Genomic DNA, 243,793 nt, shown 5'->3' on the forward strand with positions numbered 1-243,793 from the left:
TCTCCAACCAGAATATTATTAGTAATGTCCAAAGATAAGTGGGCAGCACCTCTCTAGAGCCATTTATTCTGTATTTCCCACCCCATCCCCCCAAAAATGAGCAGGTTATTTAAAGGAAAAGCTCATCAGCACTAGAGTATTTGAATTTTGACTTCTACTGACTAGTGGTGCACTAGCTCAGAAAACACTCTCCCAGCACAGTCTGACTATCCTCCTGCAGGACTCATTACAAAGAGCAGCTTGGTCTGCTCAACTGCCAGACTAGCTTTTCCTCACTCAGAAGTAACTAAATATTCACAGAAAATTTTCTATACTTTTCTATGATATGAAACCTTAACACCAAAGATCTCACATAAAGATTGGGTTATATGATGCTCTCCTTAGGGGCAAGAAAACAGCCATTTTAAAGCTATCATAGACCACTGGACTTGAACATTAATGCCATCTTCCAGGTTAACCATGGAGACACATGAGGACAGGGGTTCTGCTATTTCTGGCAATATCAGCAGATCTCTAGGGAAATCTTCAGGGACTTCTTCGGGTTCTTCAAATGCATCAGCAAAACCAAAAATGGAATCTGTCATACCGTATCACTAAGCAGTAAATTTAACATCAGAGGGAAAAAACTGTTAAGAACCCTGATAATACTAGGGGGGAAATAACCAAAAAAAACACACACGATATGTACTTAATATTCTGAGTTTCTGCCAGCATGCTTGTACAATAGGCTCTGTGGACATTCAGATTTTAGCACTGCAAATAGGCTTTTAACTTCAACCAAGACCTTGAACACCAGCTCTTCTCCCAGACTGCTCTTGCCACTTTTCCATGAAAGTCACTTCTGGTACAGTGGCAGCAACATTTATAACCTTAGGCTTCTTCATTCTAGAGTCCTCCTCCTCCACATAGTGCTGTCCTAATAGTAACAGTGGATACAGAGTAATCCAGCAACATGTCAACGCTTTATTTTATGACTTATTTATGTTATTGACAAGACGTTGCTGTAAAGGTACCCTTCAGTCCCTGGAAACTGCAATCACTGCTGCAGCAAGTCAATTAAAGCAAGCAGCCTTTAAACCTATGCTCCCAGAGCAAACTTGCAAGCCCCCAGCTCCCCGTCATATTGCTTCAGGGTACAAAGGACCGTGCCTCTGTAGACACTGGCTTGAGAGCAGATATCCCAGGGGGTAAGAGCAAGAAATCTTGTCTTCTGACAACCAGAGATAACCAAGGAAGCTCTCCAGGGCAGTCATGAAGAGTGCATGTGATACTGCTGAACTCAAGTAATTATTATCTCTTTCCATTTTAGCCTTTTATAGGGCTTTGACTGACCTGAATTTTATCATCTGTATCCTAATTACTGGAAAGGGCAGTTGATTTTTTTCTTCTTTTTTTTAAGTGTATCTGGTATAAGATGTATCTGAAAATTAAGTCGGCACGTTTTATTATCTGACCATCTTGCTATGAAAATTGCCATCTAATGACCTAGACCCTTTACGTTAGCTCATGGATGACATCACAAGACTGCCAAAAGAGTGTTTGTACTTGCATATTTACAATGCCCAAGTCTGAGAGCTTAATTAATGACGACAGAGTTCAAAAGGCTAAGTGTAAGCAATGGATAATTTAATACCATTCTTACAAAAGAATTCATTTTCCAGCCCAAACTTACCACTGGTTTTTTTTTGCTGTTGTGCAAGTCAAATACTATGCACTGATCAGAAGCATCTCTGTATACATTATTACAGCAAGTACATTACGTTCAGCAGTTAGTACATTGTCAGATTTTTAACTAGGAAAACAACAGATGAGAGCACAGGACATAAGCCCAAATGTACCTTATGAAATATCTCTTTCCCACATTCAATAGAAAAAAAATCCTATAACTTAACTGCCAAAGCTTTTAGACATATATCTATCTGCTCCCTCATTCTAAGCCATAAATTCTCCATAAATTCTATCATTTGACCTCCTTGTGGAAGATCTGTGGCATGTGAACAATAAATCAATAGTGTGTTATGAAACACTGGTTCACTGCAGAGATTCTCTGAAATGACACATAGAAGAAAAATTGGATTTGCCAGGAAGACTCTCTATTTTCCCTTTGGGGATAAATAGTATCTGACATTCAGCATCACTTTCAGTTTAACCAGAGCAAAGAAGCCACCTAAACTCTCACTGACAGCCACATGAAAGCTGCATCTGAAAGGGAAAATAAGACAAAAAAGGACAAAATTTAAGGAAATGCACTTGGACTCTCGAAATATGGAGTTTGGTTCTTATTGCTGTTGCATAAGACATCTTGCTGGACACTGAACAAGCCATATACCCTTTCCATGTCTCTGCTCCCCTTCACACCAAGGTGTGTCTTAGCCTTTCCTTTTAAGACTGGAAACTAGTAGATGAAAGGGGAAAGTCTCTTTTGAAAGGAAAGTCTCTTCTTAAGGAGCACTCAGCATTCTGTCCTCAGTACAGCAGCCATATTTTTCAAAGGGGAAATACCTATTATTCAGAAAGGGGATTTTGACCTCTTTAGACTTGGAAGCATTTTTGCATTGGTAGCAAAACTAACAGGGTGGCTCATGAGAAAGTTAGAAACAGTCTTATCAGTTGCTATCTACAGCAAAAGCTAAACAATCTTTTATTATTACATTTCTTTTTTGTACCGTGTTTGACGTCCAAACAAAAAAAAGCTGATGAAAAGTTTCAGTCATCTTTCTACTTAAAGCTGAAATCTGTCACTAACTACTATTGGTAGTGGTGAGATATCCAGAGATATCCAATACAAGACAAATCAGCAGCAGCAGAGCAGCCAAGAGCTCAGACAATTCTCATTAAAAGATACACTTGTTAAAAGACTTCTCACATAAGCTAAATACTAGATAGGTATTAAATTGTAATAGTCCAAGGCAGCAGCTGGCCAGTTAGGAGTACGCTGGAGATGACCTAAGGGTGTAGCAATGTTGAAGTTGCCTCCACTTCGCTTCAATAAACAGGCTGCCAGCAACTCAGCACCCTTCATGAGCAGTCAAAAAAAAAAAAACCCAAGACAAAAACCCCGAACAACAAACACAACCCCAAGAAGCAGGTTAACAATGCCACCGGAGAGCTCATTACAGTGTCTTCGCTTTGTCTTGTTTCATGGGGGGAAACAATAAAATGAAAATTCCCTTTTATGAATTGGTAGCTGTTGTGTTGTGGAGCAAGATCTTGCTTCAAAAAGTCAAAATCCCTTCCCCAGTCTGTTTCCTTCCTGTTATTAATAGCACCTCCAGTTGCTTTCTACCACTTTATTCAATTACTTATCCTGTAAATCTGCATTAGAAGTTCTCCAGACTTGATCTCATCATGTACATCTACACACTTTGCATATTACAAACTGGGTCTTGCCACTACTGTCAAATAACTAAACAAGGAAAAACATTTTTCGTTTTTTTTTTTTAGGAGAGCAGAGCCAACAATATAGCCTATATGCAATTTGCTGCTCCTTTCAAACCTTTACAATATAAAGCTGCTATTTCTTTATCTTATCACATCATGTATGCTCCCTAAAAAATGACGTACCCATTACTCATCTTCCTTTCACTTCCATCCTTGTCTTTTTTTTTTTATCCAGACCCGCATCTCTCTGGAGTCTTCTTTCTTCCTCCATATGCCCAATTTATAATACTTCCCTCAAATTGTCAGTCCTGTTTCAGAGACAGCTGCCACGTCATCTCCCCAACTGCTCTCAGCTGGAACTGTCAGTCAGGACTGAAAAGTCACTTTTTAACCCAATAAAATAAAAAACACGTACAATCATATTAGCTGTGGTGGCTTAGTTTTGTTTCCTGGAGAAACAAACCTTCATCAAACATCCTCAGAGAGTTTACAAACAGTGCATTGTGCCATACTGACAGGATGTCTTATGGAATAGGAAAGTGCATCTTGCAAGAATGCATAACCTGGATGGAAAAGAATGAACTTCAGTAAGAAAACTTAAACCAGCAGAGAATTTTAACACTTTTTTTTATGGTGGGCCATCAATTTTGTTTTAAAGAACTCACTGCTTCCATTAGGCTTCTCCCCATAAGAGATACATCAAAAACCCTCCAGTAAATTGCTCATCATTTTCCACGCTTCTGCTCAGTGCTAAAGCAATGAAATAACAGTCCATTTCAGCAAATAAACTTTTACTTGCCATAACAACAACATGCTACAATTTGCCGGGGGCTGTACTACCAGATGGCAAACCTATAACTCCACATGCCAACTCTCCATTATTTATTCAGAGATTCCTTAGAAAAATCAATTTGTTTCTTTTCACATTTAGAGGCTTTTCCTAAAATTCATAAGAAGTGCACAAAAATCCTATATTCTCGGAAGCAAATTGCCAACATTGACCTGAACTAAATACGTGTTGCTGGCATAGCAGGGAAAGGAGCACAAGCCAAGAAAAGCCTGAGCAACCGAGAATAACCTGGCACCCATTTCTGGCAGCCATGGGAGCTTATGCATCACTGCTGGATTTTCATTTCCATGCACCTACCATCAGTACCAGAGGCTCTGGTTTTCCTTCTCTACTGTCCTCAACTTGGCTCTGAGCATCACAGACTTCAGAGCCTGAGCACTTTGTACCAGCTCCTGCTAACAAGTTGTCAGAGAACATGCAACCTTAATGAGCTCATTGCAGGACTGATACTATTAAAAGCACAATATACCAGGATTTTCCCTTATTAACACATAGAGACATGTCATACTTCTGCATACTGTAGAAACTCACTCATTTTTGAATTACATTAACCCGATCTTTCCCTTATGTAAATAAAAACAAAGCTAATGACACACAAAGGTGCTTTTGCCATCTACCAATAGGCTCTGGTAAGTTGGGGATTCTGCTGCTTTGGAATTTAGTTGGGCTTTGTTTTTTTCCCAAAACAGTAAAACTAGAAGACTTGCTAAAATTAGTAGGGAAATAATTTCAGCCTTTAAAAGGATGTGTGAACTGATTTGGATTTAGCAGTGCTATAATAACCATCAATAATTTAGTCAGGCATTCAAATATGTTCACTCGTAGGCATTTCCAGCTGGATAGAAGCATGGTATTAGATTTCTGAAATATTTGCCTTCATGTGTGTGCATACATACATGGATATATAAGTGTGTATAACATCCAGCAAGCAAGAATGGTCTGTGGTTAAATATTGTCATACATTTATAGAAGTCCAGACTTACACACTTTAACTTGGTGAAACACCAGTTATTTGGATGGACTTATGAAAAAATGGGGATATGCAACAACCACAAGCAGCTTTAAACATCTTCACTGAATCTGCTTGGATATTCCTTTCAGACAAGAGAGATCCCTCTGTATTCTCAGCATTTTCCAAATTCAAGAGTCATCCCAGATACACCATAGCTTGAAAGCACCTTACAAGTTCAAAACGGGCAAAGTTTGGAAGCCATGGTCACAGCCACTGTTTGATGCAGACCATAAAACACTGCCCTGCAGGCACTGCCGCTCAGTGAGCAGCCACAGGCAACCACACTGCACTCACTGCAGAACCGACTCACCAAGGCAGGTGCTTATCTCCACTTGCAAGTGATAGGGTTGCTATATGCCTGTTTCTCATTCAGTGCAGTTTCAGTTTGCACCCCCAGGACCTTGTATACTGCTTTTAGTAGAGCTCATTCCACATTTACCTTTACCTCACGTAGGCTTTTTTCACCCCGGGCTGAAAAGACAATAATTCACTATGTCTAGCACAAATGATCCTAGTATTCATGCAGTGCAATAAAGACTTTAACATTGTCCTCAGATTCTCTGTATACATAGAAATTTTCCTCCAAGAACAGGCTTCCCATTGACTTCTGGGGTTTATAAGAGTTGTAGGTAAAAAAAGTCCTCTTTCTGCACACAGGAAAACCTTGTCATAGCTGCTTGTTTTTCAACTAAGTCTCTTTTAAGGAAAATGATACAGAAAAGAGAGGCTTGGCACCATGCAGGAAACCCAAAAGCTCCAAATACAGCTTTTTAAACACTATAAAATTCACACCATTTCCAAAACATTTGCCAGTATAGAAGCAATCAGACCTACCAACTCTCATGAAGACACTGTTCCCCTGTGCCCCAGCCACTGGATCCAAAAAGCTGTCCTGCTATGTCTGCCTTTTGAAGGCAAGAGTCAACAGGAAAAAGACTGGAGGATACTAAAGTAAGCATTCACTACGTGAATCTCAATTTTGCATGAACCATTAATTATTACAGAAATAATCAGTCATGCTTGGAATCAAAGGATGAAGAAAAATTAGTGCAAAGTTTTCTGGATATAGCAAAGTGGGGTTGTTTTGTTTTTTGTTTTTTTTTTTTATAAGCCATCAGAAAGTTAATTCTTTCTCTTTGATCTTGTTCCAGTTCACAAGAATTATCATCTTCATTACTGAAGAGTAGAAGCCACAACAAATACCTAAAGCAGGATGGAAATATTTTCAAAGCTATATCCGGACCAAATATTTTCAAGCAACCTCACCGATTCCTCCTCTAGTTTCAAAAGTATAAATAACTCGTGTTGCATTTTATCCCACAGCATTTCACAGGGAAACTTCAACTTGCACTACAACCTCATGAATGACACTGCTTGTAAATGCAAGGTGTTGGCATCATGAACAATTTGCCTGAAGCTGCCATGCTGCAAGTTAGAGATTCCCATGATAAGGAGAGAAGGCTGACACCTCATAGCAGTATCAGGCTTCTGGGAAAAAACTGCCAAAATCCATGCACAAAAGCAAGCTGCCTCTCCCTCACTGTTTCAAACACACAGCTTACGACGGCAAGATTCAACAGCTGTAAAGCACTGGAATTGATAGCAGCTCTTTTGTCAAGATCACCCCATGAAGACAGCATTGATGCCAGCCAAATGGAGCTGGCACAGCGACAGCATCAGCATTTTCCAGAGAACATCCACTTCAGGAACTGTCTCCTCCTCGCAAAAAGTACTCCAGAAACTGTCCAAAGGAGTCTAAAATAGACAGGCAATTCCCAAAGAGATACTGCAACCATTCAAAGACAGAGAATATAGTATATATACCAAGCATACATAGTAAATCAAGTCTCAACACCTATTTGGGAGAATTTTGCACTAATTTAGGCAAGGCACGTAAGCAACGTACACATTTGCATATAATTTTTGCTTAACATGGAGGGGTGCATGCTTGGCAAATGCAGTATGAGCTCTGTCTGGCAACAGCCATCAGTGCAGAGAGATCTCGGGGCCAGCAGGAGCTGCTCAGAACTGCAAAACCTACACTAAAGAGGAGGCAGGAAAAGAGAGAAAAGAACTAAGCAGGCCTACAGATTAGGTAGGAAGGCTACGAAGCTGCATTTAGCACTCTGGGAATTTTATAGAATTTTGGCCCTTTGAGCCAAGCTGACGCTGCTGATGTCCAGCACCCTCCTCCCAGCACCAGTGGAATTGAAGTAGAGATTTTGGCCAATCTCAAAGGCTCTTTCACCCACCACTAATGTCTAATATGCATTTTCAGGCCGGGCATGCGTCTATATAACATATACATTATGCAAATGTACCTTGCCTACCTGCATTTCAATGAAATGTATTGAATACAACAAATTCAATCACTCTGCCAAATGACATAAATAACATCAACACTGCTGCATGCGCCTGGCAAGTGCCTCATGCTTTGGAATAAAACCCAGGCTGCCACGCAACACAAATCAAACATGTTATTTGTGGGTCACCTGAAAACAGGTTTTGGACTGGACAGCAGTTTTAAATTAACTACATATCCCATGATAATTTGTGTTGATTTCAGCAAATAAGAACTTTTGCAAACTCAAGGGGGAGAAAATAAATACTTTTGTGCTATTTACTCATGCCGGTTCTCTTATCTGCAGCATACAAATACAAAAACTACTACAACAATAAACAGCTAAAGGCCATTTCTTGGCAGAACAAAGTTTACATTCTCCTTTGCTGCCAAGGAAGAAATTGAGGTGCAAGCCTAAAGATCATTAGCATCACTGATTTGCACTGCTTGCAAGGTATGAGGAAAGTTTTTTCACTTATCTTTCACAGAAAGTAACTCAGATCATGGGCTTTCACTGTGAAATGCGACCCCACTGATAGCACAGGCAGTTTTGAGATACGCATCCTCCTCTTGGGGTTGAAATTGTATCACAGAATCACAGATGTGCATTTTTTGATCTCTTCTAGTCACATCTAGTCCATCATCCTGAACTAATCTGAATGGTAAATCACTAACAGTCCAGGGGGTATATCAGTCTTTCATGCTAACACCACCTCCATGGGAAGGCAACATAATGTTATTTGTTATATTTTTGTGTTAACAGATACTATGTTAACAGATATTTTGCTGCCTCTCAACTAATAAAATGTTCTTATCTTTACAGCTTTAAAACAGAACCTTTGCAGTCAATTATTTGAGATACAGAAAACAGTGATTTTGCATAAATGAATGACCAAGAGTATTTTTTTAAATGCTCTGCATAACTTTTAGCCCTTAGAGCACACATATCTAATTAAACATCTGCTTCCAGCCACACTGCAATGTTACACCAGCTTGGCGCTTTCACATCCTTTTACATCATTCTAAGATAACACTTGGGTGCAATTACTGGAGTTTGTAATACCATGCTACCAACTGCATACAGATCATCATTCTCTCCCTGAGCCAATAAAAGGATTACCCAGGAGGCTGAGATTGTTTTGAAATTAGTGCATCCCAAGAGCTATCACTGCAAATACAAGAAAAAAAAAAAAAAAAAGCATGGCAGGATCCCGACTTTTCAATGGATTTTGTTAAATTACCTCCTTACAGTGATCTCCCTACTATTGAATGGAAAAAAAAAACAAACTTGAATGAAAAAAAAAGACAGATTAGTTTTTTAAACAGGGAAAACTCAAAGCAATCACCAAGGACAAAAGAGAAGCGAGGTGTATATGCAATCCTTGACCACTGTATCCCCTTAGGTGTGTCTGTGCTGCCACCCTTGGGTTCAATTAGCCAAGTGACCTGCAGGGCAGCACATCTGCTCAATCTTTGCAGGCTCCTCCTGCCAGCTCACAGGTCTGACTGGCTTCTCCCAGCACATGGCTGTGATCTGCTCATCACATCTTGCTGCCTCTCAAACACACAGGAGCAGGACTCAGTTATGAACATAAAGGAACAAAATGGGAGGAAGAACAAATGCTGTCAGTCACCAGGAACATCAGTGCTCCAGAACAACTGAAAGCTCTTTACTAACATGCACTAAATAAAGCATAAAAGCTCATCCACTCTGCTTGGTTTCCTCGGGTGCTATCTGAGCAAGCAGCTGCATGGTTTCAAGTTACTGGCTGGGCTTAAACCACGATTTGTGGATGGTCATGACTCCTCCAACAAGCAGAAAATGCTCACAGAAATAACTGCAAGCAAGACACTGTTTCACAGCTCAGATGAAAGAGCAGATGCCACTTAAACAGAAGTGTATGCAGCAATTTGACACTGATAGGCATGCTTATCATGACCATGCATGGGTCAAAAAGATGAACAGCCACCACAGTGTTAAGTTAGACAACTACTGCCCACAAGTACTGGGAGGAGAGCAGGACCCAACAGGCAGACAAGGGAAACACTGGTACAGAACAAAACTCCCATCTGTACAGATGCTGATTTATTAAAACCAGTAACACGTGAGGGCCAGAACTGGGGTGCCACATGTCTGGCTCTGCCAAGCCTCAAATCCTCAGATAGCTGGCAGGTACACAGTATGTCTCTTGGAGACACAGTCTCCTGACTTTTCCAATGTTTCTGTTGGCACCATGAACCTCCAGTTTTCAACCCTGCTACGAAGCATTGGAAAGCCTTTTTACATGAGCAGAGATGAGCTTTATCCTTCCTAGTACACTCAAATTTGCCCTTCCTCACAGCTAATAGAGGCAGTGGCACCACAGCAAGAAGAGAGTTTAATTTCTCCTATACAGCCAGATCATGGGATGACTTTTTTTTTTGTCAGTGTGCAGGAAGCTTCACTCTGCTTCAGACAAATGAGCCCTGTACCCAAAACCAAAAGAATACAATGACAGGCTTAGAGACTCCTTGCCCTCACTCCTCTCCCAGAGCCATCCCCAGAAGCTAACCTACCTTTCTTGCATCTTCTACTGTTGCATTAGTTTTACCCTTAGCCTGCGCAGTTATTTCTGTACGCCTCAGTATCCCTTCTGTGGAGACTGCACTCATACAGTATTTACTAACCTTTCAGTAGTAAGTGTGTATTTCATTCAAAAACCAAGTTGAATCTTTTGTATTTTAATGGAACAACTCAAATTATAGATTTCTTAACTTACGTGCCATCTTCTATATAGTCCGGAAATATCTAGACTTTATATATTAGCTGTATTCCAGGATACTCTGGAGTGAAGTCATTTAGTGGCTCAGTAGCTAAAGCAGTAACTGTTTGGATTTATAAATTACATCACATAAAGTGATAAATCACATCACATAAAGAGATAAACTCTCTAGGAAAAGGGCAGATGAAGAAAATCGACCTGACAGCACAAGTGCAAGGACTGGGCTGTGGCAAAGCAGCTTGAGTGGCAAGCTGGACTTGCCTTCTTTTCAAATCTTTGAAGATATACAGATTTGTCAGTGTGTTCAATGTCTTAAAATATTACCAAGGGTAAAACAAAGCCAAAAATGAGGCTCCAAGTTTGGCAGACTGTAAAACTTCCATGAGTTGTACACTTTTCTTTCATAAATTATTGTCTTGTCAAGTGGAAATATTTTGATAAATCAGCTTCACAGATAGCTTTTTCCTTGAACATAAATAATAAAAATGAGGCACCTAGATATGTCAAAATGGAAGCAGACACTTCACCCTAACCCCAGCTCTACTTCTTTCAAAGTCACGGGTGAAGTCCCACTGTCCTCTGTCAATGCGAAGCATCTCTGTATGACCTGGCTTTAACATTTAATTTTTTTGAGAAGCAATTTAGGCCAAAATAGAAATTGTTTCATGAGTTCATTGTAACATTTTACCTGCTTCATTTGCTGACAATACCTTTCTCTTTCAATGACACTAGGGCCAAACAAGGAGACAAAAACCCCACAGACCTGTCTCCTCCAGCAGCACCAGTGCTCCTCATCACTGCTCAACTGTAGACCAGTTTCTCTCCTCATTTATATCAGAGAAACCCCACTAAAGATGACAAATTTGCCAAGCTGCAAGGAAGGAAAAGCTCCTGATTGCATAATCCTTGTTACTATGATGAGCCATTTTTAAAGTTTCTTTCAAGAGGGTAAATGAAACAGAACAAAATACAGCAGAGAAATTACTGTAGCACAAAATAAACCCTCCCTGGTGCCTTTTATTTGAAAGGAACATTTCTGAACAAAACTGCTTTACTCCCTGATTACAAAACATATTTCCAAGTATGACTCATCCAGAGAGGAAAACTTGTCCTTAAAATCTAATGCATTATGATCTGCTGTGCGATATTCCCTCAAGGATTAAGTCTGGAATTAATGCCAAAAGGTACCTCTGAGGACAGTTTCTGTAGTGTCATGGCAGAGTCTGAGGAAGAGATTCTTTGGCTGGCCCCAAAGTGCTGCTTTTTCTGTTTCTTCAGTGCAGTTTGGAATTCCTCCTTCCAAAATGAGGCAGTACAAAACATAGCTTAAACCTCCTATTCCTGGTGCAGAAGTTTTCTTGGAAACATAAACACTGTATGCTCAATACTATTACAACACTTTCACAGCCGTACCATTAGTGCTCCTCCTTGCATGTACACGGAGAACTGTATTGGCACATACTTTCATCAGTGCTTTCTCAGTTTAAAGACTTGCTACCATTTCAGTTCACTAATGTGTACCATAACCCGTATTTTTAAATCAAACTCTTCTTCCCCAAAGTTTGAGAGGCCGAAACTTAAAACTTCATGCAAACATGTTGGGATCTAGAGATTACTACCCGCTTATTGCCCTTTTTCAAAAAAATGGACATTGAAGATGTCTGCAGAGAGCCTAAAACCCAGCTTTAGCCTTAAATCAGCAAAATGCTGCATTCAATACAATCATTTATACAACTATAAAAATAATGTATATTACAAATGATGGAAATGTGATTGCTACGCTTTGAGTTTTGAAAATGCTCTGTAGTTCTGTAGGGCAGCACAGGGAGAACAGTAATAGGAAAGATATAGCTTTATAACCCTTTTAAGTTTTGTTTGGTTACAATCAGGAAAACATAATACAACACATTAAGGTTTGGCCCAGGAAGAATATCAATTCAGACACAATAGCTGTTTGCACTGCTGAAAAGTTGCAATTCTTTTAAATGAAGTGTAACAGCAGTAATTGTGTTTCTCTGAGTGAGCTAAGAGGCAAATGGTGCATGAATCAATAACGATGTGGCTTGTACAGCATTTATCTCTTTGCATGATCCACAGGAAATCCAATTGCATAATTACATTATTCACAGCCTGTCACGAGCACAGAATAACTGGACTTCATCAATATGTGCATCTACCCCTATATGCAAAGGGCACATGCCCACAACTGGGAATGCGGCAGACCATCAGCCAAAGCTTCCACTAATAATGCGATCGTACTCTCTGAAATTACCAGTACAGCACAAGGGGACATTATTTTGGCTCTCAGTGAGCCAGTTTCTATAAATATTGTCTACACTTTAAAATTTTTTGAAAGCTTCAGTCTTTAGCTGCTTTAAAGCAGCAGTTGGTGCTACTAATATGTCTGCTGACTTCAGAAATCAGTTTGCAAGGAATGAATTAGGACACGCAGAGACAGGTACTTTAACACAATTATAAATGCCCTGGATATCTGAGGAAGCTGTAGGTATAGAAGAAAGTTTGCAAATCTAAGTGCTAAAGCAGCATTAAACACTGCTCACAAGAGCCTTTACTTAATGAAATTTAATGTTGATGCCCTGTAAGCATATGATTTCAATGATTTCTTTTTCCAACACCACTGAAACATATACTTGCAGTGTTTACCAATTTCTGCTGCATCATTTCTGAATTCCCATTTAGGCCAGTCTGGAAATGGGACAGCACTGCCACACCTGGTACAAGCCAGGATGACAATGCACATTTAAAAGAGCTTTTTATCATTCCCTATTTGCCTCCAAACAGATGGTAGTCCAGGAAAGGCTGCTGCTCCTGACCAAGCACACAGCCCCTTCGCCTGCTCACTAGCTAGACAGCCTACCCCCTCCAATCTTTTGCTGTAAAATATTCATCTCCACCCAGTGTAATTTATCTTACTGTGCAAAATTCTAGGGTGAAACCACATGTATAAATCCTGCTGACCCACTTAATTTAATAAACTGCAAGTTTCTACTCATCTCTTTTTCATTTGGAGAACAGTAAACCCTAGCAGACTTGTGGCTGACACACAAGGACTTTGCAACTGCAATATAAAAGATGAGCTTTTTAAGCTCAGAAGAAAGTCTGCATTTCAGCTGACTGCATTTTTAAAAGAAAAAAAAAAACAACCTAACACCGAGAGAAAGAGATAACACACTTAAATATAAATTATTTAGGAGTGAAAAACTACTACATGCTTTTTTGCTATAAACTCCAGTTTTACAGTTTATTTTTTATACAACTTCCACACTTCTTTACAATCCATCCCAAATGGAGCAGTAACTGCCAGATGTATCTAAAACTCAGAGTTTCTTAGCCAGGAGGGATGCTGAGGATTCTGCCAGGCTAACTTCCCTCTCCCCAAAAGAAATTTTCCAGTCCTGCAGTCAGATTTTCAGAGGGCATCTGCAGTTCAAGCCTTTTTGCTGCATTGTGCTTCCTGCTGTTCCTTTGCTATGTCAGTATCGAATAAAAAGTAAGCCTGAAAAATTCATCGCAAATTATTTCTTTTGTTCGTCATAGAAGATGACTATCCCCAAAGAAGCTGCTGTACCACAGACAAGTAAATGTCTCCTCAAGGCGCCTATAGAGGAGTTACAGGTCTCCATGTTTATGAAACAAGGAGAAATTTATTGCCTCATACATCCTCTTCTGCCATGGGATTATCATTTCAATAGTTGACCTGCTTAAAAACGATGCTGCAGTTTGCTGTGGCTAAAGGTGGTTATTTTATCAACAGGATGGATTAGAGTTACATGATATCAAACCAGGATAAGAACCAAATTTATACTGTGACTTTAACTTAGTTATTACTAGCCCTGAAGGAAAAGTAGTAAAATGGAAAAATTCAAATAAATAGTAAAAACAAGAAAACAAAAAAAAAACCAAAACAAAAAACCACCAACCAGCAAGCATTAATGGTTCAAAGAAGACTTTAAAAAACTTAAAGGCTGAAGACAGAAAATACTTTTTAAAGATACCAAATTAATTAATATGTACTTTAAGTGCATTCCTAGCTTTACCAAAATCATCACTTGCAAGAGAAGGGTTGAACTGCTTTGCTATTCAACATATTGTAAATCAGAACCGACTCAAGATTTTGGCATCACAAGACTGCATATGAGATGGTATAAGGAACCTGGAATTTTGTTTCCCACACAAGGACCCATTTCAAGATGAAATTTTCTTTAAAATAATGTAAGTTCAGTTAGCATTTATCTGTTGATTAATGACAGTGCTAATCTAGGCTTTCTAAGGATATAATGCGAGATAACCTTTGCTAAAAGATGCACAGGGAACTAGGAGGTGCATATAAAACAAACGGTTCTTTTTTTGATAGGTAAGAGTAGGGGCATAAGGAGGAAGGGAGGAAAACATAACAGGCACTATGTTACAACAGACAACATTTTTCACTGAAGTCCACTGAGGTTACAAAATAAAGTAGAAGACAAAAATATAAAATGCAGTTATTTTACACTACTCATACCAAAATGTTTTTTTGGGTGTTTTTTTTAAAAAACACAGTGGCATTTTTTCCACAGATTGTCCTACTAAGTCATTTGTGCGGCTTTGTTCTTAACACAATAGATTCTGCCTTCATTACTTGTGTAATACAATGTTCAAAGTGATCCATATCAAGAAGTCCAAAAACTGATATAGGAGGGAAAAGTCTGACAAAATTGTTTTTATAAGGAGTAGTTTACAGGATTACTCTACTTTCACATTTAGAAGTACACACATACTGTATCCCAGCACACGGGAACACAGACCTCAGCATGAAAAAGTCTGCAAAAAGGAATTTTATGAGCTGCAGAAGAAGAATGATACATAATGTAAAACTTGCTTGTTTGTCCTTCCCAGCGTAATTTGAAATACCGTCTTCCCCAAAGCATTGAACTGAAATGAAACCATGCAATTCCTCCCACCTGACCCCAAAGAATGCCTCCTGTTTGGATCAGCTTTACAAAGTTGCAACTCCCAAAGAGTTGCAACTCCCACATTCACTGATGTTAAGACCCAGGACTCCTGCATTCTCCAAACAATAGGCAAAAACCATTGTCCCAGAGTCAGGTCTTCTAAAATAAAAGCAACAAAAAGCCCCGAAGAGATGGATACCAAGAAATATTTGTCAGTTCAAAGGAACGAGACCAGAAAGACCAAACTGCAGCCTCCTGAAGAAGACGAATAAAAGTACACTACTGTTGGTAAATTCTGGCTATGTTTGCACAAAGCTATATTTTACCATTACAAGCACAATGATGATCATTCTCGTTGTTCTTGCAAAGCCACTTTGGGTTGCATTAGTTTGCAGATTGACATTACAAAAGCTGTAATTCAACCACAGACTTCTAAAACGCTCCAGGAACAAAAGTTAGCTAGATTTATTCATGCCATCACAGCTCCACTGTTAAATTTCAGCCATACTTACTCATAATGCCAACAATACTTAAAGTTTAAAATTTAAACAAAATTAATCCATACACATAGAGCACCTACTACGTATCAGATGCACTGATGTGTATAATATTCAATGGCAACGCATCTTCTTGGCACAAAGCCAACTGCAGTAATGGAAATTGGACTCTCTCCAAACTGGGGTGTGTGACTATAAACAGGTTGCTATGCTGCTCACTCTTTAGGATGAGGTATTCAATGGATGCAGAGTGCTATCAGTGTGAAAGCACTTGGGGACCACTCCTCAAAGTAGTAAACCAGCAGTAACACCAACCTCCTACATAGATGGAGGACTTCCTACCGCCGAAGTATGGTTTGTGACAGGAGTCATTTGGATGAGAAAGCTGTGGAGTTGAGGGGGATTATGTTCTTTATTTTTATCCTATAGGGTACAGAAGATTGCCTCACAGTTTTTACTCTTACTTATATCCAGTATAACTTACTATATTTAACAATTTGAAGTCCAAGACATCTGACTGTGGTACAGAGCAAGGTGTATATGCAAAAATGAGATTCATGGGATTAAAGGAAGCACTCTCGTGCAAAAGTTAAAATGGATTCTGTATTGCAAGAAGAACCCCTTTGCTCTCTTAATTTTCTATACTTCTCAACTCCTTTAAGAGCCAAAAATGAATAATGGAATAACAGTCCCCTCAAAACTGAAAGATCCTCCGTGCACCAAAGGACAAAACGCCTGGCCAGCAGGAACTCAGCAGATCTGGTCTGTTAATTTCAGGATTAGATCTTTGCCTTAAGACAAACTTTTGGACTGAGCCAGCAGTCATCTGTAAGTTACTTTTGTACTCCAAGCAGAGGACATTGACATATGTAAGACTCGACAGCAAGCGCACAAAAGACAGCATGGCTCAAGGCAAGAAGCTAATGCTGATATAACTCACTCAAGTTGCAGACTGCACTGTGCCAATCTGGTTGTGCTGAGAATCGTCACAGCCCGTGGCTACGGAGTGTAGGCTCTGCCACGCAAACTCTAGGAGCAGCATGTCGTTTTTTACATTATCAAAAACCCAGCTCAGCTAACAGGTCATTTATATGTGAGTCTAAACACGAGGCCCAGATGCTCAGGGCTAGAGACCTGTGAGAAAGATAGCATTTTAAATTATTTAAATCAATGCAGAGGAAAGCTTAAAATGCCTGACTGGAAGAGTTACAGACAGCATGTCCAACTTGATTTTGGACATGCTAAGACTAATATGAAACAGAATAAACAACAGCAGAAGTGAAAGCTGCAAACGTAAGCAGTTCCAGAGACACACAAGCAAGGACTTCTACTAGGACTGGTTAGCAAAAACAAGATGCGTCCAATATAGATGCAAGATAAAAATGTTGCCACAGGACTACCCCTTCACACTGACTTGAAGTTCCCACTGACAGATCACCCAAGACCTCCTTTGAAGTTAGGGTCCAAATCTCAGCCAGAGACAGATAAAATCTCTTCCTTACAGACTACTCTTTGCTTACCTGTGCTGTATCGCTCTTCAGCTGCTCATTGTGCCATGCTTAAATTTTTAAATGAAGTTCTAAGCCCCTAGTGTGGGAGTCTTGTACCTCAGGGACACAGTTCCCGAAAGTTTTGGAATTCCCAGTTTGTTTTCTTTAGCAGAAGCAGCATGCAGCCTATGGATTAGTGTGTATAAAGGGCCCTTCCTTATTATCAAAGCATGCAACATCTAGAGAGATAGAGCTGAAAAGGTAAAGTCCTTTTAGCTTAAAGTCTTTGATAATCCCGAGTTAAATTTTCTTGGGTATTAGTCACACAGCAATCAGTGCATAAAAAGGGGAGAAGAGAAAGGACTTTTCCTTAATGAAAAACATCGGAATTTCTTCAAAAACATCCTTGCATAAAATTGTTTTACTTCACTAGGGAACTCCACAGCACAGCTCCTTCCATTGCTGGTAACCTCAGCTCATCTACACAAGGAAAAATGATACTGCAAGACACATGAGATATTAGCAGCTACTCTTTTAAAACAGCTTATTTAAACACACATGGACAGCTGACAAACCACCAAGATCTTGCCTATGCCTGCACTGACAGAACAAAGTATCGCTTGTTTTGTTTTTTGCAAAATTTCTCTAGCTGCAGATAAAAACTGAGAAAAATCCATTCTATTTGTAGTTATATTCAATGAACCTTAGAGAGAAAAATTCACCTTGTTTGTACATAAAATGCTCAGTTACCGAAGTACAAATTTGGTTAACCAGACAAGTAAAGAAGAAAATATCTTGGTAAAAGAAAACAGAGGAAGGGATAAATATGGTATCTTGCCTTTTTCAAACCAGTTGTATTTTCATCTTTTATGAGTTTAACCACTAGTTTTCCATATGAAATCAGCGCTCATCACCTGAACTGGATTTACCCACACTGTGGGGTTAAAAGAAAAGACTGATTACATCCCATTCATCCACTTGGGATGAAAACCTAGCTAACCAAAGAGCTCCTGATTAATCACATCAGTGGAAGTGATGGAAAACAAAGTGACAGACCCTGAAGTCAATTACTTAACAGAATGTGGCAAAGCACAAAAACATTGTTCAGTGGAAAAAATCCCAGCATTACACCGCATAATAGCATTTTGTGCTGAAGATATTATTGCATTCTGTTTTCATTATGGAAACATCTAATAGGTATTTAAGAGATTTAAAAAACTCAAAAGAGCTCCTTGAAAAATAAGATGGTATTGTGGTCGTCAGTGTTATAATCAAATGCTGAAATTCAAGCAACAAAATGTGTATTCTGTCAGAGGTACCAGATCAAACTATTAATCTGCCTGTCTGTATTGTAACAAAACAGGAAATAAGTTATCTTTCATCTGCTTAAGCTGTACCAAAATGAAAAAGGAGGTGTATTTATTTCTGTTTTATAAGTATTTGGACAGTTAATGTTAAAAAGAAGTCCTTTTAACACCAGAGGACAATTTGCCCAGAACACAAAAGCCTAAAGGAGACTATCTCTTCCAAATAGATAAATGTCTAATCAGTGCTTTGCGCGTTTTAATTCTCTTCATCACTACATCTTCCTTTTTCTTTGGTTCCCCATGAAGCAAATTTGTATGCTGAACACAGTTATTCAAGCTGCACAGACATAGGTATTACTGGTGCCTGGAAAAATGTAAAAATCTACATTTATATCAAAAGTACCTCTCAACATTTTTAAGCAGGTATCTGTACACTAGTTGGCAGTAATGCCAAGCTACCAAGGCCCTCTCAAACTTGCCTTTGGCGTACCCATATTTAGGTTCAGTGTTTGCTTGTCCCCCTAACAGGCATGAGTTGAGCTGTCTCCCCCAATAAGCCAAAGGCCCTCACTCACCAATAGCAGCTATTGCAGTAGGTACTCAGTACAAATCCCCACTGCTGAACCATGTTGCCATTTCTGCAGTGAGGAAAACTACAAACCTCATGAACTACTGCAGTTTTTAGCCCAGCTAAAGAGGTGATTTCAGTTCACCATAATACAACAAGCAGAAGAACACCACAGGTCCAGAGCTGGTACCAGTGAGGCGCTTTCCATGATGGAGGCAGATGGACCATGGTCTTGGGTAGGGAAAAGGCACCTTCAGGTCATCCAAGAGCTCTCATCCCAAACACTGGCAGCATTCATTGTACAGCTGACATAGGACTGTGTTAAGAGTATTTGGGTATTACACTAAATTTAGCTTACGGTAGCTTTTCTACATGGCCATGAATACCTTCTGGCATTGTGAGCAATACCTCAGTAATTTCATTGGTTATACATACTGATGTCAACATGTGTGTTCATCTGTATTTATTTTTAATTGTACACCTCTTAAGCTGTGTCCAATCTCAGTTACTACTTACAGTAACTCCGTTAAAGAAAAAAATAACTCAAGTGGACTGCAGAAGGAGCTTTGCATCCTCCTTTTTTTTTTTTCCTCACTTTAGTTTCTTAAGGCCAAATTGTATCCAAGATTAGAGGACTGAATTAATTTCCGTTATCGCCTTATAAGAGAAGTGGTGACATAATGCTATTTTACTTTTAGCAAATTATCTTCCAAAAATCCACTTAACTGTCATGCTGCTTTAGCTTCTGTTACTTAAAAGTACTGTTTGCTCCAGGTTGTTGTGGATGCTGTTTACAGGGATTTAAGATGAAGCAGCCAAGTTGCGTGGAAAAGAAATCGACAACTGTTACAAAATACTGAGAAGCTTCTTTAGACTTGAAAAAACTTTACTCAAGAGTCAGAAAGCTCAAAATGGTTGGACATATGGGGAAGGTATGGGAGACAGGAGGGAAAGCATTTTTAGACTTTTTCTTACCCTCTTCCTGAGGTGTTCACCTCTGATCACTGTAAGAGAAAGGATCTTAGACTGGACTTGGTCTGGTCCTGATTAGTTGTCCCACATTGTGTTATCTATCACGGAGGTATCACATGTTTGGGAGAGTGAGGTGGAATCCATTTCCATCTAGGCAATTGCTAATTAAGCCCCAGCTGCAGCTGTTTCTTTGGATTATACACAGGACAGAAAAAGAGCCACAAAGTATGAAATTAAAGTTCAATCACATTTTCAGATAATTATATACATGTATCTTGCTTAACTGAGGAAGTGACTTGGCTGTACTCTTGCTATAGAGACCAGTGTTGCAAAGGTAGGTCCCTGGTTCAAATAGGTGAGCAGAAACTCTTTCTCTTGAAATTCCTCTGCCAAAAATATCTCACATAAGCTGTATTGATGTACATACTATATACTGATGCGTACTGGAACTGCATAGGTTAGATGTGCAAGTCTCACTACTGCAACGTGGTCAGACAGCTTCACAAAAAAGACCTATTGAAGCTACGCAGCACTGAGACAATTAAACACAAACACACTGCCACTCCAGACCACCCTTGACTAACTTGTGTATTTGACATTCATTTCTTATCTTTCCCTCCTGACTGCCTCTGAAAGAATACATTATATATACTAATGAAGATAGGCATGAGATTTCTCCTTTGATTCTGAGCACCCATGAATAGTAAATGTCTCTCAAATCCCTGCCCATCAGCCTTGCCACAACCCCGCTAATGAAACCTCACTCTTTGGAAGAGCCAAAGGAGGAAGATTCTGCAGCACACTTGCAAGGAAGGAGCTGCAAGATACTAAAACCTTTGCTGAGATGGTGTGCGCTCATATCTGAAGAATCTGATGGCAAGATATTTAAAGATAATATTGATTTTCTAAAATATACAATATTTACAGATGTTAGTAATATAGAAAGGTCAACACCCACACTACTTGTAATGTGTGCCATGAGACATACTCACAGAGAAAACAGCTGGAAATCTGATAGCCAAAATCAGTGACCATCACCATATCCAGACACATTAGGATGAGCACTAATGCCTGCCAAAACTACATCCATAATTTTGTGAACTATAGAGCATGCACAGATACAAGAGGAAGGCAACAGGAAAGATGTACCTGTATCTTGATGTATAAACCTCAGTTCTAGGGAAACAATTGCAGAAATCAGGATAAACTCATCTTAGGCTCAGGCAGATACTGAACTGCCTCAGATAAATCCCATTACTCTTCAAAAATCACCTCCTCTCTGAATCTTGCAATTGCAAATTCAGAGAGTAGCTTGGTCAATTTGGTTTTATTAATGTGGTAAGAGCACTTGCCCAGGAGCTGCTTACATTCTCTTCACTCTTATTTCTTTCCTTCAAGTGCATCAATATGAAGCATAAATACAACCTTTAGGCAGTATTTGGGAAAAAGCACATTAAAAGGGTAAAATACCAGCACCATGGACCTTCCACAGTGCCAGTGTTTGTCACACTGCCTAAATAAAAAATGGGAAACAGAAAATTGCTGGTAATTTTGCACCTAGTTTCAGACCTCTGAATAGGCAATAAATAAACAGGAAGAAAAGTCAGCCTCTGAAATTAAGAAAATAAACCACAGGCTATACATTAGGGCAGAAGAGGAGGGAGGAGCATGAGACACAGGATTTTATGCACATCTATAATAATAAATGTGCATTTGTTATTATAATACATATAATACATAAAATATTATAATATATAATATATGCACAATTATAATAATAAAATGCACATTTACAAGCAGGAAGAATGGAGGGTAAATATTCTTTCCCAAATTCCTATTCCTACCTAGCACTTCAAAATGCTTTACGCATGTAAATTGAGACTAAAAGACTACTATTGTTTCCAGTGTTTATTATTTGTTTCTAACTCACTGCATGGATCTGTTAAGAAAACTCATATCTCCCACCAAAATCTCAAAGTTACTCCATCTTCCCCATTTTTTTTTTGCAGGATAACTCAAGTAACATCAGGGATAGTTTTTAAGTGGAGGAGGTTGATACTCTGTTAGCACCAAGAATATGCAGACTTGTTTGGGTATAAAAATGTTGACTTAAATACAAAAAAGGAAGTTTGTATTTGTGTTGTGCTTGATAGGCACCAAACTGATAGTAGGTATGTATTGGATACACATAGATATGCTAGGGTTTTTTAAGTGACAACAGTTTGCTCCTCCGTGCTCTAGCTCAGCTACGCAGAATGGCTGGGAAATGGTGGAAAGCCACTGACTCTTCCAGGGCTTGTTTTCTGTGATCCGTCCAATCACATTAAAATTATGACTAAGCTAAAAATCTCATTTTTATACAGGCCTCCAAGCAGCCATCAGATAGTTACAAGATGCATTCAAGCATTAATGACCTCGCATCATAAAAATTTCAGTTGCAATCCCAACAAGCAAGTTACTGCAGTCAGAAATTGCTCATTCCCTGGTGCTGTGAACTTGACAAGTCATTCCATTGAGAAAGGCTGTTCTTTCCACCACACCAAGCAAAGATTCCTAGAAGAGAATGTAGGGTTTTTTAGAAGGTAATATCTGGAATTTCAAATGCCTCTAAACACAGAAGCTGGCTAATTATTTAGTTTCAGAAAATTCTTTAAAAATGTATATTTTATATATATTCCCAAAGACAACACATGCTAAGTAAAACACAAGTCAGTTTTCACAAATACACACTTTGGGCTATCAAATTTACTTTTAACTAGTATTTAGTTTTCTCCTACCTGTAGTAACTGGAAATAAGTTCACTTCCATTTCCTATGATCAACTATTTAAATTATGCATGAAAGACCAGAAGACCATAATTACTGTTAATACTATGTGTCTAATCAAGTTCATGTCCTACCTGCTGCTGTATGTAGGGTTATTACAGATTCTGTGACTTTTCAGCTCATGTCCCAGTGGCTCTAGAACAAGTAAGATTTGATGAATGCAATAAAATCTTTCACCTTCTACATATGGCTAAAACTATTTTCAGTAGTGCTGTAGCAGGAAGGCAGCTGAGCCCCAGGACTGACACACAAGTACATAAAGCAAAAATTCCCAACATACCTAACAGCTGTTGGAAGAGAAGACACGAAAGGATAAACACATTTTCAAACAACTGGAAAATACTATGAAGACCTAGAAGTTTCACCAAGGAATATTGTTCAATAGCAATATGCTCCATGGGGCTGCTCATTAAATATAACTGCCTTGCCTCTGAAAAGAGGAGAATAACAGCCTGCATTGTTCATTTGCTGTATGCACAGAATAATTACCTTTTTTTTTTTTAAGTGCCAGAAGGGCACACCACTTCCCTCAGATCTGCATCTTGATGTTTGCTAAGGTTTTTGTAACAATTCAGCTCAAGTAACCAAAGATTGACAGTTGAGTAAACTGCAAACAGAATACTTCAGAAGAACCTGAAAAATTACACCATTCCCAAAATTCAAGCTGATGACTCCAGAAAGGTTTCAGAATTAAGACCAGTAAGAGTATTTGTAAGTTGGCAGGCAAATAAAGCCAGATTCTCAGGATAAAATCAGGCAGTTATATTGCGTGTCAGTCTTCAAGGGCTCTTTTTGAGACAACTATATGCATGTTCCTATAATGACAGGGACAACATATTCTGAATTGAAACTGGAAAGGTCCTAGACCTCTTTTATTTGCCATATCATTGTTTTTTCAGACACTAACTTCCTGGTAAGTAGTAACATTGTCAGGTATTAGCTACCAGATTTTTCAAAGTAAGCTCATTTTTCCTAAAACCCATGTCTCTATAAGGTGTTATCAAGCAGAGGCAATAATTACAAACTCAAAACATGAACTGATATGCATCTTATGTTCTTTTTCTTTTTTCACCACATTTCAAGGTGAATAAAGATCATCAGGATTTAACTACACAAGGCGTTTCATTAATGGCTTCTCAAAGAATAACACAGATTGCAGAAAGGCAGCAATAAACTTCCAACACTGTGACAACTTTAACTGCTGGTTTATACAGTTTATGCTAGGTCCTTATCATACAAAGCCAGAAACAATCAGGCCAAATTAAAATTACACAACTTAAAAGGCTTAATATTCTTTGTTGGAGAGCTTCTAAGCAGCCATAGGCTTTGGAGCACCTCATTTGGCATTATTGGCTATTAATTGCAAGAAGGCAGGATGGTTCTGAGACATTTGTCTGTAGGAATCCTTTCAAAAGCCACTTGTTCCAGAGTAGACTCAAAAGGGATTTTTTAATAAGCAACATGACTGATTAATAGCCACAAAAACAAAGAACGATATTCAAACCTAACCGCATCTGTTTACTTTGTGTTCCCTCAATTTCTAGCATTCGGTCATGGTAAAAAGAAGAAAAGAAAAAGAATTAAACAAGGTTTAAATCTTAGGCCATTGCCTGCTTCTGCACTGGTTGAAATCCACAGCAGCCATACTTATATCACCCACACATATATAAACAAGATTAATAACGGATGCTTTCAGATAGGTTCAATACTGTCCTGGGTGGGTAGAGGGTTTCATTTGCATAATATTTTCTTTTTTAGCCCTGGAACAATGAATGCAACCACAAACAAAGTGGTGATTTAGATGAAAATTAATTCAAACCTTTTGCCATGTAATCAAAGATAATAAAGGTCTAATTACAATTTAACAGGCTTTGTGACAATCAAGATACGTCACATTTTAGCTATAGTGCTTGCAGAGAAGAGTCATTAAAAGGCACTACAAGTTGCACTTTCCATTTAGGAATCTGAAAATAAATCAGGGATGCCATAACAAAGAAAGATTTTAGGGTTTTTTCATTAAAAGGCATTTGAACTTATATTTGGTCTCAACATATGCATGCAATTTTATTATTTATTCATACTTGGTGGATCCTGAAAGACCTAATCAGATTCATATTGCTAGGGTTTATTTATTCTTAAGACTTGTGCCTTATTTAACAAGTTTGACATGTATGTGCTCCCCAGCTGAACTGAAGATTTATTGCTGATATACCAAGTCCCTGCCCTCAAGAGATTTAGAGACTTGCACCTTTGCTCAAGGTAGTCTACTTCTAAGCAGTTACACGCTATAGATTACACATTACACTTAAATACAATGTTTTCCCCACTGAAGATAATGAAAGCCGGTCATGCTCTTTTTGTTGATTGCATTCAAATTTTTAAGTGGATTCTAATAGCTTTTATGATAGTAAAGAATAATAAAATAAAAAAAAGCCAAAAGAAAGAAGCCAGTCAGAGCATCCAGATACCAATCCCCAAAGTACACTTTGTGGTGGCTATGTAACTCCAGTGCTGTCAAATAATCACCATAGTGACATTTTAGTATCTGCGGAGCACGCTCCTTCACATAAGCTTCCAGAGGGCTGGTCTTAGGAAACCACAGGATTTTCACCTCTATAAATGTAAGTCTGCGGTGGATGCTCTCAACCACATATAACTACTTCACCATACAGACCTGCAGTCCTATGCAGCAGTCTCAATACAAAAATCCAGAGACTTTGGGAGAAGATATTTATTCACTACACAGAACATATTAAACAAGCCATGGAGACTCTACAAGAATTTAGGTGGCATGTTTTGCTTCAGCAAAGCTTCTTGTTTATTCTATATCCATCTGAACTAAATCATTCAGCCTTGAGCCTCTTTACATAGCCCAGAACATATTTATTCCTACATAGTGGATAGAGTTATTAATCTGTTCACTGTGTGAACTCCTACTTATGCCAGGAGGAAATAACAGCATCCAAGCATTACAAGTCATTTTAGCTAGTAGTTTAATTATTTCGCACATTGCAGTAATAATTTCAGAAATTAGTTACTAAAATCTGTGGCTGCCACACCCCCAGAAGAATATGGTAGTTTACTTGGCATGAGCATGAGCCTAAAACAAAAGATGTTACTTCCCTAGAAGCACAAAAATGAAGGAAAGAAACCAAATTATAATATTGAAGCACATTAAGCTTATACCTTAAAAGTTATCTCCTTAACGTTCTTGCTTCTGTTAAAACAGCCCTCCCCCTTTTCCATCTCCTTTCCAACAAGCTAAAGGGAAAGGCATGAAAATAAAAAGCTACATGTCCTCTTCCTCCTGTTTGAAGTCAGCCAGATCATTACTGTGAAGACAAGGAAATTCTGGATGCATGGAGATCAGGACAGCTGCATAATCTCCATGCAGACAGGATTTCCCTGTCTTCACAGTAGTGATCTACCACCCCATGTCCTGTAAACACAGGGGATTGGTAGTTTCATAATAGCAAAAGCAAAAATACAATTAAAATAAAACAGGCATGGGACTTCAGTGTTACAGTTAACATTTCAGAATATACACGAATCGGAGATTAAAGTCTTCCGCAGATTAAACAAACACCACTCATTTCTCAATAATTTAATATTGAGGCTTCCTCTCTCTTAACATACTAAGTAAAGCTGTTTCAGTGAAGTGGAAAGATCATTAAAAAACAAACACAATGTATTTTCATCTTCCAAAAATTAATAAACAGTTCACTGATGTTAAACTTTACTGGTGTTAAAACAAGTTCAATGACTAATATGTAGGAATATGAACCTGAGATTAATCCTTTCAGTTACATTCATTAACTCAGTCTCCTGGTTCTGTCTTCTTGTCAGTTTAGCAAGAATGTGAACTTCTGGAAGTAAAGTGCTAATAAATCTAATTTTGACAATGCATATAATTGCTTCATCTTTCATTTCTGTTCACTTTTAACCTTACAATTGCCAGATTTATAACACAGCTGAAATTCTGCCTGCTGCAGCAGTACTCATACAAGCAGGGCTTTGAGGTCTGGTCTGCCACCTCCTAGCACCTTTACTCTACAAACCCTTTTGGGCTTACTTACCAGTCCCATCTGCCCAGCCAGCCAGCATCTGCCCTTGTGCACTCCTGAACGGCATGTGATTTTCAACAACTGGCTAATTCAATTCTCCTAGAGAAGCGAAGTTGGACTGTTCTGGGGTTTTTTCCTACAGAAGAAGCCAGTAGCCAAGAACACCATCAGGGCTGCAACCTAGTCTTAAAACTGCTTCTCCACATCATTAGAACAATCCAATTGCTGAAAACATCAGTTATGTAGAAGAATTTGAAGCCTGAAAGTCATGGCCAGTAACAAAAAAAATGCTGTCAACAATTCTCACAGTTTCATCAGTCTTAATGCTGATCTTACGGAATCATCACCACTTTCTGCTGACCGTGTGATCCAAGATTCTATTCACATTTTCCCTCTTCCAGAAGGTGGAAACAATGACTCTGCTCTGATTTGACATAAGGTGAAAAATAGCTGAAAGGGAGGGGTGGGGGAAGGAAGTTTGCACAAACAATGCTTGGTGTTTAATTTAAAGGTGCAAGTTTAGCAGGAAAGAACAATGTTGGAACTGCAGCTTCAAGTACAATGCTGCTACAGCCCAGCATTACTTCAGCTTCTAGAAGATATTTAATTAGAACAGATTCAGGAGTGAAATCTGTCTTGATGGCAAAATACTGAGAGAAGACTGCAATTGAAGGTGGATGGGTGAGAGCTAAGCAAGCAGAGACAGGACAGCCATGGTATGCCATATCCACATGGAGAAGCTTGCACAGCTAAAGTAGCTTGGAAAGACTGAGACATGTTGCTCGGAAATACGTAAAATGGGAGAGAACTCCAAGAGAAAAGTACAATAGGCTAGAAAAATAAGGACCAAACCAGCTGCTTTGGCAGGTGCAATCCACTCCTGGAATCCCCCAAAGCTTTAAGGGACACAGAGGTAATCTTCAACCTGAGGACCAGAGGCAGACAGACTGCTGGGAGAGGTGAGGGTACACCAGTATAAACAATGCACCAGTTACATACATGAAAATATAGAATCATAGAATAGTTAGGGTTGGAAAGGACCTTAAGATCATCTAGTTCCACTCCCCATGACATGGACAGGGACATCTCACACTAAATAAACCATGTCACCCAAGGCTCTGTTCAACCCAGTCTTGAACACTGCCAGGGATGGAGCATTCCAGTGCCTCACCACCCTAACAGTAAAGAATTTCCTCTTTATATCCAATCTAAACTTCGCCTGTTTAAGTTTTAACCTGTTACCCCTTGTCCTGTCACTATAGTCCCTAATGAAGAGTCCATCCCCAGCATCCCTATAGGCCCCCTTCAGATACTGGGAGGCTGCTATGAGGTCTCCATGCAGCCTTCTCCAGCCTGAACAGCCCCAACTTCCTCAGCCTGTCTTCATACAGGAGGTGCTCCAGTCCCCTGATCATCCTCATGGCCCTTCTCTGGACTTGTTCCAACAGTTCCATGTCCTTTTTATGTTGAGGACACCAGAACTGCACACAATACTCCAGGTGAGGTCTCACAAGAACAGAGTAGAGGGGCAGGATCACTTCCTTCGACCTGCTGGTCATGCTCCTTTTGATGCAGCCCAGGATACGGTTGGCTTTCTGGCCTGCAAGCGCACACTGAAGCCGGCTCGTGTTCATTTTCTCATTGACCAAGACCCCCAAGTCCTTCTCCACAGGGCTGCTCTGAATCTCTTCTCTGCCCAACCTGTAGCTGTGCCTGGGATTGCTCTGACCGAGGTGTAGGACCTTGCACTTCATAAGGCTAACATCAGCTCACCTCAACAAGCGTGTCAAGGTCCCTCTGGATGGCATTTTTTCCTTTCAGCATATCAACCGCACATCTGTTTTTCCCTTCTTAAAAATAGGGTTATATTACCCTTTTTCCAGTCATCAAATATGAGAACCATGCCTTGAAAAATCAGTAAGGACTGAATTCTTCTCTTCTGGATTTTCCATGGGCAAGCACCCAGACAAAGAAACTTGAGCAGGTAGTAAATAAAGGCACATTCTGTAAAATTATTTTACTTAAAAAAAAAAAAAAAAAAAGAAGCAGCATAGACTTATGAAGAAGTAATCCTGCCAGATAACATTTTACTTAATAGAGTTATAAAACTAAAAGCTGAGGGAAAAGAAGTTACTATCTAATTTAACTATGTTGGGTAGTCTTGAGAACTCATATTTGATAATTAGTTGAAGTTGATGGGCGTGAAACACAAGCATTACAGTCTAAAAGCTACACTGAAAACTACAAATAATGTGTTATAATAGATTAAGAGTGCATGAAAAGGGAAATATTAAAGCTAGGGAGTTTTACAGTTCTATTTAATCACCCAAAAGAGAAGTAATGGAACTTGATGCACAACTACTAGGCACAACTAACTGCAAGGAAGTTAGTTAAAGTAGGGAGAAAGAGACCTAGCAATAGAAACATTGCTCAAATAAAGCCATCATTGGAAAGATGCAGAAATACTGTTTCTCTGAAATCAACATGAATTTTGCCAGAATCAGGATTATGTAAGTACAGAGTAGACAATAATCCATTGTGATTTTGCGCTATTGCTTACTTTAGAGGTGAAATTAAGCTAATAAAATACAGGCTGCATCTGCACAGGCAAATGAACACTGCACACTGTTGAGGAATACTGAAAAGAGATACTAGACTGTCACAGTGCCCTGGTAAAGCCAAACCAAGACTATCTTTAATTCTGAGCACTATTTCCAGGATGACAACAGCAGAATACAGAGAGCTGCAACATAACCAATACAGCAGAGCTTATGGTAGGAAACATTTCATAGAGCTCACTTCAGTTTGACACTGCTCTGCAAGGCAACAACTGTGCAGCTGAGGCTGTAGCATCTACTAACGCTTGAAAGATTTTGTTGCTTCTTGGAGTACTAATATCATCTTAGAGGCCATCAAATGAAGACAACACAGGAAACGTTTGGGACTCCAGGGAAAGCTTTGTGATTGTATCATCTATCAGGCACCAGGAAAGTCTCATGAGAAAAAGCTGTTGAAATCCCAACGCTTACATTTTCTGTCCCGATCATTTCAAATGCTGCAAGAAAGGCCAATATAGTCTCATTTTTCTTCGAGGCTTGTTGGCCTAAGTATACTCCAGTGCTCTTCTACATCTTTAATTCGCACAATTCTTCAAGAAGAGGCAGAGTGAGATGCAGGGAGAAGACAGCTGGGAGACACCACAGGAAGGAAAGAGCATGGGGGAGCAAGGAAGGGGAAGAACCAACTAAATTTAGGGAAAGAAAAAAAAAAGAAAAAAAAAGAAAGAAAATTGAGAGACCTGTACAAAGCCAGATCTCCATCTATCCTACACCAACAGCATTGCAATTCACAGCACAACTGAATTAAGCGTTGCTTAATATCTACAGACCTTTTCTGCACAACTATATTTTTGAAGCATTTTCAAGGGTTCCCTTGAGAATGTATTATGCAGTCAAAGTTTGTCCAAATCTGTGGGGTGAAAGTTAGGGGACAGAAATGGGTGTTAACTCAGTGTTACAAAGCAGATCTGCTTTTCTGGGAAATAAACAGAGTTTCCAATTTAAAGTGCCATGTTCAGATTTGCAGATAAGACCTTACAGAAACAAACAGATAAAGGCTGGACTGCAGTATTTTTCATGACTGCAGTGATGCCAACTGATTTCTTTTTTCACTGTCTTGAACACCTCAGAATAAAAGAACTTGCATAGAAGTATGCAGGCAAAATTCACAGCAATTTATAAAACCTAATTTTACTAATTTTAACACACAGATATTCTACCTTAAAGCAGAAAGATAACTGAATTTTTTTACCATTTATTATTTCATTGCTAGAGTCCCCTTAAAGCCTGTACAACTGGAAACCCACTCAGCTCATAAGAAAAGTGTGCAGGACAATGTCTACCTCCAGATTTTTGTGCTGGAGATGCACTCATGAGTCAAATGAATGAATGCACCTTACTATCTATATATGCCTCCCCCAAGGCAAAATTTCAAACTCCTATCAAACTTAATATACACTTCTTGGCTGAGAGACCTATCCTGTTGAGCTTCCCAGTCTAACAAATATCTTTAAATTATGAAGCTGAAACATTATGATATTTCTATCTGACATGCTGCACACTGGATTTCCTAGAGTTAAATCCTGCTCACATTAGAATCATATCTTGTCGAAAAACAGGACAATTACTTTGTAACTAACCAGTTCCAAAAAAAATCCTCTACAGTGAGGAACAAGTTGCCCCAAATCTTAATTATTCACCCAGTAGGAAAAAAGCCAAGTCTTATCTGCTGAGCAGTCTAATATCTGTTCCCTTAGAGACAGTTGTAGACTATCATCAAGTCACCCTTTAAATTATTCTTTATTAAACCAAGATTGAGCTGCTTGAGTCTTTTAAGATAGTTCCTGCCAGTTCTCCAGGCAACGTTCGTGACTCTGCTCAGAGCCTTCTCCAGTTTCCAGCTTCCTCCCAAATCAGCAGAGTGCAGAGCAGGCTCACAAGCACTGTGCTGGGTGACACGCAGGTCAGCAACGCCTTCCCATGGCCCTCTCACATGCTGCACGCACATCAGTGGGTTGCATCTGTTCATCTTTTCCTCATTTTACATTTAATTCTATTAGAAGGCATATTATACCCAATTTACCAACCAAACAACCCAAATTACACTGAACCAATGATCTCACCTTCTCAGATGTATCACTCCAATGTCCCCAGATAAGAAGTTCAATAAGTTAGTGGGTTTTTGTGCCATCTGAAAATTTTTGTTGCTAGTGATCCTACCAGGATTTTATTTCCTCCTCAAATCACAAATTTAACAACAAAGTAAGCATGGAGACAAAGCACAAATTGTGTGAGGAAAACCACTCCAAATCTAACCCTTGGAGGATGATTGTATTTAATCACAACCTCTACAGTCCCACCTGTTAGATGGCTTTTGGCTTAGATGGCATTTTGTATTGGATGTTTAGTTTCTTAATCAAAATATCATGACAGCCGAACTTGAATCCCCAGAAAAGTATACTGTCTCAACATTATTAGTTTTATCATCTGTGATATTAACAGTTTCACAAGACATATTTTCTAAACCTTTGTTCTGTATGAGTTCAATTACTTTCTGATTTGATTACTTTCTTCAATTACTTTCCTGATCTATCAGTATTTCACAGCCATAACCAAGATCAGGATAAGTCATACCATCAGCAACTTAAATCACCTTCTCTCTCTGTTCAGCTATATTCACAGCAAGAACATTCCGGCTTCTACATTTCTCCAACATTTCAGTAAACAAACAAAATTAAAGGCAATTCAAGCCAAAAGTGTCTTCACCCACTCTCACATAATGGAGGTCACCAGTTTATAAACTATGCTACTTAGAGTTCTTCTGGTATCTGGCTATATAATGAACAACAGAGGTAAGCTACTGCATGAAGTTCAGGTAATCAGCTAATCAGCTCAAATATCACAACCCCTCCTGATGTATGCGAGGTGATTTACCCAAAAAAAAACACTAGCCAAATACAGAAAATCAGCAGTGGCTCAAGTCATCCAGCCTCACCTGAGGTCAGCTCCCAGTAATTCATCAATGAGCCCATAATACTGGTACATCGAGACTGGAAAGGAGTTAATCACCACCTTCACTTGACATAACCACATCACCTAGCAGTTTCCCAAATACAGTTCAGAAGTGTTAAGCACACATTTCTGCATATAACCGCCAAAACTATTCATCGCTACCTAATAATACAACAAGTAGATTTGTTGGTTATAGTTTTCTCTAAATTTACACTTTAAAAAAATATTTATTATATTCAGTGCTGACAACTATAGTTTCCTCTTGTATACTTTTTCTTTCTTGACTAGTTTCTGCTCTTAGTATCTAATAAAGACCTCTCACTACCCATTTCCCCTTGCTGTCTTGGATATTTAGGAATTTTATTATCACAATGTGCTTTATATTAGATTCAGATGTAGCAATAAATTTGCTTTACAAGTAGATCCTTTTCCTCTTGACTATGGGCTTCAGGGTACACATTGAGATACTCCTGGCAGTTCTAAAATGCCATTTATTTTTTCCATTTAGAGATCATCTTCCTACCTGCTTGGCTAATAATCTTTGGAGGTTTTAGAATGGGCATTTTAAAGCACTAAAAATGTAATTGGTTGGATTTTATTCTATGCACATCATACATACAGTCAAGTTATGATCACTGTATCTAACCTAGCCTCAATTTTCAATTCCATTTTTCATTTTCAACCTACCAAAACAAGGTCTAATGTAGGTTTTGCCCTTGTAAGGCACAAGAGGACATTTTGCAGCTCAAAACATAATGTAAGGCTTTTATTTTAAGAAGGCTGCTGCCTTGCACAGAGAAAACCATCACCAGCGACTTCGGGAGAGATGGACACTGAAGCCCCTGCCCTCCCACCCAGGGATCAGTCCCCCAAAGCAGTTCAGCTTCTTCCTCAATGAAGAGTCTCCTAACTTCTTCTGGGGTCTTGCCATAAGGGGAAAGGAAATAAGAGTCTCAAACACGCTGGTGAAATGGTGCTGGGTGCTCTGTAGTTACTCAAACCAACAGCTTACTTCTGAATAGAGCCTCAGAAGCAGCAGTGCTTTTCCCGACAGCAGCACTCGCATTCCTCTCTCTCATTCAAACTTTGCAAAACAGGCCAGGCCCAGTTCTGGTATAACCACGCAAAGTGTGCCATCAGGTTTCAGCAGTGCAGTGAAGTCACAACTATGCTCAGAAATAAACTGTTCTAGGCCCTCCTACCTATTTTTCCAGGTTCCTAGCACTGACATGGAGATAATTGCAAATTTTCTTCTCTATATACCCTTTTGTCTCGACTAATTTTGTTCATAACATTTTAACTTTACACTAAAATACTAATTTGTTCTCTGATTCACCCTATCTTTCTATGCAAGTTTAACACTCTCTTGTCCATTTTCTTTCTTAGCTTCTAAAATTTGCTTTCTGACAGAAGGCAGAGCCCAAACTCGCCATCCTCTTCCCTGGTGATTCCCTGTATGCTTACGATCACAACACAAAATTCCCTCTGAAGAGTAACATGCTCCTTGTTATAATGAGTTTCCAGATGTTTTTTACCTAAACTGCTGATACATCTCAGACAATTAAATATCTTCTACAACATCCAGAGCAGCTCCTCAGTAACTGTCTTCAAGAGCAAAAGGGAAACCGTGACCTTCATGAATTTGTGTAGCTTTTGAGCTGCATAAAGGACTTTTCACATATTTATACGCACAAGAGCCCAGACACAACTTTGCCAGTATTAGATTCAACATTCAACATTTTTTTTCTTATTCAGTGTAAACCAAGGAAAAAAATCACCCAGAGCCATCTTCCTTTAGATGAACACCTTCCAGACTCTATGAAAGTAACCCCTGCACTGAGCACACCGATTCATCATCTATTTGAGACCAGATGATTTTCTTTTGAAGTTATGACTGATCTTCCATAAAAGTAAGATTTGTGTGAAATGTCAATCCAAGTTTCAAAACAGATCTGATCTTTTCCAAATATAGCAAAATTTTAGATATAGAAAACTGAAAACTGTTTTGTAATTTGCTACAAAGTAATCCAAAATAGTTGAGGAGTCCTCTGCGAAGCTGCATTCTCATTAGCATTTAACTTTCAGATCTTCACCATTAAGCCACAATACAGCTGGGGAAAGGTCACTGAAGTGTTTCTGCAAAGCACACTTTCTAAGTGTTTTTATGTAGATGAGTCTTATTCTTAAACTACATTGCTTAGAAAAGCAAAAACTTAACTCTGACGATGAATGTTGAATTAGAAGATAAAAACGGTAAGGGCGGCCAGCATTTTGCCACAGGATCTCTCCCAGGAGGGGACATGGGGCAGCCATGCCTTAGCACCGTTATTCTTGTACTAATCGCTCTGAGACAAAAGCCATGGACCTCATAAACATATCTGAGGGGGCCAATTTCACATGTGTCTTACTAGATGGTGGGGAAATCTGACAAGAAAAATGCAGAATCTGATCTAAGCAAGTGATGGACAAATGTCTCAATGTGCCCTGGGGTAACAGGGCAGCTTTCATGAAGCCCAAAGGAAGAATAGGGACTCCCAGCACCTGTCTCCTCTCCTATCAGACAAGGGCTATCAATCCCCCATGCTGCTAGAAACTTTCCAGCTCTGTTCTAAGAGATTTATTTTCCAACAGAGCCTCAACGCAAACTGAAAAGCTGGAAAATTATTATTTCTTCATCAAAGTTTGATTTAACTCACTTCCAGGAGAAGACCTGTCCAAGCCATTCACATCTTAACACAGAAATAAAGGACTGGGGCTTTATCACAGTGATGGGGAGGGGAATAATAAAAATACAGCAAACATCCTGGCTAAGTATAAGCTGTAAACTTTGACAATTAACCTTTGATGTCTAAATAGACCTACATTCACATTCTGCGTTTATATTTAAACTAAAAATTTACTAGTGTATTCAGGTGACCTTGTTTGTCTTCAACATATAGATCTGGGAAAATAAAAAGCTAATGAAGCCTACAGAGGGATAATCCACAAGCAGTAACAATATGGAAATAAACAGCAATCTTGTCTCAGAACTGGACATATATAGGCTGGAAATAAGTTAAAGGGCTCTGGTAAACATGGCAGCCTATATTTGAGTACAGAAAAAAAAACAAACCAGGGATGGAAAGAAAGAAAACAGGATTTACAACATATAAAGAATTATACTGTTATTTCTTTACCACAATATACCAAGGGACCAAAGGAGGAAGATGAACTACAGCTGAAGACACACAGGCATATTTCTGATGTTATTGAGAGCGCAATAAAAGATGAATAGTCTCAGCAAAGATGACAGAGATAGCAACAACAACAACAACAAAAAAGACAGTAACATGCAAAGGGGAAAAAAAAAAGCTGTCTTCAGGCATTGATAGCAGCTGCCACTGCATAAAACATATAGGAACATGCAGACAAAAAAATTAACCCAACTGCTGATGTTTAGTCCCCCTCCTTCCATGCTCCAATACACTTTGAGCCACCAGAGACGGGCAGACTCCCCCATCTCCTGGAATTAAAGGCAGATTTGATGAAAAGCCTGAGCATTGTTAGTAGCTGCCACCGAGACTGATTACTTCTTGGGTTGCTGAACTTAAAACAGGAGCAGCTGGAGATGCTGGGCTTGCTGAGCTGCCTCTCACAAGCTGCTGTATTTTATGCAGAGCAGGAGGACAAAGCCAGTCTTGCTCACTGAGGTATCCCACTATGCTAATTAGAAAGCACAATAAAAATTAAATTGCTTGTACGTAACACCACTATGTGAGTCTGGGAAGGAGATCCCTCATTTAAGAAAAGGAGGGAAGAGGGAAAATTAAGTTATTTTTTTCTCTATTTGTGTTTAAACATTCTACCAGTATGAATTAATAATGCATATGTAAATCAGGCTTCATGATTTCTTATTGCATTAAGCTGCCAGTGTGTTGCTGGTAATAGATTCAGAGCATTCATTTGTTTTGCGCTGAACTTCATTACTGGCATTGTAAGGGAATATCCATTTTTATCAGGAAGAAAGCTAGCATATTGTTCAGCAGAAGAGCAAAATTTATTTTAGTCTCTTTGCATGAAACATATTGGAACAGTCTGAATTTGTTTCCTTGGAGTATATAAAAATCCCATATGGATTTCAGATTCTGTTTACAGCAGTACAGATTTAGGGCCCAATCCCTGCAAAGCTTTACTCCACATGGACCAGCCATCTTCTGAATCTCAACTGCAAGATGAAGACAGGGTAACACCCAAACGGTTTTGACAACACAAAACACTTCTGAGGAAAAAAAGAAAAAAAAATAGCTTTTGAAAAAATTTAACAGTAATATTTCAGGTGACTGTTAACCCCTACCGCTTTTATTGTCTAGAACATTTTGAAACCTCTTTAAGCCTAAGAGTCATCTAAAAGTTTTGACACGGGTATTACAATACTTCCCTGAAGTTTCACGGTCTGCCTTCTGCTGTGGATACTGCATGACTCATCAAGCTGAAGAACAATTTAGATCGCTGCATTAAACTGGGCATCCCTTTGTAATTTCTATAATTAGGATTTACTGAGCAATGAATCCTCACTTTTGCTGAGCAGTTTTCAGAAGTTTACATTACCCTTGAGAAGATAGAAACGTCAAACCTTTTCCAGTCTAAACTTGAGGGAAGTTTTAGTTTCTTTAAAAAAAACAAAATTAAAAATAAATAAATATGAGGCAGAAAACATAGTCTGGACAGAAAACTTTTAAGACACTCCTGATCCCAGGGAAAACCGAGCAGGCAAAGGCCAAATAACAGAAACATCCTCAAACTCTATGAAAGGCTATTCAGGACAATTCCCTACTCACAGTGGCTGAATGAAGTGCAGCTCACATTACCATTTATATGATTTCCAGACAGATAACTGTTCAAACAAGGCCCCAAAGTGCTACAAACCTACAGATGCGTTCAACTTTATTGCCATGGGTAAAATATGAAATTAAACTTTATTTCTAAAAATTGTTCCAAGTACTCACTTCACAATCCAGGGTCTTAACTGAAGTCTGCCCAAAAGGAGGATGTGAGGACTTCCTGCCTCCAGGTGATAACTGATTTCCTTAGACTTTCTTAATATATAAGTGGATGCACTACTCAAATTTGAGGCCTACTTTAGACACTCATTAATTTTCTATCATGACACACAGCACTAACTTTCCAGCATTTCATTAAGTGTGCCATTTCATACACTGGGCTTTCCTCAGAATAAAGGAAAAAGGGCTATTACACTATATGAATTATTTTTAATTCCTTTTTGTATTCGTAAACTGGCTATTGGTTACTCATTCACATTGTATACCAGCTTCTTTCACAGGCGGTGCAAGGCAACACTCCAGCTCCTCTCCCCATACAGTATTTGTTCAGCTGTTCCTAGAGGATATGAGCTGAACCATCTCTCAGGAATAGGAAATGTCCATCTTGATCTCTCTTGCTCGTAGAAAAAATTAAACAGATTAAGTGTATAACTCGAGTTGTGATTTTATTTTAATCAGTTTCACAGCAATTAAAACTGACTATTGCACTAAATCCATTCTTTCCCTCTTCACTTAACATATTGCTGTCTGAAGCGACCTACTTGGTACCCCAATTAATACCTGAGAAAGTCCATGACAATAAACCTCTTCAAAGCATTTATGCTATATTGCACAAAACCAGATATTTTTTTTTTTCTTTTTAAACCACTGCTCTTCTCTACACCTTTCTTGGAAATAAATTAAAGATTTGGCTAAGGAGAAGCAGAGAAACCAGTAGGGCAGCAGCAGAAGAGAAGGTGAGAGGGAAGCTCTTGCTGACAAAGAAATAAATACTCCTTCTGACTGGTTGAAGGAGAGAGGAGGGGAGAAGGGTTCAGCTGATTGCTGACTTGATTGCTGTGTTTAAGTTTAGCAGGGGGGTCTTTTCAGGGTCTAAGCATTAGTAAGAGGCAGAGGCTTTTTAGCTGACTTCATGACAGAAGCTTTGCTTTTAATCACTGCCAGATGACAGCCAACTGCCAAGTGTCATCACAAACCCAACCTCAGCTAAAAGCTTTAAAAGCCCAAGGAACTGACCAACAGACATAGTGAGATGGGAAGACTATACTGGAGCCTTTAAATGATTGTTTTAGGGATTTACTCTTGGCCCTGGGACAAAACAGGAAATTAACTTTGAAGACACAGTGGAGGTCACTTAAAGAAGGGTAGAGGTAAAAAACAGCAATTCATGTTTTCAAACAGGTTTGTATTGCTTTCAAATGAATACGTCAGATTAATACCTGAAGAGCAGAGCGAAAGAGAAGCAGACAGAGTGCACCCTGGGGTGCCTGGAAAGTCAGAAGTGTGATGCAATTTCAAAACTTATCAAATACTAAAGACAGTGAAAATCAGATAAAAAAGATGGGAACGGACAAAGTGCAGGAGGGTAAGACTGTAAGGAAAAGTTACTGCTTATAAGGTGCTCATGGGTTAGTAGCAGTGGCATCTATAGGCAGACACTGTCTCATCCTGTAGAGCCCCAGGATGGCACACAGGGAAGGCAAGGGCTGGTGTCCTCATTATAGCTTCTCCACAACCTCCAAGTTGTAACTTCTACTGCCAAGGTGTCTTTCAACAATGAAATGACATATGTTAAAGTTGGCACTAAAATGCACAAGAAACATTTTTCTGAACAGAAGGACCTTGTCCCTATTACACATAATTTCTAAGTATTAAGCCAGTCTTTTCATCACATAATTTTTTTTTTCAAGACTGCATGTGGGTAAGAAAACCAAAGTCCTACACTGTTTACAGATATCTCCAAGCATCTGCCAAGCCTCCATCAGCAATTTGGATACATGCAAGTTTGTCCATTGTTTTTCTTATTTCAAGGCATCAATTACAGGGCTCACATTTTTCAGTCTAGCAGTGAGTTCTATTCCACAGCTCCACTTCCAGCAAAGTATGCATGTTTTGTTTGCTACAACAAATTGGTTTGCATAGCAAGATCAATGACTGACAACAGACAAGTAACACTGTTCCAACATCACTTCAAATGCCAACTGGAACCTTTGTTTTACTATTTAACATCATATACAATACTTGGAGAAAATTAATACTTCCAAGCAATTGTTAGCTAGTATGAGGCTAAGTAGAAATGCAAAACAAATACAAGCATCATTCAAAATGGCAACTACCAATTGTTTTTTTTTTTTCAGAAGACTGCTTGCTATTTGATAGCTTGTTTTTTCTTACTTTTTTCAAAAATGGTATTTGCAGGTTTTCATGTTCCGCGAGTCAAATTACTGCCCACAATTTCATTGCAACTTGGACACCATCATTAAAACACACAATAAAAATGTAAAATACTTTCACTTAAGGATTTAATTTCAGGTAAAAATTTCCAGCCACTGCAGATATGAGGAGTCTGGGTCACTGCCATTCAATGCTTGGGCACATGCCTGGGCCACTTTACCTTGGACATACAAATCTGGGACCTGATTTCAGCTACCTGCTGGGAAAGCTTCCCATACCAGAGGATGAGGCCAGAAAATTTGTTCTCCATAATGTAGTGCAGACTTCAACAGAGGATGTGAAACCCCACTTTAATGCAGGAAATTTCAAAAATAAGTAGCCAAAGATATATGCATATCTCTTAATATTTGCAGTGGTACCCAGACTTCTTGCTAACACTCTCCAGATAGCTGCTGTCTCATACAATATTTTCCTTCATTCATCCTTGCTAAAATACTTAGAGACACCAAAAATGGAGCAGTATTCTGAAATTCCTTTCAAATCCACTGTAGGTTTCACAGAAACATTATCACAAATACAGAAAGGAAATTGCTGCCAGGACAGAACTTGCATTTCAACAAATAGCCAAAAGAACTAGCAAAGAAACTCAATACAGAACTCAATAAATCACACATTAACACCTGTTTCTGGCTGGCTACTCAGACTGTACTGATACTGTGCTACTAGACACAACCGAATACAGAATTGGCTGACAGCAACTAATATTATACATTTATCAAAACACACAAACTCTCATGTTGATGAGCATTACAGACTACATTAAGTATCCAGGTTGAACTTCTGTGAGCATCTTACAGAACCAGTTGCACAGGGGGAGTTCAGATCCCTGTTCATGTTAACTCTTTGCTTAAAATCCTATACCGCATTGACACAGCTTAAGTAACAACTTCAATTCTACAGATACCTTCCATGGTCACTTCGGGAATGCATACATGTGCCTTAGCAACAATAAGGCCTTCACCTTCCAGTTAACAAGTTAATTAAGACAGAAGGAGAAATTTTGCACAGCCCTGAAAAAATTCCTTTGTCTTTCTGGTTAAGAATCTCAAATGGACCAGGCTTGCTCTTTGTTTTCCCTTCGAAATCCCACTGAAATCTTAAAAAGGCTGAGCTGGCTTGTGGATCAAAGGAGAACACAAAACCTCAATTTCTGTTACTCCTATGATGCATGGGAGTGTAATGGCACAGTATTTCCTATAACTGATATAATACAACAATGAATTCGGGCTCAACTACAGAGTATGTTAATAGATATTACTTCTGCCAATCAAAAATTACAACATGAATCTCTAGAAACTCTCATGTTTTCTCATTAGTTCCTCACATAACAAGCTGATCAGTTGACAAAAAACAAAAACAAACAAAAAAAACAAACAAAAAAAACCCAAAAAGGACTACACATCACTTCAAAACACCCACTTGCCCTAACTGCAAGGACCTCTTCTGAATACTACTAAAAAATACTAAGTCTAGTATGACTTATCTTACTATCTTTAACCTTGAATTACAAAGGCCCTCAAAACATTCTAGAGAATGTTTTATTGCTGCAGGACAAATTATTACTGCACAATATCCCAGTCACTGTTATAAATTAATAAAGTCTTATTATTTTTGAATGTTAACCTTTCTAAATGCATTTATAAGTAGCATTGGAATAGAGAGAAAATGACGACACTGATAATAAAGGTTTTGAAAAATGAGGTCGAAAAAAGCCTAAACTTCTGGGGTTCCACTTATTTAAAGTCATTTGAATAAAGCCATATCACGAAACTACAAGAGACAATTCCATTTATGAAGGTAGAGTGAAATATTTCATTATCAAAAAAATATCAAAACCAGCATGAACAAATTATGGATTATTCATGGAAGCAGCACTGGGAAACAGCCATGTGTGCAGCCACAGTCATGGACGGTAGGAAGAGCAGAAGCCCCTCTGTGACCCAGGGATGGAGGACTAAAGGCAGTGGGGACAAAGAACTATAAAGTCATCTCCTTAAACGCTTTCCCTGCATGTATTTGAGTTCTCCCAACTAACTGCAGTTCAAGCATTTTTTCCCCCTCCAAACCCTTAATCCAAACTGCTCTAAAATTCATGGCGAGTTCCCACTCCTGCAGCAAAACACGACAAAAATACTCTTTGGAATATCATTGCCCCTCTAACACCTGGGAGGTTTTGGGGTTGTTTTAATAGACTAGTTTTTTAAAAAGCAATCTGCAATGCAGGATAAAGCAAGTACTGCAGAAGTGGCCAATGATTGCCCCAGTTCTTTGGGCTACCTGGTGGATAAGTGGATCTAATAACATCACCTAAGTTATAAGTTTCCATAATGGATTTTCCAAGTATATCCTGCCCATGAAGCTTCAAATCACATTCCAATTTGATGCTAAATAAAAACACATAAAAAGATGCTGAAGACGAATCTTCATTGCAAGTATAATTGACAAAATGCCACTATGCAGAGGTCAGTTTATACAGGAAAGTTTTTTAAATAAGCTATACATAAAATATTATTCAAAATATTTTAACTGAATTGTACTTTTTCCCTTTGGAGGTGTTTAAAACTCGCATAGGAGTAGACATTGAATAATTTGGCATTGCTTAGCCCCAAGAAAAGAAGATGAAAGAGGAACAAAAGGACAGAATACAAAAAAGGCTGTTGCACAAAGACAAGGAATAATCTGTTCCATGTCCTTGTGGACAGAGATAACCCACTTCAACTGGGGCAAAGAAAATCTAAGTCAGATAAGAAGTGAAACTTTTAAAAAGCAAGGACAGGGTAGTACAGCGTGAGGCTTCCTGAGCAGGCATTGAAATATGGGCCACAGGAGATGCTGAGGAAGCAGCAGGGCAAACATTAATCATTGAGGGACATAGGTGCAGCTGATCCTGGAAATGACACAAAACCTTGGGTTTGGGGTTTTGGTAGTTTTTTGCCCTTTTTTTTTTTTCTGCTGTGGATTTCCACAGCTGTCTTCATAACCAGCCATACCAGCAGCATGAAGCAGCAGTCCCTCAGCATCCATCACCCCAATATAAATTCCAAGCACACAACACAAATGAAACAATGCTTGGGAGGAAATCATCTATTTAAACCTCTCTAGAAAAGCAGCAGCTATTAAAGAGACACATGACAAGAGTTTCTACACCTTATCCAGTCTACAAAAGTACTGCAGGAGGGGTTTGACAGCGCAATTCAGGGGTGTGATTAACAGCACCAGCAAATCACACAGTTTTGCTTGATACTGAGAAGAGAAACATGAGTTTTAGTGCATGCACAGGCTGAAAATCCAAGTACTCTCTGACTCGACAGCAAAAGCCCCCACTAACAGCATTCCCCAGGCTGGACAAATGAGCATCAGCTCAAAAACGTCTCCTTCAAAAGCTGTAACAAACCCAAAAATTCATGGAGAATTAGAAAGTGACGAGTAAAACCAACAAAGGCATGCAGACTCACTGGTCAAAGCAGGAGAAACATCAACCTACACAGGTGATTGTTAAATGAAGAAAATAAAAAGCAGGGGGAGCAGAAGGAGAGGCCAGGGGAGTTCTCACAAAGTCCTACAGAGGAGGAAACCGCAAAGAGCAGCCAATGCCAGAAGGTTTCCACACTTACTATTGCCCTAGTACTCTGAGAAAACCAGACAACATGTCTATGCACATCAAGTTCTCTCTATAGGATGGACTCCCTTCACCAACTGCCACTTACACCCAGCAATTATGGCATTTTGCCCCCAAATATATATTTTTAATAGCAGAGGGAGCAAAAGGTCTCCAGCAATTGCTCCCAGAGACACCTAACTCAAGGGACAGTCCCACTTCTGGAGGGTGCAGAACATATCCTTTGCCTTTTGCTATCCACTTTTCCATTTGAGATTTTAATAATGTCACAAAGGAAGCTCTAGATGTGATTTCTTTTACCATATCTATTATGACTCCTTTGTTAGTGGAACAATTCATATTTATATCCTGGACCTAAAATGCAGGGATGGAGAAGAGCTGGCAAGAGCCAATCCAATATTTTGTTTTCTTTCAAAATGGTTCTGTTCAGGTTTAAGAGCATAGTATCATACCACTTGTAGTTTACAGAGTTTAATTTTTTCAGCTGATCCAGAAGTCTACCTTTCATATTCAGTGCTTTAGAATTTGCTTTCTTAGAGGAAAGACATTGAAAGTCAGATTCATTTCCAGATTGGAATTTAAAAAAACTGAAACTTTAAATCTCTGATGTCTAAATTTAATGGTCTGAGAAACAAAACTTCTATTCCTCCTCTCTTCTGCTTCTACAGACTTCAATAAGTCCAGAACGCTAAATCACATCTTCTATGGATGAATTTTTTTCTCCTCAATGCAAGCAAAATGCTTCAACTGCATCATGACTTGTAATCTTAAGCCATAAATATTCTTGATTTACAAAATTTGACCCAGGTACCACACAGAAAATTCAAGTCTAATAAATATACCCAGGAAATTGCTTCAATTTTTATTCTTGAATGCAGGGCTTGTACTCCTTCTAAACATCTCAAAAAAAAATGTGAATGTTAAAATCACTGTAATAAAAGTGAAAAATGGGCTGTCTAAAATATACTGTCCCTGTAAGCGCCTGCTACAACTTACATTTGTTATCCTTGTTAATGAAAAATAACAGTGAAAAAAATAACCTCTTGTCTTTCTAGTGCAGACTACAGAGTGATTCTGACTATAACCTTGTTGAGTTTTTCTGTCAGAAAACTCACTCTTGTATATTTGATTTATAGGAGAAAACTGAACTCCAAAGAAATAACGGACATTTTTCAAAATAGGAAGCAAGACAGAAGAGAAAGTTACCTTCCATCAAAAAAATTTATTAAACACATTATCTGACATTGAACTTGAAGACAGTCACTATGCTTCTGAAGATAAAAATCAGACATTTATGTTGCACCTGTAATTTCAGGATTCATATTTAGCAGTACTGAAACAAACTATGTAATTTAACTTGAATAACATTGTTAGATAACAAAAGAATCTGAGCCACATAAGAAAGAGGTTGTGTCCCTGTCATTGCCTCCAAACTTGGAGGCCCAGTAACTCCATCTAAGACTGGTGGCTAATACAGGATGGTTGAGGAACAGCCTGAGGGTGACAACTGGTGAAAATCAGCAGGGCTAAAACTAAACATAACCAAATTAACCAAAGCAGCTGCAGGCCCTAATTTGGCAAATTTGCAGGCAGTAATTTCAACATACCTATGAAAAGCCTCATTATCTTCAAATCTCCATGAGAGGCTGCAACTTAATGACCATCTATCTTCACATTCTGCTTACCAAAAGCAAATCTTACTCCTGTACTTAAGGTCAAGAAACACATCTAACCTCAGGTGAGAGCCCAGAGTACAGTGGCCCAGATAGGAAACATCCAGGCGAGATTTTCCCACGTCACAGATGCAAAGTGTATCATCATTATTTTAGTTTTAAAAAATACTAATAATATATATATAATATGCAGCTAATGCAGTGTTGTATCAAAGAACACAAACGGGCTGCTTTATTTAACATATCTAACCCCAACACTATGCAAAACCCCTTTCCTGACTGTGCTTCTAACAAAGATTTTTCTGTCTAAGACCCTTTCAGAAGAAAAGAAACTAGACAAGACACAAAAGCTCATCTGCTAACCTTTGTCTATGTATGGAGAAACTGAATTTAACTGATGTACATGCAAACCTACTCCCTTGACTGTGCGCACACCTACTTAATCAGTGCACCAAATTTCTGGATTTGCACACATGCTCCTTTCTGCCAGATCCATTAATCGTACAGGCAGACAAAACCAGGACTCAGATACACACACGTTACATCTTTTTGTTACGGTAACATTTTTCTTCCACAATTCACTGTCCTCTGTTTTTCCGTTCACTGTGTCTCCATAATTTTATTTTCCAAGCTGCTTTTAACAGTATTGCCTTCACACTTACAGCAGGAAGAATTTCCATCTAAACTGTAACTATAAGCCCAACCAACATGTTCTAAAATTATGCTGGACTCACACTGCACATACCAAACAACAGCAATGTCCTCTGGTACCATGCCATCATTCTCTCTTTCACTGAACTACAACAGGTCTCATAGAAAATTTAATGCACACAAATTGCTAGTGTTGCTATTTCTGCACTAATGTCACTTATTATATTTATCACCACCAGCTAATGATTCTCTGGCATCATTTACATGTTTATTTCTCTTTCAACAGACTTTCACTGAAGCCACAAAGGTTTCTCTTTTGTCTAGTAATAGTCATAATTGTCGCTTCTTTTCCATTACTCACAAAATTAATGGAATTTATTGCTAGTAGCTCACTATTATGCTAGCGTAAAATCAGGGAAAAAAAAATCTCTTTTTTCTTATTCACAGAATAATGGGTACTTCTACTCTATTATGTTTTCCTTTTATTTGAGGCCTCTGTTGCCAGTAGGGTACCTTCACAAATCAATCTCTTCTCCCCATTTGAAATAATTCTCCCTCCGAGCAACCTTCTTTGCATCATCCCTTGAAGAAGGTCATTACTTCAGTAGGCTACAGAGAGATTAACTGGGATCACAACTTACTTTTTTCCTAGCCACCTAGAAGGGCCTTTCCCCTCCCAGGCAGCCCTCCTGATGAGGGGTGCAGAACAGAGTTGCTTCTGTGGAGTGTTTGGCACTTATAAAAATGCTGCTTATGGAGATCAATCTTGAAGGTCACAGCACAAACACACCAAACTCCATAGCACCGTGAGACAAGAAAACCCCAACCAGAGCAGGAGCTTCCAGCACCCTGCACTTAAAAGGGGAGTGCAAGGACAGCAAGTTAGCTTAGTGCCATTAAAGTAAACCCAAACATGCACATACTTATTTTCTTTTCATTTTCAAAGGGCATATGGGAAACAGAGAGAGAGAAAACCAAGACACAGAAAGCCTGCTCACTGTCAGCTTGCAGGGCACCATCTGCTCTTCAGGAGGTATGATATATGCACAGTAAATTGAGATTTACATTTCTGCCACAGTTAAAAGGAAAACAATGTCAACAGACACCTCTTTAGAGCACCTCTGGCACCAGCCTTCTAAACACTGGATTTCTTGGACCCAAAGAAGTTTTAAATCTGCCATAAATTTATATCAGAAAGGTTCCAAAACCAGACTCCCTAAAGCTTTTTATTTACTGTGCCACAGCAAGAAGGTAACAGCAGTAGCATCATTTGCTGTAATACAATCCATCCTCTGCTGATTAATAGCTTTAGGCAGCAGAGACACCAAGAGCCACAGCAAGTCATTAAGGTAAACTCACTATTAGGAGTCAACTGCAACAACGTGGTGCGTGTGCTGGCCATGCTTTGGGAGTGACAGATGACACTGGAAATACACCCATCAGGGAGCAGCTGCCTGCTCCCTTTTCCCCAGTTGCATTTAGAAGGAACAATCAAAAACCCTTGATACCTGCAATGAACAGTGAAACCTGAGAGATGAGGGCCACTGACAAACACTCCAAAGCCATGTGTTATGTGCAATTAACATCAGAAATGGCTGGCTGGTCTTACTTCCTGACAGTCATTTCATGGCTATATAATTATAGGCCACTAGCAGACAGCAATGCAGAAAATGTTGCACAGACATATGTAGGTTTTTCTTCACCCTTATTAAATGATGTAGAACCGTACTAATTGTACAAGGAGAGCTTTTTGAGGTGTTAAATCCCTAGTAACAGCAGGATGCATTCTTGGCCCATTTCCTCCCCTTCTGATATCAAAAGAGGTTTCTCTGCCTTACCATTTCGGCCAACAGGAACACAGACACCCCATTTCCAGATTTATCACCACATGGGGTGAAGAATGCCTTCTTTTTACTAAATTTGCTTTAAAATAACCTAAAGCTTTATCATCTTGTTGAGTTAGAGCTATACATGAAGAGAAACTCTTTTCTCAAAAACATCCAAACCAGACCACGTCCTTGTAACTGTTTGCAGAAGATAGATCTGCTAAATGAAAGAAATAAGCCTGACTAAGGCTCAGACGCTTTTCCTTCCCACATTATTTTCCCAGACCAGCTTTCTGCAAGCTTTTCCTGAGAGTACATTCATATCTCAAGTCTCCTTTCATACCTTGGTTTGCAGGCTGAAGCTTTTAACACTTTATTTTGGAGCCAAAACCTCCAGACCTAGAGAGTTTGGACAGTTCTCCTGACATGCATTTTATTCCCTCATATCCAGAAGCGCACCCAGCTTTCTTTGGAGACATAAAGCTTGATCATCATTAAATCAGGGGCCACTCCAGTGCTGGTCTGCCTGACAGACAGCAAGGGCAGTGCTCTGCCCCCATTTAAAGCCAAAGTCTTTTTGCTGAAGTTTTATGCTCTGTGTCTGCTTGTGCATTTGCAAGCACACTGCACATCAGTAGCTGAACAGTATTGATGTGTTTGGCACATTACTGGTGTCAACGTAAGGTCAGACACTGTGGTATTTAACTACTTCACAATGGCAATGCTTTTAGGGGTGGGTGAACTCCCCTTCCCTCTCTCTTCTAAATAAAATCCTAATCACAAACCACTGAAGTGCTTAAAATGATCTCATAGGCTATTGCGCATAGATTCTCAACCACCTCCTATCATTTAACAAGAACAAGAACCAGGCTCCAACTTCAGCCCTTTTTTGTTCCTTCTGTTTTCACATTAGTATTCAAAAAGCAGGTCAAGTTTAGCAATGAAGATTATATTAGATTGCTCTTCATAGCACTGCAGAAAGACACTATCCCTAAAATATAAGAGCACACATTATTTTTATTCCATTTTAATATGTTATGCAAGACAAAGAAGCAGCACCTGAAACATTACCACAAGTTAGACGCCTTTATCTTACACAGATTGATACTGTTCTGTGATATAATTTTGCAGTTTCATATACTCACACAATATGCCTGGACCTAGAGGCAGAACCACTCCTGAGTAGGGGAGTCCTCCTCCTTATAACCACAATACCACTAGCTTGTGAGACACTGAATCAGAGTCATTTCATCCACTGCTTTCCATGCGAGTTTGAGGCACAGAGGTTAAATAGCTTATTGAACCGTAATTCTAGAGACAATTTAGTTTACTTGCCCATTAACAAGAATTTAAGCAGTTAGTTCGTACTTTTTTTCCAATTAAATTTCTAGTGACAGATAGGATCAAGTCTGTTTCCTTATGAAGAACTGCTGTAAAGCATGCCATATCGTCTATCACTCATCTGTAAATTTGCTGTTAAAGATGTATAGTTTGCACATTATAGATTAACAATAATAGCAGTAAGAAGCTTTACAGTAAGTGGTCCCTGTGCTTGTTCAGCAGTTTCTTTATAAGTTGTGTACCTATACTATTTAATATGAAGACTACAGCAAACACCTAAAAAAAGCTGGGCATATCTATTACGCCATTCATCTGATTTAAACAGCTTTTTGCTTCTTGGGTTCTCCACAATCAATCTGCAATTCTATAATGCAGAGATTTGAAAAGCAGCATGCATAACCTGAAGTGAACTATTTGCTGTGCAAAGCTTTACTGGTCCTAAAAAACTCCAACAAGAATCTAATTATTTCTATGAGCAAAACTGCAAGTATACAGTGACCATTTCACTGGAGGTTATAGTCATAATTCAGGTCACCTGAAGTGATAATGTACTTTTAGCAAGAGAGTTTTAATCTAATATTTACTGATAATTCAAGTAAAAAGTTTAGTTCAAAGATAAATCTAAATTCCAAAGCTTTGCATAACTCACTTAGTCTTAAGGGGTATATTTAACCTCCTGTAGCGTTTGGACTGCATTTGGTAAAATAACTGTTTTATAATAAGTCTGTTCCAGCCATTAAAACATCATTATAGCAGCAGTTTACATCATTAATTCTTCTCTTAAATGTAGAATTAATTTTACTACATACCCATTGAAACAAGTATCCCTGACACTGCCATTTGAGCTGTTAATAATTCATTATCATGCTCTTTTCAGAAATGATTTTCCAGTCATTTCTTCTGTTGGTTTTTTTGTTGTTTTTTTTTCTATCTATGTGAAAGATAACAAAAACTTTGTACTGTCCAGAGGTGGTAGAAACAATCACCACTGGTGCACTAATTAATTCACTCAGAATATTCAAGAGCTCTCCTTCCCTGAGGGTGGGAGAAGCTGGATTGCACACAGTATCAAGATGACAAATGTTTAAAGAATTTCATCAATAATTGTGCAACAAGACACCATCCTAAATCCATCTTTAAACACAGTAAGATATTTGATCTGATGCTATTCACTGAGACAGATGAGCAAAATATTTTGATCAAATCCTATTGAAGCAGTCATTTCAACTGAAATTATTCATAGAACAATTTTATTCTTTTACATTTAATTGAGTTATTTGAGAAAAGATCACATGGTGTTTAAAACTTGAAAATTAAAAAGTTCTTCCATTTCTAAAAATATTCAGAAACAAAAAAAATTTCAAATCACTTCTCACCTCCAAATTCAAAATGCTAGTGCTTTTAAAGTGAAAGTATTTTTTATTCTTTTTCATTTCATTTTTACCTCAGCCTACAATTTCTTCCCTTCTGTTTTGCCAAATTCAACATATTACTTTATTCACAGTATCCTACTGACACATCGCCCTTGCAACCCTGCCTGGAGAGATTTCCGCCCATGCCCTACAGCCTTTTCTATCCTTCCCTGTATCGGCAGTGGAGATGCCAACCTCCATCAACCATCTTCAGAGGCCTGATCTTATCCCAGCTCATTTCAACAATGAAATTTCCACTTCAGCCTTCTGTAAGACATTTGATACTCCATCTGCCCTCTCACCTTCCCAATTTCTTTCATTATCCGTGTCAGCAGTCTCCTGACCTTGGCATTTCTTAATTTTCTTCAACTACCAATGCCTTTTTTTTTTATTATTTGCCACAAGAGAGGCATCACAAGCAGCTGGTGCATGAAACAGTGCTGAGGGAAAGCCTGAAGTTTCAAACAGGAAACTAGATTATTCATTATGCATTAAATTAGAACTTTTACATCTCCTCTGAAGCCATCGCATCAAAGTCTCCAATGAGAATGGTTTCTTATTAGCCTCTAAGTAAAATTTTTATCCTGTATTATCACAGCAAGTGGCTGAAACCAAAGGAATTTAATAAGCACCTCCAAACTGTGGGTCAGGTCCCTCACTGAGCCCTTAATTGGAATGTAGCGGATCCTGCAGATGAACAGGCTCTATACACCAAGGACACAAGCGTTTTGCCACTTTTGCCTTATCAGGGGTGAAACACATCAAACTATTTTCACTAAGTTTCAAATTTATTTGTTCCTGAATATCTGGAAGGCTTTTTCCAAAAACCAATACCTCATTTCCACCCCGATTCATTTAAAACATCTCCCCACCTTGTTTAGGCAAGTCTAGAGCATCTTACACAGGTGAAAACAAACACACAGCAATGCAGTAAACACTTATTTTGGAACTTCTGCTGTGAATTCTCAACTATAGCCATCCACAAATTGCAGCATAATTAGCTTTCTGAAATACAAACTTGACACCAGGCTGTGTTCGAAACCAGCTGGCTGAGGAGGGATCAGCAACACAGCAGGCAATGAACCACTTTGTTCTGTCAGTCTCTTCCCCTTCAGCAGGGAGAAGGGCTTCTCCAGCTGCTGTGACACAGGAAAAGGCTCCAGGGACAGCCTTTTCATGAGACAGCGTGGGGAGCAAACAGCTTCTGACATTGCAGGGGTTTTTTTTACATGCTTGAGTCATCCCTTGGAGGATAAAACCATTTTTTAATAAATTTAGATAGTCAAAAATAGCAGTTCTGGTATTTCACATTTAAAACAAAAAAAAAAAAAACCACACACCACTACTTACTAAAGCATGAAAATTGGGAGGGGGAGGGGAATGTAATACAGCTCAGCCATAACCCAACTCTGGCAGTCAACCACCTAATCCAAAATCTTGTCAAAGAAATAAATAAGCTAATATTGCAATGGTCTTTCTTAAATAGAAAAAGTCACAGAGAAAACATAAGCAATCCTAATTCTCCTTCAGATTCTCCTTCAGGGGAATTTTACAGGACCACAAGGAGACAGAGGAGCTCAGATGATGCATTGGGTATTGGACTCCTCATATTTGGGGTTTATGGAACTGTAGTTAAAGGGGAAACCATGTTACCTATGCAGGGACAGGAGGAGCAAAGACACCCCAGCTCCAGCCCAGGGAAGCCTGCATCAGCAGTAGTCATGCCCACATATCCCCTTTTGGCCTCGTATCTTATGCATTACCTGAATGCCCTGCAAGCAAGCATCAGGTGGGTTTCCCCCCACTGTGTAGAAAATAACTCGTACACATCATACACAGCACATTTTGATGAATAAACTTAAAGCTTAAAATCCTTTATCTGAAATACACCCCTAAGGATACCATATGGCATCCTCTTTGAGAGTGTTCCCTCAAGTACTTCTCTGGAAAGAGTGCCTATAGCTCAGGATTGAAAAGAAAATATTGGTAAAGTGTCTTTTCTGCATAGAATTAATAGCCAGGAAAAGAGAAAAAAAATTACCTCCTGCAGGTTTGTAAGACTGGATTTGAATAATAGCAAATCTTCCCCTTTTATCACGCATGCACATTATGAAAAGACAGATATGCTGCTGTCCTCATTTCACCCTGCGCAGCCAACTCAGAATTGCATGATGTTGGATTGTTGCAAGCAGCTTCGGGTATGCTGCAGTGGAGGAGCCCGAAGCACTCCTCTCACTCCACAGCCCCCTCTTCTCCCCCAGTACCATTGTCAAAACCCTGCTTCCAGCTCACATGGACATTTGGGGATGCCCTTTTTTGCACTCTGGGCCCTCACAACAGTAACCTGTTATCTGTACTGTTATCTTTTAAACCTCATCCATCTGTAATTTGCCCTTTCAAAATAATTAGTATCAAATGTACTAATATAGTACATTCTCCCTAGGTTGCCTTGCCAAGGGGGTGCTGTATTCAGTACTTATTTCTGTTGGCCCCGTTCCTGCAATATCTGGGCTTCATACACCTAGCAATTTTTCACCTCATTTGGAGCACATGCAGATGTTCATTATTCTGGGATCTGGCCTGCTGAATTACTTCCAATGTACATAGCCTGCGTTTATTTTCCAAAGTCTGACCGCATGCAATGTTGGTTATTTGCTCTTTGCTCATGTGGCTGACTCACCTTTCATGCAGTGTCATATACTAAGTTTTTAATCCTCAGTTTTAAGGCCACAACTGGTAAGCACCACAGAAGTCTGAATGAAGCCCATATAAGCACAGGGCTATGACTGGCTCAACTTTATGCAGCTTCTGAGCCAAGCTCTTGCTTCAGTACTTAGCAACTCTTTTATATTTATATCAGGCAGCAGTTCCAAAGCTTTACTTTTTGGACCTGGATTAGCTAGTCATTAACACGGCAAAGTCCAAGTCAGTCAGCACAAAGTTGTTCTTTTTATTTCATGTGTCAAACTGAGAAGAAATGACTTCTTAAATTGAGGAGGTTCTTTTAAAACAGCGGCATTGAATAACCATTAAATCACAGCTAATAGAGGCTTTACAGAAAACATTTTTGTACGTGAATACAACACTGAAAGGTAATGGACCTCCACTGAGCTAGCAAATTCTGCTCAAGTAAGAAAGATGTTTTATCAAGACAGACAAAAGCTGCCAGAACATTATTTTGAAAAGGAAAACAACAGAAATAACCTCAATAACATAGCACAAAGACTACACCATTGCAGGGATCCTTGATGTGAGCGAGAATAAAAAGGCAGGTCCAGCTTCACAGTGCTGTTCCATTTGCGACACAACACAGGGGCATTCAGTCCCTGATGTGGTTTTCTTAAAGAGCCACATCACCAAATGGCAACCCTACCCTACTGACTGCCACCTCCTCAAGAAGACTGTAAAAGGCACCCATTGGGTGCTCTGCACAGCCACCAGACAGATAACTTTATCGCTTTTGTATCAGTGAAGAAAATAAAGTTTCCCCCACACACTTTTAGCCAAGCAGAACTTTGCTGGCTCAAATGCTCCAGGAAGGGATAACTCTTCGTAGTCAATAGACAGGCAGAAGAGGAAACTCCCACAGTTATGCTGTTAATGTCTGATGTTAATTATAGAGACAGTTTCAATAACATACTGTTCAACAGCATGAAACAAGAGCCATGCAAAATGGCTTTAAGTATTGAGGAGTCAAGACAATACTACTTCTATGTATTTATCCTGATGCAATTTAGTAAGACGCTATTTTCAGTTGCTGTTTCTGATTTTTACTACTCTGAATTTTATTATGCTAGGTAAAAATCACAACCTATCCACTTTCTATTTAAGTATTTTAGAGAAATAACACAAAAAGAAGGGGATGCATGAATTCCCTTAATGACTCAGTATTACAGACTGACCAATAACACTTCATTTTTGGAAGAAGGGAGAGGGAGTCATGACTGCTACTGCTGAACCCAGGACAGAGAGAAAAGAAAAAGAAGGAAAGGGAAAGGGAAAGGCCATTAGTGGTCAACTTGGTTTTTTTTTCATTGTGCTCCCTCAGAAAAATGAGTTTTCACTTGAGGGTCATAATTCAGTATGTCTTCAAAATAGCTTAGAGTTTTCCATCCTATGCCTGCCTTACCTTATTAACACACTTATGCTACCTTTCAGTGAGGAGGTGGCTTAACTTACCAATTTCCTCTGAGTACTCTTACTATCACTCAATGTTTTTTTCACTTCCTACAGATCATACTCTTCAAGTATATTTTTTTATTTGCAATGGTTTAGTACATTTGCAGCTTTGTTACCTTTTCTTGTTTATAATGCATCCTTCTCCTCAACACCTGTCTCAACAAAAGAGAGATCTAAAGCTGGAGGAAAAGAAATATTTTGCAAAGGGACCAAAGTGACTGAGGCTGCCTTGAAGGAAATTAAATCATTCTCTCTGCAACAATCAAAAATATTACGCTATTGATAGTTGCCCAGTGCAAGACAATTGGATTTTCCCTGCTGAGCAGCTGCTATTGCTTTACTGCAGCCTTTTGTAGTACCTCTATGTGAGGAGCTGCACAAGAATACATTACTGGCAGCATAAGGAGGGAGCACATGCTTAAGGAGAACTACAGACCAGTGTTTTTCATCTGGTTTCAGCAGTACTGCACAGGGCATTAGCTACATCAAGCCCATGTAATACCATTAGATGAGTCTAGAAACTGGAACTTGGCAGAGAGCTGCTGAAATTCCCCACAAAAACCAAAGTATTCACTAGAAAAGCGAGGGCAGTATCAATCAGCCCTAAAAGCAGTAAGGACTGGCCCCCAGGCATCAAAACCATCAGCTATTTTCTCCGTTGTAAGGTTGTTCTGTCAGTTTACTTTTCCAAATTTCCTGTAAAGATTCAGTCACACTGTGCTAACTGCTATACAGAAACTGTACGGAAAACACTGTCCCTCTTCCAAAAAAGTCATAATATTCATCGACTAAATATCATAAACATATTAGAAGAGTTAGCAGCAAAAAGATTAACATGTAGTGAGACTCAACACTACCTGCTCATGGGATTGGATGGTTCCATACATACTTTGGGAAGTGTTAACACTAAAATATATAAAGTGTTGCCACAATTTTTATGAAACAAACAGCTTCAGGAAGTGAGAGGTCTTAGAACAACCCTGCCATTTCTGATGTCTGAGTTTTCAAGGATAAAATTATCATGGCTGCTATATTCTACTACAGGCAGAAGCCCAAGGAAGGGGGGGAAAGACAAACCCAAAAAAAAACAAAAACCAAAAACTCATGAAAAAAAGAATAGTAGGTAAAGTGAAATAGTTTCCTATTCAAAATTCTTTTTCCTTTAGCAGTAAATGATATTTTGCAGATATCTTCCTTTTTCTTTTATGGAGCAGGCAACAGACCCACTCAATAATCTTTAAGACAATAAGAGACAGCAGCTGTCTCTTTTTCTGAAGCAGGCAAAACTGCATTTGAGATGGACTGAATCTGCTGTTCTGACAGCCCACACCTGCTTCCTAGAAGAAAGACACTACATACATTAAAAAAAAAAAAAAAAAAAAAAAATCAAAAAAGCAAAAGCAAAAGGAAATGCTGTTTCTGCTTGAGGCAAGCTGCTTTCTTACATGCCGCCTCCTTTCCAGAGGATAGCAGGTACACTGCCTGGGCTTAAACCTTCTCTGAGATCTGAACAACTTGTACCAAACACGAGCATTTGGGGCACTGTTTTGAGCTGCTTTGTGGTCAGGAGCTTATAGGAGCATTAAAAGAATGTGCCTGAAGGTTTTTGCAAGAAATCAAAGAGATGGACCAAAGGGAAAAAAGTAAGTTGAAGGCTGAGGAGATAGGCAGGAGTCAGAGGATGAAGGGCAGCAGGTCTTAAGCAAAGTTCCCTGCTGATGATTAACCTTACAGAAACACAACCTTTCCAGCTGCATGGGGGGAGAAGGTGGGGCAGGTTACAAAGGGTTTAAAGAAAGAGGAGCAGGATTAAGGAACAGTTTATGTATCTACAGAGGACAAGAGGGAAGAACACAAGTGTCCCGTGGCTTGCCAGCCTGATGGCAGGTAAGATGTGCCAGAGAATAAGAGGGGGGATCAGCCTTACCTGTGTTAAACTTCATCTGACAGAGAAACATTCAAGGAGAAGTGTCAGAGGCAGAAATGGATGAACTGGTGGAAGACAACAGAAAAGAGAGAAGCACAAATAAACCTTCCCCAGAGGTCAGCTGAAGCTGCACTGTATCTGTTCCACAATCCTTACCCTCAAGAATCTATTCCCAACACCTACCCTTATGGCTCTGCCCATAGCTCAAACCCATCACCTTTTTTTTCCCCTCTTTTAAAGCTAATTCCTATGCTTTATCCCCATGCTCCTCTCTTCCCACATACTTAGGGTGGGCTGGCCAGATCAGCACTCCAACTCCAGCTTTGCACTAACACATATATATAAATTGTGTTTCAAAACTCCATGAAGAGTTTACAGCTGCTATACACAACAAGGTTAACACAGTCCTACAAACATCAGAACTCCTCTGTCACCGTACAAATGTGTCCTTACTCCAATGTTAATTTCTCAGCAAGATGCTTTTTATTTTAAGTGATAGCACAGCCTGTCTAGTGATATGAAATCATATACAGTTAATCTACAGATTTGCACTGAAACCATTATCCTATAATAGTGATTTTGCATTGTAATAACTTCATTAGCACAGCCTCCAAAGAATCACTCAAATACTTTCATATCATTTCAAATTGTAACGATACTGGAATACGCTGTCCATATATTTGCATTGAAATTGTATTGGTATAATAATCACCATTCATCAAGCCATTTACACCAAGTCCCTACAGACTTATACAGAAAATTTTGTCATTGAACTCCAGCACCATACAGCCTTATAGCAATATTTTTCTTTCTGGACTCCTTTTTAAAACCTATATTTATACCCTCACTATAATCCAGATGGAAATCTGGATAAGATTGCTCAAGACAGAAGTTATGGTTCCAGTCGCAAGGAAATACATACTGTAAAGTAATCCTAAAAAAGTCAGCATGTTTCTCACCTGCTCATTATAATTTCAGATTGTAGATGGTATTCAACACCACTGAGTTCCTTCTCCACCCTATTGCACCTCTCAATAAGTCTTCAACATTACTTAGGTCATTTTTTATCAAGCTGCTAGAGAAAAAGACTAGATCTATGAAAACAGTATGATATGGTTAGTTTAATAAGCTGTACAGTCCATTTGTTGAAAAAATGCTACATAAGCAAAGAAATTCTAAGCCACAGCAGCTGCAAAGGCCTGACCACTGCACTGCAAATATGCAACCTGCAGCTTTTCATAATAATAATGTACTAAGAGCAAGTGCATTAGTCTCCAAAATGTCTCTAGCAGATGGGAAGAGTCTTAAGGGCAGCAATTTAAGCAAAAAATGACTAAACAACTCTGTCGCCAGAAATTAACTTCTGAAAAAATTAAGCTCATTTGTTTGAGGAATTTCCAGTTATACAGCTACGGCTGGGGCTTGGTGGGTCCCAGACTATGTCACAGGACTTAGATGGCTGTAAGGCAGTGGGCTTGGACATCACCATATTTCAGAGCAGCCAGCAAAAATAACCACCCTGAGATACGAGTGCAGAACAGCAGCAAAGTTTGCTTCATCTCCTAATGACTTCAGTCAACTGCACTTATGAGACTGTTTCAATGCACCATTAACCCCAAACCAGAGAATATTATTTGGTTAGCATCACACATGCACAAGCTTACAGTTGCTACTTCAAAATATGTAGTCTATGCTAAAACTGGCCGCTAATTCAGTTTTCACTTTAGGGAACGTTATATTCCTTGTGCCCAATGCAATCACTGACATAGAGAACAAGAGTAAAGGAAGGCCCAATTTCCACTGCACAGAGATAGATGGTAACCATTTTCCTTCCCACAGTTTGATTTGCAGTAGCATTTGCTAATCAACCCCTGCATTTTAGCGCACAAACTACAAGCTACAAGTACCTAAAAATATCAGTGTTATCAAACCAACCTTCCCCACATGATTCCCAAGCTATGTGCCATTTTTCCAATGGCATTAATTAGCTACCTGCCACCAGCTGCTTTTCCAGAGATGTGGCATCCTTATTCTTCTGACAGATCAGAACGGACATACCTTCACAGCACAAGAAGCAGCTCGGGCATCTTCAGAGATCACAGAAGGTGGCACAGCCAAACACTGGGGGAGCCAAGGAGCACCTAAAAATCCTACACTGCCTCTCACAGCTCACTCTGTGTTAATATGTGGTGGTTAACAACCTCCAATAATTAATTTAGCACTGTTACTAGCTGAGCCAGGTATCAGCCACCTGCTTGGGAAGAGGGCTGTAATTGCAGATCATCCATGGCAGGAATCACAGCAATACCCAAAAGGTAATAGGACATTAGGGAGAGAAACTCTAGCAAATAACTTGAGCTTTTTTCCATCCCAATCAGACAAGGAAAGGAAAAGCGATAGGAAGAGAAATTTGCTGGTTCAGAGAAAGGCAATGTAAGGGTTTCCTGTCAGCAGGTGCTGCCATCTGCAAACAGACTCCATCTGCAAACAGGCTCTGTGGATCACCGTAATTAAACTGGGGTCTATACCGCTATATCCAGCTACTGCCTTCTACACTAAGAAACATGTGACATTCGCATATTCAAACCTAGGTTAACACCTTTATCATTTAGATATTATTTAGAAATTATTTTCCTTAAATTGCAGTTTTAGCTTTCTGGTTCCAATTTTATTTACGAAACCTGCAGCCAAATGAATCCTTATCTAACATACGGAAGAGGGAACTGCAAGCCAGCACTCCTGGACTTTATTCCTAGCCCTGTCACTGCCTCACTACATGACTTCCAGCAGTCAATAAATCTAACTGCTCTAATTTAATAATCTATAAAGTGGCTGCATTACTCACTTAGCTTCACTGTCACCCAGTGAAATCAGTTAATATCAAAAAAAGTACTTTAAGATTCACAGATAACAGGATATTTGAGTGGTCTCATTTAAGTATATAAACTGGAGTGCTACCAATGATATTTTCCAGAGTAACAAACTCTATCCAACCTGACCCTGACTAAATCTGATATAGAATCATAGAATCACCAGGGTTGGAAAGGACCTTAAGATCATCTAGTTCCAACCCCCCTGCCATAGGCAGGGACACCTAACGCTAAATCATATCACCCAAGGCCTCGTCCAACCTGGCCTTGAACACCACCAGGGATGGAGCATTCACAGCCTCCATGGGCAACCCATTCCAGTGCCTCACCACCCTAACAGGAAAGAATTTCCTTCTTACATCCAACCTGAACTTTCCCTGTTTAAGTTTTAACCCGTTACCCCTTGTCCTGTCACTACAGTCTCTAATGAAGAGTCCCTCCCCAGCATCCCTATAGGCCCCCTTCAGATACTGGAAGGCTGCTATGAGGTCTCCACGCAGCCTTCTCTTCTCCAGGCTGAACAGACCCAACTTCCTCAGCCTGTCTTCATACAGGAGGTGCTCCAGTCCCCTGATCATCCTCGTGGCCCTTCCCTGGACTTGTTCCAACATTTCCATGTCCTTTTTATGTTGAGGACACCAGATCTGCACACAATACTCCAGGTGAGGTCTCACAAGAGCAGAGTAGAGGAGCAGGATCACCTCCTTTGACCTGCTGGTCACGCTCCTTTTGATGCAGCCCAGGATACAGTTGGATTTCTGGCCTGCAAGCACACACTGAAGCCAGCTCATGTTCATTTTCTCATCAACCAACACCCCCAGCTCCTTCTCCGCAGGGCTGCTCTGAATCTCTTCTCTGCCCAACCTGTAGCTGTGCCTGGGATTACTCCAATCCAGGTGTAGGACCTTGCACTTGGCATGGTTAAACCTCATGAGGTTGGCATCAGCCCACCTCACAAGCGTGTCAGGGTCCCTCTGGATGGCATTCCTTCTCTCCAGGGTATCAACCGAACCACACAGCTTGGTATCATCGGCAAACTTGCTGAGGGCGCACTCAATCCCACTGTCCATGTCAACAACAAAGATGTTGAACAAGACCGGCCCCAACACCGATCCCTGAGGGACGCCACTCGTTAGATTAAATAGCCTTAACCGATGCCAAAGGCATTAGTAAGAGTGACACAAGCACTCAGCGACACCCATATAAATACAAAGCACCACCTAGTGTCACACAGGACCCCCTCTATCTCCAATTCCTGCGCCGATCCATAGCAGTATTACTGTTCTCCTTTATTTGTATCGTGATAACAGCCAGAGAAGGAACCAAATAGAAACCTCACCATTTTAGACACATTCAAGGAAGACATTAGTTACATGTTGGTGAAGTATCTCAGTGAAGAAAAATCTCTTCAAGGATAAAGTTGCTAGATTTTGCACTGAATTATGGTTTTGATTGACTCAAACCAGACAATAATTACAGATTTCAAAGGAGGTTTTTTCTTCTTCTTCCTACATATACATGCACCACAAACACCAAAAAAGAAAGCATAAAATGGTGGGGAAAAATAATATTAAGCCCATTCTAATGAAAGCTTCTACTACAACAGCACGCCAGGGTAGCATGTTAGAAGTGAGGCACTAATACACCTTCAGCAGCTGCTGGAGGCCATGATAAAGAGCCAACACATCACATCCTGAAGTGACACCTCTGCCCAAAAGAGACAGTGGCAACTACAGCTTCTTCCTACAGCAGGAAAAATGACTGCCCAGCCTGTCTGCACCAGACACAATGTGATGACGTATGCACACCCATCCTTCCTAGAGGAAGGAAGGATGCCCATCTCAACCTGATTCACACAAGCTAAGAGCAACAAGGGAAGGTTCCCTCCGTCTTCCTCCAACTTAACCAAGAGAGTAACAGAGCAACATAAAAAAAAAAAAAAAGAAAATCAAAGAAGGAAAATCTCAAGAGAGCGACTCAACAGCTGTTAGAGATGTCTCAAAGATGAGGTACCTGAAAAGCTTCAGCTGTCAGAAAAGGTTGTAAGGTGGTAACAAGAAACAAGTAACCAGACTACAACATATACGTACTTTTATAAGATACCGGTTACTAGAGGAAACTGCAATCTAACAGAGAAAGGTTAAGAACCAGGACATGGGTGTTGAAGTCAAATTTAAAGTAAGGCAAAATGCTTTTGAACAACTTTTTTTAGAAATTAACCAGCAAAGGGTGAAAAACAAAAAACCAAATACCCCACTGTCCGTGGGATTTGTATATTCTCCACTTGTGTTTTCAAATGAAATCTAATTCTTTATAATATGCTTTCATCAAACTCCCACCCCTGAGGCTCAGTGCACACAGTATGGGGGTAAATACAGGAACTTGTCTCCTGGTAACATGCCTCATAAGTCTGCAGCCCAGAAACACTCCTGAAGCACACCCTGGCAGCTCAGTCATCTCATCCCTCTGGGGTCCCATCTATGGCTTTTCAGCCCTGGTGGCGCTTGTGTTGAACTAACAGCTCAACATTGGAGGAAACAAGCTTAAACAGCAAGCTTCATGTCTTGATATAAAACAAGTCATATCCTGCTCATTTGCAGCACAGTGCTAAGCTCAGCATGTTGAATTTTAAAAGGATTTTCAATTGACATTTTGCATTGTTTGATAGAGCCCTTTCTTTTACACCGATCACAAAAATGTTAGTGTTCAGCAGGAATCTTTACTTCCAGAAAGACCATACTTTCTCTTAATAGTTTTCACAAGCTCTCATAAAAGGTAGCAAAATGAGAACAGGCATTACCAAAGGTCTGTCAACACAACACCTCTGCGCAGCCTTCTTGCACTAAGATGCATGGAGCCCATTGGATGCAAGGCAAAACTTTTAGCAAAGAGCCTCTCGATTTATCCTATTTGCAGTGTCAAAATGGCTGTCCCTATCACTACGATCCCTTCACAGACTACTTAATTTTTCTGCACATCATCACCTCAGTTAGGGGACATGGTTGCATGCTCCTGGGTACATAGAGCTCCCCAAAGTTCTGAGCAGAACCTACAAAAGACAATCACAGCAAGCCAGAGCTCCAGCAACATGCCCGACTTGACTATGGGCAATTAAATGAAGCACCACACAAAGAAAATGAAGCGCTGTTTTTCTGAGATTTGGGTACATGAGCACTTCTCATTCAGCAGAGCTTTGCATGCATGCAGGAGCGTGTGTGCACACATCCACATGCCACATGCATCAGCATGACACAGATGGACTTTTAGGGCTCATCCACCAAAAGAGTGTCAGGGAAGTGAGAAGTCTGCAAACAGGGGTTTTCATTAAGAAGCAGAAAGGCCTTCAGGTGCTGCAACCAAGGCAACTTAGTCCCATTACAACAGCTTTTTTCCACCCATAGCTGTTTGGTCAATTCAGCCACAATATGCAAATACCAGGATAAACAGTGGGGATGGAAGTATCAAATTGTCTACACATGGAAGTGGCATTTTCAATAGCCTGCATGCTTATGAAGGGTTGTGCAAGTGGAAACATGGAGAATCAGGTAAGAGAGGGGCTGAGAATCCTCGTGTGCATATGTATAGAGCTGTGAAAGCCCAGATGAGGATGAATCCACAGCACTTTGCATATGAGACCCCTTCTTCTACAGTTACCACAAGAAGGAGGTAGGAGTAGGACTCTGACATTTCCGCCTGCAAAGCCATAACCACACAAATACACGCTTAAATGACCTTAATGAAAGTACAGTCACTGAAAATAAAAATCCAGCAATTTGTGATGCATAATGGTGTTTCAGCCCCAAATTTTATATTTTGTCACTTCAGCAGAAGAAATAGCTTCTAACACCAGGTCTGCTGTAAGTGCAGGATCCTAAATTTAAGAGGTAATCTCTAGCAGGACTTGCTGACAACTGGTCATCCTACAAATGACATCTCTCAGTCCTACTCCTTCAGCATCACATAAGTATTTATTCCTCAATGTTAGATTATACATCAATAACAGAGAAAATAGTCAACGATTCCTGTTCCAGTCTCCATAAAACATTTGGTTCTTTGATCCCTTTTCTTTGTTTTTTTAACCCATCAAATGAATTATTGAATTTATGAGAGTTAGACTAAGCAAAAGCTAATGACCAGTGAAATGAAGTGCAACTGGGTCTAGGCATGGCACTGCAGAGAAATCTAACAAAAGGCAGTATTATTCAAAGGTTATAAAAGTCTGCTGTGACAACATTACCAAATGACATGCACTTGAATGCATCAAGTGCAGGGGTACAGGCTATTTTAGGGGAAAAAAAAAATAGATTTCTACAATACAGATTCTATGAAACAGAGCAAAGTGACACACAAAAAAAAATATGGGTTTGTCAGGAACTTTAGGGCCTTTTTTAAAGCCTCATCTATAGAGCCATCTCTGCTTTAAAGACCTGATCTGAGAGACACTTCTGCCATTTTATTTTGTTACAATAAATGTTGCCAAGTATAGACAGCTGGTTTAATATTACAGTTTCACATGATTTACATACATACAGCACTGTAGGAATATGAAATCCGGACCCAGCTAGCTCAATACTGATTGGAGTTTATATATTTACCACATGTGTTGTAGGAAGGATGGTTTTGCTTGTTTTAAGGCAGATAAGCAGGAGCTAGTGTTTCAATAGTTTGATAACTAGGCTGTGCATATTTCAGGCAAGGTGTGATGAGGACATAAGTGTACATGGCACACATACATCAGTATCTTCTAAGCAGCACGAAGCAAAGGCAAACCTTTGGCTCAGTAACGGCCTTTCCAGGGTGTTTTCCTAATATACAAACACGCAGAACACTCCATTAGCTGCCTGCACCAAACTGCTGAGCTGGAGAAGGGCACACATGCTACCCTGACAAAGACAATAATATGCATCAGGGAGGATGCCCCTCAAATGCATTCAGAAGCACCAAAGCCACAAACACGAGACTTCACGAGTGCCAAAGTCCTACCGCAGCAAGCAGAAGTACCCAACCCCCTTCTTCCAGTAGCTATGCACGTATTTCGATCCTTATGTCACCTTAAAACAGCAAATTGTGACATGCAGGGGCTTCATTCCAAAGGCCACAACTTTTGGACAATCTGGTTTAGCTCACAGAAAAGTACTTGGTACTTACCAAGCAGCTCCCCTACTTGCATGAGCTGTAACTAATCCTTCCAATGTAATTTCAGTTTTCGCCAATTTTACAGCAGGTCCAAGTCTTCAGCGGGCATGCAGCTGCAGAGGACACGCACTCCCTGTTCTCAGAAGGCCAAGCAAGCCAACATAGCTACTCAAAAACTGAATAGCAAAAATGAACTTCAGAAAGCAAGAAGAAAAAGCCCACACTTACTAGCCTTGCAACCTTAGGAAATCAGATGCTTTTTGTTGCAGCCTGGAACAGACTAGAAGTGTTGAAGGATTTTCAGTACTCCAGAAACACAAATCTTGGGCGTTAGCACAACCATAATATAAGAAGAAAATTCTGCCCCCCCCCCCCCCCCCCCCCCCGACAAAGTACCTATAATAACAGTGGTAAAGTTTCTAAGGCATGCACAGAAGGTACACTGTATCAGTTTTCCACCTACAGTTTGTATGTGGAGCACTTTGAACTTCTCACATTAAAATAGAGTACTTGAGCATAGTAATACCCCTGACACATTCTACCAGCACAATAACAAGGTAAAATCTTGCTGTTACAGGGCAACGTTCTTTTAAAGTTTAGTCTTTGGCACAAACACCAAGTGTCAGCCACAATCCCACCAGAATGTCTGAAAATGTGATTGTGCCAAAAGTAGAAGTCTGCACTTACAGCAAGTTCATACTGGGTCCCCCTTGCACTGGTAACAGGCAATTCACAGACTGCTTCAAAACACACTTTATCACCACAATTTGTTGCACTGGGACAACACGCAGCATTTAGATCTACAGTTTCCTGAGATTTTTGAGTGTAGTCACACAACAAAGCAGAAATAACCAATGTGCTATCCTAAAAGTGTGTGTTGGCAAAAAGCAAGCAAAATTATATAGAAACATGAGTAATGATACCCCAGAACTCAGGTTATTTGAGGAACAGTAATACTGAGCCCCCTGCTAGGAAGAACTTTTCTGTCCACCTGGCTGAGAGATTAGAGAACTTCCCTGAAAGATGATGTGAAAACTGTTTTCTTTGAGATCTCTTCCATAGGCAGATGCATCGCAAGATCCTTGCCAACTCTGAGCTCGAAGCTATTCCTTCGGTGCCACTGTGGTGGCTTGCCCAGCTGCAAAGCACAGCTGTGAATAAAAGCCTCTCCCCTTTGCAGGGAGGCTGCTGTAGCTCCTTTTTAGAGAAATGAAAGTAATTTCTCAGGAGGTGATGTGGCAGGAGCATGTTGGTTACCAACTCATTCAACCTTAGTCCTCAGCTGACAAAACACAGAGCTGGCACATGGCTCTTAAAAGTGCTCACTGTGCTATAGCATCATCCAGTGAAAGGTTAATGAAGATCCTTTCATTTCCCTTAGAATTTCCACAGGGAGGCAAGGCTTAATTGACAGATGAGCAATTAAGATAGATACCTCTTGAAGTGATATCAGCATGAATGAGTAGCTCCAAGTAACTAACTTGGACTTGTACCTTTCAAAGTGGTTTGGGGTTTTTTGCTTGTTTTGCTTTAGCAACACAAGATAAAAACAAAATTCTCTTTCCATCTTAATAGCACTGCCTGCTCATTATTACAGGGCAGAGGAGAAAAAGGGAAACAAACATACGGTTTTGTCTCCAAAGTCCTACCATTGACATTTAATTGATTTCTTAAAAAATAAAACCCTGGTTTTGGTCAGTCTGGGGGGATGGCCATTTACAGTAGTGCATTTCAAGCACTGCACTTACCCTGGCATGACCCAGCTTCCTAGCAACAAAATAAGTTAAAATACTCATAGCAGAAAAGGTCTGTAACAGCCCTGTTTTTTTTAAGCACTTTGACTTCTTTGTGGTTCTTTGTGAGGCAAAGAACAATTCAAGGCAGATTCTGCTGACAGAAGTTATTCTGAGGTTACCTACATCTACACAGACCCACAAATCTTTCCATTACTGTAAAAAAGATGCCTTCTGGTATGAAGTGTATCCCATGCTGCAAGCAGTGATAGTTTCTTCACCTACTCGCAGGCTCAACATATTGGAAGGAGATTCCCCAGCTTCCACCCAAACTCAATGAGATTTTAGGACATGTATAAATAATGAAACACTAATGTAAAAAAAAAAAAAAAGTGAAAAGTGCTCAAATATAACCATAGTATGAGGAATAAAATCCACTCAAGCTCTAAATAAGAGGAGATGCATCTGTTCCTTATGGAATGCATTTATAAATCCTATCATCAGAAACTGAACTTTCAGAAAAATGTTGGCCTATTTCATTGACATTCTGATAGCTTTTCTTTTTTTTTTTTATCCAGGTAGTTCTAGCAACTCCCTCCCACGTTGTGAGAGGATCTGCACTCAAGATTATCCTACTCAAGATATTACAGCAGCATTTTTCCTTACAAAGTTATCTGGCTTCTCATATCTAACCAAATACTGGACTGATTCCTAACTTTAAATACTTCGCTATACTTATTCTTCTTTCAGCAAGAAGTTCTGTCAGAGCAGCAAATACAGTTTCTCTGACTTCAATTTTTCTTTAGCTAACACATGGGATGTACTAAGATACAGTCAACACTAGCACATATACCCAGAAGAAATACACTCCAGAAGCAGCTATATTGTGTATCGAAGTTTAAGGAACAATATAAGATTGTCTGCGAGGTACCAACTTGTAATCCCTTTTCTCACAACAAGCAATATTCCTTTAACACCTAAAGCCACAACAGCCATAAAAACTGCCACTTCACATCCATTACTGCCCATGTTAAGAACCAAATGACACCAAAAATCAGACCCACACTGCTGCACTCCAAGGATACTAAACCTTCAAACCCAACAAGTCCCCAGAGACAGGCAAAGGCTGAGCACACCAGGTTGTAGACACTGTTTTTTTCTCAGCATAAGGGGAAACTTGGAACTGTTATTCACAGGATCACAGCAGCTCAGGGGGCTAAAGCACACAGAGATGCCCAAATGCCCCAAAAAGTAATCAGATTAAGCGCACTCATGCATCGTATAGAAGTGGCTGAGAAGGAGTTAATCTGGACTGTGGTATCCAGAGAAGGAAAACTGATCTGTAACATCCTCCCTTCTCATATAAGGGCATAAGTTGAGCCTGCCACCTAGTCATCCTTTCTACCTAGTAAGGGTAGTAGATAATGCAGCTCTGAGGTGCTGCTCTGAAACACATATTCACCATCCCTTTTGCATTCTAACAGTGTTTTCCACGATCAGTTTTGCTGGGGCAGTTTGTGGAAGAAATGTTCCAATATTTTCTATATCCAGCAGCTATAAATCACCGAAAAATCACAAGGATTTATCTGTGGAGTTTAGGGATTTTCTGTACCTAAGCAGCTCCTAGGGCAATACAAATCTTGGTAAAACACAAAAGCATCTGAAGTATACATGCACCTTCAGAAGAAACAGCCTCAGTCAGCTACCTCCATATACAAAAAAAGCTTTAACTCACAACAATAAAAAAACCCAACTCTGACAGCTATCATCTTCACTAGCAGGCACAGACCCGTGTCAAAGGGAAGACTATTTTGCTCATAGTTTTGGAAGCAGATAGAGATTCATTCGGGCAATCACACAAACTGAATAACTATCCCCAGCGCTGGGACTCAGACGTGATATAACATCTTCCAAGACAGCTAACACACCACAGTCCAGGAAGTGCTTGGAGTACTTTGCTGCTGCTGCTGAGAGACTCAGATTTACAATAAACTGGTTAGAGTGAACACCAATTTTGCTTCTCTCTAAAGGGCCACTCCATAATTTTGGAGTGAATCATCTCTCTGTGCTTTATATACAAACAGGATCCAACATTACTAGCAAGAGCAACAGTGAACACGTGTAATGTCTCACTTGGAAAGAGTTAGAACACCAATTTAACTGGCTTTGATAACCCAGGGAACTACATCTCTAGTTTATCAACATGGCAGGTTGTTAAAAACTTTACCAAAATAAGACAGGAGCTTCTGATAAACATATTTTAGACTGTCACAGTCTGATTAATACCTTTCAGTTTGTACTTCACTGGATAACTCTGTGAAGTTACCTGCTGAATGCTTGGTACAAATATGCCTTGAGGTCACCACTTCTGAGCAGTCACCAAGTTGTATCTCTGAAACCTCTTTATCCTTTCACAACATCCTGTGTCTAATATATGCCAGTTCAGGATTTCATATTCTTTGGACCAAAAAAATCTTCTAGGGAGCCCTTCAAGGCTTAGGTTATTTTTTTTCCCCTCCAAAGACAGAATGCTTACTTGTTATCATTAAAATGGTGAAAGATATTACTTCCTGTTAGCAGTGTTGCAATAAACGGATACATGGTAGAGCTATAGTGGATATTATAAGGCCACACTTTCCTGTGCCAGCCAAAGAAAACATCTCCAGGGACACTTGGCTTTGGCTGCAGATCCTTAACCTTGCAGAGGCTGTCAGTGACAACTTTTGCTTAAAAGCAGTTACAAATGAAAACAGCCAGCACTCAAAAAAAGAGTATACTTAACCCAGCTAATCCCAAACACTTCCTCCTGCAGAGAGGGACCCAGAGGATTATCAGAATAGGCTCAAGAGCAGCTTTTTTTTTTGTGGTAAGTAAAGGAAAGCACCTTTCCTATCCTCTTGCTGCTGCAAAACAGCTTCACTGAATTTGAAGCGGATGATGGCAATGGCTCACCTCAATAGGACTGGCAAAGGCAGCAGCAGCTGCAGAGACACAAAAGAGTACAGTGAACAAAAAACAACGATCAGGGGCACAGCACACCTACCAGGGTGTAGGGCAAACAACTTGCTTTTGGACACAATTCCAAGGACAAAAGTGACTGCTGTTGTTAAACCCTCTGCATTTATTTTTCTCTAAGAGGGACCCACTTTCCTGGGGTCTGTAGAACAGTAACAGTGACTTACATCCTTGCAATAATGGCTTAAAAATCCCAGCGCCTACCACTAAAATGAAAACCAGTTTGATTGAGGCAGTGAAGACATAACATTGATGAGAAGTTCAAGACACAAATCTTGAAACAGTTTCTTTGCTTCAGGTTATAGTTTTCTTACAGATTGCTGCCTACATTTACCTGTGGATTAAAAAAGACAGAGGGACAACAGAAAAAAAAGCAAGCCCACAAAAGGACACTGGGCATGGCCTTTCCTTAACATGCTCTGCCACACAGACAGACTCAAAATCTGTAGGTAAAGCCTGCAAGGGCAAGCACAGAGCTGCAGTTTTCTACCAATCAACCCCAGGTGCCCTGACAGCTCCAGCACAATCCTTTCACATCTGTCAGACCCACTCATGGAAAGTTGAAAATGAAAAAAATCTGCACAAGAAGCAATTGCAAAAGTGGTAGGGAAAAAAGCTTGTCTTCTGCTCACAGAGCTTCAAACACTTCTTCTTAACCCATGCTCTCTGGCAGGGTTACATTTCCACCCGCTGTCATCCCCACACTCCCTCTGTCAGGGTCTTCACAGTGGGATTTCCTTACTGCCATCCTCAGCAACTTGACTGCTGGCACTCATTTCTCAACTGTTCTTCACTTTCCAGCCTGACCACTTCCCAGCTTGAAAACCAGAGGCAGCTCCACTCCCTCTTCACTACTTCTCTGCTCCATTTTACCAGTTTTACCTTTTTTTCCAGTCTTCTCAGGTTGTCCCCACTGACCTTTCTTACCCCTCTCTTACTCAACAGCATACATTTCAAGGCACAAAATCTGCCTAATGAACATGAGCAGAATTAAGAGCCAAAATTAGTAGCTTTATTCTGGAAATAACAGTTACAAAAAAAACTCCCAGAGTACTCATACCCTCAGGCTACATTTCCTAGTGATATTTCCTACAGTATCTGTCACAAAGGCTGTTCTATGCTTTATGGAGATCCTGTTCTGTGGTACAGAGAGACCCTAGCAGTAAAATGGCTTTTAAATCTCAGGCTCCCAAAGCAGGAACAGGCTGATAACAAACAGCAGATGACAGCTAGCTGCTGGGTGAGCATCTTCTGTCATAGGACAAGAAGTTGCATTAGTTTTTCCAGACCCATTTTTTTATCCTCCAAGCTGGAGGCAAGACAATACCACGTGCATCTTGGTATAATACAAGGCTGGGGAATCACTGACATGTCCAAGTCACACAGCCCTTGCTAAAGCCACATCCTCTGCATGTTCTGGTCCCAGGTAAGGAAGCTCCATTTGAACCAATTCATGGCCAGGACAAGAACATATGTCTGCCTGCAGGAGATGCCAGCACTAGGCCAGTCCTGTTCTCCCCTGTTCTTGTTCAAAAAAAAAAAAAAAAAGCATTCAAGTTAATATCTGTTTCAAAGAACTCTGATTTCAGTTTTCTTTTTTCAACAGCACATAAGCTTGCTTGGTTCCTTACCCGCAGGTATCTTCTGCTTTTAAACTGCCACAAGCCACCTTCTAAAACTTTTCTTTTCAAAAACCACTTCTGATAAGGTAGCTAGCTTTATCTGTAATACAAAAGTCTCCAGGTTTAGTTATGTCAGTACATCACTATGGAGAGGTAGACTCGAATCTAACAGAGATTCACATCTTCACTCATACCTAGCAATTAGAAGATAGAAAACCATTAAAAACAGCATCTTTTGGGATGCCTTTCTATACCTGCATTTATATGCAGGATTCTGCAGCACAGCTGAGTTTAGTAACTGTTAAACTCCTCTATTATCTGAACCCCATAGCTCTTCTGGCTAATACCTGATTAGCCCTGGCTGTAAGAACACTCAGACTGGTTAGCATTCTTTTGCTAGATACCACACAATCAAGTGTCTTCCAAACCCCTACTACTGCTGCTGCCCTTGATTCCCCCACTGCATAGCAGGATAGCAGGCTGCTTTTCAAAAACAAATAAGAAAAATTCTTTATATGCAGGACACTGCTGCCAGCTTATCAAAAATGGCACCAAAGAGCGTCACCTCTATCTTATGCTCTACAGCTGTCCTGTGCATTCTAAAGACTATTTATTTCTATGACAAAAGTGCACGCAGTCCCTGGCCAAGGTCTTGCATGAATGCACACTCTCCAGCAGGCTGGCCATAATACAAAGAAACACAGTCTAAATATACAAGGCAGAGGATGAAAAGAGCAAGAAATACAGAGGTGCAAGGTCAACAGCAAAACCAGGGACAAAGCCCTCTCTCAAGTCATGCATAAGTGCCCTTATCAGCACAGCACTCCTTTGCCTTGTGAATCAAAAGTCCCCCTGGACTGCACGTGTCCTACTGAGGGAATTTACTTGTTTCTATAGTCCATTCTTCCACAATTTGTGTATCACTAACTTCTTCCTACCCTTCACTTCAAAACAAGCACAATTCTCACAGTACAAAAAAAATCTCCTCCGCCCCAATCCACCCCATTTCTTCCTGTGAGGACAGTGACCTCTTGTCTCTGCCACTACTCCTAGATCATCTTCCTTCAGGAAGACTTACAGCTACTTTGTTTCTATTCCAGCAATTTTACTTTAACACTGCAGCTTATTAAATTCCACATTGAATATTGGAATATTTTATGACCAAATTAATAAAATGAATATTCACAATAAAATTTGTAAATACTATTTGAAGGTTAATGGAAGGTTTCAGATACTTTATTAATTTCTATGGATTTGAGAACCAGTATTTGCAAACAGTCCTACCCAAGACCAGTAATGGGAAAAGGAGCCTGAAACTCTTAGCCTCTTACCCCCAAAGCTCCTCTTACTTTGGGAAGAAGCACACACTATGGTTTGTGCTGGTACCATGCTTAGTCTTTCAGCAGCTCTAAATCTGACCAGACAACTATTTACCTCTTGATGTGAAACTACCTCCTGACTTTTGGGGTTCACTAGAGCCTTCTGGGGCAGGTTATGTATGCAAATGGGTTATTTCTAGGACACCATTGGAAATGCATCTCTGAAAATGCATACAAGAGGTCACTGAAAAATTCAACACCTGATGTGGTGGTGAATTCCACCACTGTAAAATTCACCACCACAGTCTGATGAAAGATAAAAGCAGAAGAGATGATGGAGCCTTTTTTATGGCCCTTCTTGAAAACTGTCCCAAGCAGAGGTAGGGGAAGGTCCTATTACTTGAGGACCTGCTCTTACTTCTGGTGTGACTATAGGAAAGCCCATCAGAAACTGTACAAGGAGAGGACAAGCCGATGTATAACACATCAGGAGGAACAGGGTACAGGAAAGGTAGCTGTGCCCAGAAATGCCAGGGTGCCCTAGGAATGACCTTGAAAAATCACTGCCTGCAGTGCCAGAGTTCCTTAAACACACCCAGGTAATATTTAACTTCACCAGCCCAGTCTTCTTCTAAATCATACATAAATCTGAAGCCGGACTCATTTGTGATTCTAGAACAAACACAAGGTTTCTTAGCAAGCTTTCTTCTATTTCATTCTTGACCACCGTTCATCACCGCAACACATCTCATTGTGCTAATATGACAAAAAAAAAACCCACAAATTAGCAGTGGTAAATAATCCACCATGCTCACAGGTGAGATGGGATCTCAAACACGTGCCAATATCAGCAAGACCTCAGTCCTACTGACTGCACCTGTCCAGAATATGAGTTCACAGTGTCCAGACCTGCACATCGCAGGGTTAAGCTTTATCATCATAGATCTGAAAAGGTTCTTGTATTAGCTAGTTATTTTTCTGACAAACACAAGTTGAGAAAAAAATAACTAGAATTAATCACAATTCATTAAGAGATTTGAAATGAGAGCATTTAATCCTTTAAAATTCATAATCCTATTTTGGAGGACAGGATGAAGCTCAGCTTTCAGGGAACAATTTAAGAAATTGTACAGCATCTTTACCTTCATTTTTGTTTTAAAAATTCAGCTGTCCAGCTGTTTCAACTCAGGTCTGCTACTAACATATGGGGATACAATGAGATTAAAGTGAGAAGAATAAATGAATAATTTTACTGAAATCACTTTTAAGTACATTAAATCCTTACTTACATGGCTACATTTATAGAATCTACTTTGTTGGCATCAAGCAACCAGATACTCATGCCAGCAACCCATACAGCTAACAGTATCTTACTGGAAGATATAATTATCCATGACTAATTACAAAGGTACAGTTCAAGTATATGATAACTCCTTCATACCTGTAGTGCTTATCTGTCTTCTCAAGCTTTTAACACCAGTATCACCCACATTATCATTCCACAACACTTTCTCCTGTTCTTAACTAGAAGTGCTACTACACATTCTTGGGAGTGAATAGAGCCAGTCACCTTTGTCTATCTTCATTTCCATAGAAGAGAAGCAAAGCTGGGAAGCCTTTGCTTAACAGTAACACCTAACCCAATTCCTAGTACTGGAAATAATCACAAAGGAAAAGCAAATTGTACTTGTTTTCAAGAAAGTCTGTGTACACAGAGTATATACAGAGTTTGTACAGTTTTTTAAAGAATTATTTCCCCGACCTTTAGCTGCAAAACTCAGTTCAGCTGATGCCACCCAGCAAACACAGAATACACACAGGTTTTCAGGAGGGAACCTTACAAAGCAATGCCAGCTTATACTGAAAACAGCGAGATACTCAAGAGGACACTCCTTTGCACAGATTCACAATTGCACAGGCTTCCTAACCTTTTCCTTTAAGTTTTGGTTAGTCTTTGACTGTAGTTCTCAGGGGCTGGACAGCAATGTTCCCTGTCAGGTGGACAGTAAGATTGCACAAGTGTTCCCATCAATTACATACAGCAGTCTTTCAAAGTGACAACTCATGTAGTGATTAAGAGTGCCCACCTTTGCTGCTGGGCAGTAACAGAATACATCACTCCAGCTATTGCCTTCCCTGCTGTAAACCTGAAGTTTTTGCGGACTGATGGCCACAGCTGTTTTCAGACTGAGCAACTCTGTAACAGCTGTCCCTCCTACCTACACCTATATAAATTGCAATAGATTGTGCACACAATGCATAGAAACATACATATGCATTCTGTCACATGCATCTGTGTCACATAGACCTATCTAATGGGCAAGAGGCCTCATATTTCATCTATCGTAATTTTACTCCTAGTTTGTTCCAGCTACCCTACACAATTTATACTTAGTAGTTTGTTTCTCAGCTCTTCTCCACTACAAAAAAAATACTCCTCATATTGTCTGCATGATCAGTATGTCTACCTATAGACTCCTATAAGCACAAAAAGTGTCCAGGTTCTTGAAAACAGCATCCAACAACATCACAGGTTGCCTCGCTTGCCCCATGGGAGACAGACTGACTTTGTATCAGGGTTCAGCACGGAGAATGAAGCTAAAAGCTTATCTTCTGGATCACAGGGTTTGTTGGTCTTAAAAGCAACAGCAGCTACAAACAGCCCACTCAGCTGTTTTTTCCAAGACACAAACCTGGGCCTGTAACTTAGACCAGACAGAGTCACAGAGTCCCCCTTTTGCTGCCGACTGGTGTAAAGCACAGCAGAGCTGCTGTACAACTTCACTGCAAGCAAGCAGCAGCAAGATTTTGATGGTTTACAACATAATTTTGTGTAAGGCCTTGTAAGCCCCCCAACAGTGACAGCTCTGATGGGAATCAGATGGGACAGTCTGAGGAGCCACCACCACACCACTCAGAGATCCCAGCCAAAAAAGGAGGGGGGTAGTATACTCCCAAGTGCACACATATCAGTCTTTCACTCCTCTGCTCAATAGAGAGGGCAGGAATATATTTAAAAGCCTGTCCTCTCTACCCTGTTAACCTCCTTTGGATTCTTTCCTACCACATAACAGCCTTTGCCAAGCTTCCCTAGGAAAGAAGTTTTCTTGTAGTTTCTCTGCCTGTCACCTTTACTTTCTAGACATACATCTGCATTCTTAATCTTCGCTTTAGTTCTCTGAGAGTTGCCTGCAAAGCAGAAGGAAGCCCCATGCTTGCAAAATTCAGTGTAAAACCATCTCCTGCAAAACAATACCAGATGAACACATTTTTATAACATTACTGGATGTAGCCACACTCAGGAACCAATAGCCTAAAAGTAAATAATTAAGTAATTTCTGTTAGGTTTTACTTATTTTGACTTGGAGCAATTGGAACATATGAATTTTGTCCACAGAAACTGTCTCATACCCTAGTGACCAAGTACCGATAAAATATTTTATGCACTAAAGTTGCTGAAAAAGTTAATCTGTTGCTAAGGGGCTTCTGAAGACATCTCACATCGTGTTCACATGAATTATTTCTGTTCTTAAAGAAATATTTCCTGAGGATGCCTTAAGCTGCTTCATGAAGGAGAAATATCCAGCTCTGGATGAATTACTCTTTAACCCGAGACTGCCATGGAGAACACTATGCTCTCCCACATAGCACAAACATCCTAGTGGTTTTGCACAAGTCTGACCCTGTATGGAATGTAACAGTGTCAACTCAAACTAAGCACAAAGAAATTAGCCTGCAAAGTCAGAAGACTAAAGCAAGCCTAGTACACAGAAACACTATTTTAAAAAGAAATCTCAGAAAAAGAATGAATTAAAAGGTCATATTTTGATCACGCATATTTCACTAGAAGGAAACTTACTCTCCAGGCTGGCTGACTTGGTGTGACAGTTGTAGCTGATCATAAAAACACAGCTCCCAAAAGGAAGGCACAGAGATGCCACAAAAGCAAATATTGCAGCTCTTGTTTTCTATCTTTAAACTGATAGCGTAAGGAGTGTAGACAAGATGTGCATACCTACATTGCACAGCTGGGGAATATATGGTGATAACACTTCTTTAAAAAGCAACATTCCCTTACACAGAACTTATTTGCTTCTTGATTTACTAATACTGTTAAAAATAAGAAGTTCCTCATGCAGGACAGCCTTCCCTGGAGTTGTGTCCAAGGCTGCTGTTAAACAATACCAGACCCAACATTGACCCTTGGGACAGCACTAGCTACAGGTTTCCAACTAGACTGCACCACTGACCACAACCCTCTGAGACCTGCCATTCAGCCTGTTCTCATTCCATCTCACCATCGTTCACTCATCCAGCCCACACTTCCTGAGCTTCTGTACAAGGATGCCATACAAGACAGTGCTGAAAGCCTTGCTGAAATCCACATAAACAATATTCAATGCCTCTTCTATCCAGCCAGTCATCCCATTGTAGGAGGCAATCAGGTTGGTTAAGTAAGCATGATTTCCCTTTGGTGAATCGATGCTGACTACTCCTGATCGTCTTCTTGTCTTCCACATGCTTCGAGATGACCTCCAGGATGAGCTGTTCTATTGTCTTTGCAGGGACTGAGGTGAAGCTGTCTGCCTTGTAGTTCCCAGGGTCCTCATTGTTGCCCTTTTTGAAGGCTCAGGTAACATTTGCTTTCTTCCAGTCCTCAGACACCTCTCCTGATTGCCATGACCTTTCATAGGTGATCGAGAGTGGTCTAGCAGTGATGCCCACCAGCTCCCTCAGCACTTGGGGGTGCATCAGTCAGGGCCCATGGACTTGTGGAAGTCAGGTTTGTCTAAATGATCTCTAACTCATCCTCCTCAACCAAAGAAAAGACTTCCTTTCTCCAGATCTTATCCCTTGTGTCTTGGGTCAGGGACTACTGGGGACTGGCCTTGGCATTGAAGACTGAAGCAAAGAAAGCATTCAGAATCTCTGCTTTCTCTGTGTCCTCTATCACAAGGGTCCCTGCTCCATTCAGTAGTGGGCCCACATTTTCCATAGTTTTCCTCTTATTATTGATGCATCCGAAGAAGTCCTTGTCCTTGAAATCCTTGGCCAGATATCATTCCAAATGGGCCTTGGCTTTCCTCATTACATTTCAGCATACTCTGACAACATGTTATATTCATACAAGCAGCCTGTCCTTGATTCCACTTGCTGTACATCTTCTGCTTGTGTCCGACTTTTCAGCCATGCAGGTCTCCCTCCCCCTTTGATTGATTTCTTACCCATGGGGATGCAGCGTTCTTGAGCCTGAAAAAAAGTGATCCCTGAATATGAACCAGCTCTCCTGGACCTCTCTTCTTTCTAGTGCCTGTTCACATGGGATTCTTCCAAAAATGCCCCTGAAGAGGCCAAAGTTAGCTTTCCTGAAGTCCAGGGTTGACATCTTATTGGCCTGCTTCCTCCTTGGATGATGCTGAACTCCAGTATCTCATGGTCACTCTAACCTAGGCTACCACTTATCCTCACATCCCCAACCAGTCCCTCCTTGCTTGTTAGTATAAGGTCCAACAGCACATCTTTCTTCGTTGGCTCCTCCATCACCTGTGTCAGAAAGTTACCATTAATCTTTCCCAGGAACCTCCTGGATTGTTTGTTCCTTGCTGTGCTGTTCCTCCAGCAGATGTCAGCATGGATGAATTCCCCCATGACATCTGCTGGAGGAACAACATAGCAAGGATATTTGCCAAGTTACAAACCCAGATGCAACTTTTATAAATTGAACACTAAGAGCAAAAAAGCCTATGCATGACCTACTGAAATGTCAGAAAACATGTCCTTTTTGTAAATTGGTGACCTAAGATGGTTATTCACCAAGGACAGCAAAGAGAAAATGTATTTTGAAGGACAGCATATTTGTATATGTTTATTCTGGAAAACACGGAATAAGGGGAGGGCATCATATGCCAAAAGCCAGGAGCAAATAAAGCATGTAAGGTCTGATACAGAAACTGGTGAAGCACTACTGACATCTAGCGCTACACCACTGTTCATTATCATTAAACTGATATGCTGCAGAAACACTTCTTTCTAACTGAAAAAAAAAAGAACTCAAATTGAGATGACACTAAAACAAAGACTTAAGATTTTTAAGAACAAAGGGTGAGGGCTTTTCTTGCCCCATCTCAGTACAGACCTGAAGCACTATTTCTTAGTCGTTGCAGTACCCACCAATATTTGGGAATCTTTGCTTCTGCAAGACGTCGTCTCACCTGATACTGTTTCAGGATGAAAGGCCATGAGGGCAGTAGCTCGCTCACAGTCCGAACCCTAATTTTACCCGTGCTTGACCTTCCTTAGTCTCCAGCGACAGATGATAGCCAGGAAGGAGGCGATAAAGTATGCCTGTACTTGGCCTGCGGATCAACACGAGGAACTGAGCCCTCACCTTACTGTCAACGGGATCACTCCCACTGCTGTCAGTTCCTGGCCGGGGCAGGAGCTGTGAGGTCGAGACGGGCCACCGGTGGCGGGACAGGGGCCGAGGATCCGATCGCTGTGCCCCGGTTTGAAACCAAAACCCGACAGCGCAATCTGCGTTTGTTTTCGTGGCAAACACAGCGCTGCAGAGCCGCGAGCTGGTCGTTCAGCCGGGGCGGGGGAGCCGGGGGCACAGCAAGAGGTCGGTAGTGCCTGCCAGCCTCTCGCCGGCTTCGCCACTGCTCCAGCTGCAAACACCTTCCCCAAACGGGGATTTCCCTTCAGAATAAAGTAATAATTCTTACTGAAAAGGTCTCCGGTGAAACCGAGCACAGCTTCACCAGAATAAATAACACGTTTCTAACCACGAGGCGCTTCTGACTTGAACCAGGGCTCCTAAGCTCAGCCCAGGTCCTCACACAGGCTCAGGTGTGAGGAACTGCCTAAATTATTCCCTCACTCATGAGGAAATAAAAGCCTTGCTGAGCGGACAGAACACCTTGGAAGAAACAGCTCCCAAAAACAGCACAAAACAGGAGCTGCTGATCAGGCTGTCCTTGCACTACACCTGAAATACCTGCATGGCTCAGCAGCCTCCAGGGCCAGGGATAACTCCTACAGGTAAGGAAAACCACATAAACTCCAGGTCAGCCTTTGATAAGGCTTTTCTTTAATGATTCTAACCCTAGGTTTGAGGTTGGACAGCTTTGCTTCTCAGCAGTCTTTTGCCAACAAAAAATGTCCTGCCTGTAGTTTATACACATCTAAGTGCTCTCTTTTGTCAGTTTTGGTTTTAAACACATACATTTCAGGGGTTTATGTCTCAGTTTACCCATCCCCTTCTGTAACCACCATCTCAAAAAAGAGCAACAACACTCAAAAGCCATGAAAATTATTTGGTTGTTTTGGTTTCCACAGCTGGTGTCTATATCTTGTAGTTTTATCCACCTGTATTGCAGAGGAAGGGGATATCCAGCACAGAACCCAGAACTTCATAACACTGATGAAAAACACTCAAATTTGACCAGCAAAGGCACAGGTTAATAATGCATGCAACCACTTAAGTTCCTGCATTTGCAGCTTCTGGAAACAGAGATAACCAAACCAATTTCCTTTCGTATCACTCAAAAATAAATCCACTTTCAAAAGGCCAACACCAACACCACCTCTTTAAAGCTCAATTTTGGCTAAAAGGGAGGGGGGGGGGAAGGTGTGCTAACACTGCACTGCAGCTCCCTCCAGAGTTTCTGTCGCTGACACCGACTTGGAAATCCTGCTGCAAGCGCTGGCAGAGCTGAAGCAGCTCCCTCAACTTTCCCCCAGGAAACACATGCTTTTCCCAGCAATTCCCAGCCATACTAATCGCTTACTTGCTTTAGTCACGAACTGAATTCTCAAGGTGACAGCAGCTCCTTCAACTTCCCTTCTACAAGAAGCAGAGCAAGGACATGCATTTCATACACGAGGACCAACATCAGCTTTTCCCCCATGCACCATCCAATCTTCACAGATTTCCTCCTGGTGGATTTTAAAGAGGAATCCCCCTCTAAATACCTACATAAAAATAATTTAAAAAATAAATAAAAAAAAACCTTGTCTAAATGAACCAGCCTGATGTTACCATCTAGAAAAGCCAACATAAAGTTGTATTTGTCATAAGATGAAAAATAAATAGCATGAAATAGAAAAGGAGTTATTTTGCTTTATAGCTTCTCTTTTGTGTTTGACTGGTCTGCAACAAAAACAAACGCAAGGAAGACTTTGATGAAGCAGATGGAGCATGAAGGGGAGATGAACAGGATATGGGAAGATCTCACCTTTGCCAGAAAGTACACATCTGTGATAGGGCGCTTTCTTATTTGAGTACTGCAGTTTGTGCCTCATGGAGCTGCTTTCCTGATGAAGTTAAACACTCCACTACATGTTCTCTACATAAGACTTGGTCAGAGAGGATGGCTGACCAGCAGAAGGGCATACGCAGGCACCTGTAAACCAATGTAAGGCACAAAAGAAAAAAAAAAGAAGTTGCTCCGTTTTTTTAAAAAACAAACTTTCAGCAACTTCTACCCAATAGACTAAAAAAATACTAAAGAGCCAAGCTGCCATACCTGCCTAGTTGTAGGCTCTGGGGCTTTTAAAGGAGGGGCATTGCTCCTGCTTGCTGGATAGGCCATTTGCAGCTGGACCTGAAGCAGCTGTAGCCAATATTTCTGCCAAAATCAGCTGGATCACCCTAATGCAGTTCACTCAGCCCAAAAGGAGCTGCCTCCCAGTCCTAGCTGGCAGAGCAGCTGGCATTGTATGCTCAATGAAGGCAGTTATGGCCTAACAAGTTATTCAGCTGCTTCCAGAATAATCCCAGACATCAGTGCATTTGTGCACATAGAGCAGGAAAAGGCTCTCCTGTCATCAGGGCCATGTTTCATGGCACCGACACAGTAGAATGCTCTGGAGTGTCTTTGCCTCTCCTCTATTGAATAAAAAAGAGGTGCTATGGCTATTTCAAGAGCAATCAGGAGGAGTGGTGGGAGGGAAAATGAGAGAGGATCAGAGAAGGAAAGAAAATGAGAATGACTTTGAACAGTCATTTTTTTTCTCACGAACAGTTGTTTTACTTTGCACCTTTTTTAATGATCCTATGTCCTGTGGAGCAGTCAGAAGGCCTGCATTTGCATTACTATTTTTCTTCCTTTTACAACCTTTTGGATCTCCTTAAAATATAAGCCACTTTCCTTCCACAGTCAGGTGTTTTGGCAGCCTTGTGCCAATGTGAGGAGATGTGAGCTAGGGATGAGCAGCAACAGAAACCTTCCTGGCACTTGCTTGTTGGTGAGAGCAGGAAGTTTTGTATCTGGAGTCTGAACCCATCTGAAGAGATTAAAAAAAAGCCTTGAGCAGCTTCATTTTAAGTTCTGTGTACCTGTAGGTGAACTGGCTCAAAGTTCAGACTGCCCAACACAGGAGATGAGGATAAGCTCTTCTGGTCACCTTACCTCTCCTTGTACAGCACCTTATTGCTGTGATTAATCACTTGTAGGCACTGGGGAGAAAAATGCCTTTGCCCAAAGTGGTGGTAGGGGTGGGAAGCTCCCTGTGAGCCCATCAGTTGCAGGGGATGGAGAGTGGGTCTCCAGTCAAGGGGTAAAAGGCAGAAAGCCCCCCCCAACCTCACTCTGTCTTTCAACTTTTGTCATTTCTCAGGAGCTCTCTTGTAGCCATATTTGGCCTTTGGTGGTGCAAACCTACAGCATATTGCATCCTCCAAGATGGCCAGGCAAGAGCTGCATACTGGAGCCCTTAACATCCATGCTCAGATGTTGCACTGGCTTTAGGGCAGCATCTTCAACTGAGAACATGCAAAGAGCTACAGAAGTAATTATTTTGTGAAATATGCTTTTCCTAAGACGGAATGCAAACCATCTGCCAGAGGGTAAAATCCAGAGCAACTCCCTGAATGAGCCGTCACAAGAAGCAAAATTATTCCAAAAGTGCTCCAAAAGTGGCCATAACCCAGACCAGGCTGCTGTAAAGAAAGAAAACAATCAGTCCTGTTATTTCAACTTCCAGTGACTATTACACTACTAAATAAATAGGGCATGGGGGGCTGGGGGGGGGGGGGGGGGGGGGGGTCAGGAGAAGCACACACACACCCCCACACCCACACACCCCAGCATTTTCCTCTTTTTTCCATAATTCAGCAGGTTAACACAATGCTCTCAAGGCACTCCAGCAAGGTTTCTCGTTGAAGTCACTCTGCATGGCCAGGCTGCTCTGGTCACTGCTGGCAAAGATCATTGCCACTGTCCTTGGGGGCAAGAGAGACCATTGTAGGGAGTAGCTGGTGCCCTGTTGCTCAACACCCTCTCTTTTGACCCTGTCAGGGCTGCTGGTTATAAGCTCATTTCTAACCTATTTTGGAGGGCCAATTTGTTGAGGAAACTGTGATTAAGGAGCTTTTAACTACAGGGGTGAGGGGATGAAGGCTCAACCAGAGGTAAAAACTAGGACCTCCCATATCCTAGCTGCCTATCATGTCCCACTCTCTCACCATTATCCCCTCATTGCCTGACATCTCATGGGGTTGCACAGAAGAGTTTGAGGGTTCATTCCCATTCATTTTTCCTTCAGAGCCAGCAGCCTTTCTTCCTGTAGGAACTGGTATTTCCTGTATGCACACCTTTATCTTCCAGAGGGTCTCTTTTTTAGTTGTGTCATTTTGCAGGGTAGCATAACCCTCACAAATTTTCATTTAAAAATACACATCTGTTACAGCCATGCAGCTGAGGGAATCATCGGCTGATGGCCTTAAACCCACGTTTTTCAAGAAAACACATCAACATTTGTCAGTAAGACATTGCAACAAGCCTGTGTAACAGCTTCCCTTGGGAAAGTGCTCCCAATTATTATCAGTAATTAATAATTAGTCCTAAGACTATTTACCACAACTCCAGTGATAAAAGGGCTCTGTTACTTCTCTGTGTCTTGTGAAATAATCCCATTAATGTATAAAATGGCTTCTCTAATATACATTTATGAAGCCAAGAGATACGCAGTAGTAAAACTGCCTTGGTAGGGTTTAATGTACTGTCTCCAGCATTTTATGGGGGCAGAGCTGCTGGCTTTATTGTTGGCAGTATCTCAGCTGCTACTGCCAAGGAAAATAGTTGTAGATCTCCAAGCACGGGAGAGAAATTCAGGGGGGGGTTCAGCACAGCCCCTCCCCCCATCCTGACCTGCCTCTGGCACATTCCATCTCTAGAATCGTGGGAGCTCTGCTCCTCTCACAATTGACAGCCCAAATTTTGCATTATTTAACCAAATCTCCACTTTAACCCAAATGCCATGCACGGGAATGACAGGTGGTGTCACTCCCTTCCCAGGTAGCTGGAACACTGATTTTGGAATACCTCACTTGGCAATTAAAGATATTGCACAGCTGAAACACAAATACACAGCATTTTCCAAAGGCTTCTAAAGTGTGCAGGGCCCAACTCATGCTGTCTGCATCAGAAAAAAATAATAGAAAGCAATCATCACCAACAGATGATCCCAGCGTGGGACAAAAATCAAGTCTGATCAGCCTTTGATGATGAATAATGCCTTAAAATTATTATTAATTAAAATAATTGCAGGTCAAAAGCTAAAAGCCCTGTGGGGGTGCCATGAATTTTGCAGGTCTTCATCCAGAACCATCCCAGGGTTTACCTTCCCATGCTGGTGTGATACTGATACCTCAAGAGCAGGGTCACAGAATGGCCGGAAAGTACAAGGGGACCTGGGAGGCTCCAGGGCCTCCCACTGTGACAGAGATCTGCAGCCACGGAAAATGCAGCAGATGCTATGTGCCAAAATCCGCCGTCATTCTCCATGTGTGAGAAAGCTGCATGGGATGTTTGTTCTGCTTAAGATGGATGGCGCTGCACAAACCAGAATTACTGTCACATGTTTTGGAAAAAAAATGCCCATGGTGGAATTAAGCACTGTCTGTCGGTAGTGGGTTTAGCTTCTGCTGCAGGCAAAAATTAAAAACCCCTGAAGCAAAGAGTTTCATGAGGGTCACTAGAAACTCTAGAACCAGTTGAGTTGAGGGTCACGGTACCAAAATAGGACCAGAATTCAGGATACTCTCCACAAAGAGGATAGTCGTCAAGACGCACTGAAGAAATGCAACTAAAAGGACCAGCTCAGGCAGGAACGTTTCATGCAAAGCCGACTGTGGCCTATGGAGGCCATCAGTGGCACTTGAGAAGGTACCACCAAAACTAGGAGTGGGAACCCAGACCCGGCTGCCAGCACGTGGCGCAGCAGTTCACTAACCTGCATCCTCTGTTCACTCCCACCGTGATCACCCAGGGTCCCCATGGGGGAAACCCAAAGGCTCATTTCCCCTGGTCTGACACACTGCAATATTCTAATGGGAGGTAGGCAGAGATTAAATCAGCAGGATGTCCTAATGCCAAATGCCGCCATCCCTCCTGGGTACCTCCCTAAGCAGCACCTAGCATCACCCAGAGAAGCAGCTGGTGTAGAAGGGTGCTGCAGACCATTGTATCTACCGACAAACTCTCAGGATATTTATCAGTACTCTGTAATCAGGGGGCAGTGTGCAACTGGAAATGGCACTGAACTCTACTACGGGAGCCAAAGGGTCTTTTCTAAACATACTCCAAGAGGAAAGCTCCCACTGATGTCCCAGAGAAAAGCAGACCCAAACAGTCTTTGGACCCAAATAAAATGCAACAGCTTGGTATTTTCTGTACCAGACGTTAGAGCTACTTAAAAGCAGAAATCTAACTCATTTTTCCATTTTATCAAGTCACATGGAATACAGGCAGTAGCCCCCATAGGGAGAGACATCACTGAGATTTAAGGATAACATCAATGAGGTTACAGGAGCCCTTCTGCAATTCTCAGGCTCTATTTTAGTGTGAATAAATCAATGATTTCTATTACTAGCCCACTACACTGGTATGCTTCACAACAGCAAACTCCTTTTTTTTTTAACTTCTTTTATTTCAATGCACTTTTCTTGAGGGAAAAACTCCCAGTTCCCTGCAAATGCATTCCTCCTCTTCAGCCTGGTTCTCTCCCCCACTCCTTTCTTTAATTGGCTGTCTATTCTGTTTTATTTCTGTACCCTGGGAGCTACTTTCATTTCGACAAAGCTAACATAATTGAGGACTAAAAGTGGCACCTTCCTTTCCTGCTGGCAAAAAAGTTTTGCATTATAAAGACCTTCTGATTCACTTCTCAGACTTCCCACTCCAGCTGTCCCACTGAGTGCTCCTGGCTGTCGTGCTGACTGCTTCAACAAGCAGCATGGCTGCTTTTGTTTTGGCAAGTACCAGGTGAGATAGAAGCTTTGAAAATGAAAAAAGGGTCAATAAAGAAGCGTAAATCAAGGGAGTACTCAGGACTTCTGTGTCTTTGCTATTTTCCTAGAGGCACACCAGCTTTTGCAGATCAAGCAGTTCTCCATTTGCTTCTCCAGACAGAGGTTTAATAGTGTTAAAACACTAGTGCTTCTAGTCTTGTTCAGGTGGATGTGAAAACTGAGCTGTGACAGAGCATATCAGCTCTGGATATGCTGGGTATCAGCATCTTCCCTAAGTCACCACCGTGGTGAGGGAGAGACCTGGAGCTAACCCTTGCTCCAAAAGCTGGGGTACCAATGTTGAAAACGGACCTGAAAAGCCACCAAGCAGGGTAAGAAGTCGTCGATTCAAGCTGATTAAGGGCCAACATGTGGTTAGAGTCAGTGGGCTGAGTTCTGTAAATGCTCTGACCAAGGAGGGATGCAGGGGAAGCGCAGCACTGTTTTCTTCCACTCTTCCACTCTTTTCCTTTTTTTACAATCACCATTCCCTCATACAGTTAATTTGAAAAAAGCCACTGACCCAAAAGTTGCCAGCCCTGGAAAGGAGCATATTTTACATTCTTCTTCTGTGGCTGCGTGAAGGTCTAACACAAACAAGGGCTTACATTACTCTCAGCTATGAGTAAGCAAATGTTGAACTCAGGTCAAACTTGGAAACTGCCATTAGCACTATAATTATTGATGTCAGATCCAGTCTTTCAGAGGGAGCTCAATATAGGCTGCTGAAAACCTTCAGGTTGTTTCAGAAGCATCTCCTGCAAACCCGTGTGAGCTGCTGGGCTTTAATTAGACCAAAAAATCCAGTTATATGCATTTTGATTAGCTTTAAGGATAACTGTATTTTAATGATAAGGATGTGTCTTGGGCCATGATTTTAGTTTAATTTGTTTAATAACACAAAGGAAAGAGAAGCGCTTATGCAAACCATCCTGCTTTCAACTCTCTTTATAATGCAGTACATTTTTCTAACTTGCAATGATAATTACAAACTCATAAACACACATCTGTTGACCCTGACAGATTGGAACTGTTGCTTTGATGCCCAGATTGCTCTCTTTCCATTTTATTGCTTCCTTTTTCCTCATACAGACCACAAGAACAGTTTAACTGATACAAGCAGTTATATCTCTTAGTTAATCTTAAAACTATGGATTTAATACTCAAGTTTAGTATATTTAATAGAGAAGAAGGAAGACAGGCTGAAGCCATGCTGTCTATTCACAAGAACATTACTTTTCTTTACAAACAAGGTTGCACACCACAGTTGTAATAATTATTAGCTATGACTATGGCTACGACTATAGCTTAATGGGTTACTCTGGACTTTTGCTGCATACTAAGGTGACTAGTGTACTGCTGGAAGAGGGCTCTGAGAGTCACCACAGCTGCCTACGACCCAGAGCACCACATAGGTTAAAATCTTTTCTTTTCTTTTCTTTTCCCCAGATGGACTTTAGCAGAAACCAAAAGAAGAACTTGGAATGAAACCTGGAAAGAAGATAAGGAGTCCCCAGACTCAGCAAAGGAGAAAGGAGAAAGATACTCTGACTGCTGGAGCAGAGACAGGGCCTGGGTGACCTGAACATCATCCCCAGCTAAATGAGACCGCAGTGACTTTAAATAAGACCTAACAAAGGCCGGGTGATTCTGCACGTAGCACAGCTTTCCATCAATATTTTGAAAACCAGACAGAGTTTTCAAGCTATAAGAGTACTATTGCTTTTATGGAATTACACAGTAGCATAACACTGGTTTTTGTTTGGATCGAACAGAGGTCCAATACAAAGTCCAATGGTTTTTGATTGCTACTGGACATGATGGTTTTCAGGAATTACCTCTCCCACCCACAAACTTACATGACCAGGTATTGGAGAAGCCTGAGGGCATATCCTAGAAAAGGCATTACTCCAGTTCCAGATTCATTGTATTTGAGAACAAAAGGTTTATGTTGACCAAAGTGTACCAAGTCAGTATTTTCTTCATAGCTTGTTCCTGGTTTATTTCTGCTTTTCTCTTAAAAAGTAATTTTGCAAAATTGGTACTTGGGCACAGTATCTGTTTGATAGCTTCCCATCTGCTTGCCCAATTTATATCCACTGAATTTGCTAACAAAATCAAGTTTTTATTGCTAGCCACATCGCAAAGCTTATATAGCTGTGGGAAAATGGGCTGCACTCAATTTCTCCTTATGTTCCATCAACCAATGTGTGTGCTGACGCCATTTCTTTACTGCCAGCAGTGGGCGCATGCAGCGCAGCAGGCTTCAGATGTACTGCACGATACATAGGTAGATTTCTTTGCACTGCTGAGGGTCAAAGTAAGCGTAGAGATGACCACAGGAAAACGTGGACTGGCTGCAGATATCTTACAATTCATAATCTAGATAACATTTATCCACAAATCTTATGATGACTTAATCCACAAACTACAGTTTAAGTTACACTTAGTGGAAATCTGTGTTTTGGGATGGCAAGAAAGATGAAAAGTAAAAGCAAAGATAGCAGAGTGGCAACAGGAGATGAAGAGAAATGCCTGATATTAAAGATACACTTCTTTAATGGAACTCTAGCAATCTCATTCCGCTTCCACAGCCAGAATCTTTCACCACTTCTACTACGCCCAGAAGAGGCACATTTTTCCCCCCAAATGAGCCAAATCAAGGAAGTCAGGACAGCAGAAAATTAGTAATTTATGTGTCAGATTGGTTTCCAGTGAAACCCACTCACTGCAGAAAGCCTTGACTGAGCTGGAGAGGGCACAGGAACAGATTGCCTAGGGCGAGACGAGAGCAAGACCGTAACATGTAGCATCTGTCAGCCATTAGTCACGCTTTGCGCAACAGAGAGGCAAGGGAAATAAACCCGATAGCTGCGCTAGCAAAGACTCCTGAGTAGGTCTTTAGGGCAAGTGGGTTAAGTCTTCACACAGGGCTGTATCCCAATACATCCATCCGGGATGGCATTTCCAGGGGTGGGGATTTCCATGCAGCTCCCCTCTGCACCTCCCTAAATGTAATTTTCTTTGTCCCAGTCAGTTTTCAGCCATGTCAGCTCCCTGACATGTTCCAGTGTGCAGCCCTTCAACCACTCAGGTCAGCCCAAGAAAGGAGACAGCAGAGAGACAGAGTAACCCCACGTGGGCGATACACTACTGACAAGTGGGTTAAGGAGGAAATGAAGGAGCATGGCTCTCCCTTGACTTTAGAACAACAAGGAAATGGGTTTTCTTTAGGGGATTCTCCCATGCATAGCCACCATTCAGATTTTTTTTTAATTTAAAAGCCAATAAAAACTAGATCCTCACAAACCTATGCTTCCTGCCACAGCTCGTCTTACCCCCTTTCCAGTGATTTCCTCAATTCTGGAGCAGGAAGGCTGTGGAGACCCACAGGACAATACTAAGACTACCAGACACATTTAGAAAGCTTTTAGTGTACAAGACAACACACTTTCAAAACAAAACACACGCACACACCCTTCCCAAAACCAAACAGATCTACAGTGAAACTGGAGGGCTGTGCCTGCAGGCTTCCAGATTAGGGAACTGATTGCAAATGCAAAAGGCCTTGTAATCAACAACACACACAGACTCCCATGGACCTGTTAAAGTGCTTTCCAGAATGATTTTAAAGGATTGCGGAAATTACAAATACAGATGTCCTGCATAAACAATTTAATTCATTTAGTTGAAGGTAGGGTGTTAAAACAAGACCGCTAAGCTCTATATTCCAAAATAACTGCAGGGACTGTCCCTTAGTTGAAAGCTTCTATTAATTGGTACCAACTGCTCCAATATAATTACAGCCATGATGCCCATCAGTTGATTAATTTAATTTAGTTTGCACATCTGCAAAGCAGTAACTTACTGACTTAACATAGGCAGTAAATTCTTTCATACACAGCTTGGGGTATGTCCTGAGAACACCTCACAGTAGCCCACTTCACACCCCAGAACACCAAAGGAATGTGTAGCTTTTCCACACTTTCATCTCTGACTTCCTTTTACTATCCAACTACTCACTACTTGCTGAAACAGCAAGGAGAAAAATCGAGTCAGTTTTGAGACCCTTAAGCTGTGACTTTCATAGCTTTCAATCAAATATTAAAGGTAACCTTGAGGTTCAGCATTTCTGGAGTAAAGTAGCCGTTTCCTAGTTGCTTATCAAGGCCTGAACTGTCCTGAAGTTACGAAAATCTTTATTGTTGTTGTGTCTCGATTATAGGGATAACTTTGTCTTTTCCAATCCTCTTCCCATTCAGAGAAGCACTTCCTAGTAGGTAAAGTTTTCAGAAAAAGACTGACGGACTGCTATGGACATCACATGCAGCACTGACCAACAGTTCGCATGAATGCAGCGAATCAAGGACTTTTGATCAAAAACCAAATCCTTTGTTTTTAAACAAAGAATGTTTGGCATTTTTTGTATTTAAACAAAGAGTGTTTGGTATGCTGATGTTTGGTATTCTTCTTGTGTGTGCATTTGGATTATTCCCCCCACACCCCATTTTATAGAGGTGACTCTTGTATACCAAGGCAGGCATTCCTAGCAAACACTGGCAATAGATGCCCTGACAAAAATATGGCAGCAAAGCAGAACTGGTAAATCTTATGTAAATACCCATTTTAGAGAGCACAGAAAAGAGGAGAAAAAAGGATTCATCAGTACAGGTACAGCCAAGAAAACACTTTCTCAACAATCATCCTGTATTAAAAAGAAACCAATTATACTTGCAAGTCACTTGCAGAAAATTTTAATAATTTGCCAAATATACAGCTATTAGAATTACCCTAAATATCACTTATAATTAAGTTACAAAAGTTGGTAGATAGCATAGTACAATGGTCTATAAAATAAACACATGTAAAATTAAGAATACCCCCTGCAGTCCAGTAACGGCAAAGAACAGCAAATGAAATTACAGACACATCCAAATCACAGGAGATTGAGCGACGGCTTTAGACACTGGAATCAAAGAGCTGAGACCAGACTAGACACATTCACCCATCAAACATCATTAACGTCAAATTTTTGAGAACAATTAACACCACCACATCAGCTGCAATTTCACATGCTTTCTTTACCTTCCAGTATAGTTCCCAGAGTATTAAAGTGCCTCTGTGCACTCTAGTTCCATTTATAGTCGGGTGCAACACACATCACATTTGGACGTTACTTCATAGGTCACTTTTTAAAAAAATAGCTATTTTAATCAATGTACACGATTCAAACTTGGGTGGTTTTAAAGTACCTTTGTTCTATTTGCTGTTGAACATCATGTAACACGGGGCCCACCTCCACAAAACAAGAGCACAGCAACAGTTGTTTTTTGAAGCGTATTTTCTGCTGTACAACCCTTAGCTTTCTCATTTCTTCCCCTTTCAGACACTGCTCAAATAGTTATATTTGTCCTTCAGATGACAGTCTTCTCTGCAGGTTTCATTTAGATTGCTATGATGATAGAAAAGGGGCAGTATTGGCCTGTGGCTATGGAGGTGAATCTGCTCCCAGCTAACACCCTGCCATGATCTGCTGTACCTCAATGAACGTGCCCAGTGTATTCTCCCAGCCAGATACTGTAAGACTTGCAGCCTTTGGGTCTGACCTGTGGCTGTTACCCACACTGTAGACGTGACCAGATGTCCTGCTCAGGACTCTGTATGAACTTTCACCACTTCCCACTTTCACCTGCTTAAACACAACCCTCACTATTAATTGCAGAAAGACAAGGAAAACTTCACACAGTTTGGCTGTCACTCACCTTGCCCCCAAAATGCTCTTTTCAAAACACAAAGAGGTTTCATAAAGCCTACAATCCAGTCTCCCATCCAAGCACGCTCTCCACTAACATTCCATTCCAACTCTTTCATGAGAAAGAGTACAAAAGGGAAACTGCATTTCCCACAGTATTTGAGGCATTTTGATGGTGTTTTTCAATACCTTAAGAGCAGTTATGGGGCATGAGATTTTAGGAAATAAAAAATTTACTTTTACGTCATTCCACACAGAAGGTTCCTAGTGGCAAGGGACGACAAAGGCACTCAGGAGGACAGCTTACTTGGAGGGGAAAAAAAGGGAGGATGGACAACTGATCATAACTTTAAATAGTAGATGTGGATGGGAGTTTCTATCCTTCCTATACTTGACAGTACAGTAAAATGATTTTAAGCTCAGGCTGTGAACACCTCCACCTGACATGGCCAGCGCAGGTGATGCCGCCCTCCCTTCGTTGCTTTTACCTGTGAAAAGGCCCTTTTAAAATACTACATAATCCAGACTGGGCTCTGCAGGAGCTCTCTGCAGGTGAGAAAGTTTTATTGGGTCTCTAGGTGTATAATACACTAACATTACTTTAAGTATCATGTACACCAAAGTATCTCAAGAATATATACACTCTGTTAAACAAACTGAAGGGGATTAATGATTTCCTGATGTACAGAGTGCTTCTAAAGTTCTCCATTGAACTGTAGGGTTATGGAAAAGAATGGTCTGACTATGCATTACAGCTGAGAAAAATAGAAAAACAGTACAAGTTTCATGTGAATCACATACAAATAAAGTCTCCAGTTCATAAAATTATTTGATTAAAATACTTTAAATGTTTCATAAGGGTACAATAATTTCCAATGTAACCTATGCAACAAATTCCACCCATATCCAAAAATACCATATATGTAAATGCTTTTTTATAAAACTTTATATAATTCAAGCTCTCATTAGGCAAGCCTATACACAATTCTCACAATCATCTAGGTAGAAAGTCTTCAGAGAAGTATACTCTCAGAGAGTAAAGGAATAACAATACTTCCATGAATCTTGCCTTTTGACAATCGATTCTGCTAAATCAAAAACTCTTATTGCTTAAAATCAGACAGGCTTCATCAACGACATCAGCACTCAGATATACCACACCCAGGCTGGGGAAGAGACCTGCTTTCAGCTTTACGGGACAGAAATACCTGTAAGTCTTGTTACTATTTCTGTAAAGATTTGCACTACATAGTCACCTGTCCTGTACGCTCCATACAGGACAAAAGACGCATCACTGGAGGGAGACTGATGACAATGCATATGTTTAGTGCCTCCCTCTTCATCTTCTTACTAATTCTCTAATCTGTTTAATAATTTCTATGAATACATCTCCAACTATAACTGAAGACAATCTGCCCAAAGACACTAGAAACACCAAGTCTAAAATGTGCAAGAACAATGTGAATGTAACACCTTTGCAGGCTTAAATTCACAGCTGGCACTATGCCAGAACACCTCTAGAGCAAACTTTATTTACACAATTTCCAATTAAAAATACTGTTATCTCTCAAACTACATTTTAAATTAACAGAAATACATCCATAATAACTACTGGTAAAAAAAAAAAGATAAAATTATTTTATTTTTTTTTATTCAAAATATTCTGACAGTTTAACAATATTCCAGGTGCATTACAAACACTGCCAAAGTCAACACAACAATCAATACTTAAAGAGCATTCAAACACTGAAGACATATCTTAAAGCAGAGACAGGAGAATGCGCTTATATTAAGAGCATACAGATCATTTTCCAATGACTGAATTCATTGAGGCAGATGTCTGGTTTCTCCAGCACAAAATGGATTAAAATCCAGAAGAGATGAATTACAGAGGACAAAGATTCAGATGTATAAATGTTTTCCCCTGTATTTTCTATAAAACATTGTAACTTTATCACACAAGGCCACTACCAGCTTAGACTATTCTAGTGTTGACCATTTACAGGATAGAACAACAAAATCTTGACAGAGAAACCAGCATCAAAGCAAACAAAACCACAAACTCTTTCCAGAATATGGCTTAAATTAGGTCATGGAGAGTAGGGAATATATTGTAACTATGTGGTGCAATGGAAATACCAGGTAGAAAAACATACTTTCTCTTACTGGTATTTTCTCCTCACCCTTGATTTGCATAAAACTTTCAACAAAATGACACTGCCCCTCCTGCAACCATCTTTTCTCATGCTTCAAAAACATGTTCCTGACAAGACCAGTTTCATTCTTGAATGTATTGGCTGATATTAGCTCCAAAGTCTAAACCACGCAGTTCTACACATAACACACCACTGCTTCCAACCAATCCAAGTTCTCAAATAGAGCTAGAATTTCAGCTTTATTTAAAACAGTGTACTTGCTTGAAAAAGTATTTCTCTCTTTCTGATACAGAAAACAGATGTCAAATCAAGAACTTGCTAAGACGTGTACACAAATGTGTGCACAGTGCAGAACATCATTAAGAGAGAGCAGCAAGGCCACAGTGTCACCTTAAGTCCACATATGAAAGATGTAAATTTCCAATGATAAAGTCCATTCTAAGAAGTTTCACTTCTGGGACTTGCTTAAAGCATTACAGTCTTGCTGTATGGATGGCAAGACTCCTTCATCCCAACTTTTTGTATAGCTGACTATACACACCTGGTAGCCACATACACAGCATACAGAAAAGGGACACCAAAAATGCTTTGGATACATCATCCTGATTTCAAACATCCTGTATGAAAGCTTGATTTTTTCTGGTGGAAAAGAAGGAAGTGGGACAGCTTTCAAATTACACAGCTTACCTGTGTGTCATTAAAAACTAATAATAAATAAATAAAAGAGCTGGCTTCCTTAGCCCAGGGTAAGAGAGCCACAACTCCACTGCAAACACAGAGGTACATCTGCTTTCTCCAAGGCCAAACTGGATCTTTGCAGTAAACGCTCCTTCACCTGTATTGCTCCACATTTCCAGTCAGGGCTCTCCAGCAGTGGAAAGGTGAAACACTTGTTGCAAAAAGTGCAAGCAATAAAGGGCTAGAGGAAATCTCTGTATGCTTACTCAAGACACTTTGTTTCCCCATTCAATTAGTTTGCTTTTAAAACTAATGTGTTTGGAGAAGGGCCATCTGAACAAAGGAGTGAGGCATTTTTTCTTAGTCACAACATAAGAGATTGACTTAACCTCCTAAATCAAATTAGTTGCTGGAACATCTCCCGTTCACCTTCTTTCACTCTTTCTTAGGAACAAACAATTTCTCTAGCAGTTGTGCAGTTTAAGCCTGTTAGGATATTTTACTCCAGCATTTTCTTAGCACCTCTACACAAATTACGTTGTAGCTTGTCTGTGGTGAACATCCATTACAGACAACCGCCAAGAGGGGAAGTGCCCACAGCAGGGTTGAAAGAACAGCAATACTGTCCAGTGACATTGAAAAGCACTTCTTGATACACTGGCTTCCAGGTTAGACTACTGACTCAACGGGATTGCTCTCAAAGCGGGGTTAACTCCAGTTATTCAAACACAGTAAACACAAGAGAGCAGTATTGAGGACATCAATCCTGCACATTAGTTTTCAGTCCATTTTCTAAAAACCTGTTTGTTAATGGAGGTACGGCTCAGTGTCAAGGCTAAGTGGGCAAATGTTATCTATGCTAAAGTCATAAGGAGAACTATCATAACCCTTGCTTATTGTACAGCTGTACTCCTTGGATTTAAACCAACCATACGTATTTCATTCTAATTTACCTATCCTGCTTAATCTTAAGTATCTTCATCCTTTCACACTCCCTAATTAACTATCAATTATTTTCCTGAGTGAGATTATAAAAAGTTAAACCCTTCTACCAAAAGTACAAAGACAAATAAAATATAGAACAATAGAAACCCAGTTATACAGCATTACAAGTGCAGAAATTCTTCATGTTGTTACTCTTCTTTATCATTGGCCCCCAGTAAAAAACATAGCAAAGAATTTAGTTATCCAAAATATTTTGAAGTACTGTGATTAAATTCTTCAGACCATAAATGTAGCCCTCATCCTTTGTGTTGCTAGGGAACACATGAGCAAAATCTATCATTCGGACTTCTACATTTGCACTTTCCTTGATGTCAGCTGGCATGTGACAGAAAACTTTTTCCAGTTGGGGTATAACATTTCCGTTCAGATGCTCCTGCGCAATGCACGTGCTGCTTTTCCACACATTGTCTTGCTCCAAGTTTTCAACTTTTAGTGAGAGTTGACTGTGATGCCTTTTTGAGTATGCCTTTTTGTGAAGTGCATAAAATTTGGACAAGCCTTTACCTACAGAAGCCTCAATTTTTCCATTCTCTGTAGAATTTATTACGTGAATATTATTATTATACTCCAGTACATCTCCACCTGATAACAGTCCTTTGGGTACTCCTCCCTTCTCTGCCAAGGTGACATCACCCAATCGCATGGTTGGTGGCTGACAGGAACCTTCATAAACAAACAGCAATGAGCTTGCATAAAAGTTAAGTTGCTTCTGGCCTTCAAACCACTCCAGAATTTTTTCAACTTTCTGAATGCTGGCAGCAATCACATCTTTTCTCAAGCAGTACCCACTGTGGAAAAACTTTGAGATGCCTGCAAAAAAAATAGACACATTTTGGGATTATTTTCACCTCCGAAAAGAAAACAGACTTATTTCTTTTGGGATGAGAATAGGTCTTGATGAGAAAAAACAGCACTCACATAATAACTGACTGAAAAGAAACTATCTACATCAGAAGTGAACCGCGGAACTCTGATATCTTCAGTTACCACACCTGTGTAAGGCCTGCTGTGTAATACTACAGATTGGGTTTGGATTGTAAGTAAACTAACTTATCAATGTATAAATCAGTAGACAAACATGGTTCCTGCTCCCCAAGTCATTTCAGCAAATATCTGGCTGGGCAAGTTTTGGCCAGGGATCTGTTGAACTCTTCAGGGACAAACAAGCTCAAGCAGCTCTTTGTCATGAGAGACAGTGCCGAGAAGTTAGTGCCAGCTTTGGAGAGGAGTGTGTCCTTCTGTCCCTTAGTGGGGGACAGATGAATAGATGTCAATCAATAACTACTTTGAAATCGTTACCACCAAAGAGCCATAATGGCAGCATTTTTATTTATTGTTACTTTAGAGCAACGCATGGATTGACTTCAATCAAGAAGGTCCCTTAAATCAAAAGACACCTTTATAGTAGCTTTCTAATTTAACAGACAGGCCATCTTCACAGAAGACAACTAGAGATAAAAATATACATATTATAAAAACATTAAATACTTCTAAAGGATTTCTATTTCATTACAGTTTCAAGGCTGCAAAGAAATTTATTTCTACCACCATCACCCCCTCTGTAGTAGTAAAAGACTGTACTCTACAAAAGTAGTACTACTTTAGTAGACTACTACTAAAGAGTAGTAGTGATGAGGACATTCCTATAGTTTACACCACTGTTACAGCCAATTAGAATCAATTTAGGATCAACAGGTAGTTCACATGATACAGGAAATAGCCAAACACCCACCAGGCAAGAGGAAGGAAAAAAAGGATTTTTAAAATGGCAATACACAGACTACTTTTACCATACAGTTCTATAAATAAGTAAATAAATGAAAATTATCCAAGAGCACTAAATTCTGACACACAAACTCCCTTACCATCCTTTACTGTTTCCTTTGTCAAGCTCCTTCCATAGTGCTGGTTTTGCATCTCATAGCTGTCAGAAGAGACATGGTAAACCTGCAAGAAAAAAGGAGGAAACTCTGTACTTATTTGGAGCCACCAATATTTCTGCAGAGCTAAGAGACACCTTACAGATAGGCTACAAAACGCCTGGCACCGTTTAGCGCTCGCGTACTTTTACTTGCAAAGGTCAGCACTGCCCTCTAGTGCTCTGATCTGCAAAATTCTCCCCTTGACACCTTGGGGTCTAAACTACAGCTTTCCTGCATTAGAAAGACACCACTTTGGCAAAAAGCAACATACCCATTTTGGAATAACACTGTGTATGGCACCTGCTTTGCAAACCAATGCTACGACTTGAAACTATCATACTCCTACCCACGTTACTATGAATATTAAATCAGTACGACATAAGATGATAAAAAACACAATGCAATTAGTCTGCACTTCTTAGAACTTTAAAAATAACTAGTACAACAGCCAACCCGTAAGAAATACTATGATGTGACCAGGAAGGCCCAGCTCCATGAGACCCATCAGAAACTATAATTGACACAAATGAGGTTATATGAAATAAATGCCAGGAGCCGAGTGAAAGCTTGGTTCCAGCCTCGACAGCAGTACATCAGCTCTCGCCTGAAAAGGACGCAACTCATTCGGGTGCAGTTTTGTCCATATCAGGAATTGTACACGCTTAACAACTAAATTCAAAAATGTTTTACAGAGAGACACATTTTCCCTCTAACTGAAATAATTTCCATAGTAGAATCATGACAGCCAGCCAGGCCCAAGTATAATTTGTTTATGGGAGTATACACAATTCTTATTTGCAGAAATAATGGTGTTACCAAGCAGGCAGTTGTCTCTGGCAGAAACTTTCGTGCTTGGCACTTGTTCAGACCACCCAACCCTGCAGCACCCATTTGGACTGCAACGCTCTGCGCCCCCCCCCCCCCCTTCACCTGCCATAAAAAGAGAGGATTCCACAGGAAGTAAGTCAGGGCACACTAGTGAGGCGCCTGCCCTCATGCCCTCCTTTGGGGGCTTTGTCTTGCTGTAGCCTACAGAAAATCCAGGACAGTAAAACATCAGTGCATAAAAGGAGTGGTATGTAAGCAATAACCACAAATAAAAGAACTCCCTGTTTTCACTGTAGCCCCCCAAAACCTCTCTTCCCCATCCAAACCACCACAAGCACAGTATGAAAACACAAGCCCATAACTTATCCTTTGCAAAGTAGTTGGGAAGAGAAGTCTCAAATAGCTCTTATTTTGACAAAAAAAGCTAAAAGTAACTAAATTCAGGGTCCCCAAGGAAGTTAGATCATCATGTGCAGAAACTGACTTAAGTCATCAACCATGAATTGATGGGACAGTAAATAATTCTGGTTATTCTAAAGCAACAGGAGTTGGAAGCCTGAACATTTAAACTCACTTGGTAGCAGAGACACTTCCCACTGGTATCATTCCTATTTCCACTGTTATGATACTTAAAGAAACTGAGGCCCTGATGTCTACAAACTGCAGAAATGCATGGCAGAGCTGAGTTCTTCTAAACCAGCATCTGACAAGGATGAGTTTGGTTTCACAAAAGCAACCATTTTTCACCACTTTTTTTAATTTCCTCTCTCAGAGCACATAAGAGAGTTACAGCACGGAACGTATGAACCCAAAGATTATTTATGTAAATTCTCCAGGTACCGAAATTATTTTCAAAAACACACAAAAAGTTGCAAGAACTTTTTAAATTTAAAACAGCCACAAGCCAAAGAGAATTAAATAAAGCAAAAATAAAATAAAAAAATAGGAGAGGATCAGGACTCTGATGACTACACCTAGATTTTAACTAGCTGTGTCATCACTTAAATAATACTGAACATTCTCATTTAGTTGGTCTAGGGGCAGCTTCCACCATACACCAGCACTCCAGCACACTCCCAAACGAATAATCTTGTTTCCCAGAACCCTATCTCTTCCCCGTAAGAGCTAGCAGTTTGTGTGACATGGGCACTTGCTCAAAAATGCTGATTAAGATCTGCAAGCTCATTCTGTTTTCCAGAGAAACGCTGGGGCAGCACATCACCCCTTGTGCTTCTGAGCTAGGCTTCCTGTGAAGCCACCCTGCTTCTCGTCAATTGCGCAAAACCATTCCCCCAAAGGGCTTTTCCATATAGGTTAAAAATACCCGAGGCAGATGTGCATATTCTGCATTAACAGTGCATTTTTAACTATACAAAATGGTCAATGACAAACTGTCAAGTCCCACAGATATACCAGCAGGGTAACAGACATATTTAACCATCTTGTGAACAAGCAAAGACTCGTAACTCCCTTGGTTAACCAATGGGCTTGGCTGCAGACAGTAGCATTGAAGGACAATATATATAGGTACTGATGAAAGTGTTCTCCATGTTAGCCAGAGCTGTCTCATAATACCGCTTCAAGCCTTCTCTCAACTGCGAGAAAGTGACTATTTGAATCATTCCTGGAAAACCTCAAACAAATACAAATAAATTAAGACTCAGTCTGAAAACAGAGGAACAGAAACCCAAGCTCTAACAGAAATTAGCTTTCACCCGCTCTTGCTTCACCCTCACCTACCCACCACCCCACCCCCCCCCATACCACAGGGATGGCTGAGCTGCACAGTAGAAGACTAAAATCAACTTCCTAGTCCACAGACCATGCTTTTGTTCATGCTGTCACTGCTACTAATCTGCTGCTAACCCTTCCCAAAAGCATATTTGCCTTTGAATCAACCTTCTTTTTTATCCCTCTTGTTGCAGCTGTCTGTACTGGCCCGTTTCTGTCAAAGCAATGACAAGATAAAGAAGTCAGACCTGTAACCTTAACAACGGTCAAGAAATCATTAGACAAGAAAATGTTCTTTCTTGCCCACCTGCCACAGCTTGTTACATGTTTGCTTTGTGTTCACAAGATTCATTGTATAGTGCAAGACAAAACTCCTTATATGATCCGTAAAACATTGCCTTCAGGACAACCCTGCTTCATCAGTGATTTTTATACATTCTTACTACACAAGATCTGAGCTGGTTTGGTTGATAATGTGGAGGCTCCTTCTTGTGCCCTACAAGCAGCTCCCATTCCTCAGGTTTCCGCATACACAGAACTGCAATCTAGCATGCTAACAGATTCAGGTTTTTAATTAGTACTAGTAGAGACTCTGTATGGACAGCACATCAAAAATCCAGATAATTAACTGTCAAGGGAAATTATCTCTTTGGACTTTCTCAACCTGCACTTGGCCTTTCTTTCCCCCCAAGGTGTTAAATTATTGTTGCTTGCATACCTACACGTATTTTTATGATCTTTTTTCAACTACAGTTAGCTCACCTGACATTCTTCAATTGAAGGAAACGTTGAGCTAAAACGAAAAGCTGGTCCAGCATGGTCTTTATAAAAGTACCACCCTTGCAAGATCTCAGCTGTGAGGTACACCATGGCAGGTGTACCTGGCAGGGAAGACACCATGATCAAGCAGGTGATTTTCCCAGGGCGAGGCTCATTCCTTGCACTCCGAGTGTGCTGCTTTTTTTTCTTTTTTTGGTACAAGCAATCGAGGAGGTTCCTTGATTGTGTGGAAGACAACTTCCTTCTGCAAGTGACAGAGGAGCCAACAAGGAGAGGTGCCATGCTTGACCTCATGCTCACCAACAGGGAAGGGCTTGTTGGAAATGTGACTCTCCAGGGCAGCCTTGGTTGCAGCGATCATGAGATGCTTGAATTCGAGATTCTCAGGTCAGTGAGAAGAGTGTGCAGCAAGCTCACTGCCCTGGACTTCGAAAGAGCAGACTTTAGCCTCTTCAGGAACCTGCTTAGTAAGGTTCCATGGGATATAGCCCTAGAGGGCAGAGGGGCCCAAGACCTTTGGTTGATATTCAAGGATCACCTGCTACAAGCTCAGGAGTGTTGTATCCCAACCAGAAGGAAGTGCAGCAGGAGGGCCAGGAGACCTCCTTGGATGGATAAGGAGCCCCTGAGGAAAATTTGAAGGAAAAAAGAGGCTTATAAAAGGTGGAAGCAAGGATAGATGGCCTGGGAAGAGTACGGGGATGTTGTCCGAGAAGCTAGGGACCAGGTCAGGAAAGCTAAGGCCCAGTTAGAATTAAACTTGGCTAGGGATGTTAAGGATAACAGGAGGGGATTCTATAGGTACGCAGCAAATAAAAGACAGACTAGGGACAACATAGGCCCCCTCCAGAAACTATCAGGAGAGCTGGCTACCCTGGATTTGGAGAAGGCTGAGGTTCTTAATGACTTCTTTGCCTCGGTCTTCACTGGCAAAGGCTCTGACAACACCACCCAAGTCTTGGAAGGCAGATGCAGGGACTGTGAGAATGAAGACCTTGGGCCACTGTAGGAGAGGAACTGGTTCGAGACCATCTTAAAAATCTGAATGTGCACAAGTGCATGGGTCCTGATGAAATCCATCCGTGGGTCCTGAAGGAGCTGGGAAATGAAGTTGCTAAGCCACTGTCCATCATATTTGAGAAATCATGACAGTCAGGCAGACAACTGGAAAAAGGGAAATATAACCCCCATTTTCAAGAAAGGGAAAATGGATGACCTGGGGAATTACAGACCAGTCAGTGTCACCTCTGTGCCTGGCAAAATCTTGGAGCAGATTCTCCTGGAAGGCATGCTAAGGCACATGAAAATCGACAAGGTGCTTGGTGACAGCCAGCATGGCTTCACTAAGGGGAAATCCTGCCTGACCAATTTGGTGGCCTTCTATGATGGGGCTACAGAACTGATGGACAGGGGTAGAGCAGCTGACGTCATCTACCTGGACTTGTGCAAAGCGTTTGACACTGTCCCACACGACATCCTTGTCTCTAAATTGGAGAGACATCAGTTTGATAGGTGGACCACTCGGTGGATGAAGAACTGGCTGGATGGCCACACACAGAGAGTTGTGGTCAATGGCTCAATGTCTGGCTGGAGACCAGTAACGAGTGGCGTCCCTCAGGGATCGGTGTTGGGGCCGGTCTTGTTCAACATCTTTGTCGCTGACATGGACAGTGGGATTGAGTGCGCCCTCAGCAAGTTTGCCAATGACACCAAGCTGTGTGGTTCGGTTGATCCGCTGGAGGGAAGGAATGCCATCCAGAGGGACCTTGACACACTTGTGAGGTGGGCTGATGCCAACCTCATGAGGTTTAACCATGCCAAGTGCAAGGTCCTACACCTGGGTCGGAGCAATCCCAGGCACAGCTACAGGTTGGGCAGAGAAGAGATTCAGAGCAGCCCTGCGGAGAAGGACTTGGGGGTGTTGGTTGATGAGAAAATGAACATGAGCCGGCTTCAATGTGCGCTCACAGCCCAGAAAGCCAACCGTATCCTGGGCTGCATCAAAAGGAGCGTGACCAGCAGGTCGAATGAGGTGATCCTGCCCCTCTACTCTGCTCTTGTGAGACCTCACCTGGAGTATTGTGTGCAGTTCTGGTGTCCTCAACATAAAAAGGACATGGAAATGTTGGAACAAGTGCAGAGGAGGGCCACGAGGATGATCAGGGGACTGGAGCACCTCCCATATGAAGATAGGATGAGACAGTTGGGGCTGTTCAGGCTGGAGAAGAGAAGGCTGCATGGAGACCTCATAGCAGCTTTCCAGTACCTCAAGGGGGCCTATAAGGATGCTGGGGAGGAACTATTCATTAGGGACTGTAGTGATAGGACAAGGGGTAACAGGTTCAAACTTAAACAGGGGAAGTTTAGATGAGATATAAGGAAAAAATTCTTTACTGTAAGGGTGGTGAGGCATTGGGATGGGTTGCCCAAGGAAGTTGTGAATGCTCCATCCCTGATGGTTTCCAAGGCCAGGTTGGACAGAGCCTTGGGTGACATGGTTTAGTGTAAGGTGTCCCTGCCCATGGCAGGGGGGTTGGAACTAGATGATCTTAAGGTCCTTTCCAACCCTAACTATTCTATGATTCTATGATTTGGAAACCTTTAACATAAAGTTGAAGACTGGACCGTGGAAAGGAAGTATCAAATGTTATGTAATGTTATTTACAGTAATTCAGTACAGACTTTCATGGTGATGCAGAAAACAACACATGCTGCTCAAGTGCTTATCTGTGGCAACTCCCTAACTTCCAGAAAGTATAATTTAAATACATATTAATTAAGACTAGCCTGTTTGGTAGAGATACTGCTAGCACAAATAAAAATCTCTACGTAACTTGCAGAGATCTTTCACATCTGCAAAAAAAGTTAACTAATCCACATCACTGAAACTGGGCAGGGGAGATGTATCTTGAGCATGCACACAGAGCGTACTACAGAGGGGTACCTGCAGAGCCAAGGTTACCTTGATTGCACTCATGATATGACTCGTGCTGCTGATATTCCCACGCTTTCTGGTGCCTGGGTAGCAGTTTCCCATGGAGCTCTCAGTGCCCATCCCAGCACCCTCTCATGCCCCGCACTTGCAGCCTGGGCCCTCCTCTTCTGTGAAAGCACAGGGAGATCAGAGATACATGCTCTGATGCTGAGGCATCCGGACTTGAAAGGGCAAAGGGCTGATCTGTCTATCCTTTGTATTTTTTCCATAAATATAATTATCACCCCTATCTTACATTCACGCGAGCAAGTGTTTAAATATTACACAGTTTTCTGTGTACAGCAAGGCAGCTCTGAACTCATAACTGGCATGTGAAGGTCAGCACCTCACCTGCTACCCAATCTGGAGCCACAGCTAAAGTGTGAAGTAAGCAAGCAGCACCTCAGCTAACCTGAGGACATCCAACTCCAGCATCAGTCCACTATCTTTGGAGGGGGCATCTCTACCATTAGGCCAAGACCCACACCCACATCTGGGTACCTTTTGCCTGGACCTCACGATTGTCCCTATGTAAATATAGGAGCATGTCAGAAGAACCCAGGTTCTGCAGCCCTGTAATCTCTCAGGGATTGATCCTACCACAGTGGGAGACTTGAACACTGAGTTTTAACAAGCCTTGTTTTTTAATTTTTCCAAAAGAAAGTAAAAAAAAGATTTCAGGAAAAAGTAACAGAAAATTTTTTAAATACATTCTTTTATTTGATACTACTGCTTTTTTGTTATGCTGTAACTATTACTCTGCTGAGAGCACACCCATTTATCTAAATCCATCTATCAAAACACACATACTCCCTTTGTTTCTTTTTAAAAACTTAGTTGTTGCTAGACCACAAGTGAGGAAATTACACACATGCCTGCTTGTTTCTGGCATGAAAATTCACCACAGGAAGGATGCATCCCTGCTCCCCAGTTTCTAAACTATACTTGCATACTATTCTCTCTGGTTTGTTTCTTTGTTCTTCTGATATTCAACGGAGTGCTCTATATGATTAAGTACACCACCAAATGCTGTGACAATCCATATAAAGTTTTAGTAAAATCCTTACATAAATAAATTGTAGAATGAAATTATGTTGAAATTAATTCAGTGAAAAAGCAGACTAATAATCTCCTAAATAAAAGAAGCAACAACACTGCAGTTAAATCATGTATCATTTTAAAGGTAGCTTAATATACAATTTTGGACTCCCAGAACTTCCACAGAGCACCTCATTAGAATAACTGTCTTTTATGCCTCCTTTTTTATATAATAGGGAGGAAAAAGAAGCAATCTCTCATCTCATCCATCATCAGCATTTTTCTAACATAGAGGAAACCTCAGCAGCCATAAAGACACAAGTAGACCAGCTGTCATATACATGATAAATCTTTCAAGTAACGAAAAATGCTGGAAATAACATGCCAGGGTACCCATCTGCTAGAATTTGCCCAAGAGGGTGACAGATGAATCTCCCAGATTCCACAAATAAAGTACTTCTGAAATACACCCTTCAATCCTCTCACAGATACCAGACTCTGAGGAATTGCTGCTTTCAGTTCCACAGCAAGGATTCAGAACCCTCAGGTGAGAAACGGGTGAGTCCAACTCAACTGCAAGAACCGGGGAGTGAAAGTGAAATGAGAAAAGCAGAAGAGACAGCAGTGCACAGGGGTAACAATGCCAGCACAGAGAAACCAACCAGTGCCATGGGTCACTGCTCAGTTCAGCCACCGTAGACATGTATTTCCAGACTTGGGGGGGAGGCTTGCTTGTTTGGAGGTTTGGGCGTTTTTTTCAGGGTTTTTGGTTGGTTTCTTTGGCTTGCTGTGGGTTAGATTGGTTTGGTTTGCTGTACTTTGGGGGCAGGACTGTGGGTTTTGGTTTTTTTTTCCTGTTTTCTTAAACCTCATTAAATTAGACTTACAACTGTAAAACACCCAGTTCTGGACATTTTTTACTGTGGAAGAACATGAACACTAGATGCAGGATTTAATAGCTTTATTATTTCTCCTTTCCTAAATCTTGTTATTAAGACATCAGAACTTATGCAAATTTCCACAGTACTAGAAAGGGTTCATAAAGACCTCATAAAATAGACTTAGCTACAGACAGTTTTAATACATCTTGCAGTAACATGTGCTGTAGATAGGGAAACTCGCTTGTAAAAACAGCTTTGATGAGATACCTGCGTGCAATAGTTCATAGGCACAAACAATAAAAGGAAATGATGGATTATACTGGTAAAGTTACGTAACCACCAGTTTGTGCTTTAAAAACATGCTTCAGAAATATTACAGATTATGTGATATTGCAATCAAGATGTTCTGGAAGAAAAAGAAAACCTGCAGAAATTGGGAATTGTCAATTCTAACTGGATTGCAAATCCAAACTGAGATCACAACCTTCACATTCTGCTTGTATTCACCAGCATATAAAATACTCTGTTTTTATTACTGCACACTCTGTGAAGATACTTCTTATGTATTTACATGTCTACTACTGAAACCATATCGCAACTTGAATTTTTGCTATTGCAACCATGCCTTAGTTTCCAACTTCTATTTAAACTTTCACTACTTCCGTAACAGATTTGTCCTCATCTGTTAAGGAAAGGAACCTCTCCACTGAAGATGAAATTAGGATTTTAACCAATGTTATTGAAATGATTGTATTGCCTAAATGTGTTTCCATGCATTTATTCTGTCTATTCAGTGCATTAAGATGAATATAGTTTAGCACATGTCAAATGCCAGAACTATGTACACAAATCAAAGCTCTGCAGATAGAAGACTCACTTCCTTTAAGGACAAACCATACATATTTTATATAGAAACAGATGTCTGCTTATTTACCAGTGTATAGCACAAAGCTGTATCAATGGCTTTTAGTGTAAAAACCTACTATGAATAAATTTTGGGGTAAGAAAACTAGTAATATATTTTTGCATGTATCTCTTCATGACAGCTTATATGACGTGCACTTTAAAAAAAGCCACAGATAACTACATTTTCTATTATTCCTGGTCCTCTTTTCTCTTGCTCTTCTGAAATAGAAACTTGCTAAGCAAACCCACTTCCATGTTAAAAATAAAACTGAATGGAGAGATTAAAACCAGACCCCTCTAACTTTCTGAATCGTGCTACACCATGTTTTGTCCAGGAAAGATTAGCAACCTTTACCTAGTATGTTAGCTGTTAGAGGCAGTAAATGCCTGTACAGGAGAGCAATTTACATTATGGCCAGAACCTTGCAAAAATAAAACAAACAGGCAGAAAATACCCCACAATCAAGAGGCAGCAAGCTGAGCAGAAAAACTGCCTTGTGAATTTAGACTTTGCTATGTGTTGCATGAGAGGAGGAGGTACCTTTTGAATTCTTTTCGGGAAATAACTTCCAACATGCAATTTGGTACCAATGGCACAAAACAAATCTCATCTACTTAAATACTGGACGGGAAACTGCATTGCTTAGGAGAACCATTATATACAGAGTTTAAATTAGGGTACTGAAACAATCTGTGCAACAGAGTAAAGATATCAATAAATGACAATGTTAGAAACAATAGGCACAAGCAAAAATACTGTGGAAGCAAGCGTTCGTTCCTTTTGCACTGTCATGAAACAAAGGATGTTAAGTATATTGTTTTATACATGAGATAAGAAAGGTTATGTAACGACATAAGCCAAATCCAAAGCTATAATCTCCAGCCTTCCTTCTCGATCTAAACTGTTTGACTGGTTTTTGACTCAACTCCCACGTTCTTTCTCATAGGCTTACATAATTACTACTCATGACCACTATAATTTATAGCTGTAGAAGCTTATCTCAAGACAGAGTTAAGGCTGAGAGCCTAGGCAATTAAGTACAAAACATTACAGAGATATTAGAATTATTTCAAACAATGGTGCAATCTGTGTGCTACTGCTATCTAACAGCAAAGGGGAAGCTTATCAGACTTCAGCCATTCGTGCTTGTTGATGCAGAGCTTGAGAAGCCCTGGCTTTGTGTATGCAAGAGGGAAAACAAAAATCTCACATCAAAAAGAAAGTTATTCCTGTGCCAATCATAGCAAAGAAAAAGTACTTCAAATGCATTACATCAGGAATGCATTACTGACATCAACACATTTGTGTTACAGATCCACAAATGTTCTGTACAGCTTTGCTTTACATTCAAGTTTTAGACTACTGAATATTGAATCTTTCTTGTTGCCCAAGATAAGGAAATGTAGTAGTGCTAGCATGGACATATGCAGGGCCTTATCCATCTCAAACTAACCCTCACCTGACAGTTCCTCAAGCATGTATGCACCAAATAGGTTTTTCTTCTGGTGGAAAGCTTTTTTAAATGCAGAACATGAACAGCTACTTACAAGAACACGCATCACCTGTGAGAGCTAACTTGCTCTTCCTTAAATAGGAAAATTACATTAAAATTATCTTTATTCTAAAAATAGAGATAAAATCTTTTTAAAAGATACAGCTCATGATTAAGTTATTACAGAGACTGGTTCAGTATGTAAATCTCTGAGAAAAGCCTAAAAGTAAGGAAAAAAAAAACCAACAAACACTTTGATAATTTGAAATATCTGCTACGCAAGAATTGACTGTAGCTACATTCAGTTTTAAATAACTATAGTCTGCTCCAACTCCTTTCTTGTATACATATACAGAACCCAAGTTGCAAATAGATCCCCATAAGGCGCACAGCCAGGTTAAACACTTGTTGTGAACAAGAGCAGTGTTTTGGAACATACTTCACACAACAGCTGATACCAGTACTACCAACATATTCACTTAACACTTCATTTACGTCAAACTCAAGAGGTTTGCTAGAAAAACTAGCTGCTGTATCTGGTGTGGAACAAGAGGCCATAGAATAAGATGAATCTGAAAACAAAACAAGTTCTTACCCTCATGCCAAGTACCAAAAAGCCAATCTCTTCCATCAGAGGGTACTTGCTGACCTGCTGTTGTATCTTCTCAGCTGAAGCATACGGATCATAACTTTTCTGACCTATTTTTACATCCATTATGCAAGGCTTTTTAAACTTACGGGTCACATCTTCCAGTTTTAGATACGTATCTGTTAAAAAGACAAGACTTGCATAAACAGTGGGTCAAAGCAAACAATTACATAGTTTCTGCTGAGCTTCTGTGGAAGAAGAATATTTTAAGGCTTAAGATCACATGAGTTAAGAGTCAAATTTGTCTCTGAACACAGACTAAATCACAGTCATCGACACCCACAAATTCTGTTGGCATTAAATTCTAAATGCCTTATTGTTTAGAAAATTGTATACAATTAAAGTGTGCTAACCTAGCACTCAAATTCAAATTACTGCCCAGATGAAATTCATGAGTAGCTTTTATTAAGACATTAACATACCTCAAATAGCATTAATAAGCACATACAAATGCAGGTTACTACATGGCTGGTTTTGCAATGGAGATGGTGTTTTCTTTCTGTGTGAAAGGGCTAGAATTAAAATGGCATTTTTTTATCACATTAAAAATTAAATCAACATTTCAGATTCCTACCTACAGGGGCCGAAATGCATCTCATTTTTCTCCTTTTTATCCCACTCCCGTCTGCAATCATTTCTCATGGTGCACCTTTATGGGAAAACACTCCTCAAATCCTAGGGCTGCCTTTCATCCATTTCCAAAAGCCCCTTTGGGAGGGTGGGTGGATCAAAAACCCCAAGCCCTTGGAGAGCCTGGGGTTAAAGTAGTACCTCAGACCTGGTCAAACTGGTTTATGCTCTTCTCCAGTGCAGGTAAGAGACTATTACCAACATGATCTAAAGAACCAACTGTCAGAACACAACAAAAAAAAAACCAGACTTCCACTAACTGTCTGATTTGCAGACAACCCTTGCACAGATCTCCAGCCCTTTCCCAGGCGTGACATATGCCATGACAACACAAAGCATTAACACAAGTCTAATTTTTCATAGCAACTTCTGCAAATCTACCTGTTATCAGTCACAAACTTCACATTAAAGTTTTTCTTTCAAGTACAGTCTATTCCATGAGTGTATTTATTTGTCTTCAATGCAATCTGAATAGGCAAGCACATCTTATTATTCCCCATTCCTGCAGCATGATCCAAAATGGGATTGCCAAAGAAAGCAAAAACAGTCAAAGCTTAAAAAGAGAAGAAGGATCAAGTGCTTTGTTTTGATAACTGTACAGACAGGTAACAAAATCAGTTAGAGCTAAAACAAAGGGAACAAGCAATGATCTGTTTCCACTTACTTAATAAGTGGAAATACTTCCTTCATGGTAAGAAATGAAAAGGACTCTTATTACTTAAATAAGTCCTACCTAGAGCCTCAAGTCACCATCATGATCAAAAGTCCCAATTCCCCAGTACACCAATCTGAAATTAATGAACACTGCAGAGATACATCCAAGTTAAAGTCACTCATGCTTAACTCTGAGAAGCCAAAGGCAGCAAACATACTTGACATTCGCTCACTAGATATCCCCTAAGGAAAAGCAGGACAAATACAGAATACAATCCCTGGTATGGAGAATATCACCTGAAGTGTGGGTGCCACTTTTTCTATCCAAAAATTTTACACAAAGGTCTAATTCAGTCAGACACCAGCAGTTTTGGAGGGCTTTAGGGAACCATGTAACCAGGGAAGTCCATGTAACGTGATAGGTATCTATTATTAAAACAATAACTGTAAAAGTCTAAGCATCACCCTTCACACCTATTCTTTTTGCATGTTATGGAAATCACTGTAATCAATAGGTATGTGTCATCACTCTAAAGCAATCCAGAAAACAACAACTAAATGAACCTAAAGGGTTTTAGGACTCAGCTCTCAAAAGAACTGAGCCAGAGGTATGCCATGGGAGGTAGGGAAAGAAAATAAATACAGAAACATCTCAGAAAATGGTTGCAATCCTTCACCACCAAATTCAAAATGCTCTGGAAGATATAGCAAGCACCTCTGGACTCAAAAGTGCTGCAAATACAAAGTTATACAGATTGCAAGTTACTGCAAGTTATACAAATTGTCTAGATGCAATGTTTTTATCAACCCTAAAATATAACTGTATATAAAGTAGTGTAAAACATCTATTTCCACAATGCAACAAAAAGCAAACCCATAAAAACTTTAAAAAGCAGAACTTAAATCTCCCAAAACATAGCGTACTTCCTTTCAGGAAACATGCAGGCAAGAGTCACGCTCTTCCCACTGAAGGCACTTGTAGAGCACCCATGCTTATCCACTGTCCTCTACTCCACTAGTACAAATTCCTCTTTTTAAGCATATGGCACCAACATTCAGCACCTCCAATATATTTAGAAGTTTTAAATATCTGTTAATTTTTTAGTTCCCCATCCATTTAATATCTGTTAAACTACAATATCTTCCTTACTGACCTCCTAAAAAATGTAACAATTACTATTTTTAAAAGTATTAAAATAACTTAGGAGCTAACATTAGCCCTACAAAACACTAATTACTTGGCAAAGCCTGTGAATTATCCAGAAATGACTCATCTCTCTCACTTTTTTGGAATTACTAAGTCTTTATCACTGGCTAACTGCTAGCTCAGAATTAAGACTATGTTACATCTGTTCAGTGCACACCCCTACTCTCAAAAACGTTTTGTCCTTGTGGGGAGAGCAATGCCACCACAGACAAAGCGTTATGCCAAGTTAATTACAGCTTCAGAAAAATCCATCGAAGTGTCTATGCTTCATTTTTCCTGGCACTGTTCAGTTCTTATCTGCACTGTGTTCAAGATCTACAGTCTTCTGAAACAGAGCCCAAACCCACAATATCAGAACATATTACACCTTTCAACACTTATTCCTACAATATCTCAAATCATTGAGACTAAAGCAAACTAAGTAATCTTCAGATTCAGTCACTGGAAGGTATCACTACCTTTTGAAGTGAGGCTCTGACCCCATGTGTCCTCAAAGTCATCAACAAGTGCAACTGAGCCTAGATAACTGGAGCACTCTCCCTCCTGTCCTTTCGTTAAACAAAAAACCTGCAGCTTTTTCAAGCAGTTCAGATTTTCTACATTATTATGCAGTACACTGCTAACCCAAGATGCTTCTGAAAATCATGCATTTGCCATCTAAGACCAGGTTAAATTAAAATCTCCTTCAGAAAAAAGAACTTGTAATGATTTTTTTATCTTAGCTTTGGTTCATAATCCTGACTATATATTACAAGGATTTAAATAAATAATTCCTCAGAGGCTTGCCCTCCCCCTCCTTGTATTTTTCAGTGGCAGGGAAGGAGGCACAAAGATGTGGTCTGACATATTATTTACATATTTTATTACAATCCCAAAGGAGACAAGCACATACATGTTGATGCATTCAGTCCTAACTGGAATCAGAAGTGACAAAGTGAAGTGTCTGAATTCTTCTCAGAACTTACAAGACGTGTCTCAAAACATATGAGCAACAGGGAAAAGCCTCAGTTGCTCCCAGCAACAGAAAGGGAAAGGGGAAAAGAAAGGGGGGAGCAGAGAAGGCAGGGGGGAGCAGAGAAGGAAGGGGGGAGCAGAGAAGAGGGAAAGGGTCCCACATTTTTATAACAACTTTTCCAGTTCTTTATTAATCAACCCCAAATACTAGTGATGCCAGTGAATGCAGTTTAAATCAATTTGTCTCACTCCAATTTTAAATTATTTTAGAGAGATGGACTGTCACCCAACTCCTGTGCAGCAGCACTAGGTAATTACAGCATAGCAGGACAGTATTTTACAAATTTTATTGACACTGTATCGGTCCATCTTTTTTGTCACACCTCCGATAATATCACTTACATAAACACTTTTCACCCCTTTTAGCTAGCTATTTCATCCACTCATCTACATTTTCAGAATAGACTGATGCTTCTCCCTACATACTCCTCTAAGAAAATAAACTCCTTGTGTTCCTCCACCTTACCCACCACAGTTGCTGCTAACTTGTCACATAGACTCATAGAATAGTTAGGGTTTGAAAGGACCTTAAGATCCTCTAGTTCCAACCCCCCTGCCATGGGCAGGGACACCTCACACTAAACCATGTCATCCAAGGCTCTGTCCAACCTGACCTTGAACACTGCCAGGGATGAAGCATTCACAACTTCCTTGGGCAACCCATCCCAGTGCCTCACCACCCTTACAGTAAAGAATTTCTTCCTTATATCCCATCTAAACTTCCCCTGTTTAAGTTTTAACCCATTACCCCTTGTCCTGTCACTACAGTCCCTAATGAAGAGTCCCTCTCCAGCATCCCTACAGGCCCCCTTTAGATGCTGGAAGGCTGCTATGGGGTCTCCATGCAGCCTTCTCTTCTCCAGCCTGAAGAGATGCAACTTTCTCATCCTGTCTTCATACAGGAGGTGCTCCAGTCCCCTGATCATCCTCGTGGCCCTCCTCTGGACTTGTTCCAACAGTTCCATGTCCTTTCTATACTGAGGACACCAGAACTGCACACAGTACTCCAAGTGAAGTCTCACAAGGGCAGGATCACCTCCTTCGACCTGCTGGTCACGCTCCTTTTAAGACAGCCCACGATACGGTCACCTATGCCCAACCAAGAAACAATAAGGAATTACTGGGTTCACTACTCAGGTTGTACGAAGTTGTGTCCCCAGAATCTGTAGAACACCAACTGCCAAAGGAAAGGTCATGCTTCCAAATGTCAGGACTGCAAAAGCCTACAAATATATCCTCAATCTACATTTAAGAACTAGGTATCTTTTGAGCAGCTAGATTCCCTCATCGAATGTCACTGGGACACACCACAGCACATAAGCATATTGTTCAATCTTTTGAACCAGAACTTTATTCATGGCTAATCTGGGGGACAGGTAATAAACCCATCCCCACCTTTCCCAGAAATGTCCCCTCTCCATGTCCCTCCTCTGTGTGATTACTTCCCCCCTTCCTATTTTTCTGAACTTGCTTCCCTACTTTTTATGCAGTCCAAATGCAACACTGCTGATTGTTCGCACCTCTGGTGCCAAGCACCAATGCACACACAGAGATGAATCACAGGTTTTACTTCACACCTGGCATTAGCAAAACCACATTTGCAAATACCTACTAAACAACAAATGACTTCCAACATGAATGGCAATCTCCTTAGCTTTGGATGTATCTATTCTGTTAAGCTCCACCATCTCCAACATATTTGATGTCTATCAAGACTACACAAAACTGATTAATAATATAGATAATGGAGTTGGCAATGAACTGTTTTGTTTGAACCTTGGCCACAGCTGTCTATAAAGAGGGCTCCTGATGGTGCACTATTTCCAAGAAGCAAAACAAGCAAAATCAAAGTTAAGTCTTCCTTTAAATAGTCATTCCTACCAGCTATGTCTGGACTACTATTGGAGACCTGCCAAAATTCAGCCCCATGGTGCACACTACTAGTCAACTCCCAAAGTAAACTAGGCATGTGTTGAATTACTGTATCTTGGCTAAACCATGTATTTTTATAACTTAAGATTGTATTGTGAATAGAAAAAAATTATTTGCACTTTGGAGGGGACATTAAGTGAGCTCCATGACACACATAAAATTACGAGGGAAGGAAAAAGCTCCAGCAGAGCTATTTGAGTTAGTGCCAAATGCGAAAGTGTGAAGGGATATCTGAGCCAAGAAAGTGCTGGGTACTACCACAGTTCTCCTTGTATTTATTTTTGCTGAGTTTAGACAGTGCCTTTGGACACTGTCTTACTACTTTCTTGGGAAAACAAGTCTATCAAGTGACAACATGAGCAAAAGACAATTATATTAAGGAAGCCCAGCATCTAGTTTTGGTGGCCATGCATTTAAATAGACTTCATGGCATCCTTTTGTTTGCCTGTGTTCCAGAACTCCATTTCCCCAATGTGAATAATAGAAGTCCCCAAAAGAAAACTAGTTTCTGTTTTAAATACATCGATAATATCTATTTTCTCTTGAAGAGACAAGCTCCCAAAATACCTTTTTCTTCGTGACTCCTAGCATGTTTTACAAACATGAAGTTAAGATATCAGAGCTTTGTTCCATTCAAACAGAGGATGACAAGCAGAGCTCCCCAGAATGGGGAAATAACTGCTTTGTATGATATGGCATGGTGATGGTACCCAATCTCTGCAGATCCAGCAGCAGAGTCCAGTTTGAACACATCCCCCGTCTACTTTTTCTCCCTTACACACCCACACAGTGTCTGACTCTTGCTCTGATGGCCTGACCAGACATCAACATGCAACTAGCCCACTCCTCTGACATGATCCAGACTAGAGCAGCAGCTCCAGGCAGTATGCATCAGGTCCAGCTACTCAGGAAATGTTTGCCAGATAAACAGCCATGAGCCATCTCCCTGGGAGGAAGACCACAAGGACCTAATCCAGCCAGACAAATGGAAACTGGAACCAGTTGCTAGAGGGAACATTAGTGGGTTAGAAAGAAAAACCAAAAAACCCTACGGAGCTCACAACTATCAAAAATCAGTCTCCAGAAGATCTTTCCAGGAAGTTTGGATTAACAGATAAAATTAGAACAGTACCATTTGGTGCAGTAGGTGGTGACCAGACACCAAAGTATTTTGGCAGATATTCTCGCAGCTCCAGAAGAACACTGTCGCAACAGTCAGAGTCATAAACCTGAAATAAATTAGGGAGGGGTGGAGAGATCAGTTTAAGACATTCATTTTATACTTCCAATTGTCCCATAATTATAATTTCTTAGTCTTTGTTTTCATATGTTTAAGATTTCTACTTTGCATTTAAAAAAACATACAAGATGAAGATGATAATTATCACAATCCAACATAAATGAATGGTATACCTTATTTCAAATTTAAAAGTGGAAAAAAACATATCAACTCTACAACTAATTTATGGCTTCACTTGTGTAAAAATTCTAAACTGTAATTGTTAGCATCAAAGTATATTTAGCAAAAAGGGTGTTTTCCCATCCTGGATCCAAGACTGTATAGGATTACTACATAATATCATATATCTGAAGCTTTTTTAAGTTATGTCAAGTAAAGCATATAAGCTCAGCCTGGATAGTATTCCCTCATTTCGTCCAAACTAACTCATCCTGCAACTCCACCACACAGAAAATGCACAATTCAGATATATTTCCTTTCATTTCCTTTAACGCTTCCAACAATTTTTGCAGCTTCTGTAAGAAAACCAGATCTGGGTATATTCCTGAAAGAGTAAAACTTCAAAGTTAAAACAAAACCTTGGATACTGTCTTCCACAGAATCCCATGATTGTCACCAGCTTGCAGTGTTAAGAGAGTTTCAAAACCATTCCCTTGACCAGATTCACCCCACCTCACCTGAAGATCTAGTTACAGACATAGGGGATAGCCTACAGCACAGTTCAATATGCTTGGCAAACTAAAAGATTTATATCCACACAAGTACAGGTTACAATGATTATTACTGCATTTAGGAACCATCCCATCCTAATCCCCTTGCAGCAATCCCAGTTCTGATGCTATCAGACTCGTGTCCTGCCCTACAGCAGCTGCACAGCAATACCCACAGACTCTGCACACCAGTGACCAGGGCAAGCCAACAATTCTGCTTTTACTTCAGCACACAATGCACAGGAGTGCAGTCAGAGCAAGCTGCAAACCCAGAAGCAATGCAAAAATATATTAAGGTGTTAACTGAGCTCTGCAAAGTTGGCTCAGCTAGTTGCTTCAAGATCCACATTTAACTATGGCTGGGGAATATCTAGTGATGGAAATGACAAAGGGTAGGTATTGTAAAAGACATGCCTTAAGCATTGTAGTATTAACACATCTAGGGAGGAAAAACCAAAAAGCCAGACCTGAAGTGCAATTACTATTTTAGAGCATCAAGGCAAGCCTTGGCTATGATCACTGATGCCGTGTAACTCTAGACAGAGCCTCATGCAGCAACAGAATGTTAAAATTAGTCAGTGCGGGTTTGTGCTATATTTAGGTTTTACCACAGAAACCTCAAACTGGGCGAACTCAAATCACCAGTCTGCTTCAAATGCACAGTGCTGTTCAATAGCCCTTTAGGCACATTTAATAGAGAGCTCTCCTGGGTTTGTAACAGCCACTACTCTGACACCTTTATGCTAGCACTGTTACAGGGTAGTGACCAAGAAGGAAGTGATACAACCAAACCCACACTGACTTTTCATTACAGCATTTAAGTTAAGCCATTCATTTAACTAACTCATAGCATAAAACCCCTTTTAAAGACCCTAAAGAAAGGGCTGAATCCTCAAGGCTCAAACCACACAAGTACGTGCACAGCATGATACAACACACTGACATGCACCTACTGCCACACCCTCTACCACTATGGTTGCTATCTTAAGCATACAAAAGTTGCTGGGTGTGTATCTTACAAGTCACAGTGTCACATCACAGGGCAGTGACCTCTTTTCACAAGTCCTAGTTGTGGCAAGCTGGCACAACCTCCGAGGTCTACAGGTAATTGTACATCTAGGCCTACTTTTCCTTTGTGTGCTCTCAAGATGGTACAGTGATACTCTTGTGCTCCAAGACAAAAGAACTTGCCTGTCCCCTGGGATCAGTGGCTGCTGTTTATTTTTATTTACGCAACATTTCTTTGCTGAGCCTAAGGTGTTGCCAGCAGAAGACAGTGCTTTCCCCAGAAGCCTGCAGTGTAGCTTGATTCTACTAGTTTAAGGAAGAACAAAAAATTAAGGGTGGGAGAAAAGAGAGAGAAAAAGATTGGCACCACTCAGATGCTGAAGCAGAGACTCATCCACTGCTATCTTTTGGAAGAGTTCACTGTTCCTCACAGTATAGAGGACTGTTTCTGGGCCAGGAGTCCAGCACTGACTGGTGGAATTACTTCACACTGTGGGTATTTTCACACAAGTAGTACAAAGCCAATTTTCACTTACTGTGGTAGTTTATTATCATAGCACCTCATAGCAAAGACATGGAAACCGCACTGCACCCAGCACAAATACTTTTTTCCCAGGTGAATTTAAGCAGAAATGTGAGGCACTAAATTATCATGCAGTATCACAGTCTTTACATGGAAGCAAGCATATATATTTAGGACAGGTCAAAGAGGAGAGAGATGGAAGCAACAAGTGCAGCAGATGAGGAGAAAAACTGAATGTAACTGGGAAAAAAAAACAAACAGGCAAACATAGTAAGAATTCATTTGTTTAGCCTATTGGTAAAAAAGTTCTGAGAAAGTGGTATCAGGAGACAGCGACATCAGGAGACAGCTTCCAATTTTTAAGAGACAGTACTCTTGCTTTGACTCACTTTCTAATCACCAACCTAAGACAATTAAACCTAGCAACTTAGCAAGTAGCCAGGAGTACGCTCCTGTGCATTTCAAATAGTAGGATACAATAAAGATATTCAGATAATTTATAATGGGGTGTAATAGCCCAAAGTCAACACCAAACTGGGAAAAGAGCTCCAAGAGTGGTATCTTCCAAGTAGTGTAGCCTTTAACACACTGGTATCAAGACATTTTAAACAGAAACAAAACTCACAGTAATGCATTTTTCAGTATCATTAATTCAGCATAACTAAGTGTATTATTTCTGTCTCTCAAGAATTTATCTTGCTCCCAGAAACAGTAATGAATTCCCCTCATCAGTTTGATGTAACATATACAAAGCACTTATTTGACCTTAATATAAACTTCAGTTTCTCCCTGTAATGTATTTCCATGTCAAACAAAAATAAGCACTCAGTTAATAAAGATCAGAGGAAGTCATTCGGTGTGGGCAAAGCAACAAAACCAGATATTTCAGGAATTGTACTCCTTCATATGCAGGAGAAGCATTTCTGCTCATTAGAACGGGGCCTTACAAACAGCACCACACCATAGGCATTTCTTCCCATGTCATACAACCCGCAAGCTACACATTTAGATGTCATTCAGAATGCCAAATATAAATGTACACATCACAAAACCATCCCTAAAATTACACAGGATATTAACTGTGCAGCTCATGCCCTGAAATGTATCACTACCAACACTGCTGAAAAACTCATGGAAAAGACAGGTTATCATTTAACCCAAGACAACCTTTAGAAATAGACCATTCTATTTTTACTTATATCAGCAATATTCCAAGTTCATTTCAAGAAGCTGCACTTTCTTTTAGTGTAAAAACAGGTCCATTTTTCCAGCATACACTTACAAATGTAAGTTATTTCTGCTTTACCGGTAACTGTACCGGTTCTGAGGCTATCAGACTCATGTCCTGTCTTGCAAACCAGCAGCAGCCACACCAGCATCTTCATCCAACAAATCAAGAACTGAAAAACAATTCAATGTCAGCTCAGCCAGGGCAGATATCCCTTCTACGTATCACAGGCTACATTATTCCAACAGTACAAACTGGAGACACAAAATGTTATAACTGTTGGGCTTAAAAGCAAGTAAACATGATGCCGACATCTGGAAGGCTCACAACACAACCATTACAAATCACAACAACTAACTCATAGGAAGAATATGCCCCAGATATGTCCTGAGGCAGCTCAGATAGTCTAACAGACACTATGAAGTCATAATTTCCAGTTACTCAGGACTTTTTAATTCTGAAGCAAATTTACCATCCCTTAGTTTTTAATCCAAAGTACACTCTGTTTTGGTAAGTCTGATCCAAACAGATTAATCTGATTTTTAATGCAAACAGGAGCTGCTTGGGAGAACAGTAATGTTCTTTTCCTTATTTGAAGCAGCTCAACATTTAGGTTTTTTTGTTTTCTAAAGACCAGCTAATCACACAAATCACAAAGTGAGAATAAAACAAATGTTTAAATTTCATCAGGAAACTAGTTCTGGCAGTATGGACCTGTCTTTAATTGTCTTGATGAAAAAAATACATATTGGCAAAAATGTAGTCTAAACAGAATCTTCTAAAGTACACAAAAAGAGTTGATTTAAAAGAATATATATTTTATATTTGCATTATTTTAAAGCTACTTAAGTAGGAAACTTTAAATGCCAGAGTAGCATGTCAGCCTGAAACATCACCTTTTCTTATTGCTGGCTATCGTAAAGTGTCCCTTAAAAGCAACAGCGCTATAGCTTGCAGAGTCTCAGCATACACAATCAGCTGCCAACATCAGGCAGAGTTCAGCTTCCAATATGTTTTTGGGAGCGGGTCTTGAGGGGTGGGAAGCAGTTAATAAGCCATGTGCTCAAATTAGCAAATGCAAGATTTACAGATGATAGTGCAACCTTAATTCTGTCTCCCAATGTGTATGCATTATATTACAGACTTTAATTACCTGAGCGTACGCTGCATTTCCCTCCAGACTGCTACATCACCCACTTACACCAGACAAGTACAAGGGCCAAAAAAAAATGAGGTTGAAACAGCAGCTGTGATTTCAGCAACTCGTAACTGCTTGGCTTTACAACTCGGATGATAGCTTCTTTTTTCATAGTACCACCATCATGGTCTGACTTGCAAGTGCCTACAGTATTTGTTTCAACAAATATGACAGGAATTGAGCCATCTTTGCTTATATTCAAACTATCTGATATCGGAGTAATTCCAAAAATTAAATATTTGTGAATGCTGTTCTACTAAATGCTATTATACTGAATTGCATATTTTACTAATACATCGATAATACTACACATGAGATAGTAACCACTATTCTCACACCTACAGAAAAAAAAAAATCTTAAAACAAATCAGAATATATTCCCACAATCTGATCACATAAATGGATTTTCAAGTAAGTATGATGCATGCTTGTGACAATCATATCGTTCTTCCAAGTGTCGGGGGGGGGGGGGGGGGGGGAATTACAGCAGATTTAGCCATCTCACCTTCTAAAAAAAATGAAGGCTGTGAAAATAACTTCCAAAAATCTCCCAAAGAGATACTTATTTGGTCATGTTTATCAACCAGTCATTCTCTAACAATGCCAAAAAACAGTAGGTCTTATTTCATCCACTTCCACATGTTTTATGTGGTCAACTTTAGGCTGACTCTAGCAAGATTTGCAGCCCCAGGCATGGAATCATCTTTACAAGAGGCAAAGCAAACCCTGACCCATTTCTGAGGATGTGGCAGAGCTTCAAAACTTCAGCAGACAGAAGAAAAAAATGAAAAGGCAGCAGTCAAGCACAGCCATTACAGCAATGCTGAACAAACAGCACAGCGGAGCCGCATGTGAAGACCTGCAGGAGCCACAGACACCATACACAACTAGTCACTCTGAAACAGTCAGAGGTAAGCTTGATAGAGACAGACGGATGCAGCCCCTCTTTCTGTCCAATAACCACTTACTGCAGAGGCAAGGCATTTAAGTATTCTGAAAGACATAAGCAGGCACCTGACATTGCCCCATCACAAGCAAAAAGGGTTGTTTCCCTCTTCACAGGACAGCAAGCTCCCTTCTCATCTTTCATCCCACAAGATTTCTGGGCAACTAAAGATTAACAACAAAGCAAGTTTAAACTATTTCCTTCACTCACACCACCCCTACAACTAAACAAGACACCCAGCTGAGGACTGAGCAGGGCAGTGGGCATCAGGACGTTCTTGGTCAAAACTGGAAAATTACAAGATCACGTTTCATCAGGAATCTCCTGCCACAGAACAGAGCTTCCTCTTGCCTTCAATCTGTCCTAGGTTCACAACTCAGCAGCCCAATCAGATGTTACATTCAGCTTCAACTGTGCAGGAGCTGGAGTCTTCCATCAACTTCAGAGCTCTTTGAAGTCAAGGATAATTATCCTTTCAGGATGTGCAACAAAGCCAGATCCCTCAAGCACCACTATCACCTGTTAAGCAGTCTCCTAAGTAGGTCATGAGACTCTGATGAATATAGTCCAAAAATACATGGCAAACTGCACATCAAGGTCTCTACTCCAGAACGTACATTCCCTTGGTTCAGTTATGTCAATGTGCATTAAGACAGACTGGAACAGAGTTCACATTAGGCACTCTCCACTAGAGACCAAAATAAAGAGAACCCATCCTAAAAAAAAAAAAAAAAAAAAGCCTAAAAAAAGGCATACTACTGTCAGTCACCTGATAAGGAAGTTTCAATTTTAACTCACTAAATACTTCTCCCATTCTTACTTGCTCTTCCTTCTTACTTTGACAACACTTACCATCCACCCAATTGAACTGTACTGATGTTGTCCTCAAGTTACCCACTGCAAAAACTCAAGCTACCAGCAGCCAGAGATCCAGCAGATTTCAAAACAAGTCAAGTCTCTTTGCCAGTTCATACCTCCTTTGAAGAAGTATGGTATGACCAGTTCTCATCTATCTTTACAACTTTTGTGCCAAGGACAGCTGTGTTACTGCAATGCATGAAGTGGTGCAACAGGAATGCTGCTTTGCATTTTAAGGAAAGACACGGATCTGGTCAGAAACCACCACCTTGACACATCCAAATCCTCACCGATGCAAAAGCAAGTTGAACAAAGACAGCGGCCAGAGCGTTTTCATACAACTTCCTGCTTCAGGACGATGAGGTTTTTTTTACAGCAACTCCAACTATTCAAGAGCTATCAAAAGCTCCTCTGCCAGCAACAGACTCTACCTTGCGATGAGAACACTTAACATGACAGGGGCAACTAGTAGTAATCCTAATAAAACAAATGGACAGAGAAGAATAGCACCTACTAAAAGTAATTTTAGTTGATAGCTTGTGATTCTAGGAAAGTATGCAATAGCTCCTTCCACAAGGACTAAAAATAACACCCCAAAAGCTTTTCTCATATTTTCTACTGAAATAGAGAGGTTTTCAGCTGTTCAATAAGATACAGTAACATCAAAATAGAGATTTTTTTTTGTTTGCTTTGAATAATTAACTGTTTGGAGTCCCACCTACATTTTTGTTTGTGCAAAACTGGAAGTTACATTATCAGCTGTGAGCCTACGTGTTTCTTTTACTCGCCAGTCTAATGGACAAGCATACTGGTTCTTGCTTCCCAAACCTGCAACCAACCTTCCTGCTCACCACTGGCAAGGAAGGAAAGCAGCAAGGCTAAACTGTGTTAGAACACAGGGGCAAGAGAAACTGAAAAAGAACAGTAATAATACCACTATGAAACCTTAGGACGACTTTGATCAGTGTCTGCTCCAGTAAGGCAAAGTCTGGGTAACTGCATTCTGTAACACTCAGGCATGGTAAGCCAAGTAATTTGTTTTGCTTTGTCAGTAAGATTTATATACACACGCACATGTACATATATTTATATAATACACACACTCAGAAAAATAAATATCAAAAGACTGAAAAATAATTGCTACCAGATTGCTCCCCAAGTATTGAATATTACAGGAGTTTTAACAAGCATGTTATAAGCAGTAGGACATTCAACATAATCATAGAATCAACTCGGTGGGAAAAGACCTTTAAGATCATCAAGTCCAACCGTTACCCCAGGACTGCCAAGTCCACCACTAAACCATGTCACTAGGGGCCTTATCTACATGGTTTTTGAAGACTTCCAGCAATGGTGACTCCACCACTTCCCTGCTCCAATGCCTGACCACCCTTTAGGTGAAGAAATATTTCCTAAAATATTCAATCTAAACTCTTCCTGGTGCAGCCTCCCCATTTTCTCTTGTACTATCACTTGTTACTTGGGAGAAGAGACCAGCCACCTCCTCACTCCAACCTCCTTTCAGGTAGTTGTAGAGAGCAATAAGGTCCCCCATGAGCCTTCTCTCCTCCAGACTAAACAACCACAGTTCCATGAAACATTCCCCATAAGGCTTATTCTCCAAACCCTTCACCAGCTTTGTTGTTCTTCTCTAGACCCTGCTCCAGCACCTCAATGTCTCTCTTGTAGTGAGGAGCCCAGAACTGAACACAGTATTCAAGGCACAGCCTCACCAGTGCTGAGCACAGGGGGATGATCACTGCCCTGGCCCTGCTGGCCACACTATTGCTGATACAGGCCAGAATGCTGTTGGCCTTCTTGGCTGCCTGGGCACAAATTGGTTCATGTTCAGCAGCTGTCAATCAGCACCCCCAGGTCCCTTTCTACCGAGCACCTTTCCAGCCACTCTACCCCAAGCCTGTAGCATTCCATGGGGTTGTTGTGACCCAGCACTTTGCCTTGTTGAACCTCATACCATTGGCCACAGCCCATCGATCCAGCCTGTCCAGATGCCTCTGCACAGCCCTCCTACTCTCCAGCAGATCAACGCTCCTGCCCAACCAGATGCTGTCTACAAATTTACTGAGGGTGCAATCAATCCCCTCATCCAGACTGCCAGTAAAGACAGTAAACAACACTGGCCCCAATACCAGGCCCTTCAGGACATCACTACTGACCAGTTGCCAACTACACATATCACCATTCACCACCACTCTTTGGGCTCAGCCATCCAGCTAGTTTTCAATCCAGTGAAAAGTACACATATCCAGGCCATGAGCAGCCAGATTTTCCAGAAGATTGGTGCTGGAGACAGTGTCAAATGCTCCAGTGAAGTCCAAACAGACAGTGTCTACAGCCTTATCAACCAGATGGGTCACATTGTCATAGAGGGAGATCAAGTTGGTCAAGCAGCACCTGCCCTTCATGAACCCATGCTGACTGGGCCTAATCCTCCAGTTTTTCCGCATGTGCTGTGATCTCACTCAGGATGACCTGCTCCATGACCTTCCCCATCAGTGAGGTCAGGCTGACAGGACTGTAGTTTCCAGGGTCCTCCTTCCTGCCCTTTTTGTAGAGATGTGATGCTGGCCAACCTCTAGTCTTCTGTGACCTGCTCACTAGACCAGGACTGCTGACAGATGATGAACAGTGGCTTGAACTCACCTGCAAGCTCTCTTGGGTGGAACCCATCTGGCCCCATAGACTTGTGTACATCTAAGTGGAGCAGGAGGTTACTAGTCATTTCTTCCTGGATTATGGGGACTTGTATCAGCTCCCATCTTTGCCATCCAACTCAGGAGACTGAGTACCCTAAGGATAGCTTGTGTGACTATTAAGGACTGAAGCAAAGGTGGCATTAAATATCTCAGCCTTTTTATCATCCCTGGTCACTAAGTTTCCCCTAGTATCTAGTAAAGGATGGAGGTTCTCCGTGGCCCTCCCTTTATTGCCAATATATTTGTAAAAATACTTTTTATTATCTTTTATAGCAGTGGCCAGATTTAGTTCCAGCTGTGCCTTTGCCTTTTTAATTTTCTCCCTGCATTACCTAACAATGTCTTTGTACTCCTCATGGGGTGACAGTCCCTTCTTCCATAGGTGATAGACTCTCTTTTTCCCGAGCTAGAGCAGTATCTCCTTGTTCAGCCAGGCTGGTCTCTTCCCCATCAGTTCGATTTTCAGCACATGGGGACTGCCTGCTCCTGCACCTTGAAAATTTAATTCTTGAAGAGTATCCAGCCTTCCTGGACCCCTTTGTCCTTCAGTAATGTTTCATAAGGGGTTCTCTCAACCAGCATCCTAAATATGCCAAAGTCAGCCCTCCAGCAACCTAAGGTGGCAGTTTTGCTGACCTTCTTCCTGACTTCTCCAACCATCAAAAATTCTATTATTTAATTTTGTCCCAGACAGCCTCCAACCAGCACATCATCCGCCAGTCCTCTGGGAACAGCAAATCCAGCCAGGCATCTCCCCTGCTTGGTTCACTCACCAGCTGGGTCAGGAGCTTATCTTCCACACCCTCCAAGAACCTCCCGGACTGTTTCCTCTCTGTGGTATTGTATTTCCAGCAGACATCTGCTAGGTTTAAGTCCCTCATGAGAACAAGGGCTAGCCACTGTGAAACTTCTCCCAGTTGGAGAATGCTTCATGCACAGCTTCATCCTGGTTAGGTGGTCTGTAACAGACTCCTACTAGGATACCTGCTTGGCTGGCCTTCCCCCTGATCTTCACGCACAAACATTTAACCTTCTTGCTTATAACATTAAGTTCCAGGCAGTCAGTGCATGCCCTGACATACAGGGCAACCCCATCACTTCTCCTTCCTTACCTATTCCTTCTGTAGCTGTCCACTGCAGCACTCCAATCATGCAAACAATCCCACCACATTTCTGTAGTGGCAACTATGTCATGGTTTGCCTGCTGCACAATGGCTTCCAGCTCCTCCTATTTGTTGCCCATGCTGTGGGCATCGGCACATATTCATTCAAGTTTCCCTGTGTATCTGGCCTCCAACAGTGGCATGGCACCCCCTGGCTCATTTCTAGCAAGCCTGGTTTTATCCCCTTCTCCCTTCGAACCTAGTTTAAAGCCTTCTCTATGAGCCCTGCTAACTCCTGAGCTAGGATACTTTTCCTCCTTTGGGACAGGCATATCCCATCTGCTGCCAGCAGGCCTGGAGCACGTAAATTAACCCACGGTCAAAAATCCAAAAATTCTGACACTAACACCAGTGCCAGAGTCAGGAATTAATTTTCATGATTTTCCTGATGTTTCCACTGTTATTGCTTGTGACTGGCAAGAGAGACGAGAAAGCTACTTGGGCTCCTGAACAAGTCACCCCGCGGCCCTGAAGTCCTTCTTGAGAACCTTCAGCCTTCTTGTTGATGAGACTTCCTCACTGCCCTCCTGAAAGACTAGTAAAGGATAGTAACAATTAATATTTAATAGAGTTTTTAATTTGCTTATGGTTAATCTGGTACCTGGATGACCAAGAACATTATATTCCGCCATACGTACTGGTGATTCACATCTCTTTGCATACATAACAAACGTCCTTATGCAACATTCTCATATTACAAGCCTCTTTTTTTTAATCTGCAAACTGGAATTCTTGTTTTCAGAGACTGAATATATTTTCCTTTTCTTTCAAGGAGGCAACCTACACCTTCCTCAATCCCATACTGGCAGCCCACCAGCCATATCTTACTTTTAAATAAATTTATTACGCACAAAGTACTGTATTTTCTGTGTAACACCAAGATACCTTTAATGAGTTTATCCATATTCTGAAATATTCCTAACTGAAGTTTAAATGAGATTTGATCCAGCACTTGCATGACCCTCTAGCACAGCAGGAGCACTGTACTGTAACTTAATCCAATTTAACATACTGTGGATATGCACATTACAACTATGCATTATTCCTTTATTTTCAGCTAATCTACTCTTGGGCAAGAATCTTCCTCAGAATCAGGTTGGTAGGAGAACTGGATTTTTTTTTCATGTTTTCTCACATAGCATGGACTGTGGACTACTAAGTAGTAATAGTCCACCCAGTAGTTCCCCAATACCATCAAATTGCAATAACGACCTTTTACTGTCTCCTTTTATGAGATTTTCTTAGATTTATTAAAGCAGGTTATAGTTTATTCTGTGCTACACAATACACAAGGAGCACAGCAAAGAGATGCTCACCAGACCCTTCTAAGTTAACCTTCTACCAGGCAGCGAGTCCCTTCCAAACTGATTGTGCTATAGTGTACAAGAATCACAAATCTGTCATACTTTTTAAATCTTACTGTCCTGGTACAGCAGGCTTTCAGCCATTTAATAGTGGTCTGAAGTACCAAAAAAAAAGGGTTTATAGGACAGTAGTAGGAGCTCATCAGATTCTTAGACCTACGCTTCATCTCTCTTAGACAACTCCTAATGAGAAACAGATTTGGATACAAGCTGCCAGTATTTCAAAATCGGTCAAAAAGCCATTTTCTTCTCATTAGCTGAAGAGTACTGCATGATCTTTCTTTTATAAAAATTTTTCTGTCCAGGCTTGTGGTTTAAAGAATAGAGTATGAGGCAATATCACACACTGGTTTGGGTACTTAAATTTGTTTCTTTTCCCCAGCAAGACAGAATCTCTCCCAGACAGATTCTCAACAGGAGGAATGATGCCACAGGCAGAAATGGGCTGTATCAGAATATGCTCACTGCGTTTGCAAACAGGTAATTTGTATACTTCAGTACAGGTGCCTCTTCTGGACATGTAGCAGGATCTGGATGTACCAGAATGAAACGCGGCCAAAGATAACCATTCAGGACATTGAACTACAGCTCCGAATGTCATATTAACAAAAAGTTTGGGCACAGCATTGCATCTCCAAAATAAGATGTTAAGAGAACTGCGCATCGTATTTTTCCAAGCTTTGTCCTTACAAGACTGAAAATCAGAACCTTAGCTGGGGACTTGATCACAGGATAAGGATATTTTAGTACACAATAGCAGCATGACAGCCATCAGCCATTCTTTTTTCAGTCAAGGATAATCATCTAAATCAAGACTATAAAACAAGTTAACTGAGTTTACAAAATAGGGTAATTCATCCTGAAGCAAGACACTTCCAATCCCTCTCCTTTTCCGTCACTAGCAGAGAACAGTTGACAGAACACAGGCTGCCTTATCATGATTTGTGCTATATAGGCTAAAAGAGGGCTGAGCTTTATGAGTCAGTTCTTGCAGCTCCATGCAAAAGCTTCCAGGCCAAAACACATCTTTCAGGCTGCTGGCTTGATTTTATGCCATGGAGGGGGAGGGAAGTCACCAGAAGTCTTCTGCACTGCCTGAAGCTGCTTGAATACTAATTAAAATTAGACAATGCAAAAAAGAAGAAAGCATCAAGCAGCAGTGAAAAGCCACAGTATAGGAGTAGTGGCAGGTTACTGACAATCAGGTAAGTAACATAGTAAGGAGAAAATTATTGATAATGGTCCAAGCAGGCACACTCCCTGCACATTTCTTCTCTGTAACCACAGAAGCACAAGGAATTATGTCTTCAGGAACATTAACGTAATTGGGTCTTCACTAACATGCTATCCTCTAGTCAAAAACTCAAAAACTGTCACAAGACAGATGGCAGAAGTTGAACAAACAATATTAATTCTGCCTTACATCAGATTGTAAAATGAGTTAGTAAATTCTTTAGGGGAAACAAAACAGAAAGCCAGGTCACTGCCCTATTGAAACCTGCATTATAATGCAGCCAACAGAAGTTCAGAACAACAATTGTACAGGCTACCATGAAACCATTGCTTCCTAACCTTCAAGTGCTTGACTCTCACCTAACTAACTTAAATCTCTTTTACATGCTGAAGCTATTTGTGTCTCTTACATCCTGGCTTTGTTTTCAGAACATGCAACAAGAGTGAAAAACAATTTCTATTATCTACAGTGGTAACAGCTTCCTTGCATTCATATTATATGTCCGCAGGGCTTGAACCCTGAACTTTCAAACTACTGCTATGGCAGTTAACAGAGCCATCATTAACTGGCAATGGGTGGAAGATCTGTTATCCAGAAGGGCCATGTGATTAGGCCGATTATCTTTTCCCAATGCTACGTGGGGTAAATCAGCTCCCTTGGTTCCCAAGCATTGTGACAGAGACAGAAGGCTGCCAGAGCTGAACTGGAACTGGGAGAACCCCATCTACCTTGTCATTCCAACCTTCCTTTATCACCCTTGCACTCTGGGACAAAGGTATCTGGGCAAGACTTGTAATAAACATTCTCAGAAACCTTATAGTACTGCAGGTATGTTATTTGGAGCCATAACTTGACTCCAAGCCATGACCTGCAGCCATTAGCAAACGGGGGGGGGGGGGGGGGAGGGAAAGGGTAAGTGATGGAAGTTGTCCATGCTGCCAGAGCTTTCTCAGGACAGTTTTCAGCAAGCGGGATGAGGGGGAAGGTATACTTATACCCCAAGCATCCCACAGTCACCATAGGAAAGCAGAAGGCCAATTCAAATAAAAGTATACAGGAACACTGATTGATCTGTGAAGCATAAAACCCCAGTTTATTACCTACTGCATTAGTAGGTTTTGAAACTTCAGTATGCCATGCTCAGAACAGGTACACACAGTAACAAAGGTTTACAGCCCCACCGAGGGAATGCCAGAGTGAAAGAGCTGCCATTTCAAAAGAGTTCACCATCCTTCTCTTGTTCTGTTGAACATAGCAAACACTCAATCTCTTAGTGCTAAACACACAGCTTGTAGGAGGAAATGGTAGTCATGAAGGTAACATTAACAACTGTAAATTCTCTCTTCCTCTGTTTTAAATAATTGCAGCCCAAGCTCTATGGTCTTGTGCCTCCAAAAGCAGTTTGTCCTATTTAAAGCTTGACATTCCAGCTTCCTCCCCCTCTTCAGGGCACCAACAAGACTGTAGTTTCTGCAATGCTACATTCTTGATGTGATAAATTAAGAAAAAAACCCTGTTCTGAAGAGGACAGCTCTGAAACAGGAAGACAGAGTTATGCTAGCACACAGTGCTCTTGGGTACAGCCTGGCTTGTTTGAGACAAGAGCTCTGGAGCTCTGTATGCAGCTAAGCAGGGGGTTTCACCTCATACAGTGACTGCACTAACCTTCTCAAAGGATGCTTTTCTCACAGTTCCCAACTCATCTGCCAGAAGAGATCACCATAGGAGGGTTGATAGGTTTCTTCCCTTCCCTCTCCCAACACTGCTGAACTAAATCAGAGTGCTCCGCATGCATAAATGCACCCTGGCATAAAGCAGGCTGAAGCCAAATACTAGAACACATCCAGTAGTAGCCTGGTTCTGTGGATTTCTTAGCGTGCATGTGTAGGCAGCATACCATAAACACATACTGCCTTTTACAATTTATATGCTTTAATGGAAATGGGTCACTACTACATAATACATTATACTACATTTTTAAACACTCTTTTCCTATTTCCACATCTCTGTACACTGCTTCCTCCTGAAACTCCTTAAAAAGTCCTTTAAAGTGCCTCCACCTACAGGCTCTCGCTGAGTATTTCCATTAGATGGAAACAACAGATCATCAGTGTAAACAGCCCTTAAAAAAAACACAACCCTTCTACTTCAATTTTTTTCCCCACTCTCTTGCTGCTCGTACCTACTGAAAATGGAGCATTCTGTAGCTACTCAAGGTGTAAATACTCAAAATTTTTTTACCCAGGTAAGGGTACCAGAAGACCTGGTGAAACACTCCATAATTATGCAGCCTATGTTTGTAAAAAGTTCATGCCCTCAGGTACAAGAATGAAGTTTGCAGGAACAAAATTAAAATGTTAATTATTTTGAATTGATAATTACTGGTATTTACAGAACTCAACAGAAAGTGGACATTACCACTAGGAAATCACACTCCAGTGATAAGTTAAGCAATACATAGTAAGTTATTAACAGCAACTACAAATGGCTCATTGTTCTGCAACATTTTATCATAGAAGGTATTCACAATGATCTTGTCACACTATTCTCCCCCAACACAGAATCATGGCAAGCCATTTCCCCATCAGTAGAGAATGACACATATTGCTATACTAGAGGCAAAAGTTTGGTTTACTTGGTGAAATAAACTCTTAAGAAAGAGCGCATGTATTTAGAGGGTTGGGTGGTTTGTTTGTTGGGGCTTTTTTAACTGCTAATCTGAAAACACACTATAAGGAAAACAGAAAGGTAGCCTAATGGCAGTCTGAGCAGGAATTACTTGAGAGATTTCCCAGTTTTCCACTTTGACAGAGAGCTGTGAAATTCTTCAAAATTTCCAGCTGTCTGCCACTTCTGAGCAAGTTTCAGATAACTATTAGCATTTTGTATTACAGTGTCTCACTCAAGTTTCCATTCCAAAATGGAAGCCTATTTCTTTTGGGCTCTACCACTCAGCATTCAGCTTGGTGCTCAACTCAAAACAACCCATCAGTAACCACAGGAAAAAACTTTTGGTGATTCACTGACACAGACTATGGCCTTCTGTCATGTTCACATATCCAGCTAAAAGAAAATCCAGCAGTTTCAGAAGAGAAGATTCTCTTGTCCAGATAGAATCATAGAATGGTTAGGGTTCAAAAGGACCTCAAGATCATCCAATTCCAATCCCCCTGCCATGGGCAAGGATGCCTCACACTAGACCGTATTGCCCAAGGCTCTGTCCAACCTGGCCTTGAACATGAAGCATTCACACTTCTTTGGACAACCCTTTCCAGTGACTCACCACCCTCACAGTAAAGAATTTATTTCTTATATCTAACCTGAACTTCCCCTGTTTAAGTTTGAACCCATTACCCCTTGTCCTACCGCTACAGTCCCTGATGAAAAGTCCCTCTCCCACATTCTTGTAGGCCCCCTTCAGATACTGGAAGGCTGCTAGAAGGTAACATCTACCTGGTATCAGGTTAAATGTATCAGTTATAGTCAAACTTGTCTGTCAATGCCTTGTTAACTCTATTATGACACGTTTCCTGCAGCCTTCAGCTCACAAGCACTCAGACTGTATGCTGAAACAGGGCTTCCCAGTCACTGGTAGTTACCAGAAAACACTTCTGCCTCAGATCTGCAATAGCTGCTCTCCAGCTGTAAGTGAGGCAAGCTCATCTTCTTGCTACCATAATACAAAGGTTCTCAGTTACTTCAGCCAAGGAGTTTCGCTTCACCCACAAGTAAAAAACACCACTTGTTTCTGTCCCAGGTACTGGGGTACTAATTTTAATTCAAGGCCAGGGTAAGGTAGCATGCAAAGGAAACAATAACATACCTATCGCTAGAAACAAAACAGTTATAAGCAAGTCATAAGTTATGACAAAATAGACACAGAAATAAAGAAACAAGTGACAATTCACATATACTAACTGGCAACCTTCTGGTGTGATCTTATCAATGGACTTGCTGTCTAGTCCTGACAAAGTGACAGCCTGGGATTCATCAGTCTTGTTTCACTTCTTTCATTTCTGCACTGTTTCTCACCATCTCCCGCCTTGTAAACAACCCCTTGTGGTAAAACTCTCCTTCGCCCAGTCTCTGGAAGCTCATTAACTTCTCCAAGGTGATAAAGTTTCTTCTGATTGTGGACCAAAAGATGCCTTGAGCTCAGTCACCAAAACAGGGCAGTCCTGCTGTTGTTTCCACTGCTCATCAGATTAATCACTAAAACTGACAAAAGACAATCAACACAAGGAAGTTTTGCAGCCTTTTAAATAAGTCAAATCAGTTCATCTGTGCCCAAAAAGCACCAGCATAGCAGAAGGCCTTTCTCTATTGGCAGCAATGAGCTACTCTAATCAGCTCAAGCTCTAGGTGTAACTGTACCTTACACTGAACCTCACAATCTGCAGTAATCCTCATCTTGTAACAACCGTAGGTAGTGCTCAGGTGCCTATATCCTGCATCACAAGGTTTCTGCCCAAGAGCAAACATGGTAATAGTTAATCATTGAGAAGTGACAAATCCCCAAGACCTTTCTCCTGTACTTTCACCTATACAATGCACATGCATCTGTTCACCTTCCCTTTTCCCCCAAAAAGGCATTCTAGTCCACACACAACTAGTTGTGTGTGCACCCTTCTCTTTCTTCATTATTTTTCAAGAATTACCCAACCCTTTTCCCAAATGTCTGATAACCAAAAAATTCTGTGATGGAAGTAACCCAGCAAGGCCCTGGAAGACATAATGAAATTAACTTTGCAACTTACTAGCATTGAAACCTGACTTCTTCCCCTATGACATGGCATAGTAACAAGGGCACTAATACAAAACTTTTTCTCAAAGATTTTGCTCAAGGTCTTGCTCAAAGTTTGTCACACTAGTTTAAGAAACAGGCAAAAAGATAAAGCCTGTGCTGTAAATGGCTAACATCTAAGCAATGCTCAAGCTTACCCCTCTTACCCACTGGATTTAGACAGTGATAGCACATTACTGTCCACACCTCAGGATTTCACAGAAGAGTAAGCAGCAGCCTGGCACTCAAAGGAGTATGTTCGAGCTTTCTCCTCCTACTGAAAAATGACCGCGCAGGCTGAATTGCAGCTTTCTAACCTCATCTAAATGACAGTCACTAAGAAAACTCAGAAAAATATTTACATTTACATTTAACTGGCTCCTGCTGAGCTCCTACTAAGTCAAGAACTGCTGTTTTGTCTAGCAGTCCCATCATGAGAATTATCAAGTAATGCTAGCATGCAAACACAATATTCTCTCAGTGCACATTGCTTAGTCTGTTTTAATGTGAGACATTTCCACAAAATAACCAAGGTGTTTTGGAAACTTAACACCCTTAGAGGGTGGGGGGAGAAAAATCAAACAGCACAACATAAAAAATATACATATATACACGTATATATATAAAAAAAAGTCTCAAGACTTCTCTCTCATCCTGCATCATGAAGTTTTCCATAGTTCTTTTTACCTAGTAAGTCACGGAACGGGATGACATATCAGGCTGATGCAGAAAAACCACATGATGGACTATCACGGGCAGGTAGGTTGGCAAGGAAAAGGGGCTCTAAGAACAGTGTTTTTGCATAAGAGAAGCGATAGCTTTCCTGGTCTGTGTTATTGAAGTTATTGATAAAGCAAACTGAAGATGAATAATAGGAAAAATACATCAAACTAAAGTTAAAACAACTGGAGAGTTTAACTTCCTATTGACTTTATAAAGGAGCTGAATTTTAATACAGTGAAGAGACCAACACTTTTAGCAAGAAACCAGACTAGACAGAACTGCGAGACATGCTAAATTTAGATACAACGAATTCTGAGACAATCTGCAACATGAGAAAGATGGGATCAAACATACCATCCTTTAATCAGAAATGGAGATCACACAAGGCTTTTCAATAAAATCTTAGATCCTGTGAAAAACCCAGAGTCCCATGAGCAAATGAGCAAGCTTAAAAACTGTGAGTGAAGTAGACCTGTCATGGGGACAGACATCCACAGAGGAGAAAGTTCTAGACAGCACACAGATACCAAGACAGGGCTGTTGCTGACCTACTGTTCAAATATTTAGGTTTTACTTTCCCACCACAACAGGTTGGGAACTGTATCTTCTACAGGAAGCACACCCATCATTTCACCCACAGCCAGACAGCTCCCTCCATGCTGCAGGACCCTCACCTTGTTGTAGAACTCCTGCTCCCTGGGACCACGAGGTGGTGGCTGCAACTGCTTCAGGACAGTCCCATCTGGATGCTGAAGTATACCTAGAAGAGAAGTACCTCCTTCACGGCTTGGTTTTACAGGTTGCTTCCCCTCACCCCAAACAACAAATACACGATCAGGGACAGCCTATTTGCAAAGTTGTACTGCTTTCAGTATACACACAGTAGAGCTGAAATTGACAGCTCCTACAAACAAACCTTAGCGGAGGGCTGCTTGCATTTTTCTCCATCTTTTTAGACATTAGATGATTTCCTGGGTCTAATTCTGCTCAAGGCCAACACAGTATTGGGATTTGACATTAAAAATTCCACCCAAAAAATGCATTAACTATGGAAGATTACATAGACACTCCCTTTTTAAATAACTGATAAGTTATTTAACAGTAAGTTAAAAGAGTTAGTACCAAGTTTAATGCATTCACCTCAGCCAGGCAATCACCTTCATCATGCACCAAAAAAAAGACCTGAACATACCCTCACAAAACAGCCCTAATGACTCTCCAGACAGCAACACTGCTGAGTAGCTGCATAAGAAACACAACTGAATATCTGAGGGTACTCAAGAAATGGATATGGGCAAGAATGGAGAACAGTAACTGCATCCCTCTGAAAGTTTCTGCATCCCTCTAGGTTTCAAGATCATCAGCTGCAAGAGAAAAAGAAAAACCAACTTCTGGAAAATAAATTTTCCCCTAGAATTTATTCATAGTTTTTCAGATAGTAATTCATTTTGTTTACAAGGGAAGGAAAAAACATAAGCACTATCAACAGTAGGCTCCAGCTTCAGCTTACCACTTGAGGAAACACAGTACAATGAGCCAGGAGCTTTGTGTCCCAAAAAGAGTTTGCAGTTGTAACAGCAATTGTGTTTTGCCTTTTAGAAAGCATTATCTCTGAATGGGCTCTGTTGTGCAGCCTTGGAAACTAAACAAAATCTTCAGAGTCTAAGATATTTACTTTAAAACAACCACCAAACTTAGAAAAATTGTTTCACTAGTTGGCTGCGCCAATGAAGAAAGAGTGGTTTTAAAAACATGCGTAAAAGCTCTCAAGTTACATTGTTTGCTGAAAGCTGGATTTTGTATACTTTCCAGAACTAGAAAAACATTGCCACACAATGCCCAGACTACCACATCTTCAAGACACAACACCTTATCATGCCCTCCCTGTACCCTTTTACCTGTGCTGGAAAGCACTAGCAAAGTGCACAAAGTATCTGAATGGCACGTGTTTGGAATGTGAACTGCTAACAATCACAACATTACAAAAAAGTTTTATAATACATACTCCTCAAAATCTGCATGTTGGCTTTGATGAAAAAACAAGTAGACAATCTACAAGGTAGAAAGGCCAGGCAAATTTTCCTGGAAGTAGGACCCATACACTACTGGGTTGATACATATTACTTGAAGAATTTATTATAACCTGGCATTATCTGAAGTTCCCTCATCCTCTGAATTTCTTGACAAACTAGAGCACCTACTCTGTAACTGTGACTGAGGCAGGCCTGGAAACCAAAAACTAGTGCTTCAACATTCACCATGAAGATGAGAACTCCGTAACTCTCCCTCTGATCTACAACCAACCACCTGAGATACCATCACCTGCAGGTCATATTAACATATGGGCATTGGTTATGGTTTTGTTCTAGGGTTCCTTAGGTTTTTGAGCACAGACAGGAAGTAGTATTGTTTTAACATACAAGTACGCAATTCAACATTTCTGAAGAAGCAACAGAACTATACCAAAATTAAAATTCTGAAACCTCTTACAAACATTTCTCTATGGCTCCGCAAGCAAAGCTTACTGGCATTCTGAAACCCAAATCCACTGCAAAAATAAACAACACAGATGTATGCACTCTTCTAAACAAGCATCACATCCAGTCCATACACTTCACTGAACTATAGACAAAACCTGTTATGCACAGACAAGCCAAACATTTACTTCAGAAAGATCCTCCATCCTCTTGAGGGTAGCTAATAAGGACTGACCAGTATGTATGTGCCATCTTAACCTTTTTAGCAGGAAACAGCTGCCAGAGCTAGAAGTTTAGTGACTTTCATTACTAAGCAAGTCACACTGAAAAAGAATGGCTCCTTTAGCTACAGAATCCCACTAACAACTTGGGAACCTGCAGCATTTTACAGGTAGAGTCACCAGACCACAGCCAAGTGCAGGAGGCTCTATAAGGTGACATATCCCACCAACAACTGTCTCTCTCCTCATGCCTATGGAAGCGAGCCACAACCTTACTTACTCCATGTGATTTACTCTGTTCCAGGGGAAGCAATACTACACAGCATTCAACAGAAGGTCAATCATTATGCCCAGAAGCCAAGAGACTATGTTTGCATGCAGAGAGAATGCTACAAGGCTTTCTTTGCAAAGCAGTAAGAGTCACAAGGAGCAAAGGGAAAACTGAAAGGTTATTCAGGAGGGAGGGAACCACATGGCAATGAAATTTTAAGGTCTACTTTATTTAAAAAAAAAAAAAAAAATTAAAAAACTAAAAATATTTTGGATACCCACAAGTCCTCTGTATCTTTCTATGCAAGGGCAGAAGGGAAGTTGGGTGCAGAGGACAGCAGTGATATAGAGGAAGAAGCTGAGCAGAACAAGGAAGGCTCTGAGCTTGAATCAGTAAACATCTCAGATACTAACGCCAGCCGGGTACAACCTTCAAGGTACATTTTGTATGTTGTATGCATAGCAATAGAGGTATCCTGACAAAAAGGTGTGCTGGGTTTATAGCTTTAGGCTTTTAAAATACTAAAGGTTCAATGGCAGAACAGAAAATAACAGGAAGGGCGACTACTGCAGGAAAAGGCAGAAAAAGACAGTGGAGAAGGTAGAAGACACAGGGTCTCCTCACGCACGCCTGAAGTTTTCACAGATTCTGGCATACAGATTGTGATATTTCTTACCAGTGCTATTAGCACCTACATATATTCAAACATCTGGCCACTAGCTTCACAACAAAGATACCAAGGGGAATAGCACGGCAGAATTATACGTGACCCTTTATAATGATCTTTTGCATCTCAACTGCCTGCACTCCTACATACATCTGTAAAGAAATAAAATAAGAATATTCAGTTACAAAAATTAGAGTGCTGTGAGTGCCAGAGCAGCTCTGGTCTTCACCTACATGTAAAACTGTTTCTAAGATGAGATCATTAACTGTGGTGATACCCCTGCAGGAAAATCTTGGTCTTGATCATCAGATATAGTGGAGCTAGCTTTACCTAATCCATTTGAGCTGCACCCACAATGATAGCACATCACCCATGCTGTCTTGATCCAACTGATAAAATTCATGTGGCAAAGGTGAGGCTTTCCCTGAACAAGCCTTTTTTAACTGATCCCACCCTATGTTATGATACAGGAACAACGAAGCTCTACAGCTCCAAGGATCCAACGCACCTCCCTCTACATTTTATTGCACCAACTGCAGCAGGGGCAAGGGACAAGAACTACTTTGCTGTGGATATTATCAGCAGCAAGACATGCCACAGACGCAGGCTGTAGATAAGACAAACTCACAGTGCCATTAGTACTGCAATTCCACTCAGTGATAGCTGAAGGGGTTCTGATGAACTACCCCTAGCCTATTCAGCAAAGACAGTTCCTACCTATTAGGGTTCAAAGGCAACATGACAGCTGCTCTCAGAGCACACTGATAGTTAAATATATACCTTGCATTTGGCTCAGAGGCAGAAGTTGTACCAAATGCGTTGTTCTGGAAGGGGAGAAATGCCATTTAGCAATGCTAATTTGGCTGCTTGCTCTGGCAGTGACCGCTGCCTATGTTAAAAGGCACCTTTCATGAGAAGGGCTAACACCTCACTCCTCAACCTGGAATTAAAATGGAAATTTAAAGGCAGTGGAGGCACACATCAGAAATGCTGCATCCTCATATTTGTATTATTAGACCGCTTAATAGCCATTGGGTTGGGCTTACTCTTACCATCTAATTAACAACCAACTAGTAAGTTACCCCAGGCTGGTAAATCACTCATTAATACTTCACCCAAGTTTCTGGTGGCCATAGGTTTGGGGGCTACCTTCAGATAAAGCACAGGTCCAACATACGTTCTGAGGGTATGAGGGCACTGTTATCAAAATTCCCACTTTTTAAAAGGTGCCTGATAAAATGAAGCTAACTGAGAAGCTTAAAGGCGCCGTTAACTATTCCGTCCTGGCGGGCCACTGCCATTTATGCAAACCATCAGAAGACAGACATTTGGCACTGCTGAAACCACTCTGCCCACGACCTGCGTACATCGGGTGAGCTCTGGCAGTTCCTCCACCCTTCGAAAGGAGGAAGCAGACCCTGGCCGGATAGACCGGGCCCTCAGTATCGAGGTGACCACCAAACACCAGCACCGACACGCAGTCCCCGGGGCAAACAGGTGCCCGCAGCTCAGCGCGGGACCTCAGCCATCAAAGCGACAAGCCCTGACACCGCTCCTGAGGTGCCGGGCATGTGTCCCCCCGCCGCCAGTGAGCGGCTCCCTCCTGTCACCAACACCACCTCCGACCAACAGCACAACTACCGGCCGCCGCCAGCGGGACGTGAGGAGAATTGAAGCGAGACCCGCCCCGCTACAACCAGCTCTACAAGAATTAAGATAAACGGGAGAGCGGGTATGCGGGGGAGCTCCCTCACGGGTGGCCCGGGTCGCAGCTCCCTCCGCCGCCCCTCTCCCCGCGCCCCGCCGCCGCTCACCGCCTTTATCCTTGCCGTACATGTGTCCGGCCACCTGGTGCGACAGCGGTACGCAGCCGTTCAGCCCCCGCCGCCGGCCCCCTGCCGCCGCCGCCGCGGGGCCCGGGGAAGCGCCGAGCACCGGCTGGGCCGCGGCCTCCTCAGCCTCGCCGTGCCCGCCGCCCGCGCAGCGCCCGCGCCCGCCTTCGGGGCGCCCCGCCGCGGGCGGCGCCGGTCGCAGGGGCTCCGTGGCCATTTCCCGGGTGGGGAGGAGGGGGGCGGGGGGGGCGGCGGGAGGTGAGGGGCTGCCGCGCTGCGGCGGCCCTGGGCGGGCCTCAGCGGGCGCTGCGTGCCGGAGCGCGGGCAACTAGGGCCCGCAGCTCCATCACCCGCTCCGCTCCGCTCCGCTCCACACCACGCCGCACCGCCCACCCCGCCGTCGAGGTAGCGAATGGCCGCGGCTCCGCCCCACCCCGGACGTGGCTCCGCCTCCGCCGCTCCGTCTGGCCCTCGGTGGGGTGGGTGGGAGGCTTCGCCGCCCGATCGTGCCGGTGTCACCGAGCGATGAGCGGCGCTGAGGATAGGCCGCGCATGGGCCCCGGCGCCTCGGTGCGGCCGGGACGGGCATGGCCTGGGGTCAGCGGCTTCCTGCGGAGCCACCAGGGCCTAACGACCCAGGCGCACGCGATCCGTGTCGGGGTCGGTGACACCCATCCCCGTGGACATCTTTACATCGTCCCGGCCGTCGGCAGCCCCCGGGCCAGCGTTCACTGCCTCGGCTCTCGGGAATGCAGTTTCCCTGGTTCTCAGTAACCAGAAATACACCCTAAATCCCCTTCAGGTTTATATCAATTCACTGTCATCCCGAGGTTTGTTTATTCTCTCTTCAGAAAATAAGAGCTAACTGAAGCATGTAAATAGTATCACACCTTTAAAGTGGTTTAAGACCTTTAAAATGGTTTCAAATGGAGCCTTGTCAAGCTCTGGAGGTGCTGGTCTTGCATTTGAGGTGGGTGCACATCACCTGACACCAGATCAAAATTGGATAAGGAATTAATCTCTAATCTGCATTTTAACTCCCAATGGGTAGATGGAGGTATGTACAAGCCCTGCATTCACTCACAAGATCCCAAAGCCTGCTACCTGGCCGGGAGACATTTCTTTTCACTAGGGCATATACCAGCTCTATTTGTCAGCCTGCAATTACTGCCTTCTTTTTCCATTGTTTCTTCATAAAATTAGCTGAACTCTATTTGATCTGCACTTTTGCCACAGTATCCACCAGTATCAAGGTGTGTTTAGCATTAGTAGGACTCAGGAACAGGAAAACAAGGCCAGAGATAGGCAAATGAATTTTAGCAGATATATGATGTTCCCCCAGGTTTTATAAAAATGGGCTGCTGTATATCCAGAATCAGCATTGACATTAGAGGAACAATGTGGTGAGCTCAGCTATTACTTGCCACCTCTTCCCTATCCCATACCTGGGAGATGTCGCAGGTGGTTGGGACAACTGGATGGCAATTTGAGATATTTACTGGGGAAATTAAAGTATCAAAGAAGAGGAAGGTCACAGGGAAAATGAGAGTATTGAAGGGTGAGAGGAAGGAGCATAGCATATAAATCTATGAAAATTGAGTTTCATTAGTGCATTGTTCATGGAACAATTTGTTTCAATCTCTTACTTGGGTGAGATGGGGAAGATGGTGTTAACAACTCAGCAAGATCCCTTCTGAATTAACAAGGCTGGTCAGAAAACTTATGTTTCTCCCTCCCAAATTCCCCCTTCTCGTCAGTCAATACTGTCCAGCCCTAAAGATCAGGAGTCAGATGGTTGAAAGCATAAGCTCCTGTCTTCAGTTTCCCAATGCTAAATTTTCCAGGGGGGTGCTGACGCAGGAGAGAAATGACACAGATTGGTCAACACTTGCACAAAAAAAAATTACTGAGGAGTTCGTTGGGGAAAAAAGCACAAGTGGTACGTGTCAGGCAGAGAGATCCCGGCCTCAGCAGCAGCAACTGCTGCAAGGCTCAGATGCCAACCTGAGCCTCACAGAAAGATACTTGCCCCTGCAAGATCTGAGACACTCTGGTCGATCTGGGTCTAAACACACAGAGAAGAACAGGTGGCATTTCAGACTTGCATCGGTGCCCACCTTACATTGAGATATACCAGAACTCGAAATCTTAATGGAAAAAAGGAATTAAAAGGAAAAAAAAAAAGAAGAAGAAGAAAGGAAATCAAAGACTATTCAAGCACCCAGTCCTGAACAAATAGCTTCTAGATATCCTTAAAGCTAACAGAAGTGGGCCTGGAGGGGATTAAAAGAAATATGATGCATGAGTAATTGGAATAAGTAAACACTGACTATTTCCTTTTCCCTGATACTTAGTCGGATTTATGCATATGGAAATCAAGTGATGCAAGACTCTATCCTCTACTCACTCATTCCACCCTCATGCTTCAGCACACGGAATTCACTTGTCTGGGAACGTCTTCTAAAATAAAAGAAGTGAAACTGGGAGAATACCAGAATAACAAATAATTAATTTCCCCACAGAGTGTGATACTGTAAGAGTTTGCACTGAAAGCTGAACCTACCAGCAGGATTCCCAAGGAAATGTCTCGTCTCCAGGCTGCGCAATTGCACTTGAAGAGAAAGCGAAAGAGGCTGCAAACAGCTCCTAAAGGAGGGGCAAGAGGCTGGGAATCCCCCTTCCTCCCTAACAAAATCCATTTGGCAAAACTGTACTTAATTCCGGATTACTCTTTCTGTCTGTTGCTGGAAATCAATCATCACGTAGTCTGATAAAATGTAAGGACTAACAACGCCTAGAAAATATTACGCATGCATTTATTTTGCACAAACTGTTTGTGCTGCAAGAGGATGTCTCACCGGCACAGTGCAAAGCTCCCCTGAACTAAGTGAGGATTACAGAAGAATCACTTTCTGCTGAAATAACTCCCTTTTTCAAACACAACAACTAGTTAATAACTAACCGCAAGACGTACAGTAGTTAGCACAGGAAATAAGCTCATACTTCAGTGGAAGTGCAGGGGGATATTAGGTAAACAGATTAGTGGGGCTGGGTCTTGACCAAAATACTGGTACTCTACAGGTATGCTGACAAGTGCTGCTGTTTTTTTCACTGTCCTTTTGCATGGTTCACAGCCACTTCTCCCCATCTTGCCAAAATAACCACTGCTATGCTGGAGCAGTGTTTTCTGCATGAGGTCTGTGCAAGAGATGCAGATCCTGCTGCCCACAGAGCTACTTCCTGCAGCAGATGGCTGTGTTTGTGAAGCTTCTGCTGGCCGAAAAGATTGCAACAGACCTGGACCATACCTGTGGTCCTCATAAGAAATGTTGATCAGCAAAACCAGTAATTTGCTGGACAGTTGAGAGCATCTGCAGTGGTGCTCCTGTGTACAGGAGAGCCTGTCCTGATCATCTGATCATTCAGCATACTGCAGACTTCATTACAGCAGTAAAAGTTGTAACCATTTTGCAGTTCTTTTTTCTTGCTGTTTCACAGCAGCAGCATTGCTGTATCATTCCCTGTTAAAGTAGCTCTGAGCTTTTAATCCTTTGTTAAATTCACAGAAGTTCTGTGTTGTCTTTTTATTTTGTTCTTGTTAAGTAAAGGAAAATCTGAACCTTGTCAGTTGTAGTTATAAAACTTAATGGTGCTCTCCCACTTTCTTTCCTTACTACTGACTTGTTGCTTAGGCATCAGGTCCCACAGTGATTAATATTTTACTTGGCTCTGACTGATGCACTCTGACACTACTCTCCTCCCTAGCAACCAGGTACATCAGGGCTTTTCCAGGATGAAAACAAAGGGACAGTGTCAAAAGCCAACCTACACTCTCTGGAGATAATTGCATATGTTTAGAAAATGACTGTGAGGTTAATTCATGGCAGTTGTGTCTTTTTTGTATCACCTTTTCTATGAACAGAGCCACAGCTGTAAATTTTGGGAGGTCTGTTTTGTATTAGAAAGCCACTAGGAATATAAAGGTGAGAAGACCATTTCAATAGTTCCTTCCTTCCTCAGAGTCCTTGGATATTTTGGTGGTGGTGATCATTGAAGAAATTAAGCACAGAATTTGAAGGAAACATGTATTTTTTCAACAGAGAGGAGGCTAACAGGTGGGAAATTGAAGAGTTTTCGTGGTGGAGAGGAGGCAGCAGTGGGTATTTGCTGAGAATGATTTTACTCAACATCTTCATTCAAGACCTGGAGAAGGGAGTATGCACAAAGTCTCCAGGTCTGCAGATGCTCCTGACCTCCTTAGGTCAGTCAGATGCAACACTGATGTCAAAGAAGTCCTGCAAGATCTCACAAAACTGAACATAAGGCACAATGCTGGCATAGAAGCTTCAGTGTGGATGGATGTAGGGTAATGAATGTAGAGGAAAATATTCCAAACCAAAGCTCTTTGACTGTAGAGCTAGCTGTCATGGCCCACGAAAGAGATCCTGAAGTCACTGTTGATGCTTGTCTGAAATCATCAGCCAGGTATGTGTCTGCAGCTAAAAAAAGCCAACAAAATGTTAGGCAACATCAGGAAGAGCTTTGCGAGAAAGACAAAAGGCATCATTTTGCTGCTCTGTGTAGCCTTAGTGTGCCACATACCAAGGCCAGCTTCCTTCTCTGCCTGCTTCTCATGGAGAATAGGAACAGACCATTAATTAGTCAGTGCATAAGATGGAATAAAAACATGATTTGTGGAGACTCTGAAGAGATGAAACATGTGTTGCTGCCCCCAGCCTTAGAAAACAGCAATGAAAGACCTTTTTGAATGAAATACCTACTTTGACATCCTTGAGCAAGAGGTTGTGCTTCTTTCTGAAACAGAGGCATTAGATCAAAGTCTTTAGTAGCATCTTCTGATGTCATGGCTTATAGGTAGATAAAGATTACTCCCTTTGTCTTTCTAAACAAAAATTTTCCAAGTACAGTGTTCTGTCTCTATAAGGGGGTTGCTCAGGGGTTTACAAATGCATGATGGCATTTTAGCAGTCACATCCTAATGCTTTAGGATAACCCCGGTACTTAAGATGATTAACATGCCAAGAGGTTTATTTAAAATGCCTCTTTGTCTTTCCCTAGAGGCACTTACATTGCTTCCACCTGCAGTAAAATTAAATACCTATTTATTGACTAAACCCACTGCCAAGTAGCATTAAAAAAAAGTCTCTTCCATTAAATGGTATTCTACTGCCAAAACTTATCTGCAAAGCAACAGAATTCAGCCCTTAAAAAGTAATTTAACCCGTGCACAGCAAAGAATGAGTTGAAAGAGCAAGAATCCACTGTTTGGAAAGAAGAACAAATTTAATAATCGCTGAAGTGAAAGTCTGTTCTGGCTGTTGCTTTGAGCAAGAGTCCCGGCAGTGAACAGACAGTGTGTCTCGACCATGTCTCATCCATGTATGGTGATATTTGCCAGCTGCAGAAAAGTATTTGAGAAAAGTTACTCAGTCAGTGACCTTCTCATCCATTTTGCTGCCTTTCTGTTGCCAGCTGACTTGACTGAACAACAAACGTTGAAGCTACTGAGCAGATCCTTGCAGTATGCTGAATTTTGAATGCTTCACACATTAAAGCTTTAATTACTGGCACGCTCAGGAAGCTCCTCTTTTTTTTTTAACAGGCTTCTCCTGGAAAGCAGAAGGCACTTTTTTTTTTTTTTGTATAAATGCCATGCATTCAAAAATGCCACAGGAAAACTACAGTCTGCATGACAAAAAGGATGCAGAGCAGCACGGATTAAAGGCAGCGCAATGTCACATCAGAGAGGAGGGATGGTTCAGTCTTCAGCTAGGAAAAAAAACAAGAAGACAAATAATCTCCCTATGCTTAGGTGAGACACATGCAATTTCTGTGTATGAGAGGAGTTGCTTGAAAACCCCCAATAAATCCTTTCTTACCAGTCCAAGCTGCACATGAGAAACGTAGACTGCTTTGCTACAGTCACATAAACTTATTGTGATTCTACTTCAGGGAGCACACTAGTAAATACTCCTTCTATTTATTATGATTGCACATCTAATTAAACAGTTTACAAAGGCAGGCATGGAGGAACATTAGACTGCTAACACAGGACCCATGGCATGAATATACATTGCTTTCTGTCCAGACTGTGGGGTCTCACAAACAGTTCAGGCAAAATAACCACAGATGTCTGCTTGAGGCACATAACCCCTTCAGCTCTAAGGAGTAAGTTTTTTTGCTAATAGAACTGCTTAGTCCCAGAAGCGAATGAGCAGCCACTTTGTACATCTTATGCTTCACTCTGTTGAGATATAATAAAATGCCATTTTCTGTAATTTGATTTACCCCTTTTTGTTACCACCTAGCAATATTACATGGTGTTAAATCTTCGCTTCCAGCTTATGTTCTCCTCCCATCTGCCATTTTATTTCTTTTTTCCCCATCTGGTTTCTCTCCACACATTTATGTATGTTATTTGTTTTTAATTCAGCTCCTCTCTGCATTAGTCTCAGCATTAGGCAGCCTGGAATGATCCTGCCCAAGAAACTCACTATACACGGGTACAGTAGAAAACAAGAAGCAGAGAGCTTCAAGCAGCAGCCCCTGATACCCATCCTACATTAATGATGGCTGTAGAAAAAGACTGTTCTCCTGCCAGTGCAGAGAAGACACTTAATCACTGCAGGAAACCCAGGCAAAACAAGCCTGAGTGCAAAAAGCAACTGCAGGAACGGGTAGCTGACACTGCTGGGCTTAACATGTACCAGTGACAATGGAAAAGGCATTTGGTCTTCTCAGCAGGTCCATGTGAAACATTCTGACCAGGCTGGAACACAGATGCTGAGCACTAATAAGTTCAGCCTGGTGGCAGCGGCACAGGGGCATTGCCTCTGTGCTCCACACGCTATGGGGGGATTGTACTTTTCTGTCTAATCCAGCCAGGGCTCAGGGTTGGTTTTGTCAGCCTCAAAGCTTCAGGAATTAAAACTAAAGCCAAATTTAGTATGAGACTTCCATGTCCAGGATGGTTGAAGAGAAACCAGCTGATAAGGTTTCTTTGCAACACCAATGTTAAGTTTCACGCCTACATTCTTATCCTTCCTGCTATTATAAAATGTTCTTCCGCTATTGGAGTGAGCAACTGTGATACAGCAGTGACTCACACTTCCATGTCTTTGTCTAGCTGTATCACACTGAAATGAAAACCCCAGTCCAATTTCTGTGCAACTTTGCAGAATCCATTCTACAGCCCCAGAACAAGATCCAAACTGCAACAACATGGTGAAAATTTAAGTAGGGCCTGTGATCAGCTCTGCAGCTGGGGAACTGGTGACACAACTCCTAGATTTAAAGTTCACAAGCCTCTGTACATGAAAAGCTGCTTAGTCCCAAATATGTTTATGCAGCACTTCTACATGCCCAGGCTCAGACAGCAATGCTGCTGGAAAAAAGAACCACACAAATATATGCATGTATTAAAAAGAACCTTAAAATCAGCATTGCCCACATCAATAAGTATCCATTGTATAGAGTTTGTTTCCTCCTAGTGGACCAGTATGTGATTGCAATGGTGGTCTCCACCCTTTTCTGGGGAGGGACTCTTCATTAGGGACTGTAGTGATAGGAAAAGGCGATACAAGGAGGAAATTCTTTCCTGTAAGGGTAGTGAGGCACTGGAATGGGCTTCCCAGGGAAGTTGTGAATGCTCCATCCCTGGCAGTGTTCAAGGCCAGGTTGGACAGAGCCTTGGGTGGCATGGTTTAATGTGAGGTGTCCCTGCCCATGGCAGGGGGGGTTGGAACTCGATGATCTTAAGGTCCTTTCCAACCCTAACTATTCTATGATTCTATGTTTTGGAATTGTCCCTTAGATTGAGTTCTTGAATTCCATATGCAGAGAATACCTGTAACTTACAGCTGTCTGCTCTTCAAGAATGTTGATTCCAGAAGCACTTGATATTTCACATTCAGACTATTTTGATGAGTCACACACTTACTGCAGAATCAGTACTTTAATTTGCTCACCTTCCTAACAAACACTTACATTTTGAAAAATAACCATGTAGAAGAGAAATACAGTTTTACTCTGGGACAGGAATCTTCCACTGCATTAACATGAAGGATGTGTACCACATTTTCATGGGGAAGTTTCAATGTGAGGTGAAAGCTGCACATCTGCAGAAGAACTCTGTAATGTTTAAAACTGGGTAAAACAACCAATTCACTTCATATTGTAGAGACTATTTGAGGAAAGCACTAAGGAACAGAGATTTCAGAAAACACTGGAGCAGACAAGCACATGGACCTATATTATGTCAGTCAATAGGTACATGACAACCTATTGTTGTACTAAGAAAAAAAAAAATGTTCTCTGTAATGCTCATTTTCATGTTCAAACAACTCACATACATGAGTAACAGGAACATTTAGGTACTGTACAGAAAACTGTACATACATCAAAATAAGATTTCACCACTCTGTGTCAACATTCAGAAATGTGACACTTCTTCAAAACTCAACACTTCTCCAAAACTCACCAAATTTTAAATCAACGAAGACTCTGCTTCTGCATCTGTGCTTCCCAGGAACAAAAACTTACGGAATCCCCTTCCCTGATGCTCAAACTCCAGGAAATAGTTTTATGACTCAGGAGACCCATCTGAAACTTCAGAACTTCATCTCTCAGAACATCAATGCAGCTTTCAGTGAACTGTTGTTCCTTCAAGAGCAGCCAGGCTTTGCTGCTAATAGGAAAAAGTCTCAGAAGGAAAACCCAACTAAGACACAGGTTTATGATTACAGTAGTACTGGCGTACAGCACTACTCACAGTGTAACTCTCCCTTGAAAGACACAGCACACCCGTGGTAACACAGACATTACAACCTCAAGACTAAGATGAGCCCAAATGTGTATTTGACAAAAATACAGAAATATCCAGTGTCATAATCTAATAATACAGAAATAAATTTGTTTTGGATAAAAGCAGCATATTTGACAATTTAAGATTAAAACAACCTTCCATATGCATCAGTACTCAGCCAAATAAAAAATATCAAGTACCTTTACAGTCAAAACAGGAAGAAACAACAGAAACTGAATGTATTTAACTGTAACTTCTTACAAGTAGAGGTCTCTCATAGACAGTAGTTGCCTCTACTACAGCACTCCTCCTGCAAACTTTCTTTACCTCTGTGCCACATTCTCCATTTTTATGCTTTCTGCCAAAGTTCAGACCAGTCAGCTAAGACCTTAGCCTCTGAAACTCCTACATCAAAAATACAGTTTTCTTCAATCTTAACCAGCGGTACCAAACACACCCTTATAAACAAACAACCAACCTCTACTGACCCTATCATCTGGAAGACTCCTTAAGAGGCTAGGATAAAATGTCAGCTTCTTGAGAAGGCCTTTCTTCTAGCTCTGAGGTAGTCTCTCTGTCTCAGGACATTGACAGCTCAATTTTACACAGGCTGCAATTACGCTAATGGACCAGGTTTAATACAAAACTGCCCTCTGCCACCCCACTCTTTGGGTTTTGCTTTGTAGTCATTCACACGTTAATAAATCAAAGCTATTTAATTTAAGGAAACCAACATGACAGCCATTAATGCAACCGTGTCAAGCAAGACAGACAAGTGCCCTACAAAAGGAGGATAAGAGCAATCCTTGTCTCATCCCTCCTTTCCTCCTTGCTTCTCAGCTGTTGCCAAAGCCTCTCCCTGGCCATGTCAGGTCTTTTGGTAAAATTAGCTGAACCACATTAGCAGTTAGCCCAGGGAGGCAGGAGTTATTTAAGACACATAGAGCCTAAGGCCACTTAGTAAGAAAGGTGTGCCTCCTCCTTCTGCAGCAGGAAGAGTCCTCCGGAACCAGCCAGAGCAATGATGAAGCAGACAATAATGATGGGTGGGGTTTCAGTTTTTATATTTAGCTTCTGGAATAAATTGGCATAGCTTCCCCCACAGAAGCGTCCTGTGGTCTGGGGAAGTCAGCTTCACTGCTAGAGTCTGCAAATGAAACTAAGGCTTTCTAGCAGCAAAGACAACCCTGTCACCCTCTGCCCATCACTCTTTGAGTACTTCGCATCATTCCACTTGTTCTCTTCAGAAAGCTCTCACAGAGACCATCCTCCTAATGCTACTCTAAATACAGGTCTGCAGTTCCACTAGTATGTTCCTGATACCTTATGGTAGTAAGGTCAAGTTTTAACACTGCTATAAAATCAAAGGTAAACTTGCCTTTTAGCCCCATCTTGCTTTAAGACTGTTACGCTGTCTGTACATAGTTAGCAACTTTGTTCTTTTACAGAAGCCACACAGAACAGTAGTGTAACAGGCCAAACATGACACCTGCAGAAAAGACAGCATAATCAGAGGTTAAGCTGCATTTTGCACCACGATTTCTTTCCTGCCGCTACCTTTTACATAGAAATGTATCTAGACCTGTGACTTTAAAACCCCTCCAGGATTTTAGGATCTACCTTTCAAACACACATTCTACTGAATAGCCTCAGAGCTGTACACTGTATTTGAAAATAAAATTTAACACCTATTTTCTGATGAAGTACATTCTGCGCGTCATTTTAGTTTTGTACTCTGTGAGAGGGTGCACACGCTTTACAGGACAAAAATTTAAACCATGACTATTTAGTAAATTATGTATTGTAGTGATTAAAACAAGACAAGCACCAGAGAAAATACACATGCTGAAGCCTGATGTACATATTACACTGGAAAGTCTTCAGTGACACGACAAAGAACTTGTGGTTTTTCCCCCAATTACAAGTGAACAGAGGAATTGTCAGACATTCATTTTGTAGCTTCTACTGTCCACTCTATGCCTCCTTCCTTTTGATGATCAGAGGCCCAACGTTGTCACCAGTTTCCTCATTGTGCTTTGTGTGAGAACCATCACACAGCGGGAACTGAAAAAAAAGAAAGAATAAACACATCTAAAGTACATCCACAGTCAGAATTAAGAACCTAGGTTTACAGTTCATTATAACATCTCATTAAATCCCACTGTGACCATAGGCCACAACTCTTCTGCTTAGATCTCAGGTCTCCCTGAGTTCTGGCTGAACACTAGCTTTGAACATGTGAGCACAGAGTGGATGAGAGGCTTGTTATGAAAAAGCAACAACTCGAACTATTTGATGCTCTTGACTCAGGCCACCATGAGGAAGATGCAGCCCAAGCTGCAACAGTAACCCACCTGGAGTATCTTGCTCTCAACCTTACCTCATATTCTGTTTTCCTGGAGAGCACCCAGAGCTGAGTGCAGTTACAGAAGATAAGTGGGGTGAGGAAGAGAAACAGGAGATCTTAGCCGATTTTCTCCCCCCCCCCCCCCGTTTTCTGTAACACATAACGAAAAAAAGGACAGCTTCCCTAGCTCACCTCTTATTTAACAGACACACCTACATATTAGTCCTACCGCTAGACAGCTGGAGTGGCAAGCCAGCTTTGCTTCATCCTGACACAGGTAGATTATCTGACACAAAGGACTCTGCACAAGCTGGCCTCCACATTAGGATTTTGACCAGCTAATGTAAACTGCACTTCCAAGTGACATGGCTATTCAACAAAGGCTCTTATGGGCAGCACTGAGGAGGTAATTTGAAGAAATGCCTGTTCCATAAAAAAAGAAAAACAGAACTGCCTGGTCAGAGCAAGACCCATGGAGGCTCTTTTAGGCAGCTGTAAATACAATGCCCATATAACAATCCTTCTGCTCCTGGGCAGCTCTTCACATGCAAGAGCCAAAGGACATTCTGTGAAGCAGCAAGAGTGAGGTTAGATCCATCACTTCTTTAGGGCTATGCCTCCCGTGCACAAGAAACTCTGGAGATGATCACAGCAATCACACACCAGTACTCTGCATTACTATTTGATTCCCATTACTTCTAAGCAAGCAAAAGTTGGACATTACTCAGCTTTAACTTTGCAACAGCAATATTCCCTCACAGTACAGTCACAAAGTCTTCAACACTCCACTGACCCCAATGTTCATAACTCAGTCATAGCCTTGAAAAAAAATTAACATCCTATTGCCCATGCTTAGTTAGAATAAAAGATTACAAAATACTGCACAAAACCAGTATAACAAAGACAATATAATTGCAAAAAAAAAAAAAAAAACAAACAAAAATTCAAAAAGCTCTAAAAATAAAGTAACATGCCCCGCAGGGTAGTGCTGCAAGATGGGGAGGAGTGGGGAGAGATTAGGTGGTTGGTTTTTTTTTTTTGTTTTTCAGTGTTATAAAATGTCAAAATCCACGCTCTAAATGGCACGTGATGTTGCGAATAAAGAAACCCCAAATTAGAAGAATACTCATGTATGCTGATTCATGCAGGAACTTCATCATCATATCAGTCATTTGTGACTGAATGAGTAGGTACTGACAGATACTTGACAAAAATCTGAGAAAACAAGAATGCATGTTCAGGGGGCACTGACCAGCTTCCAACTCAGATGTTCCCAAGCCAGTTATTTTTCCATGCAACACCACTGTCCACTCGTCTTCACAGAAGCATCGACCCAGCTTCCATTTATATCTCATATGCCCCAAGGAGGCAAACCCAAGATCCAGCTACAGCAAAAAGAATCATAGACTCAAACAATACCATGTTGGAAGAGACCTCAAGAATCACCTGGTCCAGCCTTTCCTGGCAAAGCATGACCTACATTAGACATCCCAGCACCATGTCCAACTGAATCTTCAGAGTGTCCACCACTAGGGAGTCCACCGCTTCCCTGGGGAGATTGTTCTAATGGCTGATTGCTCTCATTGTGATCAATTTCCCTCGTGTTTAATCAGAATCTCCCCAGGAATAATTTGTACCCATTACCTCTAGCCTTTTCCACGTGACTCCTTACAGAATCATTGAACACCAGTTACCATCACTTCAAGATTTCAGGCAGGATTCACAGGCTACAGATTGCATTGAGACATCTCAAAACTGCCAAGTGACTGCTCTGAATTCTTCCTCTGGGTTAGCTGTCTTAGAACAGCTGGCTTCCAGAGGCTGGGACGCTAGACATGAGCTTCTCAGAAAACAAAAACAAAAACCACTTTTCCACAGCACCCATTTGGTCACCCTGAAGACCAGATGGATCCTGGGCCTGCCACGACACATTCATCCTTGATTAAGATAAAGCAGGCTATCAGTAGTGGCAAAAGATGAAGGAACTGTGAAGTGATCTGGACAGACCACCTTATTTCCCTTGACAGTGCAAAGGTTTAGATTCTCTACCACTATTTCTTCTGTAGCAGAATCCCTTGTCCCACAGCCTAGGGACCAATGCTTCTCTGAAGACACAGAGGTTGCAGGTCACTGCAAATGAAAGTAAATTACCACTCCCTCCCTGGCTACACAGTTTAAAATGCAGAAGAGTAAGAAAACAAATGTTTTAACTTTAGACTAATTACAGTTTGGGTTTAAGACAAAACTCTTGCCTGTACACTGTAAATATGAACACTGGGTTTTTCCATAAAACATGACAAGTAATATTATGAAGAGCCCACAGAACACAGCACTGCATAGGAAAGAACCACTTACAGAACTACCTACCTATTATTAACATGTAATTACATCCAAAGACAGACTTACCTAAAGATGTCACCTGTGGGTTTTTTAAACATGCGCACCCCACAGACTCTGGCCGGCACAAAGAAAAAGCCTGTTAAGTATACTATTTAAGAAAAAACCCAACTGAACAGAATCCTGCTTTTTTAAGAATTACCCCAAAAATCCCTGATACAGTCAGACTGTTTTGTTATTCCTCGTACAGGAAGAACACCATATGAAGTCAGCTGTAGTGTACACACACCATCAGTGCATACTGAAGTATCCCACGGTTCATAATGCTACTAGATCTGTTAACAGCCTCATGCCTCAGGTGAAGCTAAATCTGATGAGAAATGCTCACACAGTGATAAAAGAGGGCATTTCTTCCAAGCTATATATGGAAGAGATCCCCATATGCCACTTGTTTAAACACAGCAGGTACTTAACTGCCTTTTTTTTTTTCCCCTGCATTGGAAGCACACATACTCTACCATTCTGCCATCATAAACATAATCTTACAAATTTTAACAGGATCTTAGTTTGAGAACTGCAAGAAAGATAATGCTAGCTAGCTACTTCCAAGGATGACAAGCATGTGAGAATGATGAAGAATGTCTCTGTATTCTATTACTTGGCACAAACTGAACAGAAGCACGCACGCCATCTTTAAGATTATGCCACCCACCGTGGAAGGTTAACCCATCAGGGCAAGAAGGCAGCACAAAACTGGAAACTGCAGTCTTTGAAGCACAGCATGCTGATTAAAATACTCATTATTAAGCACCAGTAAAAGAAAACAAACGCCTTCAAATTTTTCCACTGACCTCCTTAATGCCTTTGCAAGACCTTTCAGATCAGAGTTCTAAGAACAGACTCATTATAAGGTAGCCCCATCCACTTCCTTTTGGTGTGTGATTACAGAGCCCTAACTCAGTAGGACAGTACATTCCTAAACTGACAATGCCCTTCAATATAAAATATACTTCTTAATATTTTTATTTCACACAAAGAAGACGGTGTCAAACAATAGCTAGAATATTTGCAGGAGCTGCCATGCAACCACTGAAGCCAGACACAATCTTCCATTTTTGTTTAGCAAATGGAGTGGGAAGTGGGAAGTAAAAACACCAAGGTTCCAGTTAGGATTTTTTTATATTTTTCCAGAAGGCCTGAAGGAGGTGCCTACACTATTTCAATCTGAGGTAAACTCAAATTCAGATATTACAACAAAGTACAGATACTTGGAGCAGCCTTTCTCCTCCCCCTTTCTCTTTTCTGAAGCTGTAGCCCTTGTGGTAGCTTCCAACGCTACATTCTGGACATCAATTGAGACTTAACAGAAAGATTTAGGAGCAATATTAGTATAAGTATGCATGTACCTGCATGCTGTACAGCCATCAACACTTCATGTAAATGTACACACTTCCCTGTTGCATAATCATACAATATGTACCTTAATCCATGGAGGACGTTGTAGCCATGGTGGGGATGTATATTTTGGTTTTCAGTTCAAACTCTGGACAGAGCAGAGAAGATGAGCCCATCTCCACAGGGTTATTTCAGAATCAAGTTGTGATACTGTTTAACTCTCAGTAGTGTTCCAGTGTTAAACCAAATACAGCTACAAATACGTAACTTCCTGAGTTATTTTCACCCACAAGGTAATTAAGTCAGATCTGACAACAGCAGAAGATACAGCACCTGGAACACTGCAGAGTGTGGCCCAATTAGACCACTGCCTAAGACTTGAGAAGTCTAGTGTCCAGTTCACTGATGGAGAGTGCTAGATTTCAAGGCTGCTGGCCTCAGTTATGTCTCTGAAGTTCTGTATTATTTCAGTTTCCACATGTTAGCACCCTGACTTCTGAAAAAGCTTTTAAATGTCTGCCAGTGGTAAAGGGACAGGACTGCTCATACTGCCCGCTTTCTCCCATTACAGATCCCAGAACTACCACTACAGATAAATTATACAGAGCTCAGTTATATCAAATGTCATGCATCTCTATCTCAGTGTTACTGAAAGGCTAGATATCATGCTTAGCACTATTTTTAGGCAAACTGAGTCAACCCAACTTCATATGCAAGTAAGTTGGACGGGTGTCTAGACCAGAATTCTAATTGCTCTGAAAGAGCAGCTTAAAATATGCCATCATGATCTCACCGGCTTTACTTTAGGATTACCCATATAACTATTTTGAGTTGCTAAGGCAGAAATGCATTAAGTCCATCAGTCTACATTCTTCAAAAGCTTTTAATCACAATGACTTCTTTTTAGATTATTTCCATCACCACTAGAAATAATTCACAGCTGTACTCATTTGTGTGGCACACTGCAGCACACAGAAGCATTACAAGAAATTCAGGACAGAACAGTGGTAACACCATCTGTGCAAGTCAAGCTCTTCTCAAAGTAATTCCACAGTCACTCCACCTACAAGATTTAATGATGGGCTCAGACACTGCAAGTTACAATTTGACACCAGCTCTAGTATACCAAGCTAATCAATCTGTATTATTAATACCATGAACTAGGGGCAAGGTACTTTCTGGCTAACAGAGTAAACGTCTAACATCCTCCAGTAAAAGGTGTTTAAGGTCCTGTCAGACTGTGGCTTCTGAGCTGCTACTGCCAACATGCTAGTAGTTTTAGATAAGACTCAGTATTAGTACCAGCAGCACACAAAATAGTATCTGTCATTCACAACTGTGATTGCTCCGTACAGTGGCTCTCCTTTAAGAGATTTGCTTCTTCAGGGCTAGAGAAACATTTTATTTACTGGCACCGATCTACAGGCTTTAGACTGAGTGACAGGATAAATCTACATAGTTTTACGGATTAAAACAATGCTACATCTCACTGCAGTATAGTTTAGGTGAAAAAAAACATAGTTTCCTCTGAATAAAGCAGTTTGAAAATAAGTTTTGTTGAAAGATGGATGCCCATGAACGAAAATGGACCATTTATTATATTCTTACCTTCTTAGATCTCCAACAACGACAGTACACAGCTTTATCTCCCAGATCTTCCATATCAAATGCATGGACTACCTTGGGATTATCTTTCTGGATATGGGGATTCACCATTGCTTTGGAGCATTTGTCTTTAGAGAGAAATCTATAAGCTAGATACCCAACCACAGCTGCTCCAGCAGCTAAGGAGATCGCAGCAATCCATTCAGCTACAGTAAGAGAGAAGAAAAAAAAAAGACTGTCAGGTTTTGACCACAGCATACATAAAACTACTCAGTAGCAAATGCTTTCATGCTTGGGGCAACGCATTTCAACAGACCTTTCTGTTCTGTAGTAGTAATGCAGTACTTTAGAGGAGTATTTTCTTTTGACACTTGCCTAGTTATCTACTCCTTTCTACTAATCAGAGTTCTTCACTCCAATCCTTTCCTGCACAAGGATAAAACACAGGGTTTTGAGGGTTTAACCTTTTATTTTAGAATCTCAGATATCAACAGATATCTGGTAGAATAGTCCATCCAAGTCCAGCACATTAAACCAGCTGTAAGTACATCCTGTAGCAGCAAAAGAAACCCACTATTGTTCATTTCAGTTGCAGAAAAGTCATTAAAGAAGAACACTCAACACCAACTACCTAAATAGGAACCCCCCCCTCCCATCCAAGGTATGGGTACTGAATAGCTTTTAATATAATGCATCGTAGCTAAAAAAAATTTAACAGTGTTTGGCAATGGGGAAATTATTTATTATACCACCAACAGCAACAAAAGACAGCTTAGATTAAATCCCCACTGTGGTGTACTGGAAAGAACAAAGATCAAACCCCGTCATATTTAAGAATAATAGCATGAGTTTATTTTAACTGGATTAGGTCCTGACTCTCTGAAAGACAACTTCCATTTAAAAAAATCCTCTTCACCATCGCTTTTCTCCTCATCCTCACTTTTCCTCCCTCTAGTTACCCCTAAAATCTTTGCAGTCTTGCTCACGTAGAATAATTTCCTTTTTGGCAAGGAGTTTTCCTATTTTTTTGTGGATCTATTTATTTCTCTTCTGCCTCATGAAAACATTTTGGACTTTGGCCCAAAAGGTTCTGGCTGCAGCAACAGCCTCAGCTATTTCTCTCAGAGCAACAAGTGGGTGCTCTTTATTTGCTCTTTATCCACCAACTCTACTCACAAACATACTCCTAAAACGTACATACAGTTTTTGTCTGACTCTACAGATAAAGAAATCAAACAAGAATTTAAGTTTCAGCACAACTGCACAACTTAAGAAAACTAGAAGAGTCTCCAGTTGGGAATTTCTATCTTGCCCTTCCATGTTTGCATTGTATTTGAAAGATGCCAAGCCAGATGGCATCTTTGGAGCAAGAGATATTGTAGAATTAACCGGGTTGGAAAAGACCTTTAAGATCATCAAGTCCAACCATTACCCCAGGACTGCCAAAACCACCACTAAGCCATGTCATTAAAGGCCTCATCTCAATGTTTTTTGAACACTTCCAGGGACACTGATTCCACCACTTCCCTGGGCCACCTGTTCCAATGCTTGATCACCTTTTGGTGAAGAAATTACTACACTAAAAGCTAAGAAACAAAAAACCTTTATCAGTTCTTGCTACTCTCCACAGTCAATTGACTTGCTGTATTGCCACTGTAAGCTTGCACTTAAAGAAGTGCAGAAGGTTTTCCACCCCTGCCCAACAGCCTTTGCTGAAATCCATATCAAACCCTCTCCTCTGCTAAAATAGTGCATCAGCTCATACACACCATACTGATCCACAAGGGTCTGGATATAGCAATATGCGGAATTAAACAAATACTTGTATGATGTCTGTAGCCCTGTAAGATCAGAAAAGGCAGGTGCTCCTTTAGAGTTTTACACAAGGAGTAAGAAATGCAGAAATGCTTGAGTTCATTTTCTTACGACATGAAACAGAAGAGACCCACATACACTGAGACCCTCCCTGTAACAACAGCGTGATATTAAGACACAGAAAAAAAACATCTTTAATATCAAAGAATTTAGGGCATGTTTCCCTGCTCCCAAACTCCTTGAAACAATAAAAACCCCAGAAAGCATAGCGTAAATCCAGTGTTTTAAATCCATCCAGTGAGTTCTCACCTCTTTTATCTCCCCTGTATAAACTAGTCAGAATAATGCATTCATTTCAATAGGTTAAAAAAGCAAGGAGGTGAAATTAAAGAAGGGATTCCATGAAAATCTGTTTTACTTTAGCAAAACAGTCCAAATTAATCCAAAGAAGAGCCACAGCTTAAATGAGAGGCAGCAGGTTCTCCCAAGGAAAGTCACTGCAGAGAGTCTGCAGCACCCTTTCACCTTCTCACTTGAGTATGTTTCCTCAATCAGAGCGGGACTGCAGCAAGAAGGAGGTACCCAGACAGTTCAGGGACAAGCTGGGTCTGACAAGTTTAAGATGAGTTCTGATGAAATGTCAAGTGTAACTACAACAGTGGCAAGCAAAACAAGGGGTTACCCACACTGGAGACTTCAGAAAAGCAGCAGTTGCAAGGATTGCCCGAGTTGCTAGCCAGTGCACTGCCAATGGATCGAATCATCATCTACATTTTTAAATAACTGATGAGGGGACGGTGATGGACTGTATCCATTCTACCTTGAGGAACTAAGGGGAAAGAGTGACTCTGAAGACCGCCAAGGACGACTCCTATAACTGAACCTCCCTTTAAGGCGCTGTACCTTAAGGAAGTTGATCGCCTACTGCACTTATGCAAAAGTCCAGGTCAGTTTAACAGACCAGCAGAGGAAAAGATTCTGATGATAAAATACTTCTATGATTCACAGTGCAAGCAGGAAAGTCTACGTTAAAATTCAGTAGCTTTTGCAGCACATTCAGAAGAGCTGCTTTGCGCATCTGCAGCTAACCCAGATCCCTCTGACCTGAGGGATGCCTCCAGCCACCTACCACATAACTGCACACAGCTCATCCAGACCAACAGAGATTATTAAAGTAACTGTCATATTTCAGTGACCCCCTACATCTCCTCCTGAAGGCCAAATTAATTTGCTACACACAGAGACAAACATACACATAAAGAGCTTATGATATTTTTTTCTTATAATAGATCACACTGTCTTTTTTACTTTATGTGCTGGTTTTGGCTGGGATTGAGTTAATTTTTTCCCTATTAGCTAGCATAGGGCTACATTTTGGATTTGTGTTGGAAACAGTGCTGACAATTCAGGGATGTTTTAGCTACTGTTGAGAAGTACTTACACAGAGTCAAGGCCTTTTCTGCTTCTCACCCCATCCCACCTGTGAGTAGGCTGGGGGTGCACAAGAAGCTGGGAGTGCACACAGCCAGGACAGCTGATCCCAACTGACCTAAGGGATATTCCATGCCATACGGCACCATGCTCAGCATATAATGCTGTGGGAAGAAGGAAGGGGAGAGACATCTGGAGTGATGGCATTTGTCTTCCCAAGTAACTATCACACATGATGGATCCCTGCTTTCCTGAAGATGGCTGAACACGTGCCTGTCCATGGAAGCAGTGAATAAATGCCTTGTTTTGCTTTGCTTGCATGCACAGCTTGTGTGTTACGTTTTAAACCGTCTTCATCTCAACATGAATTTTACTCTTCTGATTCTCTTGCCACCCCACCGGGGATAAGAGGGTGGGTGGTGAGCAAGTGGTTGTGTGGGGCTTTGTTGCCAGCTGGGGTTAAACCACAAGTCCTTTTTGGTGCCCAGTGTGGGGCTGGAAGAGCTCAAGACAATGACAGATTTGATTGTAATGTGCTAGGCTGAATTTATAGCTGTTATGCTTGCCCCTATGCTTGCCATGGGGCTCACTTGCCTTACTGTGTATTAGAGTCTAGTGCTCATTAGTGGCTGCTTTTTGCGTTCACTGCTTGCCATAGTACTATACTGCCTATCATCTTACTCTGCTGTGCCTGCCAACATTTTAGTAACAGCAATGACAACGCATCTGGGCTGGCTGATGGCCAAGAGCATCACTGCTGTTTCTGCAGTCCTGGTACTAGACAGGCTGGGACTTCAGTGTGAAATCAAGTCAAAGGGACCATGACCTGTAGCTGAGTCCATGTGGGAGCAGGATACGCCAGGACAAAGCACCTGTGGCTATGAATAAATCCATGGCAGAGCAGGCACATCAAGTCATCTGTGGCCATGATTATGTCTGTGCTGCAACAGGTATACCTCTGAAGGGACAGCAGCCCAAGGATAAGTCCGTGCTGGAGAAGGTACATCTCAAAGCATCTGTGGCTGTGGATAAGCCCATGCTGTTGCAGGTACACCCTGAAGCATCAGTGGCTGTGCACAAGGTCATGCCAGAGCACCTCAAAGCATGTGGTCATGGTATGCCCATAGCAGAGCAGGTACACCCATGGAGGAACTGCAGCCATGGATAAGACCATGTTGGAGCAGGGTCACATCTGAAGGGACTGTTGCTGTGGGGAAGGCCATGATGGAGCAGGTGTATCTCTGAATGCACTTTGACCCACAGAGAAGGCAACACTGGAAGAGGTGCACTGCAAAGCAACTGTGGCTATGGATAACTCTATGTCACAGCAGGTATACCCACAGAAACACTGTGGCTCATAAGTAAACCTCCACTTGGAGCAGGTACACCCCTAAGGGACTGCAGTCTGCGGATAAACCAAAGCCACAGCAGCAAGGGGAGGAACTCACTGCAACATTAAACTCAATGGCCTAGCCCAAAGGGATAAGCAGCGGAGATTGTAATGGCAATACCTTTAAATTGTTGTTATCTAGGATTTGAGTTGCATGTTAGGGTTATTTCTACAGCAGGAACCACCTGAAACACTGGAGGTCAAGTCTTACAAGAAGTGCACATGCAGCAGCAACCCAACCTGTGCTGACATTGGTATCCAGTAACAGTAAAGTGATGGTGTTTGTCTTGCCAAGTAACTGTTACGTGTGATGAAGCTCTGCTCTCCCAGAGATGTCTGAACACCTGCCTGCTGATGGGCAGCAGTGCATGAATGCCTTGTTTTGCTTTGCGTGCATGTACAACTTTTGCATTACTTAAGGTGTCTTCATCTCCACCCACAATTTTTCTTTTACTCTTCCCTTATCCTAATGCAGGTAAAGGAAGGGAAGAAAAATAGAAAGGAGGAAACAGGAGTTTAAAGAACGCAGCCCCAGGAGAGCAGGAAGCACACAGAAATAAACAGAAAAGATGAAAACAGCAACAAGCTAATGGCGGGAATTTATTTTCTTCTATATTCTTTGGACACATCCTAATGAACAAGAGACTTGGATCACAAAGTTTCTCCTCTCTTCTCTAAGCAGCCAGAATATTACCCTGGATGTTTCTAGGTCTGGGCTATAGAGGTAGTTTTAGGATCTACCAGAGACCTCCGACAGATTTTATTTGCAGGAAGAACATGTATTTACTATCTGCACTGACAAGCACAAGAAAATAAGACGGTCTTGGCTCCATCAGGAGTATACGACCCTTATTATGACACGTTATTTACTTTCCAGGGACTGGAAACAACATGGGGAATAGCTATACCGCTAGAAATTCAGTCCAAGATGATCCTAAGAGACTACTTTCATGTTACCTCTGCTGCTTAAAAAATGTTCATGTTAAGTTCAAAATCAGCAGCAGAGTAGTAACTCCAGACATGAAAACTTTTATTTTTTGGTTTTCCCCTCAGAAGGACTTATAACTTTCAAGCGTTGTTCTCCCTTTGTTGCCAATAAAGAGGCTATTATTACCCAAGAGTTGTTTATAACAGTCCAGTAGTGTAACCATGCAAAACAAGAGGCCATCTTTCTGCAGGCCATGCTTGGAGAAACACGTGACATTTGCTTACTGAGAAGTCATCCAGGATAACTGGCTGCACAGAAAGCCTAATAAGTAAAAGCCAACCGACCAAGTAAATAAAGCCACTTCTAACACCTCACAGCATTCACAAGAAATGCAATTATGATTGATAGGCTTAACTGAACTGAAACTGTAAGGTAAAGATGACACACAAAGAAGAATGGCTGTTGGAACAGGCCAATAAGCAGCAAAAGGCAAGTCACCATGACCATCAGATCTGCGGTCAATGTGGAGTCACACACTCGAAACAGAAAGCACTAGGTATGCCATTTACTGCCTTCCGACGGGTAACCTTCCAGCACATATGCACACCAATGTGCAGAGAAGCAATTAACTCTTCAATTGCTACCAAGAATTAAATCCACAAAACTCTGGTAAGTTTCTGGTGTCTAGCTGTCAGCATGGAATAAGGTATTAGTACAATTTCCAAAAGTCATTAGCATGAGACACGCGTAAGCTGAGAAAAGAGCTGTGACCTGCCAGTCACTCATCAAGCTTAATCTTGACAGAAATCACATCAAGAGTATGCCACTACCTCCTTGTACACAAAGCTCCCTCCAGACTACTCTAAATCAGCTGTTTCCCCTCTTTCCTGGGATAAGGAGAATATTTTCAGTTTGATTAGGAGCATGTCCTTCTCCCTTCCCCACAAAGCTTTCTTTTCAATTCCTACTGTATACCAACTGTTCTAATTTTTTCAAGCTTATAAATTACAGTAAGCTGCCCTTAGGAATGCAACCTCGCTGCAATCTATTATTAAGTCATCCTCAGGGTTTTGGTGCGATTGTTTTAACAAGCACAGCCTACATCACTATAACCCACTTTAAACTATACCAATACCTTTACCAATACCCTCTGTAAAAGCAGTGTATCCACCCCCGACTCCCAGAATCGATATGGATGGAGTTCACTGACTTAAGGGCATAAGCCACAAGGAGCTTTGCAACTAGAAACCATAGCCATGCAGGTGAAGCTCGGGTTGTTGTTTGGTTTGTTGTTTTTTTGTTGGGTTGTTTTTTGTTTTGGTTTTTTTTTTGAGGAAATCAAGTAACTCAGCTCTCCACTGTCTTCCACCCATTTCAATCCTTTCATCCTGTCCGGTTGACCAACAGCATTTAAAACACACAACGCTGCTTCAGGCACGGTTTAGGTCAATCATTACCAGCGAAAACATCAGTGTTATCCCTATTACACAGTACCGAGCTTTGAGCGTAAGTTAGAATTCCAGAAATTCGCAAATTTTCGTGTAATTTATGCCCGGCAGCTTCACATAAAGTACGGGGCACAGAGAAAGGTAAAGCTCACCAGGGAAGCGGCAGGGGGAAAGGCAGAAACGAAACAGCGGTGCCTGTAACAGGCCGTCTCCAATAAAACCCGGCAGGCAGCCAGAACCGGGTGCGAGGGCCGGAACACACGCAAGAGCCTGCCGCGGAGCTCGACAAATTCCGGGCCCTCCTCAGTCGCGACCCTCGCTCTCCTCAGTCATCTGCAACAGGGGCCTTTTACTAATGTGCGTATCTAACCAGCCACTCCGTGCTCGCCGCCCCGGGAGGACGGGACGACAGGAAGACACCCGCGTCCCCACAGGGGGCAGCCACGCCGCCATTTTGTCCCCGATAGTCAGCGGGACGCGGGTCGAGGACGCGCACACCTTTCCCCTCTGCCCCCCCTTCCCGTCGGTAGGCAGCTACCCCATCCCGCCCGACCATCCGTCCATCCTCGTGCACCTCCCACCCTCCGCGTCGAGGGCGCCCCTACCCCGCACAGAGGAATTCTGCCCCAGCCCCATCGCTCCCACGCCGAAGTCGTAGAGGGCAGACACAACTCAAATCCGCGTCCCGCCGCGCGTGCGCCAACAAACGCCCACCCGCAAGATGGCGGCAAGGCCCCACCTCTTAAAGGCCTCCCCGCGGTGAAGAAAGTGTTCCGCGGGTGGGTCCGTGCTGTGGGGCTGGCTGCGGGGTAGCGGTGAATGGCACTGCGGAGAAGGGACGCCTGGAAGTGCAGGAAAAGTAGGCGTTGAGGCCACTGCAAGTACAATATGGCAGGCAGCCAAGCATCACTGTTCACCCTGAGGAGACACCAGCTTAACATGGCCTTGCAGTAATTTTTTGGTGGTGGTGCTGCTGCTGGGTGCCCTGAATTACCAAGACTCTGCAAACCACTTAGCACATAGAATCATAGAATCATCTCGGTTGGAAAAGGCCTTTAAGATGATCAAGTCCAACTGTTATCCCAGCACTTCCAAGCCCACCACTAAACTGTGTCACTAAGGGCCTTTTCTAAGTGATTTTTGAACATTTCAGGGATGGTGATTCCACCACTGCCCTGGGCAGGCTGTTCTAATGCCTGACTACCCTTTTGGTGAAGAAATTTCCCTTAAATTTCCTTATCCAGTATATTAAATTTTCTTATCCAGTGTAAACCTCCCGTGGCGCAGCTTGAGGCTGTTACTTCTTGTTCTGTCACTTGTTACTTGGGAAAAGAGATCAACCATCTCCTCTTTCCATTTTCCTTTCAGGTAGCCATAGAGAGTGATAAGGCCCCCCCTGAGCCTTCTCCAGATTAAACCATCCAAGTTCCCTCAGCCGCTCCTCTATAAGACTTGTTCTCCAGACCCTTCATCAGCTTTGTTGCTCTTCTCTGGACCCGCTCCAGCACCTCAGTGTTTCTCTTGTAGTGAGGGGTGCAGAACTGAACACAGCATTCAAGGTGTGGCCTCACCAGTGCTGAGTACAGGGGCAACATGCGTGAGCCCTCGCCTGCATAGCTGTGGAGAGATGAGCTAGAGCAATAGCTGCCTTAAACTTCACAAACTCTCTTATCAATATGAGAATGTCTAGTGTTTACTTAAAAAAAAAAAGTATCAAGACTCCTATACCTGATTAAGGACTTGCTAGCGTGGGACCTACTCAACAGCCTTTACAAACAGCTTGCCTCTCTTGTTTTGTACAGCATCGTGAATGTGATATCTGGCTTTTACCGGTGCAGGATTGCAGGTGCTGTTAACTCTGACGCTCCATGTGTGGAGTTTCCTCTTCACATCTCAGCGTGACTGCAAAGGACGTGACCTTCAAACACCTTCTGTTCTTTGAACACAAGCAGCCTAATAATACTTCAGTTTGCTTGGGGAGGAGAGGACAAGATCAAAACAAACCCCCCTTACAAAACGCACTAAACTTTAAGTGCCGTTACAAAGAAAAGGAAATATTTAAGCTGTACAGCAGCTGCTCCTCCGCGCCCTGGGTGTGGTGCGCCCCGCCAGGGGGCAGCAGCGCCGCCGCGCTCCCCAAGGACTGCACTTCCCGGCGCGCCCCGCAAGCGGCCCTGGCCTGCGCATGCGCAGGGGGGACACAAAGGGCCCTGCGAGTACGGGCTCCACCCCGCGGCCCCCCTTCCCCCCCACGTCCGCGGCGCACGCGGGTGCCCTTACCCAGCCGCTCCGCCCCTACTCTCGCCGGCCGCGCTCCTTGGTGCCGCCGTTGTGTCCCGCGCTCCTATGGCGCTGAAGCGAATACAGAAAGTGAGTGGGGCCGAGCCGTGGGACCGGAGTAGAGCGGGGCGGAGAGGCGAGGGGAGGGCTGTCGCCGCCCAGCTGCTGCCCGGGAGTGGCGGCGGGCCGGGGCCGCGGCCAGCGGGAGGCATCGCGGGTGCCGCTGCCCCGCGTTGTTTCCGCCTGGGGCCTGTCGTGCTTTCCGTCGCTCAGGTCGTGTCCCTGTTGCTGTCTCCTGGCTGCCGGCGCTGGTCCTTCGGGCCACTTCAGGGGGCGGAGGGGGTCAGCCCGGTGTGGGTCGCAGCTGTCCTGGACAGAGCGGTCGTGAGGTGGAGAAAGGATGGCTCTTGGGCTCCTGCGGTTTCGGGACTCTTCGCCTTCTTGAAGACCCACTACCCCGAGTCAGTGTTTTAAACAGTCCTTAATAAAACATCTGAGAGAATTCCCGAGGGTATGGCTGTGAAGTAGTGGGTGACAGGCCACGTTGTGTTAACGGGTTATCTTTAGTAGAGAGAGCTTCAAGTAAAATGTTTGTTGCCAGAATACTGCTCTCCCGTTATGCACAGCTTGGTTCGCTTTGCACGTAAGTTTTTTTTTTTCTCCACATTAAGAAGTGGAAAGAAGTACTGTCAGCCCAGTACTTGATATGACCTTTGAATGCATCCCGGTTGTGGAGATTTGGGGTAACATTTGCAAATGAATGGTCAGGTTTTAATTATGGAGTAAATTTCTAGATTCCTTTTGTTTGGTAAGACCCAACTGGTTGCTGTGCAGTACAGACAAAAAAAGGATTCTGAATGGTAAACATAGAAGCTGAGGTAATGTTAGTGCCTTGGCCGCGTCATAGAATATGTGGTATTTTGTTGCTGTTGGTGCACCGTGTTTAGTCGGTGTTTGTGCTATCCTGGTTCTGTGACTGTGCTGCAATTTCTCGTTGTGGATTCCCTTTTGCTATTTGAAAATGTTGGTATTGGAGAAACAGATTTTTTATTGTTTGGTAAGGTGAGCAGTCGAAGAAAAAATGTAAGTTATGGTAGTCTTCTGGTATTTTCGAGATGGAGTGGTAGTTTGTGATTTTCCAAATGAGGTCCTGCTAAAATAAGTTTTCTGCATTTTTCTCTCTTACCACATTCCCTGTGTAACTTTCTGCTTTAGAGACTTCCATATGTATTGACAACACATAATTTTGTTTAGTGTCACATTTAAAAACGTTGTGTTTGACAGATATGAGATTATGAGTAGACTCTTATTTATGAAAGAGTATCTTTCATTCTGCTAACTGTATTAGATTCTGTTTCTACACTTTGAAAATGAAGGAAATTATTACCAGGATGCTGATTTCATGGTAGTGTAAGATGTTCTGATTGCACAATAACTTCTGTGTGGAGCATGAAGAGATGTCAGGGAAGGACCTACCAGAGCTGAGATTAGTTTCAGAATTAGTTACTTCTTGCTTCTAGTTTGCTGCAGAAATGACGATGACTATTGCTGGGTTTTTGTTTTCTGTTTTTTGGGTTGTGTTGTTTTGTTGTTTACTTGTTTTTTGGTTTTTGTTTTGTTTGTTTTTTTGTTTGGATGGAATGTTTTGGTTTGGGGGTTTGTTTTGGGTTTTTTTGGTGGTTTTTCTTTTGTTTCAGGTTTGGTTTTGTTTGTTTGTTTGCTTTTAGGTTGTGCTTTTTTTTTTTTTCCAATACCTCTATCAGTATCCACTGCCTTTCCAGGGAAATAAAATATATTACGAGAGGGATTTGGTTAGCAGCTTGCTTGCCTCTGGAGCAGTAGAAGAGGAAATTGGCAAGGAAATAAGATAGTTTGTCTTTTCAAACTTCTCCCCTTTATTTTAACTTTCCTTTTAAAACCATCTTGATGTCACGGTAATATGTAGACCTTTTCTGAAAATTACAAAACTGAAAGTTTAATGCCAGATGAAATGTATTTGTATGATGGTGTGTTCATCCAATCTAACTTTCTGATGTTCCAGACCAGCTATAAAGGTTTGTAGCTATGGTGTATCTCAACAATAGTAAGGGGTAAGATCTGGAGTAGAGGAAATACTGTAGGGATTTCATAGTTTCATCAAGTGCCTGGAGGAACTCTTTGGAAAGTGCTGTCAGAAAACACAATAGTATTACTTGGGAGCATGTCAGTCTAGATGTACTGTCTGAAGGTAAGTGAACTTGGATGGTTTTAGGGTGGTTGAGATTTGTACTTCAGAATTGAAGGGGTTTTGGTGGCAAGCTTGAGTGTTTGTAATTATTTTGATAATTTGTGTGTTCGGAATGATAACACCTACAGAGGAAGCAAAGCCGTAATACACAGAAATGTTAGTAGCATATTCTGTCTTATAGTGGCTGGGACTCCAATTTCTAAATAATGGTGCCATTATGAGCTGTTTTGTTGCACCCTGTCTTCTGTTGATCAGCCTTGAGGGATTCCTCGGAAGACGACAGCATTGTGGGCTTCAAGACTGTACACTAGGAATGGAAAGATGTATTGTGCTTGGGAGCTTTCTTAAAAAGTGAGCAATGAGTAACCAATGAATAAGCAGATCACTGCATACAAAAGTACATTCAGCTTAGTGCTGGGCATGAAAGAGCAGTGAGGACGTGAAGAACTGTTGTGCAAGCATAGCCGTCAGTGCCACCTCCATGACAAATTCATCTCAAAGTCCCTCAGAAGGATGGGGAAGCCTTACTCATCTTATGTTGAGGGGTGTGTTATCTTACCAGTGCTTTGCTTTGGTGTTGCATGAAAGAGTGAGGCATAGTGTTCCTCAGCTGTCAAAAACTTTAGGCTGTGTTCTGTGTGTAATCTAGAATAGATGTTCCTTGGGGCAGGAGTTGCTTTTCTGTAGTCAGTGATGAACCAATGAAAGAAAACCACATGTTCTTGTGAGCATTGTAAATTCCAGATGTTGCAAATTATGATAGCAAAACAAATAGCATAGGTTTTGGTTGCCAAGGGATATTTTTTAAAAGCTTTATTGTTGCCACCTGTAGAAATTGAGACATCATGGCTTTTGTGAGGGTAGAAAATAACTCAGACTGCTAGGTTATGCCTGTTTGTGCGTGAGTCAATTCTGCCCATTCATCCTATGCAGGACCATTTTTCTGAGATTCCTGTAATGAATTCTTGGTTAATGTGTCTAGTTGCGCGTTTGTTGCCTTGTCAGTTCAGTATTACAGTTGAGATTTTTTTCATCATAAACCCTATACTTCTGTGTGCTCCTCTAGTGTTAATGTTGATACTCTGCTGGTTAATGGCTCGGGCTGTTTTGAAATACATATAAAACCAGTATGTACTTTTTTCCTAAGCATAAAATTTTTTTTTACTTAAGAGATTTTGAAACCAGTTAGAAGACTGGTTTAAAAATAGCTGTTGTTTTTTATCTCATTTGCACATAGTGCCCGATTGTTTTTCTCCTACGACTCAGTAAGAATAGAAGCATTCAAACATTTAGGTATGTCAGTGGACTATACGTCTGTTTGTTTCAGTATGTGTTTCATTTACATGTAGACTAACAGGACATACTGACTATAATATTGATGTTGAAAATAACTGCTGTTACTGTAAATTGACTCTAGTAAAGTTTTATCAATATTTATGGTTTAGGTTTTGACTTTAAACTGAGTCACATGCTGTCTTTAGATGGTAACAAGCATACTGAGGAAACTTTTCTTGGATCTGTAATGTAAGTGTTTTAATTTGTTTTTAAAATACCAGCTGTGATATCAGGAATATCCTTTTTTTTTCTTTTGCTTAAGAACAATGTATAAAATAGAATATATACTTTATTAGTGAGACTTACCTTTACATCAAGAAACGTTATGACAAATATTTTGTTTACATTTACCAGATTTATGAGGAACAGAGAATGCTTTAACTAGCCGAAGTCTAATCACTGGGCTTTTTTTGGCAGCTAGTTCCAAACAGCATTAATATAATAGCAGCAGTGTGTGCTTGGAATTGGTAGGAAATGAGTTTGTGGTTTACAGTGCAAGAAATGAAGAACATAGCTGGCAAATATAAAAACCTATATGTAAATAATGGTGTAGTAAAGGGTTCTGGTTGTGGGTTTGTGTTTCTTAGAGAATTAAAAAAGCTTTTAGTGATTCTGCCTGCAGTTCAATTGAGTCTTTTGATAGTCTGCAGTCTTTTTTTTGACTTTTTTAACGGGGGGGGGGGGGGGGGAGAAGGAGACATTTAAGAGCTGGTTGTTTTGGTTTGGTTTGTTTGTTTTTTGTTTTTTTTTACTCATCCTCATAGTCATCGAGTGCTATCCTGAGAATATTTTTTCTCCTTGTTATCCAAGTATCCTTTACAATCTTGTTCCAGTAGCTTTTTTGGAGAAAAGCCTGACTGCTAATGAAGCATATAAGTGTTAAATGTAAGGCCTTCCAGTCTTCACCATGAAATACATCCTGTATTTCAAATTATACATTGACAATGGGCACTAGTCTGCACATTCTGAAATATTTCCAGTATTTATAGCTTACTATAGCATGTATTTTGCATGTCAAACTTGATTTATTTTTTTTTTAATTTTTTGCCTCATGCTGCCCACAGAGCTATTCTACAGTGCATGTGGTGCAATGAAAGGTGATAATTTGAAGGCTTTGCTGTGATCATCTCCAGTAATCGTTGTTTAGCATTTGCAGCATTATGCTAATATTCCTTTATTAGCTACACTTAGTCACAGGTCTGGCTTACATTGTGCTCTGGTGCTGTTCTGTAGTTACAAATAGAAGTAGTTTGCTATAGCACCCATTCATTGCAACTAGTTGGAGACATAGAATTAAGACTATTTAGAATTAACATAGGCATAAAATTAACAGTATTCTAGTCTGTAATATTTCCTGTTTTTGAGAAGATTAGAAGATTTATTTCTGTCACTGTCCTCAGCTTAGCTGTTTTCCCTGTACAAGTTTATCCTGGCTGTATTGGGATAGTGTGGCGCATGTCTGAGCTCATGGTAGATGCTTTTATGCTGTGACATTTACCAGTGTTTGAAGTAACTGATACTTCTGTTTGCATCTTTTGCAGACAAAATTTTGGGTTTATGTACACTCTTGTAAAAATGCTGCGCTGGTGCGCTGGTGTACACTTGTCATTTCTAGCGCTGACTTTCTCTTTTGAAACTGAATCTGCAGTGCTTTGAGTTATAGATCCTGTTTGTTAGCCTGTGTACATCAAAAGTCTTGCACCAGCATTTTCTATACCCGTGACTAAAAATACTGATACAGACAAGCCTTTGAAGTAACCAGACCTGCATCGTGCAGCTACATGGTGATAATCCATAAAACACAGACAAAGCTGCTGGAAGCAATGAACTTACTGGGAAGTTTCCATGAGGTTTCAGCACATTGTGCTTTAAATAACCTTCAGCCCTTCTAACTTGACAAAGCAAAGTTTTGGGCTTCTTGCGCTGCTCTGTTCTTCTAGCTGCTTTGTATAGGTAATTCCTGTATTCAGCTTACAATTCTTTTATGAATATGTAAAGTCATGAAGCAGTTTTTCTACATCTACTTACTCTAGAGAATTATAGTAACTGTTCTGCAGTGTTCCATTCTGGCCACTGAAAAGTCAGGTGAACTCAGACATTGTCGCCTTGCACCAGTTCAAAATGATGTAGGAGAGCTTGAAACCCAAATCTTACAGTTCTCCAGATAATTTTGCTTTGAATATGAAGCTTCGGAGCATAAATAATAACATAAGTCTGGTTTCGTTCTTTGTTTTTCCACAGTTTGATCTGAGCTTCCGTAGGTAGAGGCTCAAACTGTTAACGCTGTCAGTTTCAATTTACAAAGTTTGATCATGTTACCAATAGTATTTTTAAACCACATTAGGTTCAGTACAATATTTCTTATGATTGGAAAACATGTCTTGAATTAGCTTTATTACTATTTTGAAGCTTGGCCACGCTTTGTTTCTTAGCTGCAGAAGCTCTTGGAATGTATTTGTTACTACTGGTATGGTCTAGGGTAATTGGTTGAAAAGAGCCTCTTCAATCTTCATCATTGTTGGGGAAATACTGATAACAGGAGTTGATAGTTCTGGGTCTCATCCAGGTATGATTAAAAATCAGGGGGTTTTCATCACAGACAAATTTCAGTGCCTTTAGCCTGCACAAGTTGAAAATGGATACCTGAGGAGACTTACCCAGTTCCTGCCAGTTCTGAAGTACATATGAAAGAAAACCAATTTATGTGGTTTTGGGGCATGTGAAGATCTCGATTTATGGACTTGTGACTCCAAAATTAAGTGCTTGCCTAGCAGTTCACACATGCTTTAAGGAATGTTTGTATATATTTTAGAGACTTTCTGAAGAGCTTAAGCTGAATATTTTTTTCCCATCATTGCCTTTAATTTAGTAGTCAGTGAACACTATAAAATGTGATTTTTAGGCTTTGATTTGGCCAACAGTCTTGTGTAGTTGGCTTTTTTTGTTTGTTTTGTTTTTAGTGTGTGTACAAGACTTAATCTTCTCTTGGGTTAGATTTTGAGTTGCAAATTAGAGAGTGGCTGTAAGGCTCTGCTGTTGGTGATGCTTGCTACAATGCTGATGACTCTTGGAAACTTGAGACTTGTTGACTGCCCTAGTGTACTGGCAATGATTTGGTTTAGCATAGATTGCTGGTTCTCTGTATCACTCCCTTAGTGAAATTTGAATCCTCTGATTAAAAATGGAACTGTGCTTTTAAAGGGTTTTGCTGTTACCTTTATTAGTCTAAGTCTAGTCTGCAATGTTGTTTCTGGACCAGCATACAATTTCACCAACAGAGTAAAGTTAAGGACAGACAAGTAATGCTAGTTGGCAACTGGAGCTACTTCAGTTTATGAAAGAACTGTCTCTTTTGTTTTAAATCACAAGGACTGTGAGGAGTGACTTCAGAGCAAGTGGTAACATTTCTACTCTATTTTGGCTGAAGATATGTTGAAGTGCCTTTCTTTGTATTCAGGGCCAAAAGTGAGCCTGTAAGCAATGTAAGAAGTAAGAGTTTAGGTGCCAGGTCCATGGTAAACTGGGTCCCTCAGGGTAGTGTGTGAGTTGAAATGTTTACTGGATGTCTTAAATGGATAAATGTATCACAGCAGCTGAGAAGTGCAGAATTTTAATCCTACAAATTGTATGTAAGGTCTGATTGCACTATCTACATGAATTCCACGCTTCAGCTAAACTTAGATTGAATTTAAACCTTGTAATTTTAAAAGTAGTTGACATGACTAATGATTTTTTTTTTTTTAATAGGAATGTTTCCACTGTTACTCCTTAAGCTAAATTCAAGGAAATATTTGCAGTCCTGCTTATGTCTGTTGTTGACTTGAATGTGTATGTTTTGAGTAATTACTTGAGTGACTTAGGAGCAGTGGTTTAGGACACATCTTTTAGCTTATTTCTATGGAAATATTTGCACAGAATCATAGAATCATAGAATAGTTAGGGTTGGAAAGGACCTTAAGATCATCTAGTTCCAACCCACCTGCCATGAGCAGGGACACCTTACGCTAAATCATATCACCCAAGGCCTCGTCCAACCTGGTCTTGAACACTGCCAGGGATGGAGCATTCACAACCTCCATGGGCAACCTATTCCAGTGCCTCACCACCCTTACAGTAAAGAATTTCCTTCTTATATCCAACCTGAACTTCCCCTGTTTAAGTTTTAACCCGTTACCCTTGTCCTGTCACTACAGTCTCTAATGAAGAGTCCCTCTCCAGCATCCCTATAGGCCCCCTTCAGATACTGGAAGGCTGCTATGAGGTCTCCACGCAGCCTTCTCTTCTCCAGCCTGAATAGCCCCAACTTTCTCAGCCTGTCCTCGTACAGGAGGTGCTCCAGTCCCCTGATCATCCTCTTGGCCCTCCTCTGGACTTGTTCCAACAGTTCCATGTCCTTTTTATGTTGAGGACACCAGAACTGCCCACAATACTCCAGGTGAGGTCTCACAAGAGCAGGGTAGAGAGGCAGGATCACCTCCTTTGACCTGCTGGTCACGCTCCTTTCGATGCAGTCCAGGATACGGTTGGCTTTCTGGGCTGTGAGAGCACACTGAAGCGAGCTCATGTTCATTTTCTCATCAACCAACACCCCCAAGTCCTTCTCCTCAGGGCTGCTTTGAATCTCTTCTCTGCCCAACCTGTAGCTGTCATTAAACTTATTGCAGTGTAGTTCCTATCAGCTCAGAATTGGGAAAAAGTTGTTTGTTGTTAGTATGGTAAAATTTCAGACATCAAAAGGAGTATATTGAATTAAAAAAGAAAAACCAACATTAATGGTTTGGTTTTTATTTCGTATAGCAATGAAAAATCAAGTGAAAAGCTGAGCTGGTTTTGTGTAATTAAATAAGAATTTTAAATTATTTGGGACTGTGTGGACTTATGTAAGGGAAATAAGTCAGTTGATCTGCAAAAGCTTCTCTGAATGCTTCAATTTCAACTTTCCTGGCAGCTTTTTAGTAGTTGGTTTGGGGGGATTTTTGGCGGGTGTGTGTTTTTTTTTGTTTGTTTTGGTTTTTTTTTTGGTGGGGGAAGAAACAGGGAAGGCCTGCAGGGAATTAAATAAGGTGTCGAGCCAATATTTTCCTTTATTTTCTAGTTTATTTAGGAACCTTTATGTTGTGTTCATATATCATCTCTAGGCAGACTGCAGGCATTTAATGATCTAGCTTAACTCGGCTAGTGTGCATAGATTAGGCCAATGCAGGAAACTTTTGTAAAACTAAAAGCAAAAGGAATAGTCAGATTAGCGCATAAATTTCTAAATTAGCAGTGAGTTTACAGACAAATTAAGAAACCCTTCATTGTCCTCATTCCTTCCACCCTCCCTTCCATGGCTACTTCAGTATAACCAGCCTATTAGGAATTTGGCTATAACTCTGAAGGTACTTTTAGACACTAATTTATACCACGATGTTTTCTTTAGCAGCAGATCTGTCTGGCAAAAACCCCTTTTGGTATCAATGGGCATTTCAAGTGTTGGTTTTTTTAAAAAGACCTATTTAATAAGATCTGTTTGTGTTCTTTCTTTTGACCTGGTGGTTTTGAGTGGTACATATTTATGTACATGTCTTTCAATTACTGGTGTGTTTCTTACAGGAACTAAGTGATCTGCAGCGAGATCCACCGGCCCACTGTTCTGCCGGACCTGTTGGAGATGACTGTAAGCTGTTAATAGGACTTTGTCACAGTTTACCTTTTTTTGGTTACTAAAGTTCAAAAAATCTCTAATTGCTGTATCTTTTTGACTTTCAGTGTTTCACTGGCAAGCAACAATTATGGGACCTGTAAGTATGTAATTCATGCCCCTTAGAAAGTAGACCTTGTTACCCTTTTTGTAATGGAAGAATTCATTTGGGTTTCTGTAAACATGGCAGTCAAATTCAGCTGTATTGTGTATAAGATTGAGGGCGGTATTGTTGTTCTTATTAGTCTGGTACTAATTTACTTCCGTAACTGTTAGAAAATCTGTCCTTTTCACGAAGTCAGGGGTGCTTAATCAGTCATCTGCAATGTTTGAATTGTTGATGTGTGCTCCAGAGTGGAAAGCTTGCTTTTCAAAGATGATCATTTCACTTCTGGAAGGTTCATCCATCTGGAAGGACGAAGAATGGGTATAATTCAATGTTAAAGTTAGTAACTGTAAACAAGAGTGGAGTTGCACATGGTGATTTGGCGGCTTTTAGGTAGAGCTTACGTGATTGCTGTGATGTGGCTATGGCAAAAAGATGGCTTTTGCGAACTGTAGATCAGCAGCTGCAGGTACTTTGGTTTCTGTGCAAGAAAAGCCTGCTTTTCTTGGGTTGAGAGAGATCTCTTAAATACTCCATTTATTGTTCTTGTCAAGGAAATGACGTAAGAAAGGGCAAAACTTAAGAACAAAGTTTAAAGGAAAACTGAGAAGAGTTTTAGCAAAAAAAAACAAAGCCCATGTAATTTGATGAAAGGAGTATTTAATAATATCATGGTAAGGAGTATATATTCATAGTGTTTCCTTTTGGACTTACTTGGTTTAGATGGTGAGCTGAATCACTGTGCGAGTTGAAATTTTGAGACAATGCTTAATCCATTAAAGATGCAGCATCACATGGTGGGCAAAAGTGAGATTGTCTGCTTGGAGACTGCATTTTCAGCGCGGCTGCTCTGAAGTAATGGAAGATCACTTACGAATTTGCTGGTCATATGCTGGAGTCTGTTGTCCAACTTGTCAATAGCTCAGCAGCAACTGAAGTGATTGTGGCACATTTTTCTGTAGGATACTAATGCTTTGAGCATTTTTCTTTAACAACTGTGTTCTTTCACATACAAAGTCATTTGACCCTTCCCCTTCTGTGCTGCTTAAAGATGAATGGCAAAAAAGCAAAGAAGGTAGGAGGTAACAAAAGTTTATGTGCTAACTGCCACCAATAATGTCTCTGTCCTGAATGACTCTTAACCTGAATAATGAAATACTAGCATATAAATCCCAACTTAAATTCAACTTTTTCTTCTAGCTTGCAATTCACTCTTCATATTCTGTAGTGGAAAATACTCTTTGCTTCAGGTTCTTCAAATTTCTGTAGCTGGGTTGGCAAGTGATGCTCATTCTTATCCTTTTCTCAGCCATATCTTCTGAGATAGAAGAAAAGAACATCTGCAGGATATTAATCCTTTATCTTGATAACAGAAGGGAATAGGGATGCACGTCCTGTATGTTCCCTGATGACCTGAGGTCTAAAGCTTACCCTCAAAATTCACTTCCTATATGCAGAAGTAGGGTAAACTCTTCTCCTGCCTAGGGGCATCATCAATTTCTTTTATATACACTACTTAATCATAAAACATGATGTAACTTAACTTTGCCTTCCCTCTTACACTGAACTTGTCTCAGCTTCAGTTTAACTTTGACAAATCCATGTAGAATGCATGCAAGGAGTCCTTTCAAACCTAATTGGCAGTACAGCAGCAATCTCTTCTGATGATAGCTCATGTTGACTTCTTAGTAATACTATATATAACCTGCCTTACATTGCAACACTGCATTTTGAGTGTGTAAGACAACATGTCTTAGTGCAACATTTGTGATCTTACCTTGTATTCATCTCTAAAGCAGTAATTTTCCCTTATTTCCAAGGTAAACCTTTTATTTAAAAAGGTCTGCATTTACTTCCATTAGAAACCCCTAAAACTTGATCTTTTGCAGCTTTGCTGAGATCGAGTTCCTATGTTGCTGTTTTAAATTTATCAAGTGATGAGAGAGGTTTTCTTCCTTTTATTTGAAACAACAGCACTGTTTTCTATAATTTAGCCACTGAGACTTTTCCCCTCACTCTTCTAGTTAATAAAAATGGAAGATTTCCTCAACAGATGACTGCAACAAAGTTATTTCTTTCTATTAACTGTGTGCAACCTGGACCTAAACCTGTGCACATGTTCTCTAACAAAATGCATGTTCACAGATTTGTACAGGTCACAAAGATGTTGTGTGTTTTAAAACTCCCTGATGTCATCATGATCAACTGAATTATGTTGGAAAATCCTACTCTTTGCATCTGCAAAGAGATACCACTTCTTAAGGTAAGTATATTTGTAGCTTAAGGATGGAGGAGGAGGAGGATCAGAACAGCTGTGATGTTGCATGGAGACAGGATCTGGAAGACCTGCTCTGGGTTTTGTATTACCCTTGGTGCTGTGGAGCTGATGGATCAGTCATTTTGAAGCTACACCAGTCCAACACTGCTCCTTCCCCTTCTCTTCCCAAGAAGGGCAACACTCTGTAGCCATGTTGTACTACTGCAGTAGTAGTCACAGCTGGTGCTACTGTAGCTGTGCAGGCCAATGGGAGGGTTCAATTCCCTCTGTGCCTTCCCAGTACACAGCCTATAGTGGGCTGTGGTCCATAGTGTAGGCTGTGTACTGGGGGAAAAAATCAGTTTTTCAGAGATAATCACAACTTTGGGAGGTTGTCTCTGTTCAGAAGATAAATTCTAAAATACCTGAAATATATTAATGTGTTTTGTTTGTTCTGTTTTTTCTTTCCCAGCCCGATAGCGCATATCAAGGGGGAGTATTTTTTCTCACAGTACACTTTCCAACAGACTATCCTTTTAAGCCACCAAAGGTAAGTCCTTACACTCAAAACTTACATAGTTTTGTGTTTTGGTTTTTGTGGATTTTGGTTTTTTTTTGTGGGTTTGGTGTTTTTTTTTCTTTTTTGTAGTTTTGGGTTTGGTTGGTTGGTTTTGGTTGGTGGTTTGGTGGTGTTTTTTTTTTTGTTTTGGTTGGGTTTTTTTGGGTTTGTTGGTTTGTCTTTTTTTTTTTTTTTTCCAAAGCTTTGTTTCTATCTCGTAGTTCTTTGAGGCTTAATTTTGGAAGTTAAAACCAGAAAGGCCAGCAACAGGATAAATGTTCATAGCAGATGAATGGATAAGACTGTACAGTAAAGTGTCTTGGCAGATCTGGAACTGAAGGGACTGCGTTAAGGATTCTAAACGTAATAAACATAATTTGATGTTACTTGTTTCTTGGTTTTGTTACTGTTTTTATTTTTCTTTTTTTACTCCAGATTGCTTTTACAACAAAAATATACCACCCAAACATAAACAGTAATGGGAGTATTTGTCTTGATATCCTGAGATCACAATGGTCACCAGCTCTGACTGTATCTAAAGGTAAACTCACAGATTTGCTAACGTGTTTATGAAATTATATAAACTGCTGTGGTACTTATTTGCATATTACTGTACTATCTAAGGGTGGCAGTGGGAACTCATTTATCCTGCACATAACAAAAGTGGCAAATTCCATTGGAATTCTTGTTATGATCCAAGATCTTGCATGGTTTATTTGGAGTATCACATTACATAAAATACCGGGTGCATGGCAAATAAATGTTCTAAAACAGATTGGGTAAGGTAGTAAATGTTCAGTTAGCTTGAAATGCAACTTCTGTTATAGCTGACTGTGCATGCAGAACTGAGGAGAAACAGGTGAGCAGGGCTTCAGAATCAAATTAATTTGGATGTAAGTGGAAAACCCTGATACTGATGTGTGGGATTAATTGATTGCTTATTGATAGCTCTTTGGGTTGCCTATGCATCCTTGTGTGGGCTAAGGTCTTAATTACACTTTATTTTAATATTAGATAAATTGTTCTGTTTTGCATTCCTCTGTAAGATGGATATTTTAAAATGTAGCTGCTTTCAAAGTCATCAGTAAAAGATGTATTAAGATATTCTAGTCCTGTAATTAAACTTTCTCAAATTGAACACTGCAGATTTTTGGAACATTGAATTTTCAGTAAAGTAGTTCTTTTGTTGTAGGCATTTTATGTCACTTCTAAAGCTCCCTAAAATCTGGGTGCTATCATTGTTCTTTCTCTCCCATCCTCAAAATGCTTAGGCTCACTCTTAGTCATATTACAGAAAGTTCTCATGTGACTGAAAAGGTTAAACAGTATGACATCTTGCCTAAGTGCTTGAGAGCTCTCTAAATCATGTCTCTTGTTTTAGAACAGTGTCATTGCATTTGGTGTACAAGCAAGGAAAATATTGTCCAATGAAAATTGCTCTGTGCAAGTGCAATTCCTATACCTCCTTGGAAAAGCAACTTCACACACAATGATGCTGCAGTGCAGTGATCTCAAGCAAAATAAAATCCAATTTAAATACTGTTTCCTGAAGTAATTGCTGAAGATCTGAATTACTCTTGCGTGCAGTTGGTAACAACTTTTCACAGAAACTGGTTGGTTTCTCACGCAGCAAAAATGGTATTATTTCTAGCTATTAAGAAGGTATTTAGCAAATGAAAGTGGGCCCTTGTATCATGTTTAGCAGTTGGCATTTACAACTGAAAAATGTTGAAGTTTTCAGATCTTCAGCACTTTTTTTGTGTCTTGTACAGCGTTTCTCAAGTTCCTCTATTTCTGGAGCAGTTTGGTCTTGTGTTCTGATTTGATGCACTTTTAATGTGCAAACACATTATGTATTTCATAAACTGGAAATTAGGGCAGTGGCTCATGGAAGTTTCTCCTTTATTGTTTCTGTTTTGCTGATTCAAAGCATTACAGCACATCGATAGCACCTCTAATTGGTGTGATCAAGTATTCTAACCCAATTTTCTATATTACTGGTGTATTTTGCACTAAATAAAATAAAATATGTCAGTATGAAGTGAGTGGACTTCCTACAGCTGAAAGTAAGTTTTAGTCCAGACTATCTGGTAACAAGAAAAAGCAAGGAAAAAAACTCCAGTTCTACAGCAGCTTCTTATGGTACCTTCAAATTCCCTTTCACAAAACATTTAGAATTGTTTAACTTTGGAATCTTGTATTAATTAATATGGAATTGTAAGTGAATTCCTGCATATAATCCTTATGAAATATTTTCCCAAAATGGAAACCACACATCAAATTCCATGAAATGTTCATATGAAGGAGAAAACTGTCAGCACAGAAGTGAAGGCTATTCACAAATAGGATTGCATTGCAGTGTAATGTAAACAGTATTTATTATCCTAAATAACTGTAGATGGAAGGGCTTATTTTAATTAACTGCATACACAGTTTCTATGTAACTGTGTAGGCTGCAGTTTGTTTAATATTCATGGTTTAAAACCTGAGAGAGAGACCATTACAAAAGGTGCAGCTCCCTGGATTGCAAGTTCTCTAGGATAGTGTCAGGTGGTGCTTACTTAGGACCTAGAAAAATTATGCTGAGCAGAACTGCTATGTGAAAGCTTACCACTTACATGCATTCTCTTTCCAATCTCCCTTTTACCAATCTCCTTCTGTGTACTGGGATATATTAAAGGATTATTGAAATGAAGCAAACTAACTTGTTTAATCTAGTGTCTCTTTTATTTAGTTCTATTGTCCATATGCTCCTTACTTTGTGATCCTAATCCAGATGATCCATTAGTACCAGATATTGCACAGATCTACAAGTCAGACAAGGAAAAGTGAGTATAACATATACGCAATTGTGTGTGTGGTACCTGCAGATGGTTATCTGCTATGCACCTTCTATTTTAGCTTTTAAAGATACTTTCTGATAGATTTCTATAGGATGAGATTTTTAAATCTTGGAAATACTGCTCAGTGGAATGGCAGGCAGAGAACCGTGGGCATACACAACTGTTGGGTAATCGCACTTGGTTGCGTAAAACCTTCACATTTATTTTTATATTCATTTCATGAAAAATAATTTCCCAAATATGAGTTATCTGTTGCTAGTGTGAGCCTCTGGTTGTAAAACCTGTGTCTTTAGTAAGATGTTAGATATGAACAATAAGTATGGTTTTGATGCTATTTTACAAACCTAGTGTAGGCCAGTACTCTGCTCTTCTTAGTGCTAAGAACTATTGTCATGTTGCAATTTGCAGCATCTTACATTGAAAAAGAACCTTAGATCTTGGAGGAAGTTTCTAATCTTGGGAAGGTAACATGGACAGCACATAAATGAAGTATTAAATGCTTCTGAACCAAACTTGATTTTGATTTGAGAAGTTTCAGCTCTAAAAGTACTATACTGCCTGGAACATCTCTTCTGGGGTCTTTGGCTTAGAGTGTGGAACCACCTGGATTTCCCAAAGTTCAATTTTTCAGGCTTGCTGACTTATTGTCACCTCTAAGGACTGTTTTGAAATGCTTATCTTACAGCTACACACAGGGCTGAACCTTCACAATATGGGATAACAGTCTTTAGAGATCACTACACCAGTGCTTTAGCATAGTTGTGTTTCTTTCCAAAGTACTACCTCTCTGGAGTGATTCCTTTGAGCACTTGAGCTTTAAATACTGGCATCTGTGGATAACTAAGCTAAGCAATACATTGATTTCTTCAGAGTTTGTTGCAGTTGTGAATGGCAGGAAGCTTGGGCCTTTCATTCCACGGTTTAGACTGCATGATTTCCAAAGGATTCCATGGATAAAATACTACATGTGAGACTTTTCCATTTTTGCTGCTTTCTCCTTGATGTAGCAGCTACCTGCTTATCCTGGGCTTACAGACTTTTCCAGAAAACTTTCCTTTCAATTTCTGAAATGCAGATGGCAGTTGAGAATGGAGAATAAAGTATGATTAAAACCAAAACAACCAAAAAAAAACCAAAACCCCAAACCCACTGTGCCTTCTCTCCCCACCATTTCCAAAACCAGTTCATTTATACTGAATTTTATGCAGCTAAAAAGTGTGAATTTTGTTAGACTGTTAATAGTTACGCATTTAGGACTAATTGACAACAAATACCTGTTAAGGTACAAATCAGATATGCATACATTTTAATATAAACTTGTGAGATTGGTTTTCAGTTTGAGTCCAAATAGCATTGATAGGTAACGTTAAACTGCGTGTACAGTGAGTATATGTTTCTTGGCTTTTAGACTATTTTATTATTGAGTCGATGCCAAGAGATGAAAAGTTTTAATGTGTTAAGTGACAACAACATGTGGCTGTTGCTGATGTATCACTAACAGCTTTTCACTGTAATGCCTTCTTTCTGCATATACAGATACAACAGACATGCAAGAGAATGGACTCAGAAATATGCAATGTAAACGTCTGAAGACTTTTTCATATACCAGAGTACTGTAAATTCTAGGATTTTTTCAAAATTAGAAGGAAATGGAGCACAGTTTACTGTTTCAACATATCATGATGCGCCTTGAATTTTTTTCAACCATCTAAGTGTGTTTCTGGAGCAAGGGAGAACCGACTTCCAAAAATAACTTTTTGACTGTGATCAGAATATTTATCCTCTTTGTATGCTTTGCAGAAGACATTTAATATGGTTTTTAAGAGTTGGGCATCTGCATCTTCAGACTACAAGTTCCATAGTGCAGTTGTAAAGCAACCAAATTATTTTTGCTGGAAAAAAAGTAGCTGGTTTTATGTGATGAATACTGTATGTGTGTCCTTAAAGTAAGCTGTCTGTTTCGTGTGTTCGAATTTCATTTTGTTAACTCACTTATGGTAATTTGTTATTTTTTTTATTGTATAGACTAAATATTTTATTTACCATGCAAGTTGTTTCATTTTAGACTTACTAGCTTGTGCACAGTATTGACAAGATACAACTGCTAGTAATGAAAATAATTGGAGTATCCCACCCCTTAGGATATTCTAAAGACTGACTGCAGATTTCTTAAAACCTAAAATTATCTTTGCACTGTAATTCTTTATATGCTGATTATGGAGAAACACTTGGTTTTGATTCTGTTGCATACTTGATTTTATTGCAATGTGAACTAATTGCACTGCTATGTAGAAAGATATGTAACCGTTTTGTTGCTATTCACAACCAATTTTTGACATGGGCAACATAACACTACCACAGACCTTTTACAAATCTAAATATAGCCTTTTCCATATAAATAAAATGCCTTTTCTACTATTTGTCTTGGCTATTTTTTTTAATCATACATATCTTTAAATTTCTTGTTCTAACACTAGAGAATCAAAATATCTGTGCATGTGTCCTGTAGACAACAGGGATGGGAAAGCCATGCATCTCAAAACTTAGAACTGTGTTGCAGTTAATTTTTATGCTAGCTTCTGCCTAATTTATTTAGCATGCTGTGCTCATTGTTTTATATAGGATTTAAACTAGTTTAATGGTGTGTTACAGATGGCAGAAATTGTGTTAAGTGTTGGCATATCAAACACTTTTTAAGGTGGTGTATTTGCAGCAGCAGAATGTTACAGTAAACTTACACTTGAAGCCAACTTTCCATTAACTAGCACTTCAGTTGCTTCAGCCTATCCACGCAGAAAACCAGTGCTGCTGAAGAGAGGCAATATGTACTTATAAAGTGCATTAAAAGTGGAAGAAGTTTGGTTTTCTACCCTACATTCTTGGGTATCTGAAAATAAAAATGACTGTTTTTTCTCTGTACCTTGCACATGAAATAAGTGACTTTCAATTGGGAAATTTGTCATCATAATATAAATTGTTAAGACAATGCCGTATTTGCCCTTTTTATTTTAATGAATGCCAAAACTGGCATTGGGAGTGGTTGGGAGAGGGGAAGCGTGCACAGTGGGAGCTTGTATTCCTGCTGGAGGATCATTGTTACCTTAATGCTTGCTGTCCTACAGACGTGTAAGTTGGTCACACATGGGCAAATGTTACTCCTGTGTTATGGTTTTATCTATGATGTAACAATGACTTCTGAAACAAAATCTTGATGGGGAATGGCTCAGTTAATCTTAGAGGCTTAAGCAAACATGGCTATTTTAAGTTAAATAAAGGTGGAGGAATCTGTTGTTAATGTGTGTTTTCACTATACTTGAAGTAATACACTGGTGCTAGGGGAGCCAAAGCCGCTATTTATACTTCTGAAACGGTGGTAGAAAGCTGACCATCACAATGTGTTCCCAGAGCTTTTATTTTTGTCTAGATCAGTAGTAATACAGTTGTATTAGAAGTTATTTAAAAGTCCGCATTATCTATATTGAACAGTGTGAAACTCGAAGTTTGAATTGCATCTCAAAATACATGCTCCCTTTCGACTTGCTGTATTTCAACTGGTAATTTTTCGGCTCCTGTCATACGTGCTGGACTGTCTTTCCATCACAGTATGAGAGCAGCAGGCTCATTAGAAAAGGAAGACCGGCTCCAGTCTGTCAGGCGTTCTCCCAGCAGCCTGTTTAAATACTAAATCAGTGTTGGTCTTATAAACACTCTGGTTAAAAAGCATGAACCCAGTCTGTGATTCTTACAGTCTTCTTCTCCATTCAGGGAAATTATGGGGGTGGGGGGAAGCACCGTATTCCGTGCAGCCCCCTTTTTTTTTTGCAGCACCTGCACGGTGCAGGCAGGCCGGTACCCCAGCCCTCCCGCAAGCTCAACCGTGTCACTGTCGCTTTGGGCCCCTGTACGCTCCAAGCGGCCGAACGTACCCAACACGGAACGTGCGTACTGCACTGTGTGCCGGGGCGGAGAGGGCACAACGGGGGCGGGCTCGGCCTCCCCCGCGGGGTCACCTTGGTGCGTCCCCTCCACTTCTGGCCCCGCCCCTCGCTTGCGTCACCGCGGCCGCAGCCCGTGCCCTCGCCGCGCGGCGGCCGCTGTCCCAGGGTGCCGTGCGGCTGCCGCGCGACCTCTGCGCGCGCAGGCGGGCGGAGGCATGGCGGCGGTGCGGTCGGTCCTGGGCCGGGCCGCGACCGTCGTTACCGGCGCGCACAGGCTCCTCAGGTGCGGGCGAGGCGGGAGCGCGGCTCCGGGAACGGGGGTGCCCCTCCTCGGCGGGTGAGGGGCTCCCCCGAGCGTGCGCCGGGCCTCTCGCGAGGGCAGTGTGCTTTACCGGGCTCTGTGGGGGTAACGAGTGGTGTCGTTGTGTGCAGGGCCTGCGGTGTCGCCTCGGTTGAGAAGTGCTTTTCCAGGGGGATCAGCACGGATGAGGCCCCAAAGCGGCCTATGACGGCCTATTTACGCTTCTTAGTAGAAAACCGTCCAGTTTTCAAGCAGAAACATCCAGGTATGAGGTCTGAAGGTGCGAGAGGATTCGCGTTCGCTTCGTTTTGCGTTTAGAAATGCAAAGTCTTAGAATGTCAAGCGTGTCAGAGGTTTTGTTGTAAAGCTGTTCTCAGTTCAAATGTATACTGTGTTTTCCCTCCAGAATGTGATTAACGAAGAAAACTGAAACGAAGTGTTTATTTGTAAAAATAAATGTCGCGAACAGAGAGCAATCGGTAATCTGCCCGGTGTTGGACACTTTTAAGTTACAGCTGGACAGTGTGCCAGGTCATCTAGTCTGGTTCGTGCTTTGTCAAGAAAGGTCGGACCAGATGAATGTAAGATCATAGGCTTGTTTTGGGTTGGAAGGGACCATAAAGACCATCTATTTGAAAACCTTCTGCCACGGGCAGGGACACCCTCCACTAGACCAAATTGCTCAAAGCCCCATCCAGCCTGGCCTTGCATGCCCCAGGTAACCAACCCTTGCAGCTGAAGTAACTCTGTAACATTTTGCTCATGATAGCTGAGAGGGCTAACAAGTACAAGGTGGGTGCAAAAACAATTTTTAAAAAATAATGCAAAAGCTCTCCTGAGCATACATGAAATTACATGATATCCGTACTCAGTCTCTGCATTAACTCATTCTGTAGACAATGCACTAGTGGAAAATTGAAGAAGATAGACAGCTTCTGTACCAGTATCCAAGGTGTCGCTCTTCTTGAGAATTTGTTTTCCTGTGATTTATTGCTATGCCCTTTCACAGTGCTATAGACTACAGCAATTTTCAGGAAACTATCTGTGGCTGAGTTCATGCTGTAGGTAACATTTGTCTCAGGATGTTCTAGATCATCTCTGAAACAATAAGAATTGACTTCTAATTCTGCTGAGGTCATTTGGGACCTAAATATCTCAGTTGCCTTGAGGTCCTTCCAACCGGGTATTCTGTGATTCTATGAAGTAATCAAAGCATATTACCCAGGTTTCAGGAGACCAAGCCCATCTTTTTTATCTGTAGCATACCAGAAGTAAATACAGTATTGCTGTACTTCCTGCCTATATGTGTATTAGCTTGATCTTCTATACCTAGCAACTCAAAATAGTGAACATTTTTGTGTAACTTTAAAAATGTTTGAAGAAGGAGCTTACATAGGCCATGCATGTTAAGAGTGATTTGTGGTTTTCAGTTATTTTAAAATCTGTCTTTATTTGAAGTACACTATTGCTGCTATAACAAGCTGTGTATGATGTTATTCTAATGCTTTGTAATTTAAAACCTAATGGATTGCCTTAAAGTACGTATGAGAAAAAGTAAATTTATTTAGAGGAAAATGGTTCTGGTTAATATGTTTAATTTATTATCAAAAATTTCATTTATAGTCAATGCAGTCACTCTTCTTGCTTAGAGGGAAGCAAAATGGCATGCAGAGTTGATTTGGAAAACACTGTTGAATGTAAAAATGCTTAAAGAACTATGGTCACACTGGGCAAGTCATGAGGTTAATTTAGGTAGGGAAAGCCATTTGATCCCATGTTTTGCTTGGTAGTTCAACAGCCTGAAAGGTTGAGAACTGAACTTGCAGATTATACTGTAGTTATGTGCCACACCAGTGTTTCCCACATGTTTCCCAGATTTCAATAATTGCAAATAAATGTACTGTATCTCACATACAAATTGAGATCTTGAGGCTTTCTTGTTCCACTGGAGGTAGTGTTCAAAAATAACCCAATGATTTATCTGTTTTCTTTTAGCATTGGCAAAGTATCATATTTGCAGAGGTTTTAAGATTGGTATATATGTATTAAAAACTTCCTATCTGTCTTGTTTTTGCAGAATTTTGGAAGGCAAGTAACTGATAAGAGCATAGTTCTGCTTTCCCACTCTTTAGGTGGCTGAACGTTACATTTGAGGTGGGAGAGAGGAAGATCTATTTTTTTCTTTTAGTGTAAAGTAGAGGAAAAGCCTCATAAGGGTTTTTCCAGAAAAGGAAAGCTTTGGGCCTCTCTCCACCACCACCTTTTTCTTTTTCTGGTTTTTCCTCCTTCACAAGTTCAGGTCTGGCTGGAAACCTCACCAAAGGGGCAGAGTCAAACACAATCACCTGAAAATCAGAGCAGATTTAAGTCACTGTAATTTTGTTTGTGAGAGAAAGAAGTTACTTTTTCTTTGACTTCTGTTTAATAATATTCTAACTAAAGTACTATAATAAAGCATATGTACTGTATCAGGTGGATATGGTCACATTATATTCCTTTTGAGGAATCCAGCCAAAAAAAAAAAGAGAACTGGAAATTTTACTTCTGGTTTCTTCCCTGTCTCCACTCCAACTTCAGACCGTCTTGCATTATATAGAAAAAGATCCAAATCAAAACTAAAAAAAAACACAACAATGAAACTTGTGCAGTTGTAATAGGTGTGTCTCTGTCTGTCTTGAAATGGTGCTTCAGTTTAGAACTGCACGTTTCTTCTGAGTGCGAACCAAGGGCAGGGACTTCCCCTTCTCCCCCAAATATTTCAGCTCCCTTTAGCTGCTACAATAAGTTCTGTGAAAGCAGAAATATATGTTTGTACAGAAAGAAGATACTAGTGATGTATTTCCTTGAGAAAAAAATGAAGAAGATAGAAAATTGAACTTTATTTTCTTGCTTTCTAATCTTAATGTACAGAAATAAACAGCAAGGAGCTGCTTAAAAAAATGGCAGGTGCTTGGAGGGAGTTACCAGCATCACAGAAGCAGGTGAGTTTGTAACTTTGTGGGGTGCACTAAGACTACTGAGTTTATAATAGTTGTTATACTTGGTTTGGTGTCCTGTTTGGGTTTTTTTCTTTGTTGCTTTGTGTGTGTGTGCACATGATGGTTCTTTTGTTGCGGCTTTTGTTTGTTTTTTTCAACAACAATTTGAAAGTACTTGTATATAAAGGTTCAGACATGAAAACAATTCTGAAGAGAATTTGGAGCTTTTTTGAAGTACTCTGATAAAGTGTGGTGGGTTGACCCTGACTGCACATCAGGTGCCCACCAAAGCCACTCTTGTCACTCCCCCTTCTCAGCTGGACAGGGGAGAGAAAATATAACCAAGTGCTCAAGGACAGGAAGAGAGATCAGTCACCAGTTACCATCAGAGGCAAAACCAGACTCAACTGGTGGAAATTTGTTTAATTTGTTACAAATACAATCAGTAGGATAATGAGAAGTAAAACTAAATCTTAAAAAACACCTCCCTCCACCACCACCCCTTTCTTCCCAGGCTTAACTTTTTTATTCTCAATTTCTCTCTCTCACAGCAGTGCAGAGGGATGGGGAATGGGTGTTGTGGTCAGTGCATCAGATACTGTCTCTGCTGCTCCTTCCTCCTCAGGAGGGGGACTCCTCACACTCCTCCCCTTCTCCAGCCTGGGCTCCCTCCCATGGGACACAGTCCTCCACAAATTTCTCCAATGTAAGTGCTTCCCATGGGCTGCAGTTATTCACAAACTGCTCCAGTGTGGGTCCCTTCCATGGGGTCACAAGTCCTGCCAGCAAACCTGCTCCACCGTGGGCTCCTCTCTCCCTGAGGCCACAGGTCCTGCAAAGGCCCTCCTCCATCTTGGGCTTCCCACAGGGTCACAGCCTCCTTTGAGCATCTGTCTGCGTGGTGTCCTCCATGGGCTGCAGGTGGCTATCTGCTCTACGATAGACCTCCATGTGCTGTGAGGGGCAGCCTGTCTTGCCATGGTCTGCACCACAGGCTGCAGAGGAACCTCTGCTCTGGCACGTGGATCACCTCTTGCCCTGCTCCTCCACTGACCCTGGTGCCTGCAGAGCTGTTTCTCTTACGTATTCTCACTCCTGTCTCTGGCTGAAGTTTTTGTTCTCCCACCCCTCTTCCTAAACATGGTACCCCAGAGGCACTACCACCATCACTGTTCGGCTCTGCCTTGTCCAGCAGCAGGTCTGTTGTGAAGCTGCTGGCATTGGCCCTGTTGGACATAGGGGAAGCTTGTAGTAGCTTCCCACAGAAGCCACCCCCATAGTTCTCCTGCTACTAAAACCTTCCTATGTAAATCAAATACAGGAAGATACTTTGACAATAGTACATGTTACCTTAGTGTTTTTAATCTGTTGCCAGAGAAGTGACACAGCTCTTGCTCTGTGTGGCTGTAGGGCCACGAACCAGCATCTCATTTCTTTTTGAATGGTAATTGTGTATGCATGTGCATTACATGTATAATAACATAAACATTGGAAAGTTTTTCTGCTTTCATATCCATAAGTTAGGTGAAACCTCAGTTAATTTTGGTGGACCACAGCTTTTTTTTCCTGCTAGTAACCTGAGACCTAACTTACAGGTAACTTTCTTTCAGTTTCATCTAGTTAACTTTCTGTCATAAGTAGTGAAGTTTCTTTAAGAGTGGCAATTTCAAGGGATAATGCAAAACAAGCTTATGAACTGCTAATCATTTCTGAATATACGTGCCATTTCCAGCAAAGTAATGATTGTTCTTCCATGATTGCAGTTAGCAATTAGATTCAGTTGGGAACTAACTGCACTTTTCTAGCTGAAATGATACCTTTGTTCAGTAGAATTGAAGTGCTCTTTTACCCCTTCTGGACTTCTTGCACCACATGCCTTGGTATAAAGTTTGCCTTCCCATTTGTATGTCTGAAACAGAGAACAGGATGGTGATTTTTCAAGTCTACATGGATACTTGGTAGCCTGGCTCAGCTGCTTTTGGTGCCCTGGTACCAAGGCCATGAGTTTGTGATGCTTCTCTACCTGGTATTGGCCAGTGTAGCAACGTGTTTGGTGACTGGAGCACTTGGGTGCTGCACTGAGTATGCACATGTTAAGAGTAAGTGTTTCAACCAAGCTTCAGCTTTTCCTCCTTGTATGGAAGATTGTTACTGCTTTGAGCTGCCTCTGAAGATTTGTGCAGTGTTATCAGAGTGACTAAGATAATTAACAGGAGGAGCCAAGGTTTCGAATTTGAGTTCTTCTGAATCAGTTCTGCTGCTCAAACATATCTAAAATTGCTACTTTACTTTAAAAATCTTATGTTCCAGGGTAGCCTGTAATATTTTTTACTAGTAGGTTAAAAGCGTTAGCTTGTTTAATGGTCAAGTGCTTCTCTGACTGAAAGCATCTTTAAGGTTTCTGATTGTTCGTGTTGAAGGTTTATGAGGAAGCTAGCAAGACAGAATGGCAAAGATACGAAAAAGAGGTGGCTGCATATAAAGCACAGCTAACTCCAGCCCAGGCTGCTGCTTTGAAAGAAGAAAGGAATAGACAACAAGCAAAAAGAAGATCACTCAGGATAAAAAGAGTAAGTAATTTGAACTTCAGGTTTATTTTCTCTCAAGGAACCTAACGTATGTTTGTCCAGTACACAGAGCAGAAATGAAATACTTAAAAATGTAAAAGTGATTCAGAATAAAAAAAAAACCAAACCCACACCACAAACACACCCTGTCGAAAAGCAAACAAACAAAAAACACAAAAAAACCCCCACAACCCTGTGGACTAAAATAATTGCTGGTGTTAATAGTTATTCTAGTAGCTCTCCTCTATTTGAAGACCAGAACTATCACATATCTTTGTGCTTAGAGGTAGTTTCTCTACGATTTTTTCTTCATATTCCTAGAGAAATGATAGGTAATAAAAGACATCTGAACCAGCAATACCTTGTTTGGTTGGAAAGGCATCCAGAAATAGCTGCTCACAAAGGCCTTGTATCTGTCACTTCAGTGGGGCATGCTACAGGTAGCAGCTATTTGATGTAGTCTTTTTTCCTTACTTTCTTTGATTTGTTTTACACTTTGCTGTATGTGTAGCTGTTGAATTAGGGCCGCATAGAAGCGAATCTCTTAGGTGTGCTTTATCATAGACTGGTTTGGGTTGGAAGGGACCTTAAAGATAATCCAGTTCCAACCAGCCATGGGCAGAGACACCTCCAGTAGACCAGGTTGCTCAAAGCTGAGCCCTATCCAGCCTGGTCTTGAATACTTCCAGGGATGGGGCAGCCACAACTTCTCTGGACAACCTGTTCCATTGTCTCACCAACCTCACAGTGAGGGACTTCTTCCTTATGTCTAATCTAAATCTATGGTTTTTCAATTCAAAGCTGTTTGTCCTATCCCTACAGGCCCTTGTAAAAAGTCCTTCTCCAGCTTTCACATAGGGCCCTTTGAGGTACTGGGAGCTGCTAGAAGTTCTGCCTGGAGCCTTCTCTTCTCCAGGCTGAACAAGCCCAACTCTCTCAGCCTGTCTCCATATGAGAGGTGCTCCAGCCCTCTAATCATCTTCATGGCCCTCTGGACTTGCTCTAGCAAGTCAGTGTCCTTCTTATGGTGGGGGTCCCACAGCTGAATGCAGTACTGCAGGTGGGGCCTCAAGAGACCAGAGTAGAGCACTCTCACCTCCCTCAGGCTGCTGGTCACATGCCTTTTGGTGCCACATAGCACATGGTTGGCTTTCTGGGCTGCAGTCGCACATTAGTGGATCACATTGAGCTTCTTATCAATCAACACCCCCACGTCCTTCTTAGGCCTGCTCTCAATCCAGTGTCTGCCCAGCTTGTATTTGTGCTTGGGATTGCCCCAGCCCATGTGCAGGACCTTGCACTTTGCTTTGTTGAACTTTGAGGTTAACATGGGCCTATATCTCAAGCCTGTCAGGGTCCTTCTGGATGGCATCCCTTCCCTCCAGCATGTTGACTGCACCACATAGCTTGGTGTCATCAGCAAACTTACTGTGGGTGCACTCAATCTTCATTGCTGACGAAGATGTTGAACAGGATCGGTCCCAATACTGACCCCTATGGAATGTCACTTGTCACCGGTTTCCACTTGGACATGGAGCTGTTGACCACAACTCTCTGAGTGCGATCATCCAGCCAATTCCTTATCCACCAAGTGGTCCATCCATCAAATCCATGCCTCTCCAAAAAAGGATTGTGAAAATCTAGGTTGTTAGCTTTTCTTAATTTAGTTTAGCATTAGTCTTGATGAGTGGTGAAAGCATTTCGAGATACAGTCCAGTTTGTGGAATAAGCCACCAAACCTGGAACTTGAGCCTGATTTTTTTTGTAAAATACGAAGATAAATGGTAAGCTTAGCTTTGGAAAAATGCACACTTGGCAGATTGAATAACTTTTCTTTTTGTTTTTAAAGGAATTGACTGTGCTTGGAAAACCTAAAAAATCTCGAAGTGCCTTTAACATTTTTGTGTCAGAAAAGTTTAAAGCAAGTGAGGGAATTTCAGCTACGGTAAGTCAAGAAAGATTGTTCTTTAAAATAGATCTGCTGTATCCAGAAAATCTGTTTTAGATTCTGTAATTTTCAACAAAACTGTTCAGTAGGTCATTATGTGGGTTTTGCTTTGTTTAGGATATACATTTTTAAGGCTGCAACGATCTGGCTATCCTGCTGGTGGCATGTCCCATATAAACTGCTGTAGCAATGTTTGTGCGACTTTTTGCACTTCAGTGTTAGAGACTTCATCTGTTCATTCTGTAAGGAGAGAATTCTACTTTCCTTTGTTTTGGTGTAGAAATAGATTAGTTTTTCAAATGGTTGTGATTGCCTGCTACCCTTTCTGTAGTAGTGGTTATTGTATCTCCTGTAGCTCATTTGATGTTATGGAACATCGAAGAGTTCCTCAGCAGATGCATGAGGTCTGCACTTGGGGTGATTGAAGTTATGCTGCTGGATTACAGCACTTGAAGTGCTGGAGACTTCGCCTGTATGCCCAATGCATTTGTTACCTTATGCAGTTAGTCACAAAATCAGAGTGGTGGGAATAGTTTGTTCCTTCATTTTCTATGTACAAGGCAGGCATCTCCAGTCAGCTGAGGCCCAGTTTGACACACCTGTGGCCAAATACTCCTTAAGTAGTACAGTTTCCTGTGAACATGGTTAATACTTAGGGGGGCTTGGCTCAAGTTAGGGGTTGTTCTAAATGAAGCTGATAACACCCAGTGAGATGTAGTCGTGTTGCTACAAATCAGCTCAGCTGCTGTACCTGCCTGCTTTCACAGCAGGCTAAATGACTTAAACTGCTTCATGCTTATATTGTCTGTAAACATGCCCCAGATGAGGCCCAGCAACTTACTGAACAGTATAGTTTATTAATTCCCTTCATTGAGTGGGTGGGGTATTAAGCTTGTGTGACTTTGTGCTTTTTTACATTGGTTTGTATTTGGCTTTCACTAGCATGGCATGTGTAACCCTCTGCAGTCAGCCTGCTGGTAGAATAATTCTAATACATTGCATCTTTTATATCCTGTAGGCAAAGATGAAGCAATTATATGATACATGGCAAAAACTGTCCAGTTCCCAAAAGCAGGTATGTCAGTGAATTTCGATGAGGCTCTGATCTAACCAGGAAATGACAGACTTGAGTCAAAATTAATAAATTCATATGAAGTCTTGAACTTGGTTCCTCAAAATATGGTACTGAAGATAATTCTCAGATTTTTATAATGCATCTTGAAAAAGGCTGTCATTACTTTTATACTATTAATGACTGCTTCTTTACAGTGTTGATGAAATGTCAGTCAGTTGGATAGGATGGAAGTTCCATATGTCTGGACATGGATGCTGGGTGGCATTTAGGGAGGAAGGTGGAATAATTTGCAACAATTTGATGTTTTTTTCCTAATAATGTATAATACTGTTTTTTTAATGCCAGCATAGTAATTCACTGCTCATGGAAAGAATCTCACGGGTAAAAGCAACAGAAGTCTGCAAGTGATGTGCATGTGGTATTTTTTAACTTTGATTGCCTTGGGATAGTTTTCTGCCAGTGTGTTGAAATATGAACCTGCGGATGGGTACATGAAAATCTCAGCGCCCCTGAGATTTTTATTTATTTATTTTTTACTAAAATCTAGGCTAAACCTCCAGATTTTAAGTATTCTGTACCCTAGTGTCCTTCCTCCTGACTGCTCTTCTTCCAGATGCTTTGAATGTGTACTTAGAACATACACTAGGTTCATGTTCTTCCTGTAGAAAAATAATTTGAAATAGTTCTGCAGAAATACCTATTCCTCTTCCTTACATACACCAGCTCTGCTCTCTCAAACTAGTTCTTAAATTAAAAGCCTTAGCTGTTAGTAGCAATATTAAATAAACTTCCTCTTCAGGAATGGCCATCTATTGACATAATCATAATACAATGATAAGGTTTTGTATTTCTGTGCAAATTTGATTTTTTTAATTAATTTTCTGGCAGCCATGGTGAATGCCTGGGATCCGCACTGCACAGGTCCTGTTTGAAGTCACCTTTGCGTCAAAGGGGAGGATGTGACGTGGCAGTTATTCAGACAAAGCCTCTTCTGTAACTGTTGCTACCTCTTTTTTTTCCAGCCATACATGCAGCTTGCTGAAGATGACAAGATTCGGTATGAGAATGAAATGAAGCTGTGGGAAGCAAAAATGATTCAACTTGGACGTGAAGACCTTGTCCGTTCCAGACAGAAAAACCCAAAAAAGAAAACTGCTGAAACTGCAAAGAAAGCTGAACCAGTCAAAGCTTCCTCACATGAACAGAAGGTGAAACAGAAGTTAAAAAAATCAGAAGAATAAAATGGTCGGGAATTTTTATATTTTAATCCCCTTTGGTTGTCATATCGTCATCGTGCCGTGTTAATGCTGCAGTCAGCATTAGCACTGAAATTCGGAAAACCCATGAAGGGCCCTTTGGAGAAGGAGAAAAGGTGATAAGGTCAGAGAGGATTCAGTGTCCCTCAGAACTGACTGAAATAATCATTGCAGGCATAGCCTGAACTGTACAACAATAACTGGTTAATCAAGCTGTGAATAGTGATACCCACTGGCACCAGCAGAGCTCTCCAGCAGTGGTAGATAATAGCTATAGCTTTTATATTTTTTTTTATAAAAGCAACAATATTCTACGATGTTACCATCTAAATCCTGTAAATAAGAGCTGAAGTCCGAGTTAATGCTGCTGTGTTTTATTCCCTCCATGGTAATGGTAGTGAAATGTTCTACATTTCAGCAGAAGGTGCAAGAAAGGTAAAATGCTAACTTTTATTTCATGCATCTGACTTTTTGTACCTATCAGCTTGTGTATACCGCTTGCGTTGCATTTAATTAAAGACCAGATGAGTTTTCTATAAACATATCTTTATTGGGCTTTTATTCCATGGTTTTGTTTGGATACACGCAAACACTTTTGCCTTCCTGTTGTCACATCTGGGACAGCCTGGAAGGAACAGAAAATGTGTGAAAGGTTGGAACATGGAATTTCGGTGTAATAAACAGAAATTTTCAAGAGCTTCTGGAGTTTGTTGTTTTTTTTTTCCTGGAGTCTTTGTCTTAGTGAAAGTCTACTTTCACTAAGTACTTTGTTGCATCTGTGCTTTCAGAAGGCAGGCAAGCTTTTCCAGTAGTCAGTGGATTTCATCCACCCGGAATGGCCCATAAGAGCCAGCAAAGCTGGTAAATGGAAAGACAAATACGATTTCCTTGCCTCCCCTTTATTCGTTCCCCTTTTCACCATGCACCGATGCTGCCTCTGTGTGGCCCAGCTTCTGCAACCGCGACCCCGCCGTCCGTCTCACGCATGCGCATCCCAGCCTTGCCCAGCTCTCGCGGGAGCTGGCGGGGCGGGGCGTGGCGCGGCGCGGGGGCGGTTGGCGGTCTTGTGTTGGCGGGATGGGGCTGCTGGAGCTGTGTGAGGCCGCCTTCGGCTCCCCTGACCTCTACCGCGTCCTGGGTGTCCGCAGGGAGGCTTCGCCCGAGGAGATCCGCCGCGGCTACCACCGCGCCTCGCTCCGCGTCCATCCCGACCGCGCCGAGCCCGATGCTAAGGAGGAGGCGACGCGGAGGTTCCAGGTGAGCGCGGGAGAGAGGGCGGGCGGCGCTTGCGGCTGGCCGTGACTGACCGACTGACAGCCCGGCCGCCCCGTGTGTCCTGCAGATCCTGAGCAAGGCGTACGCCGTCCTGAGCGATGCGGAGCAGCGCGCCCTGTACGACGAGCAGGGCACGGTGGACGAGGAGGGCGAGGCGCTGGGCGGCGAGCGGGACTGGCTGGAGTATTGGCGGCTGCTCTTTAAGAAGGTAAAAGCGGGCAGGGGACCCCCAGGGCTCGCCCCGACGGGATAGCAGACCCTTGCGGGAAGGGGAAGCCCGCTGCTGCGCGGCTGTAGCAAGGTCTGCCCTACGAGCTCTCTAAAACTGGAGCACTGGGGGTGTGTGGTGTGTGCGTGTGTGCTGTCTCTTCTGGCGAATACATCCTGAAACTCTGCAAGTGTCACCTCTTTGCTTCAGATTACTGTAAAAGATATTGAAGACTTCGAAAAGAGATATAAAGACTCAGAGGAAGAACTAGCCGATGTTAAAGCAGCATACATGGATTTCGAGGGTGACATGGACAGAATAATGGAGTCAGTGTTGTGTGTGGACTATACGGATGAACCAAGGATACGGAAAATCATTGAAAAAGCCATTGCGGCTGGAGAAGTCCCATCCTACAAAGGTTTCGTAAAAGAGTCTAAGCAGAAAATGACAGCAAGAAAAAGGCGGGTAGGTTATATCAATCAGGGACCAAAGAGAACACGTTATCTATTACAAGCTTTTAATTTCCCTTTGGTAGAAATAAATGAAACTGCCCCTGAGCCAAATGTTTGCCCAGGGATCGCTGGGTTACAGATCTTGCTCAGGATCTTTGACTTCCATGTTTGTTAACCTGTGTTCTCCACGCCCTCCCAGAAACTGTTGTGGAAAGCTTCTGAGTTGTAATAGGCTGTTGCATATTACTTTTATTTCATTATTATACACAATGGCTTATTACAGTTTAGCATGTTCCTGCATTTATTTACAAAGCCATGAGTTGCCAGAGTTAAGAAGTGTACATGGTGGGAAACATTATGCTTGCCTTTAGGCAAGTGTGCAGTAACATTCAGGACTAAATGGACCTCTTCTGCTACCTGGATATTTGTAGAATATGTTCTATACACATCACAGTAACCAGTTAAATAGCTACTCAGACAACTGGCTGGGGGAAACGGGTGCAGATAGACGTCACATTCAGCATTGTGGAACACCAAGAAACTGTCTTGCTCGGCTAAATTGTGGAACCAGAATGGGCTTTCTTGGACTAATTTCTCATCTGTGGTCAAACTTAGAAACTGTTCATATTTCTCTGCAGCTATTTGTATGGAGATGCAAAAAATAACATTTGGTAACTACTGTAAGACTTTGTCAAATAACATGCAAAATACTTTTAAAAAAACCTAGTTTGCTATTTTAGGCAGAAAAAGAAGCTAGAGAGGCAGAAAAGACTAAAGATGAGCTGGGCCTTGGTGGAGAAGATGACTTGAAAGCGCTGATTCAGGTAAGGCTTTTTTCTATCTGTTAAACATAATTATGTTACTGGCTTAAAATCATGTTTTCCCTGAGCGCCTTTGTATTTTGGATCCTTGCAGCTGTTTTGAGTTCCTGAGGTTAAAATCTGACCTTGATGTTAGCTGTCTACATACTTTAATAATCAGAGAATTGTATGGGTTTTATTATCTGTGTCTTTTTTTAAATTAACACTTATTGTAGTATTATTATTGCATACACAAGCAGAATATTTGAATTCTGGCCTTAGGCAGTTGCACAGAGAGTGTCAATGATTCTTTCTGATGGATTCCACAAGGATGTAGGGGGTTGATAGGTCTCACTATTTTGCTATTGTGTCTCAGGGATGGAGAAAAGAAACTGTTTACGTTCTGCTTTTTGGGATGTTTTCTGGTTTTATTATCTTACCGTCCAGTGGCCTTCCTAGAATGTTTATGCTAAATCATTCCTCAAAATGTAATAGTTTGGGGTATAAACTAGAAATAGCTTTGCTTTTCCTGGCCTTATGTTGTGACTTTTACAGCCACGCTACCTCTCTCCATAATTCAGGAAGTTCGGTATGGAGCCTAGAGAATTCAGGCTGGCTTCTGCTTGATGGTACTGTACTTTCTGCAGCTTGCATTCCCTGTTTAATTTATTCCAAGATTTTATGTAGCCATCTAACTTCAATAGGATAATCTGTATTGGGAAGTAGTAAAAAAATTTTGTAAAAGAGTGGTTTTGGTTTGTTTTTTCCTCCCCCAGAGCAGAAATAAAGATCGAAAAAAGGAAATGGATAACTTTTTGGCCCAACTGGAAGCAAAATACGCGAATAATACTAAAAAAGGAGGAAAGAAGACTGCAGCCAAGAAAGGAAAAAAATAACTGTATAGGCTGCAATATCAGGTATCATTTTGTATGGGAACACGTGAATTTGGGAGAATTTCGGAGCTAACCTGGGCTACAGTTTTGGAGCGCGTGTGCATCAACTTGCTGTGACTGGAAGGTATGATCCAGAACACATCATATGAACAAGAAAGGCAAAGCATTCTGGTGCTATTGTCCAAAATCCTCTGGGTGCTCTTCGATTAAGATCAAACAGATTCTTGACTAAAAGTTTTGATACAGTAGGGAAGCAGTGTGATGTTTAGGCTGCCAGTGTGTTTATTAAACTTGTGTTGAAGATTCTTTCTTCCAGTCACCTAATGGGTATCGGTACAGTTGATGGTAAAACAATGTAATCCCACCTTTGAGTCTTCAGTGCTTTCTTGTGATTTCCAAGTTGGAAATATTATCTTTTTGCTATTATCATGTGCCTTTTGAGATAAACCTTCTGGTTTTAAAGGTCTTTGCACTTCAGCTCAACAAGTGTTTGTTAGGTCTTCCAGTGGTTTTATAAAGATACTTTGGAAAATTGCAGATTTAATAAATGGAAACTTTCTACATAATTCTTTGCTATGTTGCTTCCCCAGCCTGCTCTTTACTCTCTAGTTAGCTGTTCAAAACAAACTGATCATGTTGACTCTCTGACTAATTTAAGTCAAGTAAATACTACATACTTCTATAGCACCAGAAAATATGGCTCTATTAATAACTGTATGTCAGTGCACATGACTGCATTAGATGAAAGGGCCACCTAGTGTTGGGTCTTTGATTGCCTGTGGCAGATGAAATAAGAGTACGAGACTGCAGCATGCAGCAATTCTGTAACACTGAGATGAGGCAAAAAACTTAAAAATAGACTGAATTGAGTATTTTTAGGGTTTATGATGTCCTGGGACAAGGAATTCCAAAGCTTAAGAAATGTATTGCATGTTATTTCAATAGCATCACCACCCAGTTTGCTGTAGGATGGTAGTGATTAGCTACTTCATTGCTTTTGTCAACACTTCTGTTATTTCAGACGTGAATTACTGCTGTAAGATGCACAAACACTTTAATGTTTTTTTGCTTCAGTTTTTAAACCATTTAACATAGTGCATAGGGGTATGAATTTGAAGGGTAACTGGTTTTCAATTCAAAGGAATGGGGCTGGCTTTATTTTGTGGATCATTTTTCAAAGGTTTATGAGCCACAAGGTGAACATTACCTGTTGAGTTGAAGGTCCTCATTGCTGCAGTGGTAGCAATCAGGAACTATTTAATAGAGCTTCCTGGGGGGAAGCTAGAGGTAGATGATAACTCTGTTCCCTTTTACTTGGCTGCTTGCAAAGATTATTCTGAGAGTGTAGCATATTTTTTGTTATGTTGCACAACACATGACTTGAACATTACTTTTCGTATACAAAATAGATATCTAACAGCCCAGAAGAAGTCTCTGGTGTCAACCATTTGTACAGAAATCAGTAACTACCTTATTATGAGACTGCTTTCACTTTTTTAACACACTGACTCCTCTAGGCTGTAAAATACTATTACTATATACTATTACTAGAAATCTATTCAAGTTTATGTGTATATTTTTATAACTTATGCACTAGGGCTACAGAAAACTAACCTGGTCCCTGAGGAATGGCACTGATAAAAAATGGGATGCTTATCTGCAGTTAAGCTTGAGATAACTAAATGACATTATACAATGTTAAGAGAAACTGTATTTTGAAAGGGTTTAATCACTAGAGGCCTCTCTTCAGCATCAGTTTCTCTCTATGCAAAGTTAAGAAATTTAGACTGAGCCCAGTGTGCTTTTTCCTTTCTAGAAATGCAAAGGAAAATTAACCCAGTCACATGTGCAGAGTTCTGCTTTGCTTTCTTTTCCCTTCTTTTTGATTAGAGCACACTTGGATCAGCTGGACTCAAGAATTTCAATACTGATTAAAAAATACTAGTTGTTCTGCAGGTACCAATAACATTTGACAGACTGCGTAACTCAGAGTGGCGAAACAGGGGAGCCACTTCAAAAAGAACTCTTGACAAGTTTTTTCCATATGAATTGTAATTTGAAACATAGTAATAAGGAAATTCAGAAAAAAATGCTTTTGAAGTGGGTTATAAAGGAGCAACTGTCTTCATGCAGAGCCCTAACTTAGCTAAAATACAGTAAGTGGTTATCCTCTCCTTGTGTTTATACTTGTAGTCTGGTGCTTACTGTTTGGGACTAAAACCTTGACCTAATCACTTATTTTGAGAAGCCTGTATTTCATGTTTTTGTCTTATTTGGGGCCACAAGGGGAACTACAGCTAATACTTCCAGTATGTCTGTCACACAGTGGAGAACGCATCTACTAAAAGCTACACTGCATCTGCAAGTTGTGGAACTTCAGGGTACAGTGCAGAAATATTGTATAATTGCAGGTATTTCTGGAAACAGAGGCTGACCTATTCCGTAAAAATACTGTAAAATATCCCATCAGGAAGATAATGTATTTTTTCTTTGAATACTGTCTGGAACTACTTGTACTTAAAAGACTATTTTTTGCCTCTTAAACGTTCCTCAGTCACTGAGGAAGAGGTGTAAGTATATAACACAGGACGAGTCAGTGGTGTGCTACCCTTGAACCTATCAGTTTTGTTCATCTGGTTTGCTACCTTAGTTTTATACATGTGTATTAATATCTGCTGCAATTACTACAGGATTCATAACTTAGGTCTAAGTTAATTTGTAGAAGCAGTATCATGTGCAGTGCTTGCTTTTGATAGTGTAATATTGCTTTAAACATAAAAATACAGTTATATAGTTCTAAAAAGTTTAAGTTATTATTGCTGTGGAAGGCCTGATTAATTTTCTGAAAAGCTAACGGAAAAATCAACAGGTTCTGCAGAACCTGCCCATAACAACATGATCCAGTCACAACCCCGTAATGGGAAAACAGCAACGACTGAGAGCATTTGATAGATTTTCTAGGAATTAGGCTTTACTGCCCACCGGAGTGTGATCACCCTTCCACCGGAGTATAACTCTTCTCCTGGTAGAAAATGGAATGTTTAAGTATACCCCTTCTAATCTTTGGCACCTGCTTCTTAGATTTATATAAAAATAACTATTCAAAAGGAAGGGTGTTTGAAAACTCTGTAAACAATGTTGACATTGCTGAGAATGAGAGGTGGTTCATGACTCTGTGGAGATGGATGAATGCTTCATGGCACGTTAGACCCCTGTTTGCTTTTTGTGACTGATCCGCTTCGCCTGTGGGTTTTCACAGACCTATGCAGCTGAAGACCTAATAAACAGAGATCATGTACAACTTTTAAGACCTCCAGAAAGTATTAAAACTAAGTACCAAATACAGCTCTGCTAGCTTAAAACTAACATGCTTTTTATTCTAATACATGGCTATCAACTGCATTATGTGTAACTTGTCTCAAATTTGCACAAGTGATTTGCCTTCCAAAAGGGACAAAGTTTGTGCTTTCATAGTTGCTGCATTGCAGGGAACTACTGTATTCCTTGATATTTCATCCAGTATTTAAATTGTAAAATTCATCTTGCATTCAAAGATACTGTTAATCTGTTGGTTTGATTTCTTTTTTTTGGGGGGGGCGGGGGGTGGGGGTGGGAAGAGCAGGTATTTTCTTTCATTTCAGTAGGAACCACTTCTTCCTTGTTTAAAAACAAGTTACTTTAGTGCCTTTGTTAAAGTTATGTTTCTTGTACTACTTATATTAATGGTAATAGGCCACTGTGCTATTAAAAAAGCAGGAAGACTGCTCCTGTCTTCTAATGATGACCCACGTACTTGCTACTTTAACCTTCGCAGCTTACATTAACTTTTGCACCTTCAATTATATCTTGTTAGTATAGTTTTATGTTGGAAATTCTGTCAACATCATAAGGAATCCCAAAACACTGTGATGAAAGGAGTCCAGTGTAACTTGCCTTAACAGACCTCATTTTCAGAAAGTGCATCTAACACTGTGCTCTGTGCCACCCTTTCCAGGTGGAGGTGATGCTTGGCTTTATATTGAAGCTAGCAATGAGTGCTTGAGGCAAACTCAGCTGAGAGCTATCAAGATGGCATTCAGAAAATCTGTTCCAGGGCACAAAGGTAACTTTCTGCTCTACCATGACTTGTGAACAAAATCCTTTTCAACTGACTAGGGTAGCCCTTGCGTGTGCAATAAGAGGTCGAAACCTAAATCTCTGAGGGTAAGCTTCGCTGGTCTACTGTAACACTTGTCTACACACATGCAGCTTAGTACTGTAGCTTCCTGCTATAAAAAAGAAAAAAAAAGTTGTAAAAAAAAAACAAAAACAAAACCCAACCCTGGTTATGACTCTGTAACTACTCCAATGCATATATGAGAACTGTTTTTGAAGCGTATTAACCACAAACAAGATGACTTTGCAGTGAAGGAAGACAAAAAAGATGGAAGAGTTATGCATTACATTCACACCAAAAATGCCTTCCTGCTGCCTTGACACTTTGGTTAATTAAAAATACGTAGTTTCAGGTGAGATTCATTTTAGGTTATGCCAAGTAACTCCATTAAGTTTATCCAATTTTTACAAATTAAACAGTACAAGAAACTCGTGATTTCAGAGTACGCATGTGAATTGTACAGTTACTGGCTTTAAAATATATTTCAAGGTGATCTAAAACAATTTTAAGATCTAGTAGAATACCTTTCAGATACAGTGCAAATAAGTTTCCTTTGGATATAAGACAATTTTTTTCAGTTATACAGTTGAGCAGAAGAAATCCCCTTGACAGAAAGTAGTTGTTGCTAGTTTCTGTTTAAACTGGCAACTCCTGCTTTTACCTTTGACATGAGAGCCACAAGGGCTGATTACATGAAGCTTCCTTAAATGATTTAAAATAGTAGGTGGTAATAAAAGCACACCTGCACCCAAACATATTCTTTGCAACTATAAAACCTGTATAATGGAAAATATATTTAGAACTTTGAAAAGCTTCCTGAACACAGTTACCTATGTAGGAAATGCATCCCTGTCCTAAAAGCTTACTTCTTCCTTGATATTAAATTCTGTGACTGATGAGCATACCTGAACCTATTGATCCTCTGCTTGTCCGAGACTGACTACTGTGATCAATAACAGTGCAAGAACGGCGGCGCTGTGGATCTAGCTGAAAAGAAAGTTCACATTATTTATGTTTGCAGACAAAAATCTTTAAACATCGAGATGATAATGCAGATTCAAACTAATTAAACACATCTAAGATGTGGTAAAGGTCTAAGTAGAGCTTTTACAACTTCAAGAAGAGTTAAATCAACTTTAGGAGTAGAAAATACTCTTTTAAAACACTCGTACTTAGAATGACCACAGTTAAAGGCACGCTCAACATTTCTGGAAATAGTTCTGTTTCACAGTAGACTTCGGAAAGTTTGTTTGCTTGTACCTGCTAAGTCAGGGATATTGAAACTATACACAGAAACTGAACAAGCAGCTATTTAAACTCTACTGTTGAGATGATAGCTTTTAAAGCCTAGACCAAATTCTTTGTTAGAACAAGCTAGCAGCTGTGTTTCAATAAATTAAACCAAGAGAATTTAATACAGAACCAGGCTGGACATTGACAGCACAAAAAACTTGTGCAATAAAGCAGTGTTTCTGAATATAGCTGCAGAAATTAATTCTTCATGTCTATGCAAAACTTTAAAGCATCCTCTCCTACCTCACAGTTCTTAAGCCTTCACAGAAGATGCTAGATTACCAGTGCAGGTGAGAGATTAAATGTTATGCCTAAAGTAATACTTAGCTTTCTGCACAAGCATTGCAAACTTCCATTTTTCAAGGAAAGTTTAGTACCAGCAACTACACATAGATGTAGTTCAGAGCTGGCTATGAGGACTATAGTGCTTTAGCTATCCTGAACAAGTGACTTGCCCTGTTTGTTTCAGAAGTGCCAAGCAATGATGTTTCTGTTAAAGTGAGAGTATCTAATCAAGTGGCAAATCTGATGAACTCCCTGCCACTGATTGCCTATGACCCTTGCTTCTCAATTAATATTTAACTGTCAGAGCACCCTATTAACTGTCAGAGCACCCTATTCAGAAAATTAAGATGATCTGGTATAATTTGCATGCTTTACCAAGAATGTGTTGGTTGTGTTAGGCTTGGATAAATGATCAGGTAAGAGAAGCCGCTCCTGTAGCTGCTGGTGGGTATCTTCTTGTGCTGTTACACTGTGAGCTCGACTTGAATTCCCTCGAGATTTCTGCATTGAAGAACAGTTACAAGTTTTCCTTATTGCAGCAGCACATTTAAAATAATTAGCCTAGAAATTAAAGCTGATTTTCCAAGTCAACCATCTTATATCTAGTTACAGAGAGGAAAAAATTCGGGCATTAACTGGAATTAAAACAGTTGACTCTGGGTGATGCTGATAGTCAAAACTGATAGGACTTTTTGTGCATCATTTCAGTTGCTGTCACAAGGTAACAAATAAACTGGAACTCTTGGGTTTGGTAATTGGATCAGCACTCATTGCAATTTTAGACTACTGAATAATAAATTATTGTGCCTCTTACCGTTTGCCTCTGGGATCCTGCAGTGCTCACATGACCTGCCATACTGGTGGTATTAATAGGTGGTAGGAGATTATTTCGGTTTAGCAGCAGTGGGGAGGGTGAGGTAAGCTGCTCATGTGCAGTCAGACTGAAATGCACCAATAAGAACAGGAAAAAACATACACTTTATGTCTGCCATGGTGTAAACACACAGTATTGTCAGTTTGTTTGGCATTACATAGACAATGTTAAAAGTAAGCAACAATTGCAGAATTTTGCCACAAGATGCTGGTGTTAAGGCTGATTACTGGAGACGTGCGTGAAATTTGGCAGAAACCTTTTTCATCTATTAACAAAAACTTCTAGTTTTCAGAATGTTTAGTATTAAGCATATAGAGAAAGTGAGTCTGAGAATGAATACCCCAGCCGAAATTGGTGTATGTAAAAGCTAGCTGGATAAAATGCATCCAGTGCCTGTTGGAGTGTCCTGTGCAGCTGGTACTGCAGAACAAGGGGGGGGGGGGGGTGTGCGTGTGTATATATATATGTTATCTTCATGTGCAGTTACCACACAATGGTAGAATCTTGTCTGCCTATTCCCAGGCACAGCATTATTTTCTGCTCTTTGTTCTTAACCTTTAGGATGAAGTACTGCTAACTTCAGACTAGCAACTAGAGCTATGCAACAAGCCTATAAAACAACAGTGGCCTGCATTTTAAGCAGAGCAGGTAAAAAAAGCTAGTGCAGAGTATAGCTCTTTCACTTATTACAACCATCATGTAAAACATCTGGGGTAAAATAAGGCTTCCACCTTCTTCATATTTTGTTTATTTGAAGTAATAGGTGCAAGAGGCTTTTGGAAGCATTCTAAAGGAAGCTAAACTAATCTAGTTACATAAAATGTAACATTTATTAAGTTTTGGTCACAGAAGGCATGAAAAGAGAAAGTTTTCTTTTCTAGATAAAACCTCTTCCTAGGAAAGCCTTTTCACCTGAAAGATGTCTGCAAATTATTGTGTGTTTGAGAAGTGCTAGAAATGATCAAGAGGTCTTAGCTCTGTACGTGTTCTGGAGTTGACTGAAGGAAGGATGTCTTGTAAAGAGGCATTAAAAACTAATCAGCATTTTAAAAAATACTTTCCTAGTGCATACATTTAAAAATACATGGTATTAAAGGGGAGATGTTAACAATCATTAGATTGAACAAAGCCTGAGGAAAGGGAACAGAAGCATTAAATACTGGAAGTAGAAACATCAGTTATGAAGGGACAAGGACCAAACCTCGACAGAGTATGTGACAAAAAAAAAAAAAAACACAAACAAACCAGGCTGAATGAGTTTATAGGTAAGCTGAGAAACTAAAAGGAAACTGTTAATTTACAACACACGTGGAATAGAGCATATTAAACCCTGCATTGTTTCCTGATACCCCAAGGTCCCTCTAAATGACATTCACTCAGATCATTATGCCAAACAAAAAGAAGACATTCTAGATGTAACTGAGGATTTACCGAGTTGATTAAAAATCCTTTGGTCAGATAACCTAAAATGGGCACCTTCTTTATACCCACTCTGGACTAGAACAGCAACAGGTAGTTTGAGCTCCAAAAAATACAGACAAAATACAGCTCAAAAACAGGCTATAGAAAAAGAAAGCCAGTGTCAAGAAAGATGGTGGTATTTGCTTGTGCAGTGCGCAAAACTACCTAAATATGTGATTCATTGAATCACAGCTTGTAGCACAATAAATACCAACTTTAGTGCCTTTTCAAGGGAGATTGTGCTTTAATGGGTAGTTAATTCCTTTAATCAAATCATTCATATTCTTTCTATTCAACTGAATGCTTTTAGTATAAACTGGGTTCTCTAGATACGGTAACTTGCAGTGAGAAACTGGTTTTAAAACATACAATTGAGTTCCCCTGAAGACATCATCCACAGACCCTGGGGTCCCAGTACGAGAGTGGCTTGTGTTGATGGGATGCAGGGTACGTGGCGGTGGGTTTCGCCTTCTTGTGGAATGTGACAGGGATGATGTGCTGAGCTCCAATGGACGATTTGGCCACACTCTGTTAGAGAGGATGGAACTGGAACCCAGCTGTTTGTCATCCAGATCCCTAACAAAAGAATTACAGAACCGAAAGAGATATAGTCAACCTGACTGACACCTATAAAGTACTCATTTACATGTGACATTAACAATATTATATGTGGATAGAGATGATGTGTTCAATTTGTGGTTTTTTTATGTAATTTATATAAAGTAATTTACAGCCAAATTAGAAAATAATAGGGGATGGAAAAGATAAAAAAAAGCCTATCTTTTTTTCTTCACTGAACTATGAACTTTCCGATTGAAGATTCTTGGATCTGAGCAAATCTCTATGCCATCTTAATTTCTTTTCAGGGTGTCAGTACCAATGCCACGGCTGTTCACTAAGTGCTAAACCAGCAGCAATCAAACAGAAAACCTGTTCTAGAAATATACTGTTTCATAGAAGACAAATAAGTAAACAACCAAGCAGGAAAGCATTTGAGAATTGCTTTCTCCAGTGTAGACAGTTATCTCTCAATATTTCAGGGTGAATCCCTCTCACCATGGGAGTGCTCCACTTTACAGATAAATTTGTAGTTCTTACAGCGTTTTCTCCATTACAGGCAGATTCCTTTGCTGTAGCTGGATCCCCTGTATTACCATCAGTCCATTTAGATTATGTTGAGAGCCAGTACTTGACCCTTGAGAGAGATTTACCTGAAAATTTAAAAAATAAGGGAGTAAATTACACTTTTCAGAGACATATACACGTATTTATAGATTTTTTGTCCCTGTGTGGACTTTTGGAAGAATGAAATTAATTTCTTCCATGATATCCAGACATACACTCAGTTACATTATTTCCCCGTCTAAGGCATTTTTTCATCCTATTGTTCTTGCAAATGGTAGTGCTTAGAAAATGTATCCTACCATGCTATGTCATACTTAATATTTTCTAACAGAGCTTCTCATTTGCATGGCAGGATCTTCTAACAATGGCTGTAATTCCAAGCTTTATAAAACTAATTTTCAGTGTATGTCGACATTTTTTGTCAAGAACAGACCTGCAAACTCCTTTTGTGGAATACAGACTGATCTGGAAAAACATCAAATTCCGCCCACTGTTAACAATAGCAGACAGAAAATACCAGAGCTTTAATCTCTCCAGCATACATACTTGAGGTGTTTTTCTTCTCTTTTTGCTTTTGCGGCCACATCTGGGTTTTGAGCACTACACATACAGTAAAGGGAACATGAGGAAGAGGCAGAGGGTAGAAATAAAGGAGAAAAGAAATGAGAAGGAAAGAGCTGAATTAAAATGGAATAACAGATAACACTTTGTCACTCACCCCTCTGGGAGCAGATAATCTAAAATAGGTAATATAGTCCAATTTAAGTGTCTGAGTTAAAAAAAGCAACCTGTTTTATAACTGTGGTGGGATTTGCCCTTTATTGCCTTCTGAGTTAAAGCTAGTGAGAATGGGATCTCAATCATGCAATCCTCTATCTCACAGTTTAGATCAAATATTATTAAAATGTAGAAAGAAGTACATCACTAATGAACGGTCAGCACAGTTGTCCAATACATAACCAAGTTTTAAAGAGAAAAGCAGGAACTAAAATATTGCAACTGAGAAATAACAGAATTTAAGTGTTGGAAAGGACAGTCAGAATTCACACAAAATCCAAACTCGTCATGTATTTAAACAATCTCTCAATGTACTTGAATCTGTTTGCTTAGGTAGCACGGTATTGATTCATCCATACACAAAACGGATGGCTAAAAATACTTACCAGATTTGAAGTCACTGAGGGCATTTTAGTTTGTGGCACGGAAGGTAACAACACTGGCAGAGGATCAAATTGTAAAGCACTTCCAGCATCTGCTCTGATTGTTTCTACTGCTACGATATTTTTCTCATCATCTGTGCAAAGCAATAGAGAATTCATGTCAATGCAGACTGGCATTGCTGGTTGTGGACTGTGCTATTTTTGTGAAGAGAGTCCTCTCAGATGGTAAGCTCTGTTAAATATTTTGAAGGCATGTCTCACACTGTTAGAAGAATACACCACGTACACCCCCGAAGAGATTATTCCCAAATAAATCTCTCTCATTACATTCTTGCAAAATTGAAAACTGAAATCCCCTTCTGGATCTTCAGTTTAACCTACCAGAGGCTGACCCTTCCCAGTGTCTGCAGATTAATTCTTCCATGCAGCTTATGACTTCACTCCACACATCATCAAACACAAATGTAAGCACAGAATCCTTCATACAAGCATATGGAGAAATAGGAGGAAATCCCAGTTTGTGTCTACCAGAGGACAGTCCCTTTCTCCTCTCATGCAACTCCTCCTCCCTGTAGAAACATAAGCATTACCTGTACCATAAACATATTTTCTTTGTCATATGTTGTTGCATTTATTTAATAGGATCAGATAATGCTGCATTTCTGTTCCATTTTCTCCTAACCTGAAACAGGTGAAGGCAGCTGGCCAAACAGCTTGAAGACAAGCTGTTAACAATTTGAAATACAATTTGAAATTCCAGGAGAAGTTTTGTATTTATCACACAGTATTATTTTCTGAAAGCAGTATCAAATAACAGCGTAATAGTGAAAGAAGCAAGCTTCCGTACATCAGGCACTTGAACTTTCGTTTCTTCCAGAATCTACTGCTGATCTAAATAAGAAATGACAGGGACAATCACCTCATTACAGCACCCCTTCTTTTCCCCACACAGTATCACTATAAATGATATTCATGAATAATAAATTAGTTACCAAGGCAAAGTTCCATTTAAAAATAATTATCAAAAATTTAGATGTAAATATTTTCAGATGTATAGATAAAATGTAAATATATCTAAATATATTTATATAAAAATAGAAATATAAAATTAAGTATTTATAAAAAAAAAGCATCAATAGTTCAAGTGATATCTGTTCATTTGTCAGGCTTCATTCATTTTTAGACAATTACATGTAATCAATAGAGGGAAGAAAAAACATAATACACAGCAGCAAGTGGCCTTTGCTGTGCTCTTCCACAATGCAAGAGGTATTCTGAAGTGTGAAACCTGGAAGACAACTGCACAAAAAAGCTTATGTTCATCAGCCAAAAGAAACCTTATAGAAGAGAGAAAATACTGATGTGAGTATATTCGTTACGGCTTTCTTGTATGTTCCCTAAATTAGTATTTACCATCCAAAAACTACAAGGCGGGGGGGGGGAACCCAAAAAAACTAAGGAGATGCCTCTAGAAAAAGCTGTAATACTTCCACTGTTGTTTCACAGAGACAGCAATATTGTTTGCCTCAGCAGTGTCCCTCTGGCCTGGTCAAAGCATGCCACCTACCAACCTGAATCTCATGGTCCATGCAGTTAAGTGGCTTTCTTTTTAAAACCAGTTAAGTAGTTGGCAACTTACAGTACCACCCAGAGTCCTTACCCAGGCCATATGTTCATATTGTTGGGTTGAATGAAGGGCAAAAAGAATCTTCTTTATACTAACTTTAATCCTTTCTTCTTAAGATAAAAATAGTGATTTTTTTTTTCTTGGCAAGCATCAAATCCACTCCCAATTCTTAATTTACCACTTAAAATCTGGAAAGGTACAATTCCACCCAAATTCCAGTACAAAATCAAAGTAGCACACTGCTAGTGCGTAACAAACAGCAATGAATTTGACTTAGTATAAAAAATAAATGCCATTTAAATAAGTTTTATTAAATATGCACATAGAGAGCAGGCTATTAGTTATGATGGAAGGAACTATTTAAACCAGGCACAAAAATGGCTAGTACAAAAACCTACCCCAAAAAAATCTGAAAAATAATTTATCAAAATAAATTGTTCTAGGATTGGGAGCATTTCCAGTGCCCAAGCATCCTACCTCAGGCCTTTGAAAGTTCTTTAGGGAAAAGATATAAAGAAATAAATTCATCAAATTTATCAGCTATCAATTTATCAAAAAAGAAATTATCAACATCAAAACCAAATATATGTTATATATATTTTGTTAATATATATTGTTTATATATTAACTGCAGGAATTCCAGGATACTGATACTAGCTACTATCTTAATATTCAATACCTACACATCTCTGTGGTCAAATGCTAAATATTCCTCCATTACGCCTTCAGAGACAATTACTCCATCTTCACCTTCTTCACTCTCTGGAGAACACAAGGTCGGAGACTTGGAACGGTCAGCCTTTTTGTGAATGGGAGTAACAGAAAGAGGTACCTTCTTGCCAAAAACACTAAATCTGAACAAGTGACAGTTTTCAGAAAGCAGAAATTAAAACAAGTTGTTATTCCATTTCAAATAGCAGCATTTTGTGAACTGAGAGACAACATGGTAGTTAAGGCTGAGCAGTATTGAGGCCAACAAATTATGTATTAAAGGAAAAACTTTGGCCTGAATATTTTTAATTCTTGCCAAGAACCTTAAATCTTCAGGGAAAAAAAAAAAAATCAAAAAAAAAAAAAATCAAAGCTAATTAAAAATCATCCTAAAACACTAAATGATAAAAGTACCACTAAACTAGTGCTTTGTGGTGTTTAAGTTCTATACAAATTTAATAGATGATAACAATAAAACCAGCTACAATACATACATATTCTTAAGAAGTCAGTAGCAGCAAAGGTATTTCTATTTACTGTCCACTTTACTGTAGTTAGCAACAAGCAGTCTTGCTATTTTGAATGCTGTGTTCAAAACTCAGCCTAACAGAAAGGAGTTAGGGTTCACATTTTAAGAAGCTTGCCACTGCAGTCTACTGAGAACAAAATTACCTTCCCACCTTGGTACAGTCTGGGTTAACCACTGGTACTTACTCATGAGAATCTTTTTCTGGTGGTGAACTTACATCTGAGGAACCTGAACTGACAGAAGGTAAACTTGAATACCATCTGTACCCTTCATCTGTGGGGATCACAGTCTGCTTCCCCACAACTCTGCCATGGCAAAAGCAAAGGATAAACACATCAGAAAACACTGACAGTATGATTATTGAAGAGTGTGAGAAAACATAGCAGCAAATCCTAAGAATTCTATGTAGTTTTCTTTATGACAGTTGAAAGTGGTTTCAGTTGTTTTTCTAGTACAGATTGCTTTGAGTCAGGTAAATACATTAGGAAAGTGCTGCTTGGTTTTTTATGCTCTGCTAATTGGAAGACTTTTGAATGTGTATGAAACTGTTCAAGTTCATGTAGCCAAGATTTAAAATGTAAGTTTCTAGACAGCCATAAGTACCGCTGAACTAGGGCAGAAGGATTTTTATATTATTTTAAGCACATGGCTTTCAGCTCAACCATACATCTTTTCTGAGAGAATTTGGCTATGTTAAGGCCAAGTCAGTTGCAAATAGCAAAAATCCTCTAGGAAGGAACCAAATGCGAGATAGCAGGATGTTTATTAATGAGAATGGCAGGCAGACTACCAAAGTGATCTTTTTATCTCTAGTTATAAGTAGTTAATTCTAGTTATACTATAATACTACAGAATTATATAAAACCACCCTGTTACTAATGCTGTTTTAAAAGCAACTGCTTCCATCGCTACCTATAACTGTGATGGTACTAGCATTAGTCTATACAATACCTGAGATGAGGAAAGTTGGATGTCCACTGCTGGCATTCTTCCCGCAGTTCCTCAACCTGCTCATTTTCTTTCTGCTCATAGAGAAGCTCATCAATTTGTCTGAGCATCTGTTCAACTTGCTGTGTGGCAGCTTTATCAAATTCCTAGAAAAGAAAGTTATCCAATAAATACCTACTGAATAGCATTCAGAGGGGAATTTTAAATAGATTTTTTTTATGTAATTGAAAAAGGCAATTAATTGTTTAAAGTTTAGTAGGACTTTAACCAGTTCTATTTTTTTTTCACAGAAAGACATTAACTTTAAATAATTTCTCTCCAGTGATAATGCAGACTGCTGTTAAGACTGATGTTTACACATAAAGCTTTCATTGACACTACAGATTAGCTATTAAAACATTTTAAAATATCTGTACTGTTATATTAAAAAAATAGCAATTTACAGAAAAGAAATCAGAACAGGAAGTATACATCGACATTTTAATGTAATGGAAAATCTGTTGCTTGCCATGTCCACAGACAACAGCAAAGCAGAAACCAGTGCAGGATGGTGTGTTACACTGTGCAACTGATGGATATTCGGGACCTCTGTTACATGTTCTAGAAAATGGGGTCAGTTCTTGGGTAATTTAAAATCTAAACAGTTCCATCTAACCTCACAGAAAGCAATGGCATGCTTTGTTTGGGCAGACAGAGAATAAAATAAATATTTCTAGATTAAAATGTTTTATGGTCTTACTGTATTTTGAGAAACATACAAGTATGCAGAAGTTTGATAAACTCACACCAAGTGCCTGAAAGTCATCCATTCATGTCTGGGATTCCACAACAGCAGCATTTATTATGTTGTACAGATAAACTTATGCTTTACATGATCTGCATTTTCAAAATGCTAGATGAAAATGCAGAATATTAATTGAGAAACATGAGCCTGGTATGTTTTAATCTGAGAGAAAGGAATAATGGGGAAGAGGTAAAGATGTTCTTTTATGATTTAGGGAGAGATCCAATCCTCATTTTTATCCTGCAGTGTATTTGCAATGGTATTTCAAATGTCTTTCTACTCAGTGTGCTAGATTTGGCTTGAATGATTATATTCTACTCACATCATAGCCCCAAGAGAAGGCTGAGCTGTCTTCGGTAGAGGCGTCAGCATAACCCTGAATAGCAGACCATGAATTCCCACGATCAGCTGGAGTAACAGAAGGATAATCCGATTCCTTCTGGGTTTCAGACTCCCTGAAATGAATATATTGAGTCAAGATAAAAAAAAAAAAGAAAAGAAAACACCCAAGAATACACAATGACAAACTTTTCTCTCCATACAACAGAAAACATATCAGAATAGATCTTGGCAATGCTAAGAGTTTTCATAGGGTAAATATTTACTTCAGAGGCATTTAAGCAGAACCTACAGTACACAAGTAATTGTAACAACTGTAACTACTAATAATCCCAATGACACAGGAAATCTCGACGTCAAGCAAAGCACAGATTTTCCAAAAATTATCTCAGTTAAGCAGCAGACTATTTCCAGTCTTTGTTCTGCAGCAGTCAGAAATTATTTTATCGTTTCTCCTCATTTCTGCCTTAAAATTAGATGACCCAAGCCATTTGCGAGATGGGAACAGAACACAGCTACATGCTTTCTATTACTGCCAAAATAGGTGCCTGCTCTTCCCATTGTCTCCAGACAAAGATTCATTTTATGTTATGATGAGTACCTTGAGGTCTTGCCATGGTTTTCAGCCCTGGGTGTGGCTGGGTGCACCTCAGCTCCTGGTTCTGGCAGTGGGTGATGCCGCAAGGTGTGTTTTGGAAGTCCCTGTCTAAATAAGACAAGAAGTGGAACTTGACATTACTTACAGCAACAAATATCTACGGAGGTCCCACAGTGGTTTTCTGTTTGTTTTTTTCCCTGCTTTTAAGGAATGCACTAATTTGCATAACAGAGCTCATTTATTAATATCAGGCTAATCTTTGTTACCAAAGCTTTAGAATTAATGTATCAAAACTAACTCTAGGCTAAACATGGAGTTAAAGGGTTTTGCTTAAAAATCAGTGTCTTCATTTATTCTTAAAATGTTGAGAATTGGTCTACAGTTCTCTAAAAGCAGATACAATCTCATTATGCCTGTAGGTGACTTACAATCAAACAGAACAAGAGCAGCCACCAAACCATGCACAGGCAAGCCAGGAGAAATAGTATTTGCCTTTTTTTGTTTGTTTTCCAGTTTATATGCTCAGGAAAGAACGATGAGAAAAGTCACAATAGTTGGAGGCAGAGAAGTATCAATGCAGGAGCAAAAGTCTTGTCCCAGGTATCAGCTCAAAAAGCCTTAGGTAAAGAAGCTGCCTCTCCTGTCATTTCTCTGCTGTTCAGAAAAGACGACTGAATTAAGCATAGTAGTAGCGAATTACCGAACTGTTGTCTTTGTTTAAACCTCTCGCTCCCCCCCCCCCCCCCCCCCAAAACCCAAACCCCAAAGCGCCTACGCTCCCGTGAACTCTTGGGTCAAAAAAAGAGAGGACAAGACCAACGATTTAATCGCGTTTTCTCACACTTATGTTTTCCAAGCGACGAGTACGCTCACTGGCCAGGATCGGTGTGCGCACGTTACCGTGGCTGTCCCCCACGCCCGGCACCTCTAGAGGCAGCACCGCCGGCAGCTGCCTCGGTACCGCCACCGCACCGCGGTAACGGCACCGGGTCCCTGCAACTCCGCGTTAAACTCGGCCCACCCAGGCGTTACCGGCAAGCTGCGCCGGCAACGACACGCGGTAACCGGGGCCTCGACCTGGCACAGGGCCCGGCTCTCGGGCTGAAGGGCAGTGCGAGGCGGGCAGGCCCGAGCACGGCACCAGGCGGGAGCGGGACCTGGCTGGGGCAGCGGGGGCAGGGACAGCGGGCGGTAGCGGGACAGGAGGAGGCAGCAGCGACTCACATCTCCAGAGCGCCGGGAGGCACCGGCTTCCGGGCGTATCGCGAGATCATCCTCAGCTCCTCCGCGACGCCGCCGGCCACCGCCGGCCCGCAGCCGCCATGGCCGCACCACGCCCCTGGGGAGGCGGAGCAACGCGTTACCGCCCCGCCCCGCTCTGTCCTGCCCAGCGCGGCGCGGTCCGACTCGGCCTGCTGTCATGGAGGCGATCCGGAAGGCCGCGGTGCCGGAGGATGCTGTGCGCTACTGCCTCTTCGCGGCCACGGGGTCGGGCGGCGAGGCGCTACTGCGCCGCTGCGCCGAGGGCGTCGCGGTGCGATTCGCGCCGCTCCTTGCCACCTATATCTGGCAGAGACAGCCCTTCCGTCTGCGTTATGTGCCGCCGCGGGGTGAGCCTCGGGGGACGGGGGGTGAGGGGAGCCAGGGAAGCGGGATGTGTGAGGGAAGCCCGGCAGGGCGCTGAGCCGCCTCTCTTCGCCCCTGGCCAGGCGAGATCCCGGCGCACCTCGGCGGCACCACGCTGTTCGGAGATAACGTGGAGGATGAGTGGTTCATCGTCTACCTCGTCCGGGAGATCACCAGGGAGTTCCCGGGGCTGGCGGCCAGGTAATGGCTCCGACCGCCGCCGCGGGCCCAGTGCTGTGCCCGGCGGTTGGGGCATGGGGTGTGAAGGGACCTCCTGACGGGAGGTCATGTCTTAACGTTAAAATAAAAAGCAGACATGGCTTTGGAAGTGCGTGTTAATTGTGTTGTGTGAGACTTTCTCTGGTAAGAAACCAATTTCTGCTTGGCCAGGATCGATGACAACGATGGAGAGTTTCTCTTGATAGAAGCAGCTGATTTTCTCCCAAAGTGGCTGAATCCTGAGAACAGTGACAACAGGGTGAGTAAAACTTACGTATGTGTTGCCAAGTGGCTCGCAATGGATCTTTACCAGTTGGAGTTTTCTCTTGTACTTCTATGTAACCAAGTGGTCTGACTGCCACTGAAAATCCAGACTGCTGTCTAGCCCTCAGTAGTGAAGAAACTTCTGGTCAAGGCTCAAGACTTGTTTTAATTAACAACATAGTTTTTTTTTCAGCACAGTCTTTTATTCTAGTTTTAATGAGCTTCTTTCTGCTTGCTGTGGATGTTGAACGAGAGACCTAACCACTGGAAATCTCTGATACTTGATTTACCTGTGTGCTCTTGTAGAATGCTGTGTAGAGTGACTGAGAAACTGCTGTAGGAATACCTGGAAATTGTTGCAGGTATAAGGTTGTTCTTCTAGAATTGGTTTGTTGATGGAAGAAAGAAAGAGAAATTTCTTACACGTTTTTATGCTAACAGCAAATGTTCATATGGAGACTGCAGACCTTCCTGCTAGGCTGTGAGTCTGTGTTGTTCAGCTGGATCTGACTCTATTAATTAATTCTTTAATTAATTATGACTCTGCATAATTAATTCTTTATGGGTTGTCCCATAATGAAGAGCTGACTGAACTTTTTGAAGCTTGCTACTTGTGGTGGCAGATATGAAGGCAGTGAAGCTATCGTGCTATTGATTGATCTGTAAAATCAGTAAGTTTGACCAGCTTTCCATTTCCTAAGTTACTCCACTGCAAGGAAGGCTTGAATAAGACTGGAACTATTGAAATGTATTTGGCAGCGTAGTACAAACCTACAGTACTGCACTTAGGAGCACTCTTAGATCCTCCTGAACTTTCTAGCTCTACTATAGCCACTTGTGTTTTTTCTACCATATTCTTGAATGCTCAGGCATAAGGTTTTGCTGCCCTCAGAGTGGGGAATGCTGGAGTGTTGCTGACTGGGGGGAGACAGACTGATTCTGGCATAACTCCATGAGTGGACTCCTTCACCTGGAGGTTGCAGCCAGATCACCTTGCTGTTGATGATTGCTAGAAGCTATGTCACTGAATTTCTTGGCAATGGATTGTAATGGGAAGAACTTAATTTTTCATGAACAAAGATTTTGGGTATTTTTGGTTTTGTGTTTTTTCCTGCCAGAAGACTCTTGGAAAGAAAAGGGGTAGAATACAAAGCAAAAATGAGTTGCAAGCCTGTAGCTGGACTACCAGGACCATATTTTTCTTCCATTTAATGGAATGGGGAGAGTGAGGGAATTGACAATATTACATTCAGTTCTTGGGATCAGGATCCAGCAGAGTTCATATGTAGCTCCTGAAATCATAGAATCATAGAACAGTTAGGGTTGGAAAGGACCTTAAGATCATCAAGTTCCAACTCCCCTGCCATGAGCAGGGACACCTCACACTGAAGCAGGGACACTTCACACTAAAATAATGTGTTGTGTTTAAACAGTTGCATTCATATATTAAATTAATTTCTCCATTGTTTAGTGTGTGATTGTTCTTACTCTGTCTGATGACAGTGTTACTATCTGCCAGGTGTTCTTTTACAAAGGAGAACTACACATCATTCCACTGTCAGAGAGTCAAGAGAAGGAATACAACCCATCTGCTGACAATCTGACAATCTCGCAGGCGTTAACACTGTTATCCAACCATTCGGAGGAGTTCCTGGCTGCAGAACCCATTAGAACAGCAGTGTATAAACGCATCAGTGGGTATGTGGGTGTTTTATTTTGGTCTTCTGCAACAGTAAGTTTTGATTCTGGGCTGTCTGGCATACTTTCTGTTAGATGTGATAAAATTGCTTCCTTTTCAGAAGCCACCAGCTGGAGTTTTTTTGGTGGCATTCTTCTAAAGAGGGGGACCACTGTCCTGTAGACTATGCTGTGATCTGGGGGCTTTGAAAGTGGTTCACTGCTATGATGCCACACCTGACAATGACAAGAGTTATTTCTTCCTTCACATCCTTCTTGTACTGAATAATCTGAAAAGTTCTGTGAGCCTTTAGGAGCCTTTGCAGCGGGAGGAAAGAAGATTACAAACTAAAATGTAGAACTAGAACACTTTTCAGAGTGTCAACTTGTCACAGTTGTGTTCAGCATTGTACGTTATTTCTTGCAGAGTTTTGGCAGTGTGAGCCAGGTGACTTCTGCACTCAGTGCAGTGAAGGGTACTGTATAGATGGACATGTAGTCAAGTTCACAGTGATTCATTTTACTGCTGTGGGAATTAAATTTAATTAGATATTTATATTTGCATATATGTATATATACAAGCAGACATTCCAGATGTTAGGTTAGCTGAGCTTTAAATTTAGTTTAGAATGATGTTCTGGCACTTGGCCCATAATAATATTAAAGCAAAAAAGGGAATAATCATTAATAAAGGGGTGGTTTGGGCTTGCAATACATTTACTACACTGTGTTGTTATTGTGTGATACAGGTATCCTGAGAAAATTCAGGCCTCGTTTCACCAAGCCCACTGCTACCTTCCAGCAGGCATTGTGGCAGTGCTGAGGCAGCGCCCTTCCTTGGTGGCTGCAGCAGTCCAGGCCTTTTACCTGAGAGATCCTGTGGATTTACGAGCATGTCGCCCTTTTAAGACTTTCCGTCCTGAGGAGCGTGTGATGACCATAGTAAGCAATCCTTCTAATGCAGCTTGTCATTTAATTAGGTTCTGTAGCTGACAGAAGTTCTGTGGTCAAGTGATATAAATATGTAAATTTAATTTTTAAAATAGCGCATTTTCTGATTTTTTTTCTTTTGGCACTAGACCTGAATTTCTAGTTCATGATGCTAATAGCTTTTCTGCCTTCAGATTGACATGGCTAATCATGAGATAAGTGTTTCTGAAATCAGAGGTTACTGCTGGTAGTTCCTCTGCTGAGATGGCGTGCTAAGTAAATTGACCTAGTTCTGTGGTCAGAGCAATTTGACAGCACTGCCAGCCAACACAGGGAGTTGCTCCTACAGCCACTAGCTGTTTATTCCAAGGCTTTTCACTTTCTCAGCTGTGCTTACACAGCTTTGTGAAAGCTATTTTATGAGGTGCTTTATGAGCATTCTCCAAGCAGTGTCATATCAGATAAGTTTGGATTACAGAGTAATACCCCTAGACTCCTGAAAATAAGAGTTGCAGTCAAATTCTAGACTTCTAGACTGTTGAAATCTCAGCTTTAGTTTGTCAATTTAGGACAGTACTTAACCTTTTTTAAAATATACTTCGTTGGCATGAATGCTGAGGCATTTTTCTGATGTATTTAGGCTGCATGAAGTCTATTCAGATATGTCAACTTGGAATATACTTTGTGAGATCTGAAAAGCAACAATCTTAGGTGAATGTGTCTAAGATGTATTTTGACTACAGCCTCAGGTATCATCTGTAATATATGTGCTCTAAAGCAAAATTAGAGTGGTTGGAAGCTGATGCTTGTACACAAGATAGTTACACTGCAGTGAGTGTTTTTCCTTTGCTCTGGCTTTTTCAGGTTACTTTCACAAAGTGTTTATATGCTCAACTGGTGCAGCAGAAGTTTGTTCCAGATAGACGCAGTGGATACACACTGCCACTCCCATCTCACCCTCAATTCAAAGCCTATGAACTGGGCATGAAACTGGTAATTATTTTTTCATGTGTTTTGTGCTTAGTCTTTAGTTTGCTTGTTTACCTGTGCCTAAGAAATGACTCTTTGCTTGTATGTTGCCTGCTTATACAGAAAAATGTGAGCAAATTCACAGCTGCCATTTTTCTGGAAGTACAGAATCGTAGGAGTTTTCTTTTATAGAACAGAGCACTCTTATACTTCCATAGATTATAAATACAAGTAAAGCCTTCATGCGTATGTAAGGAGTAGCTTGTGCACTATAGATCTGTCTTCTGTGTTGCATTGCCGATGTAGAGAAATTTTGCAAAATTAAAATGATCCATTATTGCTGCAGAAAGAGAGATTCCAACTTCCAAAACAAATACTACTACCTGACATGTAATTAGGATTGGCATCTGCTTCTGAAATGTCAGCATCAGGAATGCAACGATAGTCAGGTTTTTATGCAGTCATTTAAAGGCGCACTTAAATTTGTCACATCTTGAGAACCTTTTTTTGCATCTCTTATGCAGGCTCATGGCTTTGAAATTTTGTGCTCCAAGTGCAATAAAGTATCTCCTGATTCTAAGAGAAATGTGTTGAGTGGTCCTCTGTGGGAGCGATTCCTCAGCAGCCTCAAGGAGAAAAATTATTTCAAGGTGAAGTTGTGTGTGTCTTTTAAACATTCTGGGAAAAAACATGGTTTAGCTTTTGAACTTGTGTTAGTAGTTACAGCAAGGAAAGAAATTTAATGCTTCTCTCTATGGAAAATGAATGAATGACTTCAACAGAGGTATGTGCAGCTTGTTCCCCTTTGAAATTAATTAATTTCTTTTTGTAATAAGGAAAAAGCAGGATTTGGGGATGAATTTGTTCATCTAAAGAAGGAGTAGATATTTGAATAAAGGAAACCCCACAGTATGTTTGTCTGTCGTTATACATATTTTCACTGTTCTACCTCTAGAATTAAATATTCTTAAAGGTTTATACTTAACATCCATAGTCCCATTTGGGAGCTTGTAAGTGTATTTTTTTGTTCATGGTTGGTTTTTTTTTTTTTTATTTTGGTTTAAAGACGCCTTTGACTACATGTTAAACATCTATGAATTTAACATAAGTTGACTACGTATTTGAAGGTTATAAAATTTGACAATTCTATCAGCATGTTTAGGTTAGTATCTTTTAAGTATAGGAAAAGGACAATATTCTTACAGTACTGCAATGCCAGTTCTGTGGGTAATTCCTAAACAACAACAGATTTATTCACAATTCCTGTACAGTTGTAACATGAGCATGGTAAATCTGCCCTCCCGTGGGAATTGTAGTAGTCTTTGATTGTTTTTAGTGTATACCATATGATATTGCAGCATAAGACTTCAGTTCATATTTGACTGCAAAAATACTTTATTCTCATTCCCTATATTCTGTTCCACGTATACATGGCAAAGCTGTATTACTTGTTTGATTTTCTCAGCACTAAATTTCTGTGTGACAAATTGTTGTTATGAAGCTTCCTTGTGAAAAGGAAGGGGAGGGAGAATTTTTTGGATTCATACTTGTGACTTGCATTAAACAGGGACAAATGGAAGGATCTGCTAAGTACTCAGAACTGTTGCATATGGCAGAAGATTACTTCCAGCAATCTGTTCCCAAGCCAGAAAGGTAAGAGCTACTTGAAAATCATGAGTAATCATACACAAGTACTTTTTTAATACTCATTACAAATAGTCTGAACTCTTTTCTTCATTGCACGCTTAACATGTGGCTAGGGCGTACGGATATTAGTTCCTTTAGAATACTCTCTACTAGTAGAAGTTATTGCTTGAGTAACTATCTTGATTTTGTAAAATGCTAAGCTATTCCAAGTGGGTTAAGAAGTGACTGAAAAGCATCATTTGGTTGGCTGGCTATAGAAAGTGTTTAAAAGTTTAATTGAAAAGGAATCCCAGTGAATAATAAGTATGTAGTAATCTGCTTCCTTTACTCAAGACGGGCAGCTGGCTGTACATTTCTCCAAAAGATCAAATGCAAAAAGATTCATTGCAAAAAGATCTGAGGGTTTGCCAGCTCATAATATCTTGACTGTTAGTTGCTTGAATTTCCAGTCTGTGCTGTTTGGCAATCCTAATGTTTACCAAGATAACATAAATACAAAGAACAAGGGAAACATAAGAAATAGGCTTTGGAACCATCAAGAGGGACATAGTAATTTACTATGTCTTGTTTTGACTAATACTATTTGTGCACTATTCTGGTACTTCCCACAAATTCACTTATCTTTTGATGTATTTGCACAGAAGGAATAATGGCGAATTTGAGTGTGTGATGCCATTGGCACTGTAATGCTAGTAAAAATACATTTTGGTAAACTGATTTTTTTATCTTCTAGCTGTGTTGAAGTGAGCCCAGGTGATGAAATCCTGACATTGCTACAGACAACAACCATTGATTTGAAGGAACTGGAGAGAGAAGCAGCTTGTCTTCCTCCAGAGGATGGTGAGCATAATGGGAGTAGGACTATTCCAATCACAAATGATTATTTGGAGGGGGAGAGGGTGGATGTTCACAGCAGTGTAGCAGTCTTCATATCTACTTAGTTTGTTTGCTATCCTGTGACTGCTACCAATGGCCTGTCATTTAAGATTGAGGCAACCATTTCATTGTATAAGCCACAAAGCTTGGAGTTGTGAGTTGGCAAGATACATAATCCAGTTTCTGGTTTGATACCACTAGTTCAGTAACACCATGCACACTTACACCAGACCAAGTACTTTGTGTCAGCTGTCTACCACATGGAAAGTATTTAAACATTTTATAATAATAAGCCAATTCCAATACTGACAATACAAAGTTAATTACTGTCTTGTCTACTCTGGTGGCCAATGTGAGGCCAGCATAAACTTTGTATAACAGATTTCTTTTTCAGTCATTTGACAGAAATGTAGTTGTTGCCAGTGTCTAGATTTCTGAATGATGCACACAAATCCACCTTTAGTGTTAATGATCATAGTTGAAGTGTGACTAGAACAAGATCTGCTAGTTTAAGCTGCATGTAAAATGGAGTTTCAAAGTAGTAAAATGAAATCTGAACTCTCTTCTGCTCAGCTTCTCACTGCCTTGTACCCTCTGTTATCTGGTATCATTGTGAAAATGTAGTAGTGCAGAAATAAGCAATCAAATGTTAGCTGTACTTTCAACTACCTGGATTGGGCTTTGGGTTAACAGACTTGTGCAGAATAACATATAATGTCCTGTTTTCTTTCAGATGACAGTTGGCTGGAGCTTACACCAGATGATCTAGATCAGATGCTGAAGGAGGCAGGAAGTGAGTCCCTTCAGTCCTCAAATGAGGAAGAGCAGAAATATGACTTGGAGACAGTTGCTGAAAGTATGAAGGCTTTTGTATCCAAAGTCTCAACACATGAAGGAGCAGAAATGCCATGGTAGTAGTATTTTTAAGTTTGGTGTTTGGTGTAGAATGTGTTTGCATTCTGCTGCAGCTTTTTTGTTGACTCTATTGCAGAGAATTCTACTTAGCAGAGGCCTGAAACAAACCCAAGTTAGTAGTTAATATATAGATGCTTTTAAACCAGCTTGGTGACCGCTCAGACACTGGTACAGGTAAAAATGCTGGAAGTTGTGCTATTTCAGCTGTACTGGGCCTTTTTTTGCACTACTGAAATACATAAGGTACACCTGGAAACGGGAAAAATGAATCAGTGTGGATCCCTATCGTTGCTAATAATGGAAGAAAAGTGCTAACTGAAGATACTTAACTATTTGGACAACAGCAGAATGCCAGTAATGTGAATGTTGTGTGAGCAAGTCTTTAATTTAGAAAAGTGTCAGTAGTGAATTGTCTAGGTTCTTTTGAATAGATTTAATACTGAGTAAATAATGCTGTGTAAGCTGTAGCAAGTGTGTAAGGGTCTACTTGTAGCTGTTGGATCCTTCTTAATTAGTGTTAGAACTTTTTTAATTAGTATTTAACTAATTCATGTTTAATTAGTGTCTAAGTTATCATGTACTATTTTTCCAGTTATGTAAAGAAAAAAGCCCCACAAGCAACAAACCCGCCCAAGTCACTGAGCCTTGAAAGAGATCAGAATGAAGCTTTTGGTGTTCTTTCTAGGCAGGAAACCTCAAGATATTCTCAGCATTTTAAATCTTTGTCTAAAGTTCCAGTCCTTCCTTCCAGAAGGATTCAGGCATGCTTGTTTTGGTTGTCTTCAATGCAGTATTTGTTTGACCATGACAGATGATTAAAGTTGTTGGGTTTATTCCCTCTGAATTCTTCCACTTGCTCTTTCATTTCTGACTCATAGAGGCCTCAGACTTGTAAGCACTTCCAAGACCATCAGTTCAAATATTGCAACTTTAATCTAGGCTCAGGAGGAATCGGTATGCCATATGGCTTATGCCTAAGTGGGGCTTATGCAAGCATAAAAACTTTACTTATTTAAAAGTATTTTTATATTTTAGGTCATCTGATGATTCCCATGTTACCTTTGACGTAGATGCTTTCACGAAAGCGTTAGACAGAATTTTAGGTGAGATTTGCTTCATTATTCTTTTGTTTTTATCAAATTATCTCATGGTTACTCACCTTTCCTGGGTCTTCTCATCATCCATGGGCACTGCGCTGATTTGCTTGGTATCTGTACTAACATAGGGGCAGATTCAGAAGAGCTGGATTCTGATGATCTGGATGAAGAGGAGCAGTTTGATTTCTCAGATGAAGATGATGAAGACTTCGATGCTGAAAATCAAAAGCCTGACCAGGAGGTATCACCTAATGAACTTATAGGCAGTCTCAAATCATACATGAATGAGATGGACCGTGAACTGGCACATACCAATGTTGGTAAAAGTTTCACCACCCAAAAGAAAGGGGTAAGTTTGCTTTGAGTTTTAGTTTGTAGCATAATAATTTTGAGAGCTTCAGTAGGAAATACGCTAAAAGTGGTCATTCTGAGTAATGTGAGCAGAAACTTCTGTTTTCTGATCATGTGTGAACTAATTACTAAAAAAAGATGTAATCCCATGTCTAAGAAAAATGTGCTGAAGTTGCGCCATGCTTTTTTTTTGTTTTTTAAGCAAAATATTTGAGTTTTAACTTGCACATTGTTTCCAAAACTTAGTTTAATTTCCCTGGTTTACTCTGGTTTAGTAGTAAGGCAGACAGCAGCAGCTTGACTTCTTGTGTTCCTGTAGTTCCTCAACTCCCATAGGAAGCTGAGCCCCAACTCAGTAACCCTTTCCATCTTTCTCTTGGAACTTACTCTATATAATGGCAAGTGATAATTTTTAACTGGCATGAGCATTTGGTGACTAAATTCCTGTCTATCAAGACAGTGTGAATGTACTAAGCTTTGTTGGCTGCAGAACTGTTTCCTTGTGTCATTTCTCTTTTTGGGGTTTGTTTGTTGTTTTTTTGTAGTTGGGTTTTTTTTTTTAAATGTTTAAACAATTTGATAAACTTTCTCTTTATCCTCACCATAGGCAAGTTCTGTTAAAGCAGCTAAATGCGAAAGTACTGGCCATGATTCTGGAGCTGAAGATACTGAATTGACACCAGTTGATGTGGATATGAACCTAGTAGCTAATTTGCTTGAATCCTATAGTGCTCAGTCTGGACTGGCAGGCCCCACCTCTAACATTTTACAGAGCATGGGTGTGTATTTACCTGAAAATGCAGATTGTACTGGCTCTGTTGAGCAACAGAAAAAAAGACTGTCTTAATTCAGAAGACATGGCTGTTTGAGAAATGAGCACAGAAGGCCTAGCAGTGTTTGGAAGAAGAGACAAAAGGTTTGAATTTAAAGCATTTTATGCATTAGTTATGTGTGACTTGAAAGATGAAAAGTGAATTTATCTGCAAAAGCCATCTGGATACTATCTTGGATAGGAAGATTTTTACAGTGCTAATGTTTTCAGAAAATTGAAAAATGATGTGACTTGAATTAAACTTTTATTACAAATTCCATCTTCAGTTTTTCAAATCAGTGATCCAATTTGGCATACTTCTAGAATGTCCTTTTACCTGTTACTAGGAGGTTTCAATATTGGGAAAGCAGTTCATGTTCTGAAAAAGCTGCTGCCTTAGGGGAAGATGGAGGAATACCATCTTATATGAGCAGTGTTCTCTTGTGGATTTGGGAATGCTGGTTAAATGTTCAGCAGACGCTTAATTGTTTTTCCAAAAGTACAATGCTTCATTGTAAGAACTTCTGATAATTACTGAAAGAGTCTGTTCTGTATTAACCAGGAGGATTTGAAGAGTAATTGGTTTGAGGATGTAAATATTGGCTATAAGTATTTTTGAATTATTTAAATATTTGAATTATTTAAATAAAAGCAGAAATATAACTTGATTACTGGAGATTTTTTTTTTCTTTGAAGGTATACATGGCTTCCTCAGTGCAGTATTGGAAGTTCTTGGAGTTAAAGCATTTTCATAATTGGGCATTTTTGCAATTGTTATTGCTGAATGTTGCTATCGTGCCAGCAGTAGCTGTATGTGAGCCCAGTCTGAGCAGTTTTGTTTTGTATTTCAGTGAAAATGTAGCTAGAAGGCGTTTGGCATGTTGCTGTCACATGGAATGAAAGGTTTATTCTAGATAGTAGGATTTAGCTTTAACAAGATAAACTTGGAATAAAATACGTAGAAATTCTTGATTTACAGACAGCAAGAATGCAGTCCTGCCAGATGTGAGTGGGTTTCTACCAGATTCTGAATTGTTTTTTCTTTGTTTTCACACAACAATAAATTGTCTTAACTGTTAGAAGAGAAGCTTATTGGTTGAGTTTTTTGGGGGTTGGTTGGTTGGTTCTTTAAACATATTCAGAAAAATAGCATTCAATGATATAAAAGCCTGGTTGATCCTGAATGTGCACCTAATTGCTTTTTAAGTACACTATTGCTGTTAGTTTTAAGGTTCGGAGTTCATTTAGTTGGAGTATTCGTTTTAATGTTTTTGCATGTTAAGTGTTGGCGTTATTTTAGCTGACAAAGCAGAAAGTAGCAAAAGTTGTTTCCGTGTAGGACTTGGACATTTGTTGGGTGATGAGTTTCAGTATCATCTGAAAACGTACCAACTGAGTTTGACCAATACATAGAAGATTGTTTGAAAGTCTCACACTGGCATGTTTCATTGAAATTAACGAGACCTTAACAATGTACAATGAATGCTTGCTTACTGACTTCCCTATTGAGCTATGCTCAGGGGTTGTTGGTCTGGGGTTTTGGTTGTTTTGTGGTTTTTTTTTTTCCCAAATTGATGTTTGTTTTCTCAAATGACAAATATCTGGTAAAATGGTACAATGTCATATCTATTAGAGATTCTGTATGTGAATGCATGGAATTAATGTGGCTGAAGGGTATGATGACGATGCTCTCTCCAGATTTGTCCTCCATCAATGTTGTCTGCATCACTTTTTCAACAGTTTAGGGAGAATACTGAAAGTTGGACAGGGGTTAGAGATGGACAAGAGTTAGGATGTATAAAGATGTTGCTACGGTTCAAGGAGTTTGCACTGCAGAGAGGTGAAATGAGACTGAGTTGGACAAACCTACACTGGAAAAAATGGGGGTAACAGAAGTTCTTGAATCTAAGAGATAGGGACAGCCAGCAGTCGTGCAAAACAAATGTACTTGAACCTTAAAAACAGTTTATATTTGAACAGAGAAGGTAAATAACAAACTGAGAAATGGATGAGTAGTAAGATCAAGTTTAGATATTTCAAAAATTCAATTTCAAGAACATGATCACATTTAAACTCTTTTGTGGCCTGTACTATACAAAACGTCAAAATTGATCAAAGGAATCTTCTAGTGTAGTATGTGAAGAAAACTTCTAAGCCCATGTTCAGAACAAGATGCTCTTTTGGAAGCACGTCAGTTGATCTTGCTTCTGAGATAATCTTACTTTTCCATGAGTTGGACTGTTATTTCTCTGGGGCTGTAGTTATTCAAACTATTTAGATTTGTTTAGCAGCTTCAGAGTGGAGACCTTCAAAACTCTGGAATTGCTCACAAGAGAATTTTCCATCAAAGAAAGCATTTTCATGCTGCCTCTTCCACTGCTCTGAAGGAACATATGAAGCGTTTCTGCTTTTAATTTTGAAGGAGAGTATTTTTAGTGAAGGAAGTCTGATGGAACTAATTTGGAAGAACAAGTGCGGTGTGGTTCTCTTTCAATGAATTGCTATTAAAGTTTCCATTATATTCTAAATTAGTTTAACTGGAACTGCATTCCAACACAATTTATTCACTTTGCTCACTTGAGCGTCTGCCTTTTGTACAGCCTTGTCCATCTTAGAACTTCCTGACCTTTCCCAGAAATGTAGTTTTCTTGTTTGTGGCTTGACCCTGAAGCCCCAGTTCTGAATGGTCTAATTGTTTACTGGTATGTTTCAATCAAAACAACAAATAATGGATCTTTCAGCTTCCATACAGGAGATCAAAACTAATCCAGGGGACACCAGAGACCTTTACCTTGTTAAAATTCTTCTGAACACCGGGGCAGTTTGGCTGTTGCCACTCTTTCCACCAGTGAGCTTTATGGAATAGCGAGGAGCCTAAGAGAGAGGGCCATTATTTTCTCTGTGTTAATGGAGGGTGTGCAGGTCACCTCAGAAGACAGGGATCCACAAGCTAGCAGTGTTTCTAGCATCAGTCTAACTCCTTTGTGGTCAGTGGAGAGGAGGTGTTGCTTGGGAGGAATGGTATTTAACTATTGAACACGCTGTGTTCAAGGGCAGTTTAATGTCAGTGATACTGATCGGTCTCCTGCAAATTAATTGTTTTCTACATCCTTGGTATGTAAGTGGGTATCAGCCTCCCTTGTTGCCATGAAAGATCACCTCCCTGCAGGACACTTGCTTCCTGCTTTCCCTATCTAATGCTAAAGTATAGGAGTAACAGTTATCTCCAGGGCATGTATTAGTTGCAGCTGTGGAGAAGTATTTCTTATCAATGTTTTGTGCAGCTCATGCTGCAGCTACTTGTCTAACTCCTATGAGAAACTGGATTTTGTTTTTAATAGCAGCAAGAGTCAGGACAGGCCTGTTGTACCACCTCGGGATCCCTTGGGGTATTGCAAAAGCTACAGCAACAGCTGCCCTCTCTCTTGCCATTTACATCTTTGGAATGGAACGTAAAAGCATCTGTCCTGGCAAGTCTAAGATGGAAATTCATTAGTTTTTCTAAGTTTGTTTATTCCCCTAAGAAAATACCACCATGGAGGGCAGTTGGGCTTCTCGGCCTCGACAGCAGAATACAGAGCCATTGAAAAAAGTGACTTGCTCAAGAGTATGAAGTCAAGGGTGTGAAGCCTAAAACATCACCTTAGATGGTGTGCATCCAGTGTTTTCCTCAGCCGCCAGGAACCTGATTACCACCTCCTGAGGACAGAAAAGGTATCTTTAACAAATTCCAGGTGCCAATAGTAGATAGTTAACAGCAAAACAGTGCTTTCAGGGCAGATAACTGAGATTGCTGTTGTGGTCATGATTCAGTTTATTTTGTCTTTGAATTCTTATAGTAACTTACAGTAACAGCCTGTCCTGTTGAAATAGGATAGAGGCAGATGTAGGAATGTGCGCTGGCTGTGCTTCCAGGCTAGGGAACTGTTTGTGGAGTGCAGTTAATAGAGAAAGGTGTCATGAACAACCTACAGGTTTCTGATGTGTAACTGTAGCTAAAAAGCAAAGTAATTAACGGATGTCGCTCCAATTTAGAGACAAGGATGTTGTGTGGGACACTTTGCTCAAGTCCAGGTAGATGACATCAACTGCTCTTACCCCATCCATCAGTTCTGTAGCCCCACCATAGAAGGCCACCAAATTGGTCAGGCAGGATTTCCCCCTTAGTGAAGCCAAACTTGTTGATTTTCATGTGCCTTAGCATGCCTTCCAGGAGAATCTGCTCCAAGCATTTGCCAGGCACAGAGGTGAGACTGACTGGTCTGTAATTCCTCGGGTCATCATTTTCCCCTTCTTGAAAATGGGGGTTATATTTTCCCGTAAGTCATTTCAGCAGTGCTTCAGAATGAAGCACGTGAATAGTGTTAGTTTAATTACATGTTCTGACAACCTGTCCCTTGCAGCTGCAAGAGCTGAACTGCCCATGGTTACTTGAAAAATGATTACTTGAAAAATCACTTTAATGCAGTCATGTTGTCAGGGTGTTCCATTAAGTACTCATATAACATCTCAGGCTAAGCATGAGATTTGGGATGCATCCACTGCATCTCAGAACATGTTTTAAGGTGAAGTAACTTAGTGTAAGAGCTTCTTCCTTGACCTGTAATGCTGAAGTCAGACTTTCTGCCATTCACAATGGATGAGTACCCCTGTGGGTAGGAAAATGTGACCTTTCCATGCAGCAGCAGAGTAGACCAAGGTGATGGGAGAGCATGTGGTAAGTGAATTCTCAATCACCCCATTTCCAGGTAGGATTTTTCAGAGCTCCCTCTATCAGAGATAGACAAGTTGTGTCATGAAGTTTGGTTACTTTAATCCTCTGCTAGCAGCTGTTGGAGATAAAAATAACTTTTATGCCCTGCTGCTTTCAGTAGGTAGATGGAATGCTGCTTTGAACTTGCCTGTATTGCTCTCCAAAAAGCTATTTCAAATTAATTAGCTGAATGTTATTATTTTATGGCTGCCCATGTATCCTGCAAGCTGGTAATACTTGTGAACAACTGGGTTGTAGTGCCACATGCTGACTGCTTTTCAGTGGTAGAGGTCTTGCTGTCAGTCCCAAGCCCTGGCAGTCTCTGAAGGCAGTGGAGTCTCAGTGATTTACACAAGTCAAGTGTCCACAGAGAGATTCATTTAATGGATGTGGTTTTGAGAAAAATACGTTGCTAAGTCCCTTTTGCCTGCCTGATACTTTTTCCATGGGAAAGCCCTGCTGTGTTTTGTTGAAGCAGCTTCTGTCAGGAATTGTCTTGTTTCTTTTTCCAGGTCACCCGCCTTTATGGTGCATGTTCCTTCTTGACTGCAGTGAGTATTACTAAGGCTTCAGCCAGCTTTCTGAGGTGAATGCAAGTGAGAACAATGTCTCTCTCAACTTGTTTTTTTGTTCTTTTCATAGCTGTATTGCCTATAATTCTCTGTAATCATTCCTGCTTTCTTTTAACATCAGGAACAGAGGCCACCATTGTTTTATACCCAAGTCAAAAAGGTATGGAGTAAGGATTTTTTTTCTTTTTGATAATTAAAAGGAACATGCAGACCTTTAAATCTGTGTTTTAAAAGGTGAGTCACAGAAACAAACGAGAACATTTTCCTGTAACTTTTTCTTGTAGAAAATAGGCAGTAACTGATGAAATCTGAAAAAGCCTGGTATAGTCAGAGTATTAGACAGACTGCAACTCTTGTGAGTTGTCCTGAAGTCTGCGGATAGCCTGGGCAGTGTCTGGCCCATGAGCATCAAGCAAGGGGGCAGCAGTAATGAACACACCTCCTGTGACCAGCTGCCTTCTGCTGTGGTGGCCACATCACCCCAAAGGGACACCCTCCCAAGACAGGTCTGTATCAGCAGTGTAGAAATGACAGTTCAGAAAGAGCTGGTGTCAGAACATCAGTACTTGATTTCTTTCAGTTAGAGCTCACTGATAGCCTGCAGTGTTGATATTAAAAAACATAACTGGGTAAGTGGAGTAACCCAGCATTTCCCAAACACAGAAGAATTTTCTCTGATGGTAGATCTGATCACACTGGAGCTGGTTTGACAAAGACAAACACTGCAGGTAAGTACTGTAAAAGTACAAAACCAAAGCACACAAAGCTCACATTACTGCAGAAGTCACACAGTTATGTCTCCTCTCCCTCATAGGCACTACTTTTTGCTTTCACTTTTTAGTCCTTTTTCTGCCACTGGGATAACACATCATGTGTGGATATTAAAAGTACTAAGTACATTGAGCTGGATATTGGACTGGAAGCATACTTGGGGCACATTAATGAACTATTTAAGGGTGAGCTTGGAAGGCATTAAGGAGAAGTGGGAAGGAGGATGAGAAGCGGGGTATCTTGCTGGTAGGTATCTTAACTCTTCAGTATCTTTTACTGCAGAGAAGGGAAAGAAAGGAGTGAAGCTGAAAATGAAAATGGCAGATTTCAGAGATGAGAGATGAAGAGGTAAATGCTAAGGAATTAGAACGGTGTGATGGGAGAGAAAGCAGGGTGGATTACTGTGAAGAGAGACAGCAGGACATGTTCCAAAGAAAACTGGATGCAGGAGTGTTGTAGTTAAGTTCAGTGGTGTATGGGCTTCTGTGGTGTGTCTGGCTGGGCTGGAGGGGAAGAAGTAATGCCCTTGGCTGTACCAGCACACATTCTTACCAGGATGACTGACGGAGTTCACAAACACGAAAAATATGCTCTATCATATGCATTTTATTGACTGAGAGGGTGGGAAGGGTGTTTGCCCATGCCAACGTGTCCTGAAGGAATCCCTTCCCAACCTCCTAAAGTAAAATCAACCCGAGGAAACAAAGCGTGTCTAAGTGGTGTGAGAAAACCTTCTTTTTACTTACTGCTCAGCTGTCCTGACTTCAGATTTTTACCATTGCTGAAAAGCTCTTTCACCTGCAGTGAATCCTGATGGTGACAATCAGTGATGCATTCCTGTTCCCCGTTCAAGTATCTGTACCTGCAATCTTTGCATTGAAACTCTGATCAAATAGGCAGAAAGGACTGCCAGCCTGAATCAGCAGCAGATCAAGCTTCCATCTGTCTCTTGCTAAGCTTTCCTTACCCAGGCTATCTCTGTCACTCTCCTTCCAGAGAAGTGATGCAATTTCATCAGTATAATGAGACCATCTCTGCAGGCAAGCCACAAACACTGGCACAGGGTAAGAGGCATTGTACCTTTTAGGATTTTTTCTATGTCAGAAGTGCAGTCCTTTCTTGCAGCATTTCCTCTCACCTTTGCATTATCTTGGGTCTTACTTATATGTAAGTTTTGCTCTTCCAGTCTCTACCAGCAGATAGCTCTGTTCTCTCTTCCTTGGGATGGAAGTAACACTGTCTTACTGGTGAGGAAATGGTGCTTCTGAAGACATTTTTATTAACTCAGATTTATAAACAAAGTAAAAGCCTATTTTAACATTAAAAAAAACCTGGATGTTTTACATGAAACTGGAAGATTGAATGGGAAAGGAAGCAGAACGGGACAGCATACAGACTGTGTTTTTTCTTATGGTTTTTGGGGAGTTTGTTTTGGTTTGTTTTTTTTGTTTAAGAATTCTTCCAGATCCATATAAATGTGAACACTGAAAGGTGCCACTGTCCCTTTATTTTTTTCTGGAAAAGGTGTGCATTTGATATCCATCCAAGATGGACAAATGGTGAAAAATGAGACAGGTGCCAGGGGCTCATTATTCTGTTGATTGCTGGGCAACAGCAGCAGCTGGTCACAGTAAGCATGATGCTTTGGAACCAAGAATTTTATTGTATGCTTACAGCAAGACATGGGATCTCAAAGGTGATCTAGTGTTCATGGAATTATTTGAGGATGATTAGTTTAGAAATGGCTTTGTAGGTCTATATATCGGAGTGTAAGACTGCCATCAGTGTGGTGCTATCCTCACTGTAACATAGACTTTGCCTTCAGTAACTTTGGAAGCTTTTTTTATTGAACTTTCATAGTTCTGGCATAATCCCAGACTTGATGAAGACATGTCTAAGCCAGCTAGGAAGTCTGCTGCTTAACCCACTCACAAATCAGCTGGTGAGCAATGGCCTGTTTGGGAGGAAACCAGGGTAAAAAACTACCATCATCTTGCTTTGAAGATCTGGGCTGTCTCTTGAGACCCTCCACAATTTCCTCCAAGCCAAACCAACGGGCTTCCTCTAGTTCCAGCTTGTTCATACTGATCTGGAAAGAATTCAGAGAATACCAGTTCCTTAAATCAGATTTAAATATGGGCAGCAGTACCTTGCTTGTTCTTGCACCCACAAAGTTCCTATGTTAGAATTCCCAGAGTGCTTTATCCATACCGGGATTAAGTGCTGAAGCCAGTAGAGGAAAGGACACTACTACCCACCAGTGTTTTGTTGTCTTGGTTTCCTTAGGGAATCCACAAATCAGCCCTATTCCATCATGGCACTGGACTGCAAAGTATCAGTGGCTAAGCATGGTAATTAATGTGACAGAATGTGATATTAATGGCAAATATCATATTAATACTAGAGAGTATCTCCTCTGCAAAGTTCAGAGGAAAAACAATCAGGGGTGTTAGGCTGTGAGTTTGTACATGTTCAGAGATCTGTGCAAAATCTGGCATGTTGCAACAGAAGATACCATTATTTTGAAGTTTGTTCCTCACTTCTAGAGAAAGCTCATGGAAAACTGCATTTAGAGAGGATCTGTTGCTCTCCAAACTCGAGTCTGTAGACTGAAAGATACTTTGCTATGTGAGGTGAGTAATGAAATGCCTCAGGGGTACCCAAGTCTGCTCACCTCAGCCTGCTGTGCCCTCACTATAGCGTGACAAGCTATCATTAAGCAGCTACTGGGAAAGGGCCAGTGCTGAGAAGCTGAGTACCAGAGTGACTCCACCTCTAGGCCAACCTCTTCTGCCACCTCTCGATGGACTGCCTCCTCGACGTTTTCACCTAAAAGCAACCATAGTCAGGTAAGAACAGCCTGGCCTCAGGGCAGTAAACCATGCAAAGAAAATGTAGGTACAGTTATTTCTGAGGTGTTCCAGCCCTGACTGCTCACACACATGCAAGAGCTCTGGCTGTGCTGACCTGGAAACGCTTGTCAGCAGGATGCTCAATTAAATTTATCAACAATGCTTACCTTCGTTAAGCAGAGACATCAGAGACATTTTTGCTGTGTCTATATACAGTTGGTAGGCAGAACAATGCTGCCTCTGTTCATCATTTCCCTTTTTAAGCCATTTTGTCTCGTGTAACAAGAGGTCTGTAGTTTTTTCTTCTGAGCCAGACTGTACTAGACACAAAATGGACTAAAAAAGTATCTGGGGTTCTGATCTGGTGAGTCTTATACATGTATTTACTTACCAACAGGGACTACAGCCATTGATACATACCCATAATTCCCATTCTCTTCAGATAAATACAGCTATTTTGAATTCTGTCTGGATGGGAAGGCTGAGCTATTTAGATCCAATATGTTTTTCCCTGATACCACTTGTGTGTCTGTCCATTCTTCTCTGTGAACATGTATTTGATGTTTGCCCATTCTTCCCCCATACCCTGCATGTCCAAGGCCACTGTGCTGGGTCAGAGACCACCTTACCCATATCACAAAAGCCTGACAGAGCAGAATACATTCCCTGGGGAAACGAGGGCTGTCGTGCAAGGAGGCACCGGCTCCCATCAGACACCAGGGTGATAATCACTGGAGACATCTAGCAAATGCATCAAAAAGCAAAGCAAGAAGTTCAGACCAAATTGCTGCTTTTCCTAGTGCACTGAGGGTCACTGAATGTACACTAAAGAAAAAATAACCAGGTATGTGCAAAACTTTTACAGGTTCTCCTCTATGCGACCCAGCAGCATTGGCTTGTCACCACAGAGTCCCTGTGTTGATTACCTGTGCTGTTCATATGCTCACCTGTGGATAGTAAGTTATTCCGCTTGCATGACAGACACGCTTGCTGCCAGCTACGTTTCTTTGAGTGGGCTGCCCAGTTTTGCTACAGTACTGGTGGGAATCGTGCCACTGGAGAAGGGACTGAGCCTGCGAACACCAAGAAAAAAAACACAAATCTTATTTCTGCCTTCTTGAAAAATAGCCCAAGCACCACAAACATTATGAAGCAGGAAAATAAACATGAGCTGTTTCTACTTATGGGTCAGGACAAGCTGATTTTCACGCACAGGTCTTTTCATAGGACTTCCAAATGTAGGGTATCTGCAGATTAATAGCTGATAAGTAAATAGTTTTGAAAGCAGCTCTGAGAGAAGGTCAGAATTGAATTTGTGAAATTCAATTTGCCTAGAAGATTATAAGAAACTAGTGCTGGATAATTGTTAAGCTGAGGACAAACTCGGATTGCTGTAACTGCTGATAATATCAGTATGTTTCACACTGGACATGAAGTAGGTTGATGCTAAATGGCTAATTAGTTCAGATATTTATTTTAAGCCACTTGTCTATTTCTCTTTCCATTGCAGTTTGCTTTTGGGATCACAAATTTGGGACAATTGTTGTCATTTATAGTGTGTTTGTACCTAGGTCACTGAAAGTGTGCAGTACATACTTCCACAACATGTATTAAATCATAAAACAATATGGGAGACAAGGAGAAAGGTTAATGTTAGAAATCTCAGCTTCTTAAAGTAAGAAGTCCTGTACAATACCGAAGCCAGCAAAGGAGAATCCTTCCTATCCACTACGAAGAGAGCCTTTTGTAAGTTAGTAAACGATCCCTTGAGTTGAGACTCAATGACTGATTTTTCCAAGGCTCCTGTTTAAAAAAAAACAACAACAAAAAAATCTTTGATCTCATAAATCACAGTTATTATCCCAACTTTACGCCCTACATTGTTCCGGTATACAATTTCTGGAAGTTCCTGTGGAAGTGACACCACATCAGTGGTAACATTCCCAAATGTTAAGTGACCTGCCAACAGCCCACCTTTACTAACACACGCACAGTTCTGTGCCTCTGACCCGCCACTCAAAACAGCTCCCATAGAGACTCAACTGAGTCTACTCTGGCAGTAAATATTCACTCAGCAAGGATTAGGGATGCTGCCTAGGCAGCATCTTCATCTTAGTGCATCAAATGTGATGCTGACACAGATGGAAGAGGAGTAATCCCAACCTAAATCCAGGGCAAAGTGTGGTACGTGCTCGTCTGAACAACCGATCAGCACCGACTTCTCTATCCACTGCTCTGTCTCTTTGAATTTCTCCAGGATCCTTTTAATCTCTAAACAGCAGGGGAAAGGGGAAGAAAAATCTGTGATGAAAGTGCATTCATACAACCATTATGCTCTCTCTGGATCTTCAAGGCATATGCAATCTTAGCTCAGAGCAGGGTGCTTATGTGAGAGAGGGAACTAGACACGTGGTCCCGCCTGAATGGAGACCAGAAGTCTGGCTTTCCTCTTAGCTCTTAGAAGTTTTGACCATGTCAAGCTAAAGATGGAAATGCTGTAATGCCTTGGAAGCAGCTGTCCATTCTCTTTCTGTCCTACGCTAGCCAGCACCTTTCTCTCACTGAAAATTTCTCCTGTGTTACACCAAATAATCTTTATCAGATAGACCTTGCATTTTCCCTGCCAGCCCTTTCTCTTCAATAGGCATGGTCCCAAATGTTTAAAAATGATCATCACAAAACACATCAGGTATATGTTGGTACTGTATGTGTGTGAAGAGCATGAGCTTGTGTCTGCCTGTCAAGGTTTTAAGTCTGAATAGCCTTTGGTTGTTAACAGAGTGTGCAGGATATTCCTGCACAGCTTGACAGATTTTCAACACCCATATGAAGTGTTGCTTATTGCAAAGGACTCTCTATCATTTCAGTTGTGTGATCCAGGAGGTATTTCCAGACACCTGCTTACCTGCTGCACTGAGCTGTGGTACAAAATATTTTTCCCCAACTTTCTGCAGGAAGGGAGAGAGATTGTGAAAGAGGTAGAAAGTTCCTGCGGTCTGGGCTTCTCTACAAAGGCTGTCATCTTCCTTTAACTCATTTAAGTATCTGAAGTGAGAGAAGAATTGGGAAGATGAATTCAAGATCGTGTTGAGATCACCTTGTTATGCTTAATTGGACATATTTATGTTCCATAGAGCAGGGGGAAGAAATGGACAGAACAGATTTTATGTATGCCATAAGCTTCTAGAGTTTCTGACAGCTGAGTCCACTCATTGGTGGACTGTAGACCTTAGCAAAGGTGCTGTGTGGCAGAAAATACTGCAGTTGTTACTACACAAGCAGCCTCAGGTCTTGGACATCCAAAAAGAACAGTAACCCAGTCTCTTAATCCAAGAAGTCTGCTTTACAGACATGATCATTTATGTGCACAAGACCTTCATCTTCCCTTTTATTCCCCCCAATCTAGATGGCTCCAAGTCTCTGGAAAGCTACTTGAGCACTTCAGATGTGGAATACTCTTCCCATCAGGCTACATGCATTACTGTTCTATCTGTCACACTGACATGAGAGGTAAAGACCAAGCTGAAGTCTTATGGCCCAGTTGGCTGGGGCCTGAATTAGGAAAAGCAGTCACTGGAAAAAGGGTGTCAGGATGTGCTGCTTTCAGACTGTTTGAAGTAGTATTTAAAGAGTTGAGCAGCATTGCTTCAAGTTTGTTTGTACTTTAAGAGATCTTTTGCTAGGAGAGCAAACTTAGGCATTTATTAACAGAGCTTCAGCCTCAGAGAACCAGTTCTTATCACTGGTGAACAGAGTGGAGACATTACTAACTGTTATCATTTACAGAGCTCTCATAGCATTACTACGTCATTGTTCAGCTGTGAAAAGATTTAGGTAGGGCTGCTTGTGACAGTGGATACAAGGGTGCCAAACTCTGGTCTTCTCACTGTACACAAGAACTTACCTCATTTTTCTAACATAGGTAGAGTGTAACCTGCAGATGAGAGAGGAAGCTCTTCTATATGCTGCTTGATAAATTGCAGCCATAACCAACACCTAGAGGTAGCTGTCTCTGCCTAAAAAGAGAAGCATAGAATATAATGCAGAGGCCCTACAAAGTTAAGTTTGATTTAAAGGTGCAAACACCCACTAGCAGAAATCTCCCTCTCACAGAGTCTGCAGAATACTGGCATCTGCTTTCTAAAATTATTGCTGTGGTCTTTACTTCTAGTCACACATCAAATCCAGTTTCAGGCAGTCTTTAAGATTATTAAAAGATACCTCAGTTTGTTTCCATCTGCGACTGTGCACAAGTCTTACAGAAACTGCAGTAAGACTACATTGAACGTTCCCGTCCTAAATTCCTGTATCCGTGGGGAAAAGAGGAGTGAAGGTGACTGCTCTGTTGTTTGTTTCCTACACAGTTTGTAATGGCCTCAATTCAACTGAACATCCTATTGCAGTACACAGTAGATCTGTGGGAAAGGCACGGATGCCAGAAGAGAATGAAAGACAAAATATCAGCTGTGGAAGAGAATTCCCCAAGTTAGACAAGAGACAGCAGTTGCAGCTGACTTGGACCATCTCCAGCTATGAATGCTTTTTGTGCCAAACAGTCCTACCACATTTTCAGCTCAGGCAGTCACAGACTGCAGTCTGATCTCAACTTCAGGATGTCAGAAAATAGCCAGAAATGCTACCATCTCTAGCATTCATCTGAAAAAATAAATATGATTCATAATCCTTAATTATTAGGAATATTTCACTTTTCAGCCAGAGAACTCGGAGCTCCTTAAGGAGGAAGTTACATTTGCTTTGACTTACAGGCACAAAAGCAGTGCCAAAGAAGAGTCCTGAGAGTCCCTCCTTTCAGTAAAGGTCAGTGATGGCTCCAGAGCCTGAGTGGTGCCTGAGCAGAGGCTCCCATCTGCACATGCAGTTTCTGTAGCAAGCAGCATGGAGGCTGTGCCTTGCAGCTTCTGACATCTTTGCCTCATATCCCTCTTTCCCAGTGTCTCAGCTGAGCGTGGTCTTCACCAGAGTGATCCCTGGTGAGACACGGGAGCCAGGCCTGCTGCAGAAGCTGCTGGGGAGAGCATTGGTATCCCTGCTCAGTGCTGCAGCCACAGCAATGGGAGCTCGGCATGCTGCCAGCAGGCTCAGGCAGACGCATGCGAGGACTGACACCAACACGGAGACCACGTCTGAAACAGTTTTGTGATGTGATGATTATGTGTCCGTCACTTCTCCACCCCCATGTCTCATAGAGCCTGGCTTATGAAAATCTGCAGAACAGCAGCAGCCTGTGCTGAATTCAGGAGCTCTGTACTTTGGAATGAACAGCAGAGTGTGACTGGGGCAGGGAAAGAGGAATAGCTTGTACCTGGAATGATGAAATGCAACATGTGCAGGCGTTTAACCCCTTCCTTCCTAGGAACCACAGTGCCAGAGTTTGATTAGGATCATTGGAAACTTGGAGACAGTAAAAACTTGATCTTAGGAGGCCAGCCCAAACTCCCATCTTGCCTTTAAGTCTCACCTATGCTGTACAGCTGGCAGGAGGTGGATCTAGGCCTGTCGTTCCCACACGTTTTCCCGACTTACTGTGCTCAGGGGTGCTGTGTCCAGCAGCAGGGATCAGCTAGGTGTGAGAGTCCCGCGTTGACCTCGGTTAGCAGCCCCGCTCCTACAACAAACAGCGGAGCAGCTGGCTCCCTGGGTCTGACTCGCTCTTCCCCCACTGGGGGCGCTGGGAAATGTAGTTCTGCCCAGGCTGCTCGCAAGCCATTGGCAAAGATAGATGGCTGGATTTTGATTAACTTCTGGAGTTAGCGAGGATGCCTGTCAACAAACTCTTCTTATTTTCCACAGCTGCTTCATTCTATCAGGAAACCAGATGCTGTATTTTACCATGCAGAGACAGACATGAGAACAATGCCACTGCAGGAATTTGTGCTGTTCTAGCAGAGTTTGTTCCTGATAGTTTCTTTCCCTTTTTTCTTCTAAGCTTCTCTGTTTTTTGTATCAGTAACATAAAAGCACTGTTTAAAGTTAAGAACCATATGGCTTCAAACAGCAAAATATGCCAAGAGCTCTGTATATACCTAAAGGACGGAGTTGTTTATAGTGTTGAAGCACCCAAACCCGCAGTTGAATTTATATGTGAATAGTGCTGATCAGAAAGTGTGCTTTGCCAAGACAGATGTCAGAATAATGACAAATTATTCTCATGCCTTTATATCTGAACAAACAGATTCCTCCCAAGTACTGAAAACATTATTCTGGGCTGGAACCTACCTGCCTATATTTAGCACAAAGAGAATTTTATAAACATATGAAAGTAAATGTTTTGCTTTTTGGTCATGAATTGAGACATTCTAATCGAGAATTCACATCATGTAATTTGAGAGCATAGCTTGTAAAAATAATTAATAGAATATGCAGGGAAATAGCATGCTTGTTACAAGCATTACTTAAGTTTAGGATTAATTATGCTTGAGTGCTATTTGTGTGCTCCCTGAAACAGAGCAAGCCCAATCTTATTAATCCATTAAAGCTAATTGGATTAATGGACAAAATACATCTTCCCTTAATAAGATAAAGGATTGAAATATAATCTCTAAGGGAAGTATCCACCCTGCTGTTAAAATAAACTAACAGATTTATTGACCCTAACTGCTCCCAGAAATGGATCTTTCAAGAAGAGCTGTTTTTTGAGGAAAGCAGTTGGAGGAGATACTTTGGACGTCAAATCTTGGGACAGCCTCTCAACCTCCCGCAGCCCAAAGCAATCCATCATTTGGTAACTGCACCCCTATTCACGTGAAGGGTTAAACGCCAGAGCACTATGCCGCAATGTAAAGACTCCTTTGAAGGAGGTACAGTGCTGTAGTCTCTTGTTGCTATAAGCAGCTGAAAAAAAATCATGGATTAGCCCAATTGTGTATGCCTAGCCTCTGTGCTGTGTGAAGATATGCAGAGAAAATGAGATTAGAGTGACTCTGTGGGGAGCCATGCAGTCTGTGAGAGATTCCTTGTGCCTTCTCCAAGGATCCATACACCTGTGTGGGACTGTGCATGGCCCTACCAAATATTTCTGCAGTACATAAGCAGGGGAGATAATTTAATTAATTTAAGGAGCACAAATATCCCTTGTCACTTCAGCACTGAGTTGCTTCTTTGTCAGTATTTTTAGGCTGGGCTCTGAGTTGTGTGAATTGCATCTACAAACTATGCGTATTAGTCTCTGCACATACTGTACTTCATGCTAGAAGCCATCCTGTGAGTGAAGGCCTGGCCCTATAAATGTATCTCTGACAGCTTCCTGTTGCTTACTGAGCTTTGGCAGGCCACCAGAGGAAGTGAATCCTCAGACTCTCCTGATGTAAGAAGAGCAAATAAAAGGAACAGACAAGGAGGACACAAGCAGTGGGAACAAATACTTGTTATCTTTTGCATGGGCAAGACTGCAAAATGGACAGATCTTTGGTCCTACGTTGCTAAGATTTTTTTATTTTTTTTTAATGTGGGTTAAAAAAAATACTCATATTGGTATTAGCAGTTGGTAAAAGGATTTTCAAGCCAAAGTGGCTGGGAAAAATGTAATCCTAGGCTAATAATGATTATAGAACTATTCTTGCTTGTTCTGTTTGGTATCTTTCCAGCTGTCCAATAAGCAGAAACAAGCATTAGAATTGCTAACAGGTGGCCTTTACAAAACAAATGTTAATTGCTTTAAATATATAAAATTAGCAAACTCCCACTGAACACTTATGGTCAAGCCACAAGAAACCTCTTGGAATAAAAAGATACTTCTTTTTTTAGGAAGAGCCCAAGGAAAGATAAAACCCACTTCTTTAAAGAGAAAGTTAATGAGTAGTCTTTCCCTCTATCATTACATTTTAGATGCAAACTAACCAAATCTGACCTTTTGTAAAGTGAGACTTGTAGAGTATGTTATTTATAAGATGGACTCCTTCAGTTTCTCATGCTCCAGGTGCGGACCTTGCAGGAAACTAATGTGATACTGCTGATTACATTTGGTGCTCCTAACACTAGCACAGGTGTAGAGGAGACTCTTTAACATCTGAAAGATACTTCAGTAGGATTTGCTCATTTCAGCTTATTGGGGTAGCACGTGTGGTTTTTGACGTTTTCCCTCCCTGCTGCTGTTGATTCAGGAAGATCCTCCAAGTCTGGCACTGATTTTTAGCACTGCACATCATAACTGATGATAAGATCTAGCCTCTTGGCTGCAGGTAATGATGTCATTTGGGAAGCAGACTAGCACTGTTAGATGAACGTGTGTGAAATAAAGATGAGACTTCATCTCTTTTCAAGGGTAAACCTAAGTAGTTTAAAAAGCTAAGCAATACAGTGAGCTAACTTGGTATGATAGAAAGGTGACTCACCTGTGTCTTAAAACATTTCAATGCAGCTGACAGCCTGTCATTTCTAAAAGAATACTGAAAAACTCAGAAAGGTTCAAAGAGGACAACAGGCATGGTCAAAGACTTGGACTACAGCCATTGCAAAGAACTAGGTAGGCTCTAATGCTTCAGTCTGTGTAAGGGATATGTACCAACTGTTTGCTGTCTCAGCCAATCCAGGAACCTGGTTTATCAAATCTAACTAGCTGGTTTTCCATGCCTTGGCATAACTACTAGGTCAAGGATGTTGTGGATGCAAAACAATTCTAGCTCAAGAGACGAGGAATACTTACCAGAGAACTCTATTGAGGGTTACTAAATAGACCACATTAGGCTGAGAAAATCCCTGTTAAAAGTGTTTGGAAGCTGGGACAGTACTCTAGGCAAACAAAGCTTTGGTGTAAGCCACTACAGTTGTGTTCTTGTGAAGCCTCTTGTGTTTCTTTCTTGTTTTAGATGGACATTTCTTTTAGCATCTTTCAGCTTAGGGCCTGTGGAGTGCTTCTACAGGATTGCTCAGAAAAGGAAGTATGTTGTTAGGCTTGTGTGTGCTACAAAGGACTCGGTGTTTTTGCTAAAAACCACACAGGGCTCTGCAAACCCTAAAGAAAGGCTGAAAGCCACTTGTTCTGCTGTAGTTCTTTCAAGAAGCATTCCTGTTGCACTTGTTCTTAGAGATAGTAAGTGCTTCCTAACAAGGTGACAACGTAACAAATTGCTTTGCTAAGGCATGTTTGAAGCTGCCCAGCCCTATCAGCATTTGACAGCAGGTGATAATGCACAAGTCCAGCATAAACCAATTTACAATCTTTTAATGCAACTGGAAGGTCAGTGATTGTGCTGGAGTTGGGGGAGACATGAGAAAATAAGTACTCTCTACCTAACTGGCAAAAAGCACGTAAGGGGCAGAAACCGAGTTGCAGAGCACGATGATGCCATGACTACTAGAAGCAACTCTTGATTTACCTGCGTGGTAGATACAAAAATCCTGGGCTCCTTTTAGCAGAAATTTCTTTGCCTTCAGCCCCACTCTGACCAGTACAAGCAAGCCTGCAATCAAACATGCTAATAATCATGTTGTTCTACACTGTCTGCCTTAGTTTTGATTGACATGTTTGTCAATAGTGCAAAAGCAGTGAATCTCACTAGAAAAAATCTGAATGCTCTACAGTGTGTGAGGTTTTGCCAAATCTCTGGAAGCTGCTGTTAAATCTCTGGCTCTATATTATGGACTCTTTGGATAATAGGGCTTTAACTAGATGCCTCAGCTAGAAGCTTGGATATCATTCCAGTATTTCCTGCTAGTTGTAGGAGTTGTATTTCTGTTGGAAGGTGACCAAAATAAGAGGAAAGGAAAGCTTATTTTTTGACAGATAGCTCCACTAAAAACTGGCCTTCTTTCAGCTCTGGCACAGCACCACTTGCAGTACTGGCAGTGTAGTCAGCTGTGTGGACACATCTGTATCCACAGTTGGACAAGAAATTACTAACTTCATTTAACATTGTTGTTTGTTTCTCATATGAGCTATGTCATATCTCATAGTCTTCCCTAAAATGGGGCATAACATGTGATGTTATGATGTTTCCTCTTCAAAAGACGTTGCTTAGGGAGTTGAAGCTGAGGCAACAGTTTAGGAATAAGGAAACAAACCTTAGTTAAAGATCATGCTGCAACCTCCAGTTACCTCTTTATGAATGAGGTGGGTTTAAGCCAGTTGAAAAGTAACCCTGCTAAAGAATGTGTGTCAGAAAGGGATTTTGACCCCTGTTACGGCTTTGCCAGCACTGAGTAATTGTTGTGAAAGCTTTCGAGCTGGGGTGGCCAAAA

The 243,793-nt window shown here is 40.9% G+C and overlaps 8 protein-coding genes and 2 long non-coding RNA genes across 17 annotated transcripts; 5 read left to right on the forward strand and 5 right to left on the reverse strand.

Moving 5' to 3' along the window:
- Nucleotides 1-50,411: 50,411 nt before the first annotated feature.
- Nucleotides 50,412-81,120, reverse strand: LOC133265990 (uncharacterized). Its single transcript, XR_009742215.1, has 3 exons — nt 80,717-81,120; nt 80,201-80,593; nt 50,412-51,631 (listed from the first exon to the last, which is right to left on the reverse strand). It is a non-coding gene; the product is annotated as an uncharacterized LOC133265990 (long non-coding RNA).
- Nucleotides 81,121-92,861: 11,741 nt separating this feature from the next.
- Nucleotides 92,862-139,113, reverse strand: IPMK (inositol polyphosphate multikinase). 2 transcript variants are annotated; one of them, XM_061446962.1, is made up of 6 exons: nt 138,858-139,113; nt 134,082-134,167; nt 114,845-114,941; nt 108,222-108,394; nt 96,939-97,020; nt 92,862-95,883 (listed from the first exon to the last, which is right to left on the reverse strand). In XM_061446962.1, the coding sequence occupies exons 1-6, from the start codon at nt 139,090-139,092 to the stop codon at nt 95,249-95,251; spliced, it is 1,308 nt and encodes a 435-aa protein (XP_061302946.1). In that variant the 5' UTR covers nt 139,093-139,113; the 3' UTR covers nt 92,862-95,248. The 2 variants fall into 2 exon arrangements, with proteins under 2 accessions (XP_061302946.1, XP_061302955.1); XM_061446971.1 differs by lacking the exon at nt 138,858-139,113 and adding an exon at nt 137,374-137,677.
- An 8,617-nt stretch (nt 139,114-147,730) lies between these two features.
- On the reverse strand, nt 147,731-163,150 carry CISD1 (CDGSH iron sulfur domain 1). Its single transcript, XM_061447083.1, has 3 exons — nt 163,001-163,150; nt 155,387-155,589; nt 147,731-149,763 (listed from the first exon to the last, which is right to left on the reverse strand). The coding sequence occupies exons 1-3, from the start codon at nt 163,029-163,031 to the stop codon at nt 149,674-149,676; spliced, it is 324 nt and encodes a 107-aa protein (XP_061303067.1). The 5' UTR covers nt 163,032-163,150; the 3' UTR covers nt 147,731-149,673.
- A 1,477-nt stretch (nt 163,151-164,627) lies between these two features.
- UBE2D1 (ubiquitin conjugating enzyme E2 D1) lies at nt 164,628-182,103 on the forward strand. 3 transcript variants are annotated; one of them, XM_061447063.1, is made up of 8 exons: nt 164,722-164,765; nt 173,833-173,896; nt 173,989-174,020; nt 176,172-176,289; nt 176,756-176,833; nt 177,278-177,383; nt 179,577-179,670; nt 181,222-182,103. In XM_061447063.1, exons 4-8 carry the CDS (start codon nt 176,239-176,241, stop codon nt 181,265-181,267), a joined length of 375 nt encoding a protein of 124 aa, XP_061303047.1. In that variant the 5' UTR covers nt 164,722-164,765; nt 173,833-173,896; nt 173,989-174,020; nt 176,172-176,238; the 3' UTR covers nt 181,268-182,103. The 3 variants fall into 3 exon arrangements, with proteins under 3 accessions (XP_061303041.1, XP_061303047.1, XP_061303054.1); XM_061447057.1 differs by lacking the exon at nt 176,172-176,289 and having other exon boundaries at nt 164,628-164,765; XM_061447070.1 differs by lacking the exon at nt 164,722-164,765 and having other exon boundaries at nt 173,989-174,024.
- Nucleotides 182,104-183,772: 1,669 nt separating this feature from the next.
- Nucleotides 183,773-194,444, forward strand: TFAM (transcription factor A, mitochondrial). Of its 2 annotated transcripts, XM_061446991.1 has the most exons (7): nt 183,773-183,906; nt 184,056-184,189; nt 186,835-186,905; nt 189,323-189,472; nt 191,319-191,414; nt 192,436-192,492; nt 193,515-194,444. In XM_061446991.1, the coding sequence occupies exons 1-7, from the start codon at nt 183,839-183,841 to the stop codon at nt 193,731-193,733; spliced, it is 795 nt and encodes a 264-aa protein (XP_061302975.1). In that variant the 5' UTR covers nt 183,773-183,838; the 3' UTR covers nt 193,734-194,444. The 2 variants fall into 2 exon arrangements, with proteins under 2 accessions (XP_061302975.1, XP_061302985.1); XM_061447001.1 differs by lacking the exon at nt 192,436-192,492.
- A 377-nt stretch (nt 194,445-194,821) lies between these two features.
- Nucleotides 194,822-199,406, forward strand: DNAJC9 (DnaJ heat shock protein family (Hsp40) member C9). Its single transcript, XM_061447043.1, has 5 exons — nt 194,822-195,005; nt 195,091-195,231; nt 195,442-195,696; nt 196,424-196,507; nt 197,260-199,406. The coding sequence occupies exons 1-5, from the start codon at nt 194,826-194,828 to the stop codon at nt 197,377-197,379; spliced, it is 780 nt and encodes a 259-aa protein (XP_061303027.1). The 5' UTR covers nt 194,822-194,825; the 3' UTR covers nt 197,380-199,406.
- A 1,083-nt stretch (nt 199,407-200,489) lies between these two features.
- FAM149B1 (family with sequence similarity 149 member B1) lies at nt 200,490-214,634 on the reverse strand. Of its 3 annotated transcripts, none has more exons than XM_061447015.1 (15): nt 214,491-214,634; nt 213,270-213,374; nt 212,652-212,784; nt 211,549-211,691; nt 210,783-210,902; nt 210,041-210,211; nt 208,112-208,299; nt 207,734-207,864; nt 207,117-207,170; nt 206,544-206,656; nt 205,815-206,021; nt 203,925-204,051; nt 203,486-203,611; nt 202,438-202,519; nt 200,490-200,653 (listed from the first exon to the last, which is right to left on the reverse strand). In XM_061447015.1, the coding sequence occupies exons 1-15, from the start codon at nt 214,538-214,540 to the stop codon at nt 200,571-200,573; spliced, it is 1,833 nt and encodes a 610-aa protein (XP_061302999.1). In that variant the 5' UTR covers nt 214,541-214,634; the 3' UTR covers nt 200,490-200,570. The 3 variants fall into 3 exon arrangements, with proteins under 3 accessions (XP_061302999.1, XP_061303015.1, XP_061303005.1); XM_061447031.1 differs by having other exon boundaries at nt 210,783-210,825; nt 214,491-214,616; XM_061447021.1 differs by lacking the exon at nt 214,491-214,634 and adding an exon at nt 214,108-214,446 and having other exon boundaries at nt 210,783-210,825.
- On the forward strand, nt 200,990-210,559 carry LOC133266036 (uncharacterized). The gene is made up of 2 exons (XR_009742233.1): nt 200,990-201,579; nt 209,992-210,559. It is a non-coding gene; the product is annotated as an uncharacterized LOC133266036 (long non-coding RNA).
- Nucleotides 214,635-214,657: 23 nt separating the features above from the next.
- ECD (ecdysoneless cell cycle regulator) lies at nt 214,658-225,277 on the forward strand. Its single transcript, XM_061447107.1, has 13 exons — nt 214,658-214,876; nt 214,976-215,093; nt 215,283-215,370; nt 216,895-217,073; nt 217,802-217,994; nt 218,847-218,975; nt 219,476-219,601; nt 220,519-220,604; nt 221,332-221,438; nt 222,208-222,385; nt 223,425-223,492; nt 223,615-223,835; nt 224,445-225,277. Exons 1-13 carry the CDS (start codon nt 214,687-214,689, stop codon nt 224,682-224,684), a joined length of 1,923 nt encoding a protein of 640 aa, XP_061303091.1. The 5' UTR covers nt 214,658-214,686; the 3' UTR covers nt 224,685-225,277.
- Nucleotides 225,278-232,569: 7,292 nt separating this feature from the next.
- Nucleotides 232,570-238,198, reverse strand: NUDT13 (nudix hydrolase 13). 2 transcript variants are annotated; one of them, XM_061447157.1, is made up of 8 exons: nt 237,501-238,191; nt 236,502-236,641; nt 235,760-235,867; nt 235,293-235,399; nt 234,544-234,669; nt 234,226-234,337; nt 233,419-233,573; nt 232,570-232,833 (listed from the first exon to the last, which is right to left on the reverse strand). In XM_061447157.1, exons 1-8 carry the CDS (start codon nt 237,581-237,583, stop codon nt 232,648-232,650), a joined length of 1,017 nt encoding a protein of 338 aa, XP_061303141.1. In that variant the 5' UTR covers nt 237,584-238,191; the 3' UTR covers nt 232,570-232,647. The 2 variants fall into 2 exon arrangements, with proteins under 2 accessions (XP_061303141.1, XP_061303150.1); XM_061447166.1 differs by lacking the exon at nt 235,760-235,867 and having other exon boundaries at nt 237,501-238,198.
- Between the last annotated feature and the right edge of the window lie 5,595 nt (nt 238,199-243,793).

Source organism: Pezoporus flaviventris, unplaced genomic scaffold, assembly GCF_033815535.1.
Source record: "Pezoporus flaviventris isolate CSIRO_AGI_PZ_B2104156 unplaced genomic scaffold, CSIRO_AGI_Pfla_v1 ptg000001l, whole genome shotgun sequence".
Taxonomy (NCBI): domain Eukaryota; kingdom Metazoa; phylum Chordata; class Aves; order Psittaciformes; family Psittacidae; genus Pezoporus; species Pezoporus flaviventris.

Excerpts from the sequence above, each read along its gene's own strand:
- IPMK (XM_061446962.1), bottom strand. The coding sequence starts at position 139,092 with ATGGCCACGGAGCCCCTGCGACCGGCGCCGCCCGCGGCGGGGCGCCCC. Across the intron at positions 97,021-108,221 it reads TTTTGGTACTTGGCATGAGG|GTTTACCATGTCTCTTCTGA; the intron begins GTAAGAACTTGT and ends TTTTTCTTGCAG. Across the intron at positions 95,884-96,938 it reads AAAGGAAACAGTAAAGGATG|GCATCTCAAAGTTTTTCCAC; the intron begins GTAAGGGAGTTT and ends TTTTTTTTGCAG.
- CISD1 (XM_061447083.1), bottom strand. The coding sequence starts at position 163,031 with ATGGGGCTGGGGCAGAATTCCTCTGTGCGGG. Across the intron at positions 155,590-163,000 it reads GCAGAATTCCTCTGTGCGGG|CTGAATGGATTGCTGCGATC; the intron begins GTAGGGGCGCCC and ends CTCTTACTGTAG. Across the intron at positions 149,764-155,386 it reads GTTGTTGGAGATCTAAGAAG|TTCCCGCTGTGTGATGGTTC; the intron begins GTAAGAATATAA and ends CTTTTTTTTCAG.
- UBE2D1 (XM_061447057.1), top strand. The coding sequence starts at position 164,742 with ATGGCGCTGAAGCGAATACAGAAA. Across the intron at positions 174,021-176,755 it reads AAGCAACAATTATGGGACCT|CCCGATAGCGCATATCAAGG; the intron begins GTAAGTATGTAA and ends TTTCTTTCCCAG. Across the intron at positions 176,834-177,277 it reads ATCCTTTTAAGCCACCAAAG|ATTGCTTTTACAACAAAAAT; the intron begins GTAAGTCCTTAC and ends TTTTTACTCCAG.
- TFAM (XM_061446991.1), top strand. The coding sequence starts at position 183,839 with ATGGCGGCGGTGCGGTCGGTCCTGGGCCGGGCCGCGACCGTCGTTACC. Across the intron at positions 189,473-191,318 it reads GATCACTCAGGATAAAAAGA|GAATTGACTGTGCTTGGAAA; the intron begins GTAAGTAATTTG and ends TTGTTTTTAAAG. Across the intron at positions 191,415-192,435 it reads GTGAGGGAATTTCAGCTACG|GCAAAGATGAAGCAATTATA; the intron begins GTAAGTCAAGAA and ends TATATCCTGTAG.
- DNAJC9 (XM_061447043.1), top strand. The coding sequence starts at position 194,826 with ATGGGGCTGCTGGAGCTGTGTGAGGCCGCCTTCGGCTCCCCTGACCTC. Across the intron at positions 195,232-195,441 it reads GGCGGCTGCTCTTTAAGAAG|ATTACTGTAAAAGATATTGA; the intron begins GTAAAAGCGGGC and ends TCTTTGCTTCAG. Across the intron at positions 196,508-197,259 it reads ACTTGAAAGCGCTGATTCAG|AGCAGAAATAAAGATCGAAA; the intron begins GTAAGGCTTTTT and ends TTCCTCCCCCAG.
- FAM149B1 (XM_061447015.1), bottom strand. The coding sequence starts at position 214,540 with ATGATCTCGCGATACGCCCGGAAGCCGGTGCCTCCCGGCGCTCTGGAG. Across the intron at positions 210,212-210,782 it reads CCAGAAAAAGATTCTCATGA|ATTTAGTGTTTTTGGCAAGA; the intron begins GTAAGTACCAGT and ends TCACTTGTTCAG. Across the intron at positions 202,520-203,485 it reads ACACAACCAACACATTCTTG|CTAGATCCACAGCGCCGCCG; the intron begins GTAAAGCATGCA and ends CTTTCTTTTCAG.
- ECD (XM_061447107.1), top strand. The coding sequence starts at position 214,687 with ATGGAGGCGATCCGGAAGGCCGCGGTGCCGGAGGATGCTGTGCGCTAC. Across the intron at positions 217,074-217,801 it reads GTGTATAAACGCATCAGTGG|GTATCCTGAGAAAATTCAGG; the intron begins GTATGTGGGTGT and ends TGTGTGATACAG. Across the intron at positions 218,976-219,475 it reads ATGAACTGGGCATGAAACTG|GCTCATGGCTTTGAAATTTT; the intron begins GTAATTATTTTT and ends TCTCTTATGCAG.
- NUDT13 (XM_061447157.1), bottom strand. The coding sequence starts at position 237,583 with ATGGCTGCAATTTATCAAGCAGCATATAGAAGAGCTTCCTCTCTCATC. Across the intron at positions 235,400-235,759 it reads ACACTTTGCCCTGGATTTAG|GAGCCTTGGAAAAATCAGTC; the intron begins GTTGGGATTACT and ends TTTTTTAAACAG. Across the intron at positions 232,834-233,418 it reads TGAGGGCACAGCAGGCTGAG|ATCAGTATGAACAAGCTGGA; the intron begins GTGAGCAGACTT and ends AATTCTTTCCAG.